This window comes from Magnolia sinica, chromosome 17 (assembly GCF_029962835.1).
Source record: "Magnolia sinica isolate HGM2019 chromosome 17, MsV1, whole genome shotgun sequence".
Classification (NCBI taxonomy): domain Eukaryota; kingdom Viridiplantae; phylum Streptophyta; class Magnoliopsida; order Magnoliales; family Magnoliaceae; genus Magnolia; species Magnolia sinica.
In genome coordinates this window covers 35,746,145-36,034,502 of record NC_080589.1, presented here as the reverse complement: position 1 = coordinate 36,034,502, position 288,358 = coordinate 35,746,145, and the positions used below count along the sequence as shown (strand labels likewise).

Genomic DNA, 288,358 nt, shown 5'->3' with positions numbered 1-288,358 from the left:
GATGCAACCCGACCTAAACCCTGACCCAACTCGACGCTAACCCAACTCGACGCAACCCTGACCCAACTCGATTGCATTAAAAAAATAGAAATATTTACCTTACCTGGCTTGAAGGAACAAGGATTGAAGGAGAGTAGAGAGACAGAGAGAGAGTCAGAGAGAGGTGGGCTCTGCTAGATTTCCGCTTGGAAATCAGACCACTCGGCTCATTGGGTGGTGGGGCCTGTCAGATTTCTGTTTGGAAATCGAACCGCTCGCACAGTCACTCGACTCGGGTAGGGTAGCAAAAGGAAAAGACGAGGGCGAAAGTGAAGGGGTTTAAGTAGGGTTTAAAGTTTAAAGTTTAAACTTTTACTTCTTTTTTTAAAAAAAAAAACTTTTATATATATATATATATATATATATATATATATATATCGAGTGAGTCAAGTTCGAGCTCTGTTTCGAGTCGAGTCGATTCTAGCCTAACCAAGCTCGAACTCGACTCGATTTTATTTGAGCTACAGTTATTTGTGCTCGGCCTGATCCAAACCTTTTTGCTAGTCGAGTCAGAAGGAGCTCAAACGAGTCGATTCGAGCGAGTTTATCGAGTTAGCTTGACTCGTGTACAACTCTACTAGGAGATCCTTTGTTGATCCAATCCTATTTACGAAAGAATCAAATAAACAAGATAAGTTAAAACAAATATGGAGTAGAATTTCCATTGAGAAGTTAGGTAGGGTACCAGCAAAGTTATTTATACATGCCAACATACCTCCTAACATGGCTAATTCTCCATACTGACAGGTGGTAATTAATGCAACAACAGAAGCAGGGGAAGGAATTAAAGTACCCACGGCTAGGGAGATTAGGGGGAAATTGACAGATGCAGAGTATACGGATGTGAAAACATACGTGACTACCTTTAAAATCATATGGTAGGTTAGAGGATGCACGATCATGTGCGATGGTTGGACTGGCCCAACTAGATGCAACATGATCAACTTCATGGTATACTGCCACTCTAGAACAGTGTACCATAAGTCGATACCTCGGCCGAAACAAAAAATGCTAATTATATTTTTTTCCCCAATGTATAAAGTGGTGAATGAGATTGAAGAGGAGAATGTGGTGCAGATTGTGACAGATAATGAAGCAACATAAAAGGCTACATAACATAAGTTGATGATAAAGAGACCACATATTTTAGTCACCATGTGCTGCCCATTGTATTAATCTTATATTGGAAGATATTGGGAAGAAGAAGAGTATTAGGGAAATGGTCGAAAGGGTAAGACAAGTGACAACATTTATTTAGAACCATAATCAAGTAGTCGCAATAATGAGGAAGTTCATGAAGGGACGGGAGTTGCTAAGGCCTGTGACAACTAGATTTGCAACAGACTTTATAGCTTTAGTTTATACCAGTATAGGGGAGAGTTGAGTGAGATGTTCGCTTCCTGGGATTGGCTTAGCACAAAGCATGGGAAGAAGACCTCAAGGACACTAGTTGATGTTGTGAACCCCATAAAGGACAACAAAATATTTAAAGAAGGTCTAGAGGATCCTAAGGGCGATGGAGCTACCAATGAGGGTACTTCATCTTGTTGAAACCGACGAAGCACCTACCATGGGCTTCCTCTATGATGCCATGGATAAGACGAAGTTGGCAATTCAACGTGATTATACAAGTTGGAAGTCTTACTGGAAGATGTTCGACAAGAGATGGACAACACAACTCCATCACGATCTTCATGCAACAGGTTACTACCTAAATCATATGTACATATATGCGTAATCATTTGTTGCAGATAATGAAGTTCGTGTTGGGCTAAAGAATGTGATAAAAAGATGAGAGTCTGACTTAGATATGCAAATAAAGGCGTTAAATGAATTAGATACATTCGGAAATCGCTAAGGTACCTTTGGAGATGTTCCTGCACAACATATGGTATATCGGTTACAACCGGTTGAAGGTGGATGAATTTCACAGAGTACGAATGCTCTCCAAAAAATTATTGTAGAAGTTTTGGGCCAGACTATCTTCTTCTAGCTGCGAAAGGAATTTGAGTTGTTTTGCACTTATTCATTCAAAGAATAGGAATAGATTGCAGACTAGAACATTTGATAGGCTTGTTTTCATGCACTACAACATGAGGCTAAGAATGCAATAGCATCATATGAGCATTACAGGCGCTGGTGACATGGACTACTGTCCAATAAACTTGGAAAATATTTATGATGAGGATGACCCGCTTCTACCTTGGTTGGAAGCAATCGAAAAACAGATTGGAGAGGGTAGTGAAAAATTGGAAGTTGATGACCCAATAATACGCACGATGCAGCAAGAGAGTCGTGTAACTGTGTTGGACCTAGAAAGGGGCAACTTTCATACAAAGTCTGGCTCAAGTTCAATGGAAGAGTATGAGCAGTAGTAGCAGCGAGACTGAGTTAGATGATCATGATGGTGGTGGTGATGATGCCCTGATGCTGGTCCCATTTCTAGTGTTGCTCAACAAACCATACAATTAAGGAATGCAATATCGGTTATGTATCGGCCAATGCGTAACGATAACGGCTGACCCCGTTATGCGATATGGGGTCGTAATGGCCACCCCCCCGATTCTGTAACCGTAATGGCCCCGTAACGGCCGTTATTGCCCAGTAACGGTCAGGGTGTAACAGTCATATAATGGCTAGTTTTTTTTTTCTTTTTTTTTCTTTTTAAGCTCTGATTTTTCACCTTTTTTTAATACTTCTTTCTTCCAAACTCTTCGTAAATCATTCTATTGCAATTTTCGACCACCCTTAGCTTGAAATTAAGGATAAAAACAAATTATATTAAGGATTTTCTTGATTCGAAGCTCCGTGGGCCATTTTCTAGAAATTCCTCAAAAATAGGTATTTATACTTTTTATTCAATGTGTTGCTATTTTAATGGTAGAATATGATGTGTTAATCATAATAGAACATATTAATGTCAATTTAACATATTATTATTGTGATTTTATATTTTTTTTATAATTTTTTTCTATTTATGCACTATTTTCAGCCTTTAAAAAAAAAAAATTTGAAAAATCAATTTTTGTTCGATGTGTTGTTGTTTTAATGGTAGAAAATGATATGTTAATCATAGTAGAACATATTAATGTCCATTTAACAGATTATTGTTATGATTTTATATATTTTTTTTATAATTTTTTTCTATTTGCACACTATTTTCGGCCCTTTTTTTTTAAATTCAAAAAATCAATTTTTATTTAATGTGTTATTGTTTTAATGGTAGAATATGATGTGTTAATCATAGTAGAACATATTAATGTCCATTTAACAGATTATTGTTGTAATTTTATATTTTTTTCTATTTACGCACTATTTTCGGCCATTTTTTTTTAAAATTCGAAAAATTAATTTTTATTTAATGTATTGTTGTTTTAATGGTAGAATATGATGTGTTAATCATAGTAGAACATATTAATGTCTATTTAACAGATTACTGTTGTGATTTTATATTTTTTTAAATAAATTTTTTCTATTTACGCACTATTTTCGGCTTTTTTTTTTTAATTCGAAAAATAAATTTTTATTTAATGTGTTGTTATTTTAATGGTAGAACATATTAATGTATTTTATATTTTTTAATAATTTTTTTTCTATTTATGCACTATTTTCGGCCTTTTTAATAAAAATTTAAAAAATCAATTTTTATTTAATGTGTTGTTGTTTGAATGGTAGAACATAATGTATTAATCATAGTAGAGCATATTAATGTCCATTTAACAGATTATTGTTGCGATTTTATATTCGTTTATATTTTTTTTTTTCTATTTTCGAATTAGTGACTTTATGTTTATATTTTCTTATATTGGACAGGTTTTGGAGCTTCTTAGGGTTTAGAACATAAAATCATCTTTGTTGATTAGATTCTGAAGTTCAAACTTTCTGTTGTTAATCTATTCGCATTAGGTTTTAGAGATTTAAATTAATTAATTCATTCAATCTCCTATAAAAAGTAAAAACTGTATATAAATTTAGAATAACGAGTAGACTCACAATCCCACATAGACATAGGTTATATCTAATTTACCTAAGGAACTGTCTGGGTTTGGCCAACGAGTGAGGATATTGGATGGCAACATTGTCAGAGAGGGTTGGTGGTACTAAGCACCAAATGAAGTGCAACTATTGTGATAAACTAGTAACTGGGGGAATTACGCGTCTCAAATAACATTTAGCACATCGAAAGGGTCAAGTTGCGGTTCCCACAGACGGCGGCAAACTGTTGATGCAAAAATCTGATTCGTCCTCTTAGGCCTTCGTATACCTGCACGGAAAGAGGACAAAGGAGACCCTGGCTTGAGCAGGGGACCCTCCGATGCCAAAGTCAGGCCTAGATTCTGGGTCTAAATGTATTGAGGGGTTTTGAGAAAGAATTTTTGCGTACCTCACAAGACGATGGAGGTTCCTCTTTTATAGCTGTTGGAGCATTTAATCGTACGAGGATTCTTCTCTTGATATCGTGTGCGGGATCCTCTCCTGGTATCACGGAGATAGGATCGTGCCCATCTCCAGTCTTCATCCGATCCCGTGAGCTTCGGGGTTGGGGATCTTATCCCAAGATATTCGGGATGAGGCTTTATCTTGCGCTGGCCGATCTGATAAGAAGATCGGCCCGATGCATGCCCGGATTGCTGATGTGTCGTCCGAACCGACTTAACTTCTGTCTCGGTTTAGTGAACCATGCCTTGGATTCGACACATCCTTTGGCGACCCGAGGCATTAAGTCCGAGTCTCCGAACTCTGTATCTTTTGTCCCCAACAGTAAGCCCCCTTACTCCGTGTGTTTCATATGACACTTAGGAGTAGCGAGTTTTGAGTCGGTTCATAACTTAGTCCGAGACAATAAGTAGTCATTTAATGCATTCTGTGTCGCCTTTGACGGGAGACGGTTCAGTTTCTGACATCGCATGCGCCGACAGCCGTCAAATCGCTCACCCCGCCAATGAGGGTTGGACACGTAGCAAGGGCATTATTGTCGTCAGTCGACGTGCGCCACGTGTCGAGTGGGGGAGTCGATGCAGGCGTCGAATCATTTCCCCATTAATTGCTTCCGCCACATGGCAATCTTATAAAATGGTGGGGGTCCCGCATTTCGAACTTCTACTGCCATTCCCGCTTTGCATTTCCTTTGGAGCTTTTTCGGTCTTTCGTCTTCTTCCTTTCCTCTTTCTTAACTGTCAGCGGCTCCTTTCGCCATTTTCATTTTTCTTCCTCCCTTCGGTGAGTCTCCCCTTCCTCTTTATTTAGTGATAATGGCGGTTAGAGGTTCTCGAAGTCCCCAGGAGGGAGTTTCCGGAGATGAAGGCGAAGCGCAACGTTTTTGGAATGTTGCGGAATCGCCTTCCTTACTGACAGAGATAGCAGTTGATGCGAACGCTGCTTTTCTTTCTGAGTCATTGAAGCTCCGGCGGAGCGCCCTGCTTCCGTTGATCCTTCTCGTGGTGGGTCGTCTTTAATAACCCGCCCGGGAAGGCCTAATCTTCCAAGGGGCAGGGAGGAAGAAGGAGGAAGAAGAGGAAATATTGATTGCCGAGGGAACCTCTGGGCCGGTTCCTGTTGATGAGTCGGCACACGCCGAGTCTGAAGGAGAAGGATCGGGGGATGATCTAAGCGGCCCGGTTCCTTCAGTTTTAACTGAGGCGGATTTAGACAGAATCCGAATCGGGTATCACATCCCCGAATCGGTTATCACTTATCTTCCCCGTCCGAATGACTTGCCGGATCATCCTCCTGCTGGGGCGGTCGCGATCTACCAAGTCTCGATGCAATGCGGCTTGCGTCTGCCCCTTTAGGCCATTGTCCGGGGAGTGTTATCTCGTATTCAGATTGCCCCGGGGCAAATAGTTCCGGAAACTTATTCGGGTGTGCGGTGTTGTGGGCTGAGATGGAACAGCCACCGCTAACAGTCGACGAGTTTCTCCACTTGTACCAAGTGCCCGTGAACCCGAACTACCCCGGCTTTTATGTCTTCGCTGCTTGGCGGGGCGGAGGCGGCTCCCTAATAACCGACCCTCCCACTTCCAACAAACATTGGAGAGAACGTTGGTTTTGAGCCTGTGGTCGCTGGGAGACGGCTGAGTCCGTGTTCCTCGGGCGTTCCAGAGAGCAGGTGACTTGGGTCTTCTCTCTTGCCCTTCTTTATTTTTGTAATATTATGAGTCTGACGGGCTTGTGTCTGGCAGATATTCCGAACCAGTGCTTCAGCTCGGATCAAAGAGTTGAGGGCGTTGGATCCGACAGATAGGTCCTGGAAGGTGCTCTTACAGCCGGAGCGTCTTCATCTCGCAGGTCTAGACTCGACCGTCATTTTCTGAATTTTCCCTGACTTACTTCGTTTTTTTTTTATTATTATTTTTAGATTTGCCCGAAGCTCGACCCCATCTCAGGATCGTTCCCGAATCGGCTCCCTCGGAAATGACTAGAACTCGTCCTCCTCTTAGGGCGGTTTCGAAGTTAAAGGCTCCTCCGCGATCAGTTCTTCTGTCGGAGCCTCGGCCGCCGAAGAGACAAAGAGTGGTGCGGAAGGAGAAGGAGCCTGTGAGTTCTTCTGCCCCTACTGTCGTCGTAATTTCTGACCCGGAAAAAATGGTGGAAATGACGGTGGCCGCAGCCTCGGAACCTCGGGCGGCACCCGACTCGGGACACGTTGCGACGGATGTTCCGAGACAGGAGGAAGAGACTAGGGCTGCGTCTTCCAGAGGGGAAGAAGAGAAGAGGACTGCATCCTCCAGAGGGGAGGAAATGAACCAAGAAGGGCCGTCCGTCCTGCAGAAGGTGGTGTCGGAGATGGTTTCCTGGGCCTTAGCCCATGGGGGCGAAAAATAGTTCATCAGTCTCTACAACACTCCTTCATCGCAAACCATCGGCCATGCAGCAAGGGTGCTTTTTGAACTCGCTCCCTGCTTGGTTAAGGCCAGCAAAGAGTTATCTTCGACTCATCGGCTGCAGACTCTTCTGTATGAAGCCGAAGGGCGACCCGAGGAGGCCGAAACTCGGGTCGGCGTTCTGATAGGCGAGGCGGCCCTGCCGAAGACGCAAAAGCAGAGGCGGTTTTCTCCAGGAGAGCCCTTGATGAAGTGCAAGCCGAGGTTACTCGGGTATTGGCTCTCCTTTCCAAAGCTGAAGAAGAGAACCAACGAGTTCTCGCAGTCCATGCTTCTTGTGCAGATGACTTGGCCCGGGCTAAGCTTGAGGCGGCGGGGCATATTTAGCAGGCCAACGAGAAGACTCGAGAGGCTGAGAAGGCTAGGGACCAAGCCGTCCAAGCTTTCCTTGAGTCAGCGGAGTTCGAGGATGAGAGGGATCGCTTGTTCCAAAGCGGATTTCTGGAATGTGTCAAAGACATAAAGAAATCTTTTCCTGACCTTGATTTCTCAGAAATCGAGGGTGGAGGAGCCTCGGAATCCGAGAATCCGCTGCTAGGGATGAGGCCGGTACATGCGAGAATGCTTCGGGTACCGTTCCTACCGGAGGACAGTAACCAGGGCCCCTTGTGTTTTTTTTTTAAATCGATGTATTCACATGTTGTACTCGCATGTGGTTGATGAATGAAAGAAAACGCTTAGTTTTATTCATTTGACTTGGCTTTAATCTTTCTTAGTTCAGAGTCTTTAAACATTGAGTACCGGACTAAGGATAGTAAATCTTGAGGTGCTCAGCGTTCCAAGGATGAGGCAATGATTGTCCGTTTAGATCTTCTAGCCGATACGTTCCTGATCGGATGGTGCTCGAGACGATATAGGGTCCTTCCCAATTGGGTCCCAACGTACCCGATCCAAATTCCTTGGTATTGGAAAATACTTTTCGGAGAACCATATCTCCCATTCGAAACCTCCTGATCTTAACTCGGGTATTGTAGAACCGAGCCACTTGTCGTTGCCGTGCCTCCGTGCGCAGCCGCGCCACTTCCCTTTGTTCGTCTAGAAGGTGAGCCCGAGTGTAAGGAGTTCTTCATTTTCTTCCGCATTGAACGAAGTGATTCGGGCCGAAGGTAATCCGATTTCAACGGGAGTGGCGCTCCGAGCCATACGCGAGTGAAAAGGAGTTTCTCCTGTGGCGGTTCGGGCTGTAGTAAGCCCAAGAATTTTCGGGAGCTCTTGGCCCATGCTCCTTTGGCCGGTCAAGTTGGTTCGAAGATGTTGCTTGATAATCTTGTTAACCGCCTCGACTTGTCCATTAGTTTGAGGATGATGAGGTGAAGAATAGCGTTTCTTGAGGTTGTCGCACATCTCGCGAAAGCTCCTATTATCAAATTGCCTTCCATTTTCTGTATGCGCGGTACTCCGAATCGGCAGATAATGTTTTTCCATACAAACTCGTTGATCTTCTGCTCAGTTATTTTAGCTAATGGCTCTGCCTCGGCCCACTTCGTGAAATAATCCACTGCTACCACAGCAAACTTGGTCTGACCTTTTTCCATAGGGAGTGGACTTACGATGTCGACACCCCACTGTGCGAAGGGCCAGGGACCAATCATCGGCGTCAGTGCCTCGGGGGCTTGCCTCGGAATTGCCCCGAACCGTTGACATTTGTCGCATTTTTGGACGAGCTTGCGAGCGTCGTGTTGGATAGTGGGCCAGTAATATCCCTGTCGTAGGACCTTGTGGGTGAGAGATCGCCCTCCAGAGTGGTTTCCGCAAATTCCTTCATGGATTTCACGTAATACATAGTTCGCCTCACTGGGTTTGAGGCACCGCAGCAACGGAGCGTAGTACCCTTTCTTATAGAGGGTTCCGTTGAGTATGGTGTAGCGGGAGGCTCGGATCTTAACTCGTCGAGCCTCGGCACGATCTTCAGGCAGCTTTCCCTTGTCAAGGTATTGGCGGATTGGATCGATCCAGGATGGTTCCGAGTCGATTGTATTGACGGCCTCGCTAATTGGTTCATTTATACTCGGCTTATCGACGTATTCGACAGGGACGGACCTGGGTATATCATCTTCATCGGCGGAGGCGAGCTTTGCTAATAAATCGGCTTTGCCGTTTTCTGTACGAGGGGTGACACGATAGAGTTGAAATCCATTGATAAGTTCTTTCGCTTTCTCCATGTATGCTCTTAATTGGTCTTTCCATGTCTGGTATACACCGGTAACTTGATTAACAACCAACTGAGAATCGCTGAAAACACTTAGGTGCGTGACTCCCATGCTAGCGGCGAGTCAGAGGCCGAGTAACAATGCTTCATATTCTGCTGTATTGTTCGACGCTTGGAATCCAAGTCGTAAGGCATACTGTATATAGGTATGATCGGGGGTTTTCAGCACAACCCCGGCCCCACTTGCCTTTGAGTTGGAAGAACCGTCGACAAACAGTCTCCAGGGAATAGTGCAGGTAAGGGTCGGGGGAGCGGTTGTTGTTGGAACTGCAACATCCTTTGGCATATCGTTGACTGGGAGTTCAGTTGGTGGTGTTCCCTCGGCAATAAAATCAGCTACGGCTTGCCCTTTGACTGCTACCTTCGGTTCGTATTGAATGTCAAACTCACTCAGTTCGATAGCCCACTTCGTGAGACGGCCGGAAGCTTCTTCAATACCTGGCGAAGCGGAAGATCGGTCATCACGATGATGGTATGGGCATGGAAATACGGCCTGAGTCGGCGAGAGGAAGTTATTAAAGCCAAGGCCACTTTTTCCAAGCTTGGGTATCTCGTTTCTGCTGGCAATAACGCTTTGCTGACGTAATAAACCGGCTGTTGCTTTCCTTCGGATTCTCGTATCAGCTGACCGCTGCCTCGGATACTGCTAGGTAAAGGAGCAGGGACTCCCCTGATTCGGGTTTTGATAAGAGAGGTGGAGAACCGAGATATGATTTTAATTGTTGGAATGCCGCTTCACATTCTTCCGTCCAACCCATTGTTTGTCTTCCTTTCAACTGTTTGAAGAAAGGGAGATATTTATACTTGGATCTGGACAGGAACCGATTATGCGACTCGTCCGGTCAACCTTTGGATGTCCTTAATGGTTTTAGGGGATTCCATATCAATCAAAGCCTTTATCTTCTCGGGGTTTGCCTCTTTCCTCTTGACTAACCAAAAAGCGAGGAACTTTCCGAGCCCACCCCAAGCACATTTACTCGGATTGACTTCATCCGAAACTTGTAGGATGAGAAACATTTCTTCCAAATCATTCACATGATCCGCCGCGTGTTACTTTTGAGGAGCATGTCGTCAATGTATACTTCCATGGTTCGGCCTATAAGGAGCAAAGATCTTGTTAACTAATCTTTGATAAGTTGCGCCGGCATTCAGACCCAATGGCATCACTCGGTAACAATAAAGGCCTTTGTCGGTGAAAAAGGTAGTTTTGATTTATCTGTTTGATGCATTGCAATTTGATTATACCCTGAATAATCGTCCATGAAGCTAAGGAGCTCATGTCGTGATCTTATCAACTTTTCTATCCTCGGAAGCGAAAGCTATCCTTGGGCGAGCTTTATTTAAGTCGGTATAGTCAATACACTCGCCACTTTCCGTTGGATTTCTTTACAAGCACGACATTCGCGACCCATTCTGGATAGTGTATTTCTATGAAATTAGCCCGGAGGAGTTTGTTGACTTCTTCTTCAATGGTGGCGTATCGTTCAGGGCCGAGCGCTCGCCGCTTCTGTCGATATGACGGATCGATGTTGAGTCGGTGAGTCATCACGGAGGGGTCGATCCGGGCATATCTTCATGACGCCAGCAAATACGTCGGCGTACCTACGGAGCAGGGCTATCGGCTTTCAAGGGGGGCTGTAAAGACGAGCCAATTCGTATCGTCTTGGATCCATCTGTTTCGACCAAGGGGACTAAGATTTCGGCCGGTTTGCCCTCGTTCATGACTCTCGCCCGAGGGTCCAATGATTCGATCGTTGATATGTTGATCGAACTTTTGTCGGCGGTTCCCTTTACAGCTATCATGTAACAACGCCTCGCATCTTGCTGGTCTCCTTTGACAATTCCTACTCCCGACTCAGTCGGAAATTTCAGTGAAAGATGGTATGTGGATACCACGGCCTGGAGGAGACTCAATGAAGGTCGGCCGAGTATTGCGTTGTATACTGAGGGTTGATCGACGACCAAGAATTCAACCATCATCGTCATCTGGGCACTACCAGCGGTGAGTGGTAACGAGACAATCCCTTCGGGCAGGACTTGTCCTCCGGAAAAACCGATTAACGGGGCTGGGCGTAGCATGGATCGTTCGATCCCCATTTTGTCGACCTGAGTGAACAACACGTCTGCAGATGACCCCGTATCGACGAGTATCCGAAACACTTTAGTTAGCGATAGTCAGGGTGACAATCAATGCGTCATCGTGGGGTGATAGATACCTCGGGCATCTTCCTCTGTGAACGAAAATGCAATATTTTTCCCTTTTCTTTTCTTTTGGTGGCGATCTATAATCATTAGCTCGGACTTAGGGTTTTCTCGCATGATTCCTTCGAGCATTGTTTGAGTCGCCCCACCTGCGGACCGCCGATAATTGTCCGGATTTCTTCCATGGTGACTCTCGGTCGGACGTCCCTCGGCTACCCTAGCTTTAACCACATGTTCCTTGAGTCGGCCGTCCTTTATGAGTCGTTCGATCTCTTCCTTTAGGTGGGCAATCACTTGTGTTATGCCCGTGATCACGGTGATAATGGCAGTACTTATTCTTGTCCCGCCGATTGGGATTACTCCTGAGCTTACTGGGCGATAAAGCCTTCGCTTTTGATTTCCATCAATACATGTTCCTGAGTCTTGTTCAGGGGGTATATGTGGAAAATCTTCGATCTGTTTGCCTGACCTCCGCTCATCATGCGCTTGATCATCCTTGCGTTTCCTTCCTCCCGAGTCGGCTTCCTTTTTGGCCGACTCTTTGGAGTTTTAGTTTCACGCAGAATCGCGTTTCTTCGGCGTTTGCATACTTATCCGACCGTGCCATAAAGCGGAGTTTTGTCTAGAGATGCCGGAATGACTTATCTCTAACTCCTTGCATGAGCGCATTGAGAGCCGTTTCTTGAATGTTTTCGAACTGAAGGGATTGAAATTGAAACCTTGATATAATCTTTATAGCTCTCCGCTTTTGAACTATGTTGTTCAGATGTGCAGGGGGCTTCAATTTCTTTTTTCCACCGATGAAGTTGGTGAGGAAGGCGTCGCTCAGCTCAACGAATGAGCTGATGGACTTTGGTTTCAACTGTTTGAACCACAGCCGAGCTACATCGGTCAATGTAAGAGAAAAGGCCCGACACATTACTGCATCCGAGGCATCGTGGAGCTCCATATAGGTTCTGAAGCATTCGATATGCTTTGTCGGGTCGGTCTTGCTGGTGAAATGAGTGATTTGAGGTAATCGAAACCTCTCGGGCAACCGAGCCTTCATTACCGAGTCCACAAAGGGGGACGCCTTTGCTTCGGATCTGGTCGAATACATATTCCGGCCATGCTTCATGTCCGCCATCTCTTTCGCCATTTCTTCCCGCACTTCTCTTTTAAAATTTTGAATATCGGCTTTCCAAGGTTCACTGCTCTCTGCCGTGCCTTCCATGGAAGGGCGGTTGCGCCTTCTTCGCTCTATCTCGTGTCGAAGATCGGTCGGGGGCAGGGAAGCGTTGGCCGACTGCGCTGGAGATGGTTCTGATTCGCCTTGGGGTTGGCTCGGCCGGAAAGACTGCGGCGCGGAAGGTTGAGGATCAACCGCCGCAGTCGGTACGTGCGCTGTCTCCCCTTGAGGATGCGAGAGTGGCTGCATTTGCTGCTGATACATTCGTTCCAGCATCTGCTTCATCATATTCATATCAGACCGGATTTCTTGAACCTCCTGGTCCAACCGCCCATCGTTGCGACCCCGCTGATTGTTGCTTGTTCTGGCCGCTCCTCGTTGGCGGTTGTTAGGTGGGTTCTGGGCTGCGGGGACCGCGACTGGACCCGCTGGCCCTGTAATCGCAATCTCATTCAAATCTTCTTCTAGGACCGTCCTTCTAGTCATCACCATGGAATTCAATATAGAAATATGAGATGGCTTTTTTGTACTGTTCCCACACAAACTGTTGATGCAAAAATCTGGTTCGTCCTCTTAGACCTTCGTATACCTGCACGGAAAGAGGACAAAGGAGACCCTGGCTTGAGCAGGGGACCCTCCGATGCCAAAGTCAGGCCTGGATTCTGGGTCTAAATGTATTGAGGGGTTTTGAGAAAGAATTTTTGCCTACCTCACAAGACGATGGAGGTTCCTCTTTTATAGCTGCTGGAGCATTTAATCGTACGAGGATTCTCCTCCTGATATCGTGCGCGGGATCCTCTCCTGGTATCACGGAAACAGGATCGTGCCCATCTCCAGAGTCTTCATCCGATCCCGCGAGCTTGGGGTCGGGGATCTTATCCCAAGATATTCGGGATGAGGCTTCATCTTGCGGCCGATCGATAAGAAGATCGGTCCGATGCATGCCCGGATCGCCGATGTGTCGTCTGATAAACTAGTAACTGGGGGAATTACGCGTCTCAAATAACATTTAGCACATCGAAAGGGTCAAGTTGCGGGATGTACTAGAGTACCGAAAGAGATAATGATTTTAATGCAAGTCAGTCTGGATGAGTCGAAGGGTAAATGTGCTGTTGGACAAAAGAAGAAAAATAAGATTTTGATTGCGACCCGACAGGAGGTGTTTGGTCCTGAATATATGGGCGTTCGTGATGAAGATATTATTGATTCTGACGAAAATTCAGGTCGGAAATTAACTATAGCTAGGAGAGAGCTTGCATCTAGCTTGTGAAGAGGAAGAACATGGCCGCATGTTTGGCGCGAGTGGGTCAATACGTGATTCAGAGGGGGGGGGGGGGGGGGTGGGAAATGGGAATGCAGTTGGGAGTGCGACTGCTTTTGCAGGTGAGGGTGGGGGGGTAGGTTTGGTGGGTTACAATGTATGTTTGGGAGTTGACAAGAGGCATCTTCACGTGATGCCCCTATACATTTGGATGAATAAGTAAATGAGCCTAGGAGACCCTCTATTGATCTAATCCTGTTTAGGAAAGAATCAACTAAAGAAAAGAAGATAAAACAAATGCGGAGTAGAACTTCCATTGAGAAGCTAGGTAGGGCAACAGGAAAGTTATTTATACATGCTATCATACCTCCTAACGTGGCCAATTCTTCATATTGGCAGGTGGTAATTGATGTAGCAGCAGAAGCAAGTGAAGGAATTAAAGCTCCCACGGCTAGGGATATTAGGGGGAAATGGACAGATACAGAGTATGTGGATGTGAAAGCATATGTGGCCACCTTTAAACCTGTATGGCAGGCCAGAGGATGCACGATCATATGTGATGGTTGGACTGGCCCAACCAGACGCAACATGATCAACTTTATGGTGTACTGCCACTTGGGAACTATATACCACAATTCAATTGATGCCTCAATCGTAATAAAAAATTCTGATTATATTACTGGACTAATGGATAAAGTTGTGGATGAGATTGGAGAGGATGTAGTGCAGATTGTGACAGATAATGAAGCATCGTATAAGCTTGCAGGACATAAGTTGATGAAAAAGAGACATATTTTTTGGTCACCATGTGTTGCCCATTGTATTGATCTTATATTGAAAGATGTTGGGAAGAAGAAGAATATTAAGGAAATGGACGAAAGGGCAAGAGAAGTGACGACATTTATTTACAACCATAATCAAGTAATCGCAATAATGTGGAAGTTCACGAAAGGACGAGAGTTGTTAAGGCCTGTGGCAATTAGATTCGCAACAAACTTTATAGCATTAGAAAGTTTATACCAGCATAGGGGAGAGTTGAGTGAGATGTACGCTTCCCGAGATTGGCTCAGCACAAAACATGGGCAGAAGACATCAAGGACACTGATTGAAGTTGCGAACACCATACGAGACAATAAATATTGGAAGAGGGTCAAGTCGATCCTAAAGGTGATGGAGCCACTAATGAGGGTATTCTGTCTTGTTGAAACCGACGAAACACCTACCATGGGCTTCCTATATGATGCCATGGATAAGGCAAAGTTAGCAATTCAACGTGATTGTAGAAGCTGGGAGTCTTATTGGAGGATGATTGACAAGAGATAGACAAGACAACTCCATGATTTTCATACAGCAGGTTACTACCTAAATCCTAGGTACAGATATGCCCAATCATTTGTTGCAAATAATGAAGTTCGTGATGGGCTAAAGAATGTGATAAAAAGATTAGAGCTTGACTTAGATATGCAAATAAAGGCGTTGAATGAATTAGATACATTATGAAATCGCCTGGGTAGCTTCGAAGTTGCTCTTGCACAACATTAATATCTAAGTTACAACCAGCCGAATGGTGGATGAATTTCAGAGAGAATACAAAGGCTTTCCAAAAAATTGCAGTAAAAGTTTTGAGCCAGACAACATCTTCTTCTAACTGCGAAAGGAATTGGAATTGTTTTGCACTTATTCATTCAAAGAATAGGAATAGATTGCAGACTAGGACGTTGGATAGACTTGTCTTTATGCACTACCATATAAAGCTAAGAATGCGATGACACCATAGGAGCATTATAGCCGCCGATGACACAGACTATTGTCCAATAAACTTGGACAATATTTATGATGAGGACGACCCATTTCTACTTTGGTTGGAAACAAGGGAAAAGCAGATTGAAGAGAATAGTGAAGAATTGGAAATTGATGACCCACTAATACGCACAACGCAACAAGAGAGTCATGCAGCTGTGTTGGACCCAGAAAGAGGGTCAACTTTTATGCCAAGTACGACTCAAGATCAACAGAAGAGTACGAGCAGTGGTAACGTGACCGTGTCGGATGATGGTGATGATGACGCCCCTGACCCTGGTGCTGGCACTTCTAGTGTTGCTCAGCACACCATACAGACGTCTACAGATCGTGATGCCGATGAACATTGACAAGGTAGTACATGAGGTCGGACTTATGAGTGTACTGAGTCACGATATAGCTAGCAGGAGGAGGGTAGGTCTAGTAGTGCACCGGGTCCGGGAGGTCCAGAACATCAGCAGGCTCATGGTCCTGGTGATTATGATGGATATTCTTATGGCCAATTGAATTATGATTATAGTTATACTAAGCCTGTTCCATCACATTCATGTTAGAGTAGTCCTCCCGATCCATATCCATATGATTATAGATATCCAGATCTAAATTCAAGTTACTCATCACAAACACACTCTCAATCTCAAGACTGTCAACAGGCTGAGTACGGGCACCAGTATAGCTATTCGACGGGCACTGGTGGATATCCTTACTCGGGGTCGGAGTCGTTGCTTAGTCAGGATTAGTCATCCTCTGGTTTCGTTGATCTAGTATTTCCTTTTGGCACTGGATATTATGGATATGCAGCACATGAACCTATTGGACAACCTCAGCCTGATGATGACGATGACGATGATGTGGAGGTCGAGCAACCACAAAAAAACAGATTTTCATTTTGGTGGTGACTTGTGAATTTTATTACGGTAATTATAAGTATATATTTGTATTAAGGTAAGTATTTGCAGCAGTATTATTGCAAGCACAAACTTGACACTGTCGAACTTGTATTTAAAATAGATCCCCTGACAACCAATCAAGTAATCCTTAATCAAGTTGCAGGGGAGTATATCAGACACTACTATTTTATTTTATTTTTAAAATATTTTTGACTTGAGGATGACAGGTCACAGGACATGAATCACAATCACAGCCACAGGAACAGGATAGGTGGAGAAGTCTCTGACATGTTGAAGAATGAAGACTTTAAAATAGAATGAACATTGTAATTTCTGCAAGTCTAGACTAACTCTAATATAGAGTCATAGACTCTGGAGTAGAGACCTCACTCCTCAGGTATGTTAAATTGTTAATAACTTAATATAGAAATTAGAATAAATTATGAAAAATAATTGCAAACACCTATACATGTAAGATATTTTGATATTACATTCATTCTAATATATCTATCATTGATAGTAGATAGTTAGAAAATTAAATATATGAGTTTTGCAGTCAAATCCAGGTTGTCTGGTTCATAAATTCATCAGACAGTTCGATACAACTTCTCACCAAAGAGTGGACCTTTACACTACCATAAACATGTTCTAAATTATAAATGAATGCATATTTGGAATACTAAGAATATTCCGGATTTAATCCATATTTTTTCATATTTTTTTGGCAATTTTTTTTTTTCGCACCGTTACGGGCCGTTACGCCACCGTATCTATATAGGTAACGGTGGGCACCGTTACACCCACCGATACTGATACCGAACACCTTGCATACAATCATCTACAGATCGCGAAGCCAATGAAGATTAACATGGTACACGAGGTCGGACTTATGAGTGTACTGAGTCATGATACAACCAGCAGGAGGAGGCAATGTCTAGTGGTGCACCAGGAGGTCCGGAACATCAACAGGCACATGGTCCTAGGCATTATGATGGATATTCTTATGGCAAATGAGATTATAGTTATACGGAGCCTGTTCCGTCACATGAATGTTGAAGTAGTCCTCTTGATCCATGTCCATATGATTATAGATATCCAGATCCAAGTCCAAGTTACTCAGCACAGACACATTCTCAATCTCACTCAACAGCCTACGTACGGGCACCAATACGGCTATTCGATGGGCACTAGTGGATATCCTTACTCGGGGTTGGAGTCGTTGCCTAGTCAGGATCAGTCATCCATTGGTTTCGTTGACCTGGTATTTCCCTCTGGCACTGGATATTATGGATATGCAACACCTATTCCATAGCCGCAACCTGATGATGACAATGACGTGAGGTGGAGGTCGAGCAACCACAACAAAGCATATTTTCATTTTGGTGGTGAGTGGTGACTTGTGAATTTTATTATGATAACTATAAGTATATATTTTTATTAAGGTAAGTATTATTGTATACCATTAGTCTATTACCCATACATTCACCAAACAAGCACATACTTGACACTGCCCAACTTGTACTTAAAATAACTCCCTAACAACCAATCAAGTAATCCTTAATCAAGTTGCAAGAGAGTATATCAGACGCTATTTTTTTAATTTATATTCTTTACTAGAGGATGACAGGATAAGAATCAGAGGATAGGAGAAGTCTCTGACATGTTGAAGACTTTAAAATAGAATGAACATTGTAATTTATGCAAGTCCTCACTCCTCAAGTATGTTAATATCAAGGTATGCAAAATCAGTTATGTATCGGTAATATTCAGTACCATTACTCGTTACGGGGTTGTAACGGTCACCTTCCCATTTTTCAACTCATAACGGCCGTTACGGCCCATAATGGCCATTACTGCCCCGTAATGGTTAGGGTGTAACGATTAAAAAACGGACACCTTTTTTTTTTTTTTTTTTTCCTTTTTAAGTTGCGAATTTTCTCATTTGTTGGTACTTTTCTCTTCCAAATTCTTTCTAAACCATTCTACTACAAATTCCAAACACTCTTAACTTGAATTTGATGATCAAAACAAGTTATTTCAAAGATTTTGTTGAATCGAAGCTTGATGAGTTATTTTTCAAAAAATCTTCAAAAATAGGTATTTATACATTTTTTTTCAATGTGTTTATGTTTTAATGGTTGAATATGATGTATTAATCATAGTAGAATATATGAATGTGCATTTAATAGATTATGGAACTGATTTTATATTTTTTAATTTTTGGACTATTTTCGGTCGATTTTTAAAAATTACAAAAAATCATTTTTTTTTTAATCTTTTTCTGTTTTAGTGGTTGAATATGATATGTTAATCATAATAGAACATATCAATGTTCATTTATTCAATTATGCAACTGTTTTTTTTTTTTTTTTTAAAGACTATTTTCGGCCGATTTTTAATCATAGTAGAACATATCAATGTGCATTTAACAGATTATACAACTGATTTTATATTTTATTTTGAATTTTTTTTTTAATTTATGGACTATTTTCGACCGATTTTTAAAAATTACGAAAAATCATCTTTTTTTTTTCAATGTGTTTCTGTTTTAATGGTTGAATAAGATGTGTTAATCATAGTAGAACATATCAATGTTCATTTAATATATTATGCTATTGATTATATATATATATATAGAGAGAGAGAGAGAGAGAGAGAGAGAGAGAGAGGGAGAGAGAGAGAGAGACTGTAATGCTCACACACAACTAGTTGGACCATTTAAATTGGTCCAACTAACTGTGCATTAAATGGTAAGAATATCTTTTTTATCCACATGTAATGTCCACTCATCGGTGTTTATGTGACACCCAGTTTTATATCCATATGATAGAAATACATATCATAGATCTAGTTGGTTTATCAAATTAGGCTTACTAATTTAATTTTATCTATCAAAAATTAGTAAATGATCTTTATTATTAGAAACACATATACAAGCTGAATCTAACTTGTTGGAATAGATTTCTAATGTCCCACTTTTTTAAAAAAAGAATAGTTAGCTATTAATTACAAAAAAAAAAAAATATTTTATATCCTTCACATACTTATAAGGAACTGTACCTAATTAATTGACCGAATTTGTTACATATGTTGTGTATCTCATGAATGTATCACACACGTACAACTTCTCCAGTTATACCATTTTCTTTCGAAGCAATCCTCTTCTTTCTACTTTCTCTCATCATTTAATGTACTCTCTTTTATTATCAGGCTCTCTCTTCCTCTACCCTATGTGATTGGAAACCAACGGGCAATGTCTACAAAAGCTTAACACCGATAGACTACTAACCCCTCTCATCCACAGCTAGGAATGTGTAGGGGCTCAGAGGGGCCGTCGTGGTGTATGAGTTTTATCCACATTGTCTATTTATTTTTTCATATTATTTCAGGGTGCAAGCCCAAAAACTAGGAAAATACAAAGCTTAAGTGGACCACATCACAGGAAGCAGAGATGATAATGACACATGCTAGTGAAACTCTTATGGACCACTCTGAGATTTTTCTCTACTTGATTTTTGGATTCATGCCCCAAAGTATCTGTTAAAATGGATGGACGACATGGATATACAATACATGCATCTAGGTGGTCCCCACTGTCAAGGACTCACCATGTTGGGTGAGGTCTCAAAGACACTTAATCTGCTCTCAAAATAATTCATAAAGTGTCTCTGGTGTTGATCAAGTTCGTAATGCATTGACGTTGCAAAAATTTTGCAAGCCCCACGATGATATCATATACAAACCGTCCATCCATTTTTTTTTTATATCATTATTTTTTAAAAGATCATTTTAAGTATGAGCCCAAAAATGAGGCCGAGTAGACAGTGCGGATTGAATGCTTACCATTGAAAACTTCTTGGAGGCCGTAGAAGTTTTGGATCAAGCTAATATTTGGGGGCGCGGATTAGCTACTGACAGGTTGAGTAGCCAGACAGGCTACTGAAGTGAAGTCACCAAGTTCCGTGGGCCCCACCATGATGTATGTTTTGTATCCACACCTTCCATCCATTTGGAGAGATCATTTTAGGTCAATATCCAAAGAATGAGTTAAATCCAAAGCTCCAGTGGACCCCAGCACAAAAAACAGTGGGACAGTGACGCCCTCCATTAAAAACTTCTAAAGGCCACAAAAGTTTTAGATCAAGCTGATATTTATTGTTTTCCCTTATTTCATGTCTTTTTTAACTTTTGAACAGGTTGGATTTCAAATAGACATTATGGTGGGCCTTAGGATAGTTTCAACGGTGGGAATCACTCTCCCCACTGTTTTCTGTGGTGGGGTCCACTACAGATTTTTATCTGCCTTATTCTTTGGCTCATGCCCTAAAATGATATTTCAAAATGGATGGACGGTGTGGATACAACACACATCATAGTGGGGCCCACAGAACTTGGTGACGTCACTACGGCAGCCGACTGGCTACTTAACCTACCAGTATCATCGATTCAGGTCCATGTGATATTATGAACAGGTTGGATGGTAAATAAACATCATGGTGGGCCCTAGGAATGTTTTAATGGTGGGTGTTCAATGTTTACTGTTTTTTTGTGGTGTGGTCTCTTTGAGATTTAGATCTACCTCATTTTTAGGATCTTGCACTAAAATGATCTTTAAAAACTGAGGGACGGCACAGATATGTGACACATACATCATGGTGCGCCCACGTTTATGGAAACGTACACTTGCCCGTAGGTGTTACTACCTAATCCACTTTCTGTTAATATGGGAAACGTAAGATTTTTCTCGGAACCAACAATAGTCTGAGATACGCCCACCCTTCAAATTTTTAAGGGCCCCACTGTGACATTTTTTAGAAATCCACTTTGATCATTAGCTATATAATCCCATGTTAGGCTAGGACCAAAAAAATCAGGCTAATCAATGATTTAAGTTGGCCATACCAATTGAAACAATTGAGAGAGACTTCCACCCTTGATTTTTATAGGCCCTGTCATGATGAGAATATAAAATCCACTCCAACCATTAGCTCCCACACCAAAAATTAGGCCACAAACCTAAAAATTTGGCACATAAGTGATTAAAGTGAATCACACCAAGGGAAAGAGATTGGAGGATGAGCTTTCTACATACACATTTTTCAATTATGTGGTTCATGTGAGCCAGGGATGGGGCTGATTGTTTTGCACTAGGTCTAACTTGAGGTGGCTCACCTAATGATCGGGTGGATTTTACATAATACTACAGTGGGGCCCACTTAAGTAAGCAACTCTTTTTCATCTATTGAAATAACTTTTATATGGAAATTTTTACTAGCAGTAACTGTTCATTAAATGCGCAGCTAGTTGGACCAAAATGAAGCGTCCAACTAGTTGTGTGTGAGCATTTCTCATATATATATATATATATATATATATATAGATATATATATATATATATATATATAAACTATTTTCGGCGGATTTTTAAAAATTATGAAAAATCATTTTTTTCCAATGTATTTATGTTTTAATGGTTGAATTTGATGTGTTAATCATAGTAGAACATATCAATGTGCATTTAACATATTATTCAACTGATTTTATATTTATTTATTTTCAGATTAGTGACTTTATGTTTATAACTTCTTATTTTGGACAGGTTTTGGAGCTTTATAAGGTTTTGAACATAATTTCTTCTTTATTGATTAGATTCAGAAGTTCAAACTTATTTTATTAATCTATTTACATTAAGTTTTGAGATTTAAATTAATTAATTCATTCTCCTATAAAAACTTTATTTAAACTTAGAGAATCGAGTAGACTCTCACATGGGCCATATCTACTTAAGAAAATGTCTGGGTTTGGCCTTAACAAAGAAGTGATGATATTGGATGACAACATTATCAGAGGGTAGGTGGTAGTAGGCACCAAATGAAGTACAACTATTGTGACAGACTAATAACTGGTGGAATTACGCGACTCGAACAACATTTGACACATTGAAAGGGTCAAGTTACGTTTCGTTCATTAAGAGGAAGAACGTCGGCGAATGTTTGGCGCAAGGGGGTCTATACATGATGGAGTGTGACTGCATCTGCAAGTAGGGGGTGAGGATAGGTTGGGTGGATTACGACATATGTTTGGGAGTCGACGGGAGGCATCTTCACGTGATGCCCCTGTACATTTTGACGAAGAAGTAAATGAGCCCAGGAGACCCTCTATTGATACAATCTTGTTTAGGAAAAAATCAACTAAACAAAAGAAGATAAGACAAATGTGGAGTAGAACTTCCATTGAAAAGTTAGGTAGGATACTAGCAAAGTTATTTATACATGCCAACATACCTCCTAACATGGCTAATTCTCCATACTGACAGGTGGTAATTGATACAGCAACAGAATCAGGCGAAAAAATTAAAGCACCCACAACTAGGGAGATTTGGGGGAAATTGACAGATGCAGAGTATGCGGATGTGAAAGTATACGTAGCTACCTTTAAAACCATATGGCAAGCTAGAGGATGCACGATTATGTGCAATGGTTGGACTGACCCATCCAGATGCAACATGATCAACTTCATGGTGTACTGCTACTCTAAAACGGTGTACCATAAGTCAATTGATACCTCGGCTGAAACAATACAATGCTAACTATATGTTTTCCCTAATGGATAAAGTGGTGGATGAGATTGGAGAGGAGAATGTGGTGCAGATTGTGACAGATAACGAAGCAACATATAAGGCTGCATGACATAAGTTGATGATAAAGAGACCACATATATTTTGGTCACCATGTGCTGCCCATTATATTGATCTTGTATTGGAAGATATTGGGAAAAAGAAGAGTGTTAGGGAAATGGTCGAAAGGGTAAGACAAGTGACGACATTTATTCAGAACCATAATCAAGTCGACGCAATAATAAGGAAGTTCACGAAGGGACGCAAGTTGCTGAGGCCTGTGGCAACTAGATTCGCAACAAACTTTATAGCCTTAAAGAGTTTATACTAGCATAGGGGAGAGTTGAGAGAGATGTTCGCTTCCCGAGATTGACTCAACACAAAACATGGGAAGAAGACATCAGGGACACCAGTTGAAATTGTGAACACCATACGGGACAACAAATATTGGAAGAAGCTTAAGAGGATCCTAAAGGTGATGGAGCCTCTAATGATGGTACTCCATCTTGTTGAAACCAACGAAGCACCTACCATGGGCTTCCTTTACGATGTCATGGATAAGGTGAAGTTGGCAATTCAACGTGATTGTACAAGCTGGGAGTCTTATTGGAAGATGATGGACGAGATGGACAACACAACTCCATCATGATCTTCATGCAGCAGGTTACTACGTAAATCCTATGTACAAATATGTCCAATCATTTGTTGCGGATAATGAAGTTCATGTCGGGCTAAAGAATTTGATAAAGAGATTAGAGCCTGATTTAGATATGCAAATAAAGGCATTGAATGAATTAGATATATTTGGAAATCGCAATGTTAGCTTTGAAGATGCTCTTGCACAACATGCAATGTCTAGGTTGCAACCGGCCGAATGGAGGATGAATTTCAAAGAGAGTACGAAGGCTCTTCAAAAAATTATGGTTAAAGTTTTGATACAGACAACATATTCTTTTAGTTGCGAAAGGAATTGGAGTTGTTTTGCATTTATTCATTCAAAGAATATGAATAGATTGCAGATTAGGATGTTGGATAGAATTGTCTTCATGCACTACAACATGAGGCTAAGAATGCGACGCCATTATAGGAGCATTATTGGCGCCGGTGACACAGACTATTGTCTAATAAACTTGGATAATATTTACGATAAGGATGACCTGCTTCTACCTTAGTTGGAAGTAAGGGAAAAACAGATTGAAGAGGATAGTGAAGAATTGGAAGTTGATGACTCAATAATACGCACGACGCAACAAGAGAGTCGTGCAACTATGTTGGACCCAAAAAGAGGAGTAACTTTCATGCAAAGTCCGGCTTAAGTTCAACGGAAGAGTATGAGCAGTGGTAGCAGCGAGACTGAGTTGGATGATCATGCTGGTGATGGTGATGGCCCCCCTGATGCTAGCACTTCTGGTTTTGCTCAACACACCATACAACTGTCTACAGATCGCGGGCCAATAAACATTGACAAGGTACACGAGGTCGAACTTATGAGTGTACTGAGTCACGATACAACCAGCATGAGGAGGCTATGTCTAATGATGCACTAGGAGCTCCAGAGCATCAACAGGCCCATGGTCCCGGGCATTATGATGGATATTCTTATGGCCAATGTGATTATGGTTATATTAAGCCTGTTCCATCACATTCATGCTAGAGTAGTCATCCTTATCCATATCCATATGATTATAGATATCTAGATCCAAATCCAAGTTACTCATCACAACACATTCTCAATTGCAAGATTCTCAACAGGCTAAGTACGGGCACCAATATGGCTATTTGACAGGCACTGGTGGGGTCGAAGTCATTGCCTAGTCAGGATTAGTCATCCTCTGGTTTCGTTGACTTGGTATTTCCCTCTGACACTGGATATTATGGATATGTAGCACCTATTCCACAGCCGTAGCCTGACGATGATGATGACGTGGAGGTGGAGGTGGAGCAACCACAACAAAGCAGACTTTCATTTTGGTGGTGAGTGGTGGTGACTCGTGAATTTTATTATAGTAACTGTAAGTATATATTTTTATCAAGGTAAGCATTGTTATATAACCATTAGTCCATTACCCACACATTCACTAAGCAAGCACACACTTGACACTACCAAACTTGTACTTAAAAGAACTCCCTGACAACCAATCAAGTAATCCTTAATCAAGTTGCAGAGGAGTATATTAGACACTACTATTTTTTTAAAATTATATATTCTTGACTTGAGGATGACAAGACATGAATCACAGGATATGAGGAGAAGTCTCTGACATGTTGAAGACTTTAAAATAGAATGAACATTGTAATTTATGCAAGTCTGGAGACTTCACTCCTTGGGTATGTTAATAACTTTATATAGAATAAATTATGAAAAATAATTGCAAATACCTACACATGTAAGATATTTTGATATTATATTCATTCTAATATATCTATCATTGATATTAGATAGAAAATTAAATATATGAGTTTTGTAGTCAATTATAGGTTGTCAAGTTCATAAATTCATCGGAAAGCCCGATACAACTTCTCTCGAAAGAGTGGACACTATCATAAACATGTTCCAAATTATAAATGAATGCATATTTGGATTATTTAGAATATTCTAGATTTAATTGATATTTTTTCAAATTTTTCTGACAAAAAAATTTCGACCGTTACAGGCTCTATATTGGCCAATATGGGGCGTATCCGTATCGGTAACAGTAGAGACCGTTACGCCCACTGTTACCGCAATGGTATACCTTTGTTAATATAGAATAAATTATGAAAAATAATTGCAAACACCTACACATGTGAGATATTTTCATATTACATTCATTTTAATATATCTATCATTGATATTAGATAGTTAGAAAATTAAATATATGAGTTTTGTAGTCAATTCCAGGTTGTTAGGTTCATAAATTCATCAGACAGCCCAATACAACTTTCTCACCAAAGAGTGGACCGTTACACCACATAAACATGTTCAAAATTATAAATGAATGCATATTTGGAATATTGAGAATTTTCCGGATTTAATGGATATTTTTTCAGATTTTTTGACACAAAAAAAAAAAAAAAAAAAGACCGTTACAGAGCCCATATCGGCTTATACGGGCCGTAACCATATCGGTAACCGTGGGGACCGTTATGCCCACCGTTACCACAACAATACACCTTGTTTGCCATTGCCAATTGCAAGCCAAGCTACCTGAACTCCTTGAACTTTTTTCTCTTTCCCCTTCCGCTTGCAAGGGAGAATTCTCAGTTCTCGTCAAATTCCCGTGGTCCAAGTTAAATTAAGATTTGAAGCTAGGATGCAAGGCTACAAGGAGAGGAAGATGAAGGAGATGGAATTTGAGGGTAAAAAGATGAAGAAGAGTAGATTAAGGTGAGAATGGCTAACCTGACCCAAGGTTGCAATTCATGGTGATACTCGCCTTTGATTGTGAGATAATTCCAAGGGAAGCTTCAATTCATCTTGAAATGAGAAGGCTTTGTACCATAAAAGCATTAGTTGAACAACACATTGTATTCCATTACTTTGTTTTACTGGTATGAAGAGGGTATGTTGAATTACAAAATTAACTTTAGCTAAAAGAAATACAATTAAGAAACGTGACTCCTATTGCAATCCTTGTTTAGAATAGGTCAGTAATGTTACCTGCTGCCTTTTTTGAGGTCTTGTTTTCATGATATTTGTGGTTCTATACTTTCTAGAGTATAAATTAAGGCTATGAGTAGCATTCTTATAAATGTTACCCACTGTTACTTGATTCTGACCCTATGGATCTCGTGGGTACCAGGATGGGGCACTACGGCCTGCTGAGCTCGATGATCTCTTTTCAACTGCACCTGAGAGGTGAAATTTTCATTTCATTTTGAAAAAAAAAAAATCTATAGCCTGTCAGTATTTTAAATCTATTTTTTCATCCTTTTATAGCATTAGGAGGTTCATTTCTTGATCAAAACAACAAACACGGCATTTAACTTTCACGTAGTTGTTACCTGATCCTTTTCATATTGGAAAAATCTATTTTTTTAAGGATAAAATTATTTTATTAATGATGCCGCTAGGATAAAGGCCAAAGCACAGAAGAATACAACCCCAACTCTTTACACCTGGAAAAAAGACAATTTTACAATCCTCCACCTTCTTTCCCCTGGCTGTCCATTCCAAAATGTTGGAATCTATTGTATCTGATATTGGATGAATTTATTGTAGCTGATATTGGATAATGTGGATATGAATTGGAAATCAGTTCCTTTTGGGACACAATGGATGCTAAATTAATGATCTTTCTCGTAAGTCATGAGAACATAGTAGCTAGGATGTGGATATTTCTTTGTGATAGCTTTTGGTTATGTAATCACATTGATTTTTGTGATTTCTTGGATTTAATGTTTCCTGGCTCCTGGTGGCAACTGCTCTGCTCCTACTGAAGCCATGCATACTCTGGTATTGCTCATGCACATGGAATTGTACAACTTCTAAAATGGATATCAGCATAATAGCTAAACAAAATGTTACTTGGGACCAATCCTGCAGCTGTAACCATGACTTATTTGAATTAGCTCTCTAGAACCGTTTATGCAGTTATATACAGTGACATATAACTCAGGTGCCAGTGCTACATGTTGAGCCCGATTTTTCCATGCATCATTACTGCCATTGTATGCCTCAGGTTTAATGCAATGTAAAGTACATAATCCTTTGAATCTTTGACCAAGGTGCGTTATTGAAAAAGGGGAAAAAATGGAATTCTGATTTTCTGAAACATGTACTTGATATCTGATTTTGATGTTGACCTGAGCATTGAGTAATGCAACCTGCTAAGCATGAGTACCATGATTGCTATATATCTAAGCTTTGGCTTTTTTATATCTTAAAATATTCAGCCAGTTGCCATAAAATTGACAAAAACTTGGTGCAAAAGGTGTGTATCATGCAGAAGGATTTATGGTCTGGATTGTTACTTAGATATCAGCTTATAATATGCCGTTTGGATTTGGATTGTGGAGTTTCGGCACTGCCATATTCGCCTTTATATCAGAGTGTGACTATATGCATCAACCTAGCCATTGTTGAAGATGACCGAGCTGTGCTTCAGGGGAGCCCCACTTTTTAGATGTCCTAGCCTACAAGTAGGCTGGTCAATTCATCAGATTGGCACATATACATTGAATCTGGACTCTTGTGAAATCTTCCAAAGCTTCTATTGTTGTCCATGTGTCCAGCTTAATGTGTTGACCTGCTTGATTTTCGGCATGGACATCTGCATAGTGGCACCCACTTGATACACCTGCTCGGATGTCTACTTGGCACGTATGTGGAGGTGTTTTGGCTTAGCAAAGGTCTGGGTTGTTACTCTGTTGATCACATATTTTGGATGTTCATGCTGACCGATTGAGTATTTGATTGAATATGCTTTGAGGTGACATTATGATGGTTTCTTGCATTATCAGCGTTGAGGTTGATTTTACAATTGAAGTTCCTTATGCTCTTTATGCTGTTGAAGTGTATTTGATGTGTCGCTGGTAGGGTATTTCATATTCCCAAGGGCTGATTGTAGGCCATGAACCAATTGCTAATTTCCAGAACAAAAGGGCATGCTACACATCCTAGAATAGTACTCCATACTCTTGTTGCACTATACAGGCATTGGCATGTTGTACGATACTCAGCTATGGACCTATGGTACTTCTCTTGCTGAGGGTTTTGTTGAATTTATTTTATTTGAAAATAAATGGCTGAGATTAGAGGAGATGAAGGGCCAACATATTGACAGCTTCAGGGTTACGTTAAGCGGCTTTGCATCCTCCTTATGGGTTTGCGTTTAGAATGTCTTATTCTATTTTATTGTGAGAGTGGGGTTGTATTCTCACATGTGTACTCTAATCAATGTTTTCCATATTGTTATTGCGTAATGTATCACACACTTGGGATATGGATACATATAGGTTATTACATATCGGATATAATGGTTGTATCACGTAATTAATCCTTATTGTTGTTGGGAAACATGGCGAAACATTGAGAAATTGGTCGAAATTTCCAATTAAACTTCAAGGATTGTTAAAAAGATACCAATACACATTTAGAAATTTAAAAAAAATCACAAAAAACAAGTGCATATAATATGTTTCCTTTTCTATAGGGTCCTAATCTATATTTTGTTTGACTGAAGTGATGCAACTTATTTAAAACCAATTTATAAATTTATAAATGCAAGAAGACATGTATGGAAACACAAGCATTAGATTCAAAAGTAAAAGAAGTAGAAAATTAGAAATATACCCATGGATATTGAAAAAAATATATTTTTAACATTTTTTTAATTAAAAATGATTTTTTTTCTGAAAAATCCCCAAATTTTCAAGAATGTGTAGATCAGGTTATATACATGTTTGATTTCATGTTTGGACACCTAGATTGTAGGCCGATTTGGGAAAAAAAATGGGAAAGTTCGATTTTTCACTAAATTTCTCCAATTCGTCCCATCTCCCCCAAATTTCAAAATCAAAGATTCAAATCCATAATTTTTCATGTAAACCATGAAGAATCATAGGTTTCTTACCATTTGAAACCATTTACATCATAATGAAAAAAAAAAAAAAAGGAATCAAAACTAAAAAATACGCACCTTTTAGAATCTAGCCCCAAGAAGCTTCAAATCGTGATTTCAAAGAAATTTTGAAGATTTTCTTCCAACAAACTAGGGTAAACTGGTCGAAATCAACTTACAATGTACTAGGAAGAATTTTTATTTTTATTTTTTCTTGCAAAAAAAAAAATAATAATTGATTTTTGTGATTTTTAAAAAAAATGATTTTCTAGGCAAAACAGTGTCGGTTTCCGCACTCGATGTTGATATATTGCATGATACATTAAGAATTTATAGTGCGGGGAGTGAAGGTATCACACGGTATATTGCACGATACCATGAAAATGGGTATTAAAGCTGAGATTGATGTTGTTTGTATCGTTATCGCATAATGTATCACTCCCTTTGATATCGGTTATGTATCACATAATGTATTGCACCTTGATAGATAATCTTTAAAAGAGGAATATGATTATTCTGAATGTTTGTGTAATGTGTCTAAAAGATGCAGAATTGGTAGATCATCTATTTATGCATTGTTCTTTTGCTAGTGCAATTTGGGAATGTTTTTTGAAGTCTTTCAAGATAGCATGGGTATTGTCGGATTCCATTGCTTAGTTTTTCTTTATGTGGCAGGATGGTGTATTCGGCAAAAGGCTAAAAAAAAGTGTGGCGATTGTGCTTGCTTGCGGGGATTTGGTTCTTATTGTTAGAAAGGAACAATCGATGCTTTCGGAATCAGGCGAGGCTAGGTTTGGAAGTATTTAATAGGGCTAAATCAAATGTAATGGAATGGGCGATAGTGTCAAAGGTGGTAGAGAAAGCCTTGGTTAGTTGGCTTGAGTTGTAATTTTGGCTTCGCTTGTGTAATTTTGTAAATAGTGGCTTCGCCCTTTTATAAGTAAAATGTTTTCAAGTAAAAGAAAAATGTATCGCACCCTTGGGATATGGATACATATCGGTTATCGCATGGGATATATCAGCTGTATTCGGTAATTTATCACTGTTGTTGGAAAACATGGGGAAACATTGAGAAATTGGTCAAAATTTTCGATGAAACTCCAATGATTGTTAAAAAAGCCACCAATACACAAAAAAAAAAAAAAAAAAAAAAAAAAAAATCACAAAAAACAGGTGCACATAATGGTTTTTGTTGATGCAGAATCTGGTTAGCCTTCCCTGGACCTTTAAACACCTGCATAAGGAACAGACAAAGGAGACTCTGGCTAATATAGGGGACCCTCTAATGCCTAAATCAGGTAGGGAATCTGGGTGTGGTCGTAAAAAGGGTTTTAAGGTAGAGATTAGAGTTGGGCAATCTTGACCCGATCGATAGATCTAACCAGATCCGAACCGATCCGATAGCTTGGATCGGTGCGGATCGAGTAGGGTAGTCCAGATCCGAAAGCGTTCGGGTCGAGTTCGGATCCATACCTACCCGGACCGATCCGATCCGATTGGATCCGATTCGACCCGATCCGGAGCGGATGAACCACATACATTTTCAGTGGGCCCTATAGAGTTTACTCAGTACCAGATTTGCTGGTGTACCACACACCAGCTATATAGCTGCTGTAGGTATGTGTCGTGTGCGAAGAGAGTACTGCCGGACGGATTGGCTACTCCCCCTGACACCAGCCCCGTGGCTGGTGGTCGGTGCTCTGTGGGCCCCACCATGATGTATGTGTTTCATCCATTCCGTTCATCCATTTTATAGATCATTTAGGGCTTTATATTAAAAAAAAAATGATAGTGATATAAATCTCAGGTGGACCACACCACAGGAAAACAATAATGATTGGATATCCACCATTATAATCCTCCTAAGGCCCACTGTACTATTTATTTGACATCTAATCTGTTGATTAGGTCATAAGGACCCAGATGAAGGGAAACAATAAATATTAGCTTGATAAAAAAACTTTTATGGCCTATAAAACGTTTTTAATGGTCAACATTCATTCAACATTTTTTCCTATAATGTGGTCCACTTGAGATTTCGATATACCTCTTTTTTTTTCTCATAACATAAAATGATCTATAGAAATAGATGGAGGGCATGGATGAAACACATACATCATGGTGGGGCCCACAGAGCACCGACGACTGGTGGCAAGGGAGTAGCCAGTCCGTTTCCAGTACAGTTGTACTGGCGTCTGGCCTCCTCAAGCTCCGAGTTGTACGAACGGTTCAAAGGAGATCAAAGTTATATGGGCCCCACAGTGATGTATTTATTATATCTACACCGTTCATATATTTTTAGAGATCATTATAGAGCATTATTCAAAAAATGAATAATATCCAAAGATCATCTGGGCCACACTATAAATAGCAGCAGAGAATGATTTTCACTGTTAAACCATTCGTGTGGTCCACTTGATAGTTAGATCTGTCTTATTCTTCGTCTCAAGTCTTAAGACGAGTTTGCCAAATGGATGAATGGTTTGGATATAACACATACCCTATGATCAGACCTACACAACTCGCTAACGTGGATTAAGAATTCACTCTGTGCAAGCCGTGCTTGCGTGAAAGGCAAGTAATTGTGATTTCGTTTTCAGAGCCATGTGGGGCCCACATTGATGTATATATTTTATCTAAGCCGTTCATCCATTTGACATATTATTTTAGGCATTGAGCATAAAAAGTCGGTATATTAAAGGTGGAAGTAGACCACACCACATGAAACAGTTTGATTAAATTCATACTATCCGAATCGTACCCATCCCGATCCGACTTGGTTTTCCTGATCGAGTCGGACTCGATTCGGGTCAGGCCAACCATGCATCAGATCAGTCCGAATCAGGTGACCCGGATCCGGTCTCGGATCGGATCGAGTTCGGGTCAAGCCATTGGGATTTCAGATCGAATTGAGTTGGACCTAATCCGATCCGATCTGGACCGATGCCCAGCTCTAGTAGAGATTGTGCGTACCTTTCACCATTAGGGATGCCCTTATTTATAGGTAGGAGAGAGTAGTGGAGTGGAAGGCGGTCTCCCTATTCGGTAGGTGCGTATTGTAGAAGGACTCGGATCCCGTATGTGTCATGAAGATCTCTCGAGATCCTCGGCTAAGATCTCGAGCAGATCCGTGTTGCGATTGCCTTCCTAGATCCTTGGCTGGGATTTCGGGTGGATACCATTGGGAACAGGTCAAAACTAATAGAGGAGGGATTATGCCGACCTGGATGTCATGTCGAGTTCCCTTTGGTAACGGGCATATTAACGAGTTTTCCGACCTGCTCTTGAGGACGGTCGCGAGATTGAGTCCGATTTGGTTTCCTGCTCGGGAGTGGTGTCTTTAGTAGTTTTTGTAACTGGCCAACCTTGCTGAGTGCATGGGGTTCCGACCTGACCTTATCTTTATTGGACGATCTATTTTTCCCATGGCAGTAAGCCCCCTTACTTCTGAGTTCACGAAGTGGGCTTAGAAAGTAGGTCAGTCTAGTTTAAGTTGGACCATCTTGCGTCAGGGATGTTAGATTTTCCTGCCATTAATGTAGAGTGAGGCGGCGTGCACTGGAATCGGGGTGTATCTACAATCATGATTCACAGTGCTCGAGGTCACGTGCGCTGTCAAGGCGCCTGTTCGGCGTTCAAAGTATGGGGCGCTGACGCGTGGCCTGTCCTCGGTCGTGGAGCTGTGCATTGAATGGTAGCGCTCCACGTGTCCGAGCGGGAGTGTTGATGAGTCGTTTTCGGATGCACATTAAATGCGAGCATTGAGTGCTCGCACGAGCAGGCCTGCTATAAAAGGGGGTGCCCTAGCATCGTCCAGGCAACGGAGGACACTAGTGGGTCTTCATCAGAGGCAGAGGAGAAAGGACCAATAGGGTCCATGTTGACGGAGGCCGACCTGGTGCGGATTAGGTTGGGGTATCACGTTCCAGACTCTGTGATACTCTGAGCTCCCGCACCAGGCAAGCTCCCAAATGAACCCCAAGACAACGAGGTGGCCATCTACCAGGTCACCCTCCAATGTGGGTTGAGGCTTCCTCTGCAAAGCATATTGAGGAAAGTCCTCGCGTATCTGGGGTTAGCTCCTGGGCAGCTGATCCCTAATGCGTGGAGGGCATTGGTGGGGTTATTCATTCTCTGGTCTGAGCTCGACCAACCTGAGCTGACCATGAATGAGTTTCTCCACCTGTATCAGGTGAAATCCAATCCCTTTCACGAGGGTTGGTACTACTTTGCTGCTTGGCCGAAGATTGGCAAGGTCGTAATCACATACGCCCTGACCTCAAATAAGAATTTGAAGAGCAAGTGGTTCTGGGCGTCGGGGGGTTGGGAGGCTCCAGGAACTTCCAAGTTGCATTCTTGGGTTCCGACCTCATTCGCTAAGCCAAGCCGGTATATTCGAACTGCTTTTCCTTGATTTATTTTGTTTTTTCCATCTCTAACTGTGGTCGTCCTTGGCAGTTCTGCCTAAGTATCTTGCTGGAGTGAGTGGGGAGGAGCGTGCTCGGATCGCCAAAGCGAGGTTGGTAGACGCCGAGCTGAGATCTTGGAGGCATCTGATCATGCCCAAGCTGCTGCTCAAATCAGGTCTTGCTTTATTCCTGACAGGTACATCTTTTCAGGAGATAGTTGAAGATTCTTTTCGCCCTTATGCGTTTTACTGACTACTACTTTTTGTCATGTAGAGATTCCCAAGCAGAACCAATCTAAGTGAAAGGTTCCCTCTACGATTGAGCTGACCTTGAAGAAGCAAAGGCATGCTCCGAGGAAGAAGGCGACTGTTGACTCAGCCACTGTTTCTACTGCTGCTCCTCCATACTAACTAATGGTCTCCGGAGGTGTCGGGGTCGTCGTAGGGGCGGCCTCTACTGATGAGGCCCAGTCCCCTGAGGTGCAGGCGACCTCTAGCTGTGAGGTCTAGCCTTCGTCACCTCAGCTGGGTAGTTCGGCTGGGAGCCAAGGTGGCGAAGCCCGGGGGCCCTTCAAGTTGGCCACTGCTGCGACAGAGGGCCTCATGCCCTGGATAGCTCAGCATGTCCTTAATGCCGAGTTCACCAGGGTGATGGATATGGCTCTAGAGGTTGGGCCATTTTGGGGCTCTCTTCTACATGTTAAGTTGTTTTCGCCGTAATGGTTGTGTTTCTTTATTTAATAATTTTTTGTGCCTTCTAATTGTGGGTTTGCTTTCAGTTTGCTCCTTCACTCGTGAATGTTTGTCGTAAGATATTGCGCAGCAAGATAGAGTGTAAGGAGGTGCGAGGTATGCACAAGCTGTCACTCCTAAACAAATATTCGTCTAAAATCAAATACTCACTGCTAGCTCCTGACGAACTCTCTAACAACAATGCGTACACAACTCTAAAATCTGGATACTCAAAATAATCTTCTTTGATGCGCTCGAGGCCCGTGACTTCGAGACTTATGGAATTGAGTAACGCGACTCAACGACTCAACGCATTGGTAGGCTTATTCTCTATACCGGCCTTGTGCCTAAGCACAAAAGTGTACTCTTGAATGAATTGAACCCACATGGCGTGCCTATAGTTTAATTTCTTCTGAGTGTTCAGATATCTCAAGGCCTCGTGATCTGAGAATAAGACGAATTCTTGCGGCAATAGGTAATGACGCCAATTGCGCAGTGATTGCACTACCGCATAAAACTCTGTCATAGGTGGAATATTTTTGTTTCGCCTTATTCAGTTTCTCACTAAAAAAGGTGACAGGGTGCCCTTCCTGACTACGTACTCCTCCTATGCCGACTCTTGACGCGTCACATGCGACTTCAAAAGCTTTTGAAAAATCCAGAAGTCGCGTGACTGGAGCTTTGGTCATCTTAACCTTTATCTCCTTAAAGGCCTTCGAGGCTGCCTTGGTCCATTAAAACTCTCCCCTTCTATTGCAATTCGTGATGGGAGCCATAATGGAATTGAAACCTCGAATGAACCGCCTATAGAAGGTAGCTAAGGCGTGAAAGTTGCCCACCTCATGAATATTACAGGGTTTAGGCCAATTGACGATGGCCTTGACCTTCTCGGGATCTGCCGATACGCCCTCAGTTAACACAATAAAACCTAAAAAGATAACACTACTAGACAAAAACGCACACTTCTTTAAGTTGGCGTACAATTTCTTGACTCTAATGATCTTATAAACCTGCCTCAAATGGTTGAGGTGTTGTTTCTTGGTCACGCTATAAATAAAGATATCATCAAAGTATACAACCAGGAACTTCCCCATGAAGGGCCTCAACACTTGGGTCATCATACGCATGAAGGTGCTTGGGGCGTTAGTCAGCTTAAAAGGCATAAATAGCCACTCATATAGCCCATCCTTCGTCTTGAAGGCCGTCTTCCACTCATCACCAGGGCGTACATGTATTTGGTGATAACCACTTTTGAGGTCAATTTCGAGAAAATAGTAGTATTGGCCATCATATCCAACATGTCATCAAGATGCAGTATGGGAAACCGATACTTGACTGTGATTTTGTTGATGGCCCTACTATCAACACACATCCTCCATGTGTCATCCTTCTTAGGTGTAGGAAGGGCGGGCACGACACACAGGCTCATGCTCTCTCGAATGAAACCCTTTTCTAGAAGCTCATCAATCTGCCTCTTCAATTCTGCATGCTCCTTTGGGTTCATTCTATAACGAGGGAGGTTTGGTGAGTTGCCTCATGGACTAAATCAATGGTATGTTGTATATCCCTCATAGGGGGAAGCTCATTCGGTAGATCATCAGGAAAGACATCACGAAACTCATGCACTACCTGAATGGCCTTAGTGAGTAACTATACACTAGCCTCCGATATACTTTCCCTAGTCACAAGGGCATATACCATCGAGTCCTCTCAGTTTCTCACTCAAAGTCTTTAGCATTCAAAATATGGAGAGACTTGAACTTAGACTTCAACTCCTTCAATTCTTTTGAACTGCTCACATCACTCTGCGTGGTGAACTCCTTTCCAGTAGTGTTCTTAGGTGGAAGTGGATTTAACTTGACTTTCTTGCCCTCAAACCATAATGTACACACATTCGAACGACAAAATATGGTGACATCCCTGTCATAGAGCCAAGGTCTACCTAGAATGATATGGCCCACATCTATGGGAACAACATCACACCAAAGTGTGTCTTTATAAGATCCAAACTGAATAGGAACAAGACAACGGTGCGAGACTGGAATGAAAGTTTTATCAACCCAGGACACTCTATAGGGTTAAGGATGGGCTTCAAGCTTCAAGCCTAAACGGTCCACAGTGCTAGTTGATGCCACATTGGCATAACTACCACTATCCACGATCATCTTACAACTCTTTTCCCCACATTTTGCATAAGTATAGAAGATCATGTTGCGGCACCATTCGTCAGTGTTCTTGGCTTGAGCAAGGGCGCAACGCATGGGGTTGTAAACTCTTGCGCTCCCTCTTCCTCGTCACTAGGGGTTTCTACTGGCTCATATTCTTCCTCTTCGTCATCACTCTCTGGGGGCACTACTTCTATTTGTCCATTAGTAAGGAGCACCTTGGTGCCCTCTCTCATGCCGCACTGGTGGGCAAAGTGACCAAACCCTTGACACCTAAAACACCTAATTGCTCCACTCTTACGTGAGCTAGACTTGATAACTTTTTTACCCTTATCATCCTTGGGCCTGTGCTGAAAATTACTGGAAGGTTTGCTTTAGTATCCAGTGTTAGGCTTAGCCCCAGAAGGGTTGGCCTTAGTGCCAGAATCGTGAAACTCAAATCGCCTTCCCACAGATGCTTTGAGGTATTGTTCAACCTCCAACACTACTTGATACAATTGTTCAATAGTGTCTACGTCTTTGGCAAGCAATTCTCTTCTAATGTCAGTATGGAGGCCCATTTTAAATCGAGCAAGGTTGAGTACGGGATCTTCATCAACTTCACACTTGGTCAAGTACTCTTTGAACATCTCAATGTATTCCGCCACACTCATGGAACCTTGTCAAAGAGACTGTCATTCCTCAATCAACCGTAAGCGATAAGAGAAAGAGAGGTACTTCTCCTTAAGTGTTTCTTTCAGTTTTCCCCAATTAACCATTGGGAGCTCCCTCGCTCTTTCTTTCTTTTGCTCTACGGTATCCCAAAACCTTTTTGCTTGACCCACAAGCTTCATCTTCGCGAATCGGACTCGACGAACATCTAACATGTCATACCACTCAAAATAGTGGTCCATATCCGCCAGCCAGTCTAAAAAGGCTTTAGGGTCCAAGTAGCCATCAAACGTAGGGGCATCTACTCTAACTCCCTTGAGGAGTTGCGCATCTAAGTCATATTATTCATGATGTCCCTCGCGGGGTGGGTGCACGGGTGTGCATACATGACCAATTCCTTGGCCACCTCCATTCCTTGGTCTAACCTCCTAACCACCTGCCTGAGATTAAGCATCTTCCCCAATGGTGGGATTTGCCCCGGCGGAGGTCTCTAATTGGGTAACGCGCACATTAAACTGCTCAAATCGTTGGTCCATACATTGTTCCAAGCGCTTATCCAAAGACTCAAACTGTTGGGTCAGCTTGTTCATTGACTCTTGTAATTGCTCCATGTTTAGTGTAGGGTGCAAGCCAAAACCACAACCCGTACATGTGGGCATACAACTACTAACTCAATCTAAGGACCTTCTACTACGACTATATGCGCCTAGATAGGACTGTGGGCATACAACTACAACTCTTATAGGACTCTATATGGAGAAAACGACACAATACTACTCAATTTCCAGCAACCTATCTGTCCAAAAAATCTGTTAACAGAAAATCCAACAAAGAGATATGCGGATTTTCTATAGCAGAAAATTCAACAGTTTATATCAGAAATTATGGACCTCTAAACAAGTCTATATGATGATACTTAATACATAATAGACACAAATAAACTAAACCCTAAACATGTAATGCATTCCCCTATAAAAACCTTGTTCTCTGATACCAAATTTGATCCAGGACATGAAATTCAAATATGATGTGCAAGATTTTCAGGCTTAGATCACGTTAGTTCAAAAACAATTACACAAAATTACATATCTCACACAAAAGTTCAGGCATTCAATCAAGGGGAATCTATGCGGGTCCAAGCCTACACATGTTAGGGTTGGATCAATAAAAATTATACACCAAACAATACTCAAAGGAAAGTAAATTCATCCATACATGCACAGAAATAATTCCCCAATCCAAGTGGTTCACAGATTTCAATTCAGGGAACCCTAGGGTTGAAGAAAGGGTATAAAATTGGGGATTTGAGTAATTTAGGGTTAGGTTTAGGGATTTTGGGTGAAAGAGGAGTGAAGAGAGAGGAGAGAGACGAACCAGAGAAGTACCGCACGTGTAGATAGCAGCAATGGCCCAGACACAAGTGCGTGTGATCCAGGCCGCATGTGTATGGGGCCCACTATTCAGAAAAAGGCCAACTTGGCCCTGGTCGGCCAAGGGTGGACTCTAAAACTCTCAAATTTCACCTCAATCCGATGCACGGTTTGTGCGTGGTGCTCCATCAAAATTTCAGCTCTCCTGCAAGGCCAGATTTTGAAAATCTGTTGTAGAGAGAAAAATGGCTACAATAGAGGATGGATTTAAAGCGTATATGATTGTAAGAGAATAGAAATATGGATGGAAGAAGGTGGTGGCGAATCAAGATATGTGTGGCTTCGCACCACGATAGTTAGCCCTTCAAGGAAGGGAGGGTTTCACATCCAATTGAATCTCCACAACTCAGAAATTTAGAGGAGAAGAAAAATGCAGAAATTTTATTAATCTTCAATGAGGGAAAAAAAAAAAAAAAACCTACAGGGAGTGCCTATTTATTAAAAAAAATCCTATACCCCAAAACTCGCACCATGTACGCAACCTATTATTTGGAGACGAAGTAATCAAAAATAACAACTAATCAAAGCAATCTAAACCATCTATGATATTCCTAATAACAATAATAAGCAAAACCCAAAGTACTAGCTTAATTAGAATAGTGGGCTATGATCATGAGAACCCATGGTGAGATTTACATAACTATCGGGTCCACTCCAACGAACCAAGAATTAGTGTTTTCTGCCAATTCTCACAAAAGTCTTAAAAAACTATAGAAAATTAGTTTCATAGGAAATGGTGTTTCCTTTCCTTCCTTTCCATGAATCCAAACAGGCCCTACAAGGAAATTCTTTACCTACCAAGAACCAGAAACAGCCATAAATTGACTAACTTGGAAATTTATTTCATCCATATGCCAGCACTTAGGACTACACCTAGTTCAAAAAACGGGTGACACTTCTCTCCTTGCTGATGCTTCTGTTTCAGGCATCAACATTGGGTTTGCATGTAAGCATGGTTATTATGTGGGTCTCTGGTATTTTATTTCTGTTTCAAGTTGATATGGTATCAATGCATCAACTGCATGGCCTGAATCGATCCTTCTTTTTTTCTTTTTCTTTTTTTTCTTGTTTGCAACAAAAAATAGAGGGAATTGACAAATGGAAGGCAGAAGGCTTAAAAACTACCAAAAGTCTAATAATCCATCCATCTGTTGATTTCCCAAATCCTCTCCCCTTAACTAGTCTATGATCTACAAAGATGTGACTTCTTGAAATTTGACAGTGCTCAAAAGTTTTTTTTTTTTTTTTTCAATCCACAGTAGAAATGCCAAACCAGAGGGACAACCAATTAGACACCTTCTAAGAACAAAGGATGGCAGTTCCTACAGGAGAGAGAGCCGTCATCATGAATCCCTCCATGGCACCCCACTTACCAATTTCATCACTTGCAAACTTTCCGCACTATATTGACAACGATTTACTTTGACGATAGTAGCAAAGGCAAATCCAGGCCAACAAATCTGGAAAATAGTATGGAAAGTTATCAAAGAGTCGTCGTCGTCATCATCTAAGCCTTATCCCAATTAATTAGGGTTGGCTACATGAATCATGTTCCGCCATTCCACTCTAACAAAGACCATACCTTCACTTAGCCATAGGTCATCAAGTCTTTTCTTACTATCTCCATCTATGTCCTTTCGGGCATTCCCCGTGCCCTTTTAGAGCCTTCAACTTGTAACAACCCACTCATAATGGGCGCAATTCTTGGCCTCCATTGCACATGACCAAACCATCTCCGTCTACTTTCCTTCATCTTATTACCTATTGGTGCTACTCCTGAGTTCCCTGTGGCCCATATAATGCTATAAACTGAATAAAAAATAAAAATGGAAAAATGGCAAAACACCAGAATCTATTATGAACTTATTTTTTGACATGTATTCAAATAGTGTATGAGCATCCTTTGATAAGAATGATATCCGTGAGCCATACATGCTAAAAACAGAGTTGTTGAGTTTGCAACCTTTAAATTTGGTGTTAAAGCATCTGGTAAATGATTCTTAAAATTAATGTGATTATATAAATTATCATCTTCATGTATAGCCTACTATGAGGTTCTATGATTGTTGTTAAAGCATTCGGCTACATGTCTTAGTCAGGTCCCATACGGGGACAGTCTTGGTCATGTCGCATGATGCTTGATGTGGGGTGGTATTGAGATCAATATGGTCCATATCGCTATTAAAAAATGGTTACATAACAATTTCGTAATGGTAATAGTGAGAACCGCCATGCATTACAAGGCTGTAACCTATAAAGGTCCATTATGATGCCGATATAGGGCTTCTTTTTTTTTTTTTTTGATATGATTTTTACCTGAATATTCCTCACAGTTGCTAATATTTTGGAAAAAAAAAATCCTTTAGCTATCATATTTACGGAAGCGTGCTCCAAACCTAGTAATGAAGTTTAAAAGATGTATTTGGACTTATTTTGAGAATGGAGAGGGAAACCATAAAGACCATAAAAAGAAATTAATAGCTTTGCTAAGTGCACAAGCTCCTGCATACATGTGTCTGCACTGGATCTAAGCCATACATAAGTTAGTTCGACCTTGTACATGTTTTCCCAAAAAGAAAATCCAATTCAATCAGCATGTGTTCCGCGATATCGGAAACAGGTGGATGGGTTGGAAAAAAACTTCATCTAAGTCTTTTTGTAGCCTGCACATTTGGTTTGCAAACTGCAGCCCACCTGACAGGTGGAAAAACCTAATCCTTAGGCTAGGGCGTTAATATAGTGGTGCCTTTTTGATGGATGGATTGGATCTCGGACCTATTATGCCCACGAGTGGACCCTTCTTTTACAAGTTCATGCTTAAAATATGAAGGGTTGTCTTTCAGTTGGGGTGTCACACATTCACAGTGGCACCACTGGAACTACTGTTCGGATCACCAGATAAATGACCCCACACATCCACAGTGGTCCTAGTGATGGATCATGATGGGGACATCACGTGCACACGCCCCGCGCCTCCCCCAAAGAAACGCATTTTCCTACAATCGGAGGAAAATGAATTTCACAATAGTTAAATACATGTACCACCGCCTATCTCCAATTGCCTCACATGTATCACATATCCAAATGTTCTGCTGTCCATCTTCTATGTTGTCACACATGTGCCACCATCCATCTTCACTTGGGCCCCACATGTACAAAGCACCTCAAATGTGCTGCATGGGCCAACTTTCCATTGTTCATCTTCTATTTTGTCTCATGTGTGCCACCATCCATCATCACTTGGGCCTCACATATACAAAGCGCATCACATGTACCACAGGCCAACTTTCCATGGTCCATCTTCTATTGTGTCGTAGATGTGGCACCATCCAACTTTTGCTTGTGTCCCACATGTGCCATTGTCCATCTCTAATCGCTCTATATGTGCTACATGTGAGAACATGCCACACGTGTCAATAGGCCTATGTGCACATATGCCACCATTTACCTTTTACCCACATGTCAAATGTTCTAATGTGTTGCTTGTGACACATTTGCCATCATACAACTTCAAGCATCCTTCATGTGTCATGTGTGAGACCATTAAGCTTAAGCACCCCCCATTGTTTACGTGTTAATCTGGCACATGCCAATAACTACCAGGAATTTTATATTCCCAAACAATACAATAGGAAATATGCCCCAAATTTTCTAGGAAAATCTTATTTAAAAACAAACATGGAAAACAAATTTTCCTTCTCCACCATTTTCTGGAAACAAGGTTTCCCAAGAAACAATGTTTCCTTTCCCACATTTTCCACAAATCCAAACAAGCCCTTTAGGGCCTGTTTTGGAATCAGATAAACCGAAACTGTGTATAAATCTATCCTGGGTTGCACTTGTCGTCGAAACTACGTTTGAATTTCCCTTCATGTCCTTCCACTATGAGTCATATCTACATAATTGCCTTATCAATAGCACCTTTTTCATCCTAGCTGTTGTTCAGTAGTATTATCTATCAAAACTTTGAACCTTTAGAAATGTGCAGATATTCTAATCTTCTCCATAATGTACCATATCTTCTTTTATTTTTCTTTAGCAGTTCCTATTTTGTTATTGAATTCCAACTCTTTGTTGTTCCATGAAACAGCTGGTGCTGCAGCTGCGATCATTGGGTTGGCAGCCTACAGAGTATATGCAGCAAGAAAGAACATGCCTGGTTAGGATCCCCATCCTACTATTGAATATGGTCAGAACTGGGAGCATGTTGCTTTCTTCAATTTTCAACATCAAGGTATCATGTACAGAGCAGTTGCAATTTTCTTTAGGCCGGAGACAGAAGTTCTGGCTTTGATAACATCTGTAATGTTTAGCTCCTATTTACATTTAAAGAGTGGTTAGAAGTGTCTGCAGATGCAAGTGGAGCTGAGTGTTTGATCTTTCAAATTTCAGTAAGTTGATGTTGTTCTGTTCTTCTCATTTAGTCCAAACCCCCCGGGAAAAAAATAAAAATAAAAATGACAAATGATATATGCTTGTGCAGTCTGTCTTCTTCTTTTTTTTTTGTGCCGGGGGATGTCCAATTGAAATGAACTGTGAACATTCAGTTTAATAAGAGGAATAATGAGAATTAATCATATTTCTTGCTTTTCACACTGAGAAGGTAGCCCCTTGCGTTGCTGTTACATTCCTTTCAGACCCTACTCCAAACTAACGTGATGGCAGTTCAGAGCCTCGGAATACACGTCAGGGAACTTACAATTTGGTTATCGTACTTTATTTGATTATTAAGTTGGAGGTCAATCTTGTAGTGCAAGTATGCATCATTGTTAGGAAGAATCAAAAATTTGAGCCCATTACATTTTGATTGTTTTCACCTTTATCGGTTATAAATTGAATTCAATTTGATAGGGCATCCAAACAAGCACATGACACGGTCATGGCAAGTATATGTCATTCTCCCTAAGAAGCCTAATATCAAGCTCCGCTGGCCATTCTCCAATGGCTTGAAAATTGCAGCAACTGCAGGGAAAAGGCAGCCTGGAGGCATGTTGTTTCCTCAACATGACCATTTTCTAGTGTTGGATCGGAAACTGATATTTAATTCCAGTTCACCTGAGAAGAGCAGATTGACTGATATGTTGAAAACAGTGTTTTTGGCAGTGGTTTGATGTCTCTTATGGATTTTAAGCCCAACATGTTTAGATAGGCTGAGGTTGGAGATCTCTAATTGAGTAAAATAGTGAAGTTGGTCACACGGCTTTTGCACACCACTCCAGTCAATCTCAGTGGAAATTGTGTTTCCTGTCTTGTTGAATTACAACTGTTTATCAGTTTCCACTCAACATCATTTAGCCGTTGATGCATGCCACTGATTGGACAGCCTGGATATAGTCTGATGATTGGTTTTTGGGTTATAGTCCGCTCACATGGGTACCACAAAGTCAATGGTCTCTATGATCTTGTACTGTATATACTCGATCCGCACCATTAGATGAACAACCTTGATTATCATACCCCTGTTTACTCACTGAAAGTTAGTCACTGCTTTGTGAAATAGCTTCCATTATCAACTTAAACCTTGAAATAGTTCCATTACAAACCTGTTTCTCTGCAATTTCTAGGCACGGCAGTTTCTCTTCAGATTTTCGGATTTTTGATGGTTTGCTTGTGTTATCATCGAGAAAGTCTCGCTGGAAAGAAAATATCTAAAAAATTATTATTATAAATTACTAAAAGACTTTTAAAACTTGAAGTATACCTTCACAAATGAACTCATACACCATAGATGAACTGATGTCTCCAAAGACAACGGTATACCAGGTCAAACGAACTCATACACCATAGATGAACTGATGTCTCCAAAGACAACGGTATACCAGGTCAAATGAACTGATATGCTTAGGAACGTCATGGATACCCGACCCTATTTTAATGGATCCAATTCATGTGTTTTAGACCCGTTAAGAAATTGGGTTGGATCTGGTCAAGTTAGGTCCAAATCGATATATATATATATATATATATATATATCAAAATTAATTGAATCTTAGGTGCGATCCACAATGCTTAGGAGCGATTCAGCCAACCAGTCGCGGTCCACAATTCAACATTTACAACTACTTTTACATTCATATTTATTCTCATAATTTAACTCATACAATTCAAAATTGACACCCACTTTCATATTTTCATTTGTACAATTTAACATTAAGGCACATCAACCACTTCCACATTTGCCTTCACAATTGCATTCATATAGTTCAAAATTCTTATCCACTTCTACATTTTCATTCATACAATTGAAAATTCGCATCCACTTCCATATGCACATGCACTTTCACACTTGCAACCATACAATTCAAAATTTATACCCACATGCACATCTGCATCCACGAAATGAGAGATACGTAAATGTTGAATAGAATTGATGAGTATGTGTATGTAAGTGCTGAATTAAATGAATCAAAGAGTTGATGTGGATGTGGATGTGGAATGCATGAAGTTGATGTGAATGTTGAATATGAATGAATGAAAAAATTGATGTGGATATGGATGAAGGCTTTGAATCGACTAAATGTGAATGCTAGTGTGGTTGCGGATGTGGATATGGATGTGGATGTGAATGTGAATGTTGAATTGAAGATGTGGATGTAGATGAAGATATAAATGTGGATGTGGATGTGGATGTGTATGAAGATGTGCGTTTGAGTGTGGATCCCCACTAAGCAGAGTGGATCTCACCGGGGATCCCCCATGAGCAGTGGATCTTACCTGGGACTCACAGGTAAGATTCACAATGCTCAAGGAGAATCCATACAGTTCAAAATTCATAACTATATTCACATGCACTTTCACACGTGTATGCACACAATTCAACATTGACAACTACATCTACATGCATGCCATAGAAAACAACATTTACATCCACTTCAACATTTTTACATCATACAATAAACATTCACATTCATACAAATTCACTCCACTTCCACTTCCACATTTTTATTCATGCAACTCCACATTCACATCCTCTTTCACAATTTTATGCTATATAATTCAAAATCCACAATTAACGCACTTTCACTTTTACATTCATACAATCCACTTCCACATCCAGTATTATGTCCACTTTCATATTTTCATTCATACAACTCAACATTCACATTTATACTTGCATTCATATACTTCCGCATCACCCATATTCACATTTGTGTTCATACAAATCAATATTCAAAACCAACAACCACATCCACATGCACATTTATTCATTCAACATTCACAAAAGGGTGCCCAAGTAGGATCCACAGTCACCAAGTGGTATCCATAGTGGATCAGGAGGGATCCACAATCATCAAGTGGTATCCATAGTGGATCAGGAGGGATCTACAGTGCACGAGTGGGATCAACACTAGTCGAAGGATCCACAGTGCCCACGTGCGATCCACAATAGAAACCCTTAAAATAAAATAAAATAAAATAAACATTCACACTATGTATTCTTACCTCTATTTGCCATATCAGTCACACTCACTTTAAGGAAAACTTAAAAAACTTGAAATTGATCAGTGGAATAAAGATTGTCACCGAATTGAAGGTGTTGTCACCTCAAAATGTCACTAGAATGAAGGTATTGTTATGTGATTATTAGAATGAGTCCCACAGAGGTAGAAGCAATGGTCTTAATCGCCTTCCCCTTTCGGTGGCAGTGGTCCCCTCCCTAAAAAAAAATAATAAAATCAAAAATCAAAAATTTCTGGAAACCCTGAAATGGGTTGGAATGTGGGTTCGCCCCCACATATATGTTTAAGGAATGATATCGTGGGACTTATCGTGCATCTCCATTGAAATCCATTCTAGCCATTAGCTTGGGCAATTAATTTCAAGGCATGGCCCCAAGGATTGGGAAAGAAATCACGGATGGACTACATTGGAGGAAATAGCTGCAAGAAAAAGCCATTGTTATCTCTATTAGGGGCCATAGAGGTCTCAGATGAAGATGAAATCAACACCATCCGATGGCCAAGGATGCTCCGAAGAGAATGAACGGATTAGATCTCCCAAGTAGTGGGCTCATTTGTGGCTTCATGGGACCTACAATATCCTCTTCTCGAAAAGACATTTACAAGTTACGACCGACGCTAGGACAAGTGGGCAAAGGGGTAGTTTGGTCTAAAAAATGGGAAAATCTTATCTCAAGGCTAAAAAAGTATCCCCGACATCATTCCATAGGGCTATTACAGTAAAAATCCCTTGATACGCTCCCCACTATTCTCAGGACTCGGATTGCGTACGATATAAGATAGCACTAATATCAGTTCGTATTGACGTGGCAAAGTTATTTGGCCCCTCCATGACTTGTGTTATATCTACATCGTTCACCACCACCACCCAAAAAAAAAAAAAAAAAGAAGAAGAAGAAGAAGAAGTAAAATGCTCAAGTAGACCACACCAGGTAGTGGCCGAGTAGACCATTCGAGGACCGAGCAGAGTTGAGTTCGAGCTGGGGTCTACTAGTGGCCGAGCTGAGGCTAGCTCGACTCGATGTACACCCCTAACTGTGATGTAAGGATTTTATCTACACCGTTCATCCAGTTTTACAAGTCATTTTAGGCTATGAGCCCCAAAATGAGGTAGATTTAACAATCAAGTGGACCACACCCCAAGAAGTAGTAGTCATAATGACACTAACTGCTAACACCTTCCTAGGGGCTACTGTGATGTTTATTTTCCATCCAACCTATTCATGCGGTCGCATAGTTCTGGATGAATGGAAAACACAAAATTCATATCCAAAACTTCTGTGGCTCTGAAAACAGTTTTCAATGATAGATATTTAATTTCCAATGTATAGTCCACTTGAGCCTTTTACCTGATTCATTTTTGGGCTCGTATCCTAAAATCATTTGGCAAAATGGATGGACCAACATGATGATTAAAAATATTGCTTAATATTTTAAGTTTGATGGCCAAACAAACAAATGATCTCAATTGTTGGGTTCATGGCCATTTTCATAGTGCAAGCAGCAATGGTCCATTGTTGGGTTCATTTTTTAAAATCAAACCTTAGGAAAATGGAGTGGATTAGGGGCGGCCCAGTGACCTTAGCTCTTCGAACCAGCATGTGAAGCAAGCAAAGTCCATCACCACTCTTAGAAGTAGTAAAATAGTTGACAAGAACATCATGATGAAGGCTAAGATGCCTAAGGGCTCATAAGAATCCTAGAGGAATGATGGGCCTAGTAACGCTACACATGAGAAAGAACCGTAGAAACAGTATAAGTTGGTTAATCTATTCCCACAAAGGTTGCTCTCATCAAAACCTCGGTCAAACACTCAGGATATCTTAGAGGTTCTAAAGCTGCTGAAAATCAACATCCTTACGTTGGATGCCATAAACAAATCCCAACTTATGCCAAGTTCTTGAAAGATCTATGTACGGCCAAGAGACGTCAAAACATAAAAAAAAATATTTTTTTTATAGAGAAAGTAAGTGTCACCTTCAAACAATATGTGCCCCAGAAATACAAAGACCTCGGTAGCCCAACCATATCATGCGTGATTGGGGACCACCATATTGTTCATGTGTTATGACAACCTCAAGTGCAGGGCTGCTATGTAGTAATAACTCGATGAGACTGAGGTCGTACACACAAGGACTTGCTATTTGTGCGATTTCTAGAATACGTTAGAACTAGAACTAGAATCTAAACTAACAACTAAATTTGGATTTAAAGAGTAATTGTGAAGAAACTATCAAAGATAAAGTACTAGAGCACTAAGGATCCACTTATAGTCATCTTAATGTTATTCTACTTGATTCAATTAAATCACACAACAGGAATTGAAGTCCTAATCTATCCGGTCGGATAATAGAGCAGTTAAAACATCATTCATTCATCAAAACATACTTTGAACTTTTATTGAATCGGTTCCCTCATAAAGCATCAACGACTTGATATTAGTATATTCAAAGCATCTATCATGCCCGGAGTCAATGATAGATCAATGAATTCTATATATCAAATCCTTACAAAATAGGTAAGAAAACATTCATAGTCTTCATAAGCATCCAATGTGCCCGGAGTCAACAATGGATCAAAATAAACTAGATATACTTCTTCATTCAAACCAATAATCATGAATTGTTCAACATGAAAACCAAATAACTCGAATCAAAATAAAATAAACATCTGTTGGAGCACGAAATTTCACAAATTCACAGTGAAATAACCTTGTTGCATGGTCGCGCAATAGAGTAGTATTGTGCGGCCGCGCAATGCAGAGAAAGAGGCAGGAGTGATATTTGGGGGGGAGGTGTAGATTGCCCAGATCAGGTGAGTAGCTAGTTGCACACCTGCGCAACAAGGCTATGTTGTGCACCCGCACAACAGTATGCTATTGTGCGGATTTTGGGGCTCACACGTGGGGAAGCATATAAATACCCCCCCTCCCCTCCTCATTTGCATCATCAGAGAAGTTGGAGAAGCTCGAAAGCTCTCAGAGTCAGGGAGTCTCAGTTCTTAGGTATCCTGCTAAAAGCAGTCTAGGAGAAGAAGATTCTGATCTGGCAGCATCCCAGCCTGTTGTGTGCCCACGCAACAGGGCCTGTGTTGCACACCCGTGCAACAAGAGCTTCCACAGCTCATACATTTTTATTGTTTTGTGGGTTCTTCTACGATTCGATCTCCGGTGCATTTATCCTTTGAATATTGGCCCGAAGTAAGGGTTTTGACCCGTACAACTCCTCTGTCATTGTGATGGACGTCATATACGCCGCAATACTGCCGAAATCGCCATTGAACTGCTTTTCCTTTCTTTATTGCATTGATTTAATATACTTTGTTTTGGAATCAAGGGAAACACGAGGGATGTAATGCGAATTCAAAATTAATAAACACATGATGATGATTGTTCTGCTACCTTTTCTTTGTTTAATAATGAATGTAGATATTCTAATCGCAATACTTCGTTTCTTGTCGACACACAATGGCGACTCTGCTGGGGATCGAACCCAGAATCTCTGGTTGGAATATCTATGTTTAATACTAACCTAAGAATAATCAGAAGAACAATCATCATTAACCGGCGCTGTAATGGCGCCAAAATGGCGACTCTCAATGGGAACATTCCCCCCTTCATCTTTAAAACAAAGTACAATTCAACTTAATTGAAATAACTAATAGTTTGTTTGGATTTTAGGTATTTTGTTCTTACACAATTGCAATGGCCTTCCTTCCGACTAATGTAATTGTCTATTTCACACCCAATGGATTCGCTATGGATTATATAGGCAATACATGATCACCATTAAAGAAGGTACCGAAGAAGGCTAAATCAGCTTGTAACACCTCAAAAATTGGCACCCAAGTACATAAACTCCGATCTCGAGTTTTAGGTTGTTAACTTAATCAAATGCACATGTGTCCATATTCAGATTTACATTTATTTCACATATAAATAATCAGAGTAACGCATTTCAACTTAGCGGAATTAAAACGAGGTAGAGATAGCAAAATCTGAAAATTATAAGGCTAACACCCAAAAGTTACAGTTCCAAAGTGGTGAACACCCATATGAGAATTATACGAATCACAATAATTTCAATAGGAACAGAAGAACAACTACCAATCGGGAAGAAGCTAGAGATCAATTGAGCACCCCGAGCGCACCACCGACTAGTCTTATTCCTGAGTTATCTGCATATGTCAAATAGGAGGCGTCAAACGCCAACATAGTGAAGAAATACCCCCAAGATTGTTACTTGGGACATTTTAGGGAATAACAGGTTCACAACAAAGGCATATTCATACATTTAATACACTTAAGCATGTTACATTTAACACATAGATACTAAGTAGTTACACGTGTTATCAACACAACTAAGCACAAGTAATGATGGCATAGAAAACAAATAGTTTAATCTAGTTGGTAAGTATATTAATGTTATAATGAAATGATGCATGCTCCTTCCAATCCAACTGAAAATGAGAACTCAAGAAGTCCTAGAACTATGTCAAATAATCGAATAATGTGTTGAATAATAAATAAATCAGAGATCTCAATTGCCTTAGTATTGAAATGTTAATTCAAACTGATTCGTAGGACAACATTCACCCAAACAAGTTTAGGTAGGACAACCTTATTTCACGAACGTGATTAGAATCAAAACCCCAAACTAAGCAAGAATAAATAAAATAAATATTATAATCATTCATCACCTGTACTGAAATGAAATTACAACCATTCACCATAAAATTAATAAAAGCATTCACCACAAACACCAAAAATTATAGTGGTTCAGTGTGTCAACAACTGTTCTCAAACAGTCACACCTACTCCACTCTCAAAATTACTATGCACGTAATCTTAGCTTTCACTATGAATAAGGTTTTCACAGGGTCACCTTAAAACCTGATACAGTTGTGATTTTATCAGGCTATCATAAACAAAAACCCTTACTGAGATTTTCTGGCTTATCTCAGAAAAACCAACACTGGGATTTTCTGGCTATCTCAGAAAAACCAAATACAAAATGTAAATGTATACTTATCTTCACTGTAGAATAAGCTGTAGCCGAAGAACCGCTTTTCTTGAATGTCGAATGTTCAATATTCAGTTCGATAGAAGAGGTTCAGGGTTCTTTTGATTTTAATTAAATTTAAACCAATGGCTACTTGTATTAATTCCTTTAAATCTCAATAAGAAGAGTAATATCCACTCTCTTTAGAATTAGAATGACAGAGTCTGAGATTAAGGAATTAAACAAAAAGCTATAAAAAGTAATTTATAAATACCGTTCAAATAGCTTGAATATAAATGGAGCTTTTTTCTCACTTATAGAAGGATTTGCATAGTCTAAAATTAAATTTTCAGATTGAGAGATAACCTCAATTTATAGGCAAAGAAGTTGTTTCTTCGACTGGCCCAAGCACCAGATTTTGTTCCAACGGATTTTCGGATTTGAGTGGGATAAGATTTAACAAACCTTCGACTGGTCGTAGGCCCTGCTCAACTAGTCGAAAGTGGTCTTCAACTGGTTGAACATGGTTTTCGACTGGTTGAGGATGCCAAAATCTGAACTGATTCAGTTGCTGGACTTCGAGCCGAGAAACTCTGCACTGATTGAAGATTGTCCTTCGACTGGTTGAGCAAACCACTCGACTAGTTGAAGGTACAATAGAATTTCTGTTTCACTCGGTTTATACTAGGACTGGTCGAGAAAATCTTAGGGTAGTCGAGCCAAAACTTAGGTTGGTCAAAACTTAACTAAATACAAGTATAAAAACCCAATTTTAAATAGATTTTAAAAGCACTTAAACCTAAGGCCTTTCTAGGGTTTATAATACCTGTATGGACTGAACTTCATTGTCTTAAAGTAGATTAGAAACTTGAACTTCTCTAAAGAGCTTGATATTCTACTAGAACATTAGTAGATCTTGACTTCATGTTGTCTTTCAAGCTTGATCTTCAAATTGATCTTGAGTTTGATCTTCTACTAGATCTTAATCTTGATCTTCTACTAGATCTTGAATCTTACTTGAAGATCACAATTTGACAAACAAAGTGTGAAATGTGCTTTAAACATTACAGCACTTACACCAACATTCCCTCACAAGTGACTTCAACACCTATTTTGTAAATACCAACACCCCCTCACAAGTGACTCCAACGCCAAATCACAACATATCCTAAGATATGCATAATTAGCTAAGTAGTTATTAGTCTCAGTTCATGCGGCAGGTTGGCAAAACTGGAATATTGCCATTATATCACGAGTCATTATCCGGATCACATGGATCGTTGTAGCATGTGGCGGCTTTTCATCAGTGTCCCTTGATCCAAATTAAGGCATCCTTGTCTAAATTGAAGTTCAAATTCTTAATCGCTCAGTAGGCCTTATGTTGCAACTCCGTAGGCAAGTGGCAAGCCTTCCCATAGATGAGTCTTAAGGGAGATATTCCAATGGGGCTCTTGTAAGCTATACAGTAAGTGCATCGATCAATTTAACGGACCAATTTTTGTGATCGAGGTTAACTATTTTTTAAAGAATTTGTTTGATTTTCCTGTTTGGAAATTTTAGCTTGACTGCTTGTCTGTAGGTGATAGGGCGTACTGACTTTGTGAGAAATGTCATATTTCTTTATTAAATTCTCGAATGGCCTATTGCAAAAGTGTGAACCTCCATCACTTATGATGGCTCTAGGTGTTCTGAACTGGGAAAGGATGTTTTCTTTTAAGAATCGAATGATCGTTTGATGATCATTGTTCCAGCACAGGATCGCCACGACCCACTTGGTAACATAGTCTACCGCTAACAAGATGGAAATGTTTCCAAAGGATTGAGGGAATGGTCCCATGAAATCAATGCCCCAGCAATCGAATGCTTCAATAATTAGAATGGGGTTCAATGGCATCATGTTTTGACTGGACAATCCTCCTAATTTTCGACAACACTCACAAGCTTTGCAAAACTCACGAGTATCTTTAAACATCACGCCAATAAAAACCGCACTGCAGAATTTTGGCCGTGATCTTTTCTTTTTTTTGCAGAAAAGTGACCACAACAAGCCCAAGAATGACAAAAGGAGATAACTCTTTGATGTTCATTTTCAAACACACATCTTCTTAGAATTTGGTATGGGCAATATTTGTGTAGGTATGGATCATCCCAAACAAATTTGTGTACCTCGGTGTACAATTTCTTCTTATCTTGTGCAGTCCATTGGATCGACGTAAAACTTGTAGCAAGATAATTCCCAATATCAGCAAACCAAGGTAATTGGGAAAGTTTATACAATTGTTTGTCACAAAACATATCGTTTACGAGTGTCAGCTCAAGAGAATCAAGGAGTTTAAGTCTTAAGAGATGGTCAACCACTACATTCTCTATTCTTTTTTTGTCTCGTATTTCAATGTTGAATTCTTGGAGTAGGAGGATCCATCTTTTGGACCACACTTTCTGTAACGCCCTGAAAATCGGGGGTCGAGCGTAGGCTCAACTCTCGAGTTCCAACGCATCACTTATTCAACATAGATAATGATAATTAAATGTTGTCCGTATTAGTGCCTTAAACATGAATGAGATTATACCAAAACAACATATCATACTCCAGGGACAAATTAAATTACGCAAGCGAAAAACTGTGATATGTATATAAAATATATAAACTGTTTTAAGTCTCCAGAGTGTGAACATGATTCCAGGTTAAATATATATATGTATACTCTAAAAATGAACAAAATGAAGATACATGAGTGTTCTAAAGGTGTAAAATAACAAGTGCAATGACATATAATCAGCATCCCTGTAACCCCGTCGATCAGAACATGGTTTACATAGACCTGCCTGATAGCTGCATATAGGAGAAACCCTCCTCATCATCATAAAAGTCCGGCTCCGCTTCGCAAACATCGCCATCATCTGAAACTAAAACAGGATCTGGTTGGTGTTTAAAACACCGTCCCGTAACGTCGGAGTGAGTGATCAACTCAGTGGAACAATAAAACAAAGGTTAAATGTTATCAATTCAATCAAGCCAGAATGATAACGCAATACAACAAACATCCCTAAGTACTGTGATTAATGCAAGAATCATATGAAATAATGATGCATGCTTACGCTAGCTCCTCAGTCGACTTCATCTTACGATCGCCATGAAACACTTCCTCAAAACTTACTCTATCAGTAAGCACACTAATGCAAATGCATGAGCGTGATTACCAAGTTCTTATTAGTCCTTTTCATACAAGAGATTCGAAAAGCTAAGGTGCCTCCCTTATATCAATTCCCAAAAATGATCCATTCTAGGTCTCCTTCTAGAAATCTCATACAAATGATTGGGTCAAGTCACCCAAAAGGGCTCGTCACACTTATTTCACAAGCCTAATTTGTACTACCCCTTGCTACGAAAAGACTCGATAATCTAACGATCATTCATCAGTACACTCGAGGTCACTACAAAGGGCTCGCCACCTTATCAGTGTAGGCCGACAACTCGAATACGGTGTTCCATACCACCGTATTCGGCTCACAAGTTTGGGTTGCTCACTCAGGTCACTACGGGAGACTCGTCACCCCAACGTTGGCCGACAGCTCGGACACGGGTCTCATACCACCATGCCCTGGCTCATAAGTTTTAGCGGATCAAGGTACCAAGGTTAAAGGGGTTTCATGGTGAGTTTGGTACCTTAGATTCAAGCAGGGATTTTCCATACATGGTGAACATAAATTGGGTCAATCGGGTTACTTGACGAGCTCGCCTAGTACGAGCGCACCTCGAATTGATCGACATGAAGTGCACAAGTACTCCGTGTGGCCTAACCACGTCGATCACAAGTACGGCTCGGATTCATCGAATACGTCCTGCGTAGCGAAACAACCTTAGCCACCAAAATAGAGCTTGTTACCAATTGCTTGGACTATTTCATAGTCCCAACCACACTCGACCAACAAGAGTTCATGTAAGATAATCATAAAAATAATTTAAAATCCTTACATCATTTGAGCATTTTATGGAATTCAATATAAACATGAATTCACACATTGCATTTCATAAGTAATCGGAATAATATAATATAAGGTACATAGAGAAATTTATACACATAGTTAAGGTAGTTGAGAACCTTATCTCAACGCCCATATACAATAAAATCACCAATTACTTACTCATATAGACAATTTATCAAACACTTATACTACACCTATCGACATACATGACATATGTTGATTTTTAATATATACTTGGACAAATCCTTCCGACAAGGAGTTGTCACATACACCATCATCATGCACATACATCCCATAGCCACGGTAGGCACAAATCATGAGTTCATATTCATTCAGTCATTTCAACAAACACTTAAACTACACCCTTCAACATACATGACGTACATCGGTCATAACATGTATTTGGGCGGATCCTTTCGCCAAGGAGTTGTTACAAATGCAACTATCCCCTATCCATGACAGATAATCATGGCAAACATGAATCCCAATTCTACACGCATTCAATCATTTTAACAAATACCTAGAATACACTATAGTCAATATAGTTCATATATATCTGAAACGCGAAACAAACGACGCATTTGGCATGTGAAATAGCACCCATGTCAGTAATAAATCATTAACCGACATTGAAAGACTTGAAAACCATAACCTATACATTTATAGTCCGCACCTTTAGGTAGCACGTAACGAACTCGGTTTAAACACTAAGCCTTTGTCTACGACACAACGGTAACTTAAAAATTTTTATAATTAGCTATGTCATCACTTACACTATTGAAAACCCTAAAACAGACTTAAGGTTAGGTTTTCTTACCTAAGAACGGGATTGGTATCGCCCGTATAGAGATACAGGAGTGGTGGCTAAGCACGTGGAGCGTTAGGAAAAGATCCCAACATCTATCTCTCACTCTCTCTCTCTCTCTCTCTCTCTCTCTCTTCCTCACTTTCTTCTTCTCTTTTCTCTCTCCTTTCCCTTAGGGTTTACAAAATTCGTATGACATATGAGAGGGAGTGTTTAAGGTCCTTATATAGGCCCAGGTTTGATAAGAATGGCCCAAGGGACAAGTTATACTTAGGTTATATCCAAATACGGACTGTTCCGGTCCAACGGAGCACTTCTGGTAGCCCCTTTTCCACGTGCAGTTGGACTTAAGCTCCCTGACCATGGATCTAGATGATCTCTGTAAATGGCTGGACGGTATGGATACAACCCATACGAATGGTGGGTTCCACATAGGTAGTGGCCACAAGTACATCGACATGTGTGAGACATTTCTCCTGATCCGAGGGTGTATTTGGGTCAAATTTTGATGATCTGAATCCTTTAGCCTGCAAGCGACACGACTCAGATTACTTAAATTTGAATTTTTATTTCTAAAACATTCACGTTTCTCACACACTTTGCTCCGGGCTCAAGTTGTGCATTTCTAGACACTATTAGGACTTGATTTTTGAGGGGGTTATCAAGTCCAGCAATGCGGTCATAACTATATAGTTTTGTGGTCATCGGACTTTCGATGTGCGGTCTAGGTCCAATGTGGAGTTTCAGGGTGCTCCCGAGAGCAACTGGGTTTTGAGATGGATCCTAAGTTTCAAGATAATGTAGCGTTAATAATTCTACACATTTTGAGTCTTATAGTTTGTATTTAAAGTAGTTCGAGCTAATTTTATTGATTGTTTAGTTTTGCACTTAACTAAATCGTGCCCTAATTACGATAGAATAAGGTCCTAGGGCAGTTCTACGCCCCTTTCTGGTACTTTTAGTTAGTATATTATTTTAATTATTTTTTTAATAGTTCATCATCAATTTCATTTCATCCCTACCAAATTTTATTAGATTTCGTGTTGTAAAAAAATTCTAAAAATTCCAGAAGTAGCAGCTATCCAAACTAATGATTTTTGGATAGTTGTCACAACGACCTATATTTAACTATATTAAGTATTTTATTATATTTTTTACTTATTTTTATATGAAACTATAATTATCAAGCTTCAATATATCTTTCTAATCACCTAAATCAGATTATAACGAGGGAGATATGACTTTTCAAAGTTGGATGAAAGTCACAGAAATTTGTGAAAAGCGGATTGCCCGGCCCGATGCGGCCCAACCGGGCCCGCTGTACAGATAAGGCCTCGCTGAACTGGCGAGCCCCTTGCCGGTCGCTGGACTATGGAGCGATGTCCTCCTCCTCCCCCCCCCCCCCGGGGGGGTGCCGGATACATGCGGGACCCACCTCAGGTCCCCCCGAATTGTGTTATTTGGGCCCCCGAGTCTGTCGAGACATTATCGGGTCTCATTTGTAAACCAGAATGAGTTATTTGATGTGCAACATATGATTTTGGGGTAGGAGAAGCTAATATATCTAAATAATATATTTATTTCGTAAGATTCCAAAGGGTTAATAGTCAAAAGCCCATTTTATTTACGTATTTATCATTTATAGTAAGTTTTAGTTTAAGTATTGTTCTTCATCATTTAAACTTTAGGATTAGTATCTAATATGAAAATACTTAGAAAAATTTAAAGAATAAGGTGGTGAAAGGTGAGATTTTTGAAGGAAATGGGAGATTTTGAAGGAAATGGGTTGAAAGGGGATTTGAGACTTTGGGATTGAGTTTTTGAGAAGTAATTAAGGTGTTAGGATCGACCCATTGCCTAAGTACGTCTAACTCCAAGTTGGCAAAAATTCGGGGTGTTACAACTAGCATAATAAGAAAATATGTTACAGCCACTTCTGAGTTCCAGGGATACTTCGGTAACACCGAACTTGGATTTGATCAAGTAGGACATAAATTTGTCTAAAGCGAACGCTATGGCTAAGAGTTCCTTCTCCGTAGTAGGGTAGTTCACTTGGGCAGAATTTAGAGTTCTACTCGCATAGTGAATCACGTAGGGCTTCTTCTCTTTTCTATGGCCTAACACCACTCCAATAACATAATAAGATACATCACTCATAATCTCAAAAGGAATAATCCAATCGCGTGGTTGCATGATAGGAGCGGTAGTCAACATGCCCTTGAGCTTAGAAAAAGCTCTCTGGCATTCTTCACTCTACTTGGATGGAGTGTCCTTTTGGAGAAGATTACATAAAAAGATGAGAGAGGTGTCTAAAGTCTTTTACGAATCGTCTATAAAATCCAGTATGTCCTAAGAAGGATCACACGTCACGTATGCTCTTGGGTAGAGGTAGGTTAAAGATAAGATCGATTTTTTCCTTATCTACCTTAATTCCCTTGGATGAAATTATGTCAGCACAATTCCCTTGGGAACCATAAAATGACATTTCTCCCAATTCAGAACAAAATTCTTCTCCTCACATCACTTCAGCATACACTTAAGATTTTCCAAACACTCATTGAAGGATGGACCAAAAACATAGAAGTCGTCCATGAAAACCTTTAAATATTGTCCCACCATGTCAAAAAATATGCTCAACATGCATCGCTGAAAGGTTGCAGGGGCATTACATAATCCGAATGACATTCTTCGGTAAGGAAATGTGCTAAAGGGATATGTGAACATTGTCTTCTCTTGATCTTCAAGGGCTATTTCTATCTGGTTGTAGCCCGAATATCCGTCATGAAAACAATAGTAAGAGTGACCAGCTAGCCTTTCCAAAATTTGATCAATGAATGGCAACGGAAAGTGGTCCTTCCTTGTGACGGTATTCAACTTCATGTGGTCAATACATATTTTTCAACTAGTAGTTAGTTACTCTAGTTGGCATGAGTTCATTATCGGCATTGGCTACAATGGTGATTCCGAACTTCTTAAGAACCACCTGAGTTGGACTCACTCATTGACTGTCGGATATAGGTTATATGATACCCACATCCAATAACTTAAGTACCTCACCTTTAACCACTTCCTTCATATTTGGATTTAACTGACGTTGTGGTTATCGGGAGGTCTTCGTATTTTCTTCTAAGTGAATGCGGTGAGTATAAATCAAAGGGTCAATTCCCTTAAGGTCAGTAATCGACCATCCAAGGGATCCTTTATGCTCTTTGAGAGTAGAAATGAGCATACTCTCTTATTTTTCATCAGGGTGGGAAGAAATCACCACTGGGTATATCTCATCTAAACCTAAATAGACATATTTAAGATCAGAGGGCAAAGGTTTTAGGTCAAGCTTCAGTGCCCGTAGACTAGACAGTAGAGGCACTATATCAATTAGGGTAAAGTTTCAAATTGTGGCCTCCACTGGTTAATTTCAAGTACCAGTGTCGCATCAAGCAAGGCATCCATCATCATTTAAATCAAGGGAGTCGGCTAAGCACGTCTCCAACGAGTCAGAGTGTAGGGTCAAAAGTATTTTATCTTCCATGAAAGAATCAATCATGTTAATGTCGTGGGTATTGTCAACATCCTCTGATTGTTTGCTCATATTGGAATAAAAAATTGAGCTCCAATGTCATGTTTCCAAAAGATAAATTCATCACTCCATTCCTAAAATTAATAATAGCATTCGATGTGGCTAGGATGGGCGACCAAGAATGACGGGAATTTGTGTGTTCACATCCATGATAAGCTGAGTATCCAAAATGATAAAATCCACTGGATATTAGAATTTATCAACTTGGACCAATACGTCCTCAATCATCCCTCTCGGTCTACGAACTGAACTATCAGTAAGTTATAGTGTGGTCCGGGTGGGTTTTAATTCACCTAGACCCAACTATTCGTAGACTGAGTAAGGGATCAGATTTACACTTGCTCCCAAGTCAAGGAGTGCATGTTCAATCCAGTGATTCCAAATTACACAAGTGATGGTTAGGCTACCGGGATCCTTATATTTTTGTGGCACATCATGCTTGAGTATGGCACTCACTTTCTCTGTAAAAAAAGATCTTCTTTTGTATGTTTTGCCATCTTTTAGTAGTGCATAGATCTTTTAAGAACTCGGCATATGAAGGGATTTGTTTAACGGCATCCAATATAGGGATATTGACTTTCACCTGTTTAAGCACCTCCAAAATATCCTGAGAGTTAGATAGAGGTTTTGGTACAATCAACCGTTGGGTGAATGGCGCAATAAGCTTGTATGCTCTCTCCGATTTTTTCTCTCGTGGAGCAATGATGGGTCCACCATCCTCTTTTACTTTTTCCAAGTCTTTGGGCTCATCAGCCCTCATTGGAATGGTCTTATCAATCGTTTTTCCACTTCTCAGAGTGGTGATAGATTTAGCTTGCTCTCTGTGTTGTGAAGAGCTCGGGTCACTTAATTCAGATTGAAGTTTAGGATTAGATTGAGGTTGGGGTAGGAAAGTCCCCTTCGCCCTAGTCGTTAAGTGTGACTCAATTCTTTGCATAGCCTTTGTAAGGTCTTGCAATACTCGAAGTGTGCTTTGTTGGACAAGCTCTTGAGTCTGTGTGGAATTTTGAACCAGCTCCTCTTGAGGTTTCCCTTGATTCATGAATTAGGTAGGGATCCCTTGAGGAGGAGTAGTTTTTTTGTTCCTCCAACTGAGGTTTGGATGGTTCCTCCAGCTGGAATTATATGTATTTGAGGTGGGTCCACTGAATAGGCGTTGGTAGTTATTTACGGCATTTGATTGCTCATTCAACGGTCCTTGAAAAGCAGGTATTGTTGGGCAATTTTCAGTTGTATGTATGTTGCAAGCACAAATACCACAAACAACTTCCATAACCTCCTTGGGTCTAGTAGGTTCCACTTTCTTAAGTTTCATGGTCTCGACTTTCCTTGTGAGATTAGTCACTCTTGCACTTATGTCATCTTCATCTTTTCAAACATACATTCCTCCTTTCTCTCTTGATTGAATAGGCTTAGTAGTAGTGGGTCTTGGGGAGATGTCTCATGATTGCGCATTTTCAGCAAGTTTATCAAAATAATCCCACGTATCATCGGCTTCCTTGTTCATGAATTCCCCATTACACATCATCTCTACTAATTAGCACATGGGTGAAGTCAATCTATGATAGAAAAAGCTAATTACCCACCATATTTCGTAGCCATGATGTGGACACGAATTAATGAGATCCTTGTATCGCTCCCGACATTGGAAGAAGGTGTCTTCCTCTTTTTAAGCGAAGTTCATGAATGTCTTCCTTAAGGTTTGTTTTGTGAAATGGGAAGAACTTTTTAAGGAATTCCTATGTCATCTCGGCCCATATGCCGATGGATCGTGGCCTTAAGGAATGTAGCCACGACTTAGCCTTTTCCTTCAAAGAGAAAGGAAATAATTTCAGTCTAATTGCATCATCAGACACGTTTGGGAAGTGTAATGTTGCAACTATCTCATCAAATTCCTTGATATGTAAGTATGGACTTTCAGTGTCTAGTCCATGAAACTTAGGAAGGAGTTGAATTACTCCTGGTTTGAAGTCCACGTTTCCTGCATTGATTGGAAATATCATGCAGGAAGGTGTACTTACCCCCGCCGGTTGTAAGTAGTCTCATAAAGTACGAGATGGGAGAGCATGATGAAACTCGTTTTCAACTTAAACTTCCTCAATTGGATGTTGAGGTTGATTTACAACCATTACTTTAATTAACTCAGAGGATCTCAAGTGGAGTCTAATCCGGTGATGGATAGGCAACCCTTCAACTAATCCTCCTTCACTTAAGAGACGTTGAGTGTTGTCACGGACCCACTTGGGCATGAAACAATCACAGCCCTCAACTTCTTAACAACTAAAACCTAAGAAAAAGAAAATTAAAACTATAGGAAAAAAATCTGAAAATAAGAGTTGGAGAGAAGTTACCAGATTGGAGTTGCTATGTTAGGATTCTACAAAACAGAAAACAAAGTTAGTTTCTAAAAATAACTTTGAAAAAGTCCTAACTTAAAATCTAACAAAATTTTAATCCTAATCTTAAACTAACTCCAATACTAATCAATTTCAAAAAATGTAGCCGAAGTCCCCGGCAACGGCGCCAAAAACTTGTTCACTACCCCAGGTGCAGGGTCGCGATGTAGTAATAACTTAGTGAGACTAAGGTCGAATCCACAGGGACTAAACTTGTACATATTCTGAAATATAATTAAAACTAGAACTAGAATCGGAACTAAACTAAAATAAAAAAATTATGAATAAACTATCAATCAAAGAGGAACTAGAGCACCAAGGATGCACTTGCAGCTGTTAAAATGATACCTCACTTGATTCAATAAACACAACTGGAATCGAAGTCCTATCTTATCCAGTTGGAAGATGGAATAATTAAAAAAATCTTGAACTTTTCATTGAATTAGTTCCCACATGAAGAACCATTGTGATGATTAGAAGGGAATGTAACCATCCACCATGCCCAAGAGATAATGGTAAATCATGAATTTCACAGATCCCACAACTTAAAACAAGTAAGAAGATATTCAAAGCTCTCACAACACCTACTGTAATTGGAGTGACAATAACTGATAGAAAACTAAAAATATTACCTTAATCAAATTAGAAATCAATGAAGTTCAACATAAACTTGAATCAAATCAAGATAAACATTCAAACAAACTACAAGCATCACCTCTTAGCTCTAGCTAAGAGGTTTAGTTAACCATAGACATGATTAAGACTAAAACTCTCAAACAAAACATTAAAAATAAACTAAGGAAGAAGAAAAACTTTTTAGGAGACTACTCCATCCTTTTGTTGTACTCCTTAAACACTAATTCATCCTAAGAATTCCTTGAAGAACCCAAATATATAGATTTTGTTCGGCCAACTTTGGAAACTGCTTCAAATTTATGCACTCTGCATAACGCCTACAATGGCATCGAAGGTAGAATCCTGGTTCAAATCGAATTCGGAAGTTTACGCCTTTACGCACTGCAAAAGTCTTCGATGCAATCGAATTTGTCTTCGATGTCATCGAACAGACCTTCGATGTCATTGAAGGGTGTTTGATCAATCAAAAAATGTGTCTAGAAAGTTCCAGCGAGTTGTTCCAGAAATCTTTGAATTTCTAGATCATATTGAATAGGTTTCGATGTCATCGAACTAGTCTTCGATGAATCGAACAGGTCTTCGATGAATCGAAGAATTGTGCCCAAATAGTCCAGCAACCAAACTTAATTTTCATGTAATTCTCGATGTAATCGAACGGACTTCGATGTCATCGAAGGGTGTTCGATGTCATCAACAGTGAAGTTCAGCAACTTCTAATTTCTACACTTTACACTTTCGACTTCCGTCCTTCTCCACTTGGTTTCTTTGAATCTTGGGGTCTTGAAATCTTAAATATTGGTCTCCTAAGATCCATCCCTTGCTTTAGTGATCATCAAGCATCATTTTTCATGCTTTTAACACTTTTTTTATTCCAAGCTCTCAAATTCACCTCGTAAGACAACATGCATAAAATATACCAATTAAGGATTATCATGTTCATAAAATCAAGATATAAATAGGGAAAATATGCAATATTTGTCACTCAACAATTGACAAACAATGTGCATAAATTAGTGCACTAATATGTTAGTGTGAGACCCTTTACTTCGTTGAAATCCTTTCCTATTAGTAGATTTCGTTGCGATAGTCATCTAGACGCTTCTTCCCACGTTCAGTCGATAACACTCACTTCGACACCACTGGCCTTCTATACTCTTCATGGACACATGTCCCAGTAACTGCTATAACACCGTTTTTCTCTTTACCACATTCTCCTTTTGAGCTTCTCTATCACGTTGCGTCTACGGATGATGTGTATTTCCCGATCAATGCTAGCGATCACTTTCGTAAAATACATTCCATGTATTCAAGCAGATCTCATACGTGTTATATAATCTTCATGCAATAACACATGTCCCTTTTTGATTGGTACTTCCAAGAATGGTAAAAAATAGGGTGCAACACACACTGGAACATCAAGATATACAGACAAGAAGGTAAGTGGACTAGTATGAAATGGATTATAGGAAAGTAAATAGACCAGTGGTAACTGGAATGCAGAATGTTTAGGAGAAAGTAAAGGGGCCTATTTGCATTAGAATATAGGATGTGGGCAGGAGAGTAAAACGGACCAGTATAAAGTTGATGGTTAGTCGGTTAGCAGATTAGTAGGTTAGCATGGGACTAGTGAACATTGGAATGGTTGAAGTTAAAGAATTCCCAGAAAAAAAAATATAAAAAAACCCGTAAAGTACTATGTTTCGAGTCGGGCCTTAGCTAGTGGCTAGCAATCCCCAACAGAGTCGTCATTCCGTGAACGCCCTCCCATGCGTGAAGATAGCTTAGAATGATACCATCACTTTCTTGGCATTTTTTTTATTTGTCAATTTTGGTTTAATCTAATTGAAATACAGGGTTGACTCAGATATAAAAGTGCATTTGACTTTGAGTCTCCACTAACCAAAAGAAGCTTGGAATCTACGGTTGACTAGAAATCATAGAATAGTTTAAATGTTAGGGAATCGTAAGATCCCCCAACTCAAGTGACTCCTACAGTTGTTTTGTGATTATAGGTTATGGGTGAGGGCCTCAGTTACAGAGAAGGAAGGGGTTAGGCACCCTTTTTCGCTCATGCAATGCAAGATCTATACTTTACGGGAATGTATAGTTTTTAGGGAGATTCAAAGATATTCCGGAGTCATTGGGTCTAACTGTGCTTCACAGAGTTTAAGACTCTAGGCAGGCCAAAAGAGAAAATAAATAGCACCTAACCTTAATGCACAAGATTTGAGATTCCGGATAGGCAACCAAAAAATAAATGGAACTTAGCCTTACTTCATAAGATTTAAGACCCTAGGTAAGCAAGAAAAAATGAAAAGTAGGTAGTTAAGAGAGAGGATTGCATAAATAAACAAAAAGATGAGTGTATATGTATTGCTGGTGTTCTAGTATATGCATAATGGAATGTGGCTTGATTCGAGATGTGAGAAGAAAAATGAAAAATCAAGTACCATTTTTCAATCAAAATGGATGGTCGAATGTCCTACATCCTAACCCTACTTGTTGACTTCAGTGTCTTCTTTGACTTTGCTTTGACGAGATAAGCAACAGGTAAGGGGAATATTTTAGAGAGGACAGAGGGTTAAGTGCCTATTGCTTCAAAAGTAAGGGGAGTTTGTTGCTATTGGCGTTAATTTGGACAAAATCAACTCTCCTCTACCAAACCCTTTGGCAACACCTATCTTCTCTCCTCCGCCCACTCTCTCTATCCTTCCATTACTTCTTCTCCCTCTTCCTTTTATTCGTTGGCTAAGAGATGCCTTTAAATAGGTGAATGGACTGCGCCGTGTAAGGATCAAGTCGGGCCGCACTGAAACTCGTCCAAGAAATCACAGGTTCGGGAGCAACATTCATAGGCTTGGGGCAACTTCTGATTGGCGTGTGGGGCAGTTGGACCAAAAAATAGTTTTTTGGGGACCACTAGTAAACTATTTTGCATAAAAACTGATTACCCACAGTGGTATGTAGGCTTATTAACCTTTCTGAAATTCGATGGTGGTCTGTTGGGCAATTCGGGTTTTTACTTGCTCACTTAATTTGTCATTTGTATGTCCTGGTATCGGTCGATCTAACCCGATGGTTGCCTCCAAGGTCCACAATTGGCGGTACAATTGCTTTGGATTAAGTTGACAAATGGGTTTTGATTTTATCTAAGGTGGAATGTCTACATTCAGACATCGATGATTTGAGTTTACTAAATAGATTTTTTTTTTAATGCTTAATTTCAGATATCATGACTTTTTACAGACAAATTACCAAACAGATTTTTCAGTACTCATAAGTACTAAAATTCACGTGATAGATTCACAAGAGTTTCAACATCAGGTCATGGGTTTGATTACCCATTGCGGTGAAATCCCATTGTGGTGTGAGTGCATAAATGTATATAGCTGTGAGTGGTGTGTAAAATTAAAAAAAAAAATCAGGACTAATTTTTAGACCTTATTTTTCAATTTACCAGAGGGCACCTGTCTCATGGAGGCGTTCATTGTCATGCCCCGAAATTCGGATACAGAGTGTGCACCCTCAGACCCAAGTTACGACACATGACTTGTACACCATGTGTATGAAAACCATTCTGTCAAACTGTTTTCCAGAGGCTTAGTTAAAATGTACACTAAGTTTCCAAACTCAAACCTTCAACATCTCACATTCTTTTATTTCAATCAATACACATATATCCACCATCACAATCATTTATGGGTATTCAATCCACATATTGATAACATTTACAAAAGTTAAGCATGGTACCACAACCCACCCATTTGGGGGTCTATTAAACCATTTACTAATAAAAGTTTTAACTATTCATAACTTTTAGTTACTTAACTTAAATTTTGTTCAAGGAATAAATGAGTTCAACTAGATATGTTAGTGATTTAACATATTCAACTCATTTTCATTAAGATAGGGCCATAGCCCTTGTGAATTGTCCATTGGTTCACTTTCCTGCCATAAAACTTGAGCAATTGTTTCATCGTCCACTAAATTTATACAATTTTTCCATCAATAAAACGTCAGCTGGCTAGGCCCAGTGAGTAAACCCATCATGGTTCATGCACATCATAATTAACATAGAAATGCATGAATCTCATGAGATGCACGGAAGCGTGAATGCATCAAGTGGGTTGATCAGTCCACTTGCTTGAGCTGGATCCCATCAACCCGTATCTCCCCCTTTTTGGGGTAGGCTTCCACCATCTTGGTAAACTTTCACATATTGCGAGCATCCAGGGATAGTCCCCTAGCTCACCCAGTATTGTAAGTATCTATGAGTCATCCAAGGAGTGCCCCCATGAATTCAACGTAGTTATGCGATGCATGACATGGACGCATGAGAATGATTTATGCATCATGTTAACAATTGTCACATATATAGCACTATATGTCATTTTAATTTTAAGCAAACAAGCATTTAACACAAGGAATCACAATCAGTGAAAACAATCAAAAGACTAATTCAATAACAATGGAGAGGAAACATGTTGAAATTACTCACCTGATGATTTTTGTAAGGTTAAATTGTTTTCGAATAATCGAAATAAGATAGTTTAGAACTTCCTAAAACACAACATGTACATAAAATCATTATCCTGATTATATGAATTCATATGATGGGGCCCACCTTTGATTGATCAAGGACATGATCAGGGTCCACAATATTCTCAAATCTGGATCTCTTCAGATCCAACCCTTGATACGGGGTTTGTAATCACCACCATTTCATGCGGGACCCACTTGATTAATCAAAGTGGTCTCTACCATTCCATTTACATTTCAAATAACCCAGTAATTAATCATAAATCAAATGACTCAATTCATCAGATTCCTTAAATTCGAAGTATAAGTAGTCTGTTTTTACCATCTGTCGGTCAGACTGAGTCGAACCGACAGAGTGCATGTTCTGTCAAATTTGGTTAGGATCTCTCTATCGGTTTGGATCGATGATCCTACGTGTCGAACTGACAAACTCTTTAATTCTACTCCGTTTCTTTTAGATAAATAAAAGTTTTAAGATCTTTCTTATTTAAGATCTGGAGTACACTTTAAATACATCGGTTAGATCCCAGTTAATTAATGGTCTGTTATGGAATGGTTTAAGTAGGGCCAAATATTCAGTTTGATGTGAAACCTTAGTGGCCCACGTAATATTTTTAATACTTCTCTTTTAACAAATACCATATAATCGACAGGGTCTACCTGATGGTTAGATCGACCTAATATTTAGGGTTCCAACGTAATTCAACCTCAATAATCAGATGGACCGTGTGGATCGAATCTCATGCATTAATGTAGGCCAGGCCCGATTCACATGCTAAAAGCAAAATAGAAACATCTACGTAGAAGTTAAAAGTTTCATATGTATGGTGCAATGATACCACGAGAGCAGACTGTGTTAGAACAATTACTTGTGCTTAATCAAATGGCTTACTTAGAGATGATCTAGAGGACTTGGCCAGGTTTCAGGAGTTGTCATAATACAACAAGGAGGGGCGGCTAGACTGTTATGACTTGGTTCGATCAGTTGAGTCGAATGTTATACTCAAATGGAGGAAACTCTCTCTCTCTCTCTCTCTCTCTCTCTCTCTCTAACTATCTCTTACTCTGAAATTTCCTTGTGAATGTTGGAGTTTAAAATGGATTCCAAATTCATATGGCATGAGGTTTGCATCGAAAGATACACAAAGGTTTTGATACAGTGGTTACAACGCTACCACGTGCAGCTTCCTACTTTCAAATGCTGGGTTCGACTCATCTAAATAGGTAGTTATTTAACGATGATCGCAAGGCCCATAAAACATACATTTTAGATTTTAAAGCCAAGGTTGAACAAGGTTAAACGGTGGTGGTGTAAATCGGAGAAGACAACTAGTCGTTAATGGAAAAATTCATCATAAGGTGTATTTATTCAAACTAAAGCTCTCGGACGACTCTTATTTATTGCATGATGCTCGTGGACACTGGGAACGGATGGTTGGGTAGCTTTTTGTTCACAACCTCAAGTGTAGGGTCGCGATGTAGAAATAACTCGTGAGAACGAGGTCAAATCCACAGGGACTAAACTTGTACGTATTCTGAAAAGAACTAAAACTATAACTAGAAGAAGATCGAAATTTGAATTCTGGAATAAAAGAGAGTGATTGTGAATAACATTTAAACTATTAATTAAAGGTAGGAACTAGGGTGCCAAGGATCCACTTGTAGCTATTAAGATGCTACCTTGCTTGATTCAATAAACATAATTAGAATTGGAGTCTTATCTTATCTAATTGGAAGATAAAGCAATTTAAATCAAATCTAAACCTCTCATTGAGCTAATTCTCAATAGAGGAGAATTGTGAAGATTGGAAGGGATTTCATCACCCTACCATGCCCAGGAGACGATGGTGAACAACAGATTTACTAATCTCACTAATCTCACAGCATCTATTATAATTTGAGTCACAATAAATCATAAAAAACTTAAAATATTCCCTTAGCATTAAACTAGAAATTAATGAAGTTCAATAAGAACAATTATCAAAGCAAAATAAACATCTCAATATACTACAAGCTTCACCTCTTAGCCCTAACTAAGAAGTTTAGCCAACCATATACATGATTGAAACCAACTACCTTAAACAAAGCATGAAAAATAAACTAGGGAAGAAGAAAAACTCTTTGACGGATGCTCCACCATTATCCGATGCTCCTTGAGACCTTTCCAAAACCTCGAAGATGCTTTGGAGCATCCTACGAAGTCCTATTTATAGTTGTGGAACTCTAAATTTCGCACCTAATTGGAAAAATCTAAAAACCGCTTCAAATTTACGCACTCTCCGCAGTTTGTTAAATTAAACTTCACTTTGTGCAGTTTTCTAAAATATACTTCACTCTGCGCAGCTAAAATAGACTACGAGTTTTAGAATATGCTTTTTCAGGACAATTTCGGGAATATGTTTGTTTTCAGGGCAATTTAAGGATTCCTTTTCTTCACTTTAAATCTTTGATTCTCTTCATTCCTCATTTGGTTTTCTTCGATCTTTGGCATGTGAATTCTTCATTAATGACTTCCAAATCTCTAAATTTTCATTTAGTAATCTTTTGATACTAAATCTTCCTTTTGGCATCAATTTCACCTTAAGCTCTCGAAATCACCTCACACATGAAAACATGCATAATTAAATTGATTTAGCACTATCATGTTTATAAAACCAAGGTATAAATAGGGAGAAATACAAAATATTTCACACTCAACACACACCCCAACCAGCATTTTGCTAGTCCCGAGCAAAACATGCGTGAAGTAATTCTCAATTCTCAATGTTCAAACCCTTTTTCAGAAATAAATCCTTTGTGCAATCAGGTATGGATGAGTAGAATTAAGACGAGAAAGTGAGATTTTGAAAACCTAAAGCCGAATCATATAAGCAATCCATCAAGTAGGTTCTTTATCGATTAAATCAGAGTGTAAGTTCATATATCAAGTTTTTCTAACGTGCTTAGTGAATTCCTGTTTACTTTTCACAAAAATATACTATCATTACATAATATTAGTCATGATCATCACCTCAAGATTAATTGAATAATCAAGTACTGATTCCAAACTTATCCCATTTTCCTTCTTTTTCCAGTTTTTAATTTTATATCAACGGTCTCTTTTTATTATTCATTTTTTTTAGACTTTCCATTCTTTTACAGTCTTTTCATTCTTTTGCAGTCTTTTCATCATATATGACCTTTTTTGTCGATCTCACTGTTTTTTTCTAAACTGGTTCTTTTCATCTTCTAAGGTGGATAAAATTTTCTAGACTTAATTCACAATCATTTATCAATGCTTCACATACTAACAATCAGAAATTCTAGCATAATTCATAAAAAGCAACTTGAACATGTCTTTTGACTTAGATTAACATGATATTCAAACTTCCTCTTAATCAATTGAGTGTAAGAACTGTAGGTGATAGTTACTTAGTTGATCAAACTCCAACAATTTAAAATTCAATCTCAATCTTATCATCATACTCAAAACATTCTTTACATATATAATTTATCATTTTCCAAATAGATTTCAACTTGAAACATTGAAAATTTCAAAAAAAAAAAAAATTGCTCAGAACTAAGAAAACACTGATTAGTTTACCCAATCCACACCCCCAACCTAAAATCTACATTTTCCTCAATGTAAAAAAAATATATAAAAGCATGCAATGCATATGAGACAATGAAAAGAAATGAGAAGTGATGGAAAGGTATTACCTGAAGAAAGGGGATTGAAGTTTTCCAAGGTTCTCAATATGAAGATGGGTTAGCACAAAGACTTAAACAAACTAAAAGTAAACTATCCTAATCCTAAATCCTACGAGAGCAATAAAGTTAACTACACCTCCATCAAATTAGGAGATCAATCATGATACACAGGATCAGTCAGAGGCATGGACATGTCCTCTAAGTCAAATTTCTCAACAAATGGCTTTAAATGATATCCATTCACTTTAAAAACATAGTTGTTCGTTGGATTCTTTATCTCAACGGCCCTATGTGGATAGACATTAGTAATAATGAAAGAGTCAGTCCATCGAGATCGGAGTTTACCCGAAAAAATGTGTAACAGAGAATTGTACAAAAGGACTTTTTAACAGATTATGAATAATTTTCAAAGGATGTTCCTGTCATGGAACACCTTCATCCTGTCCTTATAAATTCTTGAGTTTTCATATGCGTCATTTTGGATTTTCTCAAATTCATTCAACTGTAGTTTATGCAGTGAACCAGCATTGTCCAAATTAAAGTTCAGATTTTTGATAGCCTAGTAAGCTCTATGTTCCAACTCTACAGGCAAGTGACAAGCTTTCCCATAGACGAGTCTAAAGGGAGACATTCCAATGGGGGTTTTTTAAGTTGTACGGTATGCCCATAAAGCATCGGTCAAATAGATTGACCAATCTTTACGGTCAAGGTTAACCATTTTCTCCAGAACGTGTTTAATTTCTCAGTTGAAAATCTCAGCTTGCCCACTTGTCTGCGGGTGGTATGGAGTGCTCACCTTATGAGAGATGTCATATTTCTTCATTAAGTTTTCAAATGGCCTATTATGAAGTGTGAACCTCCATCACTAATGATGGCTCGAGGCGTTTTGAACCGGGAAAGGATATTTTCTTTTAAAAATCAAACGACCGTACGATGGTCATTATTCCAACACGGGATTGCTTCGATCCACTTAGTGACATAGTCTACTACTAGCAAAATGTACAAATTCCCAAAGGATTGGGGGAATGGCCCCATGAAATCGATGCCCCAGCAATCAAATACTTCAATGATAAGAATGAGATTCAGAGTCATCATATTTTGATAGGACAATGCACCCAATTTCTGACAACGCTTACAAGCTTTGCAAAACTCATGAGTGTCCTTAAACATGGTGGGCCAGTAGAAGCTACAACAGAATTTTGGTCGTGATCTTTTTAGCAGAAAAGTGACCTCCACAGGCCTGCGAATGACAGAGGGAGATAATACTTTAGTGTTCATTGTCTGGCATATATCTCCTTAGAATTTAGTCTGCGCAATATTTGAATAAATACTGGTCATCCCAGAAGAACTTACAAACCTTGGTGAAGAATTTTTTCTTATCTTGCGCATTCCAATGAGTCGGTGTGAAACCTGTGGCAAGATAATTCGCAATGTCAGCAAACCGAGGTAATTGGGAGAGTTTAAACAATTGTTCGTCAGGGAACATATCGTTTATATGTGGCGTTTTAAGAGAATCGGGGAGATCAAGTCTCAAAAGATGGTCAGCCACTACGTTCTCTACTCCCTTTTTGTCCGATATTTTCAAATCAAATTCCTAGAGTAGGATGATCCATCTTATCAAACGGGGCTTAGCATCATTCTTAGAGAGAATGTACTTCAACACCGCATGATCAGTGTAGATGATGATCTTGGATCCGATCAAGTAAGACTTAAATTTGTCCACAGTAAACACTATAGTTAACAGTTCATTCGCCATAGTAGAGTAGTTCACTTGGGCAAGATTTAGAGTTTTACTTGCATAGTGAACAATGTAGGCCTTCTTTTCTTTTTTCTGGCCTAACACTGCCCCAATAACATAGTCAGACGCATCACACATAATCTCAAAAGGAATGCTCCAATCGAGTGGCTACATGATAGGTGAGGTAGTCAACATGCCCTTGAGCTTAATGAAAACTTCCTAGCATTGTTCAGTCCACTCATATGGTACATCCTTTTGAAGTAGATTGCATAAAGGATGAGAGAGGTGATTAAATTCATTTATAAATCGTCTGTAAAATCTAGCATGTCCTAAGAAGGATCGAACGTCTCGTATGCTCTTAGGTGGAGGTAGGTTAGAGATAAGATCAATTAGCCTTATCTACTTCAATTCCCTTGGACAAGATGATATGTCCAAGAACAATTCCCTTACGAACCATGAAATGACACTTTTCTCAATTTAGTACCAAATTCTTTTCCTCACATCACTTCAGCACGTTTTTAAAATTTTCCAAACATTCATTGAAGGATGGACCAAAGACAGAGAAGTCGTCCATGAAGACTTCTAAATATTATCCCACCATGTCAGAAAATATACTCAACATGCTTCGCTGAAAAGTGGCAGGGGCATTACACAATCCGAATGGCATCCTTTGGTAAGAAAATGTGCCAAAGAGGCCAAAAGGGCATGTGAATGAGGTCTTTTCTTGATCTTAAAGGGTTATCTCTATCTGATTGTGACCCGAATATCCATCAAGGAAGCAATAGTAAGAGTGACCAGTTAGCCTTTCCAAGATTTGATCAATGAAGGGCAAAGGAAAGCGATCCTTCCTTGTGACGGTATTCAACTTTCTGTAATCAATGCACATTCTCCAACCAGTAGTAACTATAGTTGACAGAAGTTCATTGTCGACATTAGCTATGATGGTGATTCTAGGCTTCTTAGGAACCACCTGAGTTGGACTCACCCATTGGCTATCGGATATGGGGTATATGATACCCACATCCAACAACTTAAGTACCTAGGCCTTAACCACTTCCTTTATGTTTGGATTTAATCGGTGTTGTGGTTGTCAGGAGGTCTTTGCATTATCCTTAAGATAAATGTGGTAAGTACAAATCAAAGGGTCAATTCACTTGAAGTCCGCAATCGACCATCCAAGGGCTCCTTCATACTCAATGAGAGTAAAGATAAGCATACTCTCATATCCTTGCTCAAGGTGGGAACAAATCATCACCGGGTCTCATCTTGACCTAAATAGACATATTTAAGATGAGAAAGCAAAGGTTTTAAGTCAAGCTTCGACACTTTGAGGCTAAACGGTAAAGGTACTACATTAGTTTGGGGTGATTCTTCAAATTGTGGCCACCGCCGGTTAATTTTAAGTACTGGCGTAGCATCAAGCATGGCATCCATCTCCCTAATCATGTCATCATTCAAATCAAGAGAGTGGGCTAAGCACGTCTCTAGAGTGTCAAAGTATAGAGTCAAGATTGCTTTATCTTCCACGGAAGAATCTATCAAGTTAATGTCGTGGATATCATCAACATCCTCTACCTGTTTGCCCATGTTGAAAAAGATATTGAGCTCCAATGTCATATTTCCGAAAGATAAATTCATAATTCCATTCCTGCAATTAATGATTGCATTTGATATAGCAAGGAATGGGTGACCAAGAATGACAGGAATTTGAGTGCTCACATATATGATGGGTTGAGTATCTAGAACAATAAAATCTACTAGATAGTAAAATTTATCAACCTGGACTAACACAACCTCAATCATCCTACTCAGTACATGAACTGAGCAATCAGCAAGTTATAATGTGGTCCGAGTGGGTTTTAATTCACCTAAACTCAATTGTTCATAAACCGAGTAAGGGATCAAGTTCACACTCACCCCCAAGTTAAGAAGTGTGTGCTCAATCCGATAGTTTCCAATTATACAAGTAATGGTCGGGCTACCGGGATCTTTGTATTTTTGTGGCACATCTTACTTGAGGATAACACTCACTTTTTCTATCAAAAAGATTTTCTTTTGTATGTTTTGCCTTCTCTTAATAGGGCATAGATCTTTCAGAAATTTGGCATATGAAGGGATTTGTTTAACGGCATCCAGTAGAGGGATGTTGACCTTCACTTATTTAAGCACCTCTAGAATATCCTGAGAATTAGATAGAGGTTTTGGTGCAATCAACCGTTGAGGGAATGGCGCAATCGGCTTACTTTGAGGTTCTGGTTCTAACTCATGTGGAGTAATGCTAAGTCTATCATTCTTATCTTCTTCGAGGTTGTTCACAACTCCAAGTGTAGAGTCGCAATGTAGTAATAATCTCAATGAGACTAAGGTCGAATCCATAGGGACTAATCTTGTGTGTATTCTAAAAGTAACTAGAACTAGAACTAGAACTAGAAGAATATGTGAATCTAATTATGAAGTAATTGAGAGAGTAATTATGATTAAAGTAATTAAAACTTAAGAATTCAAAGGTGGGAACTAGGGTTTCCAAGGATCCACTTGTAACAATTAAGGTGATATTATGCATGATTTAAGGACATAACTGGAATCGGAGTCCTATCTCATCCAGTTGGAAGAAGAGACGGTCCGATCTCTGAACTTCTCATGAATCTAGTCATCAAAGAAGGAGAATTGGGAAGATTGGGAGGGATTCCGTCACCTAACCATGCCTATGGGACGATTGCAAACAACGAGATTTACCAATCTATCAATCTCAAAATAGGAAAGGATGATATTCAAAGCTATCACAGATCTATTGTAATTTGTCACAACAAACCATTAAAAACTGAAAATATTCTTTATAATCAAACTATAATCAAAGAGAGTTTAACATAAACATGAATCAAAGCAATAGAAACATCCCATCATGCTACAAGCTTCACCTCTTAGCCCTACCTAAGAGGTTTAGCCAACTATAGACATGATTAAACCAAAGTCTCTTAAATAAAACATGAAAACAACCAAGGAAGAAGAGGAAAAGCTCTTGGCGACGGCTTCTCCACCCTTTTGCTCTACTCCTCAAACCCTAGAAGATGCCTAGGAACATCATAGGGACTCCTATTTATAGTTTTGGAATACCTCCGTGCGAACCGACCTTGGAACCGCATCAAATTTACGCAGTCCGTGTGCTGTCTGCGTAACCCTCGATTAGTTGAGGACAACCTTCAACTGGTCGAGGGTCACCTTCGACTGGTCAAGGATCATGTGAAATTAAAAGTTCATGACACTGGAGTTCGAGTCGAGGAATCTTCGACTAGTCGAGCAGGAGCCTTAGACTGGTCGAAGGAGGGCTTAGACTAGTCGAAGCAGATAGATTTTTAGGGTTCCTTTTCTTCGCTTCAAGTCTTCAATTCTCTTCATTTCTTACTTGGTTTTCTTGGATCTTTGGCATGTGAATTCTTCATTTTTGGTCTTCTAAGATCCAACCTTTGGCTTGGTGATTCTTGAGTGTTAAATCCATGTCTGTATTAGTGCATAAAACATGAATAAGATTAAACCAAAGCAATAAAACATAATCCAGGGACAGTTGTAATACGCAAGCGGAAGACTGAAATGAATATGTATAACTTGATAAACCAGTTTTGGTCCCCAAAGTATGTATGCATTGCCAAGTCAATAATTATATGTATTGTTTCAAAATATAAAATGTTAAAAATGTAATAGTTCACTACAAGTATAACCCTGAAGTCCCGTCAATCAGAACGGTCAACGAGAACTCGCCTGAATACTGCATATATGAGAATGCCTCCTCATCATCCTTAAAGTCCAGCTCCGCCTCACAGGTTACGTCATCATCTGAACCTACAAGAAAGTCTGGTTGGTGTTCAAGACATCGTCCCGTAATATGGGAGTGAGTGATCAATTCAGTGGAACAAAAAAGTAAAGGTTAACATGTTCTCAATTCAGTCAAGCAGTAATGATAAAACAATACAATCAAACATTCCTAGATACTCTGATTAATGCAGGAATGGTATGTATAAATGATGCATGCCCTCGCCTGCACTCCCTCAGCGATCTTCATCTAACGGTCGCGCATGTTAGTCACTTTCTCGTGCTCTCTACACATCGCCAAACGGCACATGCAATGTGGTGCATGAGTATGATTACCAAGTTCTTATTAGTCCTTTTCACACAACAGGATTGGGAAGCATATAGTAGGATTGGGAAGCAAAGGTACCTCCCATATATCAATTTTCAAACAATGATCCATTCTAGGGTCGTCACCCTAGCAATTCTCATACGATGTTGCGGTTCTAGGTTCCGTAAAGGGCTCGTCACCTTATCGGTGCAGGCCAGTTTGTACTCTTGTCGCTACGTAAGGGCTTGTCGCCTCTACGCAGCCTTAGCGTACGCTTGAGGTCACTACAAAGGGCTCATCACCTTATCGGTGTAGGCCAACAGCTCGAATACCGTGTCTCATACCACCGTATTCAGCTCACGAGGTGGTGTTGCTCACTAGTCACTACGGGGAGGCTCGTCACCCCAGCCTAGGCTGACAGCTCGACCACAGTGTCCCATACCACCATGCTCGGCTCATGACTCTTAGCGGATCGATGTACCAAGGTTAAATGGGTTTCCACTGGTGAGTTTGGTACCTTAGATTTAAGCAGTAGCGTCCATACATGGTGAACATACACCGGGTCAATCGGGTTACTTGATGAGCTCGACTGGTACGAGCGTAGATCAAATTGATCGACATGAAGTGCATAAGCACTCCGTGTGGCCTAACCATTGTCGACAACTGAAGTACAGCTTGGACTCAATGAACACGTCCTGTGAGGTAAAAACAACCTCAGCCACTAAATCAGGGCCTGTTACCGATTGCCTAGACTATATCATAGTCCCAAACATATCCAATTCCAACAAGTATTCGTATGAAATAGTCAAAGCAATAATAAACTTATAATTCCAATCCTACAAGTATTTGAGCATGTTATGAAGTACAACATACATAGGATTTCACACATGCGCATTTCATAAGTAAAACAGACAATATAATATAAGTTGCATGGAGGAAATCATACACATAGTCAAGGTAGTTGAGAATCTTACCTCAACACTCATATAAAGTACCTGATGCCAAGTACTTGCTCATTCAGACATTTTCACGAACACTTAGACTACACCTTTTTAACATACACAACGTATGTTGATTATAATGTGTATTAGGGCAAAACCTTTCGCCAAGGGGTTGCCGCCTACACAACAATCATATACCCACAACAATTTGTCATGGCGAGCACGAATGCAAATCCTCCACTCATTCAGACATTTTCACAAACACCTAGGCTATACTTTATAACATAAGCGACGTATGTTGGAATAACATGTATTTGGGCAAATCCTTTCATCAAGGAGTTGTTACACATACATCTTGCATATATACATGGCAATTAATCATGGCAAATACAATTTCAAATTCTATACATATACGATCATTTCTACAAACACACGGATTACAATATACCCAACATAGTTCATATATATACGTAAAGCGAAACAGACATCACATTTGGCATGTGAAATAACACTCACATTAGTAATAAACCATTAATCAACATTGAAAGCCTTGAAAACCATTACCTATATGTTTATAGTCTACACCTTACGCCGATAAACGCATAACGGATTCGTTTTAGATACTTAGCCTTTGTCAACGGCATATTGGCAACTTATAGCATGAATTAGGTTAGCTATTTCATAACTTACACTATCTAAAACCCTAAAATAGGTTAGGGTTAGGTTTTCTTACCTAAGAACGGAATCAAAATTGCCTGTATAGCGATACAGGAATGGTGGTTGAGTGCGTGAAATAGCGGGATTGAATCCCATGAAGAATCTCCAACTCTCACTCTCACTTTCTCTCTTTTCCCTTTTCTTTTCTCTCCTCTCTCCCCTAAGGTTTCTCAAATTCGTATGAGGTGAGAGACAGAGGGTTTAAGGTCCTTATATAGGCCCAAGACTAATGGAAATGGCCCCAGGGCCAAGGTATACTTAGGTTATATCCAAATACGGACTGTTCCAGTCCAACGGAGCACTTCTGGTGGCCCCTTTTCCACGTGTGGTCGGACTTAAGCTCCCTAACCACGGATCTAGGTCAGGCTGAGTTTTCGTTCCGATATAGTTTTTGTCAAGTCCAGTAATGCGGTCATATCCGTATAGTTTCAGGGTAATCAGACTTTCGACGTGCAGTCCAGGTCCAATTCTCCCGATCCGAGGGTGTATTTGGGTCGGATTCTGACCGAATCCTTATATTTGGCCCATGTTGTGAGGCCATTACTTAAATTCTGATTTTATTTCTAAAGATATCCACGTTTCTCACACACTTTGCTCCGGGCTCAAGTTGTGCATTTCTAGACACAATTAAGACTTGATTTCTGAGGGGGTTGTCAAGTCCAGTAATGCGGTCATAACTGTATAGTTTTGCGGTTATCGGACTTTCGACGTGCGGTCCAGGTCCGATACGGAGTTTCGGTGTGCTCCCGAGAGCAATCGGGTTTAGGGATGGATTCTAGATTTCAGGGTAATGTAGCGTCAATGATTCTGCACGGTTTGAGTCTTGCAGATCATATTTAAAATGATTAGTGCTAATTTTATAAGTACTCTAGTTTAGCACTTGCTAATATTAACCTAATTTCTAAAGGTCTCGGTCTTGGGTGATTTCTGTCTGAGGTGGTACTCGGGTCCCTATACGATTTTTTTCGAGACGTTACAATCTACCTCCCTTAAAGAAAAATTGTCCTCGAAATTAGTACCTTTTCGTACTCCTCGAGAATCTAAGGGTAGTTTTTTCGAACCTCGACTTCTATCTCCCAAGTTGCCTCTTCTTCCGTGTGATGCGTCCACAGCACTTTCACGAGTGGAATAACCTTGCTACGCAGCACCTATTCCTTCTTGTCTAGGACACGCGTTGGTCGCAGTATATATGTAGCGTCCTTGCTCAACTGTACCGGCTCTCATCTGATAATGTGGGAAGGATCGGGAATGTATTTCTTCAGCATAGAAACATGAAACACGTTATGCACGCCCGCAAGTGGTGTGGGTAAAGGAAGGTTGTATGCTACCACCCCCACTCGATCAAGTATCTAGAATAAGCCAATGAATCGAGGCGTAAGCTTCTCCTTCTTGCCAAACTGAAGGACTCCCTTCATAGGAAAAACTCTGAGGAATACATTGCCTCCGACCTCGAACTCTAGCGGTCGCCGCCTCGTATCGGCGTAGCTCTTCTGTCTGCTCTACGCTGCCAGAAGTTGACACCTGATAATGTCGACTTTCTCTGAAGTCGCTTAAACTAACTGCGGGCCAATCAAGCTCTTCTCACCAACCTCTACCCAGCAATGCGGCGCTCTATACGGACGCCCATACAGTGCCTCGTAAAAAGCCATGCCAATACTCTCCTGGAAACTGTTATTATAGGCGAACTCTGCATAAGGAAGACAGTCATCTTAATTGTCCTTGAAATCCAGTATACAGGCCCGCAACATATCTTCCAAAATCTGATTCACCCGTTCCGTCTGCCCGTCAGTCTATGGGTGGAACGCGGTACTGAACTTCAACTTTACACCCATCGCTTCCTAGATTCGAGTCTAGAAAATAGATGTAAACCGCGTGTCTCGGTCCGACCCGATCTCTAAGGGAACTTCATGCAGACATATGATCTCCTTGATGTACAGCCTGGCTAACTCGTCTGCAGAGTTCGAAACTCTGATAGGGAGGAAATGAGCCGATTTCGTCAACCGATTCACGATCACCTATATGGAATCATAACCCTTCCTCGTCTTCGGTAGCCCTGAGATGAAATCCATAGAGATGAAGTCCCACTTCCATTCTGCTATGGGCAGGGGCTGAAGTAGTCCAGGAGGTCAGCGATGCTCTGCCTTGACCTGCTGGCACGTGAGACAATGGGATACATAATCTGCTATGTGAGTCTTCATATTGTCCCACCAGTACGACCTCTTCATGTCACGATACATCTTTGTACTGCCTGGATATATAGCCATCCTAGAATCGTGAGCGGCCTCAAGAACTTCCTTCCTCAAGTTAGGGAGGTTCGGGACGCATAGGCGGCCACGGTAACGTAAGCCCCCATCCGTACCAACTCTCCACTCTGAGTCCTCATCTGCACTAACCTGCCCTCTCATCTTCGCCAACAACTCATCGTCTGCCTGAGCTGCGATAATCCTGTCATCAATGAGGGGCTGTACTCGAATATGTGCGATGCCCTCATACGGCTCCTCCACCATGAGTTTCTGCTCAAAGTCTCGCATGAACTCTACCATACCCCTTTTTGCCACCATTAGCGCAGCCGTAAACTCTATGGTCTTCTTACGGCTCAATGCGTCAGCCACAAGGTTGGCCTTGCCAGGATGGTAGGAAACCTCGAACTTGAAGTCCTTCAAGGTTTCCATCCATCATTGTTGCCTCATATTCAGGTCCCGCTGAGTGAATATGTACCTAAGGCTCTTGTGGTCACAAAAGAGCTCGAACTCCTCTCTGTAGAGGTAATGTCTCTAGATCTTCAAACCAAAGATGACGGCCGCTAACTCCAGGTCGTGCGTAGGATAGTTTTCCTCATGTTTCCTCAATTGTCGCGATAGGTAGGCAATAACCCTGTCCTTCTACATTAAAACACCACCCAAACCGACGCGAGACGCGTCCGTGTATATTGTATACTTGACCCCTTGCTCTGGTAATACTAGCACGGGGGTGGACGTCAACTTATCTTTCAACTCCTGAAAAGCTGTCTCTGCCTTTTCATTCCAGGCGAACTTAAGATCCTTCTGAGTCAACTAAGATAAAGGTCTCGTTATCTTGGAGAAGTCTCGAATGAATCGTCGATAATAACCTGCCAGCCCAAGAAAACTCCTCACCTCAAGAATCGAACTGGGCTGCTCCCAGTCCTGAACTGCGGCTACCTTGGCAAGGTCCATGGCTATCCCTTCCCTAGACACCACATGTCCCAGGAACTTGATTTTCTCTTTCTAGAAGTCGCACTTCTTGTACTGGGCGAACAACTGGTTCTTCCTCAGAGTATCCAAGACTGCTCGCAGGTGTTCCTCATACTCCTCCCGACTCTTAGAGTATATCAGGATATCATCAATAAACACGATGATGAATCGAAATAGAAATGGCCGAAATACCCTGTTCATCAGGTCCATTAACACGGCCGGTGCGTTCGTAAGGCCGAACGACATTATGAGAAACTCGTAGTGTCCAAAACTGGTCCTAAAAGCCATCTTCTACACGTCCTCATCCCCGACGCGCAATTGGTGATACCTCTACTGTAAGTCAATCTTCGAGAAATACTTTACCCCCTTCAACTAATCAAACAAGTCATCTATCCTGGGCAAAGGATACTTGTTCTTTACCGTCACTTGGTTTAATCTGCGATAATCAATAAATAACCGCAAAGATCCATCCTTCTTCTTTACAAACAACACAGGTGCTCCCCATAGAGACACGCTGGGTCGTATAAAGTCTGCATTCAACAAATCATCGATCTATTTCCTCAGCTCCTCCATCTCACACGAGGCCATGCGATAGGTCGGAAGAGATACAGGTGTCGTACCAGGCACTAGGTCGATGGTAAAATCAATTTCACGCTGAGGGGGTAGTCCAGGTATCTTTCTGAACATGTCCAAGAACTCTTGGACCACAAGAGTGTCCTCAAGCGCTGGACCATGAGCGTCCTCTAGCATGGAAGCATAACAATCAATGCGATAGGGCCAAGTGACCTGTACAGGGAATGTCAAGGTCGTGCCCTCTGGTCCATAGGCTGTCACCACTCTAGTATCGCAGTCGATCTCTGCCTTCACCTCTGTGAACCAATCCATACCGAGAATAACATCATAATGATGTAATGGGGTGACAATCAAGTTGAGGAGCGCTGTCCCGCTCCCTACATCTATAGAACACCCCTTACAGATCTTGGTAGCGTCCGAGAAAGTTCCCGTGGCAGTAAGGATTCTCACCCCAACCATAGAACTAGTTTCCAACCCCAGCCGCTTGACTGTTGCGCATGATATGATAGAGACAGTGGACCCGGTGTCCACTAATAAAAAGACTGGAGTACCTTGGATATGTGTTGTAACATTAAAAGCCATAGGTGACGTAGGTGCTGCCTCTAATGCTTCAGTTGTAAGTGAGTGCACTCGAGCCTACTGAAAACGGTTGGGCTGAGGTACCATAGGCCGTTGAGGCGGCCTAGATCGAGGTGCAGAGGGCCTAAAAGAACGATGCATAGGTGTTGTCTGTAGGGGTGGAGCCGATAGAGCCTGAGGGCGAGGACGGTTGATCCTCTAGGGAGGTGAGAAACCGTTATCCCTCATCCTGGTGAAGCAATTCCCCTCCATGTGGTTTGGCCTCTTGCAGTAGGCACACCACATATCAGGTCACCTCACAGGGGTAGGTGAAGTTATCAGTCTCAGCGGTGAATCTGCCCGCAGCCTCTTCCCTAGGAATGGTCTGCTCGGAATCTCTGGTCACGGCTTAAGAGTCATCGGTGCTCGCATACGGGACTGCTTGTCCCCGTCCTGCTCAGCTCTCATGGACATGCTCACTAGCTCAACATAGCTAGGTATGCTAGCACAACACATCTTCGAGTGAATGTCTGGTCGCAGGCCGTCAGAAAAATGCCGCATATACATCGACTCATCTGCCAGAATCAACGGGGCGTACCTGCCCAACTCCGTAAATCTGTTCTCATACTTTGCCACTGTCATCCCTCCCTGTCAGAGGCGAAGGAACTCACTCTCCTTCTCGTGGTGATAGGTGATGGGATAGTATTTTCGTGGAAGTGGGTCTCAAAGGCTGGCCACGTCCATATGTGTCCGACTGCAACAGTACGGAGGACACTATCCCACCATAAGCTGGCCTCCTTCTCGAACATGAAGGTGACCAACTCCACCTACTCAGGCTCTGTGCAGTGCAGCGGCTTTAGCATCTTAGAGATGCGGTCAAGCCAATACTCGGCCTCCTCGGGTCTGTGAGTACCCACAAAGGTAGGGGGCCGTAAGCGCTGGAATTGCTCAAGGTAGCCGCTGGCACCTGCATTCCTAGCAGGGGGTGTAAATGGAGCAGGCGAAGCCACACCCATGCTCTGGGCAAAGATCCCCGCCATGGTGGCCAAAAACTACTACTGCTGCTGCATTAACAACATCATCTGCTCCAACCTATCAGTAGGGGGAGCCGACTGAGATACTGGTGGCGTCGAGGAGGATGCACAGTTCAGCTCTGGATCCTGTGGTACAACAGGAGTAGGCCCATTTGTAGGGCTAGTGGCTGGTTGAGAATTCGGCATGGTGTCAGTGGGAGACGGGCCTGAACTGGGGTCCGTATGGCTATCGCTTAGGGTAGGTGCCCCGTCAAACCACTCGCCAATAGTGAGACGTGCCGTAACTCGTGCGGCCTTAGGTGGCATTCCCTATATACAACATAGGGTGCAACCCAGGTCAGATTCAGCATGCCCATAAACTCAACCACACAACATTTACACACAATTTAAAGAAACTTCATGCATTTCATTTACCAAAAATGTCACAATTACATGAGATACGTCATAACATGAATCATGACAGGAAACGCATATGAGCTATTATAAGTTAAGCTATAAACGTTAAAGCAAGTCAACTAGCACAACATACTTTCCACCTACACTACTATTAAGCTTGCCAACATTAAAACACGGACATTCTAAGATAGCAACAAAGCAAACTACTGGGCAATGACATGGATGACTAGACATCCAAGTCTGGCGACGGAGGAGGGGCGCCCTTATCCTACAGGCAACACAGGATAGTTTTCAAGATACGGGTCACCTTCTTAAACTTGTGCTTCACGAGGGCCCGGACATCGATAATATCCTGTCGCAGGGTAGCCTGGCCCTCCTCAAGTCGAGTTAAGCAGGCTTCCATAGCAGCTCGATCAGTGTTATGCCCCGGTGCGGTAGGAGGGGAGCTCTCCTCCGTGTCCTGAGCCTCCTCTTCTGCTTTCTGTTCCTCCTCTATCTCTTTACCACTTCCTTCCTCGCTTTCTTCTTCTAGATCAATGCTTTCCTACCCCTCACTATCGGACTCATCTCCATACTCGTCGAGTTAGGCTTGACGTTGTCGAGGGTCGATCCCCATGTTGTTAAGCGTAGCATCGTTTATGTACCGGATCGGTGCAATAGCATCCATGTTAAGTCTATAGCCGACCTCTCGAGCAATCTTACATACCAGCCGGCCTCATTTATATCTTGATTTTATGAACATGAATCAGCTTAATGTTATATTTTACTCATGTTCGTGTTGCAAGGTGAATTTAAGAGCTTAGATTGAAAAGGGTGCTAAAAGGATGGATTTAATGCTCAAGAATCACCAAGGCAAGGTGTCACACCCCAAACTCAGAAACTGGGCTTATAAAATTCCCGATCGCTGAATCCGATGCTGATAGCCTCCGTAGAACTCCATTATTGGCTCCTAACGCCCATCCACCAAGTTCCGATCCTGAGATGATATGAGGAGGATTTTTAACATCAGTTTGATTCGTAATAAGCATAACCAAAGGCATAACCCACAAACAACGACCAAAAACTCCATCACATTTCCACTATAATCAAAAACTTTACAGGTACAATGAGCATAAGGGAAATACAATGAAGATAGACCAAAACTCCAAAAGAAGATCAGCCACGCGTCCAAGCCTCAGCGCGATCCAACGTCACCTGCACGCAACGGTCGTGCATAAGCTTATAGAAAGCTTAGAGGGTGGTGAAAGTGTATGCTCAAGGTGATAATGTAGTCATGCAGTATCAGAGTAATGCGGAAAATGCTAATGAATGCTAAGAATTCCATTAGCCGTACCAAGGCCATGCGGTGTAAAGAATGATGTCGGCCATACCAAGGCCATGCAATGCGAAATGTAAGTCAAGCATACAAATCCTCATCTAAGTCCACATGTCAATACGGCTCAAATCTGGAATATCACCGGGGTCTAGTACACTCCAAGCCAGATTGCCGCCCCATCGCGCGCAATAAGGTGAGTGGAAAAGACCTCACTATCCGCCTGCCAATATCGGGCTCGGCTCGTCAATAGCGGACCCATTCCTCGAGCTGGTCAGACTCAGCCTAGCATTGCCCCCTACTCTCGGGCGGGTAAGGCCGCACCCCCTTCCAACCGACCACGACACAGTGGAAAGCGCAACCGTCTGGTAATCGGCACTCAGCGCTCATGCACCCACTCGGTCTAGACGTTGGAGCAACCTCTTGGTACCATAAGGGTTTAGGGACTTTCACCCAGGGATATCTATCGCACCCCATGTAGAACAGTATTTCCGGTATCCAATCCTGCCAACCACGATGCGTCTGTGGAGGCTATGGCCCTGATGTCGCTAGGGCGTACAGTAACAATATCACACAATGTAAATGCATGAATCACACTATCCAGTCATACAGCAATCCTGCGCGTATCGTGCGCTCATGTAGGGCAACACCCCCTGCCCGAAGGCTATGCTATGATCAGTCATTTCTCATATCAAGCATACGTATGATGAATATGATCATGAATCATGGAATTAAATATGTTATATGGGGTGGATGATGTTCATAATGAAGACGGGCCTAGACGGCCTACACATTACACATATGGGCCTATCAGTGGGCCCAAGGGAAAGTCATAATGCGGACATTTAACCACACTACACTTACAATGTGGACGTCAAGCCAACATTGCTCCCAAGGCACGACTACCACAAATATCATTTCATAAGTTACTTTGGGATCACACATTGCAATGGACCTTAGGTACATCCATTGGGCCCTTAAATACATCAAATTAGCCAAGTCATATGGGCCTTATATTCATTAAGTGGGCCACACCAATGGGCCTTATGTACATTGCAATGGGCTATAACCCGGGGGCTTCAGAACATATCAAATAGGCCTAAGCTTATGGGCCTTACACGTGTCAAATGGGCCTCGACAGTTGGGCTCCATATGTACATCAAATGGGTCTACTCACCTGGGCCTTATATGTATCAAATGGGCCTCACCAATTGGGCCCCATGTGCACATCAAATGGGCCTCAACTCATTGGCCCCATTACATCAAATGGGCCTCGACCCATGGGCCCCTAATACATTAAAGTGGGCCTCAACCATGGGTCACAAGTACTGAGGTGGGCCTCCCACCATCAATAAATTATATATAATATAATATATATACACACACACACACACACACATATATATATATAAAACATATAATATTATATTTAATATAACATTATATATATATATATATAACATATATTATATATAATACAATATTATATATATATAACATATGATATTATATATATAATATAACATTATATATATACATATAACATATATTATATGTAATATAATATTATATATAAATATATATACACACACCAGCACACACATGCACCCACACACACACGCGCACACACACGCACACAGAGGGCTCCACCGTCCAGGCGGACGGTGGAGATAAAACACTTACATCACTGTGGGCTCCATGTGGGGCCCACCATAATGTTTGCTTTCCATCCAACCCGTTGATAAGGCCACGTGGGCCAAGATGAATGGTGAAAACAAATTTCACCCTGATCCGAAACTTCTGTGGACCCCAAAAGAATTTCAAGGGTAGAAGTCCCATCCAATTGTTTCCTACAGTGTGGGCCACCTGAGTCTTGGATCAACCTGATTTTTGGGGTGGGCCCACGTCAGGTAGTGGCCCACCCGATGAACGGGTTAGATGACATATAAACATCAAGGTGGGGCCCACGGCTGCAGCCGTGGGTGGTCGCTTGCCACCGATCCGCACGCCAGGCAGCGCCTGCTGCACTTCCTGACACAGCAGCAACGCTGCTGTGTGCAGTGTTTTTTTTTTTTTTTGATTTTTGATTTTTTTAAGAAATTTGCAGGTGGGGTCCATATCCAGGGAATCCACGCCATCCAATGCTCTCCCATGGCTCACCACGAGCAGTTCAAGTCCAATATTGGACATATTTCAAGGTACAACCAATCATGGAAGTTTTCAATGGTGAAAACCACCATTTACTATGGTATGGCCCGCCCGAAGGCCTGATTGGTCCCATATTTCGGCTCAACGCCTAAAAGGTGGTTGGGAAGGGAATGGATGGTATGGATTTAATACATACATCAAGGTGGGGCCTACACAAGTGGGCCATCCCCAAACCAAGCAAATTTTTTTACATTTTCCATGAAACGTCCAGCGTCCCTGGACGCTGGACTCTGCAAATATACTAGAGGTGGGCCTTGCTTATGTGGGCCACCTCATGGAGGATGGTGTGTATACTACACACAAGGTGGGCCCCACTCGTAGGTGAGTTGGATGGAATACATACCCTATGGTGGGGTCCATTCAAGTGGGCCACATAACCTCATTAACATAAAAATAAAAATAAAAATAAAACAATTAAAATAAAAAGGGAGAGAGATAGAGAGTGAGACCGTGTGATGGAGGGACCCCGGCACTATGGGCCCTCCCTTGCACTAAATCATACATCAAGTGGGCCCCATTACACATGGGTCTATAAAAATTAGATCCAACGGTGGAGATCCCTTCTCCACTAAATTAAATGGTCTAGATGACCCTAAGCATGCAAAGAAATAAACATCATGATGGGGTCCATGGAGAATGGTCCCATCATGGAATGATCATGATGATCCAAGTGGGCCATTGGCCACATCTTAGGGTCCAAAGTGAGATCCAAACCATTGATCGGTTGGCCTCACTTGGCCCAACTTAAAAGCATCAAAATCTATCCTATCCAAACACCCACCGCTAGATCTTCTTGCTCCCTTGGCTTCCTTAGCTCCTTGTGCTACCCTTTGATGGAGGAAGATGAAAAATGGATGGTTGAGATGAGAGATGAAGGGGTGGGAAAGGTGGACCTCACAAAGGAAGTTTTCTCACCATGGGAGGACCATACGTATGGGACTTGCTATGGGAGAGTTTGAATGAGAGAGAGACTTGTAAGGGAGAGAGAGAGAGGGAGTGAGATGGGTGATGGAGTGATGGGGGATGGTTTGGGTTGAAAATTGTGAAAAGGTGTATGGTTGTTGTTGAAATTTGGAAAAGAGGAGTGGTGAGGTGGAAAGAATGGTGGACTTTTGAAAAAGGTGGGGATGGGTTGATGTACTTGAGGTATGGGATGCTTTAATGGTTGATTGATGGGACTAATTGTAGAGATTCCCTCGAAATCCGCAACGCGCGGTGTTTCTTCGGAATAAACGCTGATCGGCATCTTCTTGCCTGGGTATCGGTTCAGTGCGCAAGTCACGGCGTTGGAACCGCGGCGACGACGCGGTCGCTATGATATAACTTTCGGACCAAGCCGACGTCGGTGCGCGGGACCTGGCTTAGGATCGTGCGCAAACACCGAATACGGTGCGAAGGTTGCCGAAATTTGACCGGAAGGACCGCGGAAGCTAACGGAACAGTACGGATTAGGACACGGGTCTTACACATTATCTTGAAAATGTGGTGAAGCAAACGGAAGTCATCTGTCAATCTCGTCGATGGGAGGCAATTTCCTTGTGTCCAGGGAGCCAATCGGCCACAGAGGTATCGCGTCTGACGATCTCTTTCTCGCGCACTCTTAAAAAAATTCTCATTGGCGTGTACCTCACCACATGGAATCCCCATAATCTGGGCTACTAGATCCACGTTGACTGTGTGCTCCTGCCTCCTTACTTGAACAGTGAACTGGAGAGGCTCTAGTGATGGGTCTGTCTCGGATATGGGCGTAGAAAGCACGAACTGTATTCTCACATGCGGGAGACTTACCTTCAAACATGGGACCCCACTCAACGTCCACCAAGCGGTCCATAATCGGGTGTAGCCCAAACAACCTCTCATCTACGTGAGCTTCAAGCATAACCTTGCGGCCACCAAACCAACCGTATTCGAAGCCTATCGGTAGCGCTCTCTCGATCAGGGTTTAGGGATCTAGGTCCCGCTTCCACCTGTGCTCACGGGCGACACTTGTGCTTGCCTCTACGCCCGCTCTCCTCTTTGGACGGGTTGGGCGACTAAGCCCGGCTTCATCCGTAGGAGCCCGCTTCCTTCCCATGAGAGAAAGGAAGGTGAAAATGGAGAAGATGGCTGTAACAAGCTCGAATAGAGCCATTGGAGTGGAATGATAGGTGGAAAAAGGATGGGTTGTTGAACTTGAAGGTATGTGAGACACAAATGAGGGATTTGTGCACTCAAATCGAAGGAAAAGAGAGAGATAGGAGAGGGTTTTGATGGGAAATGGTGGAGGGGTGTATGTGTTGAAGGAAAATGATGAAATGGGTGGATGGAGGGAAGATTTGAGAGAGAAACAATGGCTTTTGAAGGAAAGGGAGAGCTTGGAAGGGTGTAGGGAAGGAAAAGAGGGGAAAGGGAAAGAAATAGGGGTCCCCACATGATTTGGTGGGCCACACACAAGCTTAGGGGTTGGCCCGGCCGAACCCGACCACGATCCACCGCGGTAGGCGCGGCACGGCTGCGGTCCTCTAGACCCAGCGAGGTGCCGCTGTGGTGGGGCGGTGGCCACCCCCCCTCCCGAGGTGGCAATGGTGTATAGGGTCCACTGTAGGTCCCCTTGAATTGTGCCGATTTGGCCCCGACTCTGTTTTGAGTCATTTCGGGTCAATTCGAGTAATTTCTAATATAACTTCGTATTTTATCGATTGTTGAAGGCTGGGATTGGGTAAATCATGGTCTAAACCCGTCAATTGACGGTCTAAAGTGGTCTGAGGTCGACTTAAGCGATCACGGATGTGTACAGACCCGATCTCAATGATCGTTTTCAATAAATTTCGTCAATTGGCGAAACTGGACAACCTAAGCTTGTTTCTACATTTTTCTCGCACCCACCTAAGTCTAAATGAGTCAACGTATGTCGTGTGACCATAACCCAGGTCCAGTTTAATCCAAATCATGCTCTGATACCAACTTGTAACGCCCTGAAAATCGGGGGTCGAGTAAAAGTCCAACTCCCGAGTTCCAACGCATCACTTATGCAACATATTTAATGATGATTAAATGTTGTTTGTATTAGTGCATAAAACATAAATAAGATTAAGCCAAAACAGCAAAACATAATCCAAGGACAATTGTAATACGCAAGCGGAAGACTGAAACGAATATGTATAACTTGATACACCAATTTAGGTCCCCAAAGTATGTATGCATTGTCAGGTCAATTACATGTATTATTTCAAAATACAAAATGTCAAAAATATAACAGTCCACTACAAGTATAATCCTGAAGCCCCGTCGATCAGAATGGTCTACGAGAACCCGCCTGAATACTGTATATATAAGAATGCCTCCTCATCATCCTCGAAGTCCGGCTTTGCCTCGCAAGCTACGCCATCATTTGGACCTACAACAGGGTCTGGTTGGTGTTTAAAACACCATCCCGTAACGTGGGAGTGAGTGATCAACTCAGTGGAACAATAACGCAAAGGTTAATATGTTCTCAATTCAGTCAAGCAGTAATGATAAAATAATACAATCAAACATCCCTAGATACTCTGATTAATGCAGGAATGGTATGTATAAATGATGCTTGCCCTCGCCTGCACTCCCTCAGCGATCTTCATCTAACGGTCGCGCATGTCAGTCACTTCCTCGTGTTCTCTACACATCACCAAACGGCACATGCAATGTGGTGCATGAGTAAGATTACCAAGTTCTTCTTAGTCCTTTTCATACAGCAGGATTGGGAAGCTAAGGTACCTCCCTTATATCAATTCCCAAACAATGATCCATTCTAGGGTCGTCAGTCCTAGCAATCCTCATACAATGTTGCGGTTCTAAGTCGCTACAAAGGGCTCGTCACCTTATCAATGCAGGCCTAGTTTGTACTCTTGTCACTACGTAAGGGCTCGTCGCCTCTACGCAGTCTTAGCGTACGCTCGAGGTCACTACAAAGGGCTCGTCACCTTATCAGTGTAGGCCGACAGCTCGAATACAGTGTCCCATACCACCGTATTCGGCTCACGAGTTTGGGTTGCTCACTGGACACTACGGGGAGGCTCATCACCCCAGCATAGGCCGACTGTTCGACCAGATATCCCATACCACCATGCCCAGCTCATGAGTCTTAGCAGATCGAGGTGCCAAAGTTAAAGGAATTTTCACTGGTGAGTTTGGTACCTTAGATTCAAGCAGTAGCGTCCATATATGGTGAACATATATCGAGTCAATCGGGTTACTTGACGAGCTCGACTAGCACGAGTGCACATCGAATTGATCGACATGAAGTGCATAAGCACTCCGTGTGGCCTAACCACTGTCAGCAACTGAAGTACGACTCGGACTCATCGAACACGTCCTGTGGGGCAAAAACAACCTCAGCCACCAAATCAGGCCTGTTACCGATTGTCTTGACTATATCGCAGTCCTAAACATATCCAATTTCAACAAGTATTCGTATGAAATAGTCAAAGCAGTAATAAACGTATAATTCCAATCCTACAACCATTTGAGCATGTTATGAAGTACAACATACACAGGAATTCACACATGCACATTTCATAAGTAAAACAGACAATATAATATAAGTTGCATGGAGGAAATCATACACATAGTCAAGGTAGTTGAGAATCTTATCTCAACATTCATATAAAGTACCTGATGCCAAGTACTTGCTCATTCAGACATTTTCACGAACACTTAAACTACACCTTTTTAACATACACAACGTATGTTGATTATAATGTGTATTAGGGCAAAACCTTTCGCCAAGGGGTTGCCGCCTACACAACAATCATATACCCACAACAATTTGTCATGGCGAGCACGAATGCAAATCCTCCACTCATTCAGACATTTTCACAAACACCTAGGCTACACATTATAACATACGCGACGTATGTTGGGATAACATGTATTTGGGCAAATCCTTTCATCAAGGAGTTGTTACACATACAACTTGCATATATACATGGCAATTAATCATGGCAAACACAATTTCAAATTCCATACATATACGATCATTTCTACAAACACACGGATTACAATATACCCAACATAGTTCATATATATACGTAAAGCGAAACAGACATCGCATTTGGCATGTGAAATAGCACCCACATCAGTAATAAACCATTAACCGACATTGAAAGCCTTGAAAACCATAACCTATACGTTTATAGTCCGCACCTTACGCCGGTAAACGCGTAACGGATTCGTTTTAGACACTTAGCCTTTGTCAACGGCGTATTGGCAACCTATAGCATGAATTAGGTTAGCTATTTCATAACTTACACTATCTGAAACCCTAAAACAGATTAGGGTTAGGTTTTCTTACCTAAGAATGGAATCGGAATCGCCTGTATAGCGATACAGGAATGGTGGTTGAGTGCGTGGAATAGCGGGATCGAATCCCAGGAAGAATCTCCAACTCTCACTCTCACTCTCTCTTTTCCCTTTTCTTTTCTCTCCTCTCCCCTAGGGTTTCTCAAATTTGTATGAGGTGAGAGAGAGAGGGTTTAAAGTCCTTATATAAGCTCAGGACTGATGGAAATGGCCCCAGGGCTAAGGTATACTTGGGTTATATCCAAATACGGACTGTTCTGGTCCAACGGAGCGCTCCTGGTGGCCCTTTTTCCATGTGCGGTCGGACTTAAGCTCCCTGACCATGGATCTAGGTCAGGCTGATTTTTCGTTCCGATCGGATTCTGGTCGGCCGTGGCGGACGATTCGATTCAACGGTCATGGGCACTCGATCGGGGCCACAAGTACATGGCCATGTATGGGACATTTTCTCTGAATCGAGGGTGTATTTGGGTCAATTCTGATGGTCTAAATCCTTATATTTGGTCCGCAAGCAAACTCAGTTTACTTAAATTCGGACTTTATTTCTAAAGATATCCACGTTTCTCACACACTTTGCTCCAGGATCAAGTTGTGCATTTCTAGACACAATTAAGACTTGATTTCGAAGGGGTTATCAAGTCTAGTAATGCGTCATAACTATATAGTTTTGCGATTATCGGACTTTTGACATGCGGTCAAGGTTGATATGGGGTTTCGGTGTGCTCAGAGCAACCGGGTTTAGGGATGGATTCTAGATTTCAAGGTAACGTAGTGTCAATGATACTACATGATTTGGGTCTTACAGATCATATTTAAAGTGATTAGTGCTAATTCCATAAGTACTCTAGTTTAGTACTTGCTAAAACTATCCTAATTTCTAAAGGACTTGGTCTTAAGGATTTTTTTCTGAGGTGGTACTCGGGTCTTTGTCTGATTTTTTTGAGATGTTATAGTTTTCTTGGATCTTTGGCATGTGAATTCTTCATTTTTGGTCTTCTAAGATCCAACCTTTGGCTTGGTGATTCTTGAGTGTTAAATCCATGTTTTTAGCATCCTTTTCAATCCAAGCTCTTAAATTCACCTTGCAAAATAATCATAATTAAAATAGAACATTAAGCATTATCATGTTCATAAAACCAAGTAATAAATGAGGGATAATATGTAATATTTGACCCTCAAAAAGGGTCCTTAGGTTTTTCAACCCTTACCGAAATATATTTGTTAATTGTCTTTCCACTCCTAAGAGTGGTGATAGACTTGGCTTGCTCCATTTGATTTGAAGAGCTTGGGTCATGAATTTCACATTGTGGCTTTGGATTGAGGAGAGATTGGGCTAGAAGCATCCCTTTCTCCCCACTCGCTAAGTGTGACTCAATCCTTTGAATGGACAATACAAACATTCCCATTGTTGTTTTGATATTCTGGAATGCTTGTATCGTATTTTGGTTGAATAGCTCTTGGTTTTGCATGAATTTTTTAACCATATCCTCTTGAGGTCTCTTCTGATTTAAAAATTGAGTAAGGGCCTCTTGTGGGTTAGCCGTTTGTCCAACCCTCCAACTGAAAGTTGGATGGTTTCTCCAGTTAAAATTGTATGTATTTGAGGTGGGTCCTCTGAAAGGCATTGGTAGTTGTTCACGACATTCGATTGCTCATTCAATATCTTTTGAAAAGCAGGAATTATTGGGCAATTCTCGGTTGTAAGTATGTTACAAGCACAAATACCACAAATGACTTCCGCAGCTTTATCAGATTTGATAGGTTCTGCCTTCTTAAGTTCCATTGCCTCAACTTTTCTTATGAGATTGGCCACTCTTGCACTCATATCATCTTCCTCTTTTAGAACATAAATTCCTCCCATTTCCTTTGATTGAGTAGGCTTAGAAGTAGTAAGTCTTGGAGAGGTGTCCCATGATTGCGCATTTTCTGCCAATTGATCAAGGTAATCCCACGCATCATCGGCCTCTTTGTTCATGAATTCACCATTACACATCATCTTTACGAACTGGCGTAATAGCGATGTTAATCTGTTATAGAAAAAGCTTATTATTCGCCATATTTCATAGCCATGATGTGGACAGGAATTCGTGAGATCTTTGAACCTTTCCTAACATTGGAAGAATGTATCTTCATCTTTTTAGGCAAAGTTCATGATTGCCTTCCTTAAAATATTAGTGTTATGAAATGGGAAAAACTTTTTGAGAAATTCTCGGGTCATCTCAGCCCATGTGCCGATGGATCTTGGTTTTAAGGAGTGCATCCACGTCTTAGCCATCTCTTTCAATGAAAAAGGAAATAATTTAAGTCGCACTGTGTCCTCAGACACGTTTGGAAAGTGTAATGTAGCAACTATCTCATCAAACTCCTTAATATGCAAATATAAACTTTTAAAATCTAGTCCATGAAACTTAGGCGAGGGTTCATTATGGACCTCGTTTTCATCTTGAACTTCCTTAACTGGTGGTTAAGGTTGAGGTTGATTTGCAGCCATCACTTCAATTAACTATGAGGATCTCAAGTAGTGTCTAATCCTTTGATGGATAGGCAACCCTTCGACTAATCCTTCTTCACTCAAGAGACATTGAGTGTTCTCACGAACCCACTTGGGCATGAAACATGCTCAACCCTCAAGTAACTAAACAATTAAACCTAAAAAGAAAACTAAAAAAATTAAAACAAATAAGAGATCTAAAAAAAATAAAAATAAGAGAGAGTGTTGGAATAAAATTACCGAATAAGAGTTCCTATGTTAGGAATCTTATAAAACATAAAACAATGTTAGTTTCTAAAAATAATTTCAGAAAAAATCCTAAACTAAAAACATAGTAGAAAAAATAATCTTAATATCAACTTAATTCTAATACCAATTAATTTCAAAAATGCATAGCCGTAGTCCGCAGCAACGGCCCCAAAAACTTGTTCGCAACCTCAAGTGTAGGGTCCCGATGTAGAAATAACTCGTGAGAATGAGGTCAAATCCACAGGGACTAAACTTGTACGTATTCTGAAAAGAACTAGAACTATAACTAAAAGAAGAACTAAATTTGAATTCTGGAATAAAAGAGAGTAATTGTGAATAATGTCTAAACTATCAATTAAAGGTGGGAACTAGGGTGCCAAGGATCCACTTGTACCTATTAAGATACTACCATGCTTGATTCAATAAACATAATTGGAATTAGAGTCTTATCCTATCCAATTGGAAGATCAAGCAATTTAAATTAAATCTGAACTTTTCATTAACCTAATTCTCAATGGAGGAGAATTATGAATGTTGGAAGGGATTCCATCACCCTACCATGCCAAGGAGATGATGGTGAACAACAGGATTTACCAATCTCACTATCTCAAAACAGGAAAAGAAGATATCCAAAGTTATCACAACATCTATTGTAATTTGAGTCACAATAAACCATAGAAAACTGAAAATTTTCCTTAATATCAAACTAGAAATCAATGAAGCTCAATAAGAACAAGAATCAAACCAAAATAAACATCTCAATCCGCTACAAGCTTCACCTCTTAGCTCTATCTAAGAGGTTTAGCCAACCATAGACATGATTAAAACCAAATCTCTTAAACAAAGCATGAAAAATAAACTAGGGAAGAAGAAAAACTCTTTGACAGTTGCTCCACCCTTGTGTTATGCTCCTTAAAACCTTTCCAAACCCTCAAAGATGCTTTGGAGTATCCTAGGGAGTCCTATTTATAGTTGTGGAACTCCAACTTTCGCACCTAGTTGGAAAAATCTAGAAACCGCCTCAAATTTACACACTCTCCACAGTTTGTTAAATTAAACTTCATTCTGTGCAGTTTTCTAAAATATACTTCACTCTGCCCAACTAAACTAGACTCCGAATTTCAGAATATGCTTTTTAAGGACAATTTCATGAATATGTTTGTTGTCATGACAATTTTAGGATTCCTTTTCTTCACTTCAAATATTTGATTTTCCTCATTCCTCAATTTTCTTGGATCTTTCGCATATGAATTCTTCATTAATGACTTTCAAATCTCCAAATCCTTATTTAGTAATCTTTTGAGCATAAATCTTCCTTTTGGCATCAATTTCACCCTAAGCTCTCGTAATCACCTCGCACGTGAAAACATACATAATTAAATCGATTAAGCACTATCATGTTTATAAAACCAAGGTATAAATAGGGAGACATATAAAATATTGCACACTCAACACTTTTCTTGGTGGTTTCACAAAGAGAAGAGTGCGGCTATTACACACACCATGTTGTGTTCGAGAAGCCGTTTTCAAGTAAGGCACTGTTGGGATTGGTTGGCAATGGCAAGATGTAGTAGAATAATGAGAATTGTTAGATCTGGAGAGCTTTGAATGGTTAGGATCAATTGGAGTAATGCAGACAGATTGCGGGATGCGGCATTCTCATGAGTGTGAAGGAGAAGTTCCGTTTGGAACGAAACTGGCGTGTTTGTAAAAGCGTGGGTTTTAGATGATGGCAATGCCTAGTGGGGTCCATGTTCACAACCCTAAGTGTAGGGTCGTGATGTAGTAATAATATCGGTGAGATCGAGGTTGAATCCTCAGGGACTAAACTTGTATATATTCTGAAATAACTAGAACTAGAACTAGAAAAGGATCTAAATCTAAATCTAGAATAAAGGAGAGTAATTGTGAATAAAGTTGATTAAAACTTGTGAATTTAAAGGTGGAAAATATGGTGCCAAGGATACACTTGTAGCTATCAAGATGCTACCTTACTTGATTCAGGAAAGACAATTGGAATCAGAGTCCTATCTTATCCAATTGGAAGATGAGATAATTAAATTTCTGAACTTCTCATTGATCCAATCCTCAATGAAGGAGTATTGTGATGATTTGAAGGGATTCCATCACCCTACCATGCCCATGAGACGATAGTGAATAACAAGATTTACCAATCTCATAACCTCATAATAGGAAAAGAAGATATCCAAAGCTATCGCAATATCTATTGTAATTTGAGTCACAATAAATCATAGAAAACTGAAAATATTCATTAAAATTAAATTAGAATTCAATGAAGTTCAATATAAACTAGAATCAAAGCAAGATAAACAACTCAACACGCTACAAGCTAGCCCTAGCTAAGAGGTTTAGCAAACCATAGACATGATTGGATCTAAAACTCTCAAAGAAAACATAAAAGTAAACTAAGGAAGAAGAAGAAGAAACTCTTGGATGGCTACTCCACCCTTTCGCTCCACTCCTTGAACCCAAGAAGATACCTAAGAACGTCCTAGGGACTCTTATATATAGTTGTGAATCGCCATCTTACGCACCGCCTTGAAATTTTTGCAAACCGACCTTGAAACTGCCTCAATTTACGCAGCCGCGTTACGCATCGGCTGGACTGAAGTTACCTTCAGTTGGACCGAAGTCAAGTTCGAAGCATGATAGGATTCTGTTTTAGCAGTTACCTAATTTCGATCGGATCGAGCTTAAGTTCGATCGAACCAAACTTAAGTTGTCGGTCGGAACGAATTAATCTTCGATCAAACCGAATTAACTCCAAAATTCATCATTTTTCGTTGGAGCTTTGTGTGCACTTTCGGTCGCACCGAATCCTCCCTTCAATCGGACCGATTTGGGTCTCGGTTGGACCGAATTAGCTTGTGAATTTCATCTTTGGTCATTGGACTATTTTGTGCAATTTCAGTCGGACCAAACTTATCTGTTTTCTGTTGTGGATTCTGAAGTCTTTCAAATCCTTTCTTCATCATTTGTACTTGGTTTCCTTAGATCTTTGACATGTGAATTCTTTAATCTTGATCTCCTAACATCCATCCTTTGCCTTGGTGATTCTTAATCATCAAATCCATGCTTTTAGCATTCTTTTCAATCCAAGCTCTCAGATTCACCTCGTAATACAAACATATATAAAATAGACCATTAAGCATTATCATGTTCATAAAACCAAGATATAAATAGGGAAAAATATGTAATATTTGACACTCAACATGAGTCCTAACCAACATTTTGCTAGTCTCAAGCAAAACATGCGTGAAGTAATCCTTAATTCTCAAAGTTCAAACCTCTTTCAGAAAACAATCTTTTGTGTAGACAAGTATGAATGAGTATAATCCAAAGACACAAGAGTGAAAATTTAAAATCCTAGAGCCGAATCAAACGAGCAATCAGTCAAATAGATTCTCTATCAATCACTTAAGAGCATAAGTTCGTATATCAAGTTTTCCCAACGTGCTCAGTGAATTCCAACTTACTTCCCATAAAAACACTATATTTTTATAATGTTAGGCATGGTCATCACTTCAAGACTAATCGAATAATCAAGTGTTCATTCTGAACTTATCCCCTTTTCCTTCTATTTTTAGTTTTTGATTTTGTATCATCGGTCCTTTTTATTTTATATCAACGGTCATTTTTATATATATTCTTTTCAAACTTTGCATTTGTTTTCATTCTTTTCACTATACATGACCTTTTTGTCGATCTCACTGTTTTTTAACCAGTTTTTTTCATCTTTTAAGGTGGATAAAATTCTCCAGACTGAATTCTTAACATCTATTAATGCTTTACATACTAACCATATGAAATTCTAGTGTAATTTATAGAAAGCAACCTAAATGTGTCTTGTGATTTAGATCAACATGATATTCAAACTTCCTCTTAATCAATTGAGTGCAAGAACTTAGGTGACAGGTTACTTGGTTGATCAAACTCCAACAATTCAATGTTTAATGTCAATCTTATCATACTCAAGGCTTTCTTAAGTGTACGAACTATCACTTTCTGAATAGATTTTTAATTTGAGAATTTTAAATTTTTAAATTTTTTTGCTCAAAGGCTAAGAAAATACTGACTAGTTTACCTAATCCACATTTTTGCTCAAAGACTAAGAAAATACTTATTAGTTTACCTAATGCACACCCCCCAACCTAGAATCTACATTGTCTCCAATGTAAAAGATAAAAGCATGGAATGCAAATGAGATAACGAAAAGAAAGGAGAAGTGATGGAAAGGTAGAACCTGAAGAAGGCGAATTGTAGCTTTTCCAAAGTTCTCAATGTGAAGATGGGTTAGCACAAAGACTAAATAAACTGAAAAACAAACTATTCTAGCCCTGAATCCTACGAAAGCAATAAACCTAACTATACCTCCATCAGACTAGGAGGTCAATCGTGGTATACAGGACCAATCAAAGGCATGGACATGTCCTCTAAATCAAACTTCTCAACAAGTGGCATTAGACGTTATCCATTCACTTTGAAAACATTGTCATTTGTTAGATTCCTTATCTCGATGGCCCCATAAGGGTAAACATTAGTAACAGTGAAAGGGCCGGTCCAACGAGAGCGAAGTTTACCCAAAAAAAGATGTAACCGAGAATTGTACAGAAAGACTTTTTGATTTGGTGTAAATAATTTCCGAAGGATGTTCTGGTCATGGAACACCTTCATCCTGTCCTTGTAAATTCTCGAGTTCTCATATGCATCGTCCGGATTTCTTCGAGTTCATTCAATTGAAGTTTGCGCAGCAAGCTAGCGTTGTCCAAGTTAAAATTTAGATTTTTGATAGCTCAGTCGGCTCTATGTTATAACTCTATAGGCAAGTGACAAGCTTTCCCATAGACGAGTGTAAAGGAAGACATTCCGATGGGGGTCTTAAAAGTTGTACGGTAACCCCATAAAGCATCGGTCAAGCGGATCGACCAATCGTTACAATCAAGGTTAATCATTTTTTCAGAATTTGCTTAATTTTCCTATTGGAAATCTCAGCTTGCCCTTGCCTGCTTGTCTACGGGTGGTATGGAGTGCTCACCTTATGAGAGATGTCATATTTCTTCATGAAGTTCTCAAATAGCCTATAACAAAAGTGTGAACCTCCATCACTAATGATGGCCCGAGGCGTTCCGAACCGAGAAATGATGTTTTCTTTTAACAATTCAATCACCATTTTGTGATCATTATTCCGACATGGGATCGCTTCGACCCACTTAATGACATAGTCTACTGCCGATAAAATGTAAATATTTCCAAAGGATTAGGGGATTGGCTCATGAAATCGATACCCCATCAATCAAATGCTTCAATGATGAGAATTGAGTTTAATGGCATCATATTTCGACAGGACAATCCTCCTAATTTCTGACAATGCTCACAAGATTTGTAAAACTCATGAGTATCTTTGAACATAGTGGGCCAGTAAAAGCCGCAATGCAGAATTTTGGCCGTGATTTTTTTTCGCAGAAAAGTGACCACCACAGGCCTGAGAATGACAAAAGGAGATGACACTCTGATGTTCATTGTCTGGCGCACATCTCCTTAAAATTTGGCCTGGACAATATTTAAACAAATAAGGATTATCCTAGAAAAACTTACGTACCTCGGCGAAGAATTTTTTCTTATCTTGCGTAGTCCAATATGTTGGCGTGAAACCTGTGGCAAGATAATTCATACTATCAGCAAACCAAGGTATTTGGGAGAGTTTAAATAGTTGTTCATCAGGGAACATGTCATTTATAGGTGTCGTCTCAAGTGGATCAAGGAGATCAAGTCTTGAAAGATAGTCAACCACTACGTTCTCTACTCCCTTTTTATCTCTTATTTCAAATCAAATTCCTAGAGTAGAAGGATCCATCTTATCAGGCAGGGCTTAGCATCTGTCTTAAAAAGAAGATACTTTAGTGTTGCATGGACTGTTGTAACGCACTGAAAATCGGCACCTGAGTACATAGACTCAGATCCCGAGTTCCCAGGAGTTAACCTAATAAAATGTACATGTGTCCTCATTTAGATTCAAATTTATTTCACACACAGATAATCAGAGTTGCACAATTCATCTTAACGGAACCAAAGCAAGGCAGAGATAATACAAAATCCATGAATATAGGGCTAATGGTCAAAAATACAATTCCAGTAGTGACGATCACCCAAAATGGGATTATACAAGCCACAATATACATACCCAAGATGATTAAAGTGTAAAGCTTTCAGTTTACGCCCAATTCTCCAAAACATAACGGCGTTAGCACAATCCGATATAAGCTTACCTGTCGGAAGTCTCACTAGTACATGCATCAATGATATGCCTAGTTTGTGTTTTAAAACACCGTCCCAGGTGGGAGTGAGTAGCTAACTCAGTGGTTCCATTAGTTCTAAGTTACACATGATATCAACACAATCAGCGCAGTTAAGGATAAACAAAAAATCAAACAATTCCTAAATACTCTTATTAAATGTGTATACGAAGAGATGACATGATGCATGCCCTTTCCAAACAACACTCCCTCACACGCGACTCCGACCACCTGGTTCGCAAATGTCAACACTCTCTCATCACGCGACTTCAACGCCTGTTTCGCTACATTCTAAACTAATGCGTTGTGATGAATAATCATGTTAGCCGAGTAATAATTAAGTTCAATTCATCTAGCATATTGGCGAAGCTAGGATACCGACGTTATATCACGAGTCCTAATCTGGATCACGTGGCTCGTTGCCACACGTAGCGACTCCTTACCAGTGTCTCTTGATCCAAATTTAGGTGTCACTCATTTATCTCACAAATCAATAATTCCAAAGGTACGGTATGATACCTAAATGTATGAGGATCGACCAGATATGGGTCGTCACCCAAACCAAGTATGATCACTCAATTCCGAGGTGTAACTTGCTATAAAAAAATTTAAAAAAACACATAAAGGAAAGGGCTTGCCACCCAATTCCATTCACGACCCGGTCGTTCAAACGATGCTCTAACACGCAAACATCGACCGGGTAATTTAACAGGGGTTGTTCCAACAATAGTCTATCACCTCCATTAGTGCTCACTGGTCACTATGAGGAGGCTCGTCACCCCAGCATAGGCCGAAAGCTCGGACACGGTGTTTCATACCACCATGCTCGGCTCATGAATCTTAGTTGTTCACTGGTCACTACGGGGAGGCTTGTCACCCCAGTGTAGGCTGACAGATCAGACACGGTATCCCATACCACCATGTCCAGCTCATGAGTCTTAATGGGATCGTCTCGCACTAATGGTTATGAATGGACACATCTATTGGGAACGAGGCATCCTAGATTCCATTTAGAAATGTCATACATTGTGAACATACTTGATCAATCGGTTAGTGGACTAATTTGATTGACCTGGGAGAACCTCGACACAACCGGTATAGGATGCAAGTAGCCCGTTTAGTCCAGCTACTGTCGGTTATCCGTGTTTAACCTGGGTCGATCGAACAAGCCTAGGGTGGCTGCCCTAACTTGAGCCACCCGTTGATTTGGGTGATTTACTGACTGACCCAACATCGTAGAAATCTTAAGCACCACTATGAATTAAACATTACATCATGCACTTATAGCATACATACTATTACACAACGACCTAGGCATTTCATCAAACATGTAAGCATTAATAAAGCAATACATTTACTTAGGCATTTCATCAAACATGTGAGCATCAACAAATCAACACATTTAATCTAGAGTTTAATCAATCATGTGAGCATCATTAGAATAACACGTTTAATCACTTAGGCATTTTATCAAACATGTAAGCATCCATAAACAACTAATGGCAAATATTGTAATCAAACTCGAAATATAGACATGCTAGCTATTTACAAACCGTTCACCACAAGACATCATAAACTGAGACCCTCAAGGGTTGATAAAAAGTAACTTAGAAATAATGGTCCACACCTTAACAAGGAATATCCAATTTTGAGCTCCTACGGTTAGTGATTTGTGAAAAATCATAAATTCCTATATAAACACCAAGAACTATAGGAGATTCATGCAATTCATTTTAGAAAAACCTAGGTTAGGAAGTAGGATTTGTTTCTTACCTCCTAATCGCAAGTGGGTTCGATTTGGTGGAGGAAAATGATCGAGGTCAGGGCCTTAGTTGGAGGAGACCAATGAAAGGAAACACCAAAACCTCCAACTCCTACTCTCACTCTTCTTCTTCTTTTTCTTCTTCTTCTTTCTCCTTCTCTTTCTCTCTTTCTCTCCTTTAGAAAATGTAAATTCGTATGGAGAGATAGGGTGCCCAAATGAAGCCCTTATATAGTGCTAGATTTGGTGTAAATGGCCCCAAGGGCTGGGTTTTTACTATACTAGCCATATGGGAGGGTTTTTCTAACCTCTAGGGCCCACTATGAGGTGTACATATTGATATACACTATATGATAGTTAGCCCTAATGATGATTTACGTATGGATATGATTGGCCCACTATTTAGATGCACCGATCGACAGATATGATTAGAAGTCTGTTTAACTGTCACTGATAGTCGATTGGGGCGATGGCTATATGGATATGTTTAGAGAAATATCTTTGGTCGGTACCCCGACTTTGGCCATGAATTGACGGTTTGAAAGCTACAACTTTGTGAAAGAACAAATGGACTTATTTTACTTAAGTTTCAGGCTTCAGCTTAGGGTATTTACGCATTTCAAGCACTCAGCCTCTTGCCGAAATTGCGCAGTTCTGGGTACTATCTTGATTCTCCACTCACGATCGATGTCAAGCCCAGCGAGATGGACATTATTCTATAGTTTTGGAACTAGTGGCCCACTAATGAGTAGTTAGAGCTTGTTCAAAAAATCAGGACATTTCTGAAATGAATTAGGTATCAAGATTTCTTATATGCAATTATTATGGTTTTGATTAGTTAAGTTCATAGTGTGGCCTATTCGCAACCAGTGAAAATGACGATTCAATTATAATCACTTTAAATCGTCGGTTCTTAGGTTAAAAGGATACTGGCGCAGTTTGGTTTATTAATTAAGATCCGACCCCTACTCATCTCGACTTTAGGCGAGTCTTCATTTAGTTACGGTTGCCTTAATTAGTCAGTGATAGGTCAGCTACATTTGGGCCCCATGTACACAAATCAGATGGCTAAATTTGGTGTTTAAGTGATCGGTAGGATTCATTGGCTTCTTACGGTTGATTAATCAGATTTGTGCGGTTCTTTACTGGTAACACGCGTATAAACTAACAATGAGTGTTAATGGTCAGTAAGTGATAATATACGTTAATTATATAAAAAAATCAAAGATTTTTTTGGAAATCCAAAACAGTGAAAATCCAGGACATTACAATCTACCCTACTTAAAAATAATTTCGTCCCCGAAATTGCCTAATGTTATTAAGTAAAGATATTCTAATTTGCACACCTAAGTTTTACTAATTTCGTGTTCATATGTGTGTTAGGGTGTAGGCTAAATACACTAGCATAACTTATTATAGTCTACCCCCCTTAAAAGTTTTCACCCTCAGTTCACTTCAATTTTTCAAAAGAATTGTATTCGTGACAACTGTTCCCCTCCATTCAGAGTAAAATTTTTCATTTTTGGTGTTCGGCCAATACGGAGAGACGGTTGTAGTGGGTTTGAAATCAATACATAGATCATCTACCTGACCAAGGTAGAAAGCTCATTGTATCCCTTCCTATTCCTGATAGATCCTGGTCTTTTGCTCGGTCAAAACAATGAGTCCATTGGTAGTCACCCAAGATTAAGAATTGGGTCAAGCCGCGAATACTTCGTAAGTGTATGGTCTCGTGATTCCGTAGTCCGATCAACCTAAATGTTTAGGAAAAATCACACATCATTGAAAAGTTAAAATCTCCTATTTATAAGGTTATCATTCGGGTCTTGTACAAAAAGAGATCTCGTCTTAATTAATGTCCAAATTAGTGATTAATAAATCTTTCACTATATCTATGGTCAAATGATTATCCTAAAAAAAAAAAAAATTCAAGGGCCTAAGATTGAATCTCTATGTTATCATCTCGATCCTATGACTAGTGGGTTATGAGCAAACCGTGCTTGGGTTTCGTTAATTTTGAAAGAGAATAAAGAACCAAAAGTTCTAGGATATTTCAGAGGTTTGAACGAACAGTGATGCAAGAAAGGGCGCAGAAAAACATGAGAGGAAGAACATTGTCTCCTCAATGTGGTATGAACTTTGAATTCGCAAATGAACAATGAACTCATATTATTTTAGTGAAGTTCGCCCCAATACGAACTTAGAGAGTATTAAACAATCAAACCCAACTCTACTTTAGAGTCGTAGTTCAACCGTACTATAAACTATTTAAAGTATAAAAATATACTAAAAATAATCTAATTTACTTATACAGGATGATCCCTGGCATGATTAGAAGCAATTTCTAAAAATATACAAATTTCTAAAACTTAAATATAAAAAAGATACGTCCAGTCTATCGGCAACTCGAAGTAGCAGAAATTTTTAGTTTCAACCCATCTATTGTTCATAACATCTTTGTCACATTTAGTTAATAAAGTATTTTTAAAATTTTTTTATAATATACAATTAAGTTAACAGTTATCTCACAAAATTTCATTTCATTTGAAGCTCTAAAAAAATTATGAAAATTTCTACAAGCAACAGTTGTCCAAAACCAATGAATTTTATATGATTTCAAAATGTAGCTATTTCTTATAATGTTTCTTACATATTTAGTAATTGAGTTATTTTTAAAACTTTTATAATAGTTTATCAAGAAGTTTAAACTCACTTTAAAAAAAATTATTTCATTTGGAGTCATACAAAAAATATTAAAATTCTAGAAGTGACATTTGTTTGAAACCAACGATTTTTTGTATGATTGCAAAATGTCTCTATTTCTTATAAGGTTTTTTTATAATTTTGTAACTAAATTATTTTTAAAATTTTTATAATATTTCATCATTAAGTTTAAAGTCATCTCAAAAAATTTTATATCATTTGGAGTTGTAAATAAATTATTAAAATGCCAGAAGTAAAAGCTATCTGAAATTAATAATTTTTAGACAGTTGTCAAAATATCCTAAAATAAACTATATTATGACTTTTATTTTATTTTTTTACTTATTTTTATATAAAATCAGACTCATAAAGCTTCAATATGGATTTTGAATCACCTAAATCAGATTTGTAACGAAGGAGATATGAAAATTTGAAATCGACCCAAAAAGGTAAAAAATTTCGGCGGTGGCGCGCCGATTCCGAGGTCCGAGGTGGTGCCGCCGGATTTTTGTCCAAAATGCTGGCCAAAATCGGTGAGATCACACCAATTTGGCGTGGTCCCGTCACTCTTTTTTTTAAATCGTTATATCTCGCAATCTAAAGTGAGTTACTCGATGTGCCATATATGATTTTGGGGTAGGAGGAGCCAATTTATCCAAAAAAAACTAGGTTATTTTGTGAGATTCCATAAGGTTAATAGTCAAATATCTATTTCATTTACATTTTTACTATTTATAGTAAATTTTAGTTTAATTATAGCTCTTTATCTTTTGAGCTTTAGGAGTTGTGTCTAATATAAAAAGTACTTAGAAAAATTAGAAGAATAAAGTGGTGGAAGGTGAGATTTTTTAAGGAGATGGGTTGGAAAGGGAGATCCTAAAGGTTAATGGGTATGGGAGGGAATGGGATTTGAAAAACTAGCTTGGAGAGGGAACTTCTCATGAAAAAAATGGATTTGGAAGAGAGGGTTGACTTTACGTTGACGGCGGCCCTTTTTGGATTCAAGGGGCTATTCATTTGGTGGTCCGGGTAGGCCAGAAGTCTCCCATGCTCAAGGCAGAGACAACTTGGCCTGCTAAAACTAAAACGGGAGTATGGATGGATGGCATGGACAAACGCATGCATCAGTGTGGGGCCCACATGTGTAGTGAATTTCAAAATCAGAAAAATTCTTCATGGGACCAAATGCAATTCCATGAGACTAAATGCAATTCCATCCCACCTAATTCCATCTAACACCCTGCACCAAGCACCCCCTTATGGTGTCAAATAACCAGGGGAATTGAAATCCCCTAAAATCCCTCCAAATCTATGGTGCCAAATGACCCTTAGCTATTACTTCGAGGAACAGAGCCCCACTATCCATATTCTGTAAAACGTTAACTTTGTACTTCCTGGTCGGGTTTCTATCATGCCCAGATCACTCATCCTACCGAGTCTTTGAACTCCTACGTTGAATCTTGCTCACTCGAGCGACGATTTACCAAGTTTACTCATTCTAAGTTGGAATACATGTATTTAAACACTTCCTATGCGATAAAACTAACCGAGTAAGTCTTTATGTTCATGTTTCTAGATTTAGGTTCGAAAGCATCACAAAATCAGAGATCTATTCCTATTGTTCATCATTTATAATTTTAAGTTCAAAATCATCCAACAAAAAGTGATTTTATCCTAGAATTTAGTTTCTAAGTTTTGAGTTTCAAAACACAACCAAGCAAGAAATTTGGTCCTTGGTTCATCGTCCTTAGTTTACTGTATTTCCTATAGTATCGAATACTCCTAAAACTAGGGAAATCCTCTTTTAGGTTCAAACATCAAATTTTAAGTGTCTCAACACTAAGTTATTGTGGTTTGTATAGTCCTCATTCCCAAGGTCCTGGTTATCTCAATACTCTGCTCTGATACCAACTTGTAACGCCTCAAAAATCGGCACCCGAGTACATAGATTCCGATCCCGATTTTAAGGAATTAACCTAATAAAATGCACATGTGTCCTCATTTAGATTCAAATTTATTTCACACACAGATAATCAGAGTTGCACAATTCATCTTAATGGAACCATAGCAAGGCAGAGATAACAAAAAATTCATGAATACAGGGCTAATGGTCAAAAATATAATTCCAATAGTGATGATCGCCCAAAATGGGATATACAAGCTATAATATACATACCCGAGATAATTAAAGTGTAAAGTTTTTAGTTTACGCTCAATTCCCTGGCGTTGACACAACCCGATATAAGCTTACCTTCCTGAGGTCTCACTAGTACTTGCATCAATGATATGCCTAGTTGGTGTTTTAAAACACCGTCCCAGGTGGGAGTGAGTAACTAACTCAGTGGTTCCATTAGTTCTAAGTTACACATGCTATCGACACAATCAGTGCAGTTAAGGATAAATAAGAAATCAAACAATTCCTAAATACTCTTATTAAATGTGTATATCAAAATATGACATGATGTATGCCCTTTCCAAACAACACTCCCTCACACGCGACTTCGACCACCTGGTTCGCAAATGTCAACACTCCCTCATCACGCGACTTTAACGCCTGTTTTGCTACATTCTAAACTAATGCAATGCGATGAATGATCATTTTAGCTGAGTAATTATTAAGTTTAATTCATCCAGCATATTGGCAAAGCAAGGATACTGACGTTATATCACAAGTCCTAATCTAGATCACGTGGCTCGTTGCTACACGTAACAACTCCTTACCAGTGTCTCTTGATCCAAATTTAGGTGTCACCCATTTATCTTACAAATCAATAATTTCAAAGGTACGATATGATAACTAAATGTATGAGGATTGACCCGATATGGGTCGTCACCTAAACTGAGTATGATCACTCAGTTTCGAGGTGCAAGCTTGTCACATAAAACATAAAAAAAAACACATAAAGGAAAGCACTTGTCACCCAATTCCATTCACGCCCGGGTTGTTCGAACGGTTCCTAGCCGCAAATATTGGCCGAGTAATTTGATGGGGGTCATTCGAACAATGATCTATCACCTCTATCAATGCTCACTGGTCACTATGGGGAGGCTCGTTACCCCAGCATAGGCCGAAAGCTCAAACACGGTGTCTCATACCACCATGCTTGACTCATGAGTCTTAGTTGCTCACTGGTCACTACGGGAAGGCTCGTCACCTCAGCGTAGGCCGACAGCTCAGACACGGTGTCTCATACCACCATGCCCGGCTCATGAATCTTAGTGGGATCTTATCGCACTAACGGTTATGAATGGTCATATCCATTGAAAACGGGGTATCATAGATTCCATTTAGAAATGTCATACATTGTGAACATACATTATTAGTTGGCTAGTGGACTAATTTGATTGACGTGGGAGAACCTCGACACAACCGGCATTAGGTGTAAGCAACCCGTGTAATCCAACTACTGTCGGTCGTCCGTGTTCAACCCGGGTAGATCAAATAAGACTAGGGTGGCCGCCCTAACTCGGGCCACCCGTTGATTTGGGTGATTTACCGACTGACCCAACATCATAGAAATCCTAAGCACCGCTATGAATTAAACACTACATCATGCAATTATAGCATACATACTACTACGCAACGACCAAGGCATTTCATCGAATATGTAAGTATCAATAGTGTAATACATTTACTTAGGCATTTCATCAAATATGTGAGCATCAACAAATCAACGCATTCAATCTAGAGTTCAATCAATCATGTGAGCATCATTAGAATAACACGTTTAATCACTTAGGCAGTTTATTAAACATGTAAGCGTCTATGAACAACTAATGGCACATATTGTAATCAAACTTGAAATATAGACATGTTAGCTATTTACAAACCGTTCACCATAAGACATCATTAACTGGGACCTTCAAGGGTTGATAAAAAGCAACTTAGAAATAATGGTCCGCACCTTAAGAAGGAATATCCGATTTTGAGCTACTAGGGTTAGGGATTTGGAAAAAATCACAAATTCCTATATAAACACCAAGAACTATATGAGACTCATATAATTCATTTTAGAAAAACCTAGGTTAGGAAGTAAGATTTGTTTCTTACCTCCCAATCGCAAGTAGGGTGGATTCAGTGGAGGAAAATGATCGAGGCCAGGGCCTTAGTTGGAGGAGACCGATGAAAGGAAGTACTAAAACCTCCAACTCCTACTCTCACTCTTCTTCCTCTTCTTTCTCCTTCTCTTTCTCTCTTTCTCTCCTTTAGAAAATGTAAATTCGTATGGAGAGATGGGGTGCTCAAATGAAGCCTTATATAATGCCAGAGTTAGTGTAAATTGCCCCAAGGGCTGGATTTTTACTATACTAGCCCTATATGAGGATTTTTCTAACCTCTAGGGCCCACTATGAGATGTACATATTGATATACACTATAGGATAGTTAGCCCTAATGATGATCTACGTATGAATATGATCGGCCTGCAATTTGGATACGTCAATCGATAGATATGATTAGAAGTTTGTTCAACAGTCACCTATTGTCGATCAGGGCCACGACTATACAGATGTGTTTGGAGAAATATTTTTAGTCGGTACCGCGACTTTAGCCATGAATTGACGGTCTGAAAGCTACAACTTTGTGAAAGAACAAATGAACTTATTTTACTTAAGTTTTAGGCTTTAGCTTAAGGTATTTGTGCATTTCAAGCACTCGGCCTCTGGCCGAAGTTACGCAGTTCTAGGTACTATCTTGATTCTTCACTCGCGATGAACCTCAAGCCCAGTGAGATGGACATTATTCTATAGTTTCGGAACCAGTGGCCCACTAACGAGCGGTTTAGAGCTTGTTCAGAAAATTGGAATATTTTTGGAATGAATTAGGTATCAAGATTTCTTATGTGCAATTATTAGGATTTTGATTAGTTAAGTTCATAGTGTGGCCTATTCGCAACCAGTGGAAATGACGATTCGATTATAATCACTATAAACCGTCGGTTCTTAGGCTAAAAGGATACTGGCTCAGTTTGGTTTGTTAATTAAGATCTGACCCCTAATCATCTTGACTTTAGGTGGGTCTTCACTTAGTTGTGGTTGTCTTGATTAATCAGTGATAGGTCAGCTAGATTTGTGCCCCATGTAAACAAATTATATAGATAAAATCGGTGTTTAAGTGATCGGTAGGATTCGTTGGCTTCCTACGGTTGATTAATCAGATTTGTGTTATTCTTTACTGGTAACACCCGTGTATAAACTAACATTGAGTGTTAATGGTCAGTAAGTGAAAATATAAGTTAATTATATTTTAAAAAAATCAAGGATTTTTTTGAAAATCCAAAACAATGAAAATCCAGGACGTTACAAATGTGTACATGATGATCTTGGATTCAATCAGGTATGACCTAGATTTACCCTAAGTGAACACTATGTCTAAGAGTTCCTTCTCCATAGTAGAGTAGTTCACTTGGGCAGAATTTAGAGTTTTACTTGCATAGTGAATAATGTAGGGCTTCTTTTCTTCTCTGGCCTAATACTGTCCCAATAGCATTGTCAGATGCATCACACATAATCTCAAAAGGTATGATCCAATCTAGTGGCTGCATGATAGGTGTGGTAGTCAGCATACCCTTGAGCTTAGTGAAAGCTTCTTGACATTGTTCAGTCCACTCGTATGATGCATCCTTTTGAAGTAGATTACATAAAGAACAAGAGAGGTGATTAAAGTCCTTATAAATCGTCTGTAGAATCTGGCGTGTCCTAAGAAGGATCGCACGTCGCGTATGCTTTTGGGTGTAGGTAGGTTAGAGATAAGATTAATTTTTACCTTGTCTACCTCAATTCCTTTAGACAAAATTATATGTCCAAGAACAATTTTCTTGGGAACCATGAAATGGCACTTCTCCCAATTCAGAACCAAATACTTCTCCTCACATCCCTTTAGCACATTTTTAAGATTTTCCAGATACTCGTTGAAGGATGGACAAAAGACAGAGAAGTCATCCATGAATACTTCTAAATATTACCCCACCATGTCAGAAAATATACTCAACATACATTACTAAAAAGTGGCGGGGGCATTACATAATCTGAATGGCATCCTTCAGTAAGCAAATGTGCCAAAGGGACATGTGAATGTTGTCTTTTCTTGATCTTAAAGGGCTATCTCTATCTGATTGTAGCTCAAATACCTGTCAAGGAAGCAGTAGTAAGAATGACCAACTACCCTTTCTAAAATTTGATCAATGAAGGGCAAAGGAAAGTGGTCCTTCCTTGTGACGGTATTCAATTTTTTGTAGTCAATGCACATTCTCCAACCAGTAGTGACTTTAGTTGGCATGAGTTCATTATCTACATTGGCTACAATGGTGATTCCGGACTTCTTAAGAACCACCTAAGTTGGACTCACCCATTGACTGTCGGATATAGGGTAAATGATACCCACATCCAATAACTTAAGTACTTCTCCCTTAACCACCTCTTTTATGTTTGGATTTAATCGACGTTGTAGTTGTTGGGAGGTTTTCGCATTATCCTCAAGATGAATGAGGTGGGCTCGATCCGAAACTTATGTCTTGACGATCGCGTCGTCGCGCGGTTCCAACGCCGTGACTTGCGCCCCGAACGATACCCCGGTAAGAAGATGCCGATCGGCGTTTATTCGAAGAAACACCGCGTTGCGGATTTCGAGGGAATCTCTACACAATTAGTCCCTCTAATTAACCATAAATGCAACCATGCCTCAAAGTACTTCACCCATTCCCTCTTTTTCCAAAAGTCCACCATCTTTCCACCTCACCATTCCTCTTTTCTCATTTTCAACCTCAACCATCCCTCTTCTCCACCAATTTCAAACTAAACCATACCTCTCATCACTCCTTTCTTACAACCATCACTCCACCCATCCCTCCATCCATTATTTCTATCTCTCCCTCTCATTCTCTAGCAATTTTTCCAAATCCCATGAGAAATTTCACTCATCCAACACTCCCTCTCAACTTCAAGTGTGGCCCACCCTCTCATCTCCAATCTCAACCATTCATCCTTCATCAATCTCCATTAAAAGTGAAGGTAAGGAGCTAAGGAGTCCAAGGGAGCTAGGAGAAGGAAGATAAGGTGGGTGTTTTTCCATTAATTTAAATTTTAGGGCCCACTTGTTGGTGGGACCCATTTGGATGTATGTGATTTAATCAAGAGGGCCCATAGTGGCGGGGTTCCTCTATCTCACCGTGTATCTCTCTCTTTATCTCTCTCTCATTCTTTCTTTGTAATGGTGTGGATCCCACCGATAGGTGTTACATCTCCTCCGTCCATCTACATCAGACGGTGTGGCCCACTCTATTATAGGTGATGATCCGCACCCTCTACTATTGGGATGGGTCCAATGCATCTTTTTATATGTATATATATATATGTATGTTATATTTTATATAATATATGTATATAATATATAATATAATATGTACTTATATATATATACAATATAAGGTAAACATTAAATGTATATGTATATATATATATATTGGTGGGCCACATTCACGTGGGACCCACCACATTTTTTTTGGAATATATACAAACCGTCCAGCGTCCCTAGACGCTGGACGTTGCAACAATGGGCTTTTTTTTAAAAAAAAAAAAAAAAGAAGAAAGGAGTGGTGGGCCACTCATGCAGGCCCCACCTTGATGTATATGTAAGATCCGAGCCGTCCATGTTGTTCCTCAACTCATTTTAGGCGTTGAGCCGAAAAAATGAAGTGGATCCCATTTTCTGGCGGGCCGTACCATAGGAAACAGTGTCCCTACCTTTGATTTGCTCCCTGATGCTCCTGTACATCTGAAAAAGCTCAATATTGGACTCTATGGGTTGGTATCAAGCCACAGAAACCAATGGATGGAGTGGATTATCTTGAAGCGGGCCCCACCTAGGAAAACCGTAGAAAAACCGTTTTTCAAAAAAAAAAAAAAAAGAAAGAAGCGGAAATGACACACAAATGATATACACCTGCATCAGCGACGGAAAAAAAGAACCGGCCTCACGGCCCCCATTGTGGGCCCTACCGTGATTCCTTTCGACCATCAACACCGTGCATTTGATGGTTCCCCATGGACTGGCCGTCCACCCCAAAAATCAGCCATAAACAAAGCTCAGGCGGGCCATACCATCAAAAATCATGTGAAGACATTCCTAAACATATAAAAACACTTGGTGGGACCCGTCCGAAATTTGGATGAATCTGAAACTTGGTCTGAACGGTCAGTTAGGTGGGACTCACATATTGGATGGGCTGGATTGTGAATCACATCTCGGTGGGCCCCAAAACAAAAAAAAACAAAAAAAAAATATTTAAAGCAGCAGCGCTGCTGCAGTGACGGGCGGCCAAGAGGCAGGGACCCACGGCTCCATCCGTGGGCCCCACCATGATGTATATTTTGTATCCACACCGCCCATTTGGTGGGCCACTATTTGACATGGACCCCCCTCAAAAATCAGGCCAATCCAGCGCTCGGGCGGCCCACATCACAAGAAACAGTGTGAATTGAACTCTACCATTGAAACCCTTTCTGGGTCCACAGAAGTTTCAGATCAAGCTGAAAATTGTTGTTCCCCTCCTCCCTTGCCCGTGTGACCTTATGAATAAGTTGGATTCCAAATGAACATTTCAGTGGGCCTTACCCAAGGTCCAAGTGACCTTATGAATAGGTTGGATTTCAAATAAATATTATGATGGGCCCTAGGCCCATGTGGTGGAGCCATATTGATGTATTTCTGGCCGTTGGGGAGGCCCACCTTGATATATATATAAGGCCCATGAGGTTAGGCCCATTCGACGTATTGGTGGCCCGATGTCGAGGCCCACTCTGATATATATAAGGGCCATGTTACGAGACCCATTGTGAAGTTTTCAAAGGCTCATGGGTTATGGCCCATTGCAATGTACATAAGGCCCACTAATGCGGCCCACTTGACTTATATAAGGCCCATATGAGATGGCCCATTTGATGTATCTGAGCACTATGGGTCGAGGCCCAATGAGATGTATATTAGTCCATTGCAATGTGTGATTTCCTATGGTTTGTGTAATGGTGCTTTATGGCGGGCTAAGCCTTGGGAACAATGTTGGTTTGACGTCCACATTGTAAGGACAATGTTGGTTAAATGTCCGCATTGTCACACTCCTTAAGGCCACTGATAGGTTCATACTTATACTCTGCAGGCCGTCTAGGCCCATTTCTGTGATACGCAGAGCCCATCCCTATATGCATGTTTAGTATAGATCCATGGTTCATGATCATTCGCATCATATGTATGCCTGACGTGAGGAGTGACCGATCATAGCATATGCCTTTGGGCAGACTGTTTATGGGCTCCCTGATAGGCGGAGTTGCCCCATATAAGTGCATGGTACATACAGACTGTTGCATGATTGATAATGTGACTCATGCACTTGCATTTGTGTGATTATAGTTACTATATGCCCTAGCGACATCAGGGCCATGGCCTCCACAGATACATCGTGGATGGCAGGATTGGAGACCGAAAATATTTGATTCTAGCATACGGGCACCATAGATGTCCCTGGGTGAAAATCCCTAAACCCGATGGTACCAGAGGATGACTCCAATGTCGAGACCGAGTGGATATATGAGCGCACGAGGGCCGAATACCAGAGGCCGCGTCTCCCACCGTGTCGTGGTCGGTTGGAAAGGAGTGTGGCCTTACTCGCCCGAGGGTAGGGGGCAATACTAGGCCGAGTTTGACCAGGCTCGCGAATGGGTCCGCTATCGACGTGCTGGATAGGTATTGGCAAACTATTGGTCGGCGGATAGTGAGGTTTCTTACGCTCATTTGGGCTTGCGGCTAGGAGAGCGACAGTGCCATTTGGAGTGTATTGAACCCGGTGATTATCCAGAATGAAAAGCTGTACTGATACATGTTGAGAATTGGCATGCTTGAGTTGCATCTCGCATCGCATGGCCGTGTATGGCCGATAGCATTCATATCTTGCACCGCATAGCCTTGGTACGGTTAATTGCATTCATGTGCTCATCACCATGTTTCCGCATCACTCTGACCTTGCATTTTGAGCACGTTTATATTGCGCACACACTTACACCACCCTCTAAGCTTTCCATAAGCTTATGCACGATTGATGCGTGCGGGTGACGCCAGACGCAATCGCAACCATAGTCTCGCCGTAGTTGGACCGTGCAGACGAGCTTCTAGAGTTTTGTTTCTTTTATCACATTGTATTTTCCTTTTCTATCGCATTGTACTCAAAAGTTTTTGATCTTAGTGGATTTTGTGGTGGTGTTCTTGTGGTTATTGTTTGTGGGTTATGCTTTTGTTATGCTCATTATGAATCGGTGATGACTTGAAATCCTCCTTATAGTATTCCAGGATCGGAACCTGGTGAATGGGTGCCGGGATCCGAAAATGGGGTTCTACGGAGGTTGTCGGTGCCGGATTCGGCGATCGGGAATTTTCTCACCCATTGACTGTCGGATATAGGGTAAATGATACCCACATCCAATAACTTAAGTACTTCTCCCTTAACCACCTCTTTTATGTTTGGATTTAATCGACGTTGTAGTTGTTGGGAGGTTTTCGCATTATCCTCAAGATGAATGAGGTGAGTACAAATCAAAGGGTCAATTCCCTTGAGGTCCACAATCGACCATCCAAGGGCTCCTTTATGCTCAATGAGAGTGAAAATAAGCACACTCTCCTGTTCTTTCTCAAGGTGGGATGAAATCAGCACCGGGTATGTCCCATCTTAACCTAAATAGACATATTTAAGATCAACGGATAAGGGTTTTAGGTCAAGGTTCAGTGCCTTGAGGCTAGACGGTAGATGTACTACATCGGTTTGGGGTAAGATTTCAAATTGTGGCCTCCACTGGTTAACTTCAAGTACCGGCACATCATCAAGCATAACATCCACTCCTTATTCGTGTCATCATCTAAATTAGGGGAGTGGGCTAAGCAAGTTTCTAGAGTGTCAGAGTATAAAGTCAAAAGTGCTCTATCTTCCACGAAAGAATCTATCAAGTTAATGTCATAGATATCATTAACATCCTCTGATTGTTTGCTCATGTTGAAAAAGATATTGAACTCCAATGTTATATTTCTAAATGATAAATTTATAATTTCATACCTGCAATTAATGATTGCATTTAATATAGCAAGGAATGGGTGACCAAGAATGACGGGAATTTGGGTGCTCATATCTACGATGGGTTAAGTGTCCAGGATAATAAAGTCTATTGGATAGTAGAATTTATCAACCTGTACTAACACATCCTCAATCATCCCTCTCGGTACACGAACTGAACGATCGACAAGTTATAATGTGATCTGGGTGAGTTTTAATTCACCTAAACTCAATTGTTCGTATATCGAGAAAGTAATTAAATTAACAATCGCTCCTAAGTCAAGGAGTGCATGCTCAATCTGGTAATTCTCGATTATACAAGTAATAGTTGAGATACTAGGATCTTTATATTTTTGTGGCACATCTTGCTTGAGGATGGCACTCACTTTTTTTATCAGAAAAATTTTCTTTTGAATGTTTTGTCATCTTTTAGTAGTGTATAGATCTTCAGAAATTTGGCATATGAAGGGATTTGTTTAATGGCATCCAGTAGAGGAATGTTGACCTTCACTTGTTTTAGCACCTCCAGAATAGCCTAAGAATTAGATAGAGGTTTTGGTGCAATCAACTGTTGAGGGAATGGCGCAATTGGCTTACTTTGAGGTTCTGTTTCTAACCCATGTGGAGTAATGTCAGGTCTATCATTCTCATCTATTTTCGGGTCCTTAGGTTTTTCAACCCTCACCGAAATAGATTTGTCAATTGTCTTCCCTCTCCTAAGAGTGATGATAGACTTAGTCTGCTCCATTTGATTTGAAGAGCTTAGGTCACTAATTTCATATTGCTATTTTGGGTCGGGGAGAGCTAAGCCGGAAGGATCCCTTTCTCCCCAATCGAATTTTTTGGTTCAAGCCCATGTATGGCCTTTGTAAGGTCTTGAAAGGCTTGCAGCATACCCTAATTAAAAAGCTCTTAGTTTTGTATATGTTTTAAGACCGGATCCTCTTGAAGTTTCCTTTGATTGAGAAATTGGTTAAGGATCCCTTGAGGAGTAGCCGTTTGTCCATTCCTCCAACTGAAATTTAGATGGTTCCTCCAACTTGAGTTATATGTATTTGAGGTAGGTCCACTGAAAGCTCTTTAGTAGTTGTTCATTGAATTCGATTGCTCATTCAATATCTCTTGAAAAGCAGGAATTGTTGGACAATTTTCGGTTGTATGTATGTTACAAGAGCAAATACCATAAACAACTTTCGCAACCATTTCGGGTTCTGCCTTCTTAAGTTCTATGGCCTCAACTTTTCTTGTGAGTTTGAAAAATCTTGCATTTATATCATCTTCCTCTTTTAAGACATAAATTTCTCCCCTTTCCTTTGGTCGAGTAAGCTTAAAAGTAGTGATTCTTGAGGATATATCCCATGATTGTGCGTTCTCAACAAGTTTATCAAAATAATCCCACGCATCATCGGCTTCCTTGTTCATGAATTCCCCATTACACATCATCTCCACAAATTCACGCATGGATGAGGTCAATCCCTCATAAAAAAAAGCTTGTTATACGTTATGTTTCGTAGCCGTGCTGTGGACATGAATTTATGAGATCCTTAAATCGCTCCCAACACTAGAAGAAGGTCCCATCCTCTTTTTGAGCAAAATTCATGATTTCTTTCCTTAAGGTATTTGTTTTATGATAGGGGAAGAACTTTTTAAGGAACTCCCTTGTCATCTCAGCCCATGTGCCAATGGACCGTTGTCTTAAGGAATGTAACCACGACTTAGCCTTCTCTTTCAAAGAGAAAGGAAACAACTTCAGTCTAACTGTGTCCTCAAACACGTTTGGGAAATGCAATGTAGATATAATCTCATCGAACTCTTTCATATGCAAGTATGGACTTTTAGATTCTAGTCCATGAAAGTTAGGAAGGAGTTGAAATACCCCTAGTTTAATATCCACAGTTCATGCATTCAATGGGAATATCATGCAGAAAGGTGTACTCACCCTCGCCGGTTGTAAATAATCTCGTAGAGTATGAGGTGGGGGTGCATGATGCACCTCATTCTCATCCCGAACATACTCAACTGGAGGTTGAAGTTGATTTGCAGCCATAAATTATACTGACTTGGAGGATCTCAAGTGATGTCTAATCCGGTGATGGATAGGAAACCCTTCGACTAATCCTCCTTCACTTAAGAGATGCCGAGCGTTGTCACAAACCCACTTGGGTATGAAACACTTTCAGCTCTCAAGTAATTAAACAACTAACTTAAAAAAAAAAAGCTCAATAAAATAAAACAAATAAGAGATCTAAAAAAGATAAGAGAGATTGGAGAGAAGTTACCGATTAGGGTTTCTATGTTAGGATCCTATAAAATAGAAAACAATGTTAGTTTCTAAAAACAATTACAAAAAAAAAAAAAAAAAAATCCTAACCTAAAAATGTACAGAAAAATAAATCTCAATCTTAACCTAATTCCAAAACTAATGAATCTTAAAAAAATGTAGACATAGTCCCCGTCAATGGCGCTAAAAACTTGTTCACAACCCCAAGTATTGGGTCTCAATGTAGTAATAATCTCAGTGAGACCGAGGTTGAATCCTCGAGGACTAAACTTGTATGTATTCTAAAATAACTAGAACTAGAACTAGAAAAATATCTAAATCTAAATCTAGAATAAAGGAGAGTAATTATAAATAAAGTTTATTAAAATTTGTGAATTTAAAGGTGGAAACTAGGGTGCCAAGGATCCACTTGTAATTATCAAGATGCTACCTTACTTGATTTAGGAAAGACAATTGGAATCAAAGTCCTATCTTATCCAATTGGAAGATGAGATAATCAACAGTTGCGCGTGATCCTGAGTCATGTCCTGTATATCAGAGTCGGCTCAACTCGAGACTTGTACCATTGTGACTGCACCATCGCCGCGGTTCCAACGCCGCGTCTTATGCACCGATCCGATACCCTGGCAGGAAGATGCGGGCCGGCGTTTATTTCGAAGAAACACCGCGTGTTTGTAATCCTAAGAGAATCTCTACAATATGACAAATCAATCCCATCAATCAATCTCATCAATCACCTCATGTCAAGTACAAAGCAACCCATGCTTTCTTTCTCCACAAGTCAAGCAAACACAAAGTCAACCAATCCATCACTCACATCCATCACCCATCTCCCATCACTTCTCTTTCAACTACCCTCTCTCTCTCTCTTTCTCTTCACAAAATCCAAGCAACCAAATGAGCTCACGTCCAAGCTCTTCCATGTGAGAGAAAGTAATTTTTGGTGGCCCACCTTCCCATCCCAAAAACCTCCATCCTAACCATTCATTTCTCATCTTCCACCATCAAAGAGGAACACAAGGGGACCGGCATTCCATCGGACCAAGAAGATCAAACAATGGGTGTTTCTATATACTAAGATTTCATATTTTTATTATGGGCCAAGTGGGGCCTATCGATTGATGGTATGGATCTCACTTTGGACCCTATATATGGCCGATGGCCCACCTTGATTTTTATTCCATGATGGGGCCATTTTCCATGGACCCCATCATGATGTTTACCTTCCTAAGATCTAAAGAGGTCATCTAGACCTTTCATTTTGGTGGAGAAGTAATCTCCACCATTGATTTTTGATTTGGTGGGCCCACATGTATTGGGACCTACTTGATGTATGATTGAATGCTTAAAAAGGAGGGCCATAGTGTCGGGGTCCCTTCATCACACGTGTGTCCCACTTTCCCTCTTCCTCTCTTTCTCTCTCCCTCTCTTTATATTTATTTATTTTTGTATGTGATGATGTGACCGTGTAGCCCACTTGGATGTACCCCACCTTGATGTGTGCCTTATTTGCACCATCCAACCATTAGTGGCCTACCTAGGCAGCATGCTTGCAGGTGGGGCCCACCTTAAATATGCCCCGTATCTAAACTGTCCAGCATCCACGGACGGTGGACGTTGCAGCACAAACAGGAGTGCACTGACGTGCGGTGCATTCAGTGTAAAAAAAAAACAAAAAACAAAAAAATATATATACTTATATTTTCAAAGTACTTCGTCCATTCCCTTCCACGGCTCATTTTAGGCGTTGAGCCAAAATATGATGTTAATTCGATTTTTCTGGGGGACCATAGCATAGAAAATATTAATTTTTACTGTTAAAAATCAACTAGGACACACCTTGAACTAAAACATACTGGTTATTGGACTCCTTTGGACGGTATCGGGCCATGGAATTTAGTGGCTGGGGTGGATTCAGCTTAAGCGGGCCCCATGTATGGAAAACCGTAAAATATCACGATTTAAAAAAAATAATAAAATACAACAACACCAATTGCTGCTGCTGTCAGAGGCGCCTGCGCCTGAGCCAGTGGCTGGCGGACGGTAGCAGGACCCATGGCTCCAGCTGTGGGCCCCACCATGATGTATATTTGTCATCCAACCCGTTCATTGGGTGGGCCACTTTCTGAAGTGGGCCCTCCAAATATCAGATCCATCTGATGCTCAGGTGGCCCACATCACAGGAAGCAGTGGGGTTGAACTGCCTGCCATTGAAACCCCTTTTTGGGTCACAGAAGTTTTGGATCCGTATGAAATTTGTTTTCCTCTTCATTTCAGGTCTGTGTGACCTTGTTAACGGTTTGGATGGCAGATAAACATTACAGTGGGCCCCACGTGGGACCCATAATGATATATGTGTTTTTTTTCTCAATGTCCAGCGGACGGTGGAGCCCACAGTGTATCTGTTTTACACGCACCGTCCACTGCGGTGGAACCCACCGTGATGTACGTGTCCTATTAATGCTGTCCAACCATTTATCTGGTGGGCTCACATCAAGGAAATAGTGTTGATTTAAACGTAGACCCTTTTGTGGTCCAGAAAAATTGGGCCAGCATGAAATTTGTTTTTCCTTTCATCTAGGCCTGTATGACCGTATGAACAGATTGGATGACATATAAACATTATGGTGGGCCCAACATGGTACCCCATGGCATATGTGTTCTAGCCACACCATCCATACCAGGACAGTGGGACCCATGGTGTATGTGTTCTAGCCACACCGTCCACACCTGGACGGTGGGACCCACCATGATGCATGTGTTGCATCCAATCTGTCCATCCATTTTAAAAGCTCATCTTATGACATGAGCTAAAGAATGAGTCAGGTCCATAGTTCATGTGGACCCCCACCATGAAGCATGTGTTGCATCCAAACCATCCACCATTTGGCAAGCTTGTATTACAGGCTTGAGACTAAAAAAAAAAGACAGATCTATAGTTCAAGTGGACCCCACCTTGGTATATGTATGAGGTCCATCTTGATTTATTTGTGGCCGTCCATTGAGGCCCATATGATATGCATATGGCTCATGTGAGTAGGCTCATTTTGCATATTGCATTGCATCCTCAGCATCTGTTATTGTCTTGTTATGTGTTGCATCGCATAGCCTTGGTACAATTGATAGCATTCATGGACCTACCAGTATATTTCCGCTTACTTTGATATCATATGATTCCTGATCTTCTCAGTATTTCTGCTTATCCCAATGATGTATGACTTATGGGCTTTATTGTATACTTTGTACTTATCTTATACATACTTTCACCACCCTCTAAGCTTTCTATAAGCTTATGCATGATAGATGCGTGCAGGTGGTGTTAGGTTGCAGCTGTGTTAAACTTGGAGCGTGCAGCGATCTTCTGGAGTTTTGATTTTTGACATATGTATTTCTCTTTTAAGCATTGTACTTAAATATTTATATTAGTGGATATGTGATGATGATGTTGCCTTTGTGATTTGGGTAAACTTGTGGTTATGCTCCATACAAAAAAAATTATACTGAAAATCCTCCTTGTAGGATCCTAGGATCGGAATCTGGCGCATGCACGCTGGGAGCCGAGAATGGGGTACTACGGAGGCTGTCAGCACCGGATTCGGGTGGAAACTAGGGTGCCAAGGATCCACTTGTAATTATCAAGATGCTACCTTACTTGATTTAGGAAAGACAATTGGAATCAAAGTCCTATCTTATCCAATTGGAAGATGAGATAATCAAATCTCTGAACTTCTCATTGATCTAATCCTCAATGAAGGAGTATTGTGATGATTAGAAGGGATTCCATCACCCTACCATGCCAAGGAGATGATGGCAAACAACAAGATTTACCAATCTCACTACCTCAGAATAGGAAACGAAGATATTCAAAACTGCCACAGCATCTATTGTAATTTAAGTCACAATAAATCATAGAAAATTGAAAATATTCCTTAAAATCAAATTAGAATTCAATGAAGTTCAATGTAAACTAGAATCAAAGCAAGATAAACATTCCAACACATTACAAGCTTCACCTCTTAGCCCTAGCTAAGAGGTTTAGCCAACCATAGACATGATTGGATCCAAAACTCTCAAAGAAAATATAAAACAAACTAAGGAAGAAGAAGAAGAAACTCTTGGATGGCTGCTCCACTCCTTGAACCCTAGAAAATACCTAGGAATGTCCTATGCAGTCCTATTTATAGTTGTGAATCGCCATCTTATGCACCGCCTTGGAATTTCCACAAACCGACCTTAAAACCGCCTCAATTTACGCGGCCACGTTACGCATCGACCAGACCGAACCTACCTTCAATCGGACTGAAGTCGAGTTCAAAGCATGACAGGATTCTGTTTCAGCAATTGCCTGATTTCGGTCAGACCGAGCTTGGGTTCAGTCGGACCGAATTAATCTTCGGTCAAACCGAATTAACTCCAAAATTCATTGTTCTTCGCTGGAGCTTTTTGTGCACTTTCGATTGCACCAAATCGTCCCTTCAGTCGCACCAATTTGGGTCTCAGTCGGACCGAATTAGCATTCGGTCGAATCGAATTAGCTTCTAAATTTCATCTTTGGTGGCTGGACTGTGCGATTTCGATCAGACTGAACTTGTCTATTTTCTGCCGTGGATTTTGAAGTCCTTCAAGTCCTTTCTTCATCCTTTGTACTTGGTTTTTTTGGATTTTTAGCATGTGAATTCTTCATTCTTGGTCTCCTAAGATCCATCCTTTGCCTTGGTGATTCTTGAGCATCAAATCCATGCTTTTAGCATTCTTTTCAATCCAAGTTCTCATATTCACCTCGCAATACAAACATGTATAAAATAGACCATTAAACATTATCATGTTCATAAAACCAAGATATAAATAGGGAAAAATATACAATATTTGACACTCAACAGTTCACTGAGGTGCGGGATGAGGAATCCAAGTCATCCATTAGTTTCTGTAGATCATGTGAGATTATGGGCTTGAAAAAGAAGAAGATACTCCGCTCAAATGGCCGCAAGACCAGAAACGGTGGGATTGAACATATGACATTAAAGTCTTCTTAGTTCCTAATTAAAAGAAAGGTTTGGATCTAGTTAACAGCCCCAATTGTTGGACGGTTACAGATAGACTTGGGTGGGATAGGTTGCAACTGTGAAACAAAAACGATGGAGGAAGATTGAGTCGGGCTGGATTCTTTGGTCACCGTTGGTCACTAAATTGTTTATGCTTTTCTTTCTCTTTTATTTTTCTTTCCTTTTTTTATTTAGTGGTGGGGGCCCACTAGAGGGTCCACTTTTGGCGATACAATTGCTTCGAATAGTGATTAACTAAAGTTGACAAATGGGTTTTGATTTTATCTAAGGTGGAATGTCTACATTCAAACATCAATGATTTGCATTTACTAAATAGATTTTTTTAAATGCTTAATTTCAGATATCATGACTTTTTTCAGACAAATTACCAAACATATTTTTCAATTCTCATAAGTACTAAAATTCACGCGGTAGATTCACAAGAGTTTTAACATGAGGTCATGGGTTCGATTACCCATTGCGGTGAAATCCCATTGTGGTGTGAGTGCATAAATGTATATGGGTGTGAGTGGTGTGTAAAAAAAATAAATTTAGGACTAATTTTCAGACCTTATTTTTCAATTTACCAGAGGGCACCTAGGGAAGTGAGTGCACCAGTCTCATGGAGGCGTTCACTGTCACGCCTTGAAATTCGTATACAAAGTGTGCACCCTCAGACCCAAGTTACGACACATAACTTGTACACCATGTGTATGAAAACCATTCTATAATACTGTTTTCCAGAAGCTTAGTTAAAATGTACACTAAGTTTTTAAACTTAAACCTTCAACATCTCACATTCCTTTATTTCAATCAATACACATATATCCACCATCACAACCATTTATGGGCATTCAATCCACATATTGATAACATTCACAAAAGTTAAGCATGGTACCATAGACCACTATTGAGTGTCAAATATTGCATATTTTTCTCTATTTATATCTTGGTTTTATATACATGATAATGCTTAATGGATATATTTTATGCAGGTTTGTATTGCAAGGTGAGTCTGAGAGCTTGGATTGAAAAGAATGTTAAAAGGATAGATTTTATGCTCAACAATCACCAAGGCAAAGGATGGATCTTAGGAGACCAGGATTGAAGATTTCAAGACCTCAAGATTCAAGAAAACAAAGTGGAGAAGAAAAGAAGTCGACAGTTCAAAGTGCATAAAAATAGAAAAACTAAACTTCACTGTCGATGCCATCAAACACCGTTCGATGACATAGAAGTAAGTGTTCGAAGACATAGAAGGTAGTTTGATGACATCAAGAATTATCGGAAAATCAAGTTTGGTTGCTGGAAAAATTAGATGCATTTCTTGATGATATCAACAACCTATTCAATTGCTCAAAGGTAGTTTGATGACATCAAGATTTTTGGAGCAACTCGCAAGAACACTCTGGATACATTTTTGATCACTCGAACACCCTTCGATGACATCGAAGGTATGTTCGATGGCATGAAGAGTTACGTAGTGTGAAAGGTATTATGCAAAGGCACGACTTCCGAATTCGATTCATGTTCAATGACATTGAAAGTTATTCGATGACATCGAAGGTGTTACGCAGAGTGTGTAAATTTGAGGCGATTTCCAAATATGGCCGGACAAAGGCTATAAATATGGGTTCTTTAAGGAGTTCAAAATATGAATTAGGATTCCAGGAGTAGAGCAAAAGGGTAGAGCAGCCTCCCAAGAGTTTTTCTTCTTTCTTAATTTATTTTTAATGTTTTGTTTAAGGGTTTTAGTCTTAATTATGTCTATGGTTAACTAAACCTCTTAGCTAGGGCGAAGAGGTGAAGCTTGTAATTTATTGAGATATTTATCTTGCTTTAATTCATGTTTATGTTGAACTTCAATGATTCCTAGTTTGAATTAAGGAATATTTTCAGTTTTCTATGATTTATTGTGACTCAAATTACAATAGATGTTGTGATGGCTTTGAATATCTTCTTATCTGTTTTTACATTGTTGAGATTGGTAAACTTCATGATTCACCATCGTCTTCTGGGTATAGTGGAGGGTCAAATTGCGGTAGAACCGCTATTGTAGAAGTATGGAATTTGTCCAAGTGTCCTAGAGGGGGGTGAATAAGACTTTTCAAAAATTATTTTCTTATAACAATAAATAATGCCTAACTTCAAGCAAGATAAGTAAGGCAAAGTAACTCTATGTCTTCCAAGCCAACAGAGGATTCAAACACATAGTCTACACAAGATTTACATGTAAAGCACCTAGCTTATGAAGATAGTGTACGTGAGAGTGTTGGGGATGTGATTCCTATCAATGATTACACATTTACTTAATCATGCATCATAATAATCATTTGATAGACATAAGCATAATTAGATCAATGCACAAGGTGACAAGTCCTACATAAGGACACAACTAGGGGCTTACACAAGGCAACATATGCCTACACAAGGCAACATGTCCTACACAAGGACAATCCATCCTACACGAGGACAACATATTCTCCCATCGGAGGCCTACGAGAGGTCTTGGCGAGTTTGTAAACTCAAACTCTGAATCTCAATTCTACACAAGGAAAGGGCTTCAAACTTAATGAACTCAATATACTTACAAGTAAGTGAGTGACTCCCTTTCTCGCATAATCTGAAAATGATCTTCTATGTTAATGAAGAGTCTTCAGCTCCCTTGAACCGCAACCGCTTCTGATGCTTTGATCAATGCTCCGAAGTTGTGAGGTTTAGGGTTTGGTCCAATCCTCTTTATTAAATGATATGATTTAAATACATAGAGAAGATTCCATGAGCTAAGCATTCAAGTATTCCAACACAATGATTTGCCTAATGAATGTTATTGGAAACTTAATGAATGTCAGAGTTTATAATTCAATCCAAGCAAAGAAGATAAGAGTAAATGCTTATGCAAAGGATTGAATGATGAACTCTAATGGGAAACAGGGAATGAGGATAAGGATATTAACTCTTACAACAACTCTCTTAAACTCTCTTAAATTCTAGCTAATTTACTAAGAAGCAAGCTATGTGTATTTATAAAGTTGAATCCCCAACGGGCAGAAATCTGACATTGTCAATGCCATCAAAGGGTGTTCAATACCATCGAAATTTGAATTTTGATGTCATCGAACCTTCTCAAATTACATTGACTCCCTACACAGAATATTTAGTTGGGTGTAGGACAGAATCTGTCTGATCTCATCAAGCACCCTTTGATGTCATCGACGGGCACTTCGATGTGATCGAAGGATGTTTCGATGCCATTAGGATTCCTCTTTGAAAAATACACAATGGTTGCTGGACAATTTTGTCCCTTGTTTGATGCAATCGATCAGACCTTTGATGCAATCAAGATTTGAATTTTGATGCAATTGAACGGTCTTTGATGTGATCGAACATATTATTTTACCTGAAAAGCTTGCTAGACAAACTGGTCCTCATTTCAGTGTCATCGATCAGTCTTCGATGTCATCAATAACTTACTCTCGATGTTATTGAAGAAGCTTTGATTACATCGAGGAGCACTTAGAGTATTTTTTGTTCTAGAGGAAATAAGTCCAAGGTCGATGCAATCGAAATGGGTTCAATGCAATCGATAATTCCTAGCATTTGTTCAGTTTGTTGTTGTATTATATGGGCTGGTTTCGATGCAATTGAACCATGTTTGATGCCATCGAAGGTGTCCTCGATTGCATATCGATGCAATAGTCAAGATTTATGTTTTACCTATATGTTTCATACTTCCTCCAATACTCAAAGTACTACAAACAACCCAATCTCACCAAAAGTTTTTAGGAGTGGTTGTGGGTAAGTTAGGTTCTTTTAGGGGCATATACCTCTCAGGGTTCATTTTGGGTAGATGAGGCTTAGTTTAGCTTTTAAACATGATCTATGCCTTCATCTTGATGAGTCTTGAACTTAATGTCTTCAACTTAGGGCTCATTTGACTGACAGACTCAAAACTCATGTATATTGACAAACAATGACACTTTCAGATGGTTGAATTCCCTTCCAATCTTTACAATGGTTCTTCATGTGTGAACTATTTTAATGATAAGTTCAGATTGTGCTTCAATTGTTTTATCTTCTAATTCGATAGGATGGGACTTTGATTGCAGTTGTGTTTGTTGAATCAAGTGAGGTAGCATCTTAATAGCTACAAGTGGATCCTTGGCCCACTAGATCCCTCTTTGATTGTTAATGTATTCACAATTATTCTCAACTCTTCCAGATTTAGTTTTAGTTCCAATTCTAGTTCTAGTTCTCGTTCTACTTACTTTCAAAATACGTACAAGTATAGTCCATGTGGATTAGACATCGGTCTCACTGAGTTATTACTACATCGTGACCTTGCACTTGGGGTTGTGAACACCCACCCATTTAGGGCTCTATTAAACCATTTACTAACAAAAGTTTTAACTATTCATAACTTTCAATTACTCAAGTTAAATTTTGTTCAAAGACATAATTAAAGGAATAACATGAGTTCAACTAGATATGTTAGTGATTTAACATATTCAACTCGTCTTCATTAAGATAGGGCCATAGCCCTTGTGAATTGTCCACTGGTTCACCTTCCTGCCCTAAAACTTGAGCAGTTGTTTCATCGTCCACTAAATTTATATGATTTTTCCATTAATAAAACGTCAGCTGGCTAGGCCCAGTGAGTAAACCCATCATGGTTCATGCACATCATAATTAAAATAGAAATGCATGATGTTATGAGATACATAGATGCGTGAATGCATCCATTGGGTTGATCAGTCCACTTGCTTGAGTTGGATCCCATCAACCCGCATATCCCCCTTTTTAGGGTAGGCTTTCACCATCTTAGTAGGCTTTCACATATTGTGGGCATCAAGGAATGGTCCCCTAGGTCACCCTATACTATAAGTACCTACAAGTCATCTAGGGAGTGCCCCCATGTATTCAGCGCAGTTATGCGATGCATGATATGGACGCATGAAAATGATTTATGCATCATGTTAACAATTGTCATATATATAGCACTATATGACATTTTAATTTTAAGCAAACAAGCATTTAACACAAGGAATCACAATCAGCAAAAATAATCAGATGACTAATCTAATAACAACGGAGATAAAACATGTTGAAATCACTCACCTGATGATTTTTGTAAGATTAAATTATTTTTTGAATAATCGAAATAGGATAGTTTAGAAATTCCTAAAACACAACATGTACATAAAATCATTATCCTGATTTATATGAATTTGTATGATGGGGCCCACCTTTGATTGATCGAGGACATGATCAGGGTCCACAATATTCTCAAATCTGGATCTCTTCAGATCCAACCCTTGATACGGGGTTTGTAATCACCACCATTTCATGCGAGACCCACTTGATTAATCAAAGTGGTCTCTACCATTCTATTTACATTTCAAATAACGCAGTAATTATAGTTAATCATAAATCAAATGCTTTAATTCATCAGATTCCTTAAATTCAGAGTATAAGTAGTCTATTTTTACCCCCTGTCGGTCGAACCGACAGAGTACATGTTCTGTCAAAATTGGTTAGTATCTCTCTGTTGGTTTGGATCGATGATCCTACATGTCGAACTGACAAACTCTAGAATTCTACTCTATTTTTTTAGATGAATAAAAGTTTTAAGATTTTTCTTATTTAAGATATGGAGCACACTTTAAATACATCGATTAGATCCCAGGTAATTAATGGCCCGTTAAGGAATGGTATAAGTTGGGCCAAATAATCAGTTTGATCTAAAACCTTAGTGGCCCACACAATATTTCTAATACTTCTCTTTTAACAAATACCATATGATCAACACGGTCCACCTGATGGTCAGATCGACATAATATTCAAGGTTCCAACGTAATTCAACCTCAATAATCAGATGGACCATGTGGATCGGATCTCACACGTCAGCGTGGGCCAAGCCCGATTCCCATGCTAAAAGCAAAATAGAAACATATACGTAGAAGTTAAAAGTTTCATATGTATGGTGCAATGATACCACAAGAGCAAGCTGTGTTTGAATAATTGCTTGGGCTTAATCAAATGGCTTACCTGGGGATGATCTAGAGGACTTGGCCAGGTTTCAGGAGTTGTCATAATACAACAAGGAGGTGTGGCTGGACTGTTATGGCTTGGTTCAAGTCAGTTGAGTCGGATGCTGAACTCGAATGGAGGAAATTCTCTCTCTCTCTAGAATTTCCTTGTGAATGTTGGAGTTTAAAATAGATTCCAGATTCGGATGGTTAGCTTCTTGGTGGTTTCGCAAAGAGAAGAGTGCGGCTGTCACACGCACCGGGTTGTGTTCGAGAAGGCATTTTCAAGTAGGGCACTTTTGGGATTGGTTGGCAACAGAAAGATGTGGTAGAACGATGAGAATTGTTAGATCTGGAGAGCTCTGAACAGTTGGGATCTGTTGGAGTAATGCACATGGATTGCGGGATGCGGCATTGCCGTGAGTGCGAAGGAGAAATTCCGTTTGGAATGAAACTTGCGTGTTTGTAAAAGCGCATGTTTCGGATGATGGCAACGCCTAGTGGGGTCCACTGAGGTGCGGGATGAGGAATCCAAGCCATCCATTAGTTTCTGCAAATCATGTAAGATTATGGGCTCGAAAAAGAAGAAGATACTCTGCTAGAATGGCCGCAAGAGCAGAAACAATGGGATTGAACATATGCCATTAAAGTCTTCTTAGTTTCTACTTAAAAGAACGGTTTGGATCTAGTTAACAGTCCCAATTGTTGGACATCTACAGATAGATTTGGGTGTGATAGGTTGCAGCAGTGAAACCAAGACGATGGAGGAAGATTGAGTCGAGCTGGATTCTTTGGTCACTGCTGGTCACTAAATTATTTATGTTTTTCTTTCTCTTTTCTCTCTTTCCTTTTTTTATTTAGTGGTGGGGCCACTAGAGAGGGATTCGGGGATATCCAAACCGATCTTCTAATTTGTGACTTTAAGTTAGAGTATGACTCGAAAGAAAATGTAGATCTATAAGACAGGTGACCTCACTAATGGATAGTTCGGATTAATGGTCGACGAAGTTTAGATGGTTAAAATTTGAAAACGGTGGATAGATGGTGCAGTTTGGTTAACTGACAAATTGATTTGTGGCTGAGACTTTGGGATGGCTAGTGTTGGAAGATTTGCTTGAAGCATATCAATGGGTCCACATATTAGACCGTTTGGATCGCTTGTCCTGGATGATGGGTAGTTTAGATCCACCACAAAAACAGCTATTTGAAAAGCAAGGAAGAGTTACAGAAGTATAAATCTTGAAACAACGTTTGTGACAACAATTCTAACTAACTAGGAATTATGTTTTATTTAAATTTAAATTTATTTTATCATTATTTTTTTTTTTACGTACAAAAGAGGACGTCATTCACTGGACAAGTGATAGTGTCCAGAGATGTTGGCTTCCTTAACTCTCAATATATACTCAAAATTAGATAATCGTAGATTGAATCGTCTGATTTGGACGAAACTTAACATCTTACTTCAGTTTGACGTGTTCTATATAATGAGCTCAATATTGATCCATAATCTTCATTGGTGGCTAAGATGCATTTTAACGGCTCTCACTTACCCATGGTCCTTAACAAAGTATGTGAATTTGAAGTATACCCTATGAGCTTTAAATTGAGTAGTGTGCTTTGGTAATTGGGTGAGCCAGTTGACGAATTCGAGTGTGATGTGCGGCTGGATGACTAGATACAATTGAACTAATCGAATGATTAGGACTCTAATCCATATATAATGTGATGCACAATCATTTTTATGAACACACATAAAAGGTGGGTTTTGAGATGGATTTCCACGTGTAAGCTTAAGTTAATGTAAGTGTATATATTCGCATGTGTGTGTACGCGCACTTGAAACCCCATGTCGTTACATTCACAACCGCACTATCAAACTCAACGACGGTTGATGGTCTGATGGATCCCACACAAATGATACAGTGATGCGACTCAACTGTGAATGTTGAGTGGTGTTATATCCACTTTGTCCATCCCTTGTAAGACGGGAGCTCAAGGAGATGAAAAACTTAAGTGGGCCACTGGATTGAGGGTTGAACGCCCACCGTTAAAACCTCAGTGGAGTTTTGGATCAGGGGTATATTTTTGTTTTCCCTCCATTCAGGTGGGCTCCTGAAGGTTTCAACGGTGGGTGTCTCCATCACCACCGTCTCCCATGGCATGGCCCACTTGAGTACATCTCCGTTGTATTTTGGCTGATGTCTGAAGCGGATGAATGGGGGCTTTGTGGATCTTTGTGCTAGAAGAAAGTCGTCCAGCTTGGATCACAGGTAAGTGTAGAGCTGGGCACGGGACGACTCGACTCATCCGACTCGTTCAAACCCTACTTAACCCGAACCGAATGGGTGAGCCGGTCTGAACCGAGTAGGCTTCGCCCAATCCGAACTCAAACCGAGTCGAGTTTGAGTTACTAAGTAACTCGACCCGAAACTCAATTCGATCAGACTTAACTCGGTTTGAGTTTGAATTCAGGTATATATATAATTTAAAAAAAAAAAAAAAAAAAACTCTAATTTCTAAGTATCTCTAACCCTATACACTATACCCGACCTCGATCCCAAACTCTCTCTCCCTCCCTTATCCTCCTCTTCCAAGCCTGACAACTACCCACCACCCTCTCTCTCTCTCTCTCTCTCTCTCTCTCTCTCTCTCTCTCTCTCTCTCTCTCCTCTCTCTCTCTCTCTCTCTCTCTCTCTCTCTCTCTCTCTCTCTCTCTCTCTCTCTCTCTCCTCTCCACTCCCTCCCTCCCTCATCTCTCGATTCGAATCGGTGCCAACTCGAACCGACTCGGTACTTTTGACCCGGTCAAACTCAGTCTAGATTAGTCCGGGCCAGACCCGGACTCGAATCGGTTCAGGCATGCTGGACTCGGTACCGAGTCGAGTAGAGTTCGGGTCATTCCTGTTTCAAAACTAGATCAAGTTAGGTTAGCCCTAATTCGGTCCGACTCGACTCGATGCCCAACTCTAGGTATGTGGCGTCCTGTCCCTACTGGATCATCCATGTTAAAGGCACAAAAAATTCCAGTGTCGTTGCTTCTCATTGGTCCACGTCATTTCCTATGACTCTCCCCAAGGATTTTGTCTCTCCTAAATAGATTGCATGCTACACAACATGACTTTTAACCATGCAACTTCTCTAAGCCCCACACTGATTTATGTTTTAGATCCGTGAGGCTTATTTTCCATCTGACGTGTTCTTAAGATCACACATATATAGATGAAGTTAAAATACAAATATCAGCTTGATAATAGCCTTCTACAGTCCTGAGAAGCTTTCAACGGTAACATCAATTCCTTTATTTTTTTTAGTGGTGTGGTCACTTTAGCTTTGGATCTATATTGGTTTTTTGGCTTGTATCACAGGATGATCTGGAAAAAAATGGATGGACGGTGTATCATGAAGCCCACATAAATTTCACACGCAAGTAAATTCCGCTGCTGGCTATGTGGTGCAGGGGAGTGGATTTGGTAATACCCCCTCCTCAGTGGAATCGGATTGTGTACTGAGTTACTCAGTGGGTACTGAGCTGACGTGGAAAGAGGCTATTGGCTATAAGATGTAGGGCCCGATCCCTCCTCCAAATGGTGACATAAACGCCGTTACCCTCTTTCTCTCTCTTTCGCTCTCTCTTTCTCTCTCTTCCGTAAAAGGAAACAGAATCGTAAATGCTCATCTCTCCAGTGGAAATTGGATTGCACGGTGCAGTCTTATCATATTGTGTAAACTTAGTTGGGCCCACCTTAAATGTATGTGATCTATCCACACCGTCCATCCATTTTTACAGCAAATTTAAGGTGTTGAGCTCAAAATTTAAGCATATCCAAAGATCAAGTGAATAATACCACAGGAAACATTATGAGTAATGATTTCCACCGTTAAAACCTTGCTAGGCCCCGCTAGGCCCTACAGTGATTTTTATTTGTCATCCAACCTGCTCATAATATCATAAAGACATGGATGAAGGGAAAACACAAATATAAACTTATCCAAAACTGCCATGGCCCAAAGAATTTTACAACGGTAGACATTCAATTCACACTGTTTCCTGTGGTGTGGTCCATTTGAACTTTATATATGATTAATTTTTTGTCTTAAGCATTTAAATTATATGGTAAAATAGACGAACGGAGTAGATAAGATACATAAATTATGATGAACGTCATAGAATTTACTTAGCACGTTAAGCATAGTGAGTTACCAAGTAGGCAATCCGCTTCCTCTCCGGCAAAGAAGAAGAAGAAGAAAAAGAAAAAAAGAAAAAAAGGGCCTCAGTCTCTCTCCTGTAGACCTCTCTGTCTCCTCTCAAGATTGACCTCCCTCTCTCTCAAATTTGCATCGACCCATTTCTCATCTCACTTTATAGCTCCCTTAACAATAGTGACACATGAAGGCGGCGGCGGCGATAATGACTTGTAGCAGCTAAAGGGTATGCTCTTCTTTCTCTTTTCTCTTTACATGGTGATGTTGATTAAGGATTACGGATTTTGCTCCCTTCCATTGATAGTTTTATGAGAGATTAGGGACGAGAGTTTGAAATTGAAAATTCATAAGGGATTTTTCAAATCCCTAATCCATGATTTGAGATTCTTCAAATTTTTAATTCCTAATTAGCATTTTTATATTAGAAATTGAAAATTCATAGTAGGGGATTTTTCAAATCTATAGTAGGGGTTTTTATATTTGGAATAAGACCATTGGATGGTTATGGTTATCAAATTTTTAAATAGGTTTTTTATTAGCCTTTTTTTTTTAAGATTGATTTTTTTTTTTTTTTTGTTCATGTATGACACCTCACAATAGATGGAAAATAGATGAATTTTTACGTGAATGAATTCAAGCGATTTAAAAACTCTACTGGATTTTGTTTAATTTTAATATTTGTGTTCTAAAAATTTGGAGAGTATTAGTATTGGGATGGTTTTGTTTTGGATTATGTATGTCATAGCCATAACTATTCAAACATATTATAGAATTATTAGCTTGATGTAAGTTGATCCCTATCCATTATTCCAAATAAAGTTTTGCTAGAATTTTGAAAATATCTGAAAATATGTTTCTTTTTTGTTCAATTAGAAAGACCTCTTTCTTAGCCATACAGTACCATTACTTAACTTTTTGAAATGTCGCTAAGATTTTACTCTAGAGGCCCATATGGGTTTTATTTATCTAATTGTGTTGCTTGTGTTTCTATGCATAACTATAACCATTATTGTTATATTTCATATGCATATTTTACATTATGAAATAAATTGTTTGCATGATTTATATGCCTTTTACTTTTGAAGGTCAATTGTTGAAATGGATGTTAATACCTTGGAGAGTCAAGCATGTTCTCAACCATATCAAAGGTTAAAATTTAATACTGAAATAGATGTTCAAGATGCAAGCCAATGCAATGAAGACGTAAGGCAAGATGTACTATTCAACATAAGTGACATGTTAGATAAAGAACCAAAACTAGGAATGGAGTTTTCTTCTGAAGAAACTACATACAAATTTTATAATAGCTATGCTAAAAAGATAGGTTTCAGTGCTCGAAGAGGATGGATACAAAAATCAGATGAAGATGTTATGGTTTTCAGACAATGTTGTTTTTCTAAAGAAGGTCGAAAACGTGAAAAGAAACAAACCGATCTCATGAAGTCTACCCATCCAATTACAAGAATGAATTGTAAAGCAAGCATGATGATTAAACTTCAGAAGAATGGAAAATACAGTGTGAATAAGTTTGTGGCAGAGCATAACCATGAGATTGTTACACCAATGAAGGTGCACATGTTAAGGTTACACAAAAGCTTGACTAATGATCAAAAAACTGACATAGATATCATAAATGATTCAGGAATAACACCACGAGCAGGTGTTGAATATTTTAGTAGAAAAGCTGGAGGTTGAGAGAATATGGATTTCACATCAATTGATTACAAGAACTACTTAGAAAGAAAGCGAATGAAAGCGATAGAAAATGGTGATGCAGGAGTTGTTTTAGAGTACTTTTAACAAAAGTAAATTGATGATCCATCTTTCTTTTATGCTATACAAGTGGATAAAGATGATCAAATGACGAACATGTTTTGGGCAGATGGAAGGTCAATAGTGGACTACAGTGTTTTTAGGGATGTCATTTGCTTTGATACTACCTATAAAATAAATAGCTATGGATGGCCTTTTGCTCCATTTATTGGGGTAAATCATCATCAGCAAACTGTAATATTTGGTGCGGCCTTATTATACGATGAAACAATTGAATCTTTCAAGTGGTTATTTCAAACATTTTTAAGTGCGATATCTTGAAAACAACCAATGACAATACTAACAAACCAAGATGCCGCAATAGCCAATGCAATAGCTTCAATGATGCCAGAAAAATATCATCGTTTGTTTATATGGCATATATACCAAAATGCTACAAAATACCTTAGCAATGTATTTAATGGTTCAAAAAGTTTTGGTTTCGATTTTAGTAAGTGTGTATATAATTATGAGGAAGAGGAAGAGTTTCTAACTGCATGGAATAACTTACTCGAGAAATATGATTTAGTGCAGAATAAGTGGCTACAAAATTTATTTAAAGAAAGAGAAATGGGCTATGGTTTATGGAAGAAATACATTTTGTGTTGACATGAAGAGCATGCAACAAAGTGAGAGCATGAATGGTGTATTGAAAAAATATTTGTGCTCCAAATACAATTTTTTACGTTTCTTCACTCATTACGAACGGGTAGTGACCAAACGACGATACAAGGAATCTAAAGCTGATTTCAATATGAGGCAGAGTACCCCAATATTGTTTGCTGATGTCATGATGTTAAACGAAGCAGCGAAAGTGTACACTCCAGAAATATTTGAAATATTTCAAGATGAGTATAAGAAGTGGCTAAGTCATGCAATGTTTAAATGTCGTGAGTTTGGAATGGTTGTCGAGTCTCGAGTTGTTTCTAAAGGTAAAATAAAAGGACATACCATTAGATTTGACTCATTAGATAGTACAGTGAGGTGTAGCTGTAGGAAATTTAAATTTGTGGGGATCTTATGTAGTCACGCATTGAAAGTTTTAAATTATTATAATATAGACGTGCTTCATCCTCATTATATTCTGAAGAGATGGCAAAGAGATGTAAAGGTAGGCTATGCTAAAGATTATACTGGGTTAACAATACAAGGTGACCGCAATGTTACTTCAGGTAAATGGTACAATCACTTGTGTCACAAGCTTTTGAAAGTTGCGGCAATTGCCAGGGAACACGAAGAGGTCTTCAAAGTGGCTGATAGATATGCGGATATATATCATGATCAAGTGGTGGAATGTATGAAAAGAATTAAGGAACTTCCATTAATGTCTGCTAAAGTTGTTGAAGAAAGCGAAGATGATGAACCTACACGCCATTTGCCGACCAAAAGTGTAGATACCAAACATGCACACTCTGAGTCAACAAAAAGTTTACATACTGAAATTGCACCCTCTAATCCGACCAAAAGTGTACATACTGAAAGCACACGCCCTGAGCCAATTGAAATTGAAAACACCAAAAGCAGACGCCCTGTGTCACGCCCCAAACCCGAAGATCAGACTCACAGGAATCCCAATCGCCGAATCCGGTGCCGACAGCTCCGCAGTACCCCATTCTCGGCTCCCAGCGCCCATATGCTAGATTTCGATCCTAGGATCCTACAATGAGAATTTTTTTCCAATATACATTTATCTCGTAAGAAGCATAACCATAAATATACCCAAATCACAAGAACAACATCATCATCATCACATATCCACTAATATAAATATTTAAATACAGTACTGAAAGGGAAATACATATGTCGAAAATTAAAGCTCCAGAAGTCTGCTGAATGCTCCAAGCTCAATGCTACTGCGACCTAACATCACTTGCACGCATCTATCGTGCATAAGCTTATAGAAAGCTTAGAGGGTGGTGTAAGTGTGTGCACAGGATAAGTGTTAAGTATTTAATGCAATGTCATAATCATACAATGTCGGAATTATTGGCAAGATCATGAATCATATATTAACAAAGTAAGCGAAAATACCGATAAGTACATGAGTCATACAATATCAGAGTACGCAATACAGATCAGCTATGCAAATGAGGAGTTATAGAGAGTCAAATATCAGATGCGAGGGTACAATACAATATGTAAATCTTGCTAAGTCCGTCTAGGCCATATAAGTACAGAAAATATAACAACCCAAAATGCCATATGCCTGCAGATGCAATATACGATGCGAATGAAATGACCAAACTAAAGTGTGAGGTCAGAATGACAGTATGTAGTATCGCAAGCTACGGGGTCCATCACATGGGACTTCTATCCAAACCAGTCCCATACCTAAATTTGGATAGTCAGACTCAATGTGGTAAACTCCTGATCTCAGGTTAGTCGCGCGCCCAACAGAAATCCTGGCCATGCAAAGGTACACATAACAAATAATTACGCACCACCAGCCCAAGTGGATAGTGAATGAATGAATGGATGAATGAGTATGAAATTCCTGCTCAATAAGTCCACATATCAGTACGGTTCCTCTCTAGAGAATCACCAGGGTCTATTATACTCCAAACCAGATTACCGCCCCATCGCGCATAACAAGGAGAGTGGAAGAGACCTCACTATCTGCCTGCCAATATCGCGGCTCGTCGATAGCAGACCCATTCCTTGAGCTGGTCAGACTCAGCCGAGCATTGCCCCCTTCTCTCGGGCAGGTAAGGTTGTACCCCCTTCCAACTGACCACGACACAGTAGGAGACACAGCCTAACGGTATACGGCCCTCATGCGCTCATGCATCCACTCAGTCCAAACGTTAGAGCAACTTCTGAAACCAAGAGGGTTTAGGAACTTTCACCCAAGGATATCTATAGCACCCCATGTAGAACAAATTTTCAGTGTACCATCTGGCCATCCACGATATGCCTATGGAGGCTATGGCCCTGATGTCGCTAGGGCTTTACATCACACAATACAAGATGCATGAGTCATATAATCCACTCATGCATCAATCCTGCACATACCATGCGCTCATGTGAGACAATCTCTGCCTATCAGGGAGTCTCATAACAACTAGCACTATGGCATATGCAATGGTCAATCATATCTCATAACAATCATGCAGATGATGCGTATGGGCATGTATCATAATGCTATGCCGTCACACATTCATAATCGGTATCCATAACCGGCATCGACAATCGACCTCGACAACGTGGACATTTAATCAACATTGCCCCCAAGGAATGGCCCATATAGAGCCTAACATACAGTAGACCCATGGCCTCACACAAGGGCCAAATATACAACACCATGGGCCTCACTCAAGAGCTTAATACACATCACGATGGGCCTTTCACATGTGCATAATATACATCACAATGGACTCCATCACCTGGCCCTCAAATGCATCACAATAGGCCTCATCACATAGACCTCATATTGATCACATTAGGCCTTAAACACGAGCTGAATACACATCACAATAGGCCTCAAATACGGGCTGCATATACATCACATTGGGCCGAATACACATCACAATGAGCCTCAACTACATGTCGTATATACATCATATAGGTCTCGACAATCGACCTCAGCAATCAAAATCGGCCTGGACAATCGAAATCGGCCTATATAATCGGCCTCGATACTCGGCCTCGACAATCGAAATCATCCTATACAATCGACCTCTACAAATCGGAATCGGCCTTGATACTCGGCCTCGACAATTGGAATCGACCTATACAATCGGCCTCGACAAATCGAAATCGACCTCGATACTCAACCTCGACAATCAGAATCGGCCTATACAATCGGCCTCGACAAATCAGAATCATCCTCCATACTCAGCCTCGACAATCGAAATCGGCTTATACAATCGGCCTCGAGAAATTGAAATCAGCCTCGACAATGGGAATCGGAATCGGCCTCAACAATCGGCTTCGACAATCAAAATCAGAATTGGCCTCAACAATCAGCCTCGACAAATCAGAGTCGGAATTGGCCTCAATAGTCAAAATCGAAATCGGCCTCAACAATCGGAGTCAGAATTAACAATCGGAATTGGCCTCGATAATCAGCCTCGACAATCAGAATCGGAATCGGCCTCAACAATCGACCTCGACAATTGAAATCGAAATCGACAATCGAAATCGTCCTCGATAATCGGCCTCGACAATCAGATTCGAAATCGACCTCAGCAATCGGCCTCGAAAAATTGGAGTCGAAATCGGCCTCAACAATCGGCCTCGACAATCGGCATATAAACAAGGTGGAGTCTATAGACGAACAGCCGATCAACCATAATATAAAGATCGGCCCTCGGCCGTGGTTATATCAAATTCGATAATACGGAGCCATCCGTCTATGGTGAATGGGGCCCACTTATTTAGGTTTACCCACTAAGAGAATGATGAGAATAGGCCTAACAAGGCCTAAAGGAATGTTACAATGAGGACATTCAACCATCATTGCCCATCAATGTGGACATTTAACCAACATCGCTCCCAAGGAGTTGTCTACATAGAGCCATACGTATAGTGGGTCCATGGCTCCATACAGGGGCCTAATATACATCGTCATGGGCCTCACTCATGGGCCACATATGCATCACATTGGGCCACTCCCATGGGCCTCGAATACATCACAATGGGCCTCACCCATGGGCCTTGAATACATCACAATGGGCCTCGCCCATGGGCCTTGAATACGTCACAATGGGCCTCGCCCATGGGCCTTGAATACGTCACAATGGGCCTCACCCATGGGCCTTGAATACATCACAATGGGCCTCGCCCATGGGCCTTGAATACGTCATATTGGGTCTCGCCCATAGGCCTTGAATACATCACAATGGGCCTCGCCCATGGGTCTTGAATAAGTCACAATGGGCCTCGCCCATGGGCCTTGAATACATCATATTAGGTCTCGCCCATGGGCCTTGAATACATCACAATGGGCCTCGCCCATGGGCCTCCAATCTGTCGCAATGGGCCTCATCAATGGGCCGTAAATGCATCACCATGAGCCTCATACGTGGGCCTTATATACAACAAGTGGGCTACACTGCTTGGGCCTCATATGCGTCAAATGGGCCACGTATCTAGGCCTCACAATACAAACAGGTGGGCCCCATCCATGGGCCAAAATACATCATGATGGGCCTCATGGATGGGCCTCACCAATGGTCCTCAAGTGGGCTTGGACCACACCAAAATCATTTCAATAGTTGTAGGTGTAACCTGTGTATCACTGTACACTATCAATACATGGGGCACATGGCCCATTAATGATGACCAGCACTGCCCAAACATTGTCCATATAAATCAGCACCATCCAAACTTTGACCATGTGTATCAGCACCATCCAAATATCATTCAGCAGCGGGTCCCACCATCAGGACGGCTGGGACATACATGTACATCACGTGGGACCTGCTGAACTTACTGCCGTTAATCACAGTGGGTCCCACGTCCCTGACAGATGGAGGGTTTGGATGGAAAACATCCATCAGGGTGAGGCCGCTGACCGTCCAGCAGATGGACAGCCAGCTGCTGCCAAGTGGATGGACGGTTTGGATGGAAGACATCCATCATGGTGAGGCCGGACATGGCACCGTCCATGTGGACAGTGCAGATGAAGCATATACAAAGATGGTGGGTCCCACCAGACAGATGGACGGCGTGGGTTTAGTCCCACATGTAGCAGCCGCGTGGCTGGCTGCTGCCATATGACTTGTTTCATAAAAACCCGAGTGTTAACCTTAAAGGATGGTCAAATTTAAGTGTATATATATATATATATATATATATATATATATATATATATATATATATATATATATATATATATATATACATACATACATATATGTAGGCAGCGCCTCTACTGCTGACGCTGCAGCAGGACGCTACTGCGTCTGGTTCAGGGACCACGGTCCCATATGTGGGCCACTAGATTTGGATCAAACTGATATTTATCTTTCCCTTCATCCGGGCCTATGTGACCGTCCGGTCCTGTAGGCCCCAACCGGGATCAAGGTGGCCCACTTGTCAGACGTCGTGGATAAAATACACACATCATAGGTGGGCCATTAATCATAGAGAAGGAAAGAGAGGAAGAGAAAGAGGAAAGGAGAGACATCGGCGATGACAGAGGGGCCTCGCCACTATGGGCCCCTCTTATCTTATGTTGTTAATGTGAATATGCTGAAACTGAATTTGCTTCAGATGACTCAACTTTCCATCCATACTTGCATTTGTTCTTTGGCACGTAAATTATTGAAAAAATGTACAGTGAAACAAAATCATTGAATGCATTTTTGTTTCCAGTTTATGTTGAGATGATTTTCACTGGGCATGGAATGAAAAAGTTTGAAATGTTTCCAGTCAGTACAATCATTGAAATGTTTAAAGCCTCAGTTTTCCAATGAAAAAGATAGGATCATTGAGAGATTAAGCTTCAAATCATAACTGAGCTTATTTTAGGCTGGACTTGAAAGGAATGTAGTTATGATTTAAGGATTACCATGCCATTGAAGTACAATTCAATTCACTTCTGCATCCAAATGCATTCTAAAGCAATGTCACACATACCTCCATAGGGAAAACCTTAAACTATGTCATTGTTGTGCAATTCAATTCACTTTTGCATCTAAATGCGGCTTAAAGCAATTCACACATACCTCGACATGGAAGACCCAAAGGAGCCCATGAGCATCCTAATTTCAAAATGCATTCAGATCCCTAACCTTAGATCCAAAGCAAGGTCAGCATCCAAATTTCAAAATGCCCTCAGATCCCCAGCCTTAGATCCAAAGCAAGGTTGGATGAAGAAAGGTTCCCATTCTTTAGTGGGGCAGGCAAGTCCCCAGTCCAAATCACACCATTTGGTTGTGACAACTTATAAAATCCTTGGACAAATGCCACACTTGTGGCCCAAACACCCTCTTACAACTACAGCATTGGAACCTGTAGTTCAAAGCCAAGTGGGTAACATCCATGTGATCCATCATCACCACGGGTCGAATAGAGCTGCCCAATTTAGGCAAGCACCAATCAACCAAAACAAAAGATCTATTGCATTTGTTATGAAAATGTTTGCTAGCAACACTAGACACACATCAACTCAGTACCCCTTAGCGTACTGAGTTACTTAGTACACAATCCGATTCCCTTGTGAGCATCATCCATCATTTTTAAGGGCAATGAATACAGACAAAATCTAATTCAATTCCATTTTAAATCCACATTAAAGCCACATTTAATTCACATCATACCCATTGCTTGTGATCACACATTGATAGATATTCAAATCAAACAAGAGTAATGTATTCCCCTATTTACAATTACAACCACCTTAATTTCACCGCTAAAAATTATAGCCAAAAGGTAGGGCGCAATGCATAATAGAAGCGTCTTTCTAATGCAACTCTGATTACACAATTCACAGATACTACAATCTATATGTGTGAAGTCAACATCCTTGCAAAGCACTCGCCGATTCACTAAACAACCATTTCCAACATATTGCAGTGCATCTACTGTGAAGATTATAGTCATGTTTAGCATTTGCAGCTCGCGACTCGGGACCCGCTCATCATAACTCAAAAATCACTTTGACCATACAGTTCTTTGCTCTACTAAAATCTGCAGTTCCAAACAACATCAATCACCAAAGTTATCAATAATTAAAAATTTAGTACATGAATGTGGCCAATGAGATTTAGTGGTAGACTCTAAGGAGTTTCAACATGAGGTCTTGGGTTCGAGACCCATAGGTGGTGAAACACCACTACGGCATGTGTGGGTGTGTGTAAAAAAAAAAAAAACCCCTATATCACACACTCCTCAGTCAATCAACATGAAGGTCGCTTACTGAAGCAATTTAAGAGGCAACTGAAGTGACCACTCACAGCAAACCTACCCAATCAATGAACACTTGCAAAACTGAATGTGGATAATTGATGATTTTCCTTTCTAATTGTCAATTTGATGAACACCAGATACACAACATGCATCTAGTCCAGATTGACTGAGGAGTGTGGGATGAATGTGGTCATTGAGATTTTGTAAGCACACACGTACAATTAAGAAAGAAAAGCAAAAAACAATTACAGATGGTTAAATACAACTGCATAAACTTTTTTTTAAAAAATGAAAAAAAGAGAGAGCATATAATTGCTGCAATAAGAAAATGTAATTATGAAGAAAACTAATCGAAATTGTAAAAAAAACTTAATCAAAATCGTAATGAAGATCCTAATCAAAACCCTAATTAAAATTTCAAAAAAAAAAAAAAACCTAATTTAGGATTTTCAGTCTATAATCTCTAATCCTTAATTGTGGATTAATTTTTTTTAAAAAAAAACCATAACTAGATAAAAATTGAAAGTCCCCAGTTAGATTTACAAATGCAAAACCCTAATTAGAGATTAAAAATCAAAAAATCCAAAATATATTTTTGCGATTGCAAAACTCTAATTAAGGTTTCAACATTCAACGTTGGAGAGAAAGACCTGTTGTAATGGCCGCCCTTGGTCCAGTTGGAGCGGAGATGGCGTTAGAGATGGGAGGCGTGGGTTTTTCTTAGAGAGAGAAAAAGAGAGAGAGGGCATAGAGAACGAGAGTGAATCAAGCTCCCTCACGTTTTTTTTTTCCGCACTAATGGAGAGAGTTAGCGAGAGAGATGCCGAGCGAGAGGAGGCGGAGAGGATCGACGGTGGGTTTTTTTTTCCACTGGAGAGAGAAGAGCATTTACGATTCTGTTTCCTTTTACGGAAGAGAGAGAAAGAGAGAGAAAGAGGGTAACGGCATTTCTGTCGCCGTTTGGAGGAGGGATCGGGCCCCACATCTTATAGCCAATAGCCTCTTTCCACATCAACTCAATACCCCTTAAGGTACTTAGTAACTCATTACACAATCCGATTCCCTCCTTAGTCCCCTCACCTAAGACGTTGAAATCAGATTGCGTACTAAGTTACTCAGTACGCTCTTATCGTACTGACTAGACCCAGTTGGGCCCACCTTGAATGTATTTGTCTTATCTACTCCGTCCATCCGCTTTTTCAGATCATTTTAGTGGTTGATCCCAAAATTTAGGTATATCTAAAGCTCAAGTGGACCATACCACAGGAAACCGTGGGAATAATGATTTTCACCATCGAAACCTTTCTATGGCCCACAGTGATGTATATTTGTCATCCAACCTGTTCATAATAGCACAAAGACATGGATGAAATGAAAACACAAATATCAGATTGATCTAAAACTTCTGTGACCTCACGAAACTTTCAATGGTAGATGTTTAACTCACACTGTTTCCAGTGGTGTGGTCCATTTGAGCTTTGGATATGCTTCATTTTTGGTCTAATCACCTAAACTTATCTACTAAAATGTATGTACGGAGTGGATAAAATGTATTAATGACTGTGGGACTCACAGAGTTTACTCGGTACCTACGCAATCTGTTGCCGAAGACGTTGCAGCCCTAGGGGCCATCTTTATGTGTATATTTTGTATCCAGTCCGTCCATCCATTTTTTCCGATAATTTTAGAGCATTATGCCAAAAATTAAGATGATTTAGTTATCATGTAGCCTATACTCTAAGTAATAGTGGTGATTGAACACTATACCATTAAAAACTTTTTAGAACGCACCTTAATGTTTCCTTATATTTTATTCAACATCCAATGTGTTGATAAGTTCACATGGGACCGAGTAAAGGGAAAAAAACAAATATCATCTTGATCCAAAACTCATGGCTTATTAACGATCAATCACCACTGTTTCTTATGTCATGGCCCACCTGATAATTGGACCGGCTTCATTTTTTCCCCTAATATCCTAACATAATATGAAAAATACGGATAAACAGACTGAATACTGAATATGCACGTCAAGGTGGGCACCATGGCAAGGGCCACACCATCTTGGGTGAGGCCGAGGCCTAACCTAATCCCCTCCGGGTGGATCACATTCCTATGTAGAGTAGTGAAACTGAAAGGTGTTGACATGTGGAACTTTTGTGAAAATATCATGATATATATATTAAATCCACAGCATCCATCCATTTTTTCCGTACCATTTTTAGGGATGATACATCAAGTGAGGCAGATCTGATGCTCACATAAGCCAGTGGGAAATGAACGCTCACTGTTGAAAATTTCTCAGGGCTACAAAAGGCTATCATGTTGATATTTGCGTTTTCCCTTCATCTAAGTCAGTTTGACATTTAAGAGAAGTTAGATGGCTAATAAACCTCAAAGTCGATCCTAGCAATGTTTCAACGGTACTCGTTTAATCCCTGCAACTTTTTATAGCGTGGTCTGCCTGATCTTTGGATTTGCTCGTTTTTTAACTCATGCCTTAGAATGGTATGTAAAAATTGATGTACGGTGTTGATCTAAAGCATAAATCAATGTTGGGCCAAAAAAGTCCGGTACCATAAAAGACGAGCTGTGTCCCTAAGGAGAGAGAAATCGGCGAATCTTGCTCGCGAGACGAAGAAAGGACGTGACATCTGCACTCATTTCCAGAAAGCGTTAGAAGACGAAATAGCGACCCTTATCTAGGCACACATATGTATCGCGTCATCGTACGTTGGAAAGCGTGCCACGACGTTACCTATCCGGATGCGGGTGGTTTGTTGACATCTCCAGGTGATGTAAGGGAACTGTTTTGGGGCCAAACACCACTACTAACTATCTAAAGCATAAATCATTGTTAATGACGTTACGTTCGTGTTAACAAACACCACTACTAAATCCCACGGGTGGTAGACTCCCAGATGTTTCATCACCGGGTCAAGGGTTCGAGTACCCACGGTGGTGAAATCCGACGGCATGCATGTGTGGGGTGTGTGTGCGTGTGTAAGTGTGTGTAAAAAAAAAAAAAAAAAACCAAACACCACTATTAAATCGGCGTATCCACTGTTTATCCATATAGCGAGCTCATTTTAGAATACGAGTCTAAAAATGCATATGTAAAATCAAGCGAAATGCGGTGGAAAAGCAATGGTGGCAATGATAATGATGACCTTAGTTGAAACCTTCACAAGATTACCATAATACTTATTTTCCATCCAATTTATTCACTGGGTTACAATGACTGAATGAAGAGGAAAAAATATTAGTTTCATCAAAAACGTCTATGGCTTTTGAGAAGTTTTCAATGGTAGATGTTGAATTCCACTACTTTATATAGTGTGGCCCACTTGAGCTTTGGATATACTTCATTATTAGGCTTATGCCCTAAAATGATCACTCGAATTTGATGGATGATTTGGATATAACACATTATAGACACCTCACCCAGGTTGATAAGCTAATAGAGTTTGAACGGATGGATGGACAATCGAACCCCAATCATAAACCTTAACCCTAGAAGCCCTACTCCAAAACCCTAAACTTAGCCCATTCAACCCGATCAACCCAATCAACCTGGTCAGCATAACCTTAAACTCTAGGAACCCAAAACCCCAGAATCTTGATTCAACTCGGTGAGTTAATTCACCCGGTTAACTCACGAAGTTAACTCAGTCGGTCTACCTACCCAAACCCACAACCGAGTCAACTCACCTAGTTAAACTCAAAACCAAGCTCAAACCTAAGCTCAAAATCAAGACCAATTGGAGAAACAACAAAAACCTTAAAGTAACGACCCTTATCGCAGAGCATCCACACACTTGGAGGATGCTACCTACCAAAGTAGGGAGTCCAAGTGGGGACCAACGGTAATAAGGTTGCTGCCGACCACGTGACACTCCCCCTGTTTCGAGTAGCATCCCTCACACATGTAGGTTTTTCCCTTTTCGAACCTTAAGCGTACGGTTGAAGTACATTTACTCTAATGCTCATCTCCTTATCCAGAATTACCTTTTTACCACCTCATCAAACCCGTGAGATAATGTCATGTGACGATCTCCAATCCTAGCCATTCAATCATATTTTTCCCTAAGATCACCAGGAATTACTAGAAAACCGAGTTTGAATAATATAAATAGTCCCCTACCCTTCTCATTTCAAGCATCCCTTCCATCCTTAAGGATCTACTACCATCCAGAAGCACCAAGAGGGAATCTAGGGAGCCATCCTTCCACCAAGGAGAGAGTGAGAGATAGAGAGAGCCCAACCCTGGTTTAGTCTAATCTAGTCAGAGTTCAAGCCTCCTTCCTGAGCCACCCAAGTTCAAATCCAAGCCACTTAATCTAGCCCCGCGACACTACTATTTATTCAACAGTTTGAGCCTCTATCAATTTTCATCAAATCAGTGCATCATCATTGTGCAACATACATTCTCTTCTCAACTCCCTTGCTCCTCATATATATCAACATCATAGTGCATTTTCACCGTTTTCTTGTATCTGACTAGTGAGCGTATACTGTGAGGCTTGCCAATATAATCGGATCTTACCCATTAGAAACCTTAGCCAATTAGCTGTTGTTTTATGCATACACAATCGTTTTTTTGTATCTGACTAGAGGGCGTATGCTTTGAGACCTGTCAATACAATCGCATAAGTTCACCAAAAACCTTAACCGGTTGGACGTCGTTTTATCATAAGTAGGGTTGTACATCAAGCCGAGTCGAGTCGAAGTGGGCCAAGCTTGGCTTGGCTTGTCCATGCTCTTCTCGAGCTCAAGCTTACTATTGAAGCTTGACTTGTTTGCCAAAACTTTCGAGTCGAGCTCGAGGCGAGCTAATGGATCGAGTCGAGGCGACCTTACCTCGAGTCAAGTCGAGCTTGCTCCCAACCTGATCCAAACCCGCAAGCCGCACCTGACTTAACCCAACAACCCGACCCAACTGACCCAACCCCCAAATCAAATATTTAATTAATAATACACACACACATATGTATATAATATTAGATAAAACTATAGATGGTACTTTGTTGTTGATACTGAGAGAAAGAGAGAGAGGAGTGCAAGATGGGTTGTCGGATTTGGGGAAGAAATCCTTCGTAGTGGCAGCGAGATTGAGAGAGAGAGTGGGGGGAGAGAGAGAGAGAGAGAGAGAGAGAGAGAGAGAGAGAGAGAGAGAGAGAAGCTCGATTGCGGCAGGTTAAGTAAGGAGGGGAAATGATATGAGAGGAATGGACGGATACGATAGGGTTTATGTTTTAATTTTTTTTAAATTTTAAATATAATATAATATACATTAATATATATAATAATATATTCGAATCAAGCCGAGCTCGAGCTTCGAGCCAAGTCGAGTTCGAGTCAAGTCGAGTCAAACTCCACTATGTTTGAACTTGGCTGTTTTCAAAACGAGTTGGGTCATATAAAGCTTAGCTCGCCTTGATTCATCGTTCGAGTCGAGTCAAGTCGAGCTAGATCAAGCCAAGCCGAGCGAACTTTTCGAGCTAGCTTGGTTCGTGTACAACCTTAATCATAAGCATCCATAAAAAAAATCATAAGCATCTTGCACATATACCTTGCACTTGATCGTTTTGAACGTATGTCTTGCGGCATGTCGATATAGTGGGATCCTACCCATCATAAATTTGGATCAGTCAATTACTATTGTTATTGCATCGCATTACATTTTCTGCACACGAGAACTACCATAATTCTTCAAAATTTAATTCGATTTTGTGAATTAACAACCGTACATCCGTACGGGCAGAGTGGGTGCTAACACCTTTTTTCTCTGTAACCACAATTCCTTACTTGGAATTTTTAGAACATAAACTCATGATTTATCTTAGGATTAAGAGCTTTCGAGTTATCAATTTTAAGCGTAATTACGAGGTTTAATTAATTGTAGAATCATAATAATTGGTTAGTGGTTACTCTTGTCAAATATAACACCCTTTTATCCCTTTAACAAAAGCCCTCGAGCGAGATAACTACTAGAAAGAAGCGAGAGTCAATCTCCCGTCCCCTCGAAAAATTCACCCTTGAGCGTATGGTGAGACCCACAAAACTTGATAATGTCAGCACACCACTGCCAAAGTCAGTCATGTGTGGCACACCGCGCAATCCGCTTCCCACTCATCCTCTGCCCCCTTATCCTCGTTAATCTGTACAAGTGTACAGGTGTGCTCACGCTTCAGCGATCAAATCAAGACCCTTCGTTTTGGGTGGACCATGCATAGCATATTCTCATGCATCCAAACTTAGCGACGTGGCAATGGTCCACATGATTGGCGGCCAGGATGTGATGGAGGGATTTGGTTCGGATCAAGGGGTTTGTTTAGGGACGCGGTGTGGCTAGTGACCCCAACACTGGCTGGCTAACCGGTGTCAACTGTCAAAGCTCTGCAAGACGATGTATGTCTTTCCATTTTGATAGTTAATTTTGAGAAATTTGGGACTGTGGACCCCACCTTTTATCCAGCTGTTTTTATGAAACAATACAAACTTAGTTTGGGAACTTAGACCTGCTCGTACGGACAGCGAATTTGAGGACGAAAATACACCTCCCTTCCTTTCGAAGACGAGCGCTGATGCTCCTCCAACCGAGAGTTGTACGAACGGCTCAAAAGAGATCAAAGTTACATGGCCCACAGCTATGTATTTATTATATCCACAACGTTCATCCATATTTCGAGATCATTTCAGACCATTATCCAAAAAAAAAAAATCATATCCAAAGATTAATTAGACCACACCACAAAGAGTAGCGGGAAAACTGATTTTCACCGTTAAAAAGTTTGTAGGGCCCACCATAACATTTATTTTCCATCCAATCTATTAATAAGGTTAAAAATGGCCGGATGAAGAGGAAATTTTTTTTTTTTTTACATAATGATCCAAAACTTCTGTAACCCCTAAAAGGGTTTCAATGGTAGACGTTCAATTCCCCATTGCCTTTTATAGTGTGGTCCACTTGATAGTTAGATTTGTCTTATTTTATGTCTCAAGCTTAATATGAGCTCGCCAAATAGATGGACGGTTTGGATATACCACAGACCTCATGATGGGACCCACAAAAGTAAACAGCCAAAAAAAAAAAAAGCGCCTCGCACTGGTCTGGCAAATTATTCATTTATTTATATATACAAGGAGAACTTTTCCCCCTTCGAAAAAGGTCCAGAACTGTCCAACGAGTTTGCCTAAAAAAATCTTGCAGTTTTCCCTATAGTTACGGATTATAACCATAGCCATAACCGTAGTCCGTTGCAGTCTGTACATTTTTTTTTAATTTTTTTAATTTTTTTTACATGGAGAACTTTGTTCTACCTACATTTTTCTCTAATACATATTTATATAAATATGTATATATAAGCATATAATTTTTTTTTCTCTCTTTTAATTCATTTCTTTGTCTATTTATTCAACAAGCATATCTCCTAAACTAGAATGATTTACTTAACGTATCACATATGATTTTGGGGTAGGAGAAGCTAGTTTAGCCAATAAACCTAGTTATTTTCCAAGATTCCGTCGGGTTAGTGGTCGAAAATCCATTTCATTCACTTCGTAGTCAATTTCAATCACTTCGCGGTCAAACTGGAAATTGAGCGGGGCAAAAATGAAATTGAGCGGGGCAAACATGAAATTGAGCGGGGCAAACATGAAATTGAGCAGGGCAAACTAGAAATTGAGCGGGGCAAGCATAAAATAGAGCGGGGTAAACAGCAAATTGAGCGGGGCAAACATGAAATTCAGCGGGGCAAACATGAAATTGAGAGAGGGAAATTAGAAAATTAGCGGGGCAAACATGAAATTGAGCGGGGCAAACTAGAAATTGAGTGGGGCAAACTAGAAATTCAGTGGGGCAAACATGAAATTGAGCGGGGCAAACATGAAATTGAGCGGGGCAAACTAGAAATTGAGCGGGGCAAACATGAAATTGAGCGGGGCAAACATGAAATTGAGCGGGGCAAACATGAAATTGAGCGGGGCAAACTAGAAATTGAGCGGGGCAAACATGAAATTGAGTGGGGCAAACACAAATTTGAGTGGGGCAAACATGAAATTGAGCGGGGCAAACGGTGGGAAACAAAATATATTTGTGTTTTCCCTTCATTAATGTTTAAGAGACCTTATGAACCAGTTAGATGGCAAATAAACATGTTAGGCCTAGGAGCACTAGTCTGTCTGGAGCTCAGAATTGGCAGGGCAGTACCTAATCCACCGTTAGGCTTTCTTAACATGTCAGCACCTCAAATGATTGCATGTTGTGCCGGAGAGGGAAGTTAATTGGCTAGTGTACAACTGCTATAGGTACGTGTCATTGCAGGACAAGCACTGATGCTCCTCGATCTCCAAGTTGTACGAATGGTTCAAAGGAGATCAAAGTTACATAGCCACACAGTGATATATTTATTATATCTAGATTATTTTATAGCATTATCCAAAAACTGAATCATATCCAAAGATCATCTGGACCACACCATAAATAGTAGCAGCAATAATGATTTTCACTGTAAAACGATTTGTAGGGCCCACCGTAATGTTTATTTTACATCCAATCTTTTCATAAGGTCACAAACACCTGAATGAAGAGTAAAAACAAATTTCAATGGTAGACGTTCAATCCTCTACTAGTTTTTGCAGTGTGGTCCACTTGTAGTTAGATCTGTCTTATTTTTATCTCAAGCCTTAAGACAAGCTCTCCAAATGGATGTACAATTTGGATATAACACATACCCCGTGATAAGACCCACAGAACTCCCTCCCATAGCCACTCCCCGCTCAATTTCATGTTTGCTCCGTTCAATTTCATGTTTGCCCCGCTGAATTTCGTGTTTGCCCCGCTCAATTTCATGTTTGCCCCACTGAAATTCATGTTTGCTCTGCTGAATTTGTAGTTTGCCCTGCTGAATTTCTAGTTTGCCCCGTTGATTTCGACCATTGACCTGATGAAATCTTGAAAAATAACCAGGTTGGTTGGCTAAAGTAGCTTCTCCTACCCCAAAATCATATAGGGTACGTCAAGTAACTAATTTTGGTTTAGAAGATACTCTTGTTAAATGAATAAAGAAATTAAGAAATGAAAAAAAAGAGAGAATTTATTTATTTATTTATTTTTTTAATATGCTTACATATACATATTTATATAAATATGTATTAGAGAAAATTGTAGGTAGAATAAAGTTCTCCATGTAAAAAAAATAAAAATAAAAAATTATTATTATTATTATTATTTTTGCATAGACTAGTTATGACTATGGTTATAATCCATAGCTATAGGTAAAATCACCTTCGATACATATCGAATACTCTTCGATATGTATCGAAAATTGCAGGATTTTTGAGGCAAACTCGCCGTACAATTCTGGACCTGTTTCGATAATATCGAAAGACCTTCGTTATATATCGAAAGATATATCAAAAAAGCAGGGGCTATCGTTATGGCTACGGTTATAATCTGTAGCAATAGGGAAACTCAGCTTTTTGAAATCACATTTCTTTTGTGGGTCCCATCATGAGGTTTGTGTTATATCCAAACCGTCCATCTATTTGGCTAGCTCATATTAAGGCTTGAGACGAAAAATAAGATAGATCTAACTATCAAGTAGACCACACTGTAAAAGGCAACGGGGAATTCAACGTCTACCATTGAAACCCTTTCAAGGGTTATAGAAGTTTTGGACATTATGAAATTTATTTTTCCTCTTCATCCAAGTCTTTGTGACCCTATGAATGAACTTAGATGGGGAGTATTTCTCACAAACATCACAGTGGGCCCCCAAAAAGTTTTATGGCCCCCTAAAAGTTTTTAATGATCGACGCTCATTCAACACTGTTTCCTGTAATGTGGTACACATGAGATTTGGATATACCTCATTTTTGGTCTCATACCATAAAATGATGTGGAAAAATATATGGACGGCATGGATGAAAAGCATACATCATGGTGGGACCCACGGACCACCGACCATCCGCCATTTGCCGGTGGCAGGGGAGTACCCAATCCGTTTCCGTGAAATGAGGGGTATTTTCGTCCTCAAATTCGCTGTCCGTACGAGCAGGTCTAAGTTCCCAAACGAAGTTTGTATTGCTTCATAAAACCCGCTGGATAAAAGGTGAGGTTCACAGTCCCAAATTTCTTGTTAATTTTCTGGCATGAGCTTAGCAATTGTATCTCAGTGGACCTCACTATGGGTAACAATGGAGATAAAACGCTTACCGATTGGAAACTCTTTTGGAGTTGCAAAAGTCTTGGATGGTGCTGATATTTGCGTTTTTCCTACAGCCAGCCCTGCGTTGCTTCGTCAGGGATGGCAAATAAACATTATCATCGACTCTAGGACGTTTTCAATGGTGTACGTTCACTCAACACTGTTTTTTAATGGTGTGGTCCACCCTAGATTTGGATCTGTCTCATTTTAGTGATCGTGTCTAAAATGAGCTGTCAAAATGGATGGACGGCGTGGTCCACCCTAGATTTGGATCTGTCTCATTTTAGTGATCGTGCCTAAAATGAGCCGTCAAATTGGATGGACGGACACATACCCAGTGGTGGGGCCCACTGGACACCAACCTAGCCAGCTGACTGTGAATCTGTGCTTATCGAGGAAGGATCATAAACTTCCCTCTCCTTGTTGCGCCACCAGCTAAATTCTTCAATCCAACGCGATAGAGATCGAAGGGAAGAAAGAAAAGGGCATGGATTCATCTGCTGCTGTTACCGCACGACGTCGGCTTTCAGCCATTAACAACCATCTGGTCTCCCAAGATCCTCAGCATCAGCATCTCCTTGAGAGAAAGGAGACCGCCGGGGAGTTCGTTTCTGGTAACATTCTTCCCTCATACAATCTCTTCCTCTGCACAGGGTTTGTTTTTATATACGAAAGAAAGTGGTGGTTGGTTGGGTGGGTCTTTGGGTGCTTTATATAATGTCTCAGGCTCCTCCTTTTTCTTTCCATCCATTCTCTTTGACACTTTGGGTCTCTTAGTGCTACTACTGTTTCTTCCTTTTTCTTTGCTTTTCTTCCTTTTGACTCTTTGCGTCTCTGAGTGCTATTAGTGTTTCTTTTTATTATATTCGGAATTGGAATCTTCTTTCATTGATTCCATCCAAAGTACGGCTGATTTTCTTCCACCCAAAATTCTGTATGCCCCACAACTTGTGATTCTATAGCAAATTCATCCAATGTCGGAAATTTAGAAAGGGGCTTGGCTCTCACCTGAGATCCTGGCTGTTCATCAGGTCGCATCTCCCATGACAGTGTAGGAACCCTGATTTCTTCTCTTTTCTTTTTCTAACTGTCCATTTTCTCATAAAAATTGTGACCCGCCTGGAATGTTCAAACAACTCATCTAATGCATGTGATTCTCGTGTGTATGCAATCACTGTACAAGTATTCAAACCAAAAACCATCCATTATATATATATACCGTCACTATTCATTCCAATATTCAACTGAAATAAAAAATCAATTAAAAATATAGAAAGGCATTCAGACAACTGATCTAATGCATGTGATTGTATATGCAATCACTGTACATTGCTTCCAACCATAAACCACTGATTTCAGGGAAAAAATATCCATTTTTTCCTATTTTTTCTTTCAACCATCACTATCATTTCAATATTCAACCAAAACTAAAATATTAACTAAAAATAAAAAAGCGCATTCAAACAATTGATCAAATGCTTGGGATTGTATATGCAACCATTGTACGTGTATTCCAACCATAAACCATTGATTTTGAAAAAAAAACCCCCATTTTTTCCAACCGTCATTGTTCACTTCGATATCCAACCGAGATTAAAATATTAAATTAAAACATAAAAGCGCATTCAAACAGCTGATCAAATGCATCTGATTGCATGTGCAATCGTTCTACATGTATTCCAACCATAAACCATTGATTTTGAAAAAAACCCATGTTTTTTTTTTTTTTTTTCAACTATCACTATTCATTTTAATATTCAACCGAAATTTAAAAAAATTAATTAAAATATAAAAAGGCTTTCAAACGACTGTTCAAATGCATGCGATTGTATGTGCAATCATTCTACATGTATTCCAAACCTAAACCATCCAATTTGTAAGAAAAAAAATCCATTTTTCCTAATTTGCTTCCAACCGTCACTATTCATTTCAATTTTCAATGGAAATTAAAAAATTAATTTAAAATATATATAGGCATTCAAACAACTGATCAAATGAGTGATTGTATGTGCAATCATTGTACATGTATTCCAACCATAAACCATTGACTTTGGAAAAAAAATCCATTTTTTCCTTTTTTTTTAATTCTATGGTCACCATTCATTTCAATATTCAATTGAAATTGAAAAATTAATTAAAAATATAAAACGCATTCAAAGGACTGATCAAATGCATGTGATTGTATATGTAATCATTCTGTGTATTCCAACCATCAACCATCCAATTCGAAAGAGAAAACCTCATTTTTTCCTAATTTTATTTAAATTGTCACTATTCAACCTAAAATTTAAAAATCAATTAAAAATATAGAATGGCATTCAAACAACTGATCAAATGTATGCGATTGTATATGCAATCATTGGACATGTTTTCCAACCATAAACTATCGATTTCAAAAATATCCCATATTTTCCTAATTTTTTTTCTTCTACTATCACTATTCATTTCAATATTCAATCGAAATTAAAAAATTAATTAAAAAATATAAAAACGCATTCAAACAACTAATCAAATGCATGTGATTCTATATGCAATCATTCTACATCTATTCCAACTGTAAACCATCGATTTCGAAAGACAACCCATTTTTTCAACCAAAATAATAGAATGGCATTCAAACAACTGATCAAATTTATGCGATTGTATATGCAATCATTGGACATGTTTTCCAACCATAAACTATCGATTTCAAAAATATCCCATATTTTCCTAAATTTTTTTCTTCTACTATCACTATTAATTTCAATATTCAATCGAAATTAAAAAATTAATTAAAAATATAAAAACACATTCAAACAACTAATCAAATGCATGTGATTCTATATGCAATCATTCTACATCTATTCCAACTGTAAACCATCGATTTCGAAAGACAACCCATTTTTTCAACCAAAATAATAGAATGGCATTCAAACAACTGATCAAATGCATGCGATTGTATATGCAATCATTGGACATGTTTTCCAACCATAAACTATCGATTTTGAAAATATCCCATATTTTCCTAATTTTTTTTTCTTCTACTATCACCATTCATTTCAATATTCAATCAAAATTAAAAAATTAATTAAAAATATAAAAACGCATTCAAACAACTAATCAAATGCATGTGATTCTATATGCAATCATTCTACATCTATTCCAACTGTAAACCATTGATTTCGAAAGACAACCCATTTTTTCAACCAAAATAAAAAAATTAATTAAAAATATAAAAATGCATTAAAAAAACTGATCTAATGTATGTGATTCTATGTGCAATCATTATACATGTATTTTGACAATCATAATACATGTATTCCGACCATAAACTATTGATTTCGAAAAAAAAAAAAACTATTTTTTCCTAATTTTTTTCAACTGTCACTAATCATTTCAATATTAAACCAAAATAAAAAAAATAAAAAATATACAAACACATTCAAACTTTGAAAAAAATTATCCATATTATTATTATTATTTTTTGTGAAAAATAACTTATTTACAGAAAAAAAACCAAATCGACCATAACTCTAGCAAGATATGGTCGATTTGGTGTTGTAATTTTCAATTTCATTGTTTCCAACAAAAAAAGGGACATTTACCTCCCCCCCCCTAAAATGGCCCACTTGAGCTTTGATCTGTCCAAATTGCTTCGATTTCAAGTTTTAATGGCCAAGGAATTTGCACACACAATCGAAATTGTCTCATCAACACTCTAGGAAAGTCAAAACAACCAAGAAATGTGGAATTTTAACCCAATACAACCCCTTTTTATTTAAAAAAATAGCCTTTTTCTAATTGTTACAATGAATTTGACTATTATCAGCGAGAATTTTTTAGGGTGCCCATTATGCACTACTGTTACTGTTATGTAACCGTTATGTTATACCTTGTTTGTAAGCCCACAGTGAGTATCTAGGTCCACGACCTCTACCATGATCTCCCCACTATGACCACCTTGATTGCCTTCGCCACCTCCTTGATTACCTTGGCCATTATTACCCCCATCTTTGCTTCATTTAGTAAAGGATGCTACAATAGAATTATACTGACACCACCCGTAGAGCCAAGAGATACATGTTGAAAGCGAGCATGAACTTCTGATGCAGGACAATTAACCACTTGCTCTAAAAGCTTGAACTGATAGAGCAGGGCAAATTAATCACTTTATCTCATAGCCCAGGCCCCACATCCTATGGGTTAGGACCTTGGCCGAACCCCCCTCTTGGGCCCCACATCACATGGGTACCGCCTCACATCAGCCACCTGCCTCACATGGGCCGCCCACACCGAGTGTACCCCCTGCATCCCATAGGCCACCCCACTGGAGCCCGGTGTGAAAATGCCCTTGCATTAACTTCATTTAAAGATGAAACATCTTTGCCACCCAAGATTTGCACACACATTGGCTCATATTTTGGTTTTAAGCTAGAAAGGAATTTAGCCACATAGAGCTCCTCACGTTGTTGATGTTTTCCCAACTAATTAGTGAGTGGTTGATACATATTCAACTCCTCCCACATTCTTTTTTGAATAGTATTAACCAAAAGACTTATCCCCTTGTTGGAATGCAAAAATCTCTTCAAATGACCAATATATAAGAGAGATTTTTTTATCGAATGAACATATCTCTCGTAATGCATCCCACACCTCCTTTGTAGTATCTAGAAAAATCACATCCCTACCAACAGATGTTTCCATACTATTCTGTAATCACGTCATGATCTGAGCATTTTCTTGGATTCACTAGTTGTACATGTTATCACTTTCATCTGGTTTCTCTATGATTAGATATTTTAATTTGCCTTTGGCGGTAAAAATACATGGTCGATTTAGTCCACTGGAGATAAATATGCTCCATTTAGCTTTAGAGGTTATTTGAACCCGTACATAATCAGATGGATTTAGGAACCCAAATCTTTGACCACCCTTCATTTTCATTATAAGAAATTAAAGAGAATACCATAGTGCTTATAAGAATGAGGTCTAACTCTTTAGATCTAAGAATTCTCCAATTCCTTGCTTCACACGATGCACACACCACATTTGACGAAACAATCAGCCCACACATTCCAACCGAAAACAAGAAGAGTGATGATCACGAACACACCATTCACACTTTCACATGCTGACCATTTACAAAGGCCCGGTGCACGAAACAAAAGAAGAAACCTTTGGTTTCTTAGAGAACTTTCAACATAAGGGAGATATTAAGAGTAAAGAGGGAAAAATAAGTATTTATGGGAGAGAAAAGAAGAAAGTGGTGTAAATTAAAATTATACCTGCTTTAATTCCATGTAGATTTCAGTAGAAGTAAAGGAAATAGAAAAGAGGAAGAAAAGAGATTGGATAAAGAGAACTAAGAGAGAGAAAACTACGGCCACACATCCTTACTCTCTCCCTTTTTGTATCAAGTCAAAAAGCAAAAATACCACAATACCCCTTACTTACAATATGACATATGCATATTAAGTGTATGTAATAAACTAAATGGAGGGAAAACTCATGACTAGGTTGGCTGTACCATTGTACAACCCCCTATTATACATCCATGTGGGCCGTACAATTAAGAACCCACACCCACGGTCATTGATATAAATTAGACCTTTTACTTCCACAGATGTATCAATGGTAGTTTAGAACACCATTCCCAAGTGGCAGTACACCATAGAGTTTCTCGTGCATCCTTTGCCATATTGGTCTAAAATAAGGTATGGTAATGATGGTCATAATGGTTAGACCAATGGCGTAATGGCTATTATAGCCTTGTAACAGTCCCCCTTTTTTTAAAAGAAAAAAATGTGATTATATATATATGAAAAAATGGGAGGATCCCAAATATATATTGTTTATGGTTTTGCACATTTATATAATGGTGTAACGGGCATTCTTTGATATGAATGCTGTCTTGAACTACCTGAGTTCTATTTACTTGACTGACTCTAAAATTCATATATTTAATATTCTAAACAAGTGGAATTCATCCCTTTTGTGAATATTCCTAACCATTGTACACCATTTCCCTCAAGAAATTTGAGAATGGCACAGAAATGGCCTGAAGTTCATGGGATTCATTCCACTTATGCATATCCCCAATCATCACACACCATTTCACTTAACAAATTTGAGGAGAATAGAAAAAATCGGATTAATAATATCGGTCCAATTTGGGTATATTTGAATGGCTCAAAATTCATGCAATTTGTGAGATTCAACCCAATAATGCATATCCCTAATTTTTTGTACCATTTTCTTAAAGAAATTTGAGGAAAAAATTCTAATAAAATTCTATTATTATTCATCTCCAAATGGTCCGTCATAGGCATAAAGGTTGTTAGAAGCTTGTAAAGGTTCCCCCCGGTTTTTATTTTATTTTTCCTAAAGGATGGCCCGTAAAGGTCCGTTATAGGCTTAGAGCAGCTGTTACAACCATCATAGGCCTGCCATGGGCCATTCTTTTTGTAATGGCTATTATGACCCCATATCATGTAACGGTGCCCACTGTTATTGTTACATAATGGCTATTATTATGGATGCTATGGTCTAAAAGTGGCCATTATGCCTTAGCATCTCTATACTATGAATTTATTCAGTTTTCCCTAATCTCACGAGCTGTGGGTGCACGAACTCCTTCGATTGTGTCTGCTACTGTATCTATTACCACCTATTAATAGGGAGAGTTTGCAATGTTTGGAGCTATGTTGCATATACGAATCACTTGGCTACTACTTACCAAGCTTCTCAACAGCAGTTTTCACCCACGTTTGTTTCATCCTCTTCTGCTTTGTTGTCACCTTTCTAAACAAAATAGGATCACATGAAGGTCTTATTGACTCCATGTCCTTATCATCCGACCCCTTAACATGAGCTCCCTTTTCGGTTAAAGTAGATGGAGGCCGCCGTTGGCTGCAATGTCTTTCGTATCGTTATTGTGTAATTTATTGTACCCTTGGGATATGGATACATATTGGTTATCACACGTGATATATTGGTTGTATTGCGTAATCTATCGCTGTTGTTGGGAAACATGGAGAAACATTAGGAAATTGGTCAAAATTTTCAATGGAACTTTAGGGATTATTAATAAAAGACATTAATACACACTTAGAAATCAAAACATCACAAAAAACAAGTGCACATAATGGGTTTCCTTTGTATGGGGTCCTAATTATGCCCTGTCTGACTGAACTAATGCAAGTCTATTCAAATTCAATTCATATAATATATAAATGTAAGAAGACATGTATGGAAACATAAGCAATACATTCAAAAGCAAAAGAATTAGAAAACTAGAAATATACCTATGAATAAGGTGTGGCTGTGGCTCATACCCACATAGAGCCGCGCAGTGACTCAAAATCATCATCTCCATTTTGACGGGGCTAGTATAATACTATTGCTCCACAAACCGATAATACTATGCTTAGGTCATAATAGAATGATACCAGTGAAGATACTCTCTAACATAATGATGGTACTCATCCTCTTTGATATGAGAAAATTTGGGGAAAATTTTGAATTTTCCTCAATTTTCTGCAAATAGGTCCATCCTCACACAAACCCCAAAATTAGAGTGTATGTGATGATGATTTCATCAAACACTCCTAAATACTTTGAAATGGCTGATGATTGAAGTGGAATTTTGATTTTGAATTTTTTTTTTTTTTAAACATTTTTTTAATTAAAAATATTATATATATATATATATATATATATATATATATATATATATATTCCAAAAAATTTCCAAATTGAGAAGAATTAATACTTAATTTACAAGAAACAAGGTTCTAAACCTAAAAAAGGTGGCTCAACCCCCGTCTTCTTTCAATAGTTGATGTTCTTCCAAAACAAACATCAAGGGTTTAGGAAGATGTATCTGAAGCCCTTTTGGAGAAAAAGGCCTTCCATTCCAATTTTTGCATTTTGATGATCACTTCCTGGAGGTTGGGGCAATATGTGTTTTTGTTTTGTGTCGGTGCAAATTTTCATGCACACAGCTCAGCATGCTCTTCTATTCTAACTACTCAACTGGTCCTCTATTCTGGCCAATTGCATTTTTTCTTTTAGTCAAAATCATTGCAATTGCAGCACTTGTTTGAAACTTACTCATCTAAGCTTGGTTTTGAAAGGCAACAAAACTATTCTGGGTGTTCCTTATTCCTCTTTACATATACATATGTAGATTGACCGAACTACTGGATATTTTTAAAATTCGTGCAGTGCAGGGCTATAGCATTGTACTTCCAGAAGAATTGCAAACAGGAAAGTGGAATGTATACAGGTTAAGTGGTATCATTTTTTTCTTAATTGGCTGTGCAATACATATTGCTCTATTGATGCCTGAGTAAGATCTCATTGTGGCTGGGCAGATCTGCACATTCGCCTCTAAAGCTTGTAAGTAGATTCCCTGATCATCCCGATGTTGGAACTTTGCATGATAACTTTGTGTGAGTGCCCTCTTAGTCTTCTGTGTTTCTTGGATAACTTCTTGGTTCCATCACAGTGCTATCTTTGTTAGAGATGCTAGAGAAGCTTGAGAGTCTAGTTAGAGATGAAGGCTTTCCTGTTTCATGCATCTCCACTGCACAGCTGGCACATGTCAAAGGCAATCAGAACAGTTGATCTGGTGGGCCACGCCATTGCCTAAATGTCCTCGTGATTTGACAATTTTGGGCATCCAGCCCATACAGTGAGAGCCGTTGCTTATAATTTTCTCAACTTCTGTTAACCGTCCATTGTCGGGGCAACAAATTATGGCTAAGATTTTATGTGATATTTTAGCAATGATCTGTTTTCTTGGTGTTCACAAAATTGGATCTGATTACTCCTAGCAACAATTTCTTATTCGTAAGAAAGTGTCTAAGTGGTGGAGATGCTGTATATGTGTGATCTTCCTTTGTGAAATCTCTTTTGTTTTTATGCTTTATATGGCTAAAATATTCATTGAGTGTCTTTGTCTGCATCTGTGCCAACTGAAGGGGATGACTTTGGATTCCAATCATAGCCTTAATGCTTTATATTTGATTTTGTGTATTTAGGCATGCAGTTGACACCTTCCGAGATTTCAAGTATTTGGGTTCACGAATTCGGGTCGATGGAACAGTCGGAGAGTAAGTTGCTTTTCAAACTGATCTTGCAAGTTAGACAAATATTCTCTCATCTAATTGACTTTATTCTGCACAACTAAAGGTACAAATGGATGACATATGGAGAAGCAGGTACCGCCCGTTCGGCAATAGGTTCCGGCCTGATATATCATGGGGTACCAAGAGTGAGTTCCCTATCAACTACCCATTTCACATTAGAGGAAATATGTACTGCTTGACCCACGTTATCTGTGTTTACATCTGGACCACCTTTCCGTGGTCAATACCATTCGGATGGTGGAACCCCAGCTTGGATGGATGATTCTGCACGGAATTTCCCACTGGACAATCCTAGATGTTCAATAAGTGGCTTGCAAATGGATGGTTAAAGAAAATATAGTAAATGTTCATATTCAATAGCAAATAGTCTGTTGATGGTACTGCTGGGATTGGTCGTCGATTGAGGAAAAGTTGGTCCTGTTTCTGTCCTTGGTGGTTTCACCATATGTATGGAATGCTTGACTAGAATGAAAATGTCAATTTCAGGCTGAGCATTATATAGTACTTATGTTATGCCATTCGGTCTTATCCTTTGTTCTGGATTTTGGCTCATATCATCCATCTTTCATGTTCTATGAACATGTCCATTTGTATGTCAGGAAGCTGTTTGCATCAATGTAACAAATAGCTGACCAATCTTTTCTCGCCAGAAAGATTACTCTTGTTTTCTTTTGTAACAGGGAGCCTGTATTGGGCTTTATTTTATCAACAGACCAGAGTGGGTCATTGTCGATCATGCTTGCGCAGCATATTCTTACGTCTCAGTTCCTCTATATGACACTCTTGGTATGTTCTTGGCCTTTTGCAAGATCTTTAAATGATATGTTTGGGAACCTTATGATCTACCCTCTTATATTTGCAGGGCCAGATGCTGTTAAGTATGTTGTGAATCATGCTAATGTACAGGCTATATTTTGTGTACCACAAACATTGAACATTGTGAGTTCCAATCTCTGGCTCCTTCATGGTTGTCTCATTTCAAAGCATCGAGCATGATGGAAAACATGATATGGAATGCAAGAAAGAGAACATTTATCTGCAAAAAACATCTATTCAGGTGAAAGGAATCACTTGGGACCATAATCAGATTTCTTATTTGTAGATCAACTTGTTTCTTGGAGGAAAAAAGATAAAAAAAAAGTTGGAAAGCACAGCTGGTAATAGATGGAGCTGAAAATTCTTTCTTACTAAAATTGTCTATAATTATGTACTAGTATTCATGTGTAGTTATTGGCTGTCATTTTGGAAATGGCAATACCACAAAAATGCATGGAGCATGGATAGTGGTAGGTGCTTCAAATCATTTCACAAATTTATATTATAGTCGTAAGCTTTTAGGGGCATATTGGGACAGTCAGTGATTTAAATATCGGTATCGATGCATGCATCACACACTTTAGGATATGTTAAAAGAGACATGATTACACAATAAAACACAATCACTCCACCCCCCCCCAAAAAAAAAAAAAAAAGAGAGAGAGAGAGAGGAAGGAGAAGGAGAAAATGGATTTTTCTTTTTCCCTGAATTTCTGATAGGGGAATGAATTGTAATGTATCACCAATACGTATCGCAATGTCGCAATGTATTGTATATGGTGATACATATCGCAATGTATCGTATATATTGACGGTACAAGGGGAACTTTATGAAGGGTTTTTGGCAAAATATTGCAATGTATTGATATAATGCAATATATTCGTGATACATTGTGGTATTTTATGTACTGCAGGGGAACTTAATAACTCTTGTATACCGTATCAGCCACATGCGATATCGATAGTATCAGCTGATATTTAAATCACTGGGGATAGCATAAATATTCAGTTAGAAAAGACATGATGTCAAATATTACTTTTGATTGCAAGCATCTTCTACCGTGGGAGCATCTGGCTCTGGAATATTTCTGTTACTCTTGTTCTTGCTTCTGACCATCCTATTACTCCTACCATCAACTACCCTATATGTAGGCTCTTTTTTTTTTTTTATATATTTTATTTTATTTTATATATTATAAATCTCTAACAATTTTATACTATTTGTATTCTTTGTCATTTAAAAAAAAATAAAAAATCCAGATGTTCCAACTCCTATAAACTTAATCTCTATGTCAATTTGCTGCTATAAATAATTCAAATACATAATTTAAATTCTTTAATATTGTTTTACATTGAACCCTCCTAGGCATGTGTGCTTTTTGAAAATTTGTGAACCCCACTTCTGTACTCTTGCATTTAAAGTTGCGTTTGTAGTCAGTCCTGCATGGGTCAATGTGATTTTTTCTTTTTGAAAGGCGATGATTTATTATTGCAAGACTTTAGCCAAAAGAATACAAATTATAAAAAAAGAAAAGCAAAAAGAAACAAGAAACAAATAAAAACTCCTATTGCTTTAAAAGCAATCGCCTATTCTGATACATTCGCTTTAGCCCTATTGAATACATCCAATACCCAACTGCTTCTATTCCAATAGCACTTATTGTTTCTCTCTTTCCATACCACCCAAATTCCAGCCAACAGAGAAATCTTCTATACTCCGTCCCCTTCCTTTCCAATGCCTTCCTCATGCCCAGCCTGAAAGAAGCTTTCAATAGATCCTGACATGACCGAAGAAATTCCAAATTCTTTAAAAAGCATTCCCCATACTTCTGTACGAAAAGGACAATGAAGAAAAAGATGGTCCATCGTCTCTTCATTATGCATGCACATCAAAATACATTCAACACCACCATCCGTCTCTTTTGAAGATTATCAATCATTAGTACCTTGTTCCTTCCCGCAAACATGCCAAAGCCACCACTTTAGGGGGAGTTTTATAATGCCACACAAAAGTTTTATGGCTAAACTTATAAAATGATTTGATTGAGAATTTTTCAGATTTTTCTTTAATAACCATAGAATCCCGCTCACCTGCCACTAGCAAGATCTTTCGAAGCATTTCCTATGACTTAATCATCTCATCTATTGCTTCTTCCAACATATTCCTCTTGCACAGAGGAGCGCAAACCACCTCATTCCTTTTAAAGGAGAAACACAGTAACGCCTCGGTTCCCGAAAGTATACGACTCCTTTTTCGAAAACCCGAGCGTTAACCTTTAAAGATAGCCAAATTTCACGTATATTTTTTTTTCTTTATTTTTTTTTTCAAAGTTAGCAGTTTAGCAGAAGAAGAACAAATCAAGTATGAAGGAAATTTGCGCACACATTTAGAATATATGAGCGGCTGCCCATAGGGCTTGTACAAACCAATGTCTCAATACTCACAATTGCAAGAAGGAAATAATTTAACACATGAAACAAGATAAATTGCAACTAGTCTTGAATTGCAAGATCACGTAGATACTCTTGGGCAGATACATCCATACATCCCTGGTATATGTACCTTGCTCCTCATAGGTATGAACATAGATATTATTTAAACCACCTGCACCATCTCTACGGTTATATATTCAAAGGATGAGTGACTAGCTCAGTGTGAATTCCCCTCAAGATTACACACCATCACATTAGTTAAGCATAGTTTAAACAATAAAGCATTCAAAACAATCCACGATGCAATCTTCTTTAAATACATGGATGCGTGAATGCACATCAATTGGGGATGCTCATCCAGTTGGATAAATGAATGAACCTTTCAAACAGTAGGTCCATTCGTGCAAAAGAATGAGTCTTTCAAACAGTTGACTCATTTAAATTGCAAAAAAGGGGTCGTTTGAGCAGTACACTAGTATTTCAAATAGTCAACTAGGCACCCGATAATGCCCATGTGCCAAATGAATGGACCTTTCAAACGGTTAGCCCATTCACGCACGAGAATGAGTCTTTCAAACAGTTGACCCATTAAAAATGCAAAAAGGGTCGTTTGAACAGTACACTGGTTTTTCAAACAGTCAACTAGGTACTCGATAATGCCCACGTGCTATGAATGCATGATTAGCCCAACCATTATTATTTCAATTGCAAACAACCAATTTAAGAAAGCTCAAAGGCCACTGTGGGGGCTCGTCACCCAACATGGGTCGACAGCTCGGGCATAATGTGCCATACCACCATCCTTGGTTCATGAAACTCTAACATTAGAATGTTTAATGGTAACTTCCTCAACCAGTGACCAATCATAGTTTAACAAGTGAGACTTACCATCGCATGGTTACACAAAAACAATCTATCTGGCCACTTAAGACAAATATACAATTGAAGCCACATGGAGCAAATATCAAATTGAGGCCACATCGGGCAAATATCAAATCAAAGCCACAGAAGGCAAATAGTCCATCAAGGAATTCGATGAAAATAGATTATCCCCAAAAGCCACATAGGCCCAATGATCCATAAGATGGTGAGTCCACAACAAAATTCCATTTAATCCATTAGGCAAAAATGGCCACTAGGTCAAGGGTCCATTATAATCACAATCAATCAAGTTACATCCCGAGTCTGGACGTACATATATAAGTGGAGTTCTCCTCTAATAAATGTAGCAATTCAAGTTCCACAAACAAACCGCTAGTATGAGAAGATATTCAAGTGCAACATGTAAGTGTTTATATAAGATATATGTTGAGCATATACTTTGAGGATCAATTCCAATAACTAGCACAAATAATCATGAAATAGAGATATTAATTATCAGTTGAAATTAAAATAGAAACTATCTCTTACGCTAACATGAAAGCAGAAATACCAAGGGGAAAAAGTCATTACCTTGTGAGTCGAACTGCCTATTAATGTTGTTAGGAGGTGTGCACTCCCTTAGAATCTTCTCGAGATAGACTTGACTCGACTCGCTCCCAACTCGAACAAAGTGAAACTGAAAATGCGATATTAGGCTACATCTTAATTGAGATTAGGAAATCAATTAACCAACCAAAGCTCTAAGTAGAACCCCAATGCAAGGTTTGAGAGAAAAACACACCTAGTTGATTTGGCTTGAATCAAGTCAGCCCCAATTTAGGTATATTATCAAATTTGACTCCTAGCCAAGCCTTTTGGATGTAGCTGGACCGAAACAGCCCCTACTTGTTGTTTGTGGAACCGAATCGTCCTACGCTCGGTCTGAATTGGTCCAGACGTAGTGAAACTCACCGAGTTAACTCATCAGCGACTCGACTATTGTAAGGCTCCCATTCCTTCTAATTTCTTCCTTTCCTTACCTCATCTTCTTTCCTTCTCTTCCTAGTAACCAGGGCTAAATAGGACTCAACCCAACTAAAGTATCTATTGTCTTTGACGCCATTTGAGTTTATGGTTCCTTCTATCCCTATATGCTCTCATAGTTGTTGTCATTTAACAAGTTTTGAAATAACTTGTCTGCCTTTCATTGATCTCATTGCCCTTGAATAGTACCCTTTGGTTGTTGCTCTTAGTGCATCTAACATGGTCTAGGTCCCTAACCTTCTTGTCTCTACATGCAAGTTTGAAGACATCTTTCTTGCCTTCTCTTGTCCCCAATCTGTTATAAAGACCATCATAAATTTAGCCTCATTTACTATGTAGCAATCTTTTTTGTATTTTTATATTGTTCTAAATTTTTATTGTTTCTAGTCCCTTACCAAGCTTTGAAACGTGAATGTTTTTTTGATTAATAGCTTTTGATGCAAGACCGATGCATGAACAAACCATCATATGAGATCTAGTAGCAAAATTAAGATAATTAACAAAAAAACACAAACCTTGCCATAATCACCACATATACCATGAAAACCAAAAGAACATCATGCATAATCCTAGCCTAAGTTACCAACATCGTCACACAAGATCATTAAATAAAAAGAAACTAGGATCTAATGGATGTAGGGACATCTAATTGGCATAGGGTAAAGCCTTTAAAAAAAAAGAGTAGAAGATTTAATACACCCTAGGGTGAAATTAGGGTTAAAAGATTGAAAAATCTAGGAATAAATTGGGTGAATTGGTTAAGGGGATTGATGAATTTAGGTATTGGTAGAGGGGAATTAAGTTTTGGATAAAGGGAAGTTAGGGATTTTGGGGTTTGGATTGTTGTTGGGTATAGGAAAGTGAGGTTTAGAACAAGAAGATTTATGATGGAAGAGTTGAAGAACTTGAAGAAAATACCTTGATGGAGGGAAGAAAGATAATGATGTGGAGATAGATGGAAACCTTGCACTTCTGTTGATGAAGATTAGCCTTGCATCAATCTTCCTTCCAAATCACATGGAAGTATCTTCAAATCTCATGAAGATGGAAGAAGAAGAAAAGAGCAAAAGCTTTATTTTTTTTTTCACAGACCCTAATGAGGGAGAGAGTCACATGCCCACCCTCTTTTTATAGATCCAACAAGTTTCACTAATTACAAAAAACAGTCTTTTGAAATTTCAATAAAAATGGCCCTCATAAAGGTGTCCAAACATAAAATAATCAAAACTAAATCCTAAAAGATGATAAAATCTAAAAAACTGATGCGAACGATCCACTATCAATGGCCCGATCATGGGATCCATGTGATCCAACGGCCCGATTGTCACGTCCCTCCAATCCAACGGTCTAGATCAATCCATATAGCAGCCCATGTGCATCTTCCTAGTGTGGGGTGTTCCACATTGCTCGCACATGCACATGGGGTGTTCAACATGATTACGGGTAGTCGCCTAGCCATAGGAAAATCGATGCGGCCCGCTTCCTCCTCTGATATGTACGCAAAGGTGTACGTGAAATGATGTCCTCATCAGCTTTCTATACATCATAATTCCACCATCAAGTTTCTTATATGAGTGACTTTTTCCTCTAGAATCTAGTTACTTCTAAAACATCTTTTGTCACTTTTCTAATGCACTCAACCATCTCATTCCACACAACTTCTTCGACATTCCTCTTTCCTTCTTCCATCAATCTATTATTGTACAACATAGTTTTCGTTCCTTCTAAAATCCACCACTCGTTGTTGGACACCTATTAATTTTACTCCGTTTTTATCCATTTTTTAATATAAACATCTGTAATCATTAACTTATGTCGTGCAGTCAAACTCTCTCCTTGTATAACCTTGCAGTCATTACATATTAATTATTTTGTCTTCATTAGTAGAAAGAGAGCTATTCGGGTTTTATATGACCCACTTTTCAAAGTTGCTAAATGTTCATCCTTATATATATATATATATATATATATATATATATATATATATATATATATATATATTGCGTGTGTTTGCTAGAGCTAAGATTGTATGCCATATTTCTTATATGCCTCATTAATTTATTCAAGTCATGCTCCTAAAACAGTTCTCCTTTCTCATATTTCTATCTTGTAACCTGCAGTTGTTGAGCTTCTTATCTGAGATGCCTGTTGTACGGATGGTAGTGGTAAGAAAATGCACCTGATTGTGATTATGTTTCTGGAACTGTTTTGATTCGATGATACTCTCCTGATTTTTTGTGTTCTTTTCTGTTGTTTTCTCTATAACACAGGTAGTCGGAGGTGTTGATGAACATATGCCATCACTTCCATCCACAACTGGTGTTGAGATTATTTCTTATTCAAAACTACTCCATCAGGTATTTACAGATTTTTGACAAAAGACAAAGTCTAGAATGGAAACTTTTGCATTAGGGATCAAATTGTGGTGGTTATAGGTATTTGTTTCTAGCTTTCTTTCTTTCTTTCTTTTTTTTTTGGGGGGGTGGGGGGGTCCATAAATGGGATGATTTTTGTTTGATTTTTATTTACTGTTCAAATAGAGGAGAAACCAAACAAATACCACGGCTGGCTTAAATTGGTAGAAACCATATTGCATCAAAATAGAACAAACAAAAAAGAAAGAAAGAAAATACTTGAGCCCACTCCCTGTTGATGGTTTGCAATCATGGTATTAAAAAATGGTTACGTTACGGCCGTGAAGGTTGTTACGGAAAGGAAACTTGTCACTCCAATTACTCGATAGATATGGGTATGAATCTGTCCATTATGAAATAAGGGTCTATGCTTGTGTTGGCTGATGCATCCCTTATTAGCACCGTTACGGGGCCGATGCATCGTTACACACTGATTTGACCATCAAGGGCCCATTTCGAAAAATTTTATTTTCAACTTTTCTTTCATTTTCCACTTCTCTATTCATGTCAAACATGAAGGAAGCTTAGAAACTAAGTTTAAACTAGATGTAAGATTGTTTTGAGGTTCAGAACACAAAATCGTGTGGGATTCGATGAAATGAAGTTGCACAGACCGTGTTGGGAAATTTTGAAAGCGGTAACTATCACTTTCTTTTTGTGTTCTTTTTTCCCTTTAAAATTCCATCTTTTTGTTGTACTTTCATGTAACAGGCCTTAATCCACCAAATCATGCTTGATGTGTGTTCGAAGCTTAAATATTGATTAGGTAATGACTTATAATTGTGTCATCAACTCATCATTACTCATATGTAGGCTTATAATCTTAATTATATATTGATATTAGATATTAGAAGCCTAAATATGGGTGGCGTTGTTAGCGATCCAGTGATGAGAGACACGGATGCATGTCCTGAAAGGTGGTAGTGCAATATGTCACTTGCCCTCTCATTGTCGAATGTCTTTCCATGTGTCTGAGGTGTCATGTGGAAGGTAGAGCGATGGCACTAGCGCAGTGCCCTCCCAAGTCATTTGAACCCGATCTCTCTCATCAACTAATTTTAACACTTGAGTTCGATGGGAGCTCTCCCTATCTCTCGAAGATTGGGATGAGAATTAGACATAAGGTGCGTACTCCAGTTGCCTAATCTAATGTGAAGGGACTACGTATGCTCTTATAGCTTTCCCCCAGAAGATTGGTTATGGAGGTTGATGGTGAGCAAGGTACTCAATAACGGTAATGGTGCCCATAACAGGCACTGCCGTTATGGGAGCGTAACGGCCGTTATGCCACCCGTAACAGTCAAAGTTTTTTTTTTTTTTTTTTGTTAAAAAATTCTGAAAAAATATGAGAAAAAGCCCATTTAATTTGAGGATTGCAAATATGTATTCTTTTCTGATTTTTAACATGTTTATTATGGCTTAACGGTCCACTCTTTGGTAAGAATGTTGTCTTGGGCCTGACAGTTTTCAATTGGCTGTACAAGTCATATATTTGATTTTCTAAATATAATTTATCTATGATTGTATATAGATAAGATAATATTAGTGTTAATTAGACAATTGATGAATTGTATTCATGGATGTAAATAGAGAAAATTAGAAATATTATTATTATAATGCGATGTGATAGTTTATAGTACACCATTTGTGTGAATCACACATAGTCACATACATACCACCAACAAGTGCAACAATACTCTAATCACTACTAGAAAGAAAACCTTGCTCTATGGTTGATCGTCCTATGCGTCATCGTTGTTGTCATTCTAATGCGGCTGTGGCTGTGGGGGATCTGCATATCCATAGTAGCCACTAGGACCAGATCCTGTGGGGAAGACCAAATCAAGGAATCTCAGGATGACTGACCAAGATCCTCACTACCAGATCCTGTGGGGAAGACCAAATCAAGGAATCTCAGGATGACTGACCAAGATCCTCACTACCACTAGGCATTTACTGTGTGTAATTTGTGTAAGAATAAGTGCTAGATGACAACCCATATTCACCATAGCCGTACCTATACCCTTGCCCCTGGCCTTGGTACTACTCCTCGTACTGAGACTGTGAGTGAGACTGGGATGATGTAGAGCTTGGAATTGGATCCGAATATCTGTATCCCGTATATTGACCGTATGCTCAAACAGGACTAGTACAACATGAATGGTCCGCAATAGGATCTGTATACCCATATGACTCATCATTTCTATATCCATAAGTAGCATCGATCTGATGTCCTCCGAGTGCTCCAACTCCTGCTGTGTCACTAGTGCCAGCCTCTCTCTGATGCTCCCTTGTGCTCCTGAGTGGTCATATAGTGATTTAGCGCACTTGTATGTGTGACCTCTAGTCCGTTGATGCTGATCGACCTCATGATGTGCTGACGGTTGTGTAGTGGCAACACCAGTAGCAGGACTGTCATTCTTGTCAGTTTCTTCACTATCGCTGGTGCTCATCTTCTCGTAAAGAGGTGGAGACCTCTCTGGATCCAAGACACATGTAGGATTCTCTTGTTGTGCTACGCGTATTTCTGGATCATTGATCTCGATTTCTTCACTGTCTTCTTCTACCTATTTCTCTCTTACCTCTAACCAAGGTAGTAGTGGGTCATCCTCATCGTAAATGTGGTCCAGGTTTATTGGATAGAAGTTGGCGCCCTTTTCAACTAAATTTCTCACACGCCTTGAATTCTGTAATCGCAACTTTATGTTGTAATGCATATAAACGAGCCGGTCCAACGTCCTGGTATGTATTCTATTTTGTTTCTTTGTATGAATGAGTGCAAAATAACTCCAGTTCCTCTCGCAGCTTAAGGAAGTTGTCTGGCTCAAAACTTGGAATGCAATTGACATGAGAGTTAGTGTACTGTCCCCATAATGCATCCACCAATCAACTGTATGGGGAAAAAATAAAAAATGCTTACATTGATTAGTTTGTAAACTATCAAGCTCTAATCTTAAATTGTATAGTTTGTAGAATAATGCCAATATTAGTAATAACTATAACTAATAAAAATATAAAATGTCAATTTATTACTTGGAGCAGTCTGAAAGATTTCCTTTTGTGTAATGGCGTCGGAGAAACTACCTTGGTGTGGTGTATATCTTTCCAACTGTGGACGATGCATAAATAATACATTACAAAGTTAGATAATTTAAACTTTAAAGCATGTAGATAATAAACTTTAAAGCATGTAGATAATAAAATTAAAGACTGATAAGTAAAAGACTAAAGACTTTCACAGCCACAAGTGTACTTCATTTAACGCCCTTATCTGCCTATCTAATTCGGGCTCTAATCTTGTTATCACATTCTTTAGCCCAATACGAACCTCCTCATCCTCAGTGTATGATTGAGCATATCCGTATCATGGATTTAAAATGCATTCTACATTGCAAATTTGCAATAATGAAATTAGTATTCATTAACTTATTTAATGGGTCAAAGACGAGAAGAATAAGTGCATAACAAAGAGTTTACATGCTGCATGAAGATGATAATGAAACCGCTTTGTCCAATGCTTGTCGATCATCTTCCAGTAAATCATATAGTGTTTACAATCCCGCTGGATAGCAAACTTTGCCTTATCTAAGGCATCGTAGAGGAAGCCCATGGTAGATACTTCATCCGATTCGACAAGACGAAGGGCTCTCATCAATGGTTCCATCACCTTCAGGATGTTTGCAACTTTTTTTTTTTTTTGCCCAGTATATGTTTTCCCTTATGGTTGCCACAACATTGACCGGTGTCCCCGATACCTTCTCCTCGTATTTTGTATTGAGCCAATCTCGTGAAGCAAGCATCTCAGACAACTCTCCCTGATGCTCATATAAACTTTGAAGGGCTATAAAGTTTGTCGCAAATCTTGTTGGTGCAGGCCTAAGAAGCTCTCCCCCTCATGTACTTCCTCATTATGGCAACAACTAGGTTGTGGTTGTAGATGAATGTTGTTACTTCCCTTCCCCTTTCAACCAATTTTATGGCATTTGCCCTCTTTCCAACATCTTCTAATATGAGGTTAATGTAGTGTGCGACACATGGTGACCAGAACAAATTTGGTCTCTTATCCATCAACTTTCTTCCCGCTACCTTGTATGTTGCTTCATTGTCGGTCACAATTTGCGCTACATTTGCCTCTCCAGTCTCATCCACCATCTTATCCATAAGGCTGAATATATAATCCGTATTCTTGATTTCAGCCGATGCATCAATCGATTTATGGAATATTGTACCCAAGTGGCAATACACTATGAAATTGACCATGCTACGGGTGGTTGGGTTAGTCCAACCATCACACATAATAGTGCATCCTCTTATTTTCCATGTGGGTTTTAAGGTGGTGACATACGCTTTCACATCTTCATATTCTGCTTCTGTTCACTTCCCTCTAATTTCATGAATTGTGGGAGCGCTCACTTCTTTGCCTGCCTCCACCACTGCATCAATCATCACTTGCCAGTATGGGGAGATGACAATATTTAGAGGTTTGTTGCCATGTATAAATAGCTTGGCTACTGCCCTCCTAAGCTTCTCAACTGCATTCTGGTCCACATTTGTTTGATTTTCTTATGTTTTGTCATTTCCTTCCTAAAGAGAATTGGATCACATGATGGCCTCTTGGGTTCTACAGCATCATCATCCACATCTTCTACAGGAACATGCCGTGATTCCCTTCGGGTAAAGGCATTCCACCACCCTTCGACACTCACTCTCCCACTCCCACTCCCCCAACATCATGTTCAGACCCCCTCTCACCAAACATGCATCGACGCTGCTCATCTTCACGAATGGAGCGTATACTCTCTCCCCTTGCTGATGTGACCTCCCAATTAGAATCATCACCTGACTCAACAATATCATTTGGACCAACACGCATGTAAGGTCCGAACTGCATCAAGAGCATTCCATCTCTCTTTTGTACTGCACTTTTTTTTTTTTTTTTCTGTTTCACCTCTTGCAAAATTTGTTGCATCAATAGCATTATTTCTTTTGGTACGCTAGGACACCCCGCAACTTGTACTCTTTGATGTGCCAAATGTTGCTTCACACGTGTGATTCCTCCAGTTATTAATCGGCCACAGTAGTTGCACTTCATGGCCCGCCTACCCCCACCTACTCCCTCTCAATATTGCCATCCAATATCATCTCTTTCGTGTTGGCCAGCCCCTTCCGCCATCTTCTAAAAAATTACAAATTACAAATTACAAGACTTAAACAAAGTAATAAACGCTAAGCCTACAACTACAAGTTACCCTTACAAGTTACAAGTCATAACTTCTGAGTACAGCGTACAACTTCCAAGTTCCAACTTACAACTTACAACCCCAAATCCCCAAACCCAACCTAAATTGCAAATCAATAAGTTACAAACTTGCAATTTAAAATATAATTATAGATTTCCAGTCCTGCACAAGAAATTGAAATTACAAAAAATAAAAAATAAAAGCATGCTGTAAATACTAAATACAAAAAAATAAAAAATAAATTGAAAGAGGCATACAAATATCAGATCTATTTTTGCATTCTAAATTTCTACTTTTCTATGCATTTCTAACTAAAACCTATTCAAATCAGAAAAAAAAAACCAACTTTTTCTAATTTTTTTGTATTTGTCATAAATCACCAATAAATGGTGCGAAAATACATTTTTTAAAGAAAAATGCATACAAACAACAAATCTAATATTGCATTCTGACATACCATGCATTTCTAACTAAAACCCATTTAAAAAAAAAACACAACTTTTTCTAATTTTCTCGTATTTTTCATAAATCACCAATAAATGGTGCCAAAATACAAAAAAAAAAAAGAAGAAAAAATTGAAAAATGCATACGAACAACAAATTAATATTGCATTCTAACATTCCATGCATTTATAACTAAAACCCTTTCATATCAGAAAAAAAATCCAACTTCTAATTTTCTCGTATTTTTTCATAAATCAATAATAAATGGTGCGAAAATACAAAAGAAAATTTAAAAACTTTAAAAAATGCATACAAACAACAAATATAATATTGCAGTCTAACTTTCCATGCATTTCAAACTAAAACCCTTTCAAATCAGAAAAAAATCCAATTTTTTTTTTTTTTTTTTTCATAAACCAACAATAAATGGTGTGAAACTAAAAAAAAATTTAAAAAATTGAAAATGCATACAAAGTTACAAACGACAGATCTAATATTGCATTCTAACATTCCATATGTTTCCAACTTAAACCCTTTTAAATCAGAAAAAAACCCACATTTTTCTAATTTTATTTATTCGTATTTTGCATAAATCACCAATAAACGGTGCGAAAATACAAAAAAAGAAAAAAAGAAAAATGCATACAAACAACTGATTGATCTTGCATTCTAACATTCCACGCATTTCTAACTAAAACCCTTTCAAATCAGAAAAAAACCCATATTTTGCAAATTTTTTTTTTTTCATAAATCACCAATAAATGGTTTGAAAATAAAAAAAATTAATTTTTTTTTGATAAAGGCATAAATTTTAGCAACACAATGTCAATTAGGTGTTTCATCCCTTGCTTTAATCAATTTCATCAGGAAATTAGAAGAAAAACATGTACTAACCTCGAGTTTCGATCCGTCAAAACTTACTTGATTTCAAGTTTTAATCTTCAAAAATATGTTGGAAGCAACCAAAATCAATATAGAATATGCGTAGGAAGGAAGAAAATTAGAGACATGTGGGGAAAAAAATAGAGTGATGTGGAAAAAAAAACAGCAAAATGGTCCCCCTCCCTCCCCCTCCTTTTTTTTAGAAGCTGTTTTTTGATCGTTATTCTTAACGGCCGTTACAGTAATGATTTTTTGGGTCTGCCTGTTTTAACCCCATAACACGTTACGGCCGTTATGCCCATAACGTAACCGTTTTTGAATACCTCGATGGTTATCAATGTGGTGGGGGCTTGTTGAGGGAGGTTCTAGATGTCGGACCTCTCCAGATGGCTCCTGGTGTCAATGGGGGTCTTGGGTATGCCATCACTCTTGGTGATCAATTGCCAGTTGTGGGAGATCTAGTTGCTACTCGAGTGGAATCACCTAAAGGGAAGAAGTGGTTGAGGGTTATGATGCACCATGTGGGTAGGCTAGCGGGGTCACCTTTGGCGACAACATAAAAAACTACTATGCCCTATTTTCAGTTTGTAAAAGATCGAGATACCCAGATTTCTGATTCTGAAGTCTAGAAAAGGACTTAGAGTTCCCCCTAGAGGCTATCAAGAGTTGGTTAGCTTGGCCTCTAACTTGAGCCTTGTGTCTGCTGACTTAGCTGCAGGCCTAAGGAGATGGAAGGAGGGGTAGATCAGTTCCAAAATGAAGATTTTGTGTTGGAATATGAGAGGTCTGTGATGGCTTTCGAAAAGGGGAAAGATCAAAGATATCTACTAGAAATGGAAAGCCCAGGTAATTTCGTTTCAGGAATCCAAGTTGCAATATGCAGACTGGATGGTAATCGATTCTGTGGGTCTAGTTGGGGGGAATAGTAGTGGCTTTTGTTTAATGAGGATTGGTGTGTAGTGTTTTTTTTTTTTTTGTTTGGGGGGGGAGGGTTGTTCCCATGGGGGTTCACGATAGCCTATGATCCGACTCTAAGCAGCTAGAAGGAGAGACTTCTGGGCCAAGCTCAATTTAGTTAGAAGTGAACACTACATGCTATTAAAAACACTTTTCAAAACTTGTGAAAGATGACAAGTTTCGATCGAAATAGTTAGCTTTTTATGACTAGATGTGTGCCTATGTTGTGATACTATTGATACTGTGATATATCGGCAAACATCAATGATATTATTGTTGATATATTTTGAAGTATGTTTTCCAGCCAATTTTCGTATCACATATGGAAAAAATGATATATCAGTTGATGTCTCAATACTTGAAGCACTGGTTGCTTAGAAGAGAAGTTCCAATGGTCTATCCTTGATTTTAGCTTAATATATTAAATTTTTTTTTTTTTTATGGAACCATTGATTTTTCATGGGCCCACATATGTGAGATCCACTCCAACCATTATGTGTAATCCCACATTAGGTCTAGGCAAAAAAAAATTAGGCTGACGTGTAATTTAGGTGTGCCACTGTAAGGCCCTGAAAATCGGGGGTCGAGTAAAAGTCCAACTCCCGAGTTCCAACGCATCACTTATGCAACATATTTAATGATGGTTAAATGTTGTCTGTATTAGTGCATAAAACATGAATAAGATTAAGCCAAATCAGCAAAACATAATTCAGGGACAGTTGTAATACGCAAGCGGAAGACTGAAACAAATATATATAAGTTTACAAATCAGTATAAGTCCTCAAAGTATGTGTGCATTGCCCGGTTAATAATTACATGTTTGGTTTCAAAGTACAAAATGCCAAAATGTAAAAGTCCACTACAAGTATAACCCTGAAGCCCCGCCGATCAGAGCGGTCTATGTAAACCCGCCTGAATAGTGCATATATGAGAATGCCTCCTCATCATCCTCGAAGTCCGGCTCCGCCTCGCAGGTTGCGCCATTGTCTGAACCTACAACAGGGTCTGGTTGGTGTTTAAAACACCGTCCCGTAACGTGGGAGTGAGTGATCAACTCAGTGGAACAATAAAGCAAAGGTTAACATGTTATTAATTCAGTCAAGCAGTAATTATAAAACAATACAATCGAACATCCCTAGATACTCTAATTAATGCAGGATGGTATGAATAAATGATGTATGCTCTCGCCTACACTCTCTCAACGATCTTCATCTAACGGTTGCGCGTGTCAGTCACTTCCTTGTGCTCTCTACACATCGCCAAACGACACATGCAATGTGGTGCATGAGCGTGATTACCAAGTTTTTATTAGTCATTTTCATACAGCAGGATTGGGAAGCTAAGGTACCTCCCTTATATCAATTCCCAAACGATGGTCTAATCTAGGGTCGTCAATCCTAGTAAATCTCATACGATGTTATGGTTCTAGGTCGCTGCAAAGGGCTCATCACCTTATCAGTGCAGGCCTAGTGTACTCCTGTTGCTACGTAAGGGCTCGTCGCCTCTACGCAGTCTTAGTGTACGCTCGAGGTCACTACAAAAGACTCGTCACCTTATCAGTGTAGGCCGATAGCTCGAATACAGTGTCCCATACCACCGTATTCGGTTCATGAGTCTGGGTTGCTCACTGGTCACTACGGGGAGGCTCGTCACCCCAGCGTAGGCCAACATCTCGACCACGGTATCCCATACCACCATGCCCGGCTCATGAGTCTTAGCGGATCGAGGTACCAAGGTTTTAGAGGGTTTTCACTGGTGAGTTTGGTACCTTAGATTCAAGCAGTAGCGTCCATACATGGTGAACATACATCGGGTCAATCGGGTTACTTGACGAGCTCGACCAGTACGAGCGCACGTTGAATTGACCGACATGAAGTGCGTAAGCACTTCGTGTGGCCTAACCACTGCCGACAACCAAGGTACGACTCGGGTTCATCGAACACGTCCTATGTGGCGAGACAACCTCAGCCACCTATTCAGTGCCTATTACCGATTGTCTGGACTATTCCGAAGTCCTAGACACATTCAATTATAAGAGATAATTATACAAGCTAATCAAAACAGTAATGGATCAACAATTCCAATCATACAAGCATGTGAGCATTTGATGGATTTCAGCTAAAACATGAATTCACACATATGCAGTGTCTAAGTAAAGCAGACAAAGAATACAACTTACATGGAGGAAATCATACACATCGTTAAGGTAGTTGAGATTCTTATCTCAACACCCATGCAAAGTACAAATACTACATGCCTGATCATTCAGACATTTCTACAGACACTTAGACTACATATTCCAACATACATAGATTTTATTTACTTAAAACGCATATTATAGCAAATCCCTTCGCATGGGAGTTGCGACACATACAACAATCATGTATTAACAAACATCTATCATAACAAGTATTAATCATGATTCCATGTTCACTCAGACATTTCGACAAACACTTAGTCTACACACTTCAATATACATGACGTACATCGGTCATAACATGTATTTGGGTGGATCCTTTCGCCAAGGAGTTGTTACAAATGCAACTATCCCCTATCCATGACAGATAATCATGGCAAACACGAATCCCAATTTTACACGCATTCAATCATTTCAACAAGTACCTAAGATACACTATAGTCCATATAGTTCATATATATCTGAAACGCGAAACAAAAGACGCATTTGGCATGTGAAATAGCACCTACATCAGTAATAAACCATTAACCGACATTGAAAGCCTTGAAAACCATAACCTATACGTTTATAGTCCGCACCTTTCGCCGGTAGACTCGTAACGAATTCAGTTTTAAAGCTAAGTCTTTGTCTACGGCAGATTGACAACCTATAGCATAACTTAGGTTAGCTATTTCATAACTTACACTATTTGAAACCCTAAAACAGATTAGGGTTAGGTTTTCTTACCCAAGTACGTTGTCGAAAACGCCGGATTTGTGATATAGAGGGGGTGGCTAAGTGCGTGGAGTAACGAGATCGAATCTCAGGAAGAACTTCCAACTCTCTCTCTCTCACTTTCTCTCTTTTTCCTTTCCTTTTCCTCTTCTCTCTCTCCTAGGGTTTTTAGAATTCGTATGGGGTGAGAGGGAGAGGGTTTAAGGTCCTTATATAGGCTCAGGTTTGATGGGAATGGCCCAGGGCCAAGGTATACTTAGTTTATATCCAAATATGGACTGTTCCGGTCCAATGGAGCACTTCTGGTGGCTTCTTTTCCACGTGCGGTCGGACTTAAGCTCCCTGACCATAGATCTAGGTCAGGCTGAGTTTTCTTTCCGATCGGGTTTGTAGATCAGCCGTGGCGGACCAGTTTCAGTTCAACGGTCACGGTCACTCGATCAGGGTCACAAGTACATCGACATGTGTGGGACATTTCTCCTGATCCGAGGGTGTATTTGGGTCGAATTCTGACGGTCTGAATCCTTATATTTGGCCCGCAAGCGACACGACTCAGATTACTTAAATTCAGATTTTATTTCTAAATATTTTCACGTTTCTCACACTCTTCGCTTCGGGCTCAAGTTGTGCATCTCTAGACACAATTAAGACTTGATTTCCGAGGAGGTTGTCAAGTCCAGTCATGCGGTCATAACTGAATAGTTTTGCGCTCATCGGACTTTCGACGTGTGGTCTAGGTCCGATACGGAGTTTCGGTGTGCTCCCGAGAGCAACCGGGTTTAAGGACGGATTCTAGATTTCAGAGTAATGTAGCGTCAATGATTTTGCACGTTTTGGGTCTTGCAGATCATATTTAAAGTGATTAGTGCTAATTTCACAAGCACTCTAGTTTAGCACTTGCTAACATTAACCTAATTTTCTAAAGGTTTTGGTCCTGGGTAATTTCTGCCTGAGGTGGTACTTGGGTCCTTGTACAGATTTTTCCGAGACGTTACAACCACACCTTTAATAACCTTGAAGTTTACCATGCATGCATACATTAACACGTGCATTCATCCACACATGCCCACACACGTGCATCCACCCATGCACCCCTACTCTCACTCATTTGTCACACACACACGCTCACTCACACACACCCATTGCACATCTACTACTTACACTCTAAACCTACACACCTCTGTTGACCATTGACCGTTGTCCATTGACCTACATGCCACAAATACCTCCACATCACCCGCCTTTACACGTCACCCCTTGACCTTGACCAAGCAAGGCAAAGTCCTCTCACACCCCCAACCAGTCAATGCTATCTCCTCTCCACTCCCATGCCTCTCTTAGAGAGAGAGAGAGAGGGGGGGGGGGGGGGGGGGCGCGGGCACCCAAACCATTTATCAAAGGGACACTGCACAAGAGGAAACAGGTGAGTATATCTCACTCACTCGTTCTCATTTTTTTCGTTGGCCCAAAACAGTCCACTTGGATGTGTGGTAATGATGCTAAGATCAACTCACTAGAACATGAGTTGATGATGCTTAAATCAGTCCACTTGGACATGTGTTTACGATGCTTAATTCAGTCCACTAGAACATGTGCTTATGGTGCTTAAACCAGTCCACTTGGACATGCGTTTATGTTGCTTAAATCGGTCCACTTGGATGTGTGGTAATAATGCTAAGATCAGACCACTACTAGAACATGTGTTTATGATGTTTAAATCAGTCCACTTGTACACGCGTTTACAATGCTTAAATCAATTTACTTGGACGTGTTTATGATGCTTAAATTAGTCCACTTGACTTACTTCGCTTGAACATGTGTAAATGATACTTGACTTGGTTTACTTGAGCATGGGTGTATGGTGCCTACTTGGTCCACTTGACTATTGGTTAGCAGTGCACAAACCAACCCACTCAACCTTGTGTGGTTGAGACTAAAACAATCAACTATTTGAATGTGATGTGTGTAAGATAGACCCATGAGGTGCACTCTATGTGTGTCTACAAGTTAGACTCTTGCTCAAGTGTACAAGTGCAACAAACTAGACAATGGTGCGTGCACAAGTATGTGCAATTTAGACCTCTTATTGAATAAGGAATCCTATGTAGACTAGCTTTTTACTAAAGTGGCAAATCATGTGTAAACCTACCATTTGATAACTTGTTAAGTTGAAAGATTTTCCTCTTGAATCATGCCTAAGAACTCATGCATGTGCACCATGGAATGGTTGGAACTTGTGAACTCATGTGGATAGTTAGAACCTTGAGATGGTTTGGATTTGTGAGCTCATGTAAATAGTTCGAACCTTGAGATGGTTCGGAATGGTGAACTCATGTACCCCATGCATGTGGATGGTTAGAACCACAAGAATGTTTTGGAACATTGGAAAATTTGGGAGAGAATTGAGTCTCGTGGGTTGAAAATCTGATAGTATGATCTATAGAAGTCCCGGCCGGGGCGGGGGGGGGGGGGAGGGAGTCCGAGGGGAGGGAGGGAGTAGGACTATAATAGTATTGAATTCTTGAATTCAAATAGTTCATATGACAACATTCACCTAAAAGATTTAGGTAGGACAGCCTTATTTCACGACGTCTTTGAAATCAAAATATTAAACTTCACAAGAGTTAATCAATCACAAGGAAAGCATATAAAGAATTAAAACAATCACCACAATGCACAAATGAGTTATAGTGGTTTGGTGCTTAAACCCACACCTACTTCACTCCCAAAATTACTACCCTCGTAATTTTGCCTTTCACTATTTCAAGGTTTTAACAGAGTCACCTTAACAACCTTATACAGTTCTTGTGATTTTCATGGGCTATCATAACAAACCCTACTTTGTGATTTTCACGAGATCACCACAAAATAACCCGCTGAGATTTCCGGGCTATCTCAGAAAAACCCAAAATATAATGAATATAAATACAGTACTTATCTTCAAATAGAGAGTTGAAGACGTTACTGTAGCTTGATTGCAGTGATTTTCTTTCTTGGGATATTGATGAAGCTGTGTATGAGTTCAACCCAAAAAGAATATAGGGATCTAATGTGTTTTCAATATATATAAACAAAACCCTAATTGTTGCAAATTCTATTCTCTAAATGTCAAGTAGAGTTTAGATAACTCTCTTAAAAACAATTGAAACTAACTTGAGAAAGAGAACAAAATAAGCTAATAGAAGATTAGAATTACCGCACAAATAGCTTAAGGAGGGCTTGGCTTTCTCTTTTATTTTGAGGATGTTTTTCACAGATTTTCATTGTAGAAATGAATGAGAGAAAACCTCTATCTATAGCTAAAGGATTTGGAAATTCGGCTGGCTCGATTGTCAGTTCAACTGGCCGGATTCCAACGATTGCGTTCTAAAGGCATTTGGATTTCGCGGGATAAGATCTTTCAAAAATTCAGCTGGCCCAAGCCAAGATTCAACTAGCCGAACCCTCAGTTCGGTTGGCCGAATCTCCTTGAGATCCGAAATGATTGCACGCTGGAAACTTGACCGAACTTAGTCGGGCTGGCCAAGCGGACATGTTCGACTGGTCGAACCTAAGGTTGGGCTGACCGAACTTTCCGCGGAAAATCTATGTCAATCTGTAAACTTGCCCGAATTATGTTGGGTTAGCTGAAGGTAGTTAGGCTGGCCGAACCAGATGTCAGGCTGGCCTAACTAGAGTGTCTTTTACTTGAAATTATGTTCATTATGATGCTATGTGAAATACACCTAACCTAGGGTCAATATAAGGTTATACCACCTAATGGTTGACTCATACGAAGTGTTCTAATCTTCGAACCATGTACTTTTATGCCTTGAGATGTTGAGCCTTCCCTGAGACGCTTGATCGAGTCGTTAATAGTTCTTCATGAGTTGTCGAAGAGTATCTTCATGAGTGCTTGTGTTCCTTTCAAGACTACGAAATTTGACAATCCTAATTGTGCTTAAGTATAAACACTTACAAAATCCTAAAGCCAAATAGTAGGGAGCATTGAGGTGTCCCATGGGTGAGAGGCCCTAAATCTCACTTGGTATCAATTGGGACCTTCATTGTTGGGCCAGGTGGGGGTGAGCACATGTTGTAAAAGGTTCCCATTGCTGAGGTCAGATTGAGAAGAGATGTAATGAGCCTACAATATATGTTGCCTTAAAAGGGGTACATTTTCGTCAGGTTGGGTTGGGTGAGCACGTTGGGTGTGCAATAGGTTTCCATTGCTGAAGTCAGACAGTGGTTGGGAAAGTTTTGGCTAACTGGTGTAAAATGGCCCCCGTTGTTCAATGAAGTTACCCATACTGAGATGTGTTGGCTATTGCATTCATAAGCATCACATTCATTATTATCTCTCATGCATAGTTTTATACACATTTCCCAAATCAACATGTTAATCATAGTGTTTTAAATAGCGAATAGCATGTGGCATTTTGTTCACCCCTTTAAAGCGTGAGGCGTAAGCTACGCTACACACAAATTTTGGGTTTTTAATCAAGGTGCTTGGTTGCACCAATGTCATGATATTCTATACCAGATTAGACTGATTAATAATGAAATTTGACAAAATTTCATGATATTTGGTGCATAAAATGCAACCTAAAGTAATAGGAAAGGGAAATGATTAGTATAAAGGTAAAGAAATAGCAATGAAACTAATTTAATATTGTTATTTAGATCATTTTACTGAAAGCATTAAAAATGTTAACTAATTTTTATTGGAAATGGAAAAATTTAACAAATCATTGAAAACATCATGTGAGCTAGATAGCGTGTAACGTAGTCTACATAGCGTGTAGCATATGCAAATTATGATGTAGCGTACGCTACATGCGACTTAAGCTATTTTCATGAGCTACGTAGCGTTAAGGCTATGCTATGCATTGTAACGTAAGCTACACGCTACATAGCGTAGCTATTTAAAACACTGGTTAATCGTGATTAATTGTAGCAAGATGTGTTTAATTATCTCACATGCCTAGAGATGTACTCACTATGCTTATTAAGCTCACTTAAGTTGTTTTTAATCTTCAGGAAAAGTTAACTCACAGTGATAGATTCGCATGGACTTGAGGATATTTTGCTTAGTTCATTTTTGGAAGCATTTATTATAATATTTGTATTGAGAACAAGTATTGTTTTGCAAATTCAAATGGTTATCAAATGAGGTTGATGATGGTTACTATTAGTTGAATGTTCAATTGTTTGAATGCGTAGTTGTGTGCTTAGTACTTAACAATATATATATATATATATATATATATATATATATATATATATATATATATTTATATATCCCAAGTCATGCCTTCAAGCTTTCTGTTAGGCTCGCTAATGTATCATGGCGCCGGATTCGGGGCGTGACAACACCAAAGGAAACAGTTGGTAGAGTATAGAGACGTCCCTCAAAACAGTTGGTAGAGAAACGTCCACCCTTTATTTTTATAGGGCCTACGGTGATGATTATATGAAATCCACTCCAACCATTAGATGCCACAACAAAATTTAGGCTTAGGGCCCACAATTCAGGCCCATCTGTGATTTAGGTTGGCCATTCCAAGGGAAATAGTTTGGAGGGTGGCGGAGACTGATGTATGGTTTGTCCTCTGCCAGTTCTGAAAAGTAAATAATGATGTGACAACAAAGGTGATTAGAGATGAACCAGCTGATGGGGACATCACGCACACACGCACGTCCCCCCTACGCTCGTACGCAAGGAGGAAGGCCCCACCATTGATTTGGATTAATGACAACATTCATGGAGGTCCTCGTAGTTAAGAGGGCTGTGCTATGGTTCATTGGAGTGGACCTGATCATCATGTGGATCCCACCATTGGATCTCATGATCGTGGCCCACTACCCTAAATGATTTAGGACTTTGAGTTTTGCTTATTATCGTTATTAGGAACAACATGAACGGTTTTGATTGCATTGATTAGTTGTTATTTTTGTTACTTTGTCTCTAAGTAATGGTGTGCGCACATGACGCGACTTTTGGGGTATAGGGTTTTCTTATAAATAGGCAACCCTTTGTAGGTTTTTTTTCCATTGAAGATTATGAATAAAATTCCGCGTTTTCCTAATTCTCTAATTCTCCGAGTTGTGGAAATCTAATTGGGTATGAAATCATCCCTTTTTCGAAGGGCTAACTACCGTGATGCGAAGCCACACCTATCCCAAATCGACCCCACCTCCTACCCTCAATATTCATTATCTCCTACAACTATCCCATCATCAAATCCACCCCTTTTTGCAGCCAATCCTTCCTCTACAACTGATTTGCAGAATTAGGCCCTCTAGGAGGGCTAAAACTTCGGCGGAGCACTGTGCACAGACCGCATGCCCAATTGGCCTGAAACTTGGTGTGTTGGTGGCCCACCCCTGGCCGACCAACCCCAAGCTATCCCTTTTTGGGTTCGTGGGCCCCACACATGTGCAGGCAGGATCCCACGCACGTGCGTCTGGGCTAGATTGCTATCCACACGTGTGGACTATTTTCAGGTTATCTCTCTCCTCTAATCCTCTCCTCTCTTGCCTTAAATCCCTAACCCTAACCTTAGATAATCCTAAATTTCAAGTTCTTTTTCACTTTTGCAAACCCTAGGCTTTCTCGAATTGAAACATGTGAATCCCTTGGATTGGGAATAATCCTTTGCAAGAGTGGATGAATCTACTCTCTTTTGAGCATTGTTTGGTCTATAATTTTTAATTGATCTAGCCCTAACATGTGTAGGCTTGGACCCTCGTAGATTCCCCTTGTTGAATGCTTGATCTTATGTGGGATGTGGGATTTTTGTGATTGTTTCTAAATTAGTATGATTTAAAGCCTGAAATCTTGCATATTATGTTTAACTTTCATGTCCCGCATCAAATTTGGTATCAGAGCTTAGGTTTTCATAGGGGATTGCATTGCATGTTTAGGGTTTAATTTACTCACGTTTATTTTGCATCAAATCTCATCATATAGGGCTGTTTAGGATCCATCATTCACAACATAGACTGCTGAATTTTTCTGTTGTCAGAAAATCCCTAATTCTCATGGCTGAATTTTCTGTTAACAAATTATTTGGGTAGTTATGTTGCTGGAATTTTAGTAGCCTTATGCAGTTTCCCTCATATAGAGTCATATAGGATCATTTAGTCTCATTTAGACGTGTATAGTTGCATTAGAGGATCTTGGAGTGAGTGGTTGTATGCCCACATGTATTGGTCATGGTTTTGGTTTGCACCCTACACTATACATGGAGCAATTGCAAGAGTTCGTGAACGACCTAACTCGGCAGTTTGAGTCTTTGGGTAGGCGCTTGGAACAACGTGTTGACCAATGCTTGGATCAACTTAATGTACGTGTTACCCAACTAGAGACCACCATTGAGGAAGAAGCCCAATCGCAAGCAGGTGGTCAAGAGGATAGACAAAGGAATGAAGGTGGCCAAAGAAACAGTCATGGGCCGCACCCGTGCACCCACCCTATGAGGGACATCAGGATCATTATGAGCCAGATGTGCAACTCCTCAAGGGAGTTAGAGTACATGCCCCTACGTTTGATGGCCACTTGGTCCCTAAAGTTTTTTTAGATTGGTTGGTAGATATGGACCACTATTTTGAGTGGTATGACATGTCGGATGCTCGTCAAGTCTGATTTGCCAAGATGAAGCTTGTGGGCTAAGCAAAGAGGTTTTTGGCTATTATTGAACAAGAAAAAGAAAGGTCGAGGGAGCCCTAATAATCCATTGGGGAGAAATGAAAGAAACTCTGAAGGAAAAGTACCTCCCTTTATTTTATCACTTGAGGTTGGTTGAGGAATGACAGTCTCTTCGACAAGGTTCCATGAGTGTGGCGGAATACATTGAAAAGTTTGAAGAGTACTTGACCGGTGTGAAGTTGATGAGGATCCCGTACTCACTCTTTCTCGATTTAAGATGGGCCTTCGTTCTGACATTAGGAGAGAGTTGCTTGCCAAGGACATAGACACTCTTGAACAGTTGTATCAAGTAGTGTTGGAGGTTGAGCAATACCTCAAAGCATCTGCGGGAAGGCGGTTTGAGTTTTGCGATTCTAGCGCTAAGGCCAACCCTTCTGGGGCTAAGCCTAACATTGGATACCAAAACAAACCTTCCAGTAGTTCTCAGTATAAGCCTAAGGATGATAATGGTAAAGGAATTGCTGGGTCTAGCTCGCGCAGAAGTGATGCAACTTGGTGTTTTAGATGTCAGGAGTTTGATCACTTTGCCCACTAGTGCGGCACGAAAGAGGGCACCAATGTCCTCCTTATTGATGGGCAAGTAGAAGTAGTGCCCCCAGAAAGTGACGGTGAAGAGGAAGAGTATGGGCCAACAGAGACTTCTAGTGATGAGGAAGAGGGAGTGCAAGAGTCTGCGACCTTGGCAGTAGTGCGTTGCGCCTTTGCCCAAGCAAAGAATACCGACGATTAGCGCTGCAACATGATCTTCTATACCTATGCAAAATGTGGTGATAAGAGTTGCAAGTTGATCGTGGATAGTGGTAGTTGTGCCAATGTGGCATCAACTGGCACTGTGAGCCGTTTGGGTTTGAAGCTCGAAGCCCATCCTCAACCTTATAGAGTGTCTTGGGTTGATGAGACTTCCATTCCAGTCTCGCACCATTCCTATTTAGTTTGGATCATATAAAAACACACTTCGGTGTGATGTTGTTCCCATGGATGTTGGCCATATTATTTTGGGTAGGCCCTTGCTCTATGATAGAGATGTCACCATATTTGGTCGTTCAAATGTATGTACATTCTGGTTTGAGGGCAAGAAAGTCAAGCTAAATCACTTCCACCTAAGAACATGACTGGAGAGGAGTCCACCACAAAGAGTGGTGTGAGTGACTCGAAGGAATTGAAGGAGTCGAAGCCTCTCCATATTCTAAATGCCAAAGACTTTGAGCGAGAGACTGAGTCAGACTCAATGGTGTATGCTCTTGTGGCTAGGGAGAGTGCACCAGAGGCTTGTGTAGAGTAACCCACTGAGGCCATTTCGGTAGTGAATGAGTTCCGTGGTGTCTTTCCTGAGGATCTACCAAATGAGCTTCATCCTGTGAGGGATATACAACATGCCATTAATTTAGTCATTGGGGTGACTCTACCAAACCTCCCTCATTACAGAATGAACCCAAAGGAGCATGCAGAGTTGAAAAGACAGATTGATGAGCTCTTAGAAAAGGGTTTCATTCGAGAGTGCATGTGCCTATGTGCTATGCCCACCCTTCTTACACCTAAGAAGGATGACACATGGAGGATGTATGTTGATAGTAGGGCCATCAATAAAATCACAGTTAAGTATCGGTTTGCCATACCGCGTCTTGATGGCATGTTGGATATGATGGCCAATGCTACTATCTTTTCCAAAATTGATCTCAGAAGTGGTTATCACCAAATCTATGTATGCCCTGGTGATGAGTGGAAGACGGCTTTTAAGACGAAGGATGGGCTATACGAGTGGCTAGTCATGCCTTTTGGGCTGACTAATGCCCCAAGTACTTTCATGCGTGTGATGACCCAAGTGTTGAGGCCCTTCATGGGGAAGTTCCTGGTCGTCTACTTTGATGATATCCTGATTTATAGCATGACCAAGGAACAACACCTCAACCATTTGAGGCAAGTTTGTGGGATCCTTAGAGCCGAGAAATTGTATGCCAACTTAAAGAAGTGTGCGTTTATGTCTAGTAGTGTTATCTTCTTAGGTTTTGTTGTGTCAGCTGAAGGTGTGTCGGCGGATCCCGAGAAGGTCAAAGCCGTTGTCAATTGGCCTGAACCCCGCAATATTCATGAGGTGCGCAGCTTTCACGGCTTGGCCACCTTCATAGGCGGTTCATTTGAGGCTTCAGTTCTATTATGGCTCCTATCACGGATTGCATAAAAAAGGGAGAGTTTTAATGGATGAAGGCAGCCTCGAAAGCCTTCAATGAGATAAAGGTTAGGATGACAGAAGCTCCAGTCACACGATTTTTGGATTTTTCGAAAGTTTTTGAAGTCGCATGCAATGTGTCAGGAGTTGGCATTGGAGGAGTACTTAGTCAGGAATGGTACCCTGTCACCTTTTTTAGTGAGAAACTGAATGAGGCAAAGCAAAAATATTCCGCCTATGACAAAGAATTCTATGCGATAGTGCAATCATTGCGCCATTGGCGTCGTTATCTATTACCGCAAGAATTCGTTTCGTTCTCAAATCACGAGGCCTTGAGATATCTGAACTCTCAGAAGAAATTAAACCCTAGGCACGCCAAGTGGGTTCAATTCATTCAAGAGTACACTTTTGTGCTTAAGCATAAGACCGGTGTAGAGAATAAGCCTGCCGACGCGTTGAGTCGTCGAGTCGCGTTACTCAATTCCATGAGTGTCAAAGTCATGGGCCTCGAGCGTGTCAAAGAGGACTATTCTGAGTGCCCAGATTTTGTAGTGTACGCGTCATTGTTAGAGAGTCCGTCAGGAGCTAGCAATGAGTACTTGATTTTGGATGGATATTTGTTTAGGAGTGATTGCTTGTGCATACCGCGTACCTCCCTCCACAATTTTCTTGTCTGGGAGTTACATTCAAGAGGGGTCGCGGGTCATTTTAGTCGATACAAAACCATTGCCCTAGTGGAGGATAGGTTCTATTGGCCAAACCTCAAGCGAGACGTGGCCAAAATTATAGGGCAATGTCGTACCTGTCAACTGGCAAAGCAGAAAAAGCAAAATACGAGACTATACACACCTTTACTAGTTCTATTCATCCCTTGGCAAGACATCAGTGTAGACTTTGTGCTTGTGCTCCCCAAGACTATTCGGAAACAAGATTCCATATTTGTTGTTGTGGACCGTTTTTCTAAAATGGCCCACTTCATTCCTTGTTTTAAGACCTCTGACGCATCTTATGTTGCCAAGTTGTTCTTTAGTGAGGTCGTCAAACTTCACGGGTTACCAAAAACCATAGTATCTGACCTTTACCTGCGATTCATCAGTTATTTTTGGAAGACACTATGGCATATGATGAATACTAGGCTCCAATTTTCTTATGCTTACCACTCTCAGATTGATGGTCAGACTGAGGTGGTCAATAGGAGCCTAGAGAGTTTGCTCAGATGTTTTGTGGGGGAGCACACTAGGACGTGGGACACTGCACTACCTATAACTGAGTGGGACACTGCACTCTCAGATGTTCTGTCATTAGATCCACCGGTTTAAGTCCTTTTGAAGTCATTACTGGTTATAAACTTAGGAAGCCTATTGATCTTGTCCCTATATCACTGCCCCATAGGCCATCTGAGTCTGCAGAGTCCTTTGCACATCACATTCATTCATTACATCAATATATCAGGCGAAAGATCATTACTCATAATGAACATTACAAACTTTCTGCAGACCAGCATAAACGTTTCAAGGAATTCAATGTAGGGGACTCTGTGATGGTCCGCATCAGGCTAGAGCGGTACCCTTAGGGAGCCGTTCGTAAATTACACGTGCGTAGCGCTGAACCATTCAAAATTATAAAACGAAACGGTCTCAATGCATTTGTGGTAGATCTTCCACCTTCCAAGAGAATTAGTTCCACTTTCAATGTGGAGGATTTAGTTGCCTTTCAGGGAACCCTTAATACATTGTTCAGCCTTTCGCCTAACCATCCTGATTTCTCAGACCTCTCCCTTGATCCATTTCCTCTTCCCAACCCTTCTTCCCAGTCTCTACCTCCCATACCTACCCTTCCCACACCTAGAGAGGAGATAGAGGATATTCTGGACCATCAGATAGTATCAACGTCGGACGGCGGTTTTCAAAAGTATCTAGTTAAATGGAAGTCACGCCCAACTTCAGATAGTACGTGGCTCACTGAGGAGGAGCTTCAACGAATTGATCCTAACATCTTGGAGCGGTTCGAGAGTTTTGTTTCCTTAGTGGCAAAATCTTTGCAGCTGGGGAGAGTTGATGGGGACATCATGCGCACACGCATGCCCCCTCTACGCATGTACGCAAGGAGGAGGAAGGCCCCACCATCGATTTGGATAGATGATGACATCCATGGAAGGCCTCGTAGTTAGAGGGCTGTGCTATGGTTCATTGGAGTGGACCCGATCATCATGTGGATCCCACCATTGGATATCATGATCGTGGCCCAGTACCCTAAATGATATAGGATTTTGAGTTTTGCTTATTATCGTTATTAGGAACATCATGAACGGTTTTGATTGCATTGATTAGTTGTTATTTTTTGTTACTTAGTAATAGTGTGCGCCAGTGTTCGAAATATCTGTATCGTGTTACATATCGCGTCTTTGAGATACAGATATGTATCGGTTATCGCATAGGATATATCATTTGTATCGGGTAATTTATCGCACTTTTTGGGAAACATGGGAAACATTGAGAAAATGGTTGAAATTTTCAATGAAATTTTAAGGAATGTTAAAAAAGACCTTAATATACACTTTTAAATCATAACATCTCAAACAAGGAGTGCACATAATAGGTTTCCTTTGCATAAGGTCCTAAGCTATGTGCTGTCTAACTGAACTAATGCATTTATATTGAAATTGAATGCATGACATTTAGAGTGTATGTGGTAATCATTTCGTCAAACACTCCTAAATATTTCAAAATTAGTCTCAATTGACAGTTAGTTGAAGGAAAATTTTGAAAAAAGATTAATATTTTTATAAATAGTGTTGATGGTTTGATTTGGGAAATTTTGGGAAATTCAAATTTCCCCAATTTCTCCCAAATTGCATCATTTCCCCAATTTCTCCCAAATTGCTTGCAATGTTGCACTCCAAACATGAAACCGAGCGTGTATGAGGGCTGATCTACTGATTTGTTTAGTCCTTGTCAATTTTCGAAAAATAAAAAACATTTAGAATTTTAAATTAAAAATTAAACATGTGGGATATATCGGCACTACTTGTGTGTTTTGTATCTCACAGGTGGGATACAAAATATATCGCGGGATATATCGGCTGATCTCGTCGATATTTAAAACAATGGTGTGTGCAAATGGCGCGGCTTTTGGGGTATAGGGTTTTCTTATAAATAGGCAACCCCTTGTAGATTTTTTTTCATTGAAGATTATGTATAAAATTTGTATTTTTCTGCTTCTCTAATTCTCTGAGTTGTGGAAATCTAATTGGGTGCGAAACCCTCCCTTCTTTGAAGGGCTAACTACCGTGGTGCGAAGCCACACCCATCCCAAATCACCCCCACCTTCTACCCTCAATATTCATTATCTCCCATAACTAGGGGTGTACATCGAGTTGAACCGAGTCGAGCTGGCCTCAGTTCGACTCGGCTCAGCTACTAGTTGACCTTAGCTAGAACTTGGCTCGGCTTGGTCCTCGAGCTTGACTGGCTAGCTCGGCTCGGTTCGGTCAGCAGCTTCGGCTAGTTCGAGCCGAGTTTGAGCCAAGATCGAGCCGAGTTCACCATTGCAACATTTTCACAAAAACCTGGACTGTGCCTTCAAAATCTCACTGTATTTGAGAAAGCAGCAATGGTTTTACAGGTATTTTATCAAACACCTTCTAAGCAACAAAAAAATCAAGGAAAAAAGGGTTTTGGTTTCATATACATACCTTCCTTGCCACCAGCGACACCTCTTTGAGTCATTTCATCAAACACTTGGTGAGCAACATCAATATCAAAGTAACCGAGTCACCGAATTGGTTCGATCCGAGATCGATTCGAGCTGGGTTCGATCTGAGTCGAGTCGAGCTGGGGCTAGCTCGAACTCGGCTCAAACTCATTTTCGAGCTAAAAAAATCAGCTTGAACTCGGCATCAAACTGAGTTGAATCGAGCTTTTTCGAATTGAGTCGAGCGAGCTAACCGAGCTAGCTCGGCTTGTGTACACCTCTACCCACAACTATCCCATCATCAAATCCATCCCCTTTTGCAGCTGATCCTTTCTCTACAGCTGATTTGCAGAATCAGGCCTTCCAGGAGGGCTGAAACTTCGGTGGAACACTGTGCCTAGACCGGATGCCTGATCGGCCTGAAACTTGGTATGTGGGTGGCCTACCCTTGGCCGACCAGCCCCAAGCTGTCCTTTTTTAGGTTCGTGGGCTCCACACACGTGCGGGTAGGATCCCACGCACGTGTGTCTGGGCCAGATTGCTGTCCACACGTCTGGACTATTTTCAGGTTCTCTCTTTCCTCTAATCCTCTCCTCTCTCGCCTTAAATTCCTAACCCTAACCCTAGATAATCCTAAATTTCAAGTTCTATTCCACTTTTGCAAACCCTAGGCTTTCCCGAATTGAAACATGTGAATCCCTTGGATTGGGAATAATCCTTTGCAAGAGCGGATGAATCTACTCTTCTTTGAGCATTGTTTGATCTATAATTTTTAATTGATCCAGCCCTAACATGAGTAGGCTTGGACCCTCATTGATTCCCCATGTTGAATGCTTGATCTTATGTGGGAAGTGAAATTTTTGTGATTGTTTCTAAATTAGTATGATCTAAAGCCTGAAATCTTGCATATCATGTTTAACTTTCATGTCTTGCATCACCAGCTTTTGGGAGGCTATCCCTGGTTATGTTGAGCCCTATTCAAAATGCTTATGCAGTCTGAGCAGTAGTAGCCACCGTATGCAATTTGGTCATGCTCAGCCACCTTGTAAAATTTATTTTACAAGATGAAATGTTAATCGGTGGCTAAGGACCTCTCTTCATATGGTGCACTGTGGCCATTTCTCAGAAGATTCATTGGATTATCCTTAATGATTCATAATCATTAAGGTAATTAGACAATGGGAAACTAAGGAAATTCTGGAGCCAAAAGTGAGGCATCCATGGTGTGGGAGCACATGCCAAAATCATATTTTGTATTGGGAAGAAGATGGGATGCAGAAAACATTCTTCCATTGGTGTTGGCTAGCACCAAACGACCCCATGATTTCTGTGGGTCCACGACTACTTCAGTGAGTTCCTGTGAACCAATCTTTTGACTTACTTCTGCTCCTCTTTATCTTTTTCATCTTTAAAAACTTTGTCATAAGAAATGGACCATTACTCTTCACTCTTTAGTTGAAATAGAAAAAGTGAATGAATATGTGCTTACTCATTTTAATGGACATTATTCGAGAAAGATCCATTTTTTTTTTCCTTTTTGTAATTCTATATTCATTGTGGATAAATATGAGCATCCAATTTGTCATAAATGATACATGGCTGGAACTCTCCTAATTGTACACATCTAGTGCCATTTTCTGCCACCTCCTTTTATAATCTGGGTTTCAAAGTAAGTGATTTAGATATATGCTGATATGTACAAAAGTTATGTGCTTTTAGTGTCTTTAAAGTTGTCTCATTGTTTTAACCTCATATGAATAATTGAGTTTCAGGGACACAGTAATCACAAGCAGTTTTGCCCTCCAAAACCCGAAGATGTTGCAACTATCTGCTATACAAGTGGTACGACTGGCACACCAAAGGTATTATGTTAGAGTCCAGTGTACCTCAGATCTTTGGTCCAGCAGGTGAAATTATTTTCTGACTGTGATTGGTTGCATATTTAAGGGAGCTGTATTGACTCATGGAAACTTGATCGCAAATGTAGCTGGTTCAAGTATTGCCACTAAATTCTATCCCTCGGATGTGTAAGTGTTCTTGTTGAATTCTTTTTGCGGGAAATGTGGCATTGCCTTTTCTTTGCCAACATATCCAAAACTTTTATTCCATTGCTGAAGACTGGTTATTTGAAGTTGTCTTTTACATTGGACAGATACATATCCTATCTCCCGTTGGCTCACATTTATGAGCGGGTAAACCAAATTGCAATGGTATACTATGGGGTTGCAGTTGGCTTCTACCAAGGGGTATGGAAATTCACTCAATGGCATTTCTTTAATAATTATCTCAGTCTGACTACAAGTTACCTATGTATATTATTGTTTTTGTTAAAAGGTTTGATCTAAGAAACTAACACTCTTGGGAAGCAAAATTTTCTAAAAACATGTGAATAAGGACTAACTTGGCACCACCACGTATATCTAGGAAATTAGTTGCATGATCCTTCTAACCTGATGTCACTCGCACTTCGATCATGCTTTGCACTCATGCTTCTACTCCAAGGTATTCAAACTTGGTTACGTAACGAAACGGTAACGGTCGTAACCATTACACATCATGGGGCTGAAATGGCCGTTACAGAAAAGTGATCCATAAAGGCCCTGTAACGGTTTGTAATGGCCTGTAATGGCCTTGTAACAGGCTGTAATGGCCCCATAACGGCCGTGTAACAGTTTAGAAATATTAAAAAAGGGTCTTAACAGCCGTTATGGCCCATATCATAACGGTAGTGGCAGTGGCTGTTATGGCCACCATTATCATTATGGAACACCTTGTCCTGCTCCCACTTCCTAGTTGTACTTGTATGTACTTGCTAAATGGGAACACATTTGTAGTTGTGAAGCTGATGTTGTCCCTTGAATCAATTAATCAACATGCTTATAAATTTGTGGATCAAGTCTGGCGAATATTATTATTATTATAACTTATTCAAATTGCAAAGAAGTTCAAGCATGTCATGACTGTAAGCTGTTCGTATCAGCTGCATTTTTAGGCTTTCTCTCAGGGATATAACATAGTTTCCAGAAAGAATTTAACTCTCTTGAATATCATTGACACTAGCGTTTTAAATAGCTTGTGCTATGTAGCATTGCCTAGCCTTCATGCTGCGTAGCTCATGAAAATAGCTTAAGTCACGTGTAGCCACACTACACCCTAGTTGACATACGCCATAGGCTCCTTAGCCTACATTACATGTTATGTAGCTTACACTACAAATTATTTTCCGCTAAACATTAGAATTAATTAATGTTTTTTTTTTTTTTTGGGGGAAATGGAGATTAGGGAGTCTTCCCTCCATCGAGCGTTTGGGCTATGGAGGGGGAGGTCTCTATGATGGTGCCAAGGAGGGAGTGTCCTTTTCATTGGGTGATGGAAATCACATCTGTTTTTGGGAAGACGTTTAGAGCAGTGTTAAACCGCTTTTGGAAGTTTTCTTGTGCTTAGCCCATCCATCTATCTTAGGCTAGGAATATTATAATATCTCGTTGTTATTTAGTTGGAGGTAAAGCAGTGGTTTGGTCCGCTCCTTGTCAGTGGGCTTTTTTGAATTAGGAAATAAAGGATTTCATCAAGCTTTTAGATCTTTTGCAGCGATATTGTCCATCTTTTGGGGATTGTGACACGATGGTGTGGCATGTTGATAAATCGGACTGATTCTCGGTTTGATTATTTTTTTTTAACTTCTTTGGAAGATGGCTCGGAGGTGCTAAGAGCTCATATTTTTACTCTTGGATCTATGCTTCCCCCCCCACAGAAAAAAAAGAAAAAAGAAAAAAAAGAAAAAGAAAAGGTAGCGGTTTTTGTTTAGTTAGCGGGTAGGAAAGGGGTGCTCAATATCGAAAATCTCTAAAGAAGATCCATGGTACTCACTAATGTGTGTGTGATGTGTATCGAGAATGTGGAGTTTATAAATCATCTCTTCATCCATTGTGTGTTCACTTACAAGGTATTTGTTAGCTTCCTTAGCCTCCTTAATGCTGCTTGGCAATGCCGAAATCCATAGATGGCCTCCTAGTTGCATGGCATGGCAGAGGAGTTCAAAAGGAATGAAAGGTAGTATGGCTATTAATCATATTGGCAGTTCATTGGGCTTTATGGGGGAAATGAATAGTCGCTGCTTCTGCAGTAGTAGCACCTTGGTGGAAGACTCCCTAAAAGAGTGTGAAGATTGATGTTGTGGGGTGTTCAACTTAATAGCTGAGGATGATTGTTAGATATTAGTTTTACTTGGGTTGTAATTTTCCCACCTTAGCTCCTTGTTTTGGCAATTTTCTTTAATAAAATATCGTTATTTATAATTTTTTTTTTCCAATGATTTGTTACATTTTTCTATTTTTAATAAAAAATTAGTTAATGTTCTCAACGATTTTAGTAAAATAATGCAAGTAACAATATTAAATAAATTATGTTTTTATTTCTTTATCTTTATACCTAATCTTCTCCTATTTTTCTATAATTTTAGGATGGGTGTGGTTGTAGCAAATGTTATGAAATTCCGTTATCAAGTAGTCTAATTTCATAACATTTGGTGCAAGAAGTGCAACCTTAATTAAAATAAAAATAAAAATCTAGAAGTAGCATGTAGTAGCTTATGCCTCACGCTTCAAAGCAGTGAATGCAATACTACACACTATTCACTATTTAGAACACTGATTGGCATTATAAAAAAAATATCCTCTATTCTATAACAATTTAAGGGTTTTACTGACCTATCCATAGATAAGCTACATCACCATGTCGTAATGACTTCTGCATCTCATAGATGTGGTCAACATTCTAGTCTTTACAGGAGGTATTAAAACATTTGCATAGGCAATTTAAGCCCCTGACTTGAGCGGTGAGTTGGGGTTTAATGTTGAAATGGAGACTACTCTCAAATTTTCTTCTAGTGAAGAGGTAGAACTTGGGGAATCGATGCAGGCCTATGGCCTACCTAGGTCCATGACCCACTATAGGGCCCAACATGTGTTGCTTTTAGACTATTTATTTATAGATTTGGGGCCTATATATCAAGGTTTTCATTTACTATTTGTGGAAAATATGGGGACTGATTTAAAGATGTAATTGATGATATGGGGAGAGGTGATTGAAGATACAGGGGCTAATTTGAAGATGTGATTGAAGATTCGGAGGATTTTTTTCCTAGATTTGCTTTTACTAGTATTAGGCTTTTACCATCTTAACTAGATTAGGTTGAATTTTTTGAATAGATTATGATCTCTTAGTTGGAGGAATTCTCATTGAAGATTCATTTAGGGTCTATATTCCATGAGTCAAACTTGGAGAGTTTCACATAGCCTTCTCCTACTTCCTTGTATATACACCATTTAACACAAGATTCTCCCGCACTACTATCCTAGGTAGGCCCTTGAGGGAGGAATTCAATCTGGTCCCGGATGTTGTTAAGAGATTCAATTGAAGATCCGAGTGACCGCAGAAACCCCCTTTCCATCATCCATGTACTCAGTAGTAGGACCTGTGTCATCTATTTTTCATCAATGAATTGTGTACGGGTGGGAAATTGTAAGGAGTCGGTTGGAAGGTTAAGTTTTCACGTGTGGTGATTCTTTTTGGAGTGGGTGAGACTTGCCAGTGCGGGGAACAACTCTATTACCTTTCTTGAGAAACTCGCAACCAGAGACCCATTTTTGATCTTGACATTAAACCACATTGGCTTACTTAACTCCGCTTCGAATCCTTCCATGTGGCTCCCTCGACCTATCTTCCTCTCTCTGTTTGTGGGAGGGACAAGGTGTGTCTTGTGGATAGTAAGGTAAGTAGATTGTCACTTGTGTCCATGAATTCAGTTCATTGTTGCTTGAGCGGGTATGATAGCGTAGATAGAGCGAGTCATTATTGGATTTCATGTAGGCCCACTGTTCCCTTATGGGATGTTCTATGTTGAGGCATAGATGTGAACATTCATTAGGTTTGAGTATTCCCCATCATGAGCAATCAATGGCTAGCTTCAAAGTTGTTGCGCACTAAATTGTTGACTTTATAGTATAGATAGTCATAAGCTTTTGAAGCAAGCTGAAAAACTACTGAGCACCAACGCGCGTAACGGCTTTCAGCAGTCGTTGTGGGGGTAGGAAATAGGCAATTGAAAATTTCTAATTGTGAGTTTGTCGTAAGCTTTGTAAGATAAGAGGTTTTATTTCAATAAAATTATTTTTCCCTCCCTACTCTATTATTCGACTGGGTGTACTCTTGTCCATGTCTTGTAATTCCGATGTCGAGATCTCATTGACTCAATAACTGGGTTGCGCCATTTTGGAATTAGAGCAGATTACTGTTGGGGAATTGCCGACTCTGCATCATCTCTTAATGGCTTCGATGGTGGTGAGTCAAAAAGAGTTTGTGTAAGTAATCCGCTTGATCTACACACTCACAAAGCGGGTAGATAAACTCACGCATGCAATAGGCAATCTCAGTAATCAGCTGGAGGGGCTCTAGCATGGAGGGAATCTAGAGACCAAAGTTAGAGCACATGGACACGTAAGGGAAGGTCCACACCAAGGTCTTGACCAACAATAGGCATCCCCAACGTTTTTTACACACAATCACACCCCACACACACACACTCACACCACAATGGAATTTCACCACAATGGGTACTCGAACCCATGACCTCATGTTGAAACTCTTGTGAGTCTACCACTGAGGCATGAGTAAGGACCCAACTTATGAAGGCACCAATGATCGAATCCTATCATTGTTGGAACATGATAGAGAACCTAGAATTGAAGTAGAAATTTTGGAAATAATGAAGAGATCCACATTGTCAAAGGAAAAGTTGACATTTGAGGTGATCAATGCATTAACGTTGGACCTACACTTGAATTCACCAAAGGATGAATTGATGTATCCACTGTTTGTGGTAGTTATATTGATAGACATGCAAATAAGTCTTAACACTCATATTGAAGCACCTTTGGAAAAGATGATTGTGGCATGAAAAATGGGTAAATGTTTCAGGATCCACAAAGAACTTTAAAGTTACAACAAACAAGTTGGCACCCACAAGAGCGCAAGATAAAGAGACATCATTTATAATGGACTCTAATGAAGGTTGCGCCAGGTCAACGCTTAGAATTGCACCACCAACTTTCACCAAAGAAGAAGAAGATTCGTCATAGTGGTACTACCAAGTCCAAAAGCCGTGATTGGTTTCCAACTCAAGGATGGTTACTTTCAAAGCCGGGGAGAATTGATGCAAGCATATGGCTTACATACGCTCACTACCCATGTAGGGGCTAACATGTGTTGTTTTTGTACTGTTTATTTATAGATTTAGGGCTTAAATATCAAGATCTGCATTTTACTATTTATGGAAAACATGGGGGATGACGTAAAGATGTGATTGAAGATATGTGGAAACATGATTGAAGATATAGGCAATGTTTTAAATATCGATGATATCGGCCGATATATCCCACGATATATCTTGTATCCCACCTGTGTGATAAGAAACGCACAGGTAGTTAAATCAATGTCAAATGGTTATAAATCCATTTGTTCTTCATGTTTTGCATGAAAAATAATGGAGTTGGAGCTTTGATTTCGATATCCATTGGTTCTTCATGTTTTTGTAGAAATTTTCCTTCAACTAGTTGGCAATTAAGACTAATTTCGAAGTATTTAATGAAATGATCACCACATACACTAATTTTGAAATTTGAGTGTAGGTGGTCCGATTTTGGGAAAATTCAAAATTTCTGCAATTTCTCTTAAATTGCTTGCAATGTTGCACTCCAAACATTAAATCAAGCATGTATGAGGGTTGATCTATTGATTTGTTAAGTCTTTGTCAATTATCGGAAAATAAAAATTATTTTTTAATTAAAATTTGATAAAAAAGTCATTTTTTTTTTCAAAATTTCCCTTAAACCAGCTGACAATTGAGACAAATTTCAAAGTATTTAGGAGTGTTTGATGAAATGATCATCACATACACTCTAAACGTTATCCATTCAATTTGAATATAGTTGCATTAGTTCAGTTAGATAACTCATAGTTTAGGACCCTATACAAAGGAAACCTATTATTGGCACTTCTTTGTTGAGATGTTATGATTGAAAAGTGTGTATTAAGCTCTTTTTTAATAATCCCTGAAGTTTCAATGAAAAAATCAACCATTTCCCCCAATGTTTCCCTATGTTTCCCAAAAAGTGTCGTAAATTACCCTATATAAACGATATGTTCCGTGCGATAACCAATATATATTTTTATCCCAAGGATGTGATATGTAACGTGATGCCGATATTTCAAACACTGGATATATGGGCTAATTGGAAGATGTGATTGAAGATTTGGAGGATTATTTCTTAGATTTGCTTTTACTATTATTAGGCTTTTAACATCTTAACTAGATTAGATTAATTTGAAATCAATCTTTTAGTTGGGAGGATTCTCATTGAAAATTCATTCAAAGTTGTTAGGAATTTTCAGGTGTGAGTTTGTCTTAAATTCTGTATGCGAATAGGTTTCATGTCAATAAAATTATTTCTCACAATCTACTGGGTGTTCTCTTGTACATTTCTTGTAATTTCGGTATCGAGATCTAATTAACTTGATAACTAGGTTGCACCAGGGACATTGGTCTATGACTAGGTGGTGAATTTCTTAATGATTGGCGTGTGATAGGGAGTCTTTATTCCCCTTGAACTAAGAAGGGAAAGTGATGGATTTTTTTGATAAACGGAAGCGTAAAGCTTTTCTTTAAACCAGTTTTAATCATGTTAGGTTTTTCTTCCTACTAAATGATATCAAATTTCCAAAAGGCTCAAACCAAGTGTTAAGATCATACCTTTGATTGGATTCTTTGGTTCTCTATTTGCCTGATGCTGATTCTTCAAAGTAGAAGGCCTCTTCTTGATATATCTTTAGTGAGGGGAAATTGTGAAACTTGAATGCATTCTCACACTCAGTGTTCGAAGTATTGGTATCGCTACAAGTTTTGTTGGCCAAGGGTATGAAAACCATATGGATGTCACCGATAATATCGCTGATAATCATAAATGTGGGGAAACATAGGGAAAACAATGAAAATTTTAGTGAAACTTGAGGAGATGTTAAAATACACATATTTGCATATTTAGGAATAAAATATTTGTAGAAAGAATGCATACATAATAAGTTTCCATTTAATGGGGGCCTAAAAGCATGTGTTGTCGTAAGAAATCAGTTCGACCATCCCATTAATACCATCTATCCACCCAACCATCCATCCAAACATCTGTAGATATTTCAAAATATCAACAATACACGATATTTCACCAAGAAATTGTCGACAATTGGAAAGGAAATGAAAGGCTATGGTCTCGATATCGCCCATGTTGCGATAACGATAATATTGTGATATTATCGATATTATCATATTGGCAATTTGAACATTGCATGCAACCATGCACCTATAAAAAAAATTGAAATGGAAAAAATTTTAATAAACAGATTTTTGACAATATCAATACACTGCCGATATTATCGAAATATCACTGATACATTGGCGATACAAGCGACACCTGGAATTTACACAGTAAAAAATATTCGTAATGCATTGGCGATATCGATTCATTGGCGATACAAGTGACACTTGGAATTTACGTAGTTGAAAATATTGGCAATACTTAGTGATACATTACCGATAAAATATCGGGGATACTCCGAACAATGCTCACACCTACTATCGGACTAGAGATGTGAGAGCCGAGGAAGGGAACTACAATGAGTCAATGTAATGGGCAATGGATCTTCTTCTTCCCTAGGTGGGGATGGGAGTGTCCAAGTTTTCTTGGGCCCTTCTAGAGATAGGATCTTTTTATAGTTGTATTGTCTTTCATGTGAAAGCACCAGTATGCTACTGACACCCCTATTGACTTCGGTATGCCCTACTTCAACAAATGTTTTTAATCCTGCCTATTAATGCACTCAGATTGAGCCAAATCCTTCCACTATTTGTGGTGTCCATCCTTGGTCCAAAATTGCAAGCTCAAGAGGTGGACCACTAAAAGATCTTATAGTTGGATATCCATCATGTTTGATAAAAACACCTTAATGGTGGAATAAAAATATCTAGTTGTTGAAAACATTCGAGAAACCTTTTAAAAATATTTGAGTGCATCGACTATCTTTTAAAACACTTGATGGATGTTAGATCGGCAAGATCTATTCACAACTAGGTCCAGTGAAGACTAGTCGATCCCTTTTCATGTAAGGCTTCCATCGCATCCTAAATGTTTTCACCTAACAACAAATGTATGTCAACCACTAATGTAAGCTCGATAAGTGTGTCAAGGTCCCCATAGTAGGATCATGAAGTCCTTCCATGACCTTATGTCTAAGGATTAGTCAAAGCTAACACGTGATCAAGTTGATCCAATCTTAGCATGATGGACCCCTTTGTTAGGAGACTTGATACAATGCTCCAATGCAAATTTCCAATGAAGCCTATTGCAGGAACTTGTTAGGAAGTGAACACACAGTTTCATGTGGTGAAGGACATTTGCAACAAGATGCCCAATTGTGGAGATGGATCCATCCCAACTCTTATTTGGTTCCTTGTCATACAAGATAACCACAAAACTAATCCCAAGTCATCCAAACCCGATGAAGTGGCTAAGGAATTTAGGGCACTCGAGAACCTTGGAGACACACCTCTCCCTTAGCCATGATGGCCATTGTGTCAACTTCATTCTTTCCTTCTGGACCCACAAGAGAAATTTCATAAGGAAACTTTAGAAACCCACTAAAATATTAATTGCATAAGTTCCACACACAATTACTGATGAAAAACACAAGTAGTTTACTGACGGATGGTATGTTTAATCAAGAGGGACCTTTCTCCTGGTTAAAAGGGTTCAGTGATATTTATAGCTATGATCTGAAGAACGCTAAGGATCGGTGGCTGTTAATATTTCATTCAATTGTGTGGTCATAGATGAACATTAGCCATCAAAATATATATCATTGGCATTTCAGGCACAAATATCTAACAAACTCCCACTTGCCCTAAAGCTAATCGAAGTCAACACATAACCCCATATTATACACGTGGATTGAGAAGACTTTTGTGGTCAATGCCTTTGTGAGAGGATCTTTCTGATTCAATAGAGGCTATCTTAAACACATTTATCTCTTGAGTCTTCATAGATTCTTAAACAATGCGGTAGTTTCTATCTATGAGCTTAGACCCTTTGTATAGATTCTTAAACAATGTGGTAGTTTCTATCTATGAGCTTAGACCCTTTGTACTTTCAAGGTTCTTTCAGCTGCAACCCCTCTGTTGTTGTCACAATATATTAGGAGTAGTTTAACAACCGTTGGAACGACATGAGGTTCCTGAGCCAAACAGGTTCTTTGGTTGCTTCACTCCCAGCACATATCCATAGGGGAATCTGTGATGAAAATTTGCTTCATGCTACACGAACTGATAGTAATACCGTCCATTCAGAATATGTATCCACTGGGTAATTTTCTAGAATCTTGATCAACTTGGAAAACATAATGCAAAGTTCTCCTGCGATACTTTATATCGTGATTGACATTAGACTAGTGTTCATGCCTTGATTGCTTTGGTTTCAGCTAACCATATATTAGGCCTCAAATAACATGGCATACATGAGGCTCCCCTATGGCAGACTTGTAAAGAACCTTTTCCATTGCTAACTCTCTTCAAGGGTCTACAACAATATTCCCATTATTGGCAAAAAATTGATAATATCGCCGATTATTTTGGTGTTGCTAGCTCAGTGACACTGAAAACCCTTTTATTCGTATCCCTCAGTTCGCGTCAAGGTGTTCTGTAACAGTAACGGTGGCTGTAACGGCCACCACCATTACCTTTGCAATATGGGTCGTAACGGCTGTTACAGCCCCCGTAACGGCCATTATGATCTCTTTTTTTATTGAAAAAAAATATCCTGAAAACATGTATCTGCCCCGTAATGTTGATTAAAAAGTATGGAAAACTTATATATTCCCCATAACAAACAATTACGGGGTTGTAATGGCCTTTATAGGGGACGTAATGTGCCATTAATGGCAATTACAGGTCATTTTTTTCCATAACGGCTGTTACGACCGTTACGACCCCGTAATGTGTAACGGTTGCCATTGTTACCTTTACGTAACGGTCTTTACGGCACACTATGGTTGGCGTTTTCTTATTGAAAATATCGCATAATCAATAATGCAGGACATGGAAAATTAAATATGATATGCAAGATTTCAGGCTTAGATCCTACCAATTCAGAAACAATCACACAAATTCCACGTCCCACATGAAAATTCAAACATTCAATTAAAAAGGGGAATCTATGCGGGTCCAAGCCGACACAGGCTAGGACTGGACCAATAAAAATTATAAACCAAACGATGTCAGAGGGAAATAAAATCAACTATTCATCCATAAAAATCAGTCCCTAATCCAAGGGATTCCCTAATTTCAATCCAAGGAATCCTAAGGTGATAAAAAGGGGCAAATCAATTAGGGATCATGTAATATAGGGTTAGGATTCATGAAAAACGGCTATGAGGGGATAAAAGAGGATAAAAACCTGAGCCAAAAGATGATCCCGCGTGTGGACGGCAACAATGGCTCAGACGGACGTGCGTGTGATCCCGGCCGCACGTGTGTGGGGCTCACTATTTAGAAAAAGGCCACCTTGGCCCTGGTCGGCCAGGGATGGACTCCAAAATTGCCAAATCTCAGCTCGATCCGATGTATGGTTTGTGCGTGGTGCTCCGCCGAAGTTTTAGCTCGCCTGCGGGCCGAAATCTGGAAACCTGCTGTAAGGAAGAAATCTGATGCAACAAAAGGACAAATTCGAAGTACAGATGGTGGGGGAATATGGAAAAAAAGATGATGGAAGATGGGGGTGAATTGGGATCGATGTGGCTTTGCACCACGGTAGTTTGCCCTTCGAAAAGGGAGGGCTTCGCACCCACTTTTGAATTCTTCCACAACTCACGAAGAGAGCAGAAAAATAAAGCAGAAATTTTTTATTAACTTCAATGAATGAAAAGAACTACAAGGGGTGCCTATTTATAGGGAGAACCCTATACCCAAAAACTCGCACCATGTGTGACACCTATTACTTAGCGATGGAGTAAACTAAAATAAAAACCAAACAAGGAAATCTAAAGCGTTCACGATGTTCTAAATAATAACAATAAGCAAAACCTAAAATATAAAACCAATCCGACGAGTGGGCTACGATCATGAGATCCCATGGTGGGCTTTTCTTGACTATCGGGCCACTTTGCTGAACCAAAACTTGACTTCTAGCTAGGAGGCCCTCCCTGGACGTCGTCATCGAGCCAAATCGATGGTGGGGTCCTCCTTCTACGTACGTACATGCTTAGGGGGGCGGCGTGAGTGCACGTGTGCACGTGATGTCCCCATCAATTCTCCCCGGCTGCAAAGATTTCGTCACTGGCTAAATAAAACTCCTGAACCGCTTCAAGATGTCAGGATCAAGTCTCTGAAGCTCCTCCTCAGTGAGCCACGTGCTGTCTGAAGCTGGGCGTGACTTCCATTTAACCACGTACTTCTGAAACCCGCCATCCGACGTTGAAACTATTTAATGGTCCAGGATATCCTCCATTTTCTTTTTGGGTGTGTGAAGGTTAGGTATGAGAGATAGAGGTTGGAAAAATGAGTCAGGAAGGATAGGTATGGGAGGTAGAGGCTGGGAAGATGGGTCGGGATGGGTAGGTATGGGAGGTAGAGGCTGGGAACATGGGTCGGGACGAGTAGGTATGGGACGTAGAGGCTGAAAAAATGGGTTGGAAATGGTAGATATGGGAGGTAGAGGCTGGGAAAATGGGTCGGGATGGGTAGGTATGGGACGTAGAGGCTGGAAAAATGGGTCGGGAAGGGTAGGTATGGGAGGTAGAGGCTGGGAAGAAAGGTTAGGAAAAGTAAATATGGGAGGTAGAGGCTGGGAAAATGGGTTGGGAAGGGGCCATGGTTCAAGGGATAAATATGGGGAATTAGGATGGGTGGGCGAAGGGCCGGACAAAGTATCAGTGGTCCCCTGAAAAGTAACTAAATCCTCCACATCGGATGTGAAAATAATTCTCATGGAAGGTGGAAGATCTACCTCATACACATTAAAACCGTTTCGTTTTATAATTTTGACGGGTCCAGCGCTACACGCGTGTAACTTACGAACGGCCCTCGAAGGATACCGCTCGGGCCTGATGCAGACCATCATAGTCCCCAATATTGAATCCTTTGAAACATTTATACTGGTCTGTAGAAAATGTGCAATGTTTATTATTAGTCATGATCTTCTGCCTGATTTCTTCATGCCATGAATGAATATGATGCGCAAAAGACTACAAACTCTAACGGCCTATGGGACAGTAACATAGGGACGATCAATAATTTTCCTAGGTTTATAATCAGTAACGACTTCACGAGGACTTAAACCTGTGGACCTATCGACAAAATTATTAAACATAAACTCGGTTGTAGGTATTACGGTGTCCCATGTTCTGGTGTACTCTATATCCTTCCTAGGGGACTCATCCGGTAGATCATCAGGACCAACATCACAAAACTCATCCACTACTGGAATGACTTCAGTGGGTAACTCTACACTAACATCTGGTGCACTCTCTCTAGTCACAAGGCTCCATATGTTGTATCCCTCAAAATAGTGGTCTTGATGTCCCTCATGGGGTGGGTACACGGGTGCACGCCCATAACTGATTCCTTGGCCAACTCCATTCATTGGTCTATCCTTCAGGCCACCTGCCTGAGATTGGACATCTACCCCAATGGTGGGGTTTGTCTTGGCGATGGTCTTTAGTCGGGCAATGCGTTCATCAAGCTGCTCAAAGCATTGGTCCATTTCCAAGCGCTTAATCATAAACTCCAACTTTTGGGACAACTTGTTTAATGACTCTTGCAATTGTTCCATGTTTAGTGTAGGGTGCCAACCAAAATTTAGCAATATAGTTGTCAAAATATAAGAGATTTTTTATTTTTTATTTTTTATTTTTTATTTTTTTATTTTTTTAAAGAATCGACCTAGTTTCTAAAAAACGAACCATTTGCTCTAAAAGCTTGAACTGTTAGAGTATGACGAATTAATCCCTTTATCTCATAACCCAGGCCCCACATCTCATGGGTTAGGACCTCGGCTGAACCCCCTTCGTGGGCCCCAAATCACATGGGCCGCCCACCTCGAGTGTGTCCCCGCATCCCACGGGCTACCCCACTCGAGCTCGGTGTGAAATGCGCATTATCAGCGCATTATCACCCTTGGTAAGGAGTCTCGAACACGAGACCTCCCCCGTGGGCCGCAAATCGCATGGGTCACCCACCCCGAGTGTGCCCCTGCATCCAACAGGCGACCCCACTCGAGCCCAGTGTGAAAATGCCCCTGCATTAATCACCCCTGGTGAGGAGTCTCGAACACGAGACCTCCCGCTTTGATACCAATTTGATGCAGGATAATTAACCACTTGCTCTAAAAGCTCGAACTGTTAGAGTATGGCGAATTAATCCCTTTATCTCATAACCCAGGCCCCACATCTCATGGGTAAGGACCTCAGCCGAACCCCCTTCGTGGGCCCCAAGTCACATGGGCCGCCCACCTCGAGTGTGTCCCCGCATCCCACGGAAGGTGGATGATCTATCACATAAGCATTGAGACCATTTCGTTTTATAATTTTGAAGGGACCTCCCCCATGGGCCGCAAATCGCATGGGTCACCCACCCCGAGTGTGCCCCTGCATCCAACAGGCGACCCCACTCGAGCCCAGTGTGAAAATGCCCCTGCATTAAATCGAGTTATTGTAGAGATGTCGTGAACCTACCTCCTTTGGACCACTTTTGCTACCTATCCCCACTCAATATTTTTGATAAATACTGTAGGAATATTGCTCGATATCATCCAAACACAGTCCATCTAATGAAATAGGTGGAAATTCGAAAAAAAAAAAGGAAGAAGAAGAACGAAGATTTCAACATAACTTTTTAAGTTTTTCTAAATTGTGAGTTTTACGCCATTCGTAAGAATGGTTCACCACCATTTACATAAAAAAGAAACTAACAGTTAATTTTTTAGTTATTTTTATAGAGTAACAGTTAACATAACTTCTTAAGTTTTTTTAAATTGTGAGTTTTACTCCATTCATATGAATGGTACACCACCATTTACATGAAAAAGAAACTAAGAGTTAATTTTTTTTAGTTAATTTTATTCGGTAAGTTCTACACCATTTAAATAGAATGGGTCACCACCATTTTGTGATTATTTGTTATCATCTGCTCTCCTATGCCTTCGCTCCTTCCTGCACATTCCATGTGACTTTTTTCTTCATTCGCCGAAAGATGGACCCATCGTTCCTGTCTCATATCCCCTCCTGCAATTCGTTGTGAATGTAATTGAGACAAGTGCCATGACTTAAATATTCTCCCACTTGTGCGAAGCATACCACATGTGTAATCCCTTCATTTGTAAAAAGCATCACACGTAGTTCTCCTAGCACATTTGCTAAGAAGACCTTGTGTAAGTCGTTCTGGATTTGAACTCAATTTAATAAAGTCGCATTTGCCATGATGTCACCCAAACATGTATCCTCAGTCTCTTCCCTAGCTTGATGAGAAGCTTCAGGAGCCTCACCACATGTCCTTGTTCTATTGGTCCATTAACCACTTCCACCTTAAGACCCACTCTTGACAAGGGAAGCGATTCCTCGCAAGGGTTATGAACCTTTTCACCACGTGTCAACAACTCCTTTAAGCTTTTCTTAGTTTCTCCCTACCCGCCATTAGACGAGCGACAACACATCTCTAAATGTTCCTGTGCTCCTTTGGAGTTCTCTGAAGACGTACCTTCAGTTTCGATCACCTAGACCACCATTAATGAAGATTCCAGAACATCTTGTGCTAGTTGCACTAAAATAGTCACATCTTCCTCTGTGGCCATGCCTTCCTCCTGCTCCATCCCCAGCTAAATTTCTTCCTTCCTGATTCACAATTTGATGAGGCGAAGATGATGCAGGACACATGATTTTAATGCTAGCATGCTACGTGGAGATTATGAAAGAGTCCATAAAGTAATTCAATTAACAAAAAATGCTAACCCAACAAGTAATTAAGATTAAATAATAGGAAATAAAATCTGATTTAACCTAAATCACATGCCTGCATGCTAAGAAATCACATAAATAAATTAAAACTAGGCCCGATGGAAGGATAAAACTTCCAATTTAGCATAGGCACGTTCCACACTTAAGGTGTTGACTTGTAGGTTTTATGACTAGGGTTAGGAAGGGGAAAATATGACAATTGGAAAATTAGGGTTCATGAGAATTGAGGATTTTGGAATTAGGGTTTTTAGAAATCGGGGAAAATAGGAAATTGCGGATCTAGGGTTTAGGGTAGGGTTATGAATGGGGAATTAAGGGGTTTTGATGGGGGAAGCAAGGGGAAATCAACGGATTGAGCAGTTGTTCGTACAGTCGGCGTAGGGGCTCACACGTGTGGGTCATTGGTTAGGGTTTTTGGGTCCTCAATGGTTGATTTCGGTTGGGGTTGAAGTTGGATGATGAAAAGTTGAAGAAAAAGATGATTTAGATGATCTTGGATAAGATGGAAGAAGATAGATGAAGTTTTTAGGAAAATACATCTTTTGGATAGAAAGGAAGAGAGAATGAAGATGATAGATGGAAGCCTTGCACCTCCGTTGAATGGGGAATTAAATCACACCACACCTGAGCTCCAAATCACATGGAGTATTCTTTAAATCACATAAAGAATATAAAACACATTTTTTTTCTTCAAAATAATGGCATTATAGCTTCACACACCAATATTTCTCTTTTTTAGTATCATTTACAACATGACTCTCTCAAATAAGATTCTTAACATAAAGACGCTTAATAAATTAAAAGTTGTTCTTAACTCCCTAATCTCAACACAAATATAAGGTATATCAAAAATAACGAAGCATGTAAACAATTTAAACAACTAAACCATTTACGTGGCCCAAGGGGGTCCACGATCAAGATGTCCAATGATGATGATCCAACGGTCTGATCATCGTGTCCACTCGATCCAACGGTCTGATGTGTCCATCAAGCTTTTATACGCAACCCATGTGCATCTTTCCAGTGTGGGGCCTTTAAAGATGCACAAACATGCACATGGGGTCTTCAACATGGCTAGGAATGTGAATTGGGCAAATTGGGTCCCATGTAATGGTCGTCTAGCCATAAGGAAACTGGCTTAACCCTCCTCCTCTGGTATGTTGCTCAGATGTCCTCATCAGAAGATCTTCATAGTTTGCAGACGCAGGATCAATCTCTATTACATCTCCAATGCAGGCCCCGATTACCTTAAAGATTACGTCAATCTAGAGTTCGAGAGGATAGTCGGTGATTTGGATCCATAGGTCTTCCTATCCAAACATGGACCAATTTTCCCAATATTTAATTTCTTTCACCATTTAGTCTTGAGATAAGTTGCATGACATGAAGAAATTATCAACTTTTATGGATTCAACTACTACCCATAGTGCGTCGTTCATGATCATTTTACTTAAGCGGTCATCTTGATCCAAATTACAATTTTCCTCTAACCGCAAATCCATCTCCTCCACCGTAGTTCCTATTTGAACTGATAAAACGAAGCTAAACTCCAGTTCCTTCCACGAGTTTTCCAATAATTGTTCAAAGACTCTAATCTCCGGCCCTTCCCCTGTCTCCATCCTCCATTCCCCTTTTTCTTTCCGTGCTTGAGTTATCCTCCCTATTTCTACTTTCATGGCTTCTCCTTGGTACGCACTCTCGAAAGAATTTTCCAGGACCTCTTTATAAGTTCTATCTCTAACCCTATTTTCGGATTTGTAATTGTTTTGAAATTTCTCCTCCCACCTATTTGTTCCGTCTTCTTATCATTCCTTTCAATGCTTTCGTTACTTCCTTTCATCGCAACTTCTTTCTTTCTGACACCCTTACTGTTCTTTACCTCAAGACGATACCGTGCCTTCTGAACTGCCAATTTCTTACCACCAAAACTTTCTCCATTCAGTAGCTTCATTGCCTTCTCGATTTCCTCCTCCTAACTCATTCTAATAAAAACCAAGCCATGGCGTACTGCTGAATTCCGATGCTAGGGGATAAATACTTCCATCGCTTTTTCAGCTTGGCCGAAGATCTCTTGAAGTTGATCAGGAGCCAGCCATTTGGAAGACCTACTACGTAGAGAGTCAGAAATTCTGTAAGATTTGTTGATAATAATGGACCTTGCTTCCAAGTTTCGATCTTCTTTTTATGCACAATCGTCCAACCTTTTGGATTTTCCTCGATGATCGTCCCTTTCCCCTTCCATAGGTACCTATTGCAATCAAACTCAGCATCTAGGACTATGACTCGTGCTGAGTTGGATTCCCCGTGCGAGAAAATTTGCTTGCCACAATTGATCTCCCTTTCCACTTTTTTCGGCCAGACCTTTTTCTTTAAAGTAGCACAATTATTGTGCAAACATCCTTTGCGGGCCCACTACGATGTGTTGATGACATCCATTGTATCCATGGGCCAAAATTCATGCCAATCCATGACTCTGGTGAGCAAATTGTAGGGAACACTTTTGAGAGCACACCTCTCCCCTTCTAACTGTTCTTGCTTGTGTAGCCTACATGAGTCATGGATTGTCATGACTGGGCCCATGGCCAAATGATGGATGTGGTACATGATGGTTGGAGCATTGTTTTCCATATCGTTATCGCGTAATGTATTGCATGCTTGGGATACGGATACATATCGGTTGTATTGTGTAATGCATCACTGTTATTGGGAAACATGAGGAAACATTGGGAAATTGGTCGAACTTTTCAAGGAAACTTCGGGGATTGTTAAAAAAGACATCAATACACACTTGGAAACCAAAACATTACAAAAAACAAGTGCACATGATAGGTTTCCTTTGTATGGGGTCCTAATTTATGCATTGTTTGACTGAACTGGTGCAAGTATATTCAAAATTTATTCTTTTAATTTATAAATGTAAGAAGACATGTATGGAAACACAAGCAATACATTTAAAAGCAAAAGACGTAGAAAACTAGGAATATACTTGTGAATAATGTGTGTGGTTGTGGCTTAGACCCACATAAAGCCATGCAGTGGCTCAAAACCATCTCCATCTCAATGAGCCTGCACATAGTACTTCTTCTCCACAAACCGACAATGCCATGCTCATGTCATAGTAAAATGATACTGGTGAAGATATCTTCTAACATAACACTGGTACTTATCCTCTCCGATTTCGAGATTTTTTTTGAAAATTTCCCAATTTTTCGCAAATTGGGTTATCTTCCCCAAAATCCCAAAATTAGTGTATGTGATGATGATTTTATTAAACACTCCTGAATACTCTAAAATGGGGTCCAATTGACCATTGATCGATGTGGCATTTCATGTTTTTAAAACAATTTTAATATATATATATATATATATATATATATATTCCAAAAAATCCCAAATTACCAAGAATCACTAGATTAAGTTACATGCATGTTTGATTTTATGTTTGGACACATATTGCACTTGATTTGCTAGAAATTGGGAAATTTCAATTTTCCACAACTTGACTCATCTCCCCAAAATCTCGAAATTGAAGCTCCAAATCTACGATTTTCATGCAAAACATGAAGAATCATTGATTTATAACTATTTGACATTGATTTAACATGATTTACAAAAGAAACGGATCGGAATTCGAAAATGCTCAGCTGATCGAGCAGGTGAGATATATCGACACTACCTGTGTGTTTCGTATCGCACATGTGAGATACAAGGTAATATGTTGGTTGATATCATCGATGCTGGAAACATTGGGTTGGAGTGAACGTCATGAACGCAACAAGGTGGGGCCATGACAACTCGTTTGCACTATTATTATAGTGAGAACATTTGCAGTAGGTCATGATCCAGTCTGTGTGCACGCACACGTGTGTGTGTGTGTGTGTGTGTGTGTGTGTGTCTGTGGTATGGGATGATTCTTAACGCTTTGAAAGGTCGCATGTTGCCATAATTCCAAATTTTCTTGTACACGTCGTGCTCCTGCTTAATGCAGTGAAGGGTCATATGTTGCCATAATTCCAATTTTTCTTTGAAATTTGAGCAAGAGTTGGTCTTACAATTGGAATCTTGATCAATCCGGAGAAAGATAAGATCTCAAAAGCGAGAGACAAAAGCTGTTTCTCTTACCAATAAATTCTCTTGTTCAAGCTATTACCATCCATTGTGGAAAGTTGTGACCAAACCAAGCAGGATGGGGTTTTCTCTAGATGAGGTTCAAACACCAAAGTGAGAGTCTTAGAGTTATTGCTGCTCTTCTTCCAAAGCCACGATGCTCTCCGATGCTATAGATGTACTCTGCATTTTGAATTCACTAGGACAACTTTTTACTATTTTGGTTTGCTTCATTTCTCAAATTGGCCATAGATGTACTCTGCCTTTTGAATTCACTAGGACAATTTTTTACTATTTTGGTTTGCTTCATTTCTCAAATTGTCAACAAAGTTAACCTGCAGTGTTACGATATGGGCTGTAACAGTTATTTTATTTTTGGAAAAACCTGTATTGGCCCCATAATGGACTGTTATGGCATGGGACATTTTTTCCGTAACAGCCGTTACGGCCGTCCATAACACGTAACAGTTCCCACCGTTACCATTACATAGCTATTTTTGAATACTTTGAGTATGATTCTTAGGATTAACAACACCATTAGTTTCTCAAGTCTTCATTGCTTTTTTAATAGCCATCAAGTTTCTTCTATATTTATATTACCACTTATGCTCGACATGTTGAATATAAATTTCTGCAAAAATTACATCATCACGTGAAAATATGTGAATACTAAATAGCACTTGCCACTCTAGTTCCATCAAATATGTGGGTGCTTCAGATTTGAGTTCGTTCAATATGTAGTGGCGCCTCCTTGAGTCAATAGATATTCAACTTCTCCATCGATCTTAAAGAACATTTTCGGATGAAGAGTTTTGAGAAGTTTAAAGCCCTGTTTCATAGATGCCTAAAAATGAGTTCATCTCATTTTAGTTAAAAGTAATTATGCATTAGAGATCCTGATCTTTAATATGTTATGAGTTCATGCTAACAGTAATTCTGTATTAGAGATTAGAATCTCTAATACATAATTACTGTTAACTAAACTGAGGTGAACTGATTTTTAAACGTCTACCAAGCAGGGCTTAAGATTTTTCTTGATACGTGGTTTAAGCAATGAATATTTGCTTTTTACATGCAGGATAATTTAAAGTTGATGGATGATATGGCAGCTCTAAGGCCAACAATATTTTGCAGTGTTCCTCGATTGTATAATAGAATTTATGCTGGGTAAGAAATTGTTAAGTATTCATTTATCCTTGTGACTGCAGTTTTTAAGATCATTCTCTTGTGACTGATAGAAGTAATTTGTAATTTCCACAGCATTACAAATGCTGTAAAGACGTCCGGTGTCTTAAGAGAGAGGCTATTTAATGCTGCCTACAATTCCAAGAAGCAAGCAATAATGAACGGTGAGATGAATAAGGAAACTAGTTCTGTTTTGTATTGACATATGAGTTCCATTTTGATACCGTTCCCCATTTTTTTTATAGGTAGGGAATAAATTATAAAGTTGAAGCACACAACTAGTGACTAGTGTTCCTGGCATCATCGATATTATCAACGATATCGGCTGATATTGTCTGTATCGTAGGTCAGTGTTACAGATATAGGGTGTAATCCAAAAATACATTGCATCAGTTGATATTATTGATAATATTGCCAATATTGTGTGATATTTAGATATCGTGAGATATCAGTGAAAACCTTTACAATAGATATATTGCGTTGTCAATGCTTGTAATGATATCGCTGATGTTATCACCAATATTGATGGTACCAGCACTAATACCTATGAAACTCCAGAAAAAAAAAACCGTAATTTCATTGGGTGATCTCCTCCTATAGTTGTTTTAAATTAGTGCATTGTATGTGCCGAATTATTTCATTATTTCTTAAAAATTAGTGCATTAACATAAAATTTATTAATTAAATATTTTTTTACTAACATAGTTTGAGCCCCTATGCAATGGAAGCCTATCATGTGTGCGTGTGTTGTGACATTTTGAATCCTAAGTGTGTAGACATGTATCTTTGAACACCATATGAAATTTCACTAAAAAATTCCACCTTTGTCCCAATGTTTCCATAATATTTCCCTCAAATAGCGATACATTCCCTGGTATCTATGATATTATTGATGATATCTATACATGTATTTGTATCCCATGTAGTCGATACATGTAACAATAATGATACTCTAAACGCTGATGAGGACCATTGCCTAACATCCCAACATCGAAAGTTGGATTTAGTTTTAGCTCTTGACCCGAAGATTCAGGCAATTGTTTGAAGTTAGTGCTTATTTGAAGCCCATGCTTAGTTCCATTTTGCAATACAAAAGATGTTGAAGGTCGATATTGCAGATTAGAACAATATTATTGACACTATATTTAAAACTAGTCAATTTAAGTAATATGTTTCAAATGTTTCACTTGAAACATGTTTGAAGGCCTTATTGAAGGAAACCAGTTGTTCTTATTAGCAACTGTTTGATCACCATCCAATGGTAATGATAATGTTCATTTATGCCTCCCCTAGAAGTGGCAACTTCCTGCGGAACTATTTATTATTATTATAAATGAACCCGATAGACCATATTTATTTTGAGTGGAAAATTTTTGTACCTCACATCATAAATTGCTCCTAGATCTGCAAAAACGATCATACCTTTGCCTCTTAATTTGATCCTCCTCCAACTTAGACTTAATGGCCTTGCTCAATAGTTGTTCATGGCTTCGGAGAGCAATCAATGAGTCAACCTCCATGGATTTAAGTAATCTTTTCATAGTGCAACTTGCCAGGGGATCGAAACCACTACAACTAGGTCCATGTTGGTGCATATTGTTTTGTTTTGGTTGTGTTTCGGTTTGGTGACTTATATCATTTTGGACCGATCATGATTTTTTAAACCATTCCTCTACACAGTCAGATCTCGTGACCTGATTATATATTTGGTCAAATCTTGGTCAAGGTACGTTGATGAGGACATCACATCACCCAAGCCATTACGTACATATCAGAGGCGAGCCCCTGTCTCCCTGTGGCTAGTGTTCGAAGTATCGATATCGCTACAAGTTTCGCTGGCCAAGGATATGGAAACAATATCGATATCACCAATAATATCACTGTTAACCGGAAATGCAAGGAAACATGGGGAAAACGGTGGAATTTTCAGCGAATTCTTAGGAGATGTTAAAATGTACATGCTTGCATATTTAGAAATAAAAAAAATTACAAAAAGGGCTTTAAAAGCATGCGTTGTTGTAAGAAATCAGTCCAACCATCCCATCTGGCCTATTTAACCATCCAATCTTCTTCCATTCAAACATCCACTGATATTGCAAAATATCAACAACACATGATATTTCACCAATAAATCATCAACAATTGTAGAGGAAACGAAAGATTGCCGTCTCAACGTCGCGCATGTTACGATATCGATAATATTAAGATATTATCAATATTATTAATGACAAATTGAACACTACATATAATCATGTGCCATGAAAAAAAAATTGAAATATTTTTTTTTTTCCTAATAAACAAAATTTTGATGATGTCTATTGTTTCGACAAGAAACAAATGCATTTGATTCGGGGGAATATTCAATAATAACAAAGAAAAAATAAGAGAACAATGATCACAAGATATTTTATTCATTCTGAGTTCATTTACATCCTCATATTTCCCTTGATTCTAAGATAGAATATCTAAAATACAAGAATTGAGAGAGTTTGAATATCAAATCCGGCAGCATTTTGCCTCGCGATTCGATCATCTCGTCAAGAGGCATCTCATCAAGAGGAGCATAATGGTCTCATGTCTTTCTTCCGGAGAAAACCCTAGAATTGAGGAAAGATAGCATTCCAACAACATTTAGGCTCTTTTGATGATGTCCGTGCAACCAATATGGTTTGTGTGGGACCGCACAACCAATATGGTTTGCGCGGACTGGCGCAACTGGCTTCTCTTCTATCTTCTCTTGAATACCTTCAAAAATCTCTTCTTCTTTGGAGCTCTGTTCTTCCTCGGAATTTCAATGTGTCCAAATGAGAGGGGGAGTGGGGTATTTATAAGCCTCCACACGTGCGAACCCTTGAAATTTGTGCCGTGAGCCCACTTTTCATCAAATCCTAGCCATCCACGTCATCATACTCAAATTGTCCCTTGTGGCTGTCCGCACAACCCCTAACTTCTTTTACGCGTGTCCGTGCAACTGCACACTGTTACGCGAACCATCTCAAAGGTTGGCTTCTGTGCAGGTGCGTGCAACCCACAGGGCTGTTTGCGCAGGCTCGCGCAAACAGTACCCTTTGCGCGAGTCTGCGCAAAAGGTCACGAATCTTCTCTTTTCTTCATGTTTCCTTAACACTTCTTCTTGTGGCTTCCTTTCTCTTCTGTCCTTTTTTCTTATTTCTTCTTTCTTCCTTATCTCTGATATCTTCTCATCTCTCAAAATCCCTTCTTTATCGCATGATGGAAACTATGTACATTTTTTTGTGCACCAACAGATGCCCCCTCGATCTTTCTTTAATTGATTTATGAAATCAAATAGAGGATCGATGTTCTTCTGCACAAAAATCCTTTCCTAGAAAAGACTCTTCATGAACGCAGAGATGACTATGTATCGGAGAAGGGTCACTTGAACGGAGAACTTCAACAGTCGAGCTCAGACGGAGGATCGTGCTCAAACAGATTATTATTGAATAAATCACGATCGAATGTATCAAGCTCGAATGAATTGCAGCTGTACGATGACTGGATGGTCAAGCCCGAATGAAAGACTGAATGATCGCACTTGAACGGAAGACTGAATGATTGCGATCAGAGGTACCGAGTGAATGTTTCAATACGGAAGATAATGTAGCAACAAAAACACTCAGTCTTCATAGTAGTGGATCAGACAGAACATCTTTCCTTTGTTCATGCGATTCTTTTTCTTATTCATTGAAACTCGCCTTTGTAATGGCTACGATGACTTCATCTTTGAGTAACTTGGCTAGAGAACTTTCTTTTAATGCTGCTGCTGCTGCAACAACAGTCTCTTTGATTAACTCTTGTAACTCTTTCTTTGAACTTTGCGTCTAGGGAGTTGTTCTTTAATGCTGCTCTTGTTGCAGCAAGCCTTTCGATTGTCTCCTTTATTCATGGCCTGCATAACCCAAGCTTTCGAATGGTAATCTTTCTTGCCAAATTGATTGGAATTAGTGTCTCAAGACATTATAATTCTCCAATTTAGTTTCATGAAGTATTGATAATATTGAAATATATTGAAAGCTTTTAGAATAATTATAACATTTGCAATATTATAATGATTTAGTCTTGTGCTTGTCAGCATGCTTTGCATTGCATTTGTTGCATTCCTTGCTCATTATATCATGCTCTCAAAGACGTTGTCTCTAGTTATCGGGGTCCTTTTTCCGAATCTTTTCCTGTTTGTGCCCCATGGCACTTCTTCATAAACTGGCTGGGAGTATGCTTTCCCTTGGACATTTGCTGACTCTGGTAGAGCGTATTCGAACCCTGATTGCCCTGATCACCTTCCTTTGCAACATTATCAATTGAGAAAGATGATTAAGAAGTCGAATGGAAGGGTCACTAGAAAAATAGAAAGCAATGATCCTATCGACTTTTATCAATTCTCTTTTCTCTAGCTATCCTGACGACATAGTAGTTGTTGATGATGATTCCATTTCATTTGGCGAACATTCCAATTCAGATTTGATCAAACTATTCCAGAAACTTGCGATATTGCCACCAGAGCAATGAGAAGTTACAGCATTGGGCCATATAATTGGGCTCTGGTATGGAAGTAGCTCTTGAACGTTCATACCGGCTTGCATTTCATAATTCTCAGTTGTAATTACCCTTTTAGCGCTTCCTATTCCTGGATGTGGTGGTGGGTTCATCAGTATTTGTTGATGGAATCTTGCTACCCAGTAAATCATGCCATATGGATTCTTCCTCCTCACTTGAGAGATTTCCAGAAAGACTAAAGCATTGGCTATTTTGAAGAAATAGATCATGCCCCCTCTTCAGGCCAACTCTGCGTAAAGATTTCTTCTGCAAATAATATTTCTGAAACAAAGCTTGCTGATACTCTCGAGATAACCTTTGGTACGCCTTTGATGAATACCCATGCATTTCCCGTAGAAACTAAGGGCCTGTTTGGGCGGTGGGATTAGAAGGGATTAGGTGGGATGGGATTCAAAAAACATAATTATTACCCATGGTAGGGATTGTCCCCTGTTGCCATGGGATAAGATTAATGCCATGCTTTGTTGGTAATATGGTGGTACGTTGAATGGATATACCTACCATCATTTGAAATTACTGAGAATAACACGTGTTATATCTAAACCGTTCATTTGTTTTGTAACCTCATTTTATGGCATGGGCCTAAAAATGAGGTAGATCCAAAATTTATGTGGCCCCAAAGAAGTTTTCAACGGTAAGTATTCAATCCCCGTTGCTTTCTATGGTGGGGTCCACTTGAGCTTTAGATTTACCTGATTTTTTGGCCCATGCTCTAAAATAATCTCAAAAAATGGGTGGACGGTGTGGATATAGCCCACACATCATGGTGGGACCTACATAACTTGCTAACATTGAGTGAAATTGGCACGGGACCCAATGCAATTCCATTTAATCTAATTCCAAGCTTTTCCATTCTTCCCAAACATGGAGTGGAATCGGCACAAGACCAGATGAATCCCATCCCACCTAATCCCTTCTAATCCCACCGCCCAAACACACCCTAATAGCTCTTTGCAATTCTATCTTCCCCCTCCTTTGTGGATTTCAAGAAATAATATTCCTTCGTCATCAGAAAGGCAGAAGACAAGAAGGCATCGTCGTCCTCTTCAGAAGGACAAACATATTATCATTGAAGACTCATCTTCTTCAGACGAATAGACATACTTTAAAGTACTTGGCTTTAGAATAGAGATATCGAATGTCTTGATCAATCTTGATGTAACCATAATATGTACCTTTTTTTTTTGTTAGCTTGTTAGTACACCCATTGTCAGATCACACTTCACTGTTAGCCACCCCCACTAGGGCATCGATGCCAAGACCTCGGTGATGAAACGAGGTTTCTTTCACTCAGTCTACCATAATATGTACCTGTTTCAAAAGAAACGCATTTTGTATATCGTATATCCATTTATGCTAAATATGAAATTTTTATGATTTTTGTTATCATATCAAGCAGTTTGTATCTTTGAGCGTATTTCTAGCAGATAGATGATCATGTATTCTTGCAGCATTTTGAATGTTATGCATGCTATGCATAGTTTAAGCTCTTGCATAATGGCGCCAGTGCACTTGGACCGACTTTGATTGACCACACCTGGACTGAACTAAACTAAACTTGACTGGACACAACTGGACCGGACACAACTTTTCACTAGTTTAAGCTCTTGAGTAGTGGAGCAAGCAGTTTCTTAGACTCATGTGGGAGTCGGGTCTTACATGAATGGTTGCTATAACTCTCTAGAGTTCGCTGGATTTATCACGGCCAGGGAATTCACAAACCGCGATCCATCAGAGGGGCCTAGTAAAGCTACCCGGGCAGTGAACTCAATAGGATTTATGCACAGGGTTGGCCACAGTAACTCTCTAGAGTTCGCAGGGCGCACAAGGCTAACGTGGGGTACCAAATCCAAGGCCGCCAATCCATCAATGAGGAGTCATCTTGCTTCAGAGACCTGTCATCTTGCTTAAGAGACTTTCCTTCATGCATTACTACTGAAATCAAACCAGGGATTTAGGGAGTCATCTTGCTTCAGAGACACTTTTCCTTTGCCAGCCAGGTCAGACCCATTCACAAGGGGGCGCTCTCTGGCCGCCCACGTGACATTGCCTGAAGCTGTATAGACAGCATGGGTTTTACGTGACTGCTTCGTCAATTGCCCGCATGGGTGCACATGAAGCTCTCTACGGGCTTTTTAAAGGCACAGACTTCACTGTTGCCCGAATAATATATATGTTGCCGATGATGGTAGGTCTTGTGCGTGGTTGGCCGTATAGGGCTTGGCTAGGCTGCCTTAAATGATAAGCTACCATTGCTGTCGTCAACTTTATATATGGTTGGCCATATAGTTTTATTCCACTGCCAAAATTGGTGAATCAATAATTGATATTTCGCCACCGTTGATAATGTTCTGAGAACATTCATATTATGTTTAAAATAGTGTATCAGCTTGGTGATGATAGCAATTTTGATAAAATGAGCTTGTATGAGCGATTGATGACGACAGCGATAGTTGATAATTTTGGCGATAATCATCGACGCTTGGCGATTTTGATGAAAATCATCGGCGTCGGCAATTTTGGCGATATCATCGACGCTTTATAGCCATCATCAATGCTTGACAGCAATCATCAACGCTTAGCAGCAATCATCAATGCTTGACAGTAATCATCATTACTTGACAGCGATCATCAATGCTTAGCAGCAATCATTAATGCTTGATCTTGATATGTCCGATATGCTTGAGAAGCTTTGCTTGGAAATTTGCTTTGCTAGAAAATTTGCGCTTCTTTTTATTCGTTCACATGAAAAGGAATACATGACTTTATCTTTCGCAGCCCTTTCATCTTTTCATCTTTCTACTCGTCATGCCCCCCTTTGATTAGGAAGTATTGTTCTGATAATCTTCATAATCAAAATCACGATATTGCGATTCTTAACAAATATCCGAGATTAGTATTGCCCTCAATCTTGAACTAATCAAGCCTGTGTACTCTTATTTCTTCTTTTATTTCATATGCTTTCCTTATAGCGATTTCACCTTTATCAATCATCTTCTGTAACTTGTTCTTCAAACTGAAACAGTTCTCCGTTCGATGTCCGAGGAAACGATGGTAGTAACAATAATCACCTTCACTTATTTTCTTCATTTCCTTTGGACATTTCGGCCATGGCAATTTGATTTTTTCGGCTGCCAACAATTTGTTCAACATAGGGAGTATATCATCTTCTTCAAATGAATACCTCCTACAACCCTTAGGTTCTTTCTTCATTTTCTTGGCTATATGTTCATTCATATTTCTTGTATTTGAACTTCCTTGCTCATTCTGTCGATTCTTCGCTTTTCTTTCTTCCTCAGTCATATCGGTTGAATTTCTCCTGAGGTTCGGAACCAACTGGCTTATATAAGAGTCAGACACTTTTGCAATAATCCTTTCTAAACTGCAAGTCTCTTCAATCAGATCTTGAAATGTCTGTATATTCGAATCCACGAGACTTAACGCAATACTTGGCCTTATGCATTCCAAGCATAACTTAACTTGCTCCTTTTCTTCTTTCACCAATCGTAAACGTGATGCCCCCAGGATTCTCCATCGATTAATGAATTCTCCGACCGATTCATCCTTTCTTTGGCGAAGAGAAGCTAATCCATGACTGACTTCTTTAGAGGATAATTCAACAAATAATGAATTATAACGAGAGTTTCTGAGTGAATCCATTACTGCCGGCCATTTCCTTGTCGCAACAGCCTTCCCTTTATCTTTCTAGTTCGTTATCAGATCTCTTGCAGATGTTGTGTTCATAGTGACTTTCTTGTCTCGCCCGTCATTCCTGTTCATCACTATCGTTTTATCATCCTCTTCAGTATATTTTTTAGTGTAAAACAATCTTCTGTACGATGTCTTAAACAACGGTGATAATGACAATAGTTTTCCTCTTTAGTCATTTCGACTTCTTCTGGATATCTCGGTGAAGGTAAGCTAATAGTTCCGGCGGGAAACAATTGTTCCATCATTGGCAACATATCTTCTTTATTGAATGCGTATTCCCTATAGGAGTCGTATGGTTGCGGTCGTTTATCGTTTACTTGATCCTTGTATCGATCTGAATCTTCTCTCTTCTTTGTTTCTCGTTTATTGTAAAGAGTATTATTTTTCTTTTCTTTATTAACGGTATTTACCATTAATCTATTTGGTCCTCTTCTTTCCGTCCTGATCTGAAAGGTTGGCATTTTCCTGGCCATCAATTCCAATGCATGTGCTTTTTTTGCAAGATCTCTGAAAGTCTTTATATCAGCACTCGTGAGCCCGAAAGCAATTTTCGGTTCCATAGAATTCAAACACATGTTCACTTGTTCTCTCTCTTCTGGTAATTGTTTACATGACTCCTAAGGTCTTCCACCTGTCAATGAATTTCTCCACGGGCTCGTTTTCTCTCTGTCTGACAAAGGCCAATTCTGCAATACTGACGTCGCGTTTTGATGAGAAGAAATTGGATATAAATGCGTCTTGCATCTGTTCCCAAGTTCTTATTGACTTGGGCCAAGCTAAATTGTTTTGGATTAATCTTGAGAGCAAGTTAGAAAGGTCTGGACAAGACCTGATTGTAAATTGGATCAAGATGACTCTTTCGTATTGAGTCATGTAGGGTTATTTAGAGTTGTCTAGATTCATCTAGACTCATTTTGAGTCCTCACCATAGGGTTTAGTGCATGCCCACACGATTTGGGCGTGGTTTTGGTCTTCACCCTACCACCAAGAGCCAAGAACTGATTCTTGAAACTCTTAATGCCATAACTAGACGACTGGATGCCCTTGAGGCTCAAAGCAGAACCACCAATAGTCATGTAGGTCAGTTGCAGACTTCCCTTCAAGCGAACCCCAACAATGGGGAAGATGGTCAATCCCAAGTGGGAGGTGCAGAAGTTCACATGGGAGGTCACATTGGTGGAGGTGGAAGAGGTCGTGGCCGAGGTGTTAGCCATAATGGGGGTGCATGTCCAACCACCCCGTGGAGAGTATCTAGACCACCACGATCCTGATAATCGTTTGATAGTAAGCATTAAGATCAAGGCCCCTAGCTTTGATGGTCATCTGGACCTAAAGGCTTTCCTCGACTAGCTTGTGGACATTACCACTACTTTGAGAGGTATGAAATCTCTGATTGCCGTTGGGTGAGGTTCGCCAAGATGAAGTTGATGGGCCAAGCTAAATTGCTTTGGACTAATCTTGAGCGCAAGTTAGAAATGTTTGGACAAGACCTGATTGTAAATTGGATCGAGATGAAACGCTAGAGGAAAATATCTTCCTCTTTCATATCGCTAGAAATTAATTAATCAGTGGCAATCCCTTCGCCAGGGAACAATGCCCATGAAGGATTACATCACCAGATTTGAAGAGTACATGATGAGATGTAATGTTGAGGATGACCTAATAGTGACTCTTTCGTGTTTTAGGATGGACATCTGATCCGATATTTAGCGTGAGTTGCTCTCTCATGATGTTGGCACCCTTGAGCATGCCTATCAGATTGTGTAAGAACTTTAGCAGTATTTAAAATCGCAATTTGGGAGACAGTTTGACCCTTGTTACTCCAATATTAAGACTACTTCCGAGGGAGCTAAGTCTAACTTTGGGAATCAACCCAAACCCTTTGTTGGCACTCAAAGTATTGAAAAGGACGTTAAGGGCAAAGGAGTCGCTAGTATCAGTTTGCGAGGGGGGGAACCCTGGTGGTGTTTTAACTGTCAAGGATTTGGCCATTTTGCTCATGAGTGTCCCACAAAAGAGCTAACTAAGGCCTTCATGGTTGGAGAGCAGGAGCAAGACGAAAATAACCAGGGTGACTGTGGAGAAGAAGAATATCACCCTGTAATTGGTGCTAGTGATGAAGAAGAAGAGGAGACCGTACCACTCGCAGTTGTCAGGTGCGCCTTAGCTCAAGCTAAGGGAATTGATGATTGGCGCAAGAATACCATTTTCTATACTTACGCCTAATGTGGTGAGATAAACTACAAAGTGATCATCGATAGTGGCAGTTGTACTAATATGGTCTCTGAACACCCCAGTTCTCGGTTGGGCTTGAAGCCCAGTCCTCACTCTCAGCCCTATAGAGTTTCATGGGTTGATGAGTCCTTTATGCCAATCTCCCTGCGTTGTCCTATTCCTATCCAGTTCGCATCTTATAAAGACTCGTTGTGGTGTGATGTTTGGCCTATTGATGTAGGCCACATCACCATGGGCAGGCCTTGATTCTTTGATCGTGATGTAACAACATTTGATCGCTTGAATGTTTGTTCCTTCATGCATGAGGACAAGAAGATAAAGTTAAATCCTCTTCCGCCCAAGAGCACCCTTGAATTTAAGAAAGAGGACGTTAGAAAGGGTGATATCAAAGAAGTGAGGAAATCTTAACCCAAGTCTCTTCACTTCATAAATGCCAAAGTGTTTGAAAAAGAGTCTGAAGTGGATTCGACGGTACATGCACTTGTGGCTCGGGAGATTACACCTGAGGTGAGAGTAGAGTTGCCATTTGAGGCGATGCCGGTTATTGATGAGTTCAACGATGTCTTTCTTGATGACTTACTGGATGAGCTTCCACACAGGAGGGACATCTAGCATGCCATTGATCTTGTCCGTGGGTTGACTCTACCAAACCTTCTTCATTATCGAATGAATCCTACAGAGCATGCGGAGTTGAAGAAGCAGGCTGTAGGTAGACGAGTTCCTTAGGAAGGGTTTCATTCAGGAGAGTTTGGGCCGCATGTTTTGCCTACACTTCTCATGCCTAAGAAAGATGGCACTTGGTGCATGTGCGTGGACAGTCGGGTCATCAATAAAATCATGGTCAAGTACCGATTTCCTATACCGCATCTTGATGATATACTTGACATGATGGCTAGTGCCACAATTTTTCCGAAGATAGACTTCAAGAGTGGGTATCAACAAATATGTATACGCCCAGGAGATGAGTGGAAGACAACCTTCAAGACGAAGAACGGGCTATACGAGTGGCCAGTCATGCCCTTTGGCTTCACTAAAGCCCAGAGCACATTTATGAGAGTGATAACCTAGGTGTGGAGACCCTTTATGAGTATTTTCCTTGTGTACTTTGACGACATTCTTATCTATAGCACATTAAAGGAGCAACATCTCCACCATCTTAGACAAGTTTGCGGGGTCCTCAGAATTGAAAAGATTTATGCTAACTTCAACAAGTGCACATTCATGTCAGAGAGCGTTATTTTCTTAGGGTTCATAGTTGTTTCGACAAAGAAACAAGTATCACGGTTGGAATATTTATATTCAATAATAACAAAGGAAAATAGAAGAACAATCATCATCGTTAATTTTATTGATTCTTAGTTCGTATTACATCCTTCATGTTTCCCTTGATTCCGAAACAAAGTACATTTAGCAATGTAATAGAGAAACAATCTAATAGTGATTTCGGCAGCATCGGGGCGTGTATGGCGTTCGTCGCAATGACTGAGGAGTTGTGGGTCGAAACCCTTGCTTCGCAACAATATTCGAAGAATATATGCATAGAAGGGCAAGTCGTGGGAGATTCTGGATTTCGTGGGAGACACAACTGCCAATATGCGAACTTCAAGAATGCTGTTGTGCGGTCGCGCAATAGGTCCCTTTGCCAATTTTCTTGCTTCTCCTTCTTTTTGCTCCTTGCTTCTCCCGTATCGCGTTGTGGGATACCTGCAGTCTGCTGCACCAAACTCTTGAAGATCTTCTGGAATTCCTTTGACCTCTCAGGAGCTCCTCACTTGTGAATGACCCAAATGAGAGGGGGAGGGGGTATTTATAGGCCTTCGCACTTGTGAGCCCCTCAAATCTGCACAACAGAGTGCTGTTGCGCGGTCGCGCAATGTACCCCTGTTGCAGGGGCGCGCAACAGGTCTTTTGTGCGAAATACCACTTCAGCCTTCTTTCCCATCCTGCAGCTTTCTTGTTCATTGTGCGGTTGCACAACTCATCTCTTTTATGAGACCGCGCAACATGGCAGTCTTTTGTGAAAATTTGCGATTTTTGTGCTCCAATAGATGCCCCCCTCGTTCCTCCTTTGATTTTACTGTGAATCAAATGGGGGATTGAGCCTTTGCTGCCCACAAAAATCCTTTTTTAGTATTCATTAGCATGATCGGGTCCACGCAACAGAGTCGGGTCCGGCTATCTTATATGTGCTGGCCTCCCTTGCTATTTTCGGGCCATCTTCATTCAATTCGAGCCTTTTATTGCGGGGTGCGATGGTGAGCATATCCGTCTTTTTCTAGTACAACATCGTTATTTGGTGAACTATCGAGTCTGGATTGGTCCGCCAAAGATGAGGAATTACGAGCCTGAGTAGGGGATTGATTTCATAGTGGAGAAGGATCATACTAGAATGGAGGGCCGGCTATGCCCTTGGTTTTAGGAGAACCTATCCCCTAAGTAAAGCCTGCTAACACTTTGGAGGACTGTATTGCGTATGGTATTCTTTTAGAGGAGTTGAAGAGGCCAGGAGAGAAAATTGCCACTACTACGACTCCAAATCCACATAAACAAGGCAGCGGCCTACCAATTGGCCAAGAGAATGCTCCTATTGAGGAAGAGGCACTTGATTATGGATAATTTACATCTTCATGACTAATATTTCCCGTCTTCCTTGCTAGATATTGAGGGAAATGAAACTTTTCATGCTGATGACATAGGTAATAGCGGCTACACTACTTTCTCTGGACAGGACTGTCTACGGCACGCAACATGGAGTTTGATCAGGATATGGCAGTCTTCTCGGCAATCTCTAGGTAGGTATCAATTGTAGAACATGTTTTGATGAACGAATCCACGATTGCATCTTCCACAATCTCAATTGCGACTGCTTGTGCAATTCATTATTCGTTGGGACTTGCCGCTGTGATGGCTCCGACGACTTCTACATTGAGCATCATGGTCAAATAACCATCTTTAAATGCATCTCCTACAGTGGCGGTCCCTGAGCTAACAAATGTTCTTTAATCAGGAATGCCCTCTCAGCCATGGCCTGTATATTCTAGGACTTTGAGCCATGGTCTCTCCTATCAAGTTAACCAAGGTTAGCGTCTTAGGGCTTCACAATTCTTTGATCCAATTCTGTAACATATTTGACAATTTCGAAACAATCGCAATGTATTGATAATTCCAAAGTCATTATTATGCATTTACAATTTTGAAATAATTGTAATGTATTGACAATTCCAAAATCATTTCAAGCACATAGACCATGAGCAATTCTGCCTATATCCTGACATATAATTATGAATGATTTTCAACATGTATTAACCCATATTTCAATTGCACACTTCCCTCTAACTTGAAGTATATAACACGACAGTAATTCAGTCATTCGAATCTTTGCTTGTTAGCGTGCTTTGCATTGAATTTTCTGTCTTAAAGTTCAGTTAGTAGAATTAGGGTGTCATATACATTGTAGGCTTAGTTAGAGGGAGCACAGTTTAAGCTCTTAAGCATTTGGAGCAAACACATCACAGTTTTAGCTCTAAGCAGCATTTAGAGCAACCATGACATAGTTTAAGCTCTTAAGCATTTGGAGCAACCATGGCATAGTTTAAGCTCTTAAGCATTTGGAGCAACCATGGCATAGTTTAAGCTCTTCAGCATTTGGAGAAACTACGGCACAGTTTAAGCTTTTAAGTATTTGGAGCAAGCACAAACAGTTTATGCTCTTAAGTATTTGGAGCAAGCACATCACCGTTTATACTCGTAAGTTGTTGGAGTATTCACAGTTTATACTCGTAAGTTACTGGAGGATATAATATAAAGAAATCCGGGAATAATCGGTGATATTCTCGCATATAATCGGTGATAGTTCGGAAATAATTTGCGCTCGATAATCTTGCAGATAATTGGCAATAGTCCAAAAATAATTCGCGCTTGATAATCTCACAGATAATTGGCAATGGTCCGAAATTAATTTGCGCTCGATAATCTTGCAGATAATTGGCAATGATCTGGAAATAATTCACGCTCGATAATCTCATAGATAATTGGCAATCGGCAATGGTCTAGAAATAATTCGCGCTTGATAATCTCGCAGATAATCGGCAATGGTTCGGAAATAATTCGCGCTAGCCTACGAGTAATTAAAGATAATTCAGAAATATTTGGCGATAGCCTTTTCAGTGCATATGTAATTTTGAAGGCCTTTTTGAAGGTCGCAACAATAATCGATTCATGATAATAATTTCGGCCCAAGTGTCGACATAATTAATAATTTGGCCGCGATACTAATTCCGGCCCAGGTGTCTATATAAGTAATAATTTGGCGGCGATAATAATTCCAGTCCAGGCGTCGTCCTGCAAAATTATTATCGACAAATATTATCTCAGAAAATCAACAATTACCTCTTCCGGTATCAATGGATCAATGGTCCCATCCTACTGCCTGGGGGAATATGTTTAAAGGGATACTTGGAAATTGCTTCTCTTTTTTACTTTTCTTTTTATTAATCATTCTTTATCCTTGCTTCATCAGAGAAGGAAGGTTCATGAAGATACATGACTGGAGATCTCGTTGTTACAGGACTATTTGTCTCATTGTGCTGTTATATAACGATACTGCCCCCCTTTTGATTGGGTAGACTTTTCCTGGATGATCTTCGCAATCAAAATTTCTATCATTGTTTTCTTCAAAGAACGAAAAGGACCACCTCATTTTGGGGTCAAATATGCCCCCCAATCCTGTGCATAAGCATGATGGGTCGTGTAAACACTAGAATCATGCCTCTTTTCTTGAAGGATCACAATTACTTTTAATGGAAATTGCGTTGGTTGCTGCTTTCTTCCTTTCATCATACTTTTCCATAATGACTTCGCCTTTATCGATCATCTTCTGGAGCATATTTCTAATGGTATGACAACTTTTAGTCTGATGCCCAAGCATACAGTGATAATGACAATAATAATTTTCTCGTCTTCCCCATTTCTCTAGGGTGTTTTGGCCGAGGTAACTTGATCCTCCCTATAGGCAATAATTGATTCATCATGGGAAGTATGTCTTCCTTTGCAAATGCATATTTCTTATGGTCCTTATATTGTTTGGGCCTTTTATCTGTCATCTTGATCATGTAACCGTTCCTATTTTCTTCACCGTTGTTTCTTTATTTACTTTGATAGTATCCCTTTCTCTCTTCTTTACTAGCGGTGTTGGCTGACGTTCTATTAAAGTTCTGGAGTAGCGGCTTCATATGAGAAGTGAACACTTTCTTGGCAATCATTTCAAGAGCATAAGCCTTTGTAACGAGATCACGGAAATTCTGTATATCAGCACTAATTAAGCCAAACGCCACCTCTGGTTTCATACAGCCCAAACATAGTTTAACCTGTTTTGATTCTCCTAGAAGTTGTCGACACGATGCCCACAGGATTTTCCATGGGTCGTTGAATTTATTAAACGGTTCATTCTCTTTTTGGTGGAGGGAAGCCAATTCAGTCAAGCTAATTTCCCTATCAGAAGAGAAAAAGTTCGACACAAAAGCATCTTGCATTTGTTTCCAAGTATGAATAGATTCCGGAGCCAAATTTGAATACCACCTAAAGGCTTTTCCCGACAAGGACGACTTAAATAGTCGTAAGTAATACTGAGGAACTGTGGAGAAATTTCCCATAATTGTCATGAAGTGCATCAGATGTTCCTCCGGCAATCCGTCTATATTAAACTTCTGAAAATTCGGGTATTTTAAATTAGTAGGAAACGACACCACCTCTATTTTGCGGGAATACGGTGTCTGGTATCAGAACATTTTCTTCTGTTCTCATTCCCTTTCTAGGCGGATGGTTTCAGCGACCACTTGTCAAATTTCTTCTTGTGTTATGGTTTGAGCAATAGTAGGTCTAGACCCGTGAAATCTAGCCATAATTGTTGTTCATTATTGTTCATGACGGTTGTTATTGGAGGAGTAAAGACTTTCTCAGTTATGTGCTCATATGGCGGAAGCTGGTCAATCTGATTAGTGCCTACCATAAAGACCTCTTCTTTTTTACTCTTCGATTGGTCTGATATTGAAGGAGGAAATGAATGCTGCATCATTGGTGATATTGAGGAAAATGAACCACTGATTGACTTGAAACTAGCGCACTGTCGTCCTGAGGAACTAGCCGACTCGAATCGTCGTATTCTTGATGTGGATGCTCGCATTGAATCCATTGCAGGGGGTATCTCAAGCGAAAGTTTGCTCGTTGCAATGGCTTTCCCTTTATCCTTCTGGACTCTCAATGAATCTATGGTAGATGTATTTATCGTCATAGTTGGTGATGCGGGAAAACCTTGTGGGGTGATGGACATTCCAGTCCTTTTTGAGTAAAATGAATGCGGGGTTGAGGCAAGGCTACGCCTTTCGATATTTTGAGCGATCGATCCTCTTATTACGCTTGGTGGGACCGTGCTTCTCGCGGAAGAGGATCGAGCCTTTCGTCTTCTGGATGTTACCATTGTCCATTCTTCATTATCTTGTTGCACCGTTGGTCAAGCAGAGAGAATCAGAGACATCACTCAGGGTCACCTATATCTAGCCACGACTGTCCAAACTTTTCTTACGGGGCTCTTAGCAGTGATCGCATGTCTTCGGTGTAATCAACAGCGTATCCGTTGGGTGTGAAATAAAAGACTACGTCGATTGGAAGACAAGTCATTGCAATCGCGGAAAAGTAAAGTACCCTACAATGACGAAGAAGTTTATAAGTTGTTTTAGTCAAATCGGAATGTACTTTGTTTTGGAGACGAAGGGGGGAATGTTCTCGTTGAGAGTCGCGGGAGATTCTAGATTTCACGCGCAATAGGTCCCTCCGCCATTTTTCTTGCTTCTCCTTTCCGCTACTCACTTCTCCCGTATCGCACCACGGGATACTAGCAGACTGCTGCACCGAACTCTGAAAGATCCTCTGGAATTCCTCTAACCTCTCGGGAGCTCCTCACTTGTGAATGACCCAAATGAGAGGGGGAGGGGGTATTTATAGGCCTCCGCATGTGTAAGCCCCTCAAATCCACACACCAGAGTGCTGTTGCGTGGTTGCGCAACATATACCCCTATTGCACTGGCTCGCATCTGGTCTTCTGTGTGAAAAACCACTTCAACCTTCTTTCCCCATCCTGCAGCTTTCTTGTTCATTGCGCAATCGCGCAACTCATCTCTATTGTGCGACCGTGCAATAGGGCAGTCTTTTGTGAAAATCAGTGATTTTTGTGCTCCAACAATAGTATCATCTGAGGGCTGAGAACAGACCCTGAGAAGGTTAGGGCTATGGTAAAGTGGCCTGAACCACGCAATATTCATGAGGTGCAAAGCTTTCACGGCTTAACAACTTTTTATGGGCGGTTCATAAGAGGGTTTAGTTATATCATGGCTCTCATTGCCGATTGGATAAAGAAATGGGAGTTCATATGCACTAAATAAGCCTCTAGAGCACTCAAGGAGATAAAGGGAAAAATGTGCAAAGCTCCGGTCATGCACCTTCGAGCCTTTTCCAAAGTCTTTGATGTCATATGTGATTCATCTGGTGTAGGTATAGGTGGAGTGTTAAGTCAAGAAGGATACCCTGTTGCTTACTTTAGTGAGAAGTTGAACGGGGCAAATCAACGGTACTCTACCTATGACAAGAAGTTCTATGTGATAGTCCAGTTATTGAGACATTGTCGACATTATCTGCTACCGCAAGAATTTATTTAGTTTTCTGATCACAAGGCCTTATGTTATCTTAGCTCCTAGAACAAGCAGAACCCAAGGCATGCTTAGTGGGTTGAGTTTCTTTGGGAGTAATTGTTCATATTGAAACGTAAGGCCGGGGTCGAAAACAAACCTGCAAACGCCCTTAGTCATAGAGTGTCGCTTCTACAGTCCATGAGCATAGAGGTTACTGAGTTTGAGCAACTTAGGGATGAATGCTCTGCTTGCCCGAATTTTAGAAAATTATATGTGTTGATCTTGGCTGACCCATCGAGGAATGACAATGGATTTGTCCTGAACGAGAAAATCTTATTTAAATGTGACAAACTCTGTATTCCCCGTACCTCTCCGGGATATCCTCGTTTGGGAGCTTTATGCCAGAGGAGTAGCAGGTCACTTTAGTCGTGACAAGATCATTGCCCTTATGGAAGATAGATTCTATTGGCCCAGTCTCAAGTGAGACGTAGCCAAAATCATTGGGCAACGTCCCACTTGTCAGCTGGCAAAGCAGACGAACCAGAACACAAGGTTATATACACCTTTGCCAGAGCCACACACGCCTTGGCAAGACATTAGCATGAACTTTGTACTCGAGCTCTCCAAGACTATCAAGAAGCATGATTCCATCTTTGTCGTAGTGGACCGTTTCTCGAAAATGGCCCACTTTTTTCCATGTTTCAAGACATCGGATGCCTCCAACATCGCGAAGCTATTCTTTGGGAAGGTAATCCATTTGCACGGGTTGCCCAAAACCATTGTGTTTGATTGGGACGTTAGGTTTATGAGTTGTTTTTGAAAGACACTTTGGCACATGATGGGCATGAGGCTCCAGTTTTCTTCTGCTTACCACCCTCAAACTGACAGCCAGACTGAGGTGGTCAATAGTAGTTGATAATTTGTTACAGGCTCGAGTGCGGAACCTCATAAGATACTAAACACCCCGGTCCATAGCTCAAGTGGTAGACTGAGTGAAAGATACCTCGTTTCAACACTGAGGTCTTGGCATCAATTCCTTAGTGGGGGTGGCTAACAGTGAAGTGTGAACTGACAGTGGGGTGTACTAGCAAGCTTTAAAAAAAAAAAAACCTTATAAGATACTAAAACGAATTGGTTCTAATGCATACATTATAGATCTTCCACCTTCCATGGGGATTAGTTCAACATTCAATGTGAAAGATCTTGTGTCTTTTATGGGGTCCCTAGTTGCAGCTCCCAACACTTCACTTGAACATCACATTGACTTAGATCTGTCCTAGGACCCATGGCCATTACCTGACCTGTCCTCCTAGCCTTTGCCTTCCTTGCCATCTATACCTGCTAGATGAGAGGAGATTGAGGAGATCTTCTATCAACAAGTAGTTTCCACACACCAGGGAGGGTTTCAGAAATTTCTAGGGAAGTGGAAGAACAGGCCGATTTCAGACAGTATGTGGATCACAGAGATAGAGTTCCAAAACATCAATCCATATTCACTTGAATGGTATCGGAGCTTTATTTTGCCAGAGGCGATTCTTGTCAGTCGAGGAGAGTTGATGAGAACATCACATACGCAAGCCATTATGTACATATCAGAGGCGGCGAGCCCCAGTCTCCATGTGGCTAGGTGATTACCCATTTGGGTCTAAAGGAGGAGCTGAAGACCCCACATAGCATGTACGAGCATCATGGAAGAACCCACATTGTGAAGATGCTTGTGGGTTGCATGGAGGATGAGCTTGGATAAGTTTTAGACGAGTTTTGACCGTTGGATCGTGAGGATGGCATGATCGGACCGTTGGATGCGGCTTGATCATCGTGGCCTGCCTTGATCATGGACGTCATTGTGACCCATCAAGCACTTAGGATGGTTTAGATTATTTTATGCTTTAGTACTTTTGTTAGTTAGTTGATTTATTAGATTATATTTTCATTTTCTTTTAGTGGGGGTGTATTTTGAAATAAGTGTTTAATAGGAGGTAAAAAGCAAACTATGTTTTGCTTAGATTTTTTTATTTTTTTATTTTATTTTATTTTTTGTAAAAATCCAAATCTGGAACTGTATAAGGCCTTCAACCTCCAACCTTAGGGCCAATGATGCTTTGAATAAAATTTGAGATTTCTCTCTTGATGCTGTTGTGAATGGAGTATTTTTTAGTGTTGTGAAGCCATCCCCTTGGTCTGAATCCAAGAGGAAGCTACCTTAGAGTGAATACAAGACTATCCATTCTCCTCTCTCAAAGGTATCTTCTCAACTCCGTCTCTTTTCTTACCTTTTTTGTTTGTTCTTTTTTCTTCGCCACGCTCAAATCCTAACATCCAATATCACAAATCCATCAACCCAAACCTTTCTAACATCAAAACCCACCCAAGAACGCGTGGATTCATCCATCTGTACAACCGTTCAGATATCTGTCCGTACGGACTAGATCGTGTGGTCAACCGCACGGACGCGTGTGTGTGGCCCATCTAGCATATTGTTTTATTCCCTTTTGCCCTTTCTAATCCCATCAATGTTTCCTCGCAAAACCGTAACCCTTATTCATAGTTTCTCATTCTTTTCATAAACCCTAAATCCCATTTTCTTTCATAAATCCTAATCCCTCTCAAACCCAAAATTCCCTCAATTCCCCTTTGATGCAAGCGATTCCCCTTGATTGATAGCCTATCCTTATGTTAATTTGGGGGTTTCTTAATCCCATTGGGGCCGATTGCTTTAGTATGTTAGTAGTTCCTATTACGAGCTGTATTAGCCTAGGATCTAACATATTATCTACTTGTTTATTATTTTGGATTGTTATGAGATTGTTGAAATTTATGATTTGTTGCTCATATAATCTGAAAATCTGATTTTATCATCACCTTATGATAGAAAACTTCATCTTGCATCATATGTCCCTTACTATTATTGAAATATCATATAGTCCAATGTTTGTGTTGTGATTTTATGAAAGAGGTGAACTTTTCAAATATCATTTGTTTTACTGATTATAATAGGATTCCCATATAGCTGAAGTTTTCAAAAAGAGTAAGTAGATAGTTAGGCTTATACCTTTGTGATCGACTTTGAAAAGGTGCAAATCTGATGTTGTTCCTCCTATGAAGGAGGTCTCTCTTCCAATCTCTCTAATGAAGGAGAGATGAGAGAGCCACATTCTGATCACACTATAGGGTTGAGGTCAAAAGGATCTGATAAGAGTCATTCAATGAGTGTGCCACATAGAGAGGATGAAGAGACAGAGGAGAGATTTCCACGCGTCTTTCTCTTTACCTTCTTTTCTTCTTTCCTCTTTTTATTTTATTTTATTTTTTAAAATCTTTCGTTTCCTTCCAACTCTACATAATTTTTTTTATTGGAAAGTCAACGGCAAATTTATTAAAAGCTTGCCAAACACGAGAAAAGAATGCAACCTGAGAACAAAAACAAGACTCCTTGAAAATAAGGCCAACCGGAGCTGCCTTAACATACATCACCCAATCCAAAACAAGGCATTTGACTTTGCTAATGGCCTCTATTAGACCCTCTTGCTCATTACAAAAACAATGACCATTTCTGGAACCCCAAGTGACCCAGAACACAACCATGATTGTTAGTCTCCACACAGCTTTACCAGCTGTACCGACTCCTCCATGCCATGCCCAAAACAAATCTTCAACTGACTCCGGTATCACCCAACAATGTGAAATAAGGTCAGGAAGTGATTCTACACTTTCACAACAAATGGACAATGAATGAAGATGTGGTCAATTGTCTCCTTGTTTTTCATGCACATCAAGCAAATATTGAGAACTAAAGCCCTTCTCTGAAGATTGTCGAAAAGGAGAGCATTTGGATCTCTATCATGTACTCCACTGGAAAAATGGTTTTAGCAGCTTTAAGCATTAAAAAAAAAAAAAAACAAAAAAAAAACTTTATTTATTTATTTTTTTCTTTTAGTCAAATGTCTTCCCAGCATTCATAGACTATTTATACCCTTCTATTGTATTTTAGTCATATGGGTTAGGGCTTATGGCTAAATGGTTGATGGGGCACGTTTCCATATTTTGGTCTCTTGTTCAGGTCCAACTTACCTATAAAACAATGCATTTTTAAGTGATATAGATGCCTTTTTATGAACTGAAATTATAATAATAATAATATGTTCTTCATTATCATCATTTGTTCAGATTTTGAGAAACCTTTTTCTGCATCATATGATGTGTAGCTGAAATGAGGAAGCTGAGATGGATGAGTGGCAAGACAAGGATGGAAAGAATTTGAAATGAATGCACTCAAGGGAAATTAAGCTTATCACCAATGGGTAATAAGATAAGGGAAAGTAGACTTAGATGGTTTGCTCATGTACAATGAAGACCAAGAACTGTGTCAGTTACGAGTGACTTGGTAAAAGTTGAAGGTTCTAAAAGGCCAAGGGAAAGGCCCAAAAGGACGTGGGTGGAGGTGGTTGATAGACTGGAAAGGATTCATGTAGCCAACGCAAATTAGTTGGGATAAGGCTTAGTAATGTGGGGGCATTTTCACACCGGGCTTGAGTGGGGTTGCTTGTGGGATGCAGGGGCACACTCGGAGTGGGCGGCCCGTGTGAGGCGGGTGACTCCTATGAAGCGGTACCCATGTGATGTGGGGACCACGAGGGGCGTTCGACCAAGGTCCTAACCTATGGGATATGGGGCCTAGGCTTATGAGATAAAGGGATTGATTCGCTGTGCTATTTCATTTCAAGTTTTTAGAGCAAGTGGCTAAGGGCTCGTTTGGCCGGTCGGATTGGAAGGGATTGGATGGTATTGGAAGGGATCGGAAGTTAAATCCTAGGATTGGCCGGGCGTGCCAAACAGAGTCGGTGATCTGATCCCAATCCCATGGATCTTAAGACAATCCACTGACAACACCATCATTACCTTTAAATCCCATCCAATCTACCCTAATCCATTCAAATTTGCCTGGGACGTGTTTGGTTCGAGGGATTGGAAGGGATGTGAAGGTTTAATCCCGGGATTGGCCGGGCTTGCCAAACAGACTGGATATAGCAATCCAGGGATAGAGCAATCCCATGGATCTCAAGACAATCCACTGACAACACCATCATTACCTAGAAATCCATGCCATCCACCCTAGTACCATTCAATCCCTTCCAATCCACCTGGCCAAACGGGCCCTAAAGGTCCTGCATCAAAGTGGTATCAGAGCGAGAGGTCTCATGTTTGAGAATCCTCACTGGGGGTGATTAATGTAGGGGCATTTTCACACCGAGTTCGAGTGGGGTTGCCTGTGGGATGCAGGGGCACACTCGAGGTGGGTGGCCCGTGTGAGGTGGGCCCCACCTGTGTGAGGCGGGTGGCTCGTGTGAGGTGGTACCCATGTGATATGGGGCCTGAGCTATGAGATAAAGGGATTGATTTGTAGTGCTCTATCAGTTCAAGCTTTTAGAGCAAGTGGCTAATTGTCTTGCATCACTAAGATGATGATGATGGTGGTGGTGATTTATATGTGTCAGAATGGGGGAGACCACTATCCTATCAGCATGAGAAAGCCATTCAAGATTCATTGGAAATTGAAAAAAAGAGGAAGGTAAAGCGGGAAGAAATTGTGAAGGAAAAAGTCTAGACTTTTGTGGTTGAAGGTTACACAAACATACAAAGTTCTTTCATTGTATTCCAAACATGAGGAAATAATTAAATTCCGAGTCTTGAGGTAGATAGGTTTGGGTGGAGAAACCGGCCTTAGGTGAGAACTTGAGAATGATACAATTGATATGATTAAGCCGGGCTTATCTAAATCTCTCACCTCCAGGTCAAAAATGAGAAAATTGTCTTTTACAACACCCATATGGAACATTTGATGACTTCAGAAGGATTTTTTTTTTATGCTTCAAAGCTGTTTCTAGCCAAAAAAAAAAGCTGTTTCTAGCCCAAAAAAAAAAAAAAAAACTATAGAAGTGAGCTTTTGGAAGTTCGGGTGTAGGATGGAGCTCAAGAGGTGACCAAAAGCCTTCAGTTGTAAAGCAAGGAAGTTGTATTCCTCATATTTAGGTCTCCTCTAGTGTAGTGGAAAATAGTCCAAAGAGCCGTGGGGTGCCATAATAGAAAGAAGGGAGAGGAAGCTCTCCTCTTGGAAAATTAGATACCTTCCATTTGGGAGAAATTTATTCTTATGAAGGCAGCTCTTACTAACATGCTTGCTTATTTTATGCTTATTTGTTTTGTTGTGCATTTCATGAAAAGAATAGAAGGGTTTCAAGAGAAGTTTTTGTGGAGAGGCACAGAAGACAAACAAAAAATTGATCTCATAGGTATTATTTTTCTTTTTTCTTTATTATTATTTATTTATTTGAGTTTTTGGGACATGAGCAACCAACCAGGACCAAATTATTGCATGGAAGGTGCAGGAACATAGAGCATTGGGGATCTTGAAATCAATGATTTGGGTGGATAAATCCTTTTCTAGAATTGTTGCCTTCGAACTTTGTGCTGGTTCAAAGATTAGGATTTGGAAGGATAAGTGTTGTGGAATTCCGCTCTCTTTGAAGTTTGTAGCTTTATAGAGTGATGCTTGCCAATGAAGACAAAGGTGGATCAATGCTACTTATGAATAGGGAAGCAAATGGTCTAGGCAACAAACTTCCAAAGATATTTAAGAGATGAGTAGATCATGTAGTTCGTCTGTTTGTTGGCTTTGCTGCCCATGTGAAGTGGGCATCCACTATAGAAAATCTGGAATCATTCATGGTGAGATTTTTCCATGCATCATGGCTCACAGAGGTCCTACACAGTGGTACCTAAATATCCAATCCCCTACATTTTCCATTCCGAAACACATGATCTTGATTATAGGTCATTTACCATCTAGATTGCTATTTTACCGGCCCCAACTTATTGTTTATCAACTTGTAAAAGTTTATATTAAGAATGTCTATTTATATGTGGTTTATGTAATATCAAGCAACTATGATATAGTCATTGTTCGAAGTATCCCCGATTTATTCGTGTCTCCAGCTCGGTGATTCTGATAACACTGGTAGCGATATCGATAACATTGTTAGTAAAAAATATCCAGGTATAGGCGATGTATCGCTAAGTATTGCCAATGTATCGATGTTGCCTATGTATCACCAATATTTTTTACTATCTAAATTCCAAGTGTTGCTTGTATTGCCAATGTATTGATATCGCCAATAATTTCGACTGTGTAAATTCTAGGTGTCACTTGTGTATCGACAATATTTCTATAATATTGTCAATGTATCAATATTGTCAAAAATCTTTTTATTAAAAAAAAAAAATCCATTTTAAATTTTTTATGGGCGCATGGTTGTATGCAGTGTTCAATATGTCGATGATAACATCGCGATATTATCATTATCACAACACAGGTGACATCGAGAACACGATCTTTGGTTTCCTTTCCAGTTGTTGACAAATTCTCAACGAAATATCGTGTGGTCGATTTTCTTTAATATTGATGGAAGGTTGGATGGTTCCCAGTAAGGGTGGACCCCTTTTGTCAATTGGGATAGATAAGATGGTTGGATGGATAGATGGAGGGTGGATGGGATGGTTGTCTTGATTTCTTGAGACAACACATGCTTCTATGCTCCCTAATAAATTGAAGCTTATTATGTATGCATTTTTTTTTTCCCTTTATAATTTTTTAATTTCCTAATTATGATAATATGTGTATTTTAGCATCTCCTGAAGTTTTACTGAAAAATTCCACCGTTTTCCCCATGTTTCCCTAATGTTTCCTGTATTTCCGATTATCGGTGATATTGAAATTACTTCCGTATCCCCGGCCAAAGAAACTTGTAGTGATATCGACACTCCAAAATTGGATGTAGTATTATGGATGAAGAATTTGAGCTAATAATATTTATCTTTTAGAATATATATTTCAAACACAAATTTGGATATACATACATAAACAGTATGTGTATGTGTGTGCGTGCATGCATGCCAGATACCACAATTTCGTTGTTTTAAATCATGGAACTAGTGGTGACATTATGGAGGCGGTCAATGTTGCCTGTTTGTGGTTGATTTTGAAGGAGAGTTTTAAGGGGATTAGGCTAATGCTTAGTTGCACAATTCTTCTGGTAAGGTGTTGCTCTTGTTTCATGTCACACTTCAGAGTCGTGCTCGCACTCTGCTCCGTAGCTGTTTGTATTTGATAGCATTCTGGAACAGACGCTTCCTTGCTCCCCCACCGAATCATGCTTTATGCAACTATAGGCCAATGTACTTTGGATTCTTGGGTGGATGATCATCCACCGTCTTCTTGTATCTTCCTTCTTCTTTCTCAACAAATTCTTTTGTTACAAATCTCCAATCAAAAAAATAAAAATAGAAAGAAAAAGAAAAGAAAAGAAAAAAGTGTCAGCATGGTGATTTTTCCAGGGTTCCATATGCTTGACACACTGTCTATGACTCTGTGTTTGACACTGGCACATCTATGTTCTGTTACATTGCTCAGATCAAGCTAGATTCACTTTGGCTATGTGAAATTTTGGATTACATCAGGCTAGAATCGATACTAGAGAACATGGGAGCAAGAAATCCATCCTCAACTTCCACTGCCCTGGAAATTCCAGTGCGTGGCTTCTGATGTTAACAGGGTTTTTCTCTATTGCACCATCTTTGGTCATTTGTGACAGATGGAATTCTTATGTTATCAAGCTTGTCTTCAAATTTTCTATTTGCAAGCAGACTTTTGGTTTGGTGCATAGTGTGTCTGATTTTCATAGTCACACTTTATCATGCACTTTACAACTATCGCAGAAACAAACTACCCTTGTTTCAATTTTGGGTCTTTTGACTTCTTCAGGGTTAATTTATAGTTTTAAAAGACTTGACTCTGAATCCATCTAACAGTAGCAAACTTACAGTGTTCTTCATACTCTTCTGGGATAGATTGTCATGTATTTGTTCGTGTTGTTACATGTGATTGAACAGGCAGCAATCCATCACGCATGTGGGACAGATTGGTTTTCAATAAAATAAGAGAAAAACTTGGAGGACGGGTCCGTTTTATGGGTTCAGGTGCTTCACCTTTGTCTCCCGATGTCATGGATTTTTTGAGGGTGTAAGTTCCATTCCTTTCTGGCTTTGAATTCAATTTGCTTGTTGGAAATTATAATGGTAACAATTTTCCGTTGGGTATGTGATTTATACTCTGTTACATGCAAACAAAGAAATTGCCTACATCATGCAGATGCTTTGGTGGTCGAATGCTTGAAGGTTATGGAATGACTGAGACTTCTTGCATTATAAGTGCAATAGATGAGGGTGATAGGTTATCCGGCCATGTGGGCTCTCCTAATCCTGCTTGTGGTGAGATTTTGACTCATGATTGCTATAATTTTGATTTGACTGATTTGCACATCCAACCTCAGCTCTTCAGCAGCATTGCAGAAAGGCTGGCCCTTACTTTACCAAGGGCCTGTTTGGATGGGGCGGCTCCTACTGAATCGGATAGATAGCTCCTATTCATTGAACTGAAAGGAATTTAAAGAGCTGCTTCTGTGACATCACTTACTCTCACTGTGAGGCTTTATGTGAACTAAAAACCTGTGTTTTTTTTTTTTTTTTTTGTGTGCTACTTTTCTGAATGAAAATCCAAAAGAATTTTAGTGTGGGCATGCATATTTATGGACCGTAGGCCCTCTCTCTCTGGACCATGGGCCTTCTCGCTTTCATACTTTGTCAGGGACGTTTTAAAAAAAAAGCCTTTGGAAGAGGGGGTGAGGGTGGGAACCTCTACTAACTAGGGCTCGATGTCCTGACCCCCCTTATTTCTTTTCAGTGATGCCCCTAATTACATAAAATACCCTTGGAACCAAGGGCAAAAGAAGATAAATAAGAGATGGCCCATGGTCCAGAGAGAGAAGGCCCATGGTCTAGAGAGAGGGCCATGGTCCAGAAACATACATTTCTGCAGTTAGGATTCATCACTTCCAAAACAGGCCTTAATTTGGTTTAATAGGTTTGGTCAGTTCATATGGATAAAGTGATGTGTGGATACGCAGCTCCTGCATGCTCGCTGTGTGTTCAGATCACTATCGTTTTTCCCAACCGCTCATTGACCAACTACGAACTTCAAGTTCTTGAGCTACAAAAAATGTACAGAAACAGAAGTTTTCGCTAATTTCTTTATTTTCATCAGTATCTTTGATGGTGTTCTCGTGTAGTTTCAATTTTCAGAGATATTCTTGATGCTGCAATTTGGAATTTCCTATGTGATCACGACATGGGGTCTATTCATCCTTTAAACCTATAACAAGTGTAATCATTGGAGATATGCTTCGTCCTCTATTCTGGAGCATATTGTTGATGTTCTCTTATTTTAAAGCAACATGATTTTTATTTTTTATTTTTGTTTCAGAAATAAAGCTTATGGATGTTCCTGAAATGAATTACACCTCTGATGATCAGCCCTACCCTCGTGGTGAAATCTGTGTTAGGGGACCTATTGTTTTCCAGGGCTACTACAAAGATGATGTGCAGACGTAATTACCTCACATATATTGCAACTTGTTGTTTGTATCTTGGATTTTTTTGTTTATGCCAATCTGACTGGCATCTTAATCAAATTGGGCAGCAAAGAAGTGATTGACGAGAAAGGTTGGCTGCATACAGGAGACATAGGGTTGTGGTTGCCAGGGGGGCGCCTGAAGATTATTGATAGGTATAGTCACATGCAATATTTTGGTGGACTCCTATGATTCACTGATAGTCTGTTACCATCAGTGCTCATTTGTTCTTTTCTAGATAAGGAAACATCCAGAAGGTCCTTTTACTGTTAAATACTATAGTTTTGGCTGAATCAATGCTCATAGCCTCTAATAACTAATGAAGACAACATGAAGCTCTTAACTAATGGGAAGAACTCTAGGCCTCCCCACAATAATATCGTTATGTAACGCTGCTGTGGTTTGAGGTCTCCAAATCAACAAGCTTGCCACAAATAAATAACATCTCCTAATTTATGTAAAATGGAAACTCTAATCAATTGTCTTGTCCAACACCTAGTGGCATCAACTGGGAGTGGGAAAGCAGCATTTCTATAAAAAATTAAAAAAAAAAATCAGGAAGCAAGAGCAGACTTGAATCTTTTCCATATATAAATATTTTTAAAGAATTTAAATATGGTCTCTAGATTACTAAATAGAGAAGCTTACACACACATGTATATATACATATATATATACATATATACACATGTATATATATGTACACACACACACATGCTTTTTAAAGGTACAACTTTCTTTTAGCTTTGGTAAGTGCACTTCACTATTCTAATATCAAGAAAGTTGGGTTGTATATCAAAAGCCATACAGATACAGTGTACTTGTCATTTCATCTCTTATTATTTTTTTCTTTCTACTACTAAAATGCATGTGTTGCACACCGAGATATTTTGATCACAAATCCTTTTAGGATACAAACACATGCACACACCACACACACACACCCCAACACACTTGGGTTGTATATCAAAAGCCATACAATGCATTGATCATTTCATCTCTTATTATTATTATTATTATTATTGTTATTATTATTATTGTTATTATTATTATTATTATTATTATTATTATTATTATTATTATTATTGTTATTTTCCACTAGTAAAATGCATGTGTTTCACACCGAGACATTTTGATGACAAATCCTTTTGGGATAATTAATATAGACATTATTATTATTATTATTGTTATTTTCTACTAGTAAAATGCATGTGTTTCACACTGAGACATTTTGATGACAAATCCTTTTGGGATAATTAATATAGACCACTCATTCTTTGAGGCATTAATTGGATGGCAAGACTCACTTGATCAAAATGAATCTTGGGAGTTATATGAAGAATCTATTAGGTGGGTCACATCATGTAGTTACCATTTTTGGCGTTGTGACCTAACATCAAATGGTGCGGCAAATGTACATGGTGGATTAGATGAAAAGTTCTGTGTGCCCCACAATAGCCCAGGATCACCATAAGTTATGGTGGTGCCAGTACCATATTAGTGCACATAGTGGATATTAGGGTGGTTTCAAATCTAAAGATACAGAAGATCATAGGCATAGTTTTTTTACTTAATTTTTTGGGGTACTTTCATCATTGAAAAGCCCTGAAAGAAAAGTTATATTTGCTTTTATGTAACACACACACACACACACACACACACACTTAGTATAGTAAGAAACACATCAATAATCCATTTTCCATCAATGTGCATCAAGAAAAGTAACATACAATGACATTATCAAGTGTGTGTGTCATTACAAATCCCCGAAAGGCCATCTAACTCATCAAACCCTATCTGCCCCGTGCGGAGATTCGGCTAGCAAAGAACCACCCCTCCACCACACAAAGACCCTCAGGCACCTCCTATCTAAGCATTGCACTGTCTGCTAACCGCATTTTTCCAGTCATGCAAAACAGAGATTGCCAAACAGCCCCTATCTCAACCAACAGCCCCCCAACTTCGAACAACCTCACCTTCTCAGTGGATACAAATGAAGTTCAAAGCAAGCCAAAAGCTCTTAAACTGTCCATTATAGCCCACGTAGAGAATGAAGGAGTGCAATTAATCCACCTTTCTCGAACCCTAACAGAGTCCAAGTACGCAGCATCTGCAATCGACATCGCACGAGTAGGCCTGGACAGATTCCTCATTGTATTCAAATCCAGGGTGGAGCTCATCTCCTTCTACTCGGATAATGAACTTCACTCCAGGATGAAAATCTCGTTAGTGTAGGCACGAAGTCTGGCTTCGTCACCTAATCAGGAAGGTATGTGGTTAACGCTATATGGTATACCTATGCAGGCCTGGTTAGAATCGGTTTTTATAGGGTTAGGGAGCACCTTTGGAGATGTGTTGGAAGTAGACAGATGCTCGATTCTCGGTTTGGTTCAAATAGGGGCCAGAGTCAGGGTCAAGCTCGTGCCTGGGAGAGACACTCAAAAGATCAGAAGACTGGTCTTGCCAAACTCAGAATTCTTGATTTGGGGAATTTTCGACTCCTTTGAATCATCATCAGAGGGAGATGTTTTTCGGTCGGTTGCATCCAATCCGACAACTATGTCCACTAAAGAATGGGTGGAAAGAGCTTTCCATCACCTTTCGACTCCTTTGAATCATCACCTTGCGCATTCAGCCCTCAACTTCCGACTCGGCCAGGGTCACTCCTTCACCGCTCCCTAATCCAAATGCTTTAGGTATGGTCTCTGCAATCCCTATCATCCCACCCCAATCCACCCCACTAGATACTTGCTTAAATGTCCCAACAATTCCGAACCACCTAAATGCTTGTGTAAATGCCTCTGAGACTCCAGAGGGATCTGTTGCCCACTCACACGTTGTCCACGAGAAGCCCACCCCAATAGATACTTGTGATAATGTCCCAGCCAATCCAATCCCCCAAGATGTTTGTCATATTGCCCCAGTACCTCCTAAGGAATCGGTTGCCCATATCCAACATGATTTCACTAAGCACTAAGTCACTTCTCTGCTTCCAGGAACTCCCCTCCCCCCCCCCCCCCCCCCAAGATTTCATATTCTCAAGGCACTCTCCCATTTCTCCCTACCATACATCTGGATCCACCTTCCATGTCTTCACTGCTACCATCCCATACCGAGTCCCTCTCCAAATTGCAACTGCTTGAGGGCTCTAGTTGGGGGTCCCACATTACCAGGCAGTTCGAAATCAGTCACAAACAGATCCCGAAGTCTCTTACAGAATGCAAGGATGCCCAGAAGGCTCTATCCAAGGGCCACAGTCCCCTCAGGATAAGGGCATCATTTGAGGAGTCAGAGGATGACTCATATGCGGTGACCTGGAATTCCTTCCTGCCCCGTTCAATCCTTAGGAGAGAAGCATTAGGGGATGTTCAATTAACAATTAATCTATCCCCTTTTTTTTCCAGAAATCTCCTCCAGAACACACCATCCCTTCCACGCTCTCTACGATTGCAAATCCTCTAAATTTCGGCTCTTTGCAGCCCAGTCCCTCTTCAGCTCTCGTCCATCGACATATTACTTCAGTGGATGAGGATTTGGAGCCCTTTAGCTAGACAACAGCACCCCGACATAGTCCAACCATGGGTGTTGCTCTTCCTCAGGGGCTGCCAATCCCAGCAGACATCGATATAATCCCAACCTTGTCAAATGGGACCAAAACTAATGAGTTAGGCAGGAAGCAACGTACATACCACAAAAGACCAAACAAGAAAGCGTCGCGAACAACACAAGTCAGGAACAACATGGCCAAGAACCCAGAAGAGACCTAGGATAGGAGATTAAGGAGACTCAAATGCCGAGGTTCTGTGTCTAAGCAATACTTTAATGGATATTATTCTTATCTGGAACGCCCAGGGGGTGGGGAACAAACCCACCATTACGTCTCTCAAACGCCTCATCAAGAAGTCCAAACCCCAAATTGTTGCCATCTTGGAGCTAATGCTGAGGGATGACAAACGTGTCCACATTGGTCTCTAGTTAGGATTTCACTCCTCTGTGTCTAATGCGGACCAAGGGGGTGAGGTCTGGATTTTTTCTGACTCATCTATATCCATAGATGTGATTGCAACCTCCTCCCAAATACTCTCCATCAAGGTTGCTGCTCTGGGCAGCACAGACTAGGCCTTAGCGTAAGTGATCTACACTAAGTGCTCGAGGACCATGTGCAGGACCCTTTGGGACCAACTCGCCATGTTGGCTACGGGTACATCAATTCCTTGGCTAGTTGCGGGAGACTTCAACGCGATCTTGTCTTTAGCTGAGAGAAGATGTACTGGTGGTACCTTCGACTCTAGAAGCGCAACTGATTTTGCGGATGGCCCCGACAGGGTAGGTATGTTCGATGCTGGCTTCACAGGGAGCAAATTTACATGGTGTAATAACCCAAGCGGCAGAGCGAGAGTGTGGGCTAGATTGGACAGAGTCTGCTGCAACAACTCTTGGCTATCCGTCTTTCCTTCGTTTCAGGTCCAACACCTAGCCAGGCTGAACTTTGATCACGCCCCGCTCCATATATCCTGTCCATCTACAACCGCAACCTTCCTAAAACCCTTCAGGTTCCAACGTATGTGGATGGGTAGGTCTGTTCGATGCTGGCTACACAGTGAGCGAATTTACATGGTGTAATAACTAGTGTTTCAAATAGCGCCCATAACGTGGCTGTAGTGCTATGTAGCGTAGCGTGGCCGGAGCGCTACGTAGTGTCCCAAATAACATAAATCCCCTGTAGCATACGCTACAGGTGTCGTAGCGTACGCTATGGCTACGTAGCGCGTAGCATCCGTAGTGTAAGTTACAATGTATTTTTTTACTATTTTATTATTATTATTATTATTATTATTATTATTATTATTATTTTTCACGTTTTCTTTGTTTCTAATGTTGAGGAATGTGGCACTAGTATTGTACTTGATACTTTTAACCTATGAGATTTTTATTTCTTTTCATAATTGTTACTTGTGGTTTCAATTAGACATTATTAATTAAACTGGTTTGCTTAGAAAGTGTTGATGTGATAATTATTTGATTTGGTTTATATATGTGGATTGACTTTTGGTAAATGATAACTAATCACTTTTTTTAACATGCTTATAATTGATAAAATGGATCATCTTTTAGGCATTTTTTTATTTTTTTCCTTTTTGTTTTTACTATTTATTATATTTGTCCTATTTCTAAATTTAAAAAACACTACATATTTACGCTACACGCTATAGAGGGTTGAGTGCTACGCATCACGCTACCACTATTTAAAACACTGGTAATAACCAAAGTGGCAAAGCGAGAGTGTGGGCTAGATTGGATAAGAGTCTGTTGCAACAACTCTTGGCTATCCACCTTTCCTTCGTTTCAAGTCCAACACCTAGCCAGGCTGAACTTTGATCACGCCTCGCTCCATATATCCTGTCCATCTACAACTGCATCCTTCCCAAAACCCTTCAGGTTCCAACATATGTGGATGGCTCACGTCTCTCTCCAGGAGCTGGTCAAAGATGCCTAGAAATCTGACATTATAGGTGATCCCATGCTGGTTCTTCATAGCAAATTGAGAAATGTGAAGATGGCTTTGAGAACTTGGAATAGGGAAGTCTTCAGGAATATTTTCCAAAATATTAAAAGGGCAGAGTTGGAGCTATCGACAGCTGAGGAGGTAGCCCAAAGTGCTTCCACTCAGGCAAACATACATAATCTGCAGCTGCCCAAAGATAAATTGGCCCACCTGGAACTATGTGAGGAGATCTACTAGCAGCAAAAGTCTAGAAATCACTGGCTCCAAGAAGGCGACCATAATACCAAGTTCTTCCATAACGTGGCATCAGATCGAGCGAGGAGATCGAACATTAAAGAGATCCACCTGGAGGACGAATTAGTGGCTGCGGATCAGGGGTCGATCAAGGAAGCAGCAGCTGATTATTTCTCTTCCCTCATGTCTGCTGATACCACTCCTCATCCGGCTGATCTGCTTACCGCAATCCCGCCCTCTATCTCATCTACAGACAACGACTCCCTGATGCAAGTGCCGCTAGAGCTGGGCATCGGACCGAGTCGACTCGGATTTGGCCCAACCCGACCAGGTCCGGATTTTACATGTCCCAACCCGAACTCGGACAGAACCGGGACCGAGTCTGAGTCAGCTGACTCGGATAGACCCGAATATGTGCTGGTCTGAACCGATCCGAGTCCGACTCGGTCAGGAAAACCGAGTCGGATCGGATTGTGCAATGTTCGGATCGGTAGTTTTCCTGTGGCCTACAAATAGTTTTTAATGGTCATTCATCACTGTTTTTAGTGGAATGGTTCACCTGATATTTGAATCTTCTTGAATTTTGGTATCTTGTCCTAAAATGATATGGGAAAAAAGATGGACAGTGTTGATATGCAGCAAATACATCAATTTGGGCCCCACGCAGTTAGGGTAACTGGGTAAGTGGGTAACACCGGTTTCTATACAACAAATGCACCTTTGTTTATATACTGATTTTGCTGCCATTGACTCTTTTCTTTTGGATCCTGTAACTTTTAGAACGAAAAGTATTAGTTAGTGGCAATGACTTCTACGCCTTTACACGTGTTGACCCAAATGGAAAGAGGATGGCATGGATTGAATGGGGTCACCCAAACATCCATAAGGGAGATGCAAAGCTCAAGTGGGCCACATCACATGAAATGGTAGAGATGGAAACACAAATCGTTAATACCATCTCGTAGCATACCTTGATACTTATATTCCATCTAACATGTTCCAAGGAAATTTAACAAATAGGGTCCTGTTGCAAAACTTCTGTGCTCTCGAGAAAGTTTCAACCATGCTATTCAACTTTTTTTTTTTGTTTTCTTTCTTTTTAAACTGCTCTAAATTTTGGACAGGAATAAATGTGAATTGCCAGCACACTCTGCCTGCTGGATGTTCTAGAAGATGGTAGCTATATGGGCCTGCCATGATGTACTTGTGACATTCACACTGTCCATTAGTTTTGTTGGCTCATGACTTTTCCTATCGTGTGGCCCACTTGAATTTTGGATCTGTCTTATCGCTAGGCTCATGTCCAAAAGTTATCCCAGAGAAATTGATGGACGGAGTGGATTTTTATTGGACATTGCAGTGAGTCTACAGGCTCTCTGTATGGTTCTGCCTAAGGAGTGGATTTTTCATGTTCTAAATAATTTCAATTCCTACAGACCTGCCTACGAGCTCCCTGTATGCGGGGGTGCTGGGAACCCTAAGCTCTTTGAGGCCCACTGTGATGTATGAGTTATATCCCCTCCGTTTATCCATTCTTTTTTCCTATTTTAAGAATTGATTTAAAAAATTAGGCATGTCAAATCCCAAATGGGCCACATCAAAAGAAACAATGGTGATTGAGCAAACACCATAAAAAACTTCTTGGGGTCCACAAAAGTTTTGGATCAGGATGACATTGGTGTTTACTTTGATCTGCATAGTTATCAACTTACAAGTGGGTTGGATGGCATATAAACATTGTGTCGGCCCTTGGACAGTACAACATGGGAGTTTTTGTCCTTTATTTCCTGTGTTCGGGCTCAATTCAGTTTTTAATTTTCCTGATTTTTTACGTCAGACTCTAACATGAGCTTGCATAATGAATGGAGTAGATATATCACAAACATCACATAGCCCCCGCGCGCAAAGCTTAAGGTTAAAGGGGATTTCTATTACAACCGCTCACTGGGAAGCCCATGTCCATTATTCCAAGGAGTGGGGCTAAGATTAGATGGTTTTGGACTTAAATTCCAATGACCAACTTAAAAGGTACCAATCCATTGGTGTCTAGAACAAATAGCAAACTCAATGACTAAAATTGGTAACTTTAAAGATTGGAGCACAAGTGGAACAAACTGTAGCACCAACACATTTGACAATAGGGAGTTTTGCATCATGTGGCTGACATGAGTTTTGCATTAGCGTGATTTTTGGGCTCCAAGGAAAACTTCTCGTTTGTAGGTTAAGCTTACCGGTCATGAGTCTCGTGACTTTGATGGACATGAGTTCAGGATGCTTACCTTCTTCTAGTGGACAAGAGAAATTTGCTTCCGCTCATTGTCTGACTCCTTTTCCACAATAGGGAATGCTATTGGTCGTTTCTGCAACATGTAAGGCTTTTGGTGGTAGCTTATTTATAGCCAAAAGGAAGAGCTGCAACATGCATTTGTTGTTAGGAGATATATAAAGTAATTTATAAGCATTGAACATTTCCTTTATATTACACCAACAAATTTGCTTCCGCTCATTGTTTAACTCTTTTTCCACAACAGGGAATGCTATCGGTTGTTTCTACAACATGTAAGGCTTTTGGTGGTAGCTTATTTATAGCCAAAAGGAAGAGCTGCAACATGCATTTGTTGTTAGGAGATATATAAAGTAATTTATAAGCATTGAACATTTCCTTTATATTACACCAGAAACTGGTGAAAGAAACAGGTCCTTAGCCACCAAATCCACATTAAAAGATGCACCAGCTGCACAACTTACCAGCCCATAGAGTTTGAACAAATCATTTTTATCCTGAAACTGTTTAAGTAAACTAAGAGATGTGCGTGTAACAACGTGGAGAGAAGAAGGAAGAGAGAAATCAGGACTACAATGGCCTGAATTGCAAGGCATATGGAAAGGATGGATTGCACTAGCTAAATAGTCACCATGTGTGGACAAATATGCATCAGATCCATCCGATACATCAGTTGGGTCATCACATTTTCATCAAGTGGGCCACACCATATAAAACAATGTCCAGACACTGATTAATAGAATAACACAAGTGTGGTCCACTCACTCAGTTAATGTTGCTAAGTTTTCCAAAGATCCTCGTGAAGAGGAAAACCTATTGGACAGGTTGGATGTTGTATATACATGAAAGGTTGGAAGTTATCTGCTAGTTGGACTGTAACATATCCTAAGTACATACGCATGCATGCAAGAGCTCTTCAATATTAATGAGCATACATCCAGTAAACATATTCATAGAATAATCATTAGTCATTATGGACTCGAAGTCTATATACTTGTTTCACATGAACAAAATTGCTGACTGTACACAAATGGGATGAACTCTCTTAATTGAATGTGAACAGTTCCTGAGATTGTGTAAACCGTTGTGGTTTTCCCACAAGTCTCACTTCCTATCATATGACTAGAATCATCTGAAAGGTTTCATGACTGGGCTTGCATGAGAAGTAAATTTCCATTGAAGGGCTACTTCCTAATTTTAAATACATGGAAAAATTATTTCAATTTGGTCATTTCCTCTTTATAGAATTGAATTTTCACAATTCAGTATGGTTTTGCATCCTGCACACAGCTTTACATATAGCATGTACTTATGGTCAGTAGTGACTTCGAAATATAATATAGAATTTTCAGCAGAAATTTGAAAACATTTTGTAGATGGTTGTCAATTTCCAAACTTTGATTGATGAAACATGATGCGTTTTGAAGAAAACAATATATAATGTTTGGCTACGCAGAACAGTCTGGTGGGCCTCATGTGGATGGAGCATGCTGGAAAATCTCCAATGTTGGATGATTCTAACTCCTAACAGATCAATTGGACCCATGTTTTTCTCTTTTAGCGTGAGCTGTTGATTGTAACCTTCCATTTAACTTACAGCAGTTAAACTGCTGTAACTTACAAACATATTAACACTTCTATACAAATGTATAATTGAAAGAAATAACAAACCATAGTCCCAATAGATCAGGACTTCATCCGTACATCAGAAACCTACAATTCAACGTGCTGATTTTTAGTGCCACATTAGACATGATATTTTGTGCCACATTAGACATGATATTTAGTGCAACCAAGATGTTAAGAAGTTGTATAGAAAAAAAATAGTTATGGTTGCGGCAAATACCAGGAAATTTCATGACTAATTAATCTAATTTGGTGCAAATTTTCATGAAATTTGGTACCAAACACACTTTAACATAAATTTTAAAAAATAATAAAGAAAGAAAGAAAGAAAGAAAAAGAAAAAGATTAGGCCAGAAAAGCAGAGAAAGGAAGAGTATCATCCAAACGAAAGAACATTCTTCACTTTAAAAGTAAATAAACTATGTCCAACATCATGTCCAAAATCAAAAGTAAAGAAACCAAACATGCACATACTGATATATAGATTAGGTAAAACTTGCATACATTCAATACCCTCTATATGATGAATGCCTTCATGGCATGTAACTAAATGAACCTTGTCCGTAATAGTAACCCCCTCCTCCAGCTCCACCTTCGTTGCCAGATTCATCCTTTGGTTCTCTTTTTACTGATTCAACTGCAGGAGAACTCTTGGGTGACTCCGAGCTGGATGTGTCCAAAAAATGGTCGTTCACCTCTGCTGAATCGGATGGTGGGGATCCCTTCCCATCGTCCTCATTCACAGATGCAAAAACTTTTTTCAGACGCTTTTTATGAGCCGATTTGTACGGGATTCCCAATAGCCTATAAAATGCTGCAAGACTTTTAACAAACTTTGATGGTTTACTTGTGCCTGCTTCAGCATCATGTTGTCTTGGAGGTGGATGTTGTCTGGTACTTCTTGATCTGTATGCCATTTGTATGCTTTCTTTGATGGCCTCTTTATAATCCCATTCTTCTTGCTCCGTTAAAATTCTCTCTTGTTCTTCTTCTCTACTAATTGTGGTTGTAGAAGGCCTGGAACTAGAGCTAGAGGCAGTTGCAGTTCCTCTGCTAAACCCATCTTCATTTATAATAGGCCTACTTATATATATTTTTTGGTTAGTTGTATTGGTTGTAGTTGCAGGGTGAGGGGTGTGAGAAGTCTTTGTATTAGAATCGAGAATGGCTCCAAATAAATCTCGGACCTCCTGAGAAGCTTTGCTACAAGGTGCGGCGTCTCCTCCCCGACAAGACAAATGTAATTTGAGTTGATTTGTTTTGTTGACAAACTGTTTTCCACACAACTTACATTTTAACTTTATCTTTCCATCCTGGGAGTAGGTTTGGACTCCATAATCCCCAATATCCGCCGATGCATCATCTTCCGATGACATATCTGGTGTACATCTGGTTAGCTTAAGACAACCTAAAAAATAAATAAATAAATAAAGTTATGAATGAACGCAATTACCTAACAATATAATAAGAGATTTAAACAACATTATCTAATTGAATAGTGCTAATGAAAAAAGATTATATGTTAATCCACCTATAAAACATATCCATAAAACTTCAATGTAACTATTTTAACAAAATTATAAATAACATGATATAATAGAAATAGAATGCATCAAAATCATATTGCAGCTGCAGGTACTGTCTCATCAATCTTGTCACTCTCCTCTTCATCGAACTCCTTATCAATAAAGTTCTCTTTCCCCCACATCGGACGCAGCCAATCCTGAGTACAAATGAGCGCTTCAACCGATTCAGGTGTAAAGGAGCTTCTATATTTGCTTACGACCCTACTCCCCGTACTAAAAGTAGATTCTGAAGCGACAGTTGAAATTGGAATTGATAATATGTCGCATGCCATTAACGAGAGCACAGGGTACTGTGACTTACCAGATCTTGCCCTCCACCACTCCAAAATATCAAAATCATCGCCTTTGTTTAGAACTAGAAGATCCTCCTTGAGATAGTTTTCAAGTTCTGATCTAGCCATCCGTACTTGAGTTCCTTTCAGCTGTGTATAGTAAGATATGAAATCATCTGCTGTGTCTTCTTGCGATTCATTGACGGCGGAACTAGAACTCATGTGAGGAGATTATTCTTTTGAGGCATAAACATACAAATTGTACAATTCACTAATTGCATCAGAAATCTTTTCGGCCTCAACAACACCCATCAAATTATACAACTTGTTACATATGAAGCCAACCATATACATCTTGTATCGGGGATCAAGAACGACCGCAATACCCATTACCAGGCTACACTCAGACCAATACTTATCAAACTTTACCTGCATACCCATATTCATAAAGTGTAAAAAGTCTTGTCCACTGCTGCTTTTGCGCAAGGCATCTTTTACCTTCCAAAGTTCAGGCAGAAATATATTTGCTGTTGGATATTTGAAACCCGAAAATTTCTTCGTGCAGTTGTAAAAAACAGAAAGGAACTTACGAACTGATTCAGCTCTTGACCAATCATCTTCAGAAGGCAGCCAAGTATACGCACTATCACGCTCTGCATAGTGACGGAATGCGGGTCTCAAATCTATCGCTGAATCCAACATTTCAAAAGTTGAATTCCAACGTGTCGTGACGTCCAACTTCATCGTTCTCTGAGTTGACAAATTCAACCGCTTCACAATCTCATTCCATGCATGTAATCGTGAAGGTGACCCCCGTATGTACTTCACACTCTCTTATATTCTCGATCGTTGGATCGATTGTTTTAAGGTCATCTTGTACAATCAAGTTTAGGATGTGGGCACAACACCTAACATAAAATATCTTTCCACCGAAATACAGGTCACCGGTGGCCTTAAACTGGTTGCGCAAATTAATTATCACGTTATCATTTGCAGAGGCATTGTCTAGAGTAATTGTGGAGATCTTCTTCTCAATTCCCCACTCCATAAGACATCTGTGTATGCAGTCTGAAATCATCAAACCACTATGAGGAGGCGCAAGATAACAAAAGTTTATTATTCTCTTGCAAAGCCTCCATTCAGCATCAACATAGTGAGCAGTTACGGGCATATACCCCTTTCGTTGATTGGATGCCGTCCACAAATCTGATGTCAGGCTAATTTGGGAAATTGTTTTCAACTCTCCTTTCAACTTGACCTTCTCACGTTCATACATCTTCATACACACCCTCTTGATTGTTGTACGAGAGACCTTCTCGTATTTGGGGTTAAGGCATCTGCCTAGTCCAACAAAAGTAGGATTCTCTACCAACTGAAATGGTCTTTCATATATAATAATTAACTTCGCCGTCCACTCATTCACTGACTCTTTGTCATACTTGTAGATAGACACTGACGGACCCTCTGCAAATTGTGAAAATGAAAGTGTTTGTTGCCTTGTCGTACCTCTCACTTTTTTATGACACCTTGAAATATGTTTCTTTAACGTTGTGGTCGAACCATCTGCTTGCTTAGTGTAATAACTCTTGCAGTGCTTGCATTGTATCTTCACTTGGTCGTTCTTCAGGGTTACTTCTTCAAAATCTTCCCACACTGCAGACCTCTTCTTCGATTTTCCCGCAACATGTGACTGTGTGGTACTAGTATCAACGACGTCGACGGGCACCTCTTCATGTTCAAGGCCTAATCCTTCATCTTCAAGGATTATAGGTGATGTAATTGACCGACCACCAGGGGCCGGAGACAGGGTATTGGAAAGGCCCTCACTTTCCATCTGATAGTTGAAATATACTAAATCATATTAGCATTAGTAATCTTATGCTAAAAGAGTTATACTAAATCCTAAATTAGTTACCCATTCAAGGTTGGATAGATTGTAATACTTTCATATTCCCATTTAAACGTCCACGCCGAAAATCCGGCAGCATCTCCCCGTGCCTCTCCAGATAAGTTGATCTTACGTTACATTCCGATGCCAAATATCTAAAGCAATGTAAAGATATTTGACATTGGATACGAAACAGAAGAAACATATCCAGAGAGAAATAAGGAGATGGACCGCGGATCAGGCATGAACATTTAAATAGATTATATGAAAGCATACTATCCACCTAACCTTGAACTGTCCAAAAATAGGACAATTTGAGCGATTTCTATGCCACCAAAAATACACCATATCTATGTATGGCCACATAGAAATCCTCAAACGAGTAACTAATTATCTAACTTACAAGTAACATTTAAATCCTAAATTAGTTACCCATTCAAGGTTGGATAGATTGTAATACTTTCATATTCTTATTTAAACATCCACGCCGAAAATCCAGCAGCATCTCCCCGTGCCTCTCCAGATAAGTTGATCTTACGTTACATTCCGATACCAAATATTTAAAGCAATGTAAAGATATTTGGGATTAGATACGAAATGGAAGAAACATATCCAGAGAGGAACGAGGAGATGGACTGCGGATCAGGCATGAACATTTAAACAGATTATATGAAAGCATACTATCCATCTAACCTTGAACTGTCCAAAAATGAGACAATTTGAGCGATTTCTATGTCACTAAAAACACACCGTATCTATGCATGGGCACATAGAAATCCTCAAACGGGTAACTAATTATCTAACTTACAATTAACATTCACAACTCACAAGTCACAACTATAAACTAACAAGTTACAATAATAATTTAAGAAAAAAAATAAAGTAATGATTTAATAGATAGTTGCATGTTCATGTTCACATAAAACTATAAATAGACAGTTGCATGTTCATGTACATACTGCTGTTTCAAAGTACAAATTCAGTTCTTCTATGTGGTAGTAAAAGCTTTAGTGGTTGGCTTCTTGTTGAAGTATCCCTTGAGTCTGACATCTACCATCTTAAATAGTTCAAGACTCTTTTTTCCCATTCGATGTTGATCGCTAACCATTTCATTTTTTGACCATTGGTTAAAGGGCAACATTTACAAGGCTAGGATCACCCACTCAGCATGATTTCAAGTGTGGACAGGACCTAACCACCAGATGGTCTAGATTCACTGGCCCACCAACCATGTGTAAGGCATAGGGCCAGAAATGCCTATTGCTGGTGCAGATGCCTGGAGGCGATATATTGGTGGGCCAACATACGTTCTTATTTAAGCGGTGAAGTTGGGACACAAAAATCAACAACATACGTTCATCTAGAAAAGTTGATGGTTAGGATGGTTTGAACAAGGAAATTTCTGGTTAGTGGATGCATAGTTCAGATCATCACGCATATGCCACGTGTACATTACACAATATCCAAGGCACTGGATCTGTTCCCATATGTGGCCCTCACATCTCTAGATTTACTTGCCTAAAACAACTGTAATAAAATATTTTAGATGTAGTTAATTTTCATATTTTTCCAATTTTGTACTTACTTTTTGGTGGTTTGCTAATTTGACACGTTCCAACGTGAAAAACGTATGACTGAGAAATCAGATCTTTCTATAAAGTGGGTCACACCGTCTGATCTTTTGGCTAAAAATCACGCCATTAAAGACTTCAGTCATGACATCATGGGGTATGATCGCATACATTCTTGATCTGTGTAGGGTCCACCTGTGATGTGCATTTGAAATACAAACTGTGCACATGATGCTTCGTACATTCTAAACATCATACATGTGCAAGATCTGGACCACCTGTCAGGTGGTCCCACCATGACGATGATTTGGCACGAAAACAAGGCTGGCCCACACATCAGGCGGCTCCCAACTCAAACATGCACAAGAAAAATATACATTTGTGGAAAGAAAAATATGACCAATGGCCTATATGGGCCATGGCTATATCAGATGTGCACATCCAGCCCACCTGATGAGCCGACCAGCTTAAAGTTTTGGGGCCGGCCACGCTCATGGTAAGACTAACCTGATCATCAGCACCGACATGCATTTGTACACTGAATACACTGATCATCATATCTCAAAGACAGTACAAATATCTACAAAGCTAAGATGGCATAATTCCTCATCCAATCCGGTTGAAATTTCTAACAAAATACAGAAACCAAAAGAATCCCCAACTCAAACGCAAACCCTTTCTATCAGAAAAATAAATTAAAATAACCAATCCAAAGCCTCATCTTCCAATACCACCAACAACCCCCACAAAAACGAACATGTGGAAAAAAAATCCCAAAAAACCCAAAACCCAAAAAATCAACTCGAAATTCCAAAACAAAATATGCAAAAAAAATAAAAAAAATAAAATGGCATGTAAATCAATAAACTAACCAAAAAATAAATAAATAAAAAATCACAGATTCTGCATATATCCCACAGCAAATGGATGAAAAAGATCCATCAAAAAAAAAGGGAGAAAGGACCCCGACCCTTACCCGGACGTCGGGCAGGCAGCAGCGAAGAGGAGAGGAAGAAGAAGAGGATAGGTGGCCTGGAGTGGTTCCGATCGAGCGATGAGCGTCGAGCACGTTCTCGTTCGGGCGGGAGAAATTTGGGGAAAAAATCGAGCTAGGGTAAAAACGAGGGAGAGATTTGGGGAAAAAACGAGCTAGGGTAAAACGTTCGGGTGAAAAAATAGGGTATTTATAGTATACCCGACGTCGCTCCGGGTCGGGTCTGTTCGGGTCGGTTCAAACCCATTCGGTCTAGGTATTCAGACCGGATCTGTTCGGATACAATACTATCCAGACCCGATTCGAAATTCAATTAGATTTGGACAATCAGAATCGATCAGGCCCGATCAGATCGTCAGTTCTGTTCGGAACGGTACCGAGTCGGGTCTGGTCGGGTCGGATCCACCGGATCGGGCCCAAGTTCCCCACCTCTAAGTGCCGCTGATTGATGAGGTCCTCGTAGCGGTGAAGGGCCTTCCTCTAGATGTTGCTCCTGGCCCGGATGGATTTATGGGTGCTTTTTTCCAAGGCTGCTGGGATATCATTGGTAATGATATCTTTCAAGCAACGCTGTTCATTTTCAGAGGGGGAGCAATACCGAGGGCATTTACTACGACTCTTATATGCCTTATCCCCAAAACTTTGTCTCCAAATAAGTTTTCTTATTTCTGCCCAATCAGCCTGTGTAATTGTATTTACAAAATTTTTTCCAAGCTTATTGTAGACGGGCTAAGCAGGTTCCTGCCAAAGATAGTCTCAATTGAACAAGGGGCGTTTGTTCAAGGTCCATAGCCGAGAATTGCGCTCTTACGCAAGAGGTCTTCAGGGATATTGATAGGAAAGTTAGAGGGAATATTCTTATTAAGCTAGACATGGAAAAGGCTTATGATAGGCTGGATTAGGGATTTCTCGAGGCTGTCCTTCGTTGTTTCGGCTTTGGGGAGAATTGGATTACTTTGGTAGAAAAATGTTGGAGCAAGTCCTGGTTCTCAGTTCTTGTCAACGATGAATCTTATGGCTTCTTCCGTTCGACTAGAGGTCTACAACAAGGAGACCCCATCTCACCGGGGCTCTTCATCCTAGCATTCAAGGTTCTCAGCAGAGGCTTCAACCGTCTGATCAGCAGTGGCTCCTGCCACCCCTTTGTCACGTGCAGGAACTGTCCAACGGTATCCCACCAACTTTTTGTGGATGACACATTGCTCCTTGCTAATGGGGGTAGCCACTCCCTATCTCAGATCGCATCCTTCCTCGTCCAATACCAAAGAGTCTCAGGCCAAAAGATTAACACCTGGAAGAGTTTTTTCATCCTCGCCTCTTAATCAATCAGAGGCCCGTGTCAGGTCAGCCCAAAGGACCCTCGGTTTCAACCAGGGGACAACTCGGTTCACCTATCTTGGGGTTCCTATCTTCAAAGGGAGATCAAAGAAGATCTATTTCCGTTTGCTGGTTGAGAAGTTTCAGTACAGAATCTCGAGTTGGAAAAGCGAGATTCTCTCCCAAGTAGGTCGAGCGACTCTCACTAACCACGTGCTGAGCAGCATCCCGGTCCATGCCATGACTGCAATTGACATCCCTTCTACCCTTCTTGGAGGCAAAAAGCATGCGCTGACTTTTTTTGGGGTTGGGACGGGGAACATAGAAAATGCTACTGGCTTAATTGGAAGCGCATTGCAGCCCCAAAAGATGAAGGTGGGCTAGGAATCAAAAGGCTGCTGAATGTAATGTAAGCGTTCAGAATGAAGATGGCTTGGACCATCACTTGCAGAGGTAGAGGCAGTTGCTCGGCGAAATTCTTCAAGGCTAAATACCTGAATGACATCGACGAAGCAAGTGGTGCGAGTCTCTCTACCAACGCATCGCCCATGTGGAAGAACATCTGTAAACAACTCCCGGTTGTAGCTGACCATTATTGCTGGATAATTGGTTGTGGCGAATGCAGCTTCTGGGATGACAACTGGTCGGGGTTAGGGCCGCTTTCAGAATGGTGTTTCCAACCAACTCCAACGCATGCCAATTGCATCTGCCATTTCATTGGGCCCAGCGGTTGGCGAGACCCAGCTGGAGCTCGCCTCGTCCTCCCACAACTGGTCCTGGACCACATAAATGAGGAGGGAATTTGTACCTCTCCCAAAGAGGACAAACAAATTTGGATGCTTTCGTCTTTGGGGGAATTTCAGTTCAAGTCGGCTTGGGAGATAACTAAGATTGTAGGAGAGAGGAAATCTTGGGCAAAATGGGTTTGGCATCCCAAACTCCCTCCTAAAATCTTGCTCCTGACATGGAAGATTATCCATAAAGCGATACCGGTGGAGGCCAGCACTCAATCTAGTTGGATCCAAATGTGTTTGTTGCCCTCCCCCGTTTCCGCCAAAGGTGGAATCCATCGATCACGTCTTCTCTTTAGGCAGCTCAACTAATAAGACAAATAAAACTTAAAACAGCGGAATTAAACACAATATGATAGCCAAAGTAAATCACAATGCAGTAAATTAAAATAACCTCAAAATTCAGATCTTGAGAGGTTAATACAAACGTTGTTCTAAGGACAACCTTACACCAAAAATAGAGTTTATGGTAGGACAACCTTATTTCTAGAAAGATCTTTGTATCAAGTCTCAAACCGAAGAGGAATACAAAAATAAATACAAACTGAATTGAAATAACTTGTAATCACAAATGTATTGTTCTAGGGACAGCCATACACCATAAAAATGGCAGGGCAACCTTGCTGGAACAACTTTCAAATGAAATTGAAAATCAAGCGATAAAGGAATAGCAGAAAATAAATTCTAAACTATTACAACATTCCCACAATGCTTGAATTAAATGATTACAACATTCACCACCATACATACACCCCACAAAAGAATAATTTAAAGATCAAAAAAATAAATCAATCAACCACAACACAAGGGTTTATAGTGGTTCGCCTGTGTGTTCACCAACTGTTAAACAACAGCCACACAAAAAGCTACTCCACTCCTAATATCCTCACACAGGGGATATTAGCGTTTACTAACAAAATAGGTTTTCCCAGGTTCACCCAAAACCTTCACAATTGTGTCTTTGTACGTGGGCTTACACAATTAAAAACCCCCTTCGAGTTTTCTGGCTCTCCTCGGATAACCAATACAACAAGATTTTTCGGCAAATCTTGAAAGAAACCAAAACAAAAGGAATTTACAATTAAATGTAAAATACGATTATCTCCTTCGATGTAGCGGCCAGGTAAACTAAGTCGAGTAGATGATTGAATGTCCAAGTTCAATGTCCAAGATTCAATTACAATGGTTCTAATTCTAATAGATTTTAAATTAAACCTAATAGGGCTTGCCTTAATTGATTTTGATTCCAAAGAAGGGGAATAATAATTCCTCTTATCAAATCAGATTGGAATAGCAGAAACAAAATCAATTAAAATAAAGCTAAGGAAAGAGAATATTAAATAAGCACACTTAGCTTAGACGGAGCGCAAAATCTCTCAGAAGTTCGCGAAGATTGGCTTGAATAGATTAATTAATTTGATGATTTCTTCTGATTAGTACTCTATTTATAGGTGAGAAGATCGTGTTTTCGACTTCCAGAGAGCTCTTCGACTAGTCGAAGCAACAAGAATATTTGAAAAATCCGGCGGGATATGCTCGACCGTTCTACGACTGGTCGAAGCTCTCCTACGATCGGTCGTAGGTCACCTACGGTTGTAGGTTTCCTTCGAGTCGTAGGTCTGAATAACTTCACGGAATTCGAGTCGAAGAAGTTCGATCGTCGAAGATGCGATCGACACTGTCTACGATTGGTCGACAGTTCTGGACTAGTCGAAGGCTAACAGATTTTATCCGAAATTTGTAACAAACTCACGACTGGTCGAGAAAATTCTTAGACTGGTCGAAGCAAGTTTAGGACTAGTCGAAGAAGACCTAGGACTAGTCGAAGAACAGACCAATCACATGAAAAATAACATTTGACTTATGTATCCAAAATGACCTACTTCTAAGGTCAACCTATGGTCAATCAAACCTCAATCAAGAAGTAAAGGACATTGAAACTTTCGGAACGAGTGACCTTGAAGTATCAGTCTTGAAGTCTTGACCTTGATGTAGCTTAATCTTAAAAGGGTCTTGAGATCTTTACCAACTGCTTTGTACTATTCTTGAAGTCTTGCAGCTTAAGTCTTGTCTTGTGAGCATTGCTTGTTGTGAGCTTAGCTTGTTCATGAATGTTGATCCTTGAGAGAGCTTCACATATGCAAGTTATATATATATAACATAACAGTGATTTTGGCACCACAAATTTGATAACAGACAGGGATAAAAACTATAGCACTTACAATCTCCCCCTTTGTCAAATTAGTGACAAAACACATAACCAAGATAAACAAAAGTAAAACAACTGGTTAATACCTGCAAATCAATATTCAATATTCAACATTCAACCAGTTTCAACATTCAACCATTTTCATTCAACAAGATCAAACATATACTTCCCTTGCTTCCCCCGAGTAACATAACCAATGCTACGAGTAACATAACCAATGCTCCTCCTTACTTCCCCCGAGTAACATAACCAATGCTACTCCTCTCACATCACATTAAGAACAAACCATTCTCCCCCCTTTTGTCACAATATGACAAAGGAGAACTAAATAAAGGAATTCATGAGAGTAAACATGAGGAGGTAAGAGAGTATAGCAAAAGAATGATAGAGATACTCAGCATAGCATCACATAGAATAAATATCCATCATAAAACATAAATAGCATCCAACTCAAAATCAGCCAAGTGCTAAGTTATAAAGTTATTACAGACAAAAAGTCTTATAAAAACTACTCAGATCTAGAACTTGATGAAGGAGCAGAATAGAGAGATCAAGTTGGTGCATGCCTTTGTTCAAGCGCTGAGATATTTGCGCATGTACTTGAATTGCAAATCATGAGCAACAAACATGTTTTCCAACTTTACATTTAGATTCTCAACTTTACCCTCTAATGCACTCAGACGTGCATCAACATCAGATGGTTCAAAAATTCATGTAATTTCATATTTCTTGCAAATTATACAAAAATTGGAATTCAATCTATCAAATATATACACTATAATACAAGTAGGCATAAATAATCAATTTAAAATGCACATGCCAAGATCAAATTTCATCTTTTTGAACCTGCTTTTATCGAGAGGTTTTGTGAAAATGTCAGCACGTTGATCTTCAGTAGGAATATATTCTAGAGATATAACTTTTTCTTCTACTAATTCCCTTATATAATGAAATCTAATGTCAATGTGCTTAGTACGAGAATGCTGAATAGGATTTTTTGAAATATTTATCGCACTGGAATTATCACAATGTAATAACATAGAATCTGTTTAATTCCATAATCACTTAGCATTCGTTGCATCCAAACAAGCTGTGTACATGCATTACCAGCTGCGATATACTCAGTTGTTGAAAGTGATATAGAATTTTGTTTCTTACTAAACCAGGAAACTAGACAATTTCCAATGTAAAAACAACCACCACCGGTTGATTTTCTATCATCTAGATTACCCAAATGCATCACTACCCAACTAATTGGACATTAGTTTCATGAGGATACCAGAGACCAAGATTTACAATATTGCGACATATCTAATAATTCGCTTGACAGCAATCAAGTGAGATTCTTTTGCATCAGATTGATATCTTGCGCAAATACCAACACTTAGAGAAATATCAGGTCTACTAGCAGTTAAATATAACAAACTACCAATCATACTCCGATAAAGTTTTGAGTCAACATTTTTACCATCAGAGTCTTTTGATAGTTTCAGGGTAGTACTCATAGGAGTATCAAAATTTTTGCCATTTTCAAATCCAAATCTCTTGATTAGGTTCAAGGCATACTTAGATTGAGAAATGTATATTCCTTCAGATTGTTGCTTTACTTGCAATCCAAGGAAATAAGTCAATTCCCCAACCATGCTCATTTCGAACTGTGATTTCATCAAATCTGCAAACTCAGTAGTCAAGTCAGTACAAGTTGATCCATAAATGATATCATCAACATAAATCTGTACCATTAAGATATGATCATTATGTTTTTTAACAAACAGAGTTTTATCAACAGATCTCATTTAAAAATTATGACTTAGAAGAAATTTCGTTAGTTTCTCATACCATGCCCTAGGTGCTTGTTTTAATACATAAAGTGCCTTTTTAAGCTGATATACATGATCAGTATTTTTGGAATCTTCAAATCCCATTGGTTATTCAACATAGACTTCTTCATGTAAATCGCCATTTAGAAAAGCACTTTTCACATCCATCTGATAGATCTTTATCTTTTTAAAACATGCAATGGATATAAATAGTCTGATAGATTCAAGACGTGCTACTGGTGGAAAGGTTTCATCAAAATCAATCCCTTCAATTTGAGTATAACCTTGTACCACTAGTCTAGCCTTGTTTCTAATTATATTTCCACATTCGTCAGACTTATTTTTAAAAATCCATTTTGTTCCAATGATGTGTTTATCTTTAGGTCTTGGTACGAGATACCAAACATCATTTCTTACGAATTGGTTGAGTTCATCTTGCATCGCAACAATCCAGTTCTCATCAGCAAGAGCTTCTTTTACGTTAGATGGTTCAATTTGGGATGTAAAACATACATAATTACATATATCCTCAAGTTGTCTACGAGTGCGAACACCGGTGAGAGGGTTTCCAAGAATTTGTGTGGTTGGATGATCTTTAACAGTCCTCAACTCAGAATCAGTCTGATTTGATGAAGTATCGGGTTTATCAATGATTAGTACTTCATCATTATCTGAATTAGAAATTGGTGTGTTTAAGTGATCATCAATGACAACATTAATGGATTCTTGAATCACACCAGTCCTTTTGTTCAGAACTCTATAAGCTCGACTGTTTAAAGAATATCCTAGAAAAATACCTTCATCACTCTTCGTATCGAATTTTCCCAAATTTTCACAATCACGTAAAATATAGCACTTGCTGCCAAAAACTCGAAAGTATTTAACAGTAGGCTTTTTATTGAACCACAATTCGTAAGCCGTTTTATTATTATCTTTTCTAGTGTAGACTCGGTTAATAATATAGCAAGCTGTGTTGACTGCTTCAGCCCAAAGATTTTTAGAGAGCTTCATGCTATTCAACATGACATTAGCCATTTCTTGAAGCACCCTATTCTTTCTTTCAACAATTCCATTTTGTTGTGGAGTTTTGGGAGTAGAGAATTCATGTAATATTCCTTGGTCGATACAGAACTTCTCAAAATTGCTATTCTCAAATTCAGATCCATGATCACTACGAATTTTACTGATTTGAGAAGATTTTTCAGTTTGAATCCTTTTGAGAACTTTTCTTACTTCTTTAAGGGTTTCAGATTTATCCCTTAAGAAGACTACCCAAGTAAATCTGGTAAAGTCATCAACTATTACCAGGATATACTTTTTACCACCATGACTTTCCGTTCTGGTAGGTCCTATCAAATCCATGTGGAGAAGTTCGAGTGGTCTTGATGTGGTATTTGAATTCACCTTTTTGTGTGAGTTCTTTGTTTATTTGCCTATCTGGCACTCACCACATATTTTATCTAATTTCTGAAGTTTGGGTAAACCTCTTACAAGTTCTCCTTTGATCAATCTATATAAATTTCGATAATGTACATGTCCAAGACGTTTGTGCCATAAATCGGTCTCGTCTGTATGGACCATGTAACATGTTTGATTAGATGAGCTGGATTCACTAATAATATAACAATTTTCAGAAGTTCTACGTCCAGTTAATATTATAGAACACTTTTTGTTTAGAATCTCACAGCTTTGATTAGAAAACCGAACATTATGGTTATTATCACATATTTGTGATATACTAAGCAAGTTATGTTTTAGGCCTTCAACGTATAAAACATTTTTAAACACCGGAAGATTAAAAAGTTGAACCGTACCTTGGCCTATTATCTTGCAGTTGCTACCATCACCAAATGTGACTGAACCATCAGTCATATCTTTCAGATCGGTGAATAAAGCTTTGTCACCTGTCATATGCCTGGAGCATCCACTGTCTAGGTACCACTTTGAATGACTTGTTGCTTTGAAAGCAGTGTGAGCAACTAAGCAGGTAACTTTAGGAACCCATTTCATAACTGTTTTGGGTTTAGGAACATAGTTGGTCTTCTTTTGTGCATATTTGTAGGAATGACCTATAGAGTTAGATTTTAAGAGCTCCTTGAGTAAATCAACTATCTTTTCAGCTAGTGGATTTCATTTCTGATTAAAGTTGACTTGGCTGCTTCTCTAGGTTTTGAAAAGTTTTTGAATTTTTAGAAAAATCTTGATAAGTATTTTTCCCTTTTGAGTTTGAGGACTCTCCTTTAACAAACATAGGAGGAGTATACATTTGTTTAGGAGATCAATTTATATCATAGCCCAACCCGGATCGATCGCCACATTTTCTAGATCCGGATAAAAGTTTCTCTAACTTTGGATCACCTTGGGCATATTTCCATGTGTCCTTTAAACTCAAGAGAGAAATACTTCAATTTTAAGTTTCTCAATTTCAGATTTTAAATCAACAATTAGTGAGTTTTTGAATTCCAAATCGCATTTTGATTTTTCAAAACAATCTGAAATTTGTGATTTTTCTAAGACAAGTGATTCAAAACAATTTTTGAGTTTAGAAAACTTTTCTTTTTGAAGTTTAAGTTTGACAGCAATTTTACAACTTTCCTTATATAGGGCATTGTAAGCATCTTGAAGATCATCTTCATTTTCACATTCACTATTCAGATTTTCTTCACTTGTAGAGTCATTATCTGAAAATGTGAATTTGGCTAGAGTCATAAGAGCTTTAATCTCATTGCCCGACTCAGTTTCAGAATCTTCTGATTCAGAAGAACCTTCAGAATCAGATGATTCATCCCATGTAGCCAACATACCCTTCTTCTTGGGTTTGTCCCTTTTAGGACATTTATTTGCTAAGTGCCCATATTCTTGACAGTTGTAACATTGACTATCTTTCAAAGATTTTCGAAATTTGGGTCTAAACTTCTTTTTATCATTTGATTTTTGAAAATCAACCCTTTTCTTGCTTTTGAAAATCTTGTAAAATTTTTTAGCTAAAAGAGCCATATCATCTTCTGAATTTTCTTTTGAATTACATTTAGAAGATTTTAGTGCGATAGATTTACCTTTAGGAGCTTTAAAGTTTAACTCGTAGGTTTGTAGTGAACCAACTAGTTCTTCTACCCTCATATTATCCGTATCACGAAGTTCCTGGATCGCGGTTACTTTAGAATTGAACTGTTCAGGAAGTGAGCGTAGTATTTTGCACACACTTTACTTTCTGGGATTTTATCGCCAAGACCCTACATTGAGTTTACAATGTCATTCAATCTAGTGTAAAAGTCCATAAACATTTCATTTTCCTCCATATGAATTTCTTCAAATCTGGTTGTGAGGAGTTGGACTTTAGATTTTTTGACAATTGTAGTACCCTCGTGTGTCATTTCTAATATATCCCAAGCTTGCTTTGCAGTATCACAGGAAATGATTCTTTTGAACTCATCCGGTGATAGTGCGCAAGTAATTGCATTTAGTGCTTTAGCATTTGCACTACTCTCACTTTTCTGAAGGGTGGTCCATTGGTAATATGGTGTGACTTTCATTGATTTTGAACCATCAACCCCAGTAACTTCCATGATAGGAGGATTCCATTCAGTCACTGTGGCTTGCCACACATTTTCATCCATTGATTTGAGGAAGATCCTCATTCTGGCTTTCCAATAGGCATAGTTGGAGCCATCAAAGGGTGGAGGCCTTGTGACTGAAAGGCTATCAAAATTTGACATCTTAAATAGCTTAAATCGTTAGCTCAGGAATTAAATCCAAGAATTAAAAAGGAGCTATTAGGCTCTGATACCACTTGAAAAGGCCAAGCTATATGTCCTAGAGGGGGGGTGAATAGGACAATGCCAAATAAAACTTATAACAGCGGAATTTAAAATGAATATGATAGCCAAAGTAAATCACAATGCAGGAAAGTAAAATAACCTCAAAATTCAGATCTTGAGAGGTTGATACAAATGTTGTTCTAAGGACAACCTTACACCAAAAACCAGAGTTTATGGTAGGACAACCTTATTTCTAGAAAGATCTTTGTATCAAGTCTCAAACCGAAGAGGAATACAAAAATAAATACAAACTAAATTGAAATAAATAGCAATCACAAATGTATTGTTCTAGGGACAGCCATACACCATAAAAATGGCGGGGCAAGCTTGAACAACTTTCAAATGAAATTGAAAATCAAGCGATAAAGGAATAAAAATAAATTCTAAACTATTACAACATTCCACAATGCTTGAATTAAATGATTACAACATTCACCACCATACATACACCCACAAAAGAATAATTAAAGATCAGAAGTATAAATCATTCAACCACAACACAAGGGATTAGTGTTCACCAACTGTTAAACAACAGCCACACAAAATGCTACTCCACTCCTAATATCCTCACACGGGGGATATTAGCGTTTACTAACAAAATAGGTTTTCCGGTTCACCCAAAACCTTACAATTGTGTCTTTGTTGTGGGCTTACACAATTAAAAAAACCCCCTTCGAGTTTTCCTGGCTCTCCTCGGATAACCAATACAACAAGATTTTTCTAGCAAATCTTGAAAGAAACCAAAACAAAAAGGAATTTACAATTAAATGTAAAATACCTGATTATCTCCTTCGTTGTAGCAGCCCGGTAGAACCAAATCAAAGTAGATGATTGAATGTCCAAGTTCAATGTCCAGTACTCAATTACAATGGTTCTAATTCTAATAGATTTTAAATTAAACCAAATAGGGCTTGCCTTAATTGATTTTGATTCCAAAGAAAGGGAATAATAATTCCTCTTATCAAATCGATTGGAATAAAGAAACAAAATCAATTAAAATAAAGCTAAGGAAAGAGAATATTAAATAAGCCCACTTAGCACAGAATTATCTCTCGAAGTTCGACGAAGATTGGCTTGAATAGATTAATTAATTTGATGATTTCTTCCGAGATTCGTGCTCTATTTATAGGTGAGAAGATCGTGTTTTCGCAGAGAGCTCTTCGACTAGTCAAGCCAACAGATATTTGAAAAATCCGGGATATGCTCTGACCGTTCTACGCCTGGTCGTAGTAGGTCACCTACGAGTCGTAGGTTTCCTTCGGAGTCGTAGGTCTGAATAACTTCCTTTGGAATTTGAGTCGAAGAAGTTCGGTGATCGAAGATGCGGTCGACCTATTCCTACGGGTCGAAGATTCTGGACTAGTCGAAGCCTAATGATTTCATCCCGAATTTGTAACAAACTCACGGATCGAGGAATTTCTTAGATTGGTTGAAGCAAGTCTAGGACTAGTCGAAGAAGACTAGGATTAGTCGAAGAACAGACCAATCACATGTAAAATAAACATTCGGTTTATGTATCCTAAATGACCTACTTCTAAGGTCAACCTATGGTCAATCAAACCTCAATCATGAAGTATGGACATTGAAACATTAGGAACAAGTGACCTTGAAGTATCAGTCTTGAAGTCTTGACCTTGATGTAGCTTAATCTTGAAAGGGTCTTGAGATCTTTACCAACTGCTTTGTACTATTCTTGAAGTCTTGCAGCTTGAGTCTTGTCTTGTGAGCATTGCTTGTTGTGAGCTTAGCTTGTTCATGAACGTTGATCCTTGAGAGAGCTTCACATATGCAAGTTATATATATATATATATATATAACATAACAATAATTTTGGCACCACAAATTTGACAACAGACAGTGATAAAAACTATAGCACTTACAAATCCATCGATCACGTCTTCTCTTTAGGCAGCTCAACTAATAAGATTTGGGAGCACTTTCAGCCCCTGTTCAACATCCTCGTTACAACACATGACTCAACTGCTAGCAGAGCAGCCAGGTGGTGGGTGGTTGCTGCCTAAACGGACCAGTTAAACATTTTGAGGGGCATTACCCCCATGTTCATCTTCTGGGAAATCTAGCTAGCTAGGAATAGCGCGCCCTCCGACAACAACATGTTCCACGCAGACAAGGTGATTGCCAAGGTCCACCACTGGATCTCGAGGATTGCCCCTTCCCTTCATCTCCCCAAGGTTGTTAAACGTTCCTCGGCTATCTCACTCACATACTTAGGTTTAGACAAGGCAAGCTTGATTTGAAAGAGGACCCAAGTAGTGAAATGGATTAGACCAAGAAGAGACTGAATAAAAATTAATGTCGATGGTTCTTCCATTGGTAACCCAGGCCCTTCTGGGGGAGGCGGCGTGGGTAGATGCAGCGAGGGCAATTTTTTGTTCGCCTTCTCTTCAACCTATGGTTTAGGCTCCAATACCCACGTCGAATTCAAGGCGATCTGGGAGGGCCTATCTTGGTGCGCCGATTTGAGTTTCTCTAAGGTTGAGGTGGCGAGTGACTCAAAATCCATAGTTACGATTCTCTCCAAGGACTTGGTAGCAGCATGGTCCATTTGCTACTGGAAGGCGATGGTTAAGGCGCTATTGGGAGTTTTAAAGGTCACTTCCGCTCATACCCCAAGGGAGGCAAATGCGGTGGCAGATGACCTAGCACGGAGGGGTAGTGCGACTCAGACCAGTACTTTCTTCCAGACTCAGGCCTCGCTACCTAGATCCACTAGGGGTCTAATTTTTTTGGATATAGCGAGTCTGGGTTACATGAGGGAGGTGTGATCATCTTTTTTTTTTTTTTTTTTTGTTCTTATTTTTTTGTTATTTTTCTTTCTTATGATAGGTGGCCCTTTCTATTTTTGTTGATCGGGCTGCCCGAATCTATCTATAGAAATGAGATTCCTTTTGAAAAAAAAAAGGAGATTTATGGAAAAAAAAGAAAAAAGAAAAAAGAAGAAGGTTAGGCTTATCCTTATTATTATTATTTTTTTAAAGTGTGTCATTGTCACTCAATAATAAAGTTCAACTCATTCTAATCATTTTTATAATTTTTTAGTATCATTTCGAAAGGAAACAAAATGACCAAAGAGTTATCCATTCCCCTCTTCAATCTACATTCATCCTTCCTTCCCTCTTGTCATTGGTGGTAGCATTATCATCATTCATGAAGTACAATATTGTCTTCATCTTCCTCTTCGGAATCGGATGAAAGAAATTCTTCCTCTTTAACCTCCTCTCCTTTTTTTCCCCTTTTCTTTACCTCTCCTTGTTTTTCCCCTTTTCTTTACTTCTTGCGGGAAGCTTTCTAGGACCTAAAATACAATATAATTGTGTATCTTAGACTGGCAATTAGCATAACTAAATTACTATATTCACTACACAGCAGTCTCACTAAAATTCGTATCATTGAATTTTCTTCATACAATTGCCTGATAGTAGAGCCAAGGTAATGAAGCACGTTGCTTATAGGAATCTCTTCACCATCAATTTGAACTAAATCCTTGCCTCAAATTGATTTGCTAATATGGTTTGTTTCTCATCTTAATCTTTGTTCCACCACCCTCTCTTGAACTTCTCCTGCAGTCTCAGGCTTTGCCTTTGCCTGCAAAAGTTTATTGACATGACTAGTTAGCCAAACTATTCTGATTTCAGCAAGATCTTCTACGCTTTCTATAGGTGTATTGTCTGTCCCTACAACTTTTCCTTTTCTCATCCATGTTGAAGCTGCATGCGCACCCACATGCCCACGCAGGCACACACATGCACACCCACACACATATGCACACATCTATCTTCCATGTCTCCCTGATATCATTGTCTTTCTACCAAGTCCTTGTGATCCTCATCTTTGAAGCATCTAATGTGGTTTCATGCATTCTCTAATTTTTCTCTCCCTCACTTTTGCAAGTTTATAGATATTTATTTCCCCCTCTAGTGCCTAATCTATAATATGATTTATTCAATGCTTTATACTTTGTTGTATTAATTGCTTCTTTCTTTTCTTTACTATTATTATTTTTTTATCATTTTTATATATTATGATGTTTTCCATATTTCTACTTCTCTGCTACTCTTTATAACTGAACTTTTTTTTTTTTTTGGCTAAATGCCCATTGTACTTCGCATCCCACCATCACATTTCTTTGTCTGTGCCTTTCCCAACTTTTGATTTCCCAAGGAGACCTCTTTTGTCACTCTTTTATACAATCGGCTTCTTTTTTTGTGTTTCTAAAAGTTTGAATGGGTAGTGACTCTGATGCACTAGCTGGTCCCATGACTGCTAAAGGAAGGTTGATGTCAGGTAGATGGCCGGTTGTTGAATGCTTTTCCCAGCGACCTTGACAATTCCTATTTTGATTCGGAAAACATGATTTGTAAAGCTAATCATAAAATAGCCTAGACAAGCCTATGATGCTGGTGATGGTGCATTTTGTGCTTAAATTCACCTATTTCTATATCTTTCAATAATGTCATATGTTTCTACTTGTTAGACTTTTTCAAGTAATGTTTTTTAAAAAAAAAACCTTGTGTCAGTGTCTAAATTACACAGATATCAATGCATATGAGGTTAGCATTGAAAGCATGTGCTTAGAACTAAGAAAAGGGCACTGCACACGTGACTCATAAAGAAAATGGAGGATAATCTGTAGTTGCTTTTAGCAACTAAGATCATTCTAATTTGTGGTAATGCATCCAAATTACATGCTTTTGCATGTTCTTTGACATGAATTGAAGTGTTGCTTGTATCTACTTTTGGTTGAGAAAAGTGATAAATTTATATAAGACTAATGATGAGTGACGTATTGGGTAGTCTTTGTGTTGCATTTCTCCTTTATCCTGTGAAAGGGGGAAAAAAGTAATGAGATTGCAAAAATTTAAGTTGAAGATTCTCATTTCAACTGTTTCTTCTTCACTTGCAGGCTCCTGATTCCTGCATGTTTAACCTATGATACCCAAATACAACCAGTGTTTTAAATATCGACGATATCAGCCGATATATCCCACGGTATATCTTGTATCCCACCTATGCGATATGAAACGCATAGGTAGTGCTGATATATCCCACCTATTCGATCCAGTGAGCATTTTCAATTTTCGATCCATGTTTTTGTTGTAAATCATGTTAAACTAGTGTCAAATGGTTACAAATCTATGATTTTTCATGTTTTCCATGAAAAATCATGGATTTGGAACTTCGATTTTGAGAATTGGGGGAGATGGGCCAAGTTGCGGAAAATTGAGAAAAAATAAAATTTCTCAATTTCTCACAAATCTGTTGCAATCTTTGTATCTCACAAATCAGTTGCAATCTTTATATCCAAACACAAAATTTAAGATGTAACCTGATCTAGTGATTCTTCTTTTGCTTTTGAATGCATTACTTGTGTTTCCATACGTGTCTTCTTACGATTATAAATTATATGAATATACTTGCATCAGTTCAATTGGAAAGCACATATATTAGGACCCCATACAAAGGGAAACCCCTATTATGTGTACTTTTTTGTAATGTTTTGATTTCTAAGTGTGTATTGATGTCTTTTCAATAATCCCTGAAGTTTCATTGAAAACTTCGACCAATTTCCCAATGTTCCCATGATTCCCAATATCAGCGATACATTACGCGATACAACCGATATATCCCATGCAATAACCGATATTTATCCATATCCTAAGGGTGCGATACTTTACGAGATAACGATATTTAAAACATTGAATACAACAAGGATGCACCGTCCATCTAGATTTTACATTTTATGGTGCGAAACATGGTACGATCAGTGTTTTAAATAGCGGTAGCGTGATGCGTAGCACTCAGCCCTCTGTAGCGTGTAGTGTAAATATGTAGCGTGTAGCGTAAGCTACACGATACTTCTATTTTTTAATTAAAAAATTAGGACAAATATAATAAATAGGAAAAAAAAAAAAGGAAAAAAAATATAAAAATGCCTAAAAGATGATTCATTTTATCAATTATAAGCATGTTCAAAAAAGTTATTAGTTATCATTTATCAAAAGCCAATCCACATATATAAGCCAAATCAAATAATTATCACATCAACAACTTTCTAAGCAAACCACTTTAATTAATAATGTCTAATTGAAACCACAAGTCACAATTATGAAAAGAAATAAAAATCCCATAGGTTAAAAGTATCAAGTACAATACAAGTGTCACATTCCTCAACATTAGAAACAAAGAAAACGTGAAAAAAATAAAAAAATAAAATAAAAGAGTAAAAAAATACATTGTAGCTTACGCTACGGACGCTACGTGCTATGTAGCTGTAGCGTACGGATTTACGCTATTTGGGACGCTACGTAGTGCTACAGCCACGTGACGCTACGTAGCGTACGCTACCACTACGCTACGGGCGCTATTTGAAACACTAGGTACAATACATGTATGTTTTCTTTTTTGAAGTATCTGCGTACAAAAGGTTTAAACATGCTGGCTTGGAGTTCCACAGAGCAAATGGCCAATGCCTTATCCAATACCATCTATGAGCTAATATCTTAAATTAGAAAAGGTCTTACTGTCTGAATTTTTGTCAGGAAAAAGAACATTTTTAAGTTGGCACAGGGCGAGTACATTGCACCTGAGAAGATCGAGAATGTTTATGCCAAGTGCAAATTTATTACCCAGTGTTTTATATATGGTACGGACTCCGGTATTCTGTAATGAATTTAAACTTCTCACTGAGGTTTGCATTATTAACTCTGCTTTTTTCCCCTATTTTTGTGTTGGAAGGTGACAGCTTAAATTCCAGTTTAGTAGCAATTGTCTCAGTTGACCAAGATACTTTGGAGGCTTGGGCTGCATCTCAAGGCATCCAGGTGTATCTTTCTCTACCTGATTTCATTTTCAGACGTGGATGCAACATTTCTACACATTTCTCTACCTGATTTCATTTTCACATGTGGATGCAACATTGCCACACATTTCTCAACCTGATTTCATTTTCACATGTGGATGCGAGGGGGGTAGCCAATGTTCCACTTTTGGCACACACATATGGACTATACTGTATGACTGCACCGGCCTGATTTTCTGGCCATACCACCCTTGCTTATAGATACAGACATAGATACCAGAATTGATATGCGACTCTCCATTTCTGAAAAGCACACAAAAAAGATGTGGATATAGACACAGCTATCCCATTTGCAACATGCTATTTACTTTCGTGGTTTTTTACATGTAATATTTGACATGCTATTGTCTTTGTTTTCCTATTATGAAAGTTTAACACAAACTTCTAAATGTTTGCCTTTTTTGAAAAACAGTGGGGCTGATGAAGTGGGATGGTGGACTCGGCCCACTTCGTAACATTAGTCTTCCTTGGTGTGGAAAGCAGTAACTCGGATAAGGAATAAGTTGTGGGAAGGAGTTGGTTTTTCTTTAGGGAATGGGTGGAAAATCAAGTTGTGGGTAGCCGTTTGGGTGGGGAATAAAAAATTGGGGGAGATATTTCTAAGGTTAGCTAGGCTTGCAGTGAGAGAGGGGATGGTAGTGGCTAGTTGCTACTCATTCCTCGGGAAGGTATATATCTGGACTCGGCATTGCAAAAGGAATATAGTTGATGATGAGATTGAGGAGCTAGTCGGATTGATGGCCATGCTCGAAAAGGTGAGGCCGGTGCTTTCAGAGTCGGACTCAATGGCGTGGCTAAAAGATAGATCCAAAAGATTTTTGGTTAGATCCTTCAATAAGTGTTTGGAGGGAGGTGATACAAATAGTGGGATAAGCCCATCTGCATTAGTTCGGCGTTATGGTGTGCCCTCAAAGGTTGCGGCTTTTGATTGGCTAGTAGGGTGCATCAAGGTTCTGATGGTTGATAATCTAAGGAAAAGAAATATCATTCTTCCAAATGTTTGCATGATGTGCTTTCAGGATGAGAAATCAGTGGATCGCCTATTCATTCATTGTGGTTTTGCTAGACAGTTCTTTAACCTCTTTGGAACAATGTAGGTCTCACCAAGTTCTATTGGTCAATTCTTCTTTATGCGGCACGAAAGCATTATAAGGAATGCGGGCCAGAAAGTGTGGAGACTTGCTTTGCTGGCGGGTTTATGGTTCTTGTAGTTGGAAAGGAATAACAAAACTTTCAGAAATTGCTCAGTAGCGCAGCGAAATTACATGTAATAGAATGGGCAGTGGTCGCGAAGGCCATTCTTCAGTTTCCGGCCAATTGGGCTGAGCTATAAAAGCTCTTCGGTGGATGTTTAATTTCTTTTCTATTTTGTTCATTCTGGCTTCAGCCTTTCTCTCAATAAAATTTTGTTCTTATCGCTCAAAAAAAAAAGAAAAAAAAGATTAGGTTAACACATTTCCCACAAGTGTCTTTGAATACCTGGTTCTACTATCTGTATCAAGTTCATCCCTGATACCATACAGATCACATACATCTACTAGGTCCGTCCCATGGCATGCCACATTAATTGTGTGGGACCAACCTGCTGACCTATGCAGATCTGGCATGCATGTGCAGCATTGGCATTTGCAGAAAGAGCAGAATATAGAATCATAATGCATTGGTTTTAACCATTGTCATCAACCAAAAAGAAAAACATGTTTGACCTATCCATTGTGTGGCTGTTTGTACATGCATGCACCTGCAGACAGTTGCGGTTGTCTTACTACAGACTGCTCACCTTGAAATGATACTTGACTGGTCTGAAAGTCATGTGCAAATCTACCATCATTGTTACCCATGCTCGATATACACATACAACAATTCAGCATGTTTGTGAAGTGAATAGTTGTCTAGGCATGCCTGTGCAAACTGTGGTTACATTTATTTATTTTTCTTTTTTGAGCACCTCATGCATTTTTGTGCTTATTTGTGCTTTTTGAGACAATTCATGCTCTAAATATTGGTAAAAAGTAATGTTGGGTACATTTCTGCAGTATGAAGATATAAAACAGCTCTGCAATGACCCAAGAGCAAGGATAGCAGTCTTGGCTGACATGGATGGCATCGGAAGGGAAGCTCAGGTAACCTCTTTCTCATCACACCCTATCATGTAAAATGCCACCCATATGAACAAACAAACACCCCCCCCCCCCCCCCCCCCCCCGGCTCTCTCTCTCTCTCTCTCTCTCATTTTATTTTATTTTATTTCTCTACGAAATGCAGTTGAGAGGTTTCGAATTTGCAAAAGCTGTAACTTTAGTGCCAGAACCATTCACTTTGGAGAACGGTCTCCTCACTCCGACATTCAAGGCAAGTAACCTGTTCTGACCTTGAGAATGAAAATTGCAAAGAATAGCTTTCACCTTTTTTCCCCTTTCCACAGATAAAGAGGTCGCAAGCAAAGGCTTATTTTGCGAAAGAAATATCAGATATGTATGCTGAGCTGTCTAAATCGGATCCAGCACCACAGAAAGCGGCATTGTAAACTTGGGAAACTGGGCAGTTGTGGATGCTTTCAGATTACTTACCTGTGATGTCACTGTAGCTGAGGAAAGAGCATGATGCTAGAAGATAGGAATAAAGTCATTCTCCTTGTTGCTGGGAGTGCAAGGCCTATTTCTGAATAAATTCACAAAAAGTAAGATGGAAGATCTGAGGTCCTCCATGTTAATTACCCAATATTGCCGCTGTCGAATTGCCCATTACCTGATCACCAGAAAATGTAGTGCAGATATTTCTAGAAATAGTTATTATTCTACCATTTCAATAGTAAAATGATGTTGGTAATTTTGTTATGGAGATGCTTAACAATTCATAATGTGGTAGACTGCAAATCTGACTGGCTGAAGCCGAGGCCTGCTGTATCTTGTGGGTCCCTAATTGCAACAGCCAATGGATTATCTGAACCAACAAACTTTATCTTGTTTGCTGTTTCTCCGGGGATTTTTTAGACTCTTCTCATCTGATGTAATCTGATGTACATTCATGCATGCATGCAAATTAACTGTCAAAATCATGCGCCCCATTGCAAATGGAGCATAATGGAAGTCAGAGTTGTTGGATGATTTTAACCATTATTATTGTTGTTGTTGTTTGGACAGTTTGACCCTCCAATTAGTATGATTCTATTGAAAGTGCCCTTGTTTGTCAATTAACGTGAATTCTAAGTTTTAAATTCAAGCGAGCCCCAAAGAAAAATTAAGACTAAAGACTCTATAGGTTGGCAACCTCAAGTACAAGATAAGGGAAACTAGCCTCATAAACCTAGCCAAACCTCACACTTAAAACCCTCAAAACATAGCCCATACTTGACCAAATACATCCAGGTAGAACCTTTGTTGAGTATGCAAAACGTTTAGGTAAGTGGATATTGGAGTAAAAATTTCAATCTGAAAATCAGCCATGTTCGATGGCATGGTGCCATCGAATCGTCTTCGATGTCATCGAAGACAACTTGATGACATCGAATATAAGCCTAATTTTCCAGCAACCAAATTCATATTTTCTGGAAAATTTCGATGACATCGAACCAAGTTCCATGACAATGAAAAACAGGCTTATATTACTCTAGCAAGATTTAAGGTAAATCCATATAAATTTCAATGACATCGAACCATGTTCAATGACATCAAAACTTGAGTTTCGATGACATCGTAAAAGTGAAGAATTAGTCTAGTAAGATATTGTCGTATTCATTGACTTGCTCGATGACATCGAACCACACTTCGATAACATTGAAGGTCAGTTTGATGTCATCATAATTGGACCTATTTTGTCCAACAACCTTAGGTGATTTAATTGGTAAAATCCCGATGACATTGAGTCATCCTTTGATGGCATCAAAGGACACTCGATGACACCGATATAGTGCTCGAATTATCTCCGATATTATTGAAAAACCTTCGGTATTATCTTTATCTCTAACTCAGCGATACCGATAACACTGGTAGCGATATCGATAATGCTAGTAGTATAAAAAAATTTCAGGTATTAACAATGTATTGCTAAGTATCGCCAACGTATCAATATCGCTAATGTAATCGTCAATATTTTCAACTATGTAAATTGTAGGTGTCGCTTGTATTACCAATGCATCAATATCGCCAGTGTATCACCAATATTTTCAACTACGTGAATTCTAGGTAATCTTGTATCATAAGTGTATCGATGATATTTTACTAATATCGCCAACAAATTGATATCATTAAAATTTTGTTTATTAGGAAAAAGAAATTATTTCATTTTTTTTATAGGCACATGGTTATATGAAATGTTCAATTTGTCATTGATAATATTGATAATATCTCGATATTATCGATATCGTAACACGTGCAATATTGAGACTGCAGTCTTCCATTTCCTTTCCAATTGTTGATGATTTCTTGGTGAAATGTGTTGTTGAGATTTTGTAATATTGATGGATATTTGGATGGTTAAATAGGCTAGATTGGATGGTTGGACTGATTTCTTACAACAACACGTGCTTTTAAGGCCCCGTTAAATGGAAACTTGTTACGTATGCATTCTTTTTGTAAATTTTTTATTTCTAAATATGCAAATATGTATATTTTAACATCTCCTGAAGTTTTGCTAAAAATTTCACCATTTTCCCTATGTTTCCACGCATTTTTGGTTATCAACGATATTATCGGCAATATCGATATTGTTTCCGTATCCCTGGCCAGTGAAACTTATAGCGATATCGATGCTTCGAACATTGCATCGATAGAAAGAGTCCAACTGTTTGAAAATCCTGTTGCTATGGTTCGATAACATTAAAGGCAACTTTGATGGCATCGAAGACCCTTCAATGACATCAAACCTGACTATTTTCTGCCCATTTATTAACTGTTGGGATTTTGTTTTATATAACTTTTGGGGTTGCTCCTTGGTAAATCGGTGAGTATTGAAGAGAGCTTTGAGAGAGTTATCGCATGAGTAAATACCTATCCTCTCAAGCCCACTTCCCTCATCGGAGTTCATCATTCAATCCATGTCTTAAAGACAATTATTGTGACATTTATAGCTTGGATTGAATTATGAACTCTGGCATTCATTGATGATCCAACAACCCTCCTCAAAGGTTAATCTATAAGCTGGATATATTGAATGCTTAGCTTGGGGAATTCCTTTTAGCTCATAAAGACCCATTGTTACCTAGATAAGATTTATCCAAAACTCTCAACCTACCAACCTCGACATCAACATTTGAGCAACAACAATCAGTCACGGTTCAAGGGATCTGAAGATTCTTTAACAACTCGAAAGATCTTCACCAAATGTGCTTAATGAGGCTCACTCGCTTGTAGGTAAGTACATGAGTCCAATTTGTGTCTGAAAACCTTTCTTTGTGTAGGATTGGAATTCAAAGTTTGTTTTGCCTCAAACTCGCTAAGTCCTTGCGTAGGCCTCCGATGGGAGAATACGTGATGTGTCCTTGTGTTGGACGGTTCAAGTTCTTTTGTAGGACTTGTCAGTGCCTTATGTAGGCAAAATTAGTAACCTTATGTAAGTTGTGAATGTTTATGGTTAACCTCATTTAAAACCATTGGATAGTGAAATTCAGCACACTTTAGGAGAGAGTGGGTCCATTAAGAGTGGAGTAAGCACGTAGCCAAACCACTGTATATCGCTATGATTTGCGGAGATTGCTTTGCTTCATGTTTTATGGTAATTGATTGTTCTCTATGCTCTATTCATTTCCTGCACAATACATGTTTAATAAAATGCAGCAATGATGTATATCACTATCTTAATTTTGTTTGTGCACTTAAATATCTTTACTTAATTGATTAGAAGTAAGTGCATGCAAAAAGAGTAATTGAATTTTGAAAAGTCCTATTCAGCCCCCTAGGACGATTAGACATATCACCAAGCTTCCCTTGTAGCGGTTTAGCCGTAATTTCAATTGGTATCAGAGCGGGTTCCTCTTGAAGGGTTTAACAACTTAGAGGGAGATCTTTGTTGAAGTTGGAAATATGTCTAAAAATGAGGGTACTTCGGTCTCACGACTACTAATGTTCGATGGATCCAACTAATTCTACTGGAAGGCTAGAATACATATATCTTGAAATTGTTGGACCATTTCGTGTGGGACAGTCGAGAATAGCTAGACAACACCTATGAAACAGATAGTGTCGGATGACGGCGTTACCACATCCCCATCAAAACAAGAAGCATTTTGGACCGACTATGAGAAACAATTGGAAACTTGTGATGCCAATGCTATGAACGTCATTTATTGTGCGGTTTCTGAAGAAGAATTTAAACACATGTATGCATGAAACATCAAAGCAAGCATGGGATTTACTTGAAACCGCTCATGAAGAAACCAACATGGTAAAGCAGTCTAAGCTTCAGTTCTTCATCACCCAATTCGAGAATATCAAGATGGAGGATCACGAAACATTTATAAAGTTTTACAACAAACTTAGTGATATCTGTAACTTCATGTGGGACTAGGAGAGAAGGTTCCAGTACCTAAAATATGTAGGAAAATCTTGATATCTCTACCAAAGTGCTTCTCTTCGAAAGTTACCACCATTGAGGAGTGTAGAAATATAGACGAAATGAAAAAAGAAAAACTCATAGGTTTTCTACCGATGTTTGAACTGCACTTCAAAACTCCAAGAAAATCCAAACACACTGTCCACAAAACATTTATATATATATATATATAAAGAAATTGTGAATCTGAGGAGGACAGTGAAGAGAATGATGATGATGATGAAGTAGCCTTGTTGACCAAACGGTTCAAAAAATTCTTCAACAAGAACTGATGAAAACTATTTAACAAAAAAGAGAAGTATCATGACCAAAAGCGTCATATAGGCAAATCATAAAAAAGGTCAAAGGAGCCCCAGTGTTACAATTGCAGGAAATATATGCATTTATCTATTGATTGCCCCTCAAAGAATAAAACCAAAGGGAAGGCTATGGCAACCACTTGGGACAACACTGAGGACTAAAATTCTGAATCGGAAGAGTCTGAAAGTGATGGAGACCGAGGCTCATTGAGAATTCTCCTAGCCTCCACCATTGCAATCATCCCAGACTTAGGGGACAATGAGTAGATAAAAGAACAACAAGAAGAAAAGACCTCATTAGATGAGGAAAATGAACAAGAGAGCAATGTCAGGCTACAAAATGGCTAGGACCAACTTTACAACCAGCTTTACACCCATAGCTTGAAAATTCTTAAAAAGTTTGGTCAGGCAAATGATGAGAATAAATGGCTATGTGAAGAACTTTAGGAAGCCAAAAATGTAAATGAACGTTTGGCCGATGAACTACAAGATTACTATGTTGACAATGCCGAACTTAGACGAGAAGCTATAGATGATGGATTTAAGTTAGAAAAATTGACTAAAAGAATTGAATATCTAGAATAAGAAATTAACAAACTGAGAACAGAAAATCAAAATCTGAAACTAGATGTAGAAAAATTGAAACATCAAGCTGAACTTATCCATAGGTTTTCCCAAAACGATGAAAAATTAGAAAGACTTTTGGGTTTGGGCAAAAACTCTAGGGATAAGAGAGGGTAAGGGTATGAAAGTAGCACGACTAGCCCTTCTCTTGCACCACTTGTGACTAAGAAACAGGTGGCTTCAAGTAGCCAAGCAAAAACTTATCCCATTTGTCATTCATGTGGAGATGTGGGACATTTAAAATTTGAATGCCTAGCTTTTAGACACTCCCACTCCACGTTTGGTGCAAACTATACATGTAAATTCAAACCAACCGGAAGAATGTTACCAAATGAGACGAGTCCTAAAAAGCCTCAAAAACAAATTGAAAGGAGGAAGTTTCCTACTCTCAAAATGACCAAATGGATGGAGGAGTTGCTGAAACGAATCGCCAAATTGAATCAGAAAACCAAAGAAATAATGAATCAGGTAAATCAGGAGAATGATCAGTTGATCCCTAAATCTAAATCCCCTAGGAACAATCGAGCACCTAAAAGAGAAAAAAAAAAAAAGAATTTTGTATCTCCAAAGAAGGTTGTGTCCAAGTGGGTTGTTAAGAACAAAGCAAACTGCTTGGTAATCTATACAACTCTTAAGGCAGGCAATAGTGCTAAATGGTACCTAGATAGCAGATGCTCAAGGCACATGAGAGGTGATAGGATTCACTTCTGTAGTTGCGCCAAATTTGATGGTGGGTCAGTCACCTTTGGGGATGGAAGCACCATTAGAATCATTGGGTGATGGACATTTGTTGGGCCAGGCATGCCCAAGATTGAGGATGTTCTCTGTGTTGAAGGTTTGAAACATAACTTCTTGAGCATATAACAGATTTGTGATAAAGAACATTCCGTCAAATTATCCAAAGAAGTGTGTGAGATCTCGAATCCAATAGGAAAATTAATTATGAGAGGTCTCTGCACTAGTGATAACTGCTATGTGATCGTAAGCAGTGGAGAAAATGTCCCGTCCACTAGATCCCACATGGCCATGGACA

At 39.7% G+C, this 288,358-nt stretch overlaps 1 protein-coding gene and 1 non-coding gene across 5 annotated transcripts; both read left to right on the top strand.

Annotated features, from left to right (window-relative positions):
* Positions 1-119,326: 119,326 nt before the first annotated feature.
* Positions 119,327-119,434, top strand: LOC131232070 (small nucleolar RNA R71). Its single transcript, XR_009164674.1, has one exon. It is a non-coding gene; the product is annotated as a small nucleolar RNA R71 (small nucleolar RNA).
* A 36,159-nt stretch (positions 119,435-155,593) lies between these two features.
* Positions 155,594-282,972, top strand: LOC131231716 (long chain acyl-CoA synthetase 6, peroxisomal-like). 4 transcript variants are annotated; one of them, XM_058228015.1, is made up of 23 exons: positions 155,600-155,864; positions 163,456-163,516; positions 163,605-163,682; positions 164,274-164,345; positions 164,425-164,506; positions 165,062-165,167; positions 165,244-165,320; positions 171,656-171,700; positions 171,806-171,892; positions 197,706-197,795; positions 197,881-197,960; positions 198,086-198,179; positions 218,228-218,316; positions 218,410-218,498; positions 245,481-245,610; positions 245,740-245,858; positions 246,910-247,033; positions 247,126-247,212; positions 279,534-279,637; positions 279,730-279,815; positions 281,890-281,976; positions 282,119-282,205; positions 282,279-282,972. In XM_058228015.1, the coding sequence occupies exons 1-23, from the start codon at positions 155,738-155,740 to the stop codon at positions 282,378-282,380; spliced, it is 2,103 nt and encodes a 700-aa protein (XP_058083998.1). In that variant the 5' UTR covers positions 155,600-155,737; the 3' UTR covers positions 282,381-282,972. The 4 variants fall into 4 exon arrangements, with proteins under 4 accessions (XP_058083997.1, XP_058083998.1, XP_058083995.1 ...); XM_058228012.1 differs by lacking the exon at positions 171,656-171,700 and having other exon boundaries at positions 155,601-155,864; positions 282,119-282,972; XM_058228014.1 differs by lacking the exons at positions 245,481-245,610; positions 245,740-245,858 and having other exon boundaries at positions 155,594-155,864; positions 282,119-282,972.
* Positions 282,973-288,358: the final 5,386 nt, after the last annotated feature.

Bases quoted from the DNA above. Each gene is read 5' to 3' on its own strand.
- LOC131231716 (XM_058228015.1), top strand. From the start codon at position 155,738: ATGGATTCATCTGCTGCTGTTACCGCACGACGTCGGCTTTCAGCCATT. The intron at 165,168-165,243 runs GTATGTTCTTGG...TTATATTTGCAG, and splicing joins TCCTCTATATGACACTCTTG to GGCCAGATGCTGTTAAGTAT. The intron at 279,638-279,729 runs GTACGGACTCCG...TTGTGTTGGAAG, and splicing joins TACCCAGTGTTTTATATATG to GTGACAGCTTAAATTCCAGT.